General features: G+C 39.4%; 11 protein-coding genes and 1 long non-coding RNA gene across 19 annotated transcripts; 6 read left to right on the plus strand and 6 right to left on the minus strand.

The window, feature by feature from the left end:
- Positions 1-29,808: 29,808 nt before the first annotated feature.
- Positions 29,809-89,179, minus strand: commd10 (COMM domain containing 10). 2 transcript variants are annotated; one of them, XM_039803314.1, is made up of 7 exons: positions 88,955-89,179; positions 87,554-87,644; positions 86,725-86,835; positions 85,817-85,972; positions 80,014-80,124; positions 31,292-31,351; positions 29,809-30,383 (listed from the first exon to the last, which is right to left on the minus strand). In XM_039803314.1, exons 1-7 carry the CDS (start codon positions 88,981-88,983, stop codon positions 30,345-30,347), a joined length of 597 nt encoding a protein of 198 aa, XP_039659248.1. In that variant the 5' UTR covers positions 88,984-89,179; the 3' UTR covers positions 29,809-30,344. The 2 variants fall into 2 exon arrangements, 1 of the variants encoding a protein (XP_039659248.1); XR_005639498.1 differs by lacking the exon at positions 29,809-30,383 and adding an exon at positions 41,293-41,396.
- A 170-nt stretch (positions 89,180-89,349) lies between these two features.
- On the plus strand, positions 89,350-93,591 carry LOC120560635. Its single transcript, XR_005639499.1, has 2 exons — positions 89,350-89,582; positions 91,603-93,591. It is a non-coding gene; the product is annotated as an uncharacterized LOC120560635 (long non-coding RNA).
- Positions 93,592-94,744: 1,153 nt separating this feature from the next.
- On the minus strand, positions 94,745-105,920 carry LOC120560634 (AP-3 complex subunit sigma-1). Of its 2 annotated transcripts, XM_039803316.1 has the most exons (7): positions 105,620-105,920; positions 101,495-101,586; positions 100,749-100,860; positions 100,580-100,651; positions 99,364-99,471; positions 97,886-97,927; positions 94,918-95,054 (listed from the first exon to the last, which is right to left on the minus strand). In XM_039803316.1, exons 1-6 carry the CDS (start codon positions 105,686-105,688, stop codon positions 97,892-97,894), a joined length of 489 nt encoding a protein of 162 aa, XP_039659250.1. In that variant the 5' UTR covers positions 105,689-105,920; the 3' UTR covers positions 94,918-95,054; positions 97,886-97,891. The 2 variants fall into 2 exon arrangements, with proteins under 2 accessions (XP_039659249.1, XP_039659250.1); XM_039803315.1 differs by lacking the exon at positions 97,886-97,927 and having other exon boundaries at positions 94,745-95,054; positions 105,620-105,918.
- Positions 105,921-109,030: 3,110 nt separating this feature from the next.
- cdo1 (cysteine dioxygenase, type I) lies at positions 109,031-114,434 on the plus strand. Of its 3 annotated transcripts, XM_039804190.1 has the most exons (6): positions 109,031-109,282; positions 109,507-109,554; positions 110,429-110,506; positions 111,302-111,459; positions 112,051-112,220; positions 113,463-114,434. In XM_039804190.1, the coding sequence occupies exons 1-6, from the start codon at positions 109,113-109,115 to the stop codon at positions 113,490-113,492; spliced, it is 654 nt and encodes a 217-aa protein (XP_039660124.1). In that variant the 5' UTR covers positions 109,031-109,112; the 3' UTR covers positions 113,493-114,434. The 3 variants fall into 3 exon arrangements, with proteins under 3 accessions (XP_039660124.1, XP_039660125.1, XP_039660126.1); XM_039804191.1 differs by lacking the exon at positions 109,507-109,554 and having other exon boundaries at positions 109,032-109,282; XM_039804192.1 differs by lacking the exons at positions 109,031-109,282; positions 109,507-109,554 and adding an exon at positions 109,892-110,001.
- Positions 114,435-122,795: 8,361 nt separating this feature from the next.
- cep78 (centrosomal protein 78) lies at positions 122,796-139,553 on the minus strand. Its single transcript, XM_039804341.1, has 16 exons — positions 139,350-139,553; positions 136,130-136,398; positions 135,753-135,928; positions 135,370-135,442; positions 135,157-135,260; positions 134,823-134,997; positions 134,588-134,701; positions 134,152-134,216; positions 133,922-134,024; positions 132,858-132,963; positions 132,554-132,596; positions 132,283-132,414; positions 132,047-132,124; positions 131,399-131,580; positions 127,539-127,698; positions 122,796-124,264 (listed from the first exon to the last, which is right to left on the minus strand). Exons 2-16 carry the CDS (start codon positions 136,389-136,391, stop codon positions 123,668-123,670), a joined length of 2,370 nt encoding a protein of 789 aa, XP_039660275.1. The 5' UTR covers positions 136,392-136,398; positions 139,350-139,553; the 3' UTR covers positions 122,796-123,667.
- A 2,929-nt stretch (positions 139,554-142,482) lies between these two features.
- On the plus strand, positions 142,483-163,378 carry LOC120560598 (leukemia inhibitory factor receptor-like). Its single transcript, XM_039803262.1, is given in 18 exon segments — positions 142,483-142,634; positions 153,217-153,428; positions 153,682-153,818; positions 154,382-154,535; positions 154,842-155,117; positions 155,294-155,420; positions 157,130-157,266; positions 158,205-158,355; positions 159,344-159,479; positions 159,481-159,546; positions 159,877-160,114; positions 160,295-160,480; positions 160,697-160,798; positions 160,963-161,109; positions 161,291-161,428; positions 161,640-161,733; positions 161,941-162,007; positions 162,201-163,378. Coding segments are annotated over 17 exon segments (2,940 nt in total). The 5' UTR covers positions 142,483-142,634; positions 153,217-153,322; the 3' UTR covers positions 162,879-163,378.
- A 3,952-nt stretch (positions 163,379-167,330) lies between these two features.
- Positions 167,331-187,804, plus strand: spef2 (sperm flagellar 2). Of its 4 annotated transcripts, none has more exons than XM_039804387.1 (38): positions 167,332-167,640; positions 168,108-168,210; positions 168,349-168,601; positions 168,899-169,069; positions 169,398-169,544; positions 171,772-171,842; positions 172,501-172,714; positions 172,878-173,066; positions 173,887-174,074; positions 175,044-175,215; positions 175,511-175,733; positions 175,896-175,966; positions 176,161-176,236; positions 176,393-176,433; positions 176,695-176,798; positions 177,004-177,251; positions 177,877-177,952; positions 178,057-178,211; positions 178,532-178,714; positions 179,201-179,334; positions 179,687-179,814; positions 180,075-180,213; positions 180,335-180,460; positions 180,867-181,012; positions 181,105-181,173; positions 181,332-181,380; positions 181,769-181,828; positions 181,915-182,047; positions 182,162-182,300; positions 182,739-182,811; positions 183,024-183,180; positions 183,320-183,426; positions 183,687-183,869; positions 184,243-184,335; positions 185,123-185,293; positions 185,513-185,728; positions 187,023-187,145; positions 187,607-187,804. In XM_039804387.1, exons 1-38 carry the CDS (start codon positions 167,583-167,585, stop codon positions 187,670-187,672), a joined length of 5,055 nt encoding a protein of 1,684 aa, XP_039660321.1. In that variant the 5' UTR covers positions 167,332-167,582; the 3' UTR covers positions 187,673-187,804. The 4 variants fall into 4 exon arrangements, with proteins under 4 accessions (XP_039660323.1, XP_039660321.1, XP_039660322.1 ...); XM_039804388.1 differs by having other exon boundaries at positions 169,461-169,544; XM_039804389.1 differs by lacking the exon at positions 187,607-187,804 and having other exon boundaries at positions 167,331-167,640; positions 185,473-185,728.
- A 637-nt stretch (positions 187,805-188,441) lies between these two features.
- Positions 188,442-194,483, plus strand: LOC120560771 (UDP-glucuronosyltransferase 3A1-like). Its single transcript, XM_039803611.1, has 10 exons — positions 188,442-189,143; positions 189,392-189,493; positions 189,620-189,740; positions 190,076-190,239; positions 190,488-190,652; positions 191,500-191,699; positions 191,931-192,076; positions 192,250-192,335; positions 192,913-193,132; positions 193,238-194,483. Exons 1-10 carry the CDS (start codon positions 189,059-189,061, stop codon positions 193,503-193,505), a joined length of 1,557 nt encoding a protein of 518 aa, XP_039659545.1. The 5' UTR covers positions 188,442-189,058; the 3' UTR covers positions 193,506-194,483.
- Positions 194,484-197,011: 2,528 nt separating this feature from the next.
- LOC120560772 (pyridoxal (pyridoxine, vitamin B6) phosphatase) lies at positions 197,012-200,788 on the plus strand. The gene is made up of 2 exons (XM_039803612.1): positions 197,012-197,807; positions 199,646-200,788. The coding sequence occupies exons 1-2, from the start codon at positions 197,216-197,218 to the stop codon at positions 199,990-199,992; spliced, it is 939 nt and encodes a 312-aa protein (XP_039659546.1). The 5' UTR covers positions 197,012-197,215; the 3' UTR covers positions 199,993-200,788.
- An 89-nt stretch (positions 200,789-200,877) lies between these two features.
- Positions 200,878-204,732, minus strand: mrps36 (mitochondrial ribosomal protein S36). Its single transcript, XM_039803613.1, is given in 7 exon segments — positions 200,878-201,463; positions 201,900-202,032; positions 202,034-202,088; positions 202,547-202,610; positions 203,927-204,028; positions 204,354-204,494; positions 204,635-204,732. Coding segments are annotated over 5 exon segments (324 nt in total). The 5' UTR covers positions 203,981-204,028; positions 204,354-204,494; positions 204,635-204,732; the 3' UTR covers positions 200,878-201,445.
- A 1,425-nt stretch (positions 204,733-206,157) lies between these two features.
- On the minus strand, positions 206,158-210,613 carry LOC120561271 (betaine--homocysteine S-methyltransferase 1-like). The gene is made up of 8 exons (XM_039804310.1): positions 210,223-210,613; positions 208,767-208,899; positions 208,483-208,595; positions 208,055-208,246; positions 207,799-207,946; positions 207,172-207,354; positions 206,737-206,965; positions 206,158-206,612 (listed from the first exon to the last, which is right to left on the minus strand). Exons 1-8 carry the CDS (start codon positions 210,238-210,240, stop codon positions 206,435-206,437), a joined length of 1,194 nt encoding a protein of 397 aa, XP_039660244.1. The 5' UTR covers positions 210,241-210,613; the 3' UTR covers positions 206,158-206,434.
- A 121-nt stretch (positions 210,614-210,734) lies between these two features.
- LOC120561270 (betaine--homocysteine S-methyltransferase 1-like) lies at positions 210,735-213,940 on the minus strand. The gene is made up of 8 exons (XM_039804309.1): positions 213,837-213,940; positions 213,097-213,229; positions 212,879-212,991; positions 212,101-212,292; positions 211,850-211,997; positions 211,556-211,738; positions 211,223-211,451; positions 210,735-211,111 (listed from the first exon to the last, which is right to left on the minus strand). The coding sequence occupies exons 1-8, from the start codon at positions 213,852-213,854 to the stop codon at positions 210,922-210,924; spliced, it is 1,206 nt and encodes a 401-aa protein (XP_039660243.1). The 5' UTR covers positions 213,855-213,940; the 3' UTR covers positions 210,735-210,921.
- Positions 213,941-223,406: the final 9,466 nt, after the last annotated feature.

A 223,406-nucleotide genomic window follows, 5' to 3' on the forward strand; every position in this document is an offset into this window, starting at 1 on the left:
CATGCTGGTCATTCAACCAGGACCTTAATTGCCAAGACGTGGCACCTGATGGCTGCTGATAAGTTGTCATAGGGGATTGTTTGGGCTTGTCAGACACAAAAGTAAGGAGGAACATGTTGCCTGGTGAGTGTGATCACACTTGTCTTTCAGCAGCCATATCCTGAAAACAAGAACATCTAACTGAGATCACAGAGGGAGCATGTGAGCATGTTTTACCATGCATCAGCTACCCCTGACAGTAGCGGAGTGGTTCTGATTACCCAGTTAACATAAAGAAGTTTCCTAGCTTAAACTATTTCATTGTTTTGGTTTAGTGAAGTATATATACAAGCTTGAAGAGAAAACTGTCTGACTTCATGGTCAACTGGTTTGTCTCACTCTGACATCCATGTTAGTCTGTATCAGATTGAAAAAGTTTAAGGCTAGGTGTAATAATCATATCTCTCTGTCTCCATATCTCACCAAACCTTTCACTTTCCTATCAGAGACGCAACTCGAAAAGGATAGCTTTGACACTGAGACGGATAGATACTGTAGAAAGTTTATCTGAAGCTCTACAGCAAAGGCAGGTAGAGGTGGATTTTAAACACTTTTCACATCATCTGGTAGCCATAGATTGTCAGACTGGGTGCAAATTAAAACATCCTTACAATAGTGTTATAATTACTTATGTGGGAAAATGGACACCGAAGGTTGAATTCTATTTAGTTCACATTGGTGCAAATGTGTCCTCAGCAGTATATACGTATATGAATGGAATTAGAGGGCAAGCAGTTCACCAGCTTTGTGTATTAAAACAGCAAAAGAAGCGAGGAAAATAAATGACTGTACGTGGGAAGACAGATGCTTGTGTAACATCTTCGGCTCTGACACAGTCGAGCAGAGTCAGCCTCGGACTGAGGACTGAGGTTGCACTGAAACACGCCCACAAGACGGCACTTATACTTTAATGTATGGAGAGGAGCGGAGAGGTCACCAGATGTTATTTTGCTCGAAGAATCTTGAGGTGAGTATCTGCAAAAGACGGGTGAACTGAAATTAGATGGATGTGATATTATCACAGCTAATGCACAAATATATTGCAGGTATAGAGGGATAGCTATACAACAATATTGGATGTATGCAGATTACGCAGACTCAGTTTGCTGCCATTACCAGCAAGTACTGTTTGCACATTAAAAGAGAATTTCATTGCTCAAATTACTTGTATGCATATGAAAACAATGATGTGTTACAATTTAAGATATTGTCTCTACATTCAGTATTATGTATGCCTTAAAAGATGACACACTCATAATTCCATAATTTATATTCCTTTTAAGTTTATGTGCATGTGGGACAGTTTTAGTCTGTGTTAGTCAACAGTTTTTTTGAACCACATGCCTGTGCAAGCACTTTCCCTCTGTCAGATGAGCCACCTCCCAAATCTTCACACATTACAGCCTCTCTCTGGAATCAGCCCAGCATTCGATGTGTGTGTATGCAGGTGTAGCTCTGTGTAGTGGTGGCTGTCATATTAAACTGCAGTTCTAATATGAAAAAAGGGATATCTTTCTGAGCCACAGATGTGGCCACTGACAGCAGGCTCTCTGCTCCCCAGAGGAATAGTTTTTAGAAAATCCTGCAGAAGTACTGCAGCACTAAGAAGCTGGCTAAGCAGTTGATAGCAGGTGTAGAGAGGGTAGAGAGGTTATAGAGAGACCTATTTAAATTACTGAGCTTCCCATTATAAGATAAACATTAATAATGGCTTTATATTTATCATTTAGCCCTAAGTGCTTCAGATAAAAGGATTAGATGGTAACTTAAAGGGACAGAACCATAATTATCAACTCATTTACAATGGGCTAAAGAATGGATCTTATAGTAGCATAAGAGTTGAGTCACTCCACAAAAGGACAGACATATTTTAAAGCTTTAGTTTTACTTTAAAACCATCATCACTAGCAGGTTGAGGTGTACTGTAACAGCTAAGGTGCCAGCTGATTGCTCAATTGCACTGATGTAAAACTGCAGGTTTACAGTCATTTTATTGTATTTTCGTTTGTTTGTGTCTTGTTCTGATCTGTGTGTATTTTACGGTATTTTGGAGTTTTTCGTATTTTAAGGGACCATCTAGGTACAAGCATGGCAAACTTGCTTAGCTTATACATGCTGAGGTGGTAGGTGGCATTGGTTCATGCTATATACGTCTCTGTAAAAATAAACAAATAAGTAAATAGGCTGGTGATATCACAGGCCCAAACTGTTTGTGAGATAGAAGATCAACACCCAAAGCAAAGGTTCAGGGTCTTGAGTGGATAGGAAGTTTTTTGACAGGAAACTTTTTATGTACACTGTATATATAAATAGCACATTTCCAATGATAATATATATTTATTATCATAGTTAGGTTGTTACTACAGCTACAGAAGCATTACAGTTACCCTTACAATCATGCTATCATCAGTGTGTGTGTGTGTGTGTGTGTGTGTGTGTATGGTGTCACCGTGGCTGAGCTGGCTCAGTGTCCTCTGCTCTGGGATGAAGAGCAGTGTACAATCCATCAGCCTGGTGGTTGGTCAAGGTCACACACACACACACACACACACACACACACACACACACACACACACACACACACACTGTCCTTGCATAATCGTGACACATACAGCATGTCTGTGTTATAACTGCACATCACTGAATCCTGACATGACAAAACAAAACACACGTGTCAAAAATAATTACCTTTATTAAGTTACACAGAGAAACATCATGCAAATTTTAGTTGAAGGAAAACATCACTGGGATGTCCTGGTGGAAAGTTGATGAATGCGCCAGTTACATTAAAGGTCATGGGTTCAAATGATTAATTTATTTCCATGATTCCCATGTGTGCTCTCATTCTCCACCATATGTTGTCTAACAAAGCATAAAAATAGCTGTGGAAAAGTGGATGAACGTGTACTTTGACACAAACAGTTGCACACATTTTGTTGGGTTGTGAGTATGTTCACTGTGTAGTTTTTTGCTGGAGTTGTCCAGACGCAATCACTAAAGATCAAGCAATCTCAAGTGAAATTGGCTAATATTCATTCAGAGCCCATATCCCAATTGCATAAAAACAGAGAAATGGCATAGTTTGAAGATGCCCCCAGTCTGAATAAATTGATTGCTTGGCATAATGTCCGTCCAATTAATACACCTTTTGCAGCTGAGGCTTTGTGGAGAGGTTGGTTAATTGCAGCTGCCTCCGTCAGAGCCATCACAGCTCTCTGCAGAGAGGGAAGCCAAACACTGAGCCAGAGGAGGAGTGGCCATCTGGAGAGACTTTTTTGACAGGCTGGTCAAATAGTGGGGCAGTGGTGCATTCACAAACACTGATATGAAATAAACCCCAACAGTTCAATGCAGTTCTATGGCTGTAGAACTCCTCTCAATAGGCCAGTTTTTGTTTTTGTTTTAAGAAAAGAAAAAAAGATGAAACAACACTATGTGAATTGCACATGCACTGCTGGGTGTTGGGTTTGAAATTGCTAAGCTGTTGTAATTGTCTGTTTTACAGGAAAAACAGATGGCAAGTTTCACTCCAGCACTTAAATAGTTCTCACTGTGGTTGTTTATTTGCCTCTGTGAACACCTGGATTGTAAGAGCACTCCTAATGTGCTCTATCTTGAGTTTTTAAGACATAACGAGTCATGTTCTAAAAATAAAACTGTCGCTATTTTCCATCACATACGGTTCACCTTTACAGTATCTCTGTGGGGCACACACACCCTGCTGTTGTTGCCATGATGCTGTGTCTCTATATTTAATTCAGACCACACAACTCTGTGTTGATAATAATTGCACGGATTACCTGGAGCCATAATCACATGATGTGTGACGAAGAGAAGGTAAAGCATGGGCCATCTGGTCTGCCTGAGTGCGGCTGAGCCAACACACACACACAAGCACACATTGTATGTATAAGGGCCAGCAGGCAATACACACACACACACACACACACACACACACACACACAACACACACACACACACACACACACACTGTTAAAAAGGAATGCATACCTAGACAACAAGCAGAAACAGCATTATCCTTATTGAACCTGTATTTGTACCTTCATTAACCTGCAGATGAACCTGTAAATGCACTTTACACAACACACACGCTATGCCAGTAAATTAAGCTATCAAGCTGATGTTGCCAGTTTGTTTTTATTCTATTAAATATTGGCAGCTGTTTATTCAATGCATGTCATGCAATAAAATCTCAAATCCGATTTCAGCTATATACACTGTAAAACGTCTAAAACCTTTTTTGTATGCTTTATGTAGGTTAATATACCATGACTATTTTTTCATATCAGATAAACTTCATTCAAACGTTGCCCTTATCATAGAATGGGAAAGGAGGGTCATCCCATGCTATCCTACCAAATCACATTTTATTAACATGGGTTTTAATTGATCTTTTTCTTTAATTTGTTCTTTCTTTTTTGTCTATGTTTGCTGTCTTTACCTGTTTTACCCTGGCAAATTGAAAGATCTTAAAAAACACCCACACAATGAATGAACTATCTAACTGTACAAACTATAAAATACACTAAACATTATAGATATATTCAGTAACATATATCAACATTAATAGACTGTGATAGCAGCCTGTATCTGTCCCTCAATGTTCCTTTTTCTTGCCCTTCACCCTCTAACAGTATGTATATCTATTGTTTCTTCCTCCCTCCTCACCTTCCCCCCACCAATGTTGCATCATCTCACATCATTCTCCTCTCCACGCCCCTGCATCCTGCTATCAAATCCCTCCATCTTTCTCCTCCTCCTGCCTATCAGTTCAGCCACCAACCTGTCACTTAAACCTCAGAGCTATGGTACACAGCTGCTGGATGTCTGTAACCTTTATACACACACACACACACACACACACACACCACACACACACACACACACACACACACACACACACACGCACGCACGTCCGCACGCGCGCAGACGCACACACACACACACACACGTGCGTGATTGTCCCCTGCTGCCTCTCTGGACTATAATCAGTGGGGTCTCAGCTGCTGGTCTAGCCATCTCTTCTCTGAGGGCTGTAGAGATCAGTCAGTCCTCCAGGGGAATGAGTTTCTACCGTGTGTGTGTTCCTGAATTATTTTCAAACATTTGGGGACAAATTTGGAATTTAAACCAGCTGATTGGGGATGGCTTGTCTGATTAGGGACGGAACTGGTGTCCTTAGTTTGTTTTCACTGCAGCTGCATTCAGTGTGAGCTAAAACAATGTCGGTCTTGTTAGTCGACCTGTGGGACATCAGTGAGTCTCAAAGCAGCCGAACAAAATAATTTGAAACCAATGATATTTGATCCCACATCAGTCTGCTTGGTTGACTCAATAAAGTGTGTGTGGCAGGTAGTTCACCACATCTCTTCCCCTGACAAATGTAAGTGCATTTTGCTTTTTTTTACTCTACTGAGCTGACTGATAAAGTGTCACAGATTTGACCAAATGGGTTAATATTATTATGACTTAATATATGCTGCCTTCAGGTGCATATTATCAGAAGAACCATAATCCAAAGTTTAGCACAACTAAGAAAATAAACATGAATGGTAATAAATATGGTAACACTAGATATTTTCAATGATCATTAAGTTGCTAAGATGCACATACAAAGTGTATCATCCCACACATAAAATAACCTTTGACTTAAACCCATATTAACTGATTTCTTTGGGCCATTTGGGGGCAGCAGAAACAAGCTGCCACAACATTGACGTAGCCAATATTAAGTTATAATGGCTAGCTTGATACCACATATTTGCATTTTTACACATCCAGCAGTAATGGAGCAACATTATTATTCAATTGGAGTCTTGTTTTTGGCCACCTGATGAATGTAGGTTCAATATTCACTTTCATTTAGCTCTGTTTTCTATTTAGCTTTCCACCAACTCCTAAGAAAAATATCTGGATTTAGCTGATATCTTTAGCTGCTAAATACTCCACAATGTTCACCAGCTACTTGCTTACTGTGTCTGTCTGCCATTTGGTGCTGAAAAGGTAGTGTACAGCGGGCCTGCCTGCTGCAGCAGCAGCAATCTGCACGATGAGATCAGCGAGAGTGACCCAAAACGGGCTAGGAAACCAAACAATGAGCTAAAAGGTGCTGACATGTTTCACAGCGATTTAGTTGATATTCCTCTGTGGTTTCATCACCACCAGTGACCCCATTCTCATAGAAGTAGCAAAGTGATTCTTTGATGATGTTATATATTAATAAAAAATAAGCTTTTGTGTAATAAATATGTAATAAATGTGTCATCTTGTGAGAAGGAGCGTATACAGTAGGGGGGAGTATGTGCCAGTTATGGACCAGGTAGTGAATTTTCTTTTATTCCATTCTGTGTATGTATGCAATGGTTAGGTCCACAGGGAATGCATGTATAAGTCAATGCAAAGCCCCCAAAGAAGAGTTAAACCAGCAATATGTTTCTATCTGTATGTATGTCTGTAAATAAGAGACGCTCAATAGTTTGTGTATGGGTGTGCACCTGCATATTTGTGTTGGCCCAACAAATGTGTTTACAGTACATGTGCCAGCTGTTGTGCGTATGTAGTACTGTATGTGTATTGTGGGTGTGTGCGTCCCACAGCCCTGAAGGTCAGTGGTGAGGTGATAATACTTTAGCTGCATCCAGGTTTGGAGCACAATCTGCTGCACTTCCACATTGATTTCCTGTCACTCCAGATGGAAATTCTTACTGCACAACGTCCCCCCTCTCTATCTATCTCCTCTCTTTCTCACACACACACACACACACACACTAATCATCCTCAAACTGATGAATGATTTCAAAGTTAGCGGGTAAAAGGTGAGGGATCAGGCTGTGTTTTTGACAGGTCACTGATGGTTTCAGTGAACGGTTGGGGATGTATTCTCTGGGATCTGGATGAACTGTCAAATGAGGTCATAGGAAAAGGTTTCATCTGAAATTTTTATTCTCAAATTTAAAACGTCTGACATGTTATTGAAATTCAAATGACCACCTCCTCAGTATTTCTCAATCTTACTACATGAATATGAATGGAGTGATAACCTCCATCTGATTCTTCCTTAATATGCATGAGAGGAGAAGACTTGATGAATTGCCCAAATCCCTGTACTGATCCCCATTTGCGATTATTGGACCAAGAAACCAATTGTTCTATAATGAGAAGCGTTTACGCCCGCACTGGATGGACTTTTAATGTTATTTGGGTCTGGCCTTGTTACATGAGGGGTCAAGGGTCGTACATTTTGTGAAGGGAGCATCCGTCACACTTGACTTTTCGTATTGACCTCTGCAGAGAGTGTAAGCTGTGAGGGCGCTGACAGTTCATCAGCAAAGGTGCAACGAATGGAAACACGCAAACACAAGCAGGGAGGCATGTCATGTGGACACACACATGCACACACTCATTCCAATTTCACCCCACACTTCCCCCATCCCACACACGTTTTAAAAGCTTTTTATTTCAGGCAATGATTGCTTGTGAATGGGGACTACCATTAAGGCTTGTTCATTGCTGTGCTAACAGCGCCGTTCCTGATGACAGGTCAGGGCTGCGTAAGTGGAGCCACATGAGTGATGACATCAATGGCTGATATGTATGCAAAAAGCTGCCACAAATGAAAACCATAATCTGGCGTCATGCAATGTAATGGATTTCAGTCCATCACATTTGACCTCTTTTTTTCATTTTCTTTTATTTTTGGACTATTGTATGACTAGTTTCTATTTCTCAGAATCTTGACAAGCAGCTTGGAAAGTTTGGATTTGAAAAAGTCTTCTTTAGAACATAAAATCAGATGAAAATATTGTACTTTTAACTCCATTACATTTATTTTAGTGACTAGTTACTATATATATATATATATATATATATATATATATATATATATATATATATATATATATATAAATAATTTAACTACTTTATATACATATGATGTTGGGTAGTTTTATGTACAGTATAAAAACATCAGATTGTATAAGCTCAATAAAGGTTGTGTATGTAACTGCAATGCAATGTAATTTTATTTAAACAGGGACAGTGTCCAACTAAACATTAAAGATGCATTGCACCAGGTCCACCAATCAAATATTATACTGTCAAATATATGTAGTGAAGTAAAAAGTACAATATGTGGCTCTAAAATGTAGAATTATAGAGTATCTAAAGTAAAGTATCTCAAGATTTGGCCTTCAACCACTGTCAGCAACAATAATCCAATATAATAATATATAAAATACTCTGCATTATGAGTACTTTTATTTTTGATACTTACATACATTTTGCTGATAACACTTACATACTTTTATTTTTGTAAAATTTTGAATGCAGGACTTTTACTAATAATGTAGTAGTATTGTTCTAATTTTAGTTTTGCTATTTTTAAGGATCTTAGCACTTCTTCTCCCAAAGCATACAATAGCACATTTCTTATTATGCTTCTATTATCTATTGTGTCTCTATGCTGTAATTTTATGTATTTTCCAAAAAATGAGGTGGATGCTGGGCTGAGGTTGATCAGTGTGTCTGAGTCTGTACGAAGGGGGCTGGAGGTTGGAGTATTTTCTTCTTGCTTTCTCTCTCTGTCTCTCTCTCTCTCTCTCACACACACACACACACACACACACACACACACACACACACACACACACACACACACACACACACACACACACACACACACACACTTTTCATAATTGATGTGGGAGATCAGGCTCCCCAGGGGTCATCTCCATCTCTCCTCATCCCTCTGATTTTCCCCAGCTGTTTTTGGCTGTCTCCTGCTCACCTTCTCCTCTTCTTCTTCTTCCACTTCGTCTTTCATTTCACCCCTCCATCCCCTGCCTTTCATCTTGTCCACCCATTTACATGCCTGCAGGCCCTTATCCATTTAATGTGCTGACGGAGCTTGGGGGTTACCAGTTCGGTTCCAGCAAAGCACTCATAGCAAGATGCCTTTCTTTTTCACCTCCTCTCCATTTGCCCTCCTCCTGTGTGTCTCTGCATCTATATCTGTATCTCAGTACAAATTCACCCTCCCCCACACACACCAACACACACAAAAACCTCACTTTGCAATTTGCGCACACACACACAGACACACACACAAAAACACCTTATGTTCTGTCTCTCTCCTGCGCACTCTCCTCCAAGGCTTTTACCACAACGTAGCTGGGTCCCTCTCCAGATGTTAAGTGTCTTCCTGGCTGGTGGAGATAGTTAGGAGAAGGCAGGTACGAAGGAAAGCACACGCGCACACGCACACGCGCACACACACACACACACACACACACACACACACACACACAAGATAAAGATGTATGGTGTGGAAAAAGCTGAATTACTGCGAGAACATCAGAACCTCTTAATGGAAAAGACACACACACACCCTTTGCTAATCTTATATTCTAATATACAGTACAGGCAATATATCTCACCTCACATAATGAATTAATGAATTTACATGCAGTGAGTCTCAATTTATCAAACATGACACTCATACACTATTTTTGGGTAATTGTGACACAATGTGACTTTATGTTGCATGTATATTTTTATTGGATTTATTATCGAGGTTACTGAAATGGAACATGTTTTATTATGTTTAATTAAGTTAAAAAAAAATGCACTTCATAAAATCACTCCAACTTTTCTACCCTTGCACAGACGCTCATCAAAATGTCCTGATAAATGCAAATCTGTGTGAGACCTGAAATAAGTTTTCAGGAAATGTATAGGGGAACAAATTTCAAATTAAATTGATACATTTTCAGGGAACAAGAGTAAATAAAACCATGCTACAGTATAATCAATTTTATAAAATGACTTCTAAGGTTTCTGAATATTAAAAGTATGATTGGTAAAGTTCAGTATAATGAGCAAATACTAAAACCAGTCTCAAACCATCGCAGAAGGTTACTGTTGTATGATGGTGGCTTATGGGTCATGCTGTCGCCTGAGGAAGGTGTCTGGTGGCTCTGTCTGGTTAGGGTGCCTCGCAGGCATGCCTGGAGCCCAGAGAGGGCCCCTCCTTCCTGGGGAACATCTGACCATCCTCCGATCACCAAACCAGCAGATGGCGGAAGGACTTAGGACTGATTGGTATGGACTGCTCTCTAAAATGTCTCTGAAAAAAACTGCGATATAAGTGAAAACTTGGCCGTATAGAGGAGCAACAATGAATAAAACATAAGGCTGTGACTCCTATTTGACTCCACCGTGTTGCCATTTTTTCTATCAAAAACACAAGCTCTTTTACACATCAATCACGGCCTACAAATAAAGAAGAGACCGGATGGATTTACATGCAACGGATATACTGAACTGATGTTATGTGGCAAGAGAGATAGACTATTTTAAGACATCTGCGCTTTTATACTAGACAGCATCGGGGAGAGTGACAGGGAAAATGGGCACAGGGAGACATGAAACAAAGTCTGTGGGCTGGAATTAAACCTGCAGCACCCATGAGTATTTGTCTTTACATTGTACACAGAAACATGAGGTATGTTCTGTCAAAACAGTAAAAATCATTCTGAGTTGAACAGGAAATGTTCAGAAAGTTAGCGATGTTTATGTGAATTCATGTGCTCTGTTTTGTCATAACAATAAAAAACATGAATGCTGTATTGCTGTATGTGAATTATCAACACAGATGGAGCACATCTCAGACCAATAGAAGTGATTGGATATATGGTATGTGAAAGGGTGAGGGTTATAGTTTTAGAGTGTGATGCCTTTCAAATACCTATATGAACAGGGCTGATTTCAGAAATGAAAGATTGTTTTTTCATTCTCTCTTTTTTCTTTTTTTTCTTTTGATAAGGCCTTATCCTCCAGCTATTCTGGCTGTGTATTTCGGTAATTTGGTCTTGCAAATGGTGTTCCGCTGTGCCCATGTTACCACCGCCATTGACAGAAACAAAATGCTTTTGGGTGTGTTTTTAAGAATTATACTGAATATTGAATCAGAACTACAAGACATATAACCAAGTCCTGTACTTGAAATTTTTCAACCAGTAGTTTTGAGCACTTTGATTTAGACTGAAAAATCTTAACAACTATTGGATGGATTGTCAGTCAGTTTTATACAGACATTCATGGTCCACTGAGGATACATCCACCTGAGGAGCAGCAGGTTGACATTTTTGGTTCAGAATATAAAAAGCATCTGATGTTAGCATTTACCACCGCTGTGATTTAGTAGTCTCACAAAGCCACTAGCATGGCTGTGACTATGGCTGTGACTCTTTTCCATTGCTTTTACTGACATTCTACTTCAGCAAAACCAACATCTCAGTGCTGAAAACACCTTCGACAGAGACAGTGACAGTCAAAGGCCAGGATTCAAACTAGCTACAGTGCATTGTACCAACTTTAAAAGGAGTCAAGGTGCAAAGTCATACAAACAACAAAGTAATTAACTACAACAACTTATATACACTCATTCAAACAAGTTACTTAGTCATCTAAATGAAGGCCAGAAAAACTAATTCACTTTGCCTTCAGGGGCTTCTTGAGCAAATCAGCATCGTCACCTGGAAAACAACCAACAGAATATCTGATAGTATTAGTAATGACCTGAAAATTACAAGTATGATTAGCTTGAATGTAATCTAAAGATCAACATAGTTATACTTCCATGCAACAGTCAAATAAAGCAGGTATAATAATCAGTATGTCATTTTAGAGATCAGAATGAGTTTGAACTGCTGTTAATGTTTTCAATAATGAATGTTAAAACATATGTTCAAGCATGTCTGTATGTCAACAGATTCACCTTGTATGTTGACACTTAAAACAACATAAACAGCTGACAGCAGACTCTAAAACATATTGCAGACGTATACCGGCACATCAGCATGCCTTCCCTTCAGATTTCACACATGGCTCCTGCACATGCTGCACATTAGTCGATGGATCACACGATTACAGTAGTTCACAGCGGTTGAATGGGTGGTAATCATGCATGTCGCAAAGTGTTTTTCATCATCATGAACCCTGTAGTTCTTGCACGCCACACATCTGCTAAGCCTGAGAGAACAAATAGGTCCGTCTGAAACATTGGATCAGGCACGCACACTTACAGACACACACAGATTTAGAGCGAGACCCAGTTTACTCCTCGGAGACAAGCTCATTTACAACAAGTGCAGAGCAGCTTTTACCATCTCTCACATAGTTCATGATCATCTAAATGTAGTGACAAGTGGGTGAAGAGGACCACAGCACGGTAGCACTGATGGATGGGGTGAAGCTCAGAATCCTTCTTCCACTTATTTGATTAAGACAAACACACACACACACACACAAACAGCTTCTCTAACCACTGAATCGTCCATTCACGTGTGATAAATCTGTAACAACCAAATGCAAAGGAAGTGATTACTTAATCATAGCTGACACCAGCGAGTGTTGCTTTGATCCAATGATTGGGAGGCGAAGTCGGCTTGATATAATTTAGTTCAAACGGCCATTTATCTTCCTCAATCTTCCCCCAATTTACCACCAGTTATCAGTAAGGCTTCTGTACCTCCATCGCAGCTACCATGCACCCAATTAATTAATTTTACAGAGGTCGATGAAATGTTTTAGCTTCAACAAGTTAGTATGCTTAACTCTTTTTGAGAATCAACCATACCCTGCAGGGTTATACTGAGATGAAAACTGTTGCACTTGTTTTTATCTGAGGTCCCTGAGTGAAAACGGGTTAAAGGGGGTCAGACAGGTTAATGAAGGAGGAGGAAGAACACACACACACACACACACATGCAATGATGATTGCATGATAGTAAGGGTAAATGTAATGCTTCTGTAGCTGTAGTAACTACCTAACTATGATAATAAATATGAATACCTCAATAGCTACAGGTAGACATACTGTACACAGAGAGACAGATGGTTAATTGCGAGCACACGACTACACATGCAACCTTAGTGAAATCCCAAGATGCCACTAAAGCACTTACAGGTATTCAGTTGAGCACAGAGCACGGAATATCCATCACACACTCTCAGTTACACACACACACACACACACACACACACACACACACACACACACATAGACAACTTAATCCATGCTGTTGGCACAGGAGTCTTGGAGCAGCTGCCCTGCTACACACGATGAAGTAGGCATCATCTGGCTGCTGAGAAAAGCCTGTCAGTTATCACACATTTAGTCAGACGTACAATCCTGCACGCACACACACACACACACACACACACACACACACACACACACACACACACACACACACACACACACACACACAAACTCACAAGCACACACGTCATACAATTAATTATAAAGTGAGCCACAAAGATTGAATGGAGGTGATCCGACAGCCCATCCTCTTCTCTCTATGAGTAACAAACACTCGAGTTTCACCGGAAAGAATAAGGCCTCATGAATAGTTAACTACAACTCTATCAATAAACAAAAAGAGCAATAAATAAACCACCAAGTTAGTTACAGCAAAACAACAGACTGGCAGGCAGGCGGGCCGAGGAACACAGCAATTGTCCCCTTTGTCTGTGTGTTTTTGTGTCTGCCTGAGATATTCCGCACAACAATGCATGCTATAATAATCTTGAGACATTGTTGATTATGGATGGGATGCAGGGATTTAGGGGGTGATTTACAGGAGAAAACATTGGGAAGGCAGGCTTGAAGAAGACAAAGGCAGTCTGGAGGACAGTAGATTCCTGTATGCTAAAGCGTATGGAGAAACGCACAGCACCAATAGGATTTTCTCAGTGGAGTCCAAGGTACTGGGATTTGGGAAACAGGATTAGCTCCTGTGTAATAATGTGGATGTGATGGGGCAGCGTGCTCAGAAGAGTTAGCCCATGTGGTGTGTGTGTGTGTGTGGGGGTTGAAGAGAGCAGTCAAAGGGATTAGGAAGGTCCCAGGAATGAGATGTTCTTCTTTGCTCTTTCTCTTTGAGTTTAAATATTTGATTTCTTTTTTTTTTAGGGCTGAGGGTTGTAATGAAACATGAGGCTGGTTGGTTTAGCAAGTGTGGGACCCCACTCATTCATACACACACAAATACCCAAACAAATAAACATAATGTCACACACAGGCATAGTCCTCAAGAGAAGATGACTAAGCCTCCTTTGACTTGTATAATCACTACTGTTTAAATTACAATGAAATTAAAAATAACTTTACCGGCTCATTCTCCACATCATAACAGACACATTATAAAAAGTAATGCAAAAAACAACTAATCAAATGTCTTTAAAAAAAAATACACAATTATTTTAATAAAACCCAATCAAAATCTTATTCGTCAGTAATTTATTATGCTAACCTAAAACTTTGACCAAGACTTTGACAGATTTTGCAGACAGTCCGGGTGAACACAAAGAAATATTTATTTAATTTTGATTCCTGAGAGTATATTTATATATTTATCATTCAGCAACCTAATCTCTGCTGTCATCACTTTTGCATTATTTGCTTTAAAACTGTGATTGTTCTCTAACAGTTGTTACTAGGTTGTATAGCTTCAGGAATCAGGAATGGACATTTGTTATGTGTAGCTGAATGATTGTCTGGTTCTAAAGCTACAAATCCCCCCTTTTTTAAGGGGAAGTCCACAGATTTTACAGTACACATCGAAGTCTGTTTTCAGGTCTTGGGGAGCACTAATGTATGTGTGAAACAAGATTTGTTGAGACAATTCAAGCTCTTGACCTTTGCATGTTACTACATTTTTCTTTTTTTTTTCTTTCTCCACTGAAAACAACCTACAGTAGTAGTAGTGGAGTGCAGTGTCTCTGCCTCTCTTTTTATATTCCTGTTTACTATGCTTCTGCTTTGAACAATATATATTAAAATAAACATAGTAATGAAGACGGAATTTACTATTTCTACATATTCACCTCAAGATACCTACAGCTAAACAAATACAGGCACTAGGAAAATAAAACTAGATAAAGGCACGTCAGTTTGTATTACTGTCTTCACAATAATAACATGGTTGTCCCTGAATCCCCTCCTCTGCGTTTCATTTATAGTCCCTGATGAAGAAACACAGAGTGTTTTTTTTCAGACAGTAAAACTTAGGAGCTGAAGTATTGCAGCGCTGCATCACTGCCATGCTGAACACAGATCTGGAGTGACAGGTTAGGAGGTGGATAGTTCCTTGTTTTAGCTCACAGCCCTGACCTCTGATCTGTCATCTCATATCTACAGTATGCTTCCCGGACAGGCCTGCTCCTGTTCCAGTTCACATCCAGTTCAACTCTTTTTTCTGAGTAGCCAAGAAATATGTTTTTTGGAATTAACATTTTTTAAATGACTTAAAGAAGCAATCGATTATCAAAACTGTTGTAAGCTGCTCTTCTTCATCTTCTTCAATTAAGTGATGAATCGACTCTTCTCTACATTTTACATTGTTCAAGACGAGGTTCTGAATTTTGTACAGACAGATCTATTCATCACGATTCAGTGCGCTGGTTGGTGAGCTGATATATTTCCCACTTATAAATAACCATCAAGTTATCCAAGTCCTTATTACCTTTGGTAGAGTAGAAAACAAGGGCAGATGTGTGCATGATGTATCCAGTGCTTTCCGTGCTGGCCAGGCAGTGAAAACCTGGCCTATTACATAAAACATACACAGAGGATTTCTGTGGACGTTCCAATTGTCTTAATTGAAGAGTCAACAACAAAATAAAACATCCGTCTCTACAGCATTTAATCTGACTTGGCAAGTTCTGCTGAAAGAGAATTCATCACTTGACAGAAAACTTAATTCCCTAACCATAACTGCAGGACATCTGTGTTGAATTGGCTGGATTGGTTTGTAACACACCGTGTTCACTGAACTGGGAAGCAGAACTTCCCCCATCACGTCCGACACAAGACCAGCTCCGGCTACAAACTACCCACAGGGCTGTAACAGTCAGTCATCTCGCTGTCCTACTTTCCCTCTTTTCAGCCTGCTCTACCTCTCATATCTTCCTACCCTCTAACTCCATCCCTCCATTTCACCCCTCCACCGCAGAAAGGAAAAAGCAGAACTGGTCTGATTGCTTTAAAGTGCTATCGATAAAAGTTAGAACACATCTTTCTGGATGTATCTGGGAAAATTCAGCAGAAGATTGAAAGCAGTTCTGTGGGCTTGGATCATTGGATAGCATATATTACCCTTGATAGGAGAAACATTTATTTAGCTATCCATAAGATTCCTGAGTTTCCGTTTCACATGTGCAGTATTTGAATATGCAAAATGAAATGAAATATAAACTTCTGCAAAGGATAACCAAACAGCATAAGAAACAGCCCCCCTAAAATTGATAGATTTCAGGTTGAACATGCTGTAAAAGCAAGCAAACTTCCATTTTTCCATTTTCTCATTTCATTTCTCTATTACTGATGACAAGCAGACCAAAGCGTAAAGTGCAGGAAAGCCAATAAAGGCAGGGAGTGTTTTGCACAAGCCTGTAAGGGGTAAAACTGGTGACTACACATATTGCAGATTTCAACTTGTTCTTGCCTGCATTTCATTTCAATCCATTTTTTCACAGGACTCAGCTACATTTGACACTCTTAGTATACAGGCAGCTGGATAAACTTCACAGTTTGTGTGCAGTGCACTTGTTTGTATTATTGTAAAAAGGACAAAGAGAGAGAACAGGTGAATGATTTACTTACATCACACTCACCAATATATGTGGGGAAAACAGCAACATCATCAAAAAGAAATCGGATGAAAAAAAAATGGTAGTAAGACGTTTCTAAATACATAACCAATTTGTGGTGTTTAAATGTCATTTGTAGGACAAAGGATGGAAATTTTTCCAATGCATTGAGGGATTATACAGTACCAACTAAGGGTGCACTTACAATTGCTTTTACCTGTAAGTAAAGTGGTCGCAATGTTGCTGATTGATCTCAAAGATTACTTGGGTGGGTACAGTGTTATCATAACAAGTAGAAATGGTGTTAAAAAATTATGAAAGTAAGATTGAAGATATAATAAACTGTATTTATCCTTTAAGTGTGGTTCCTCTGCAGGACTGGAGATCAGCATCCAAACAGCACACACACATACACATACATATATACATATATATATATATATATATATATATATATATATATATATATATATATATATATATATATATATATATATATATATATATATATATATATATATATATATATATATATACAGTACAGGCCAAAAGTTTGGACACACCTTCTCATTCAATGCCTTTCCTTTATTTTCATGACTATGAAGGCATCAAAACTATGAATGAACACATGGAATTATGTACTTAACAAAAAGTGTGAAATAACTGAAAACATGTCTTATATTTTAGATTCCTCAAAGTAGCCACCCTTTGCTTTTTTTGATAGCGCTGCAAACCCTTGGTGTTCTCTCAATGAGCTTCATGAGGTAGTCACCTGAAATGGTTTTCACTTCACAGGTGTGCTTTGTCAGGGTTAATTAGTGGAATTTTTTCCCTTATTAATAAAAAAAGCAAAGGGTGGCTACTTTGAAGAATCTAAAATATAAGACATGTTTTCAGTTATTTCACACTTTTTTGTTAAGTACATAATTCCATATGTGTTCATTCATAGTTTTGATGCCTTCAGTGAGAATCTATAATGTAAATAGTCATGAAAATAAAAGGAAACGCATTGAATGAGAAGGTGTGTCCAAACTTTTGGCCTGTACTGTATATATATACACACATAGGAGACATACAGAGAAATACAGAGACACAAGCAGACAGACAGACAGACAGACAGACACAGAGACAGACAGCAAAGCACACCAATAGAGACAGATGCAGCAGGTGCTGCAGACAGAAAGAGACACAGAGAGTGACAGACATTGACAGACACAGGGGACAGAGAGAGAGGGAGGGATAGAGGAGGACGGTGAGCTCCCCGAGCTGTGAACCTGCCATGTGTAGAGGCATGCTGCACCATCTGTGTTGAGACTGTTTACGCAACACACCACTGCTGCAGACGCCCTGCAGATACACACCCCGTACCACCTTGCCTAGGACATCACAGGGCAGGGCGGTGGCATGCTTGCAGAAATGAAAAAAGCAACAAAAATAACATCTACAGCAAAAACAGGATGACGACAAAACAAAGTCAGGGAGGGGCCACTCGCCCCAACACAAAACACAACAATTATAAAGTTTTACATTAAAGAAAAATCCAAAAACTTCAATCACAAGAAAGGTACAAACAACAGCAATAACAGCAGAGCCAAACAAAATCAAATGGGACAGAATAGAGGAATAAAAATGAGAAGAAACATGGCAGCATGTTAGCATGTGCTGCCACCGCTCGTTACCCTGCAACACTAACCAACCCTAAACAGCAATGACAGCCATTGACTGTTCCTTGTCATGATGCCCAGAAATGCATGCAAATCACACTAATCATAACAAATTTAAATTGATCAGAACTGCAAACAATGAACCACGACACAGCCACCACAGTGTCTGCCACAGCTACACACTGAGAACAAAGAGATGCAAGAGAGTGAGAAAGAAAGGACAAGACAGAAAGAACAAACAACAGAAATGATGTCACATGTATTGAGAGAAAAGGCAAGACATGATGAGGTTTTGTGAGGACAGAGGATAGCAAGAGAGAGAAAGAGGCAGAGCAAGTGGCGTAACAGAAGGCCGTGAAAGAATGACCAGGGAGACAGAGAGAGTCTAGTGCGTGGTGACAGTGCTGTAGTGTCTTGGCGGTGCCAGCTAGACTCCAGAGATGTCTTCAGCAGACACTGGCTGCTCAGAACCTTACTGCTTTGTGTGGAACCAGAACAGACCAAATGGCCAGAGAGAGGTGGTGGTGATAGATAAAGGCACAAGTATTGCCAAGAAGCATTTTAGAAATATAAAAATTGTCATCAATGGTCCTTACCCTCAACATTTTTTTTTTCTTGCTTCTTTATTATTAGCACATCAAAATATTTTGTACACGGTAACCAATCCATCATATAAAAAACATGTGCAAGGAAGACAAGAAACCCCAAGGGGCTTATAAAGTGTCTCCCTTTAACATAGAGTATGATTACAGTTTAATATGAAACAACAAAGTAAAAGACAAAAGAAAAACCAAATAAAAGTACAAAATATACACATCAATACATTTATATGTAGAAAAAAGAAAACAAAAAATCAATGAAGAAAAGAATATAAAAGATAAAAATAAAAAACTTCTCCCCCTAAACACTGAGGGCCCTATCTTGCACTCAGCGCAATTGCCTTTGTACACCGACGCATGTATCATTCCTATTTTGCACCCGACGCACAGCTGACTTTTCCCTCCACAGACGCGTCGGTAAATTAGGAATGTATTTGGGCGCCTCCGAGCGGTTCGAAAAGAGGCAGGTGTTCGGTATAAACGTTACTTTGTGCTATTCTGCAGTTTCAGAAAACAATTCCGCCACTGACCAGGAAAAACCTGGTCTAAAGTCAGTGGCACTAGTCTAAAGTCAGTGGCGCGTTATTCAGATGCTATTTTAGGGCGCATGCTTGGCCATAATGTAGCCGTACGTACGCCCGCATACACTTCTCTCATCTACAGCAGTTCCCATTTTTGAAAACCATACATAATTACAAAGGAAAATATTACTGAAAATGCGCTTCATGTGTTTGGATAGATCAGGAGGCACTTACAGTCCTCAAAAAGTCGCAGCATTCTTTGTGGCTTGTTGTGTTTTACACATTTCCATGAATCATGGATGTGTTGATGACATAAATGAGGAAATATTGGAGGACTTAAGGAGACGTGATGTTGAACTACGGTGGGATCTGTTCCGGGAGTAATGCGCGATGTGCTCCTGATGGAGCGGGTGGACGGAGATGGAGTGGGGGGAGGAGGAAGGGGCACAACAGGTGCAGGTGGTGCGTTTGGAGGTACGCTCCATGGCTGCAGCAATCCTCTCCAGACTTGAGGAGATGCGCCCGAGAGGCCGCAGCAACATCGCCACCCAGCCAAGACGGGCATTTATTACTTTGCCGCATCTCGCATCGTCTTCTTTTCTTTTGTTTCCTCTAACCCATACTGAACTTGATTTTGCCAAACTCATCTTGGGAGAAACGCAGCACCACCGCTGTCTTTATTGTCCAATGAATGAGTTGCTGTTCTTCAACTGTTTATACGCATCTTTAATTTTTGCACATCACAGCTATTACGAAACATTCCCAAGCTGACTGGATATTTCAAAGCTGCAAGCCCCAAGGTCGAGACGAACCAAAAGCCAGACTTAAGCAGGCTTAGGATGTTAGCTACTGTATATAGTTTGGCATAGACCTATCTCTACACTTTGTTTTGTGTTTGTGACATAAAGGTCAAGGGGACATTCAGTATCAAGGCTTCCATATCACATCAGTGACAGATACAGACCACAGTATGTCCAACAGTATACGTGTAATGCATCAGAGAGAAAACAGTACAGAAACAAACATTTTTTATGGCACGGTAGCAAACTTAGTTCATTTGGGCCAGGTGCACTTTAACTGCGCCAAGGTCGGCTCCATAATATCATAACGCAAGATCAAAACTGCAACTTGTTTAGTGGAAAATCTGCCCACCTGGCTGAGCATCTCGGCTGGCAGCAGGATGAAAAGATGACTCAAAGAAATAATGTTGGGGAACGAGGAGAAAGCAAACGATGTGAATCATGAGTAAGGCCTGGCAGGGCCAGATTGGCTCTATAGTGGAAAAGAGACCAGACTGAGCCAGACTAGGCTGGGTGCCCAGCGCTGCCACCTAGGGCAGCGGACCAACAGAGAGGCGCTAGTTGAATGAGTGTGCCTAATCATTTTTGCCAACTGTGCAGCCAGCTAGGCAGGGCATGGAAGCAGAAACAGAGAGTGACAGAGAAAGATGGGAGTTTCAGGAAGACATCACGGTCATGGTTGGGAGAGTTTGGAGGAGCAAAGACTTTGAAAAGAAAGAAAGCAGGAATGAATAGGAGGACAGAAAGTTGGTCTGAAAGATATAATGATGTATCTGCTTTGAACAATGGGGACAGCAGGACAGCAGCAGTGGTAGGCTATGACCTCTGAATGACAAAGCCTGTGTGGTGGTGCTGCCTGTGCTATGCTTCTTACTGTTTTTGACAGCTGTTCTATAATTTTAGGAATCCAGTTTCCTTGTTACTGTACTAATTCATCTTTACAGTACCTTTGGTCTTAACTCTTGTTTATGGTATCTGTCTTTTTTCTAATTTGTAATCCCTATTATGGAACTTGTTGTCCATTACTGTTTTCAGTTTTATAGTAGTTTCCTGTGAAAGCTTCAAAGCCCAACTCCTAACCTTTAACCTTGCTGTGCATCTACATGCATACCAAGGGCAAAATACCAAATTCAAGAGGATTTTTCTTTTATGGACCGACATGAAATGGCTAGTATTAAAAGTATTGTACACTTTGTAAAGCAAACAGAATGTATAGTTAAGCCCCCATCGGCAGTACAACACAATGAATAATCTAGTAAATGTAAACGTGAGTAAAATGAGTAAAATACATAACAGTTAGCCTAACGGTAATTTAACAGTTACTTAGAATGTTGTCTTAGCAACAATTAGCAACAGACAGCTCTTGCTAGCGTGGGTAGTACTAAACTGATCACAGAGGAACAAAATTAGCAAATAATAAATCAACAATATAATAAAAGTATTTACAGATTCAACAAGGGCATGTGTGGAGTAGATAAAAGATGCATGTCAATATTTGCTTGGACATAGATCTGATGAAATGGTGGATGTAACAATGTCAGTTAAACTGCTATGGAACTGGGTCAGTGGTGGTTGCTACTAGCAACAGAATGTTCAACTGAAACCAACTGCTAGTGGCACTTTTTGTTTAATTCATGGACACTCTGAGTTGTGATTGTTTTTAATCCAAGAACCTCGCAGATCCACATCATACTTTATTCATGATGTCCATCGCTCATTTTTGTCTCCTGAGTTTGATTTCTTGAAACTATTTCTAATGAATGCAGGATTTTTTTGGCTGCTGTCTCTAAAATGTAAGAAATCAGACCTTCCTTGAAAGCACCACACAACTTTGGCAAGAAAATAAAGGTAACTCATTGCCAAGTGTGAATGGATCTCATGCCAGTTTCAAGCCTCTATAAGTTCATTTTCATATCGCACTATCATGAATGAAATAAATAGCTACCTGCAAGCTAGAAAACACGTTGTAAAAAATGGTATGCAGTAACACACATGATTTGTAGTTATTGGACTAAAACAGTCCTTTCATGCATTCCACTGGAGAAAAACAGCCCATTTAGTATACTGAACTCCTGCAACATGTTGCATAGATTACTGTTACAGTATCATACATTTATTAGCTTTATTGACATTCTTTCATCACGCTTATGCACATGCTTGAACTCAAAAACCATTACTGCAGCGGATGTGCAGATGGACAAGCAGCTCCTGTAGCAGAGAAAACAGACGTAGGCTAATTTTAGACATGCTGCAGCACAGAGCAGAAAGCCAAAGAAAATTAGAAGCAGGTTTGTGCTTGATGAGATGACGACTGATCCTGGTGACGTACTTTGTAATTCAATTTCAATTGAATTAAATTGTATGTATAGTGTCAAATCATAACAGAAGTTACAATGATCCCAGGACACTTTACAGATAGAGTAGGTCTAGACCACGCTCTATATTTCTAATAGAATAATTCATTGAAATAGATTTGTAATACCGGCAGATGTCTCATGTAGTCACATCTCAGGTTGAACAACCAAACTAACTAAAACGACAAAACTAAACTTCATATGTCAGTGCAGTTTAGAGACTCATATTATTTTTTTTTTTTTAAGGACTACCATTTAGAAAGTTGAGGGTCAGTAATAAAGAGTGGACAGTGTGGCTGAAGAGGACAGAGGCAGAACGAGTTTTAATATCCCCTCTCCAGAGGAACACTTTGGACCTGAAGATACAGAGGAGAAAAGAAGCTTTAAGGGGCTGGGGGTAAAATGTCTTTATCTGTACAGGAACCGGAGGCTGCTGGGTCATGCAGAGTTTGTGGCTGGGTAGAGTAGATAATGAAGTTGGAAAGTTGTAGGAGAGTGTTGGTATGATCATAAGGCTTTGAAAAAAGAAGCCAAGTTTCAGAGAGAAGCAAGGTGTCCCTGTTCATGTTAAGAAAAAGAAACAAAATTCAACTTAACTCAGCAACTTTTGTATAAACATGCAGGGAAGACACTGGGGTTATAACTTTTTCTGTCTGTGCCCTGCAGCAAGACGCAACTCTACAAGGATAATAACAATAAAATAATAATAATAAAAAAGGCAGAAATACATTGTTGAAAAGAATACAACTTTAGAATAGAAAGGGAAAATTGATCTTTTTGCATTTGTGTGGGGACTGGCCACAGGTGGGTTATTGGGGCTGAAAGCAGAATGGTCATTTGGCAGGAAAACAAAGAGCAGCACTGAATATTTGATGTGGCTATTCTGCTGGAAATAAACAATGGTGCAGTAAGATGAAAGCCACAGAAATGATATGTGACGAATTTTGCCACTATCAAAACACAAGAAAAAAAAAATCTACTGTAAGTGTGTGAACATACTTTTGCATACAGTGCAAATATTGTATGGCTGATGCTCTAGAGACAGTGTGTGTGTGTGTGTGTGTGTGTGTGTGTGTGTGTGTGTGTGTGTGTGTGTGTGTGACAAAAAGTGTGTGTAACAAGGAATCTATGGGAGACGAAGTGTCACAGAGAAGCCTGAGTTAACAGCTTCAGAGTTAACAGAGTAACACAAGTGACTGAAGTGCAAAGTTCAAAGGAAATATGAAAAGATTTCATGAAAACCTCAACCTGCACCTTAAAAAATAAGAGAGTGGGTGTATCTTTAAAGTCAATTGTTGACAAAGCAGGGCTGCGATGCCCTAATGACGAGAATATCATATGCATGGCACAAAATCAAATGCTGGTGAAAGAGCGCATTTGTTTAGCTATTTTTATTATGGCTGTTTTGTAGAAATTATCCATCATGTTAGTCTCATAGATGTAGCGTTATCAGTGCCATGGCCAACCCGCAGAAAGCACACACTGTGATCCTTCAGCTCACATTGTATTTACCAAACCTGCAGTTCATCTGGTAATCAGCGCCTATCTTCACCCACTAAACCGTAAATTGTGCACATCTTTCTATCATGGATCAGCCAAAACAGCGAAAACAAAGATTTAGCGATAACGAAGTTGATCTGCTTGTTCATGAGGTATAACAGCTTGATGCGTGTTATTTCGGCATTAGTGGCGGCCGGGGAAATGTATGTATTGACTAGTGCGCTGCAGAAAAGCGTTAAGTAGCCTACAGGTGCTATGATACGGCTGAGTGCAGACTGCAATATTCCCACTGCTGATGCTATGACTGTTTGAAATGATCTTGATGCCAATATTTGTAATGTACCGAGGAGTTTAACAGCTGCTGGAAAGGAATGTGAATGCTGAGTCAGAGATTCAATGTCATTCATTTCTTCCACTAACTGTAATATTGCTGCTTAATCTGTAACGCTTAATGATTTCGTGTTCACTCAACTGAAAAAGTGTGATCCTTGTGGCAAAAATCTTTTCAGCTCATCTCCTTGGCCTATGTCCCCGTCTTGCTCGGATTACTGCTGCCATTTCACCAGGAGGCATGTGCAAAGAAACCTGCTTGCGGCTGGTTTACACCTGCTTTTAAAGCGTAACTCTCTCCAAAATGCAACCTAGGGTCTTTTTGTGAATGTACCCGAGTCAAACTTTCGCTTAAAAGCATATTTAGGATGGAATCACCACTTTTAAGATTTACCATATCGTTATCGTTTTTCTGTCAAATGGCCTTTTGAATGGGAGTGATAGGGACACTTTTATGCTAGTCTCAAAATAGCTATTTTTAAAACACTAAGAAGGCTCGACACAACATGAAACTTTGCTCGAAGCATCACCAGGGGCTCTACACCTTAACGAAAGAATTGACAACATTGTTTGTGTACCCAGAGTTTACTAAAAAGAAAGGTTTTGAACAACTCACCGTAGCTCTTGTTCTTTCCGGCCGCAGCCATTTTATCAGTAAAAAACAATCGATTTCCGAATGCAACGTAACAGGGAGGAGAGTAAAGATGGAAAGCTCCTAAAGCTTAGTTCCATATAAATGCACGGATTATTTCTTGTTTTGTCATTATAGAAAAACAATATTGACCTTGTAGTTGAAAAAGGAGCCTCATATGGAGTCCGTTTATTTGCATTCGGATATCGACTCGTTTTGACTGCCGAGGTGGTAGCGGGAATTTTCACTGCAAAATAGAGGCGTGCTTTCACAGGCGATTTTTGTAGCTACATATCGCGGAATACATAATTAGGCGCACTTTACGCTTCTCTTCCCATCTCTTTATGGGAAACTCCCACTTTTCTCTTCACCCTCCCGTGAATGCATATGCATGACACGGAAAAGCGCAATTTGCCATTTTCAATCCCCGCGACAGGCAGTCTGCGCTTTTACCTCAGTGCGGCCTGTTCATACATACCTCGCCATGCTTTTACGCACGTTGCTAAACAAATGTGCCTGAAGTGGGCGCAAAAGCATTAGTATATCTGGCCCATAGTCTTTTTTTAATATATTAGTTTAAGATTTGTTTAAGATTGCCCACATTTTGTTGCCAGTTTGAGGTGGGATCAGTTTTTTTTGGTAAAGGTCAGAGCTGACAGCCAGCTCTTGGATTACACCCAATGGTCTGAGGTTTAGGATCAAACAAGGTGCCTTTATCCACTTTATTACTAATGTATATCAAGGTTAGTAGTACCCCCATTTATAACTCCAATTACTGCAGTGCCAACCTATTTCCAAACCTCTCTGGACAGGGTTGGTTGGGTGCCAAAGAATGTTTCAAAAATGTAGTTCATCATCTAATTTTGGAAGTATTGCACATATATTCTGTATAACAGGACTAACCAGGTTATTTTCATCAAATGTAGGTTCAAATCATGTCAATATTTTACATTACAGTGGCAACAGTGCACCTTTTCTGATTTCATTTCCATGGTTAATGTGGTGAAACATGCAGAGCACTATTTCTAGGCTACCATACACCCTTTTTTGGACATTAATTCAACTTTCAAACATTCATATTAACTGGGAAAACTGGGGGAATTTGATTACTGAGAACCTCTGAAACATGAAAGTATTTTAACTGAACTTTTTCTGGTTATTCACAGTATTAACTGGCTGTAAACGGATTCATAGTTTTAGAAAAGTGGGAAATACTGACTGTTCACATTTTTATTCAGATAGTGTCCTATTATAGCACCACTTTCTGCTAGAGAGCACATAAATAAATATTCTGATAACCAGGCACACAAGAGACAATGGCATGCAAAACAGATTGTTCCTGACACAACACAGATTTATTGTGACTTTATCTCTAAAGTCTACAATAGCAGTTATCTCTGCTTTTGTTCACTTTTTATTAGTTGAATTTTGCTCACTTGTCCATTTTGTGGAGTCATTCCTCATAAAAATGGTATAGTGCTATCTGTACAGCTTAATATTATTGTTTTGACTTTCAGCTGTTGTTAATCTTTTACAAAAGAGACTCATGATCATGTCTTCTTTGTCTTTTGAAAGTAGTGGTTGTCAAAAACACTAAGACAAGCATAGTTGCACTGATGGAGAATAGTGATACAATGTACAGCTGGGTTGTCCTCTAATCTGGTGCATTATTAAAGTATTAATGTTTACCCTAAAGCAGTTGCATTAATGTACCTTTTATTTAACATGAACAGAATACAGCAGTCAATACAATAAAGTGCAACTCTACAGTCAGTGAGTATTGAGTGACAATTCATCCAGATATATTGAGGGGAGAAATCAAGGGACCTCTTTCAAAATGGCCATGCCAATTTCATCACCAAAATGTAGCCTAACTTTGGAGCGTTCATTTTTTTTCCCCCAGCAAGCTAGCATGACATTGTTTGTACCAATGGATTTCTTAAGTCTTCTGGTTTCATATGATACCAGAGACAGAGATCGACTCTGGATTTTAGGAATCTATATCGGATCATTCCAATGAAAATCAATGTTTTTTAAGCCCAGCCCTAGTACACAGACACAATTAAGTATTTAGTACTTTGTCTATAGTCCACACAGACACTGATCCACACACAAAGTCCTCACAAGCACCTATGAATGCGCTCACAAATGCACACCAACATTTAGCAAATGGTAGGAGGCCATGTCCACAGTTACATGGCTATATTTTAAAAAGCTGTTTGTTCGATGAGTTCTAAAAAACCAAAACAGTTATGTAGAGGTGTTCATATATGTAGAAAAAAGTCTTTAACAACAAATCTTCAAAATGAACTGACTATACTGACTGTCACTGACCAAATCAGTAGCTTTTAGCAGTGGAGCTCTCCGTTCACTGGTGACCGAGAGGACCATTGTTAACTTGGCCATGATACACGTTATTTTCTGTTTGGCTTAACAACAGGTGTTATCATGGATATGGCTTATTTTTAAAAAGCTTCCCTATCCACAATACATAATGGGTGTTTAAAAAGAAATCTGTTTTTAATGGTGGAAAACACCTGCTTAACATGGATGGCCAGAGTGGGTAAAAACAAAGATGTTTTCAAATATATCCCCATTACTGTTGGTAGTGTACACTGGGTTCAACTGTTTGCTTTCTTTTGTGCATCATAGAAGTCAGCTATCAGTTTGTCAGTCTGTCATCCGTGGCCAAGCTCTGTCAGCCCTGTAGGCCCGCAGCCACACACTGAGGTAAGTCCATTAGACACTTATTAAAGCTGGAAAAGCACCGCAAGCCCCCGACTTGCTTCTCTGCAAAAACCAGGGAGTATGTTTGTGTGGTGTCCAGCCGTGGTAAGTTTGCCTCATCACACACACCAGAGCATGCAAAGAGCTCTGACAAGTACATGCAGAGACACAACTTCACCAGACATAAACACGCATACTCAGACACACTCCCCCTATTGCTCTCGTTGGGACGCTGTGTGCTGTGTTCTGCCGGATCTCAGTGTGAGTCTCAGTGTGTGAGTCTCTTTTTTTTTTTCAGGCGGCCATCTCTGCTTGGCCTTGCCATCTGTTCTCCATGCTGTGCAACACGGCGCTCCCTCTGGCTGCAGGCGTTTTCGCATGGTGGCAAAAAATTGTCAATTGGAGTAAAAAAAATAAAGCATTCAGGACAGAAGTGGTTCAGACATGGCTGTCCTGTTTTTTGGGACAGTTAAGACACCCAGTGAGTCATTTTCCAGGTTTCTTTTACAAATCTAGTGTGTCAATATTTGTTTGTGTTTTTTATGTAGCCTACTTATATATGTGTGCTCTCCATTAAAAAATGTTCAAGGTTTACTCTGAGTCTACCATAATGTAGCTGAAAAAGGAAGAATGGTGTCTTGGTGTGTTACACTACTGTTGGATATTTGCAGTATATCCGAGGGTGCCAGCTGTAAGTAGGGTTCCCACAGTAAAGTAAGAGGTGAATTCATCTATTTTACAAGGCAAGGTGGAACTGGGAGTGATTTTGTTGTTTTTATGTCCTCTCTACATGCCAATTATCCTATTAACACAGCTTGCCACATCCTAAGATTAGACACTAAAAGCATCAGAACCGCATGGGAAAGTTGTCTGCAATGAGTCTGAATGAGGGAGAAGTTTTTGAAACAATTTTCAATGAAGTACTTAAATTATGCAGGAGACATACCAGGGGGTTCCATCACGTGCAGATGCACCACGTTCTGGCTGCCCTGTGGTTTTGTTCCGTCCTCCGCCGTGCGTCATGTGTCAGATGCAGAGCGTTTTGCTTGCAGATTTAGTTGATATGGACATTTATCCTGGATATCTGTGCTTCTACCATAAAAGTAAGTAGTCTACATAGGCAAATGGTTTCTTTCATTTGGTCCAGTTATGAACAATGATCAAGTATGTGTGGTGGTGTTTTACTTGTTAGAATAGTGTACTGATGAGATATACCGCGGCGCTGCCAGAACACAGCGCAGACGCGCCTAGTGGAATTTAGAGGTAAATCTGTATAAGCTCATATTTCCTTTGATCTATCCATCCATCCATTCTCCACTGCTTACCTGGGTCTATAAAGCAGTGGCAGTAGGCTAAGAAAAGTAGCCTAAATATCCTTCTCCACAACCTCAAGCTCATCCTGGGGGATATAATCATTACTCTAGTGTGTTCTGCTTCTAAATGTGTCCAGAATACCTCCAAAATGAAACATCCAGGAAGCATCATGATCAGATCCCCAAACCACCTCAACTGGCTCCTTCCAAATGTTTGAGGTGCTCGCCCAAAAAATGAGCTCAGACATCCAGTAAAGAAAGCTCATTTTGGCCCGCTTTGTCCGTGATCTCTTTCTTTGAATCACTAACCGGGATCGCAATGTGGGCGTTGAGGGACCACTGGGTAGATCCGATGGGGTTGGGATTACTGAATCTGCATGGGAGCCGGGGAACGTCTCAAATTTGGATTCAAAGAGCGGAAGAGAGGAATTATTCACACACACAAAAACACACACACAAGGACAGATGCATGGACAAGGACATATTCTTGCACCCATCTACACACAGACACATGCATGCATGCGCACACAAATACACACACAATCACACACACTGGAGGTGCGCTGTGCCTCCCAGAACTCCCATCTGTTGAACCAGCAGTCCAGGTTGGTCTTAATGAGAAATAATGAGCCTTCACTAAATAACAACAGCATGGATGGATTTCACCTCCACTTCAGATTTTATTAGAATGTCATGGACACTAGTTCCTCTCCACGTTACAAAATGAATTTGTTTATAACTCAAAATAGCATTTCCCTTAACAAATATTCACGATCATCACTATTGGCACTAATTCCTATGGCCATCAAACATTTTTGTTACTAACTGCTGGACATAGAAAATTCCTAAATGTGTTTCAGTACAATTACAAGAACAATCAGATTTATCATAATTTATCACACCAGCCTCTCTAAGTTATGAGCACAAACCTGGAATAAAAGGAGCTTAAAGTGGAAAGAAACTCCTTCCATCAAAGTTTGACATTTTTCTCTAATAAATCAGAGCAAGAATGGAACAGCTGGCATAGCTGTCAGAAAAAACACTGTGTGTGTGTGTGTGTGTGTGTGTGTGTGTGTGTGTGTGTGTGTGTGTGTGTGTGTGTGTGTGTGTGTGTGTGTGTGTGTGTGTGTGTGTGTGTGTGTGTGTGTGTGTGTGTGTGTGTGTGTGTGTGTGTGTGAGAGAGCACCAGGCATCAGGTCAGGGAATCCAACTGGCCTTGCACGATTTCAAGCTGAAAGAAAGAAAAGAAAGGATTAAGTGTTTGGAGAAAAAAGGAACACACACACACACACACACACACACACACACACACACACACACACAAAACTAAAAAGAGAAAGAGGCCACAAAAGATGTATCAAAGTATGAGGGAGATGGACAGGCAGATGGATTTTATCAGGCAATGTCTGTCAATCAGGGTGCAATGCAACATGGGAGATAGGCACTGAAACACTAAGGCTGTGGTCTTTTCAATGCTACTTTTGTGACTTGATGCGCAACATTAGAACTCAGCTGTGTACGCATACTGTATGTGTGTCCACACATATGCAACCTGTCTGATCAGATAGTGATCGGATATATTCCCGCACAATAGGTGCATCCACAATGGCACTTGGTGCAAGAGAGACCCTTCTTCTTTTCTTTATATATAAAATGTATATATATATATATATATATATATATATATACATTTTTGTAATGGTGGCAGGGCCCGTACGAGATTCGCTTTGTTGAGAAGATAGCAGCGGAGACGAGTGATTAATACATATACCACAGTGATATAAGAGAGAGGGACCCGGCTGTGCTCCAGCCCTGGTTTTCCTCCATCTTCAAATCACATCCCTTTGGTCTTACTTGGGAGAGGAACTCAGCGGCGGGAAGATGACGCAAGACCTACATTTGATCAATTGTCCGGATTGCGAGCCAGGCCACCTTGGCATGTGTTCTGGCTGATCGGATCCCAGTACGAGCAAGATCCGATCTTGGAGCATACCGACTTGACAGTTAATGCGTCCTGGCATGATCGGATGACACATTGAAAAGACAAGTTTAACCACGTCTAATGCAACGTGACATGAAAGTGGACACATACATGTACTTACACACACACACACACACTCACACACACAAATAACAGACCTTGTTGTAGAGGTCAAGCAGCTCCTGGTGGTTAAAATCAACAAAGACATTTTCCTGAACCTGGAGAGAGAGAGAGAGAGAGAGAGAGAGAGAGAGAGAGAGAGAGAGAGAGAGAGAGAGAGAGAGAGAGAGGTAGGGTTAGAGAGGCATAAGAGTGGGGTAGCAAACAACCTAAATAAAACAAATAGAAAATTAAAAATAAGTTCAGAGATGTAGAAGAACAACAAAACAGAGGATAAAAAAGCAGCAACAAGAGCACATACGTAAGAGCAATGACCAAGACCTCTTCAGTCGGCTTTCTTGTGCTTTCCATAAAAACCTTCATTAATTAATTATTACTGCTCTCTGGCCAGAACGTACTATCCTCTAAGTCTTATCCATCAGTGTTTAAAAATACACTGAAGGCAAAGTCACTGTACACTCTCCATTCTGTTTGGTTTAAAAGAGACTGGCTGCATCATATGTAGCATGATCATAAACATATTGTTTCAACACTGACATCACAATGAATACATGCAGTATCCCTGCAAAGCATGCGCTGGAATATAGAAAATTAGGCCCGCCATGGAACACTAAACTATTTTACTGCTGTTGCTTTTTCATGACACATTTTGAAAACAGAGGGCTAGATTTACTAACACTAGCGCAGTTTGCGCTGCGTCCGTTTATGCGAGTTCGGTAATAGCGCACGCTATGCTTCCACAGTTTGCGTAGTATTTATCAACCCTGACACCCATCAGGCAATCAGCGTCTTTCTCCGCCCACTGTACCGTAAATTGCGCTGTAGCAAAGCGGTACTGGTGCTATGATATGGCTGAGTGCAGACTGCGATATTCCCACTGCTGATGCTATGACTGTTTGAAATGATCCTGATGCCAATATTTGTAATGTAGCGAGGAGTTTAATAACTGCTGGAATGGGATGTGAACGCTGAGTCGGAGATTCAGTGTCATCTTTGATTTCTTCCAGTAACTCTAATATTGCATGTCTGCTTGATGTGTAACGCTAAATTATGTTGTATTCACTGACAAAGTGTGATTCTTCTGTTAAAAATATTTTCAGCCTCGCCTATGTCTTCGTCTTGCTCAAATTACTGTTGCCATTTCACCAGCGGCATAAAGGTCTACGAGGAAACTTGATTGCGGCTGGTTTAGACCTGCTTTTAAGAGGCGGAGAATTTCCCCCGCAGAATAGAGGCGCGCTCTTACTGACAGTCTTTGTAAATACCACGGAATATATAATTAGGTGCACTTTGCGCTTATCCTCCCACCTTTTTGGGTGGAACTCCCACTTTCCCCACGACCCTCCCACGAACGCATATTGAAAACGCAACTTGTCTCTTCTCGCTCATGTGGCAGACAATCTGCGATTTTACCCAAGTGCGCCCTGGTTGTAAATAGCCCGCATCGGTTACGTCCGGCTTTGCGACCAATTAGCGCCTGGAAACAGGCGCAAACGGCTTGATAAATCTAGCCCACAGTGTCTAGTCTGATAAAGCAGATGGATTCATTTAGCATACAAGGAAAAACACAGACTAAGCAGTGTCCTATGTAGATTGTTTGCATCTGACTTTGAGTTAGAATGAGTGGGGAAGAAATAAACTATAAAAAATAAAGTAAAAAATTGTTACGTCCATTATTTGTATTGTAATGTATTGTTTGTATTTCAGATGTAAAGAAAAAATGTGATGCAGAGCAAATTCTTTTTCTTTTTTTCTTTCTTTCCTTATTTCCCCATCTCTTTTTCTTCCTACCTTTAAATTGAGGGCTACAGTAAGATAAAAACCCCATATATCTGCTGAAATTATGTAACTTTATAATTTGAATATAGCAAGATGTATTTCAACAGAGTGATAAGAGACAAGAGAAAATAGCGCCTGTTTTGAAGTCTGGAATTAAATCAATATTGATACAATAGCAATACAATGGATAATGAAGATTGTGTCTTGCGAAGCTGGCATATGTAATTAGGAGTTGTGAACAATATTTCAATATTTTAAAGTTCTCTACATCTTCGCTGTTTCTCTCTCCTTTCTGAAAAGACTGCAGGCTTGACTAACTATCGAGGGAAACAAGGTTTCGCTGCTAACGTATGAAACCAAGGGCAACCATCACTGGACTGCTATCATCATTATCATCACCCCATCACAAAAACCCATGAGTGGGCGTAATAGCGAGACATTTTATCAACACCCATCATTGAGAAAAATTGCCATAATATGAGAAATGCTTTCTGGGTAAGAAAGAATGAGAAGGGCAGTCTTGTAGTCAACTAAAGTGCACTCAGTGCCGTCACGCTGAATGTTGATAATGGCACAGAACTTCTAGCACCAACTAGGAGGCCAGGAGGAAAGAAAGAACGAATGAACAAAAGACAGACACAAAGAAACAAACAAAAAATAAAGAAATCTGTGCTGAAAGACAATAAACCATATGAGTTTCAGAGCATTGCACACTCCCGTCTACAGCTCTCCTCTCTGCAGTTTGGTGCTTAGAGACTAAACAGGGCTTTGGGGCTTGAATCTAACTGGCTCGCTGGTTGGGTGGGTGGAGGGAGGGAGGCCATGTGTCACTGCAAATTAATGACAGAGATATTAATTAGAAGCAACGTTAAAAGTCCATAAAAGAGAGCACAGAGGGAAGATGTTATCTCTCGCCAAAGCCACCACACCCCAGCAACTCCACAGCGAGGAAAGAGAATGTAGGACGGCCTTGAGTTTAGCTACAGCAGAGGGAGCACTGCAAGGACAGCCTCAGTGCGACAGGTAATAAAACAACTCATTAAAGTCTTGTTTAGAGTGAGAAGCAATGTAAAGAAGATGCACATCAAAGTATTTCTACAAGGTGATAAATAAATTCTCAGAGTAAACAAGGATGTTATTAGGAAAGGATTTGATTTGAAATACAAATTGGGCATGCAGTTAAATTAGTTGAATGATGAACACACTCCAACAGCACTGATCTGTTCACACCACTCACTCTATTGATCTCCAGTGTGGCAAACACTATTATAATGAGGAGAAACCAGCGCCGCATAATCAGTTATTTGCATTGATGGTCTTCGGTGTGCTAGGGTCACAGTAACAACACCAGTCGAGTTGAAAAAAATTAATAAAAACATGTCAGCTAACAGAGCTGTCTCCATTATTGTCTAACAGAGGTGAGAACGGGGTCATTCAAAAATACAGTTTGAGTGTGTGATATATGATGTCGATCAAAACTAAGCTACAATAAAGACAACAAACCAGACTGTAACACTTCCTGTGTGTTACACAAGGGTTGAGGATGAAAGTGTGTTTGTGTTTATGTGGATGTGAGATTGACAGTGAATGTAAGAATTTCCAGGTACTGTCGGGTATGTGTGTGCGTTAAAAACAGAGAAACACTGTTTTGTTTTGTCTTGGGAACATATGTGTGCATGTGTGTGTGTTTGGCTCATCCCATTGTTCCTCAGGGTTGAGATTGTGCCAGGCAGAAACCCAACAAGGCTCTGACAGATCTGGGCTAACACTAATGGGGATAGGATGCATCATCCTCATCATCACAGCCCTATACTACCAGTATGCACGCACGCACGCACGCACGCACGCACACACACACACACACACACACACACACACACACACACACACACACACACACACACACACACACACACACACACACACACACACACACACACACACACACACACACGTGCGCGAATGCGTGAAGCGCACACACACACACACACACACACACACTTCTTAGCCACAATCCTGTGTGTCAGGATACAGAAAACTGGATTAACCAATGATGATAACCATTTATTCACTTGCATCTAGTGTTCCATATGCACTACATGTCGGTTTATGTTATAACAATATAGGCTACACACAAAGGGAGATCCAACACACAAGAGAGAATAAACTAACAAATACGAATCAAGGAATTTATCCAAAAGTATCCTTCAAAAACTGCTGAAATGTTGGACTGAATATTCTGCTGCAGCTCTTGGTACATGCCTAATAGTTTTTGACAAGGTTACTTGTGCAATTCCCTAGATGAGCCAACAAAGTCATGGAGGGATAATTGTGAAAGAAGCTCTATATGGATTACAGCAGAAACCCTCAGACTCAAACTAAGCATAGCACAATGTAAAGGAAATGGTGGTTAATTGCAACCTGGGTATTATTTTCATGGCCTCTATTTTTATCAGTAATAATAACATGGTACTTATCACGTTAGTTTCTGTGACAACATTGCTAAAAAAAGTAAGGAATTTGTGTTTGGTAGATTATTTCTCTATGGTAACAATGCTTTTTGGCAATAAATCTTACACCGTTGGAAAGCCTGTTTAGTTCCCTTTCAAATGGTGCTCCATTTTTTTGTTTTACAGACAAACGTGGTTCTATAGAGGATAAGCCTACTGTCTTTAATGATTCCTATAGCACCACTTGTTGACGATTTTGTTTTTTAGTTTGAAGATCTCAGAAGTTACGGCAATGAACACATTGATACAAAAAAATAGAAATAATGGTCAAGACTACATAAACAAAATCCAAGTTACAGTGCAATAAAGCAGAATTTGCCTTTAAATAAAGAGGCGCAAAACGGAAAAAGTCCAGTCTGCCTCAAGCTCAGACATTTGTTGTCATCTAGATAAGTGGTTCTCAACCTTTGAGTTGCGAAACCCAAGAATAATCAGGTTGGTGTTCGATTTTTTAAATGCGTCCCTTGACTTTTTCTCTCCTTCTGATCCGCCAGAACAGAACCCTTTCTGTATTCAAGGACCTCCGGATTTACAAATTAAGCACTGAACACATAAAAGGTTCCAAACTCAAACAGTAATGTAAAAAACATTCTCCAGTCTAAAATATTTTATGGTATTTTTTTCTCACCAACCATCTGGCGACCCCCTGAAATTATCTCACGAACCCCAGGTTGAGAACAGTTGATCTAGATGAACAACCTTTAACTAATGCATTGGAGGCCCATTTTTATGATTTTAAGCTTTAAGAGGTTTCGTGAGTCAACCAATCAATGTATTGCAATTGAGGAAAAAAATTAGACGCTCAACAAGCACTGCTTTTAGCCCATCAAGTGGTTACTGGAGTCAGTAATGTCAGTTTATATAAGACCACATGTGTACGCCATCGAGCAGTTGTATTTTCATACCACAAGGAGTCTGTTTGAATGGGGCTGAGCGGACGCAAAAAGGCACTCTTCATCAATTATTTGCCTCAAGAACAGCTTGGATTTGAAATATTTGTCAAGGCAGTGAATTTCTTTTGCTGAGTGCTTTACCGAAACTGCTTTTATCAAGAAAATAAAAATAAATAAATTCAAAGGCAGGAAGGGAATAAGGAAAGAGAGAGGGAGTAAAAGATGAGAAGTAAGGGATGATTGACAAAAACAAAGAGGGGAGAAATGGATAGGGGAGAAACGAGCGGCAAGGTGAAAAGGAGAAAGTGAAGAGACACAATGAAAAAGAACTAGTGCAGTGCCCGTTGAGAATGTACCTGTTTGGAACGGGCCGATTGCTTGGCCTGTGGTATTGCTACTTGTAGAATTCATCAAAACCAAATTGTACCCCAAAATTACTTACAGAAGGACCGCAAACCACTTCATATGCAACTCCCCTGTATACCCTACTACTAACTTACTGATTGACCTGACAGAGAACGTTGCAGATTCAGAATGTAATCACAAAATATCACAATGACAATGTGGAGTAATCAGAAATTAGCGTCATGGACTCATGGCAGTGCGCTACCCACCCAACCCTTTATGAGAGCTAATCAGCACATATAAGTGTTCATCAACCACCAGAACCAGACTGTGTGTGTGTGTGTGTGTGTGTGTGTGTGTGTGTGTGTGTGCGCGCATGCAGAGAGAGAGAGAGAGAGAGAGAGAGAGAGAGAGAGAGAGAGAGAGAGAGAGAGAGAGAGAGAGAGAGATAGATAGATAGATAGATAGATAGATAGATAGATAGATAGAGAGAGAGACAGTGTTATCTCGTGTCGTATGATCATTAACGAATTTAACATTTCAACAGAGGTGTTCATTTCCATACAGGTTTAGTGGCTTGACAGTTAACGGTGAAGTAGGGGATTTGATTTGCCTGAGTATTTTGGCGACAGTAATGTTATTAGTTAGCAGTATACTTAATTAACCCGGGGTGAGTCTGATGAAAAGTGCTGTGTCTGCCCAGTTCAGCTTTGAGATTTTCTCACATTGCACAGCGCTGTGAAGGAATAATCTCAGAGATTAGGTTATGTTCTGCCTCTGGTTAGAAGTGGTGAATATAGGCTACAGCTCACAGCAACTTAATATTATATAGTGTCTGGCTTTTGTTTGATATTTAGTGTTGGCAAATGGCTTTTTGTTGAGTTTCCTCTTAGCGAAAAAATAGACACGGAAAAGCGTAGCGCCTTTTTTCCGCCAACCTTATTCCACACAACAGTTGCGATGTTCCTTTCAGCTATCCGCTCGTGCTCCAGGAAAGTGAAGAAAAGTAAGTTTGGTATATCCAGCAATCATGTAGCTAACGTTGGAAGCAGGAAAAGAGTCAAAGGCAGTAATCCCGCGCATAACAGACAGAGACAGACGTTCCTGCAATTTATAGATAGATAGATAGATAGATGAGAACTTAAGCAAAATAATGAAAAATTGTGATAATCCAGGGGAGCTTTTAATGTAACAAACAACCAAAAGCATCTCAAACATCAAACTATAAAGAATTAACTGACAGAAATAATTTGTTCTATATCCAGAAATTTAAATTCAAACAACAACCAAGCTTTCTATAAATTCACAGAGAGAAAAAGAAAAATAGGACAGCACTTTTTGTCTGTGTGAAACTGGCTGCCGGGTGAAGTCCACACCAGACAGACACGAAGTGAAGCGAATCAGGCTCAAGTGTTGACAACAAGTGTCAATCAATCTTTCGCAGTTTAGTCAAATCTCATGTGTACTTGGGTAAATGTTTGTGTGTCTTGAAGAAAGGTGGAGAAGTTTCTGAGTTGTACCGACAGCATAGATAGACAGCACTGTGTAGATCAACATTTGAGAATTCAAAAACTGTTCTGTTGTATGCTTGTATAGTCTCATTGTCTCATTACATCAGAAGACTCTGTTCCACAGAACAGGGTACAATAACATGATTAATTATATTATCATTATTATAAAACATCATTATTGTTTTCTTTGGCTCTCTCTCTTGATTCTACACCTTTTATTTTATACTTAATTCTGCTTGAATATACTGTCTTCACTGTCTCTTTTATCTCCATCTCTTTTCTTTTCCCTCTAAAGCCCATTGTTACTTCTGTTCTGAAAAGTCCTGTAAAATATGGTTAGCTTACTTGCTGCATGCATGTAGCAGATCATCATTTTTAGTTACTACTAACGCCCTCGTTTAGACTGTTAATAGCTCTACATTAAGAAAATGCAAGGTGCTGCGTTGGTGTGTTGCGTTCAGATAGCAATGATGAGATTAAAAGGGGTCCTGACCTGTTTGAGTGATACATCAATGAGTTTGGAGGCTTACCAACACCAAAGCACTGGACAGTAATTTATAATACTATGAGACATCATAGTAATATATCATAATATGCTGTTTTTATTACAAAGTAATCTTTCAGGTAAGTGCTCTTGCATGTACTTGACTGGCCAACAGAGTGCCTTGCTGGAAGACGTGTTGTGTTCCAGTAAAGTTTGAGCTAGGGTGTTTTTCCTCTGCGCTACCTAGGTGCCTATGTGGACAACCTAGAGCTTGTCACCTCATCCAGAAATGATGTCACATTACAACAAGGTCTTAACTAGCAGGAAAAGAAAAAACAGGATGGCTGTGGAAAAACAACCCAGAACAGCTTCATGCTCTGTTGTTAATTACACAAAGTGTAAAGTGTGTTTGTTCTTTCAGGTCTTGACATATCGCATACATGTTTCCAAAATCTGTATTGAATCGACAGATTTTTCCAAAAATGCATAAAAATGTGCTGCACTTTATACCTACTTGACTAAAATGAATAAATATGAACGAATTTGAGTGTGAAAGTTCAGAATAAAAACGTATCCTCCTGCTTTTCTGCTTATTTCAATATGACACCAGCACAGTATTAAATCAGCATCAAAGAAAGGGTTACTGTAATTTTGCCAGCTCGAGTGCTCTGCAGAAAGAGGATGTGTTAAGTTATAGGTCCTTTTTGACTTTGCTACATTATGTGTCTTCTGTGACTGTGAGCTCCTTGACAGTTCGTCCAATTGGAGCATCTCTGCCGCAGCCTGGTCGTTGACTTTTGCCTGACAGAGAAATATCTTGACAGTGACAGACAAAGAGGCAGAAAGAGAGGCGGCATGCACATGAGGCTGAGCTGTCGGATTTTGGCAACCCTTTATCCCTCAACACACACACGGACACACACACACACACACACACACACACACACACACACACACACACACACACACACACACACACACACACACACATAACAAATTCACTCCTTTTCCTGGATGCTTTACTGTAATTAACACACACACTCTTCTTTGTTCCTTTGGCTTCATCACACGTTACGACCATTGTTAATCCAAAAACTAATCTACAATCCTTGCTGTTACACTGTTACGTTGCCATGGGTACATACATCTTTTTTTTTTTTGTAACCTGATGACTGAGTGACTGCTGGTCCATCTTTCTCTATCTTTCTATGTGGTCTATCAACTTGTCTGCATGCTTGACTGCTTCGCTGTCTCTCGGTCAGCTTACAGCAACCATAATATATGTGTCATTACTGTTTGTCAGTTAGCTTACAGTACATGCATGTCTGCCAACCTGTCTGCCTGTCCTCCTCTCTGTCTTTGTGCCAGCCTACATTCACAAGCTTCCCTGGCTGTGTGAGCAGCATTCTGCCATCTTGTTGAAGGATGATCAGCGGGGGTTATTTTATGAAGACATGAGGAGGGTTTTCTGTCGCTGGGTGTGCACGCAGGTGACAGCACAAATAAAATGTTGGCATGAGGACGCTGGGTAATATATTCCACAAACAGGTATGTGGAATTAAGTGGCATCATCATTCTCATCATCATCACTAACATTTTTTTTATTTTTAAAATCAGAAATCAAGCAAGATAAAAATGTTTTTCATAACTCAACTGCTTTGTGTTTTTTCATGCAAGTTAAAGGAACATGCCGACTTATTGAGACTTTAGCTCAATTCACCTAGGATTCACCGTATCCCCCAGAGTTGGATAAGTCCATACATACCCTTCTCATCTCCGTGCGTGTTGTAACTCTGTCTGACGCCCCCACCGCTAGCCTTGCTTAGCCCAGACTCTCTGCTCCTCACCACGGGGCTTCTCAGGTGCTGCAAGCAAATCACTCCACCCAAGTAGCAGTGCTTCGCCTTCTGAGAATATAGTTCCCAGTATGTATACGGTTAGAACATGGCTGTGTCTCATGTGACGTTGTTATTTGTACATGCTGTGACTATACAAATCACAACATGTAAATAGGAAAATGTTGGCGTCATTTTGTCACTTATTGGGAGCAGTAGGCTAGTTGGAGCCGGTTACCTCCAGGATCTGGGCTAAGCGAGGATAGCGGTGGGGGCGTCAGACAGAGTTAAAACACGCACGAAGATGAGAAGGGTATGTATGGACTTATCTAACTCTGGGGGGTGCGGTGAATAAGCTAAAGTCCCAATAAGTCGGCGTCTAACAACCATGAGAAACCACACATCTGTAATGTAAAAAGAACAACTTATTGAGACATTAAGCAAGCATGAGCACACTTTTCTAGTATATAAGAGTGTGTTTGGTGTGCTTGAGAATGCATGTGTGCGTTTGTTAAGCTGCATAGCTGTCTGTCGCTAAAATCAAATACTCTGAAAAAGGCAGTTGTGCTGTCAAAACACAGTCTTTGAATGTCTCAATAAAGATTATTGTTGTTTGTGTCAGTGTTACAGGTGTGCTGCCTCCTCTTTTATGTTGGAAGTGTTTCTGTCCATCTGTCTGTACCTCATTAACACGGTTGAGGTTTCTCTAGTTGGAAGCCTTCTGATTCATTGTGGAGGACGAGGAACGCAGATGGGGAATTGGGGAGTGGGAGTTCAAAGGTTCATCTGAGGAGAATAACAGATACCAAATTGGCCTAAGCATTATGCAGAGTTAAAGCACACTAATCAGACTAAATGTAATATATAATACATCTAATATGTTCTCCAACAACGTTTTACAAACAAGAAGAGGAATTACAGTATAGTGACTATTGACCCCAAAACGTTCAAAATGACATGATCTATTAGAACCAGCATTTCTCAAACTCAGGCATGCTGCTGGGTACTCCCTTAGCCATTTAGCTGACAGGCTATTATGAGTGTGTGCATATAAACACTACAGACTATTAGCATTTTGACTGGATTTAGTGTAAACTGTGTGCAGTCAGTAGTGGGTGTAATGAGACTTCTTCGAAGGCCCTGACACTAAACCTTTGTATTTCTTCTAAAACTTCCACTGTGCACTCACATGTTTTCTCTACTGGGAACTACTGAGGAGGTCATATTATTTTAAATGTTTCATAATGGTCTGCCATTCTTATGTTTGTATTCCATTGGCAATTGTAAGCAAGGATATTAAATCTTTATTTGCTTTTCTATGTTCTCCAGCAGTTACTGTACTTTGGTATGTTTTCTTTTTGGTTTACCCACTTATTCTTAACCTTTCTTGATTCCATTTATTTTTCTTGTGATTTCCTACAATTTGATACAACTGACAAAACAATCTCACTTCAAGGTCCAATCAACCCAATCATACCATAGAAAAAATGGACGAAAGCCCTAGAAGAGCAAAATGGAGCTTGAGGTGAGATTGTTGTCAAAACCTATATTGCAACCCCCCCAGAAAACAGGAATCAACTTGCTGCATTTAACTGTAAAGTGCATGTGAAGAGAGACGTAGCAACAGCCAGAGTTTTCCAATCAAGATAAAGTGACTCTTACTACAAAAAGTGACCTTTTGTGAAAGCTCTAGGCAGTAAAGAAACTGTATTTTCTCTGCCCTCTTCTATGGTAGTTTTGCCCACATGTGATTGGCATAATTGAGAGCCTGAAACCCTTGATTTGAACTCATTTGTACTGTAGCTGATTAACTTGTCACATCACCTAAATTACAGTATGTTTGGTTGGTTGGTTTAGATGATACAATGTACAACTGGACAATAACATGGGCCAAGCTGAACATCTTCAATAGCTCAAATCAAATATCACAATATTTTTGGCTAAATACCTCAATAACGATACCGCAACGATATTGTAGTGTTGACTATTGGTGAGATTTTTTGATAAAATCATCAGTAATGTGGATATAATGACTAGGTGGGTAAAGGCAAATAATAGAACAGTTACAACAGTCTGGTAAGTTCAGAAAATGACATCACTTTACTGTAATGCAGCCTTTAAGACCAGGAAAAGAAAACACTTACGCCATTACAATATTATGATATCCAAAATCTAAGACAATGGATAGTCTCATATCACGATATCGATATAATATCGATATATTGCCCAGCTCTAGCTTTGGGTTTTTCTTTTAATCAACTATACCAGTCCACAATATCCACATATCACTTTCTTGGATTTATTTATTTAGCAAAAATCCAGTAACAATGTTAACAAATCTGTCAGTCAACTATCTACCATTGAAGAAAAATTAGTTTAGAAAAAAAACAGCCTGTAGGAGCCACATATGCACTGTGCATTGATGCTGAAAGGGAGGCACCATCAACTGGTATCCACATCCACAGCAGTGCCCTGTAGCCAACGCACAGTGACAGACATGGAACCTCAAAACGTCAGCCATTCACTAAAAAGCCTGTCGACTACAACAAATAAGAGCTGTCAAACCCAAACACTGGAAACTGTCAATCACCGCTGGTATTTATAACAGAAATGTGCACAAGCAGATATGTGCACACACATGCAGGCCCTCACAAACACACACAGACAAAGTCTTATTCTCCCAAATATATTAAGATTATTATTATTTTTTTTTAAACCTGTTAAGATTTATAAAATACAAGAGATGGCATGATCGAAAACCCTTCCTGTACAGCAAGGGGCTTCCAAAGTACATGTGAAGGGGCCAACATGTCACTCCGTCATTTGGAGAAAACACTTGGAATGAACAGGCCTACATTCCAACAATATTTTATCCCTCTTAACTCTGCTTCCCTTATCAACAGGCCTGTTGACAACGCTCTCATTCTATCTAAACTCTGAAAACCATAGGGAGTAAATAATAGCATAGCGCAGTGGAGTGTATGCTCTTACGCAAGGGGAGAGAGTGGGAACTTTGACAACAATCAAAAAAAAAACAAGGCAGGCAAAACAATAAACAAACCGGGCTTTTGCTTTGTTTTGTCGGGAGACAGAGAATAAGAGGAGGCAGTGGGTTCCAGACCTGACAGAATGAATTCCTGAAAACACACCGGGACACTATCTCTCACACACACACACACACACACACACACACACACACACACACACACACACACACACACACACACACACACACACACACACACACACACACACACACACACACACACACACACACACACACACACAAGAATGCTTGGTACAAAGGCCCACACACCCAACACAAACAATATGTACATACAAACGTTAAGGGTAAGCAACACACACACACAGAGTAAAGAGAATGCACACTAACACAGTGGTTCCCATGAATGGAGTCGAGATGTTATACACAATTCATAATATATATGTGGTTGTTTTTCATTTCAATGTAAGGGTTGTTTAGGTCAAGTTTACTTTTGTACTTCTTAGAAGCTGTACGTTTCAATCATTAATTTCAGCTAACTTTTTTAATTTATCTGCTCACTTGCTAACTTGTTTTCATGCACTCTCAATTACAACATGTGATGTTAATATGTTACAACTGACTCCGGGCAGCCTTCTGGTTACTGTAAATTTACTAGTTAATTAGCTGAGTTTTCGAGACAGACAGACAGACACACACACACACACACACACACACACACACACACACACACACACACAGGTTTATCAACCCCAATTTTCCTTTCCTTTAGGGCTTCAGCGGGTGCATGCTTAATAGACATAATTGTAAAAACACACACACAGCTACCTGTCTGTGACCTCCCTCCTGTCACACACACGCTGCTGTGTCACAATCACTGCGTCTATGTCTCTTCCTGTTGAGGTGATTCCGTCTCCCTGTCCCTCTCTCATCTAGTCTCCATCTCTCGTTGGCATCACCCTCTCTTGATTTATTCCTTTTCTTTATCTCTGTAACTTCGCCTCAGCTCCTGTCTCCCCTTGCATTAAGTGACGCCTTGTCATAAACAGCCCATCAGTGAGCTGTCCATCCGTAACCCGGCTGTGGGTTGACATTTATTAAGAGTCAGCTTTGCCTGCAGTCTCCCTGCCTCTCTCAGCATCCCCACATGAATATAGAGAACCAATTAGAGGAGGAACAGGGCATATGTCTACATGCTCGGAGAGGATAGGCCACAAACACAAACACCTAAATAGATACGGCAGACAGATGGAGGGATGTGTTGAGGGAGAGGAGAGGGTATGAGTATATCTGAGCTACTGAAAAGAAGCTCTTTTAAAAAGGAACACTTTTAAATTAACAGTGAAGGCACATTGAAATAGAAATAGAAACACTACTGTGCTAAATATGTGCTATAACAAAGGCAGAAGACAATAAGCACGTTATGAATAAAAGACAAAACAAACTTGCTTAAAAACACACAGCACCTTTGATCAAGGTATTAAACCTACTGGGACACCCTACACAGTTAAATGGTGCAGCAAAATTCTCATTCAACAATGGCGAGGCTTGCTTGACATGAGCAGCAGTAGGTAGCTTCCAGGGCTAAACAAATAACATCCTTGCTGGTGGGCTAAAAAAGGACGATGGCTATTTTGCCTATTGGTTTTGTCTCGCATGGATGAAGTCACCTGTGTCCTGTCTATGCAGTTTAAGTGTGTGTGTTTGTTCATTATTTGGTTGTGTGTGTGGGTATTGTCCATCCACCTCCGCAATTAGAATCCACCACATCCTGTGTTGTGGTTGGGGACAATGGGAACATAACTAGGCTTCCACCAGAGCGTACTGCTCCCACATCCGCCTCTTGAATCTTCACATGCTATGCAGCAAGACAGCACAACACGAACACGAGTGAAACATCAATGATGATGATGATGATGATGATGATGATGTGAGGGATAAATTCATATATTAATCACTAGGAGGAGACAGGAAGAAGCCATTCATACACAAGCCTCCATTTCGGGAAATGTTGACTTAATACAGAACTGTTATTAATAGAGCAACAATGTTTGCATGATATGTGGCATCTGGCAAGCAAGACTACAGTAGGCAATACAGAAAGTTTACTGCATGTACAAGGTGAGCAACTTTTTACCAAAACATGGCACTCAGCTGTCATGTTATCTCGCTCTTGACAAGCAAGGACTTCTCTATTATCAGCACCAAAGCAATTTCTAGCATTTTTACAAAAGTAACATGGGTCATATACTTTGCAAAAGTCTCTCCTTCAGAGTCATATCTTACGCTTCGAGAATGTTTCCATGATCAATGCACAGCAATTGCTTCCTACTGTCATGACTGGTTGCATGCTACGTAATATATACGAATTTGTAATGTTGTGCTTGTCTTTACTGGCAATTTGACTGCTTTTATTCACACATGAATTATGTAGAAATGACTAAATCAAAAAATCTTTTTGGAGCCCCACATTGCTACAGAGAAAGGACTCTGGGTTTGTGGTAGCAACCGGACATGCACAAAATATATGATCAAGGATATTTTATTAAAGAGCCCTACACATCCATAGTCAACTCACACAGGTGTTTTCATTTGCTGTATGTCGCCTGATCTTCTCAAGACGGTGTACAAACTGTGCTTGATTGACGGCTTCCTCGTGCTCCTGTTAGTTTTGATTTAACTGCAGCGTGACAATTTACACAGTCATCATTGGTTTTGGTTTATAGACTTTGGTGACATCTTCCCAGCACAATGTGAGGGTGTGAGGGCCTTTAACACTAACACTAACGCTGTTCACTCAGCACTTTTATGTAAAAGACTTCTTTCACACAGTTCGACATGCCATAGCAGGAAAAACACAGGTGCAACTAATAACATTAATGATGGCTTCATTCCATTAAAGCAAAACATATGGGCCCATGTCATGTCAAACTGTCTGCTGTAAAAAGGCATACGGATTATAAAGCATGATGAAAGTAGACGATATGTGGAAAATATCTAATTGCGATTATTTTGACTTATATTGCGATATGATTCACGATATTGGAAGGAATGCTAATTTTTGTATCATTATTCTCATTTGCATTGAAAAATATTAACATTTAAAAAAAATAAAATGAGTATAGTGGGATTTTTTGCAAGAATCTGTACCAAAAAAAGATTTATTTTTCTTTAGTCTGTAGGATACAATTTGTGGGATGGGACATCTCTGCAGCACCACGATACTTAATTCAGAATGGTTTGACACATATTTTGCCTTTAACAAATATTGTGCACCCCCCCCCTGCGATTTCGATATTGCACTAGTCCATATTGCGATAAAATCACGATTAATTGTGCAGCCCTAGATGAAAGGGGGAAGAGGATGACACACAGACAAAGAGGAAGAGCCAGACAGACATACAGGCAGTAACAGTGGTGCTGAGTCTGAGAGAAGAGAGTGGTCTCTGCTAGGGGTCATTTGTCAGGTCATTAGGTTTCCCAGTTAATGAAATAATAGAATAATAAAGAATCTCTCTATACTGTTCAACACAGAGAGTGGTTGTTTCCATGTGGAGTGTCCTCTTTCACCCACCACTTCCCACCCTACACACATGAATACGCCCCCACACACACACACACAAGCACTCTTTTTCTCTCTGTGTCCGTCTTTCTCTTGTACACACACATACACACAGCTGACAGTCTCTAGGTGGGCAAGGGTGGGATTTTCACACGCCTCGCTCCCCAGAGCCCTTTCAGTACAGTACGCAGCATGGCAGCAGGACATACACACAAAGCCTGGGATTGTCTGCACCCAGTGGGCCACTTGCTGAACTAGAACGACAGAAACACACTGAAGCATGGATGCAAACACAAGCTTACTACTGACATGCCTGAAACACACACACACACACACACACACACACACACACACACACACACACACACACACACACACACACACACACACACACAAGTCTGTATTACTATCATTGTGGGGACATATCATTGACATAATGCATTCCCTAGCCCCTTACCCTAACCTTAACCATCACAACTAAATGCCTAACCTTAACCCTTACCCTCACCCTAACCATAACCTAATTCTAACCCTAGTCCTAAAACCAAGTCTTAACCCTCAAACAGCCCTTTAAACTCGTGGGGACCAGCATTTTGGTCCCCACGAGGCTGTGCAGACCCCACAAGGATACTGTAGTCCCCGGTTTTTGGACCCCACGAATATAGTAAAACAGGTACACACACACACACACACACACACACACACACACACACACACAGCATTCATTGCCTTATTTCTGAGAAGCAGAGGCCTACACAGCTAACTCTTTTTTGAAACCCACAATTACAACATGGACGGAGAGAGTCACTATCTGATTAACTAACTTCCTAACAAACTCAGAAAAACTCAATCTCAAATCTCACTCTACAGTAAGATGAGGCACATAACAATGCTCTATGGAATGATTTGACTGAATACATTTTCAGAATTTTGCTGAGTTAAATGTACTCTGATGCAAGTTTAGCTGTTCCACTTTGATGGCCCTCCTGCAGTGTCATAAAGGGATTTTGACTCAGAGACTACAGAAATAAACATTTGAATGCCACTTACTGTTCTCTTAATAAAATATTCTGTCTGCTTATTTTTAATCTAGCATGACTTTCTCTCTCTTAAACATAGATTGTTTCAGCATTGATAGCACAGTGCTGAAAGGAATGTAGATGATGCATAAATAGTCCAGAGAGGTATGTAAGTTACAGTTAGTCTTTAGTTATTTTAATTCAGTTTTTTTTTCTTTCTTCTTTCTTTTTTTTCAAAGTAAGTATACGTCCAAGGTTTCTCTCTCATTCTCTCCCTGTCTTCCTCTTTTCTCTTGCAAGTCCTCTGTCAGTAACACCTGTAGTTCAGTCTTAAAACACATAGCCTTTGTCAAGTATGTTCTCTTCTGCCCTCAGTATGTACTGTATGTAGGTGCACAGCTATGCAACAAACTACACACTTTTCCATTAAGGGTTGAAGATAGCAGTTTGCCTTTAATAGCTTTCACTGGAAGCAAAGTCAAACTGTGAAAACAGTAATGAAAAACACATTGAATGATCGTGATTACCAATCAGAAAGTACAAGAGTCAAATCGAATATATCTCCAAAGGAAATTAATAACAACAAAACTGTATTCACAAAAGTAAAGCCTAACTGTCATATTATCAGTCATGCAATTAAGAAACACACTGGTGAAATATCAACATTAAGTTACCAAAGGAAGTATAACACCGTTATTAATCAGGAAACACACAAAGAGTCCACACGAGTAAAAGTAAGCTGCCTTGGATTCTTTACTGTAGCCCAATGTTAATACTCATCACTCTGGACAGACGCCACAAGATTACCTAATTAAAGTATAAAAAATAAACATAAAAAATACTCCACAAACAGGTATGTTTTTAAAGAGGTCAAATTATTGGGGTGATAAAATACAATTGAATAAAAAGTAACTAACTGAATCATTGTTAAAAACACCAAAGATGCCATCTAACACCGGGTCCTGTGATAAATCTTATAATGGCAGATTATAACTGGGTCTTCCAGATTTTTGTGTCATGACTTCACTGGAAAGCAAAGCTACCCATGAAATGACTTTTAGCATTTCCTTAAATGAGTCAAAGCTGTAGCTTGTGGTTATGTGGACTTGACACCAAGATAATGCACAAGCTAGACATTTGTTAGCTATTGTAGTGACAAGGCTATATGGGTTCCCACTGGTCTCCATGTAAAGGCATACTTAACAAACCACCAAAGTCAGAAGAAAAATCATTCTCATTGCTTGCACACTTTTGGCTTTTGAATATATTGTTATTCAGGGTGTGTGTCAACCTACAATTTGGGAAAAATGTGGCTCACATCTTGCAGGGTGCGTGCATTTGTGGTGCTTCAGAGACAGCATGGTAACATCTGTGCACGTCAGTGGCCTCTGTGAGCTAACTGACGATGACTGGGACTACTGCACAACCGCCACATCCTTCATGCTAGCCTCTCGCTGCTTAGCAGCCCCAACTTTAATGAAAAACACTTTCATGCAAGCTTGGAGCACAAAAACATGCATGCACACATGCACGCACACAGCCATATTTTATGGATTTAAGGCATTGGAGTGCTTTTTGTGGTGTCAGTGACACTTCTGAACTTCTATGACAAATGTATATGACCAATTCTTCTCCTCCCTTTCTGTGCCGTGCTCCCTCAAACTTCTCTCTAGTGAGGTAGAGCCACATTATTATTCAACCACATGGGAATCTCTCCCTCTCTTTCAGAGGGAAATATGACAGCTCCTCAACCCTCTATCCTCCCTTCTCTCTACTGTGTTCAGTGTCGAATAGAAACTTGTCTGGTTCTGATCAACCTTCTAGTCGGCACGTCTGCAATGCATCATCTGCCGTATGCTGTTTTTTTCATGGCCTTACAGTCTATAAGCCTAAACCAATATGAGAGGAAATAAGTGCTTCCCTTATTGATTTGATGCATTGCCATTGCCTCCTGTCAATAAGTACTTCTGGTGCCTGGATACTCATTACAGAAATCAATCATCAAGCTTTCTGTCATGGGTTTTTACAAAAACACCAGTATATCAGTTTAGGTTGGCAGATTTTTTGCTTGGTCATTTACTCTACTAATAACTATTCTTAGATCTAACTTAATGTATCAGCCAGGTTACATTACAGATCCAACTAGCATTGCCCAAAGCTGAGCCAACGGCAGCAAGAAGAGACTGACACACACCATGCCATGAACAAAACAGTTTGTGTACATTTTTACAAGTGAAGCTGGGACACTTTCTTCACCTTTTAGAGGAAATAATACATCTTCATTCTACATTTTCTATTGCAGCACATTTTTATTCAGTAACTGACACATGCAATATACTAAAGCAAAACTCCCCTTTTGAACCCAGTGCATAATGCATGACTGATAACTACTCATAATAAAAGGAAATACATGCAGGGGTCTTTTTGTATTCCTGATCACACTGTGTGAGCCATTAAGCTTTGCCTACGTCAAATCAGTCCCCCAAACACCTACATTTGACAATCTTAATCTGACAAACTGGTGCGGTTCATAACTATTTTATTGATGTATTAACTTGAAAACTTGTAACAAAAGCCTCCAGAGAGTCTTTAAACCCAAGCACACCCCTTAAGACTCATCTGAGACAAGGCTTAGACATCTTTTCATCATCTTAAGAGGAATCCTAAGGTTTCAGCCCCTGTGGTGAATTTGTGTAATGTGAACAGCAGAGTGCAATTTCTTTTTGATACACCTCCCTCCTACATCTCTCCAAACCTTACACTTGTATTTCACATATTTTCACTTCACCCTCACTTGTTTCTTCTAAAACAACTTACAGCTCTTACGCTCCTACCAGTGTATTTCACTCATTCATGCTGTTTTCGTACTGTGGTGCTTATAGCTATGGGATTCACAAAGAGATGTACATTGATGGGAAGTTGCTCTAGAAAAGAAAGTCAGCTCAATGCCAACTTAACATGAGTGTAGTCTCATCTTCCATCATCAGGTAATCTAGTCTAAGGTAAGGATGATAACTGCAAATTAGCTTGTCCGCACCTGACCTCCTTTTTCAACAGTTACTCAACAAAGTGACCCACAAATGACAAACCAGAGTAAATAGTACACAACATTAAATACTGGAAGAAAAAACAAAGACGGAGCGAGGAGGAGGATGGGAAAAAAAACAAGAGCTGGGAGAATACATTGAGGGAAAGGGACAAAGAAAGAAGCCTAAAGATGAGCAATTTTCAGAGTGAAGCAAGCGAGAGAAGTTAATCCATTTCATAGTCACCCACCACACCATCCCTTCATATGTGGTCTGTGGGAGTGGCAGGGGCTGGGCTGGCCTAGATACATGCAAAATGAATAAAGCCATAATATCCTTTGATACAAGTCTTTGAAAACATGGTTAGCTCCGAGCAGCATCTGTTCCTAATTTTAATCTGGTTAGGGTGTTTCTCTAATTCCAGCCAAGTATTATCGTCATCAGCAGGCGTTGTGGATAGGAGGATGTGTCATGATCAATGGAATGCACTAATTTAGTGGAAAATAATGTCAATAATCCCTGTTCAATTCAATTTCTCAGTGTACATATTTAACTCTTTCAGAGAGTTTAAGATGCTGAACCTGGGAACAGAATACACTATGAACCCAATAATGTTGATAAATAATAAAGCAGCTGACTTGGGTGTATATCTCAGAGAGCAGAGGTTTGATACTTGGCTCTCTATCTCCAACAAACAGTCCTATGTGGCCTATTTAGCCCAACCAAAACCCAGCATCTGAAATCGACCAGACCTCAAAGTGTGTGAAGGCTCTCCCCGTGCTCGTCATTACCATGTTTGTTTATCTACTGCTCACTGCCTCAGAGGAGCACCCAGCCTTGTTAAGAAGGGAGAAGAAAGCTTTAAAAGTGGAAATAAGGCATACATTTCAGTCCAGTCCCAGGACGAAGCACGGTACCAAGATATTTCCATAATGGTAGCTTAACGGGAGCTAGCCGGCTGAGCGAGGGGCACATCGCCCTCATTAAGAAACTCGCTCAGGAACAGATTAGCGCTTCATTAACATACAGAGAGAAGCGGGGGAAATTACCACTCTTCATTTCACAGTCTAAAAGGCAGGCAAAGACCAGAGTTAGAGATGAGTGGTGGGGAAAAGATGGACTCAATTTGGGAAAAGATAAAAATCGATGTACGGTATAAAATTAGCTATTAAGGCATCCTGAATGTCTCTGATCAAGAATGTGCGAGACAGAGTTACCTAGCTGTCTGTCTATACCCATATATTCCTTTCAGTCTTCATCAATCTCTCTTTCATTCTCCCTGCTTTCACCACCTCTGTCACTCTCCTACTATCCCACTGACCCTTGTTTCTCAGAAAGAGGCCTGACTGGGCTTTATTATATTGGTTAAAAGAGAACGAGAAGGGTTGGCCTGGCCTACACTGGTCCTTTATTTCTAATACCATAAATCCCTGTACCACCCGCATCAACAAAGCCAGACTTCCCTACTCATAATTAGCCTGACGCTAGAGGGTAGGAGACCCAGTAGGACAGTGTGGTGAACAATGAGCTGGCTTCTAAAGAAGTCAACCTGCTGGCAGGGCAGGTTATACAAAAGCTATAAATCCCAAAGTTTATTTATAATAAGCTCCTTAAACTACACACACAGAATGCGCTTCAGAGGATGATTTGATGTTTATTTAACTTGGAAAACAAGCTATGGCTATAATGTGGTAGTTGCAGCTCCTCTGTCCATTCAGATTTAAAAGTCAAAGATCAAGAAGCAAGTTCTGCAGAAAAGATTAATTAGCCCTTTTGCACCAGCGAATGAGTTTAAAAAAAAGACCAAAGTGATCAAACAAAGCCTCTGAGATTAGGGATTCTCAAGCTAATTCTCCAAATGTGTATGGACATTGTGTGCAACAAATTCCTGCACCATTAGCCCGCCCTTTACCTCTCTATGTCCTAATCTTTAAGTCAAAGTGTTTTTAACCTTTAGATTTATTGGGCCTAATTAGAGAAAATACCCGTCAAGGCAGAAATAGACTGACTCTCACTGGACAAGTGTGTCTAATTAGGAAAGCTACCTGCAACAGGACACTTCCATAAAGGAAGGAGGAATAATTTTTCAAACCTCTAACTTTGTCTTGTTACTTTTACACACACTTTTGTCTAAATGTTTCTGACCCTCACTTGACTAAATATTTTAACCTTTCTTAGATGTTTAATTGGGGAGAAACCTGCCATCACACTCTGCCCCATTAACATTTGGGGGATTTTACTGTAACTCCTTCTACGTATACCTGTATCCTGCATAATCTTAATGCAAACTGTAACAAAGAAATCAAACTATTTTGACCTTTGCTTTTATTTAATTAGTCAAACCATATGCCATTGGAATCTGACAAATGACAGAAAACCACGGGAAACCTATACATAACTCCCTTTGTCTCTTCTGTGCTCCCATGCTGTTATTAAACACTATAGCTCCCACCGAGGCCAATACTTTGTCCTTTTTCCCCTCTGTATGCTACTGACACCTTGTCTTTTTTCTTCCTAGGCTCTTGGGGGGAAAACTGATTATCTAAAGGTTGGCAGGGTTATTATTACCTCCACACTGTGAGCTGACTTTGGCCAGGATGCACTCAGACTGAACAATGTGCTCTGGGCTAATGAGCTGTACTTAATTCTATGTAGAAAAGAATATGAGTGAAACCTCTGTGAACTCAAGCTTACTGAAGCCACATTAACCTTACAGGAGAGTCATTTTACACTGGAACATCTCACAATTTCACCTTTTCCGCCCAAAATGTATTTCTTGACACAGGTTTAACTTTAACCCTAAACTAAGATAAAAGTGTAGAGGTAAGGTTATAGCTTTACTGGACTAAGATCTGTATTACAAGATCTGTGCTTCTAGAAATACTACAGCACTATCAAGGAACTGTACCATGTACAATGACTATCAAAGAACTAATCCATGTGTTACTTCCAGTATCTAACTAAAATTGAAGGAGTCTCTATCTGTCTGTATGTAAGTTTTTAGATTTTCATGACAAGCTTTCATGTGAGTGTATTGCTGAGGACCCAAGTACAGTGTGAGAGTGCGAGCTGTGTATTAAGAGGGAACCCCTATTAACTGTTACACTTTTGGAAGAGGTTATGTCCCTCAATAAAAAACACAATCAACTTTGAAATTACCAAAACGTATAAATTGACAAAAATTAAGATTTTGTTACATAATTTTGCAATAATTTATATTTTTTCATTAAATGTTCACCTATTTTTCAACATTGAATTTAAAATGTTGGTTTAAGTATTAAAAACTAAATTAACTCAGAGTGTTCCTTGGTATTGTGTATAATTTGTTAAAAAGTTAAGCAGATTTGAGAGGTAACCACTTGTCTAGCCAGTGAGATTTCTGAGTTGACTTAAATGAAATGACTACTCAGACAACAAAATTGTCAAATTGACATACAGAGTCACAAACTATTACAACACAACAGGATTGTAAATTTTGTAATTTAAAACTAAAGGAATGGGTTATTGAAAGTTGTGTTTCAAATGTGTAAAGAGGTGACACTTACTCCATGTGATTGATGTACATATATTGAATTTACCAAACTACAAGAGTGTGGTAACTTACATTGCTATACTTAAAATGTATAATATGCTTTTAAAAGTGTAACATGTTCTACTCATAATCGGGAGTGAATACAGACAGGACCATTACTGGTAGTGGGGACACTGAATTACAGCATAATGAGCTCTGCCTGTGCTGTAAGATTCAGTCACATGTGAAACAATCCCCTCTCATTAGCCCGTGGTATATCTCAGGTGTCAGAGTCCGCCACCGTGCTGTAAACTGAAGTGAAAGCAAGGAATCACGCTGACTTGTAACCTTTGTGTTTAATATTAAAAGGAACAGTTGGACATTGGTTTAAGAGGGAGTTAAGCAGTGACCAAATCCTTTCTTATCTATCCGCCCAGCAGCATCAACAAGATTCCAGAGAACCACAGACTTGTCATCTTTACCTTCCTGTTTGTTTGTTTGTGAGCTTTAGAGCTGTTAAAATTAAGGCTGGGAGGTAATTCAATCTCGTCATTTAATGCCTTTTAGTCGCATAGCATCTTTATAAGTAAAATTCTGGTATCCAAATTAAGGATTGTACATTTTGTAATTTAAAACTAAAGGAATGGGTTATTGAAAGTTTTGTTTCAAATATGTAAAGAGTTTTGTCTGATGTATGGCAGTGGAAACATGTTAAACATTAACTTGATAGACAAAAATCTCATCACAGGGGCCATTAAAGCAACACCAAAGATCGGTATCCTCGACTGTGAACCGCTCCTGGCGTGCATCCATGGTTGTATTAAGAGCTTGCGCCTAGCAAATCTGCCATTATAATAGCAATCCACCATGGAAAAGCGCACCTACTTTTAAAGGGAATGTGAGATAACGCTCTGATTGGTTTATTGCACGTTATGCCCAAACCACACCTATGAGTAATGTAGCTACTTTAGACCAACCCATTTTAGATTTGCGTCAGGCGCAAGAGTCTTTTATCCCGCCGGTAGAATAGCAACAGCGCCCGAGATCCGCCCACAGAGCTACTTGCGTTTGGCGTTTGATACTTGCGTTTCAGATCGTTAAAATAGGGCCCATAATGAGACATTACGACAGCGGTAATGGACAATTCCGCTTCCAACCTGTAGGGGGACCGAAGAGGAAAAGTGCTTTGGTGTTGCTTTAAGTAGCTGTTCTGGAGTTTTCGAACTTATCACACAATCTTCGTCAACAGACGGAGTTAATGCATTTGCAGTGGAATTGAATTCAACAAATTCAATATTGCCAATATTCATGAGAAGTCCTTAAAGTTTTCTACATCTACAATTTTAAGACATCATTTCAAGTTCCAGAACAGATAGTCAATGTATCTTGTGATGAGATTGCTTCGTCAACTACTATTTCCAAGGTCAATATTTTAAATTGATATTCTTATTAATGTTTCTGAAAATGTTTTCAACCATCTTACCCAGGCTTAAACACAATTTGCATAATACAGACCAACTTCCATTTAGAACAGAAGTCACATTTTTGTCAGAGCAATAGACATAATATCTGGATGCTATAAAGCAATGCATTCCTGAAATAAAATCCAACCCTGCAAAATAACATCACAGACCAAACTCATCCCAATGCAGTAGCCTAGATTCTTTTCCTCTTTCAACATCTCACAGAGGGGGAAAAAAAACTGATATGAAAGCTTTGATTGTACTTTATCCTTGAAGTGTGAAAAAGTAAACGAAACCAAAGCTAAGAGAGAAAAAAAAGAGGTGGAAAAGAAGCTTCAGGTGTCATCCAAATTCCACAGCTATCCTTTAGTCTTTCATGACCAAATCAAAACATACCCAGTGTCTCTAGTCTTCATTGTCAACCCGTTTACTGCCTCTCCCCCTGCCCGGGCTGCTCTATCCATCCATCAACCAATGTTTTTCTAACCTGAAAGCGCACGCACACGCACACACGCGCACACACACACACACACACACACACACACACACACACACACACACACACACACACACACACACACACACACACACACACACACACACACACACACACACACACACACACACACACACCATTTCCAGCCTATCCATCTCATGTTGCGTCTAGATCCACACTCACAACACACAAATACGACACACGCCTGCTTGCTCACACACGCATACTCACACGCACGTATATATACTAACACACGCACAAACGGACAGACAGGCACACATCATCACCACCTTTAAACTTTCCCGTCTTCGCACTGAAGTCGTGATAGCCTGAGACACCGTAGAAGCGTAGCCTTTGCTGAGCTTCCTGAAACGCTAGAGTTGTTTTTAAACCACGCTTTCACTATCTCAGGTCAAAATGCGTTCTGCTAAAGGAAGCTCATCATCTCGCAAACTTTGGAAAGGGCCGTGAAAGGTTTTCCAATGTTTCAAAATTGAGGTTGCGTGCTGTCTCTCTCAAAAATGGATGACTTCTGGCGATTTAAGTGCCTCGCTGAAAGTGCAATTCCAAGCTGAACTTTGCCATTTACCTGGGGGGGTACATTAAGGTGCCATCTATCTTTAAAAGTTTTAGTGGTGCCTGTGTTAATAATAAACTCAAGCTCATGTTACAGGTATGCAAACCAAAACCTCAGTCTAATAGCCACAGAAAACTAATTTGGGATATTCAAAATAACTTTGAGAGTTTTAAAACAGTATGAGCAACACAGCCACTGGCAAGACTAAATATGCCTTCAGATAGAATTAACTAAGTTAAGATGAACCCTTAAAAAGGTGGTGTGTGTGGGTGGGGGGGAGGGGGGGTGTTGGGTTACTGCCTCCCTTTTAGGGCTTCTGCTGTGACTAAAAGGATTTTGGAGATTTTTGACGTAATGGCAGAGAGAAAACCTTGTTGGGAGCCACTGCCAAAAGGCAGAGGATTTTTTTTTTTTTTTAATCATCCCTACCCCACCTTCCTCCCTTCTTCTTCTTCTTCCTTCTCATTCTCACTACCCTATCTCTTCATTCTGCTCTCCACACCAATGTGTCTTTTTTAGAGGCTACAGAGCCTGGGTGTCTTATCGAGGCTTCCCAGGTCTACAGGCAAGGCTGAGGAGAAGCTACTGTCAGCCCCACTCTCTGCTATCAGCCCTGTGGCAGTCACAATGAGGCTGACATGCATACTCAAGCAAGCACTTTTACACAGATACACACATGAAAGCAAATGTGCGTGCGCACGCACAAACACACACACACACACACACACACAGGTTTATCAACCCCAAACAAAAGTATGTTTTAGACCAGTCATTTTCCTTTCCTTTAGGGCTTCAGTAGGAAAAAAAATGTGCTTAATAGACATAATTATAAAAATGTTTTATGAAAACTGTCAAGAGGAACCAGACCAGTAAATAGAGACTGGGTGAAGCTGACAACAAGCTGACAGCTTATTCAAATAAGATGCAGAGCACATCTTAATCCTATCCAGTCAGTGAAAGGCAATGCATATGAAGTTATTATTGCCAAAGTGATTTTAAGGCAAAATTGATGATAGCGTTGAGGTTGGCTTTCTGCTATTCTCTCTTTTAAAAATAAACGCTATCTCGTTAGTCGCTAAATGTGCTTTTGTTTTTCCACAGTCAAAGAAACAACCATAATAACTTTATCTATCACCAACTGTTTCAGAAGCATCAATCAGCTATTCATTTCCCACGCTTCACTCCTGTCACTTCTCGGCCAAGTGCCACGTTTATCATTCTTAGACAAGAATATCCATTGAGAAATTGAGATGGTGTTTATTGTTGTAGAGCGGTAAACCTAGAATGTGCAATGATTCACGTCGAAAAACATTCCTGCAAATCAAATTTACGTAAGATCTTTGACAGGCTAGAGAGAGGGAGAGATAAATAAAGAGAGAGGCAACGTGAAAAAACATGCAGGCTGTTAAGTTCTTTGTCCATTGTTGTCTCAAGCTCTGCAGGTGTGACTAGCAGACAGAAAATCTGAATCACACCCATTGTTTTAATTGGTGGCCTAGGAATCACACACACATGCACACACACACAGACACAAAAACACTTTGCAAAACCACAAAGAAGTATGTTTGTTTGCATTTTTGTGTCTGTGGAGGGTGTGTGAGTTGGAAGGAGAAAAAGGTGGGTGTGCTAAAGCATGACGGAGAAACACATTTCCACATATTAAAATTACTACACCCAAATGAGCTTCGGTTAGCAGAAGGCCTCTAAAAATGTACAGGCATGCCAAAAACATCAGCCAGGGTGGGTCATCTATCTATATCTTACGGACATGAAAGATTCCTGGCTGAGAGAGTTTGTCACTAACATCTCCTAATATAAAGAGTTTTAAACTTAAGTTAACATTTGTAAGATGTGTGAAATCATTAGAGACTCCATAAGGCGTTAAGTAATGTTAGATGTTACACTTCTCCTCGGAGAAATTTGTACTCTTTATTTGACCTATCCCAACTAATTAGAAACAGCAGGCAGTTGCAGCGCAGCACCAAGTGACCACTTTTAGTTTCTTGGTCAATGGCAACAACAGGAGTCTAACATGTTGGGTTGGAAGGAAAATAGCAAGCCCAGAGAAAATCCATGCAAATGCAGGAGGAACAAGATCAGTTCCAAAAAATGTTGTGCAAAAGAACAGAGGGTAAAGTTTTGCAAGGCTTTCACACTTTTCATCCTCTATTTGTCTTGCTTTTGCTCTTTATCTAATTTAATGCTTATTTTATACCTTACAAATTATGTTCAAACTGGTAATATGAAAATATGCAGACTTTATTTCTTTGGTATTACTTCTCAGAAAAAAATGACAAAATACTGACTATACCCAAAATGAGAAAAATTTTGCCTCGGTGAGTTGGAGGGTGTGACATTTACCTCTGTTAACTTTTGATTTCTGTGGATTTTCTCTCACAGCTGTGGGCAAAGCTAAATCGCAGCTGTTTTACATTACACAACCGGATGGGATGGAAATCACCTGCAGGATGCATTTACTTACAATAGTCTGTGGGGATGTTTGTGTGAAAAGGTGTGCAAGAGCACGGATATCTTGAATGTGTGGTATGTGTTCGAGAAAGAGTATCTATTAGTATCTGTGTGTTGCTGCTTTGTTGTGTGCACACATACATGTGTATGATGGGGCCAAAGCCTCTGAAACATCGAGTCAGAAGACGCCTACATAAACAAGTGGGTTCTGACACTTGTACTAGACTTAGAACAATGAGGATTATTTCCCTACACCCACCACCACTGGCATGTTCTGGCCTATCAGACAAGCTGTCATATTCAGCATTGTTCCCTCTGTGCTATTGCATAGTAACAAATGGTAAGAACAAAACTGTTTGTGTAGGAGAAGAAAAAATGTCATGCTGCAGTGCATAATCTCCACCATTGGCAATCATTTAAACAGCCAAGCTAGAACGATTTGTATTGAATCTACCGACACTAGTTTTTAATATATCAAATATAGAGCTGAATTACTTACATTATTACAGCACTGTCAGATATGTTGAATGGTAGTCCTTCACCATACACATCAAATGTATAATGCTAATGTTCAAAAGCTGTGCCAACGGCCACCACCCTTCTTTAAACAATAAGTTGGTTGTCTTTAATGTGACAGTGTCAGTTTTATTTGGCTCTCAACATTACATTATTCAAACTGAAAATGAATGCAACCTTCAAGCTGTTGAACTGCCACCAAGTCACAGCTGGTAGCAACTTGTAAGCCTTTTAAAGATGGTATAAATGTGGGGATAAATTCAGATGCCTAGGGGGAATGATGGGACTACAGCTGCGTGTGTGCGTATTATATGTGTTTGTGTGCATGTATTCTGTTTGCACATGCGTGTGCAACATGAGAGTGCATGCATGTGTGTGCGTGTGAGTAGCATCATTAGAGGAAGGTCAGTGTGACTCTAGCAACACTACTTCATAAATAATGTAAAACAATACAGGAATTAGACTTTGTAATTATACTTCTCCACGGCACTGTGGATGCAGTTTGCATGCATGTAGGTGTGGCCATTTTCTGTGTGTGTGTGTTTGTGCGTTTGTAAAATCTCTAATTAGCTCCAAGAGAATACCAGTGGCTATTCAAGTGTTGCATTAGTTAGAGCTGGGGATGAAGAAGGCAGCGTAGGCCTCAAAATGCCTTGGTTCGTTAGAATTTGTGAGGTTTGTGTATGTGTGAGTGTGAATAAACAAACTCACAAAAAGAATATGTGAGAGAAAATGGGAAGAAAAGAAGAAATAGAGAGACAACCTTTGGAAATATGCATGCTCACAGGCTTACACTGTATTTGTATGAATAAGTGAACGGATCACGTTTATAAAGTGTGTCTGGCAGTGAGTGAACGCGAGTGTTGCACTTGTAATCATATTCATCCCTGTCAGCTCGGTCACATTTTAAACCGCCACTTCCAATCTGTGACTTTTACTCAAACGGCACATGGTATTTGGCCACTACTCTAATGACATTTAGCGTTGACCGATAGGGACTGCATGTCACTCCAATTAAAAGAAACACTCCCATGTATGGCAAGCTGTTAGACAAACCTCGACTCCTCCCTGCAAATTTGGGGATGAATTATTGAAAAGGGCAGAGCTGAGCACCTTGATGAGGTTGGCACATTTGGCTGGCTGAATGGTCAAACTGACACAGCGTGAGGAAAGAAGAGAAAGGCCACTGCTATCTCAGCAGCTCAGAGCGTAGCTGGTTCGAGGCTTTGTCTGGAGGCTGGGTCTTATCACGCAACCTACTGGGCTTTCACCCAGCTCACCCTGAAGACGACTTATGTGACAGAAGTTAACATAGTGCAGGTTATAACATCAAGATTCCAACAACTGCCCTCATGGTAGACATTTAGCAGATACAAATATGAATGATTTTGGCATTCTGAATGCAAAAGGAGTTCAGGGTCCAGTGCAGGAAAAGCTTCAGGCAGATGACTATCTTCTGTGTACGTCAGAAAATGTTCACATCTTTAAATATAGTAGCAAATTAGAAAAGTTAAAGAGCTCCATAAGAAAGTGAAAAGACCACTGATTATTAGGAATGGGTATCAAGAACCGGTACTAAACTGGTACCGATTGACACCATTATTTATACAGTTATAAAATAGTTACAATATAAGTGAAGTTACATCGCAGAATTTAAATTGCGGAAAGCATTTTCCTGTTGAAGTGAAAATGAATGTCAAGATTCTTTGTCACACTCAAAACAAAATGCTGCAATGAATGCATTCACACACACAACTAGCTTCACCCAAGTATTGTCATACAAATCCTTACATGCGATTGTTATTACTGAGAAATTGTGCAAATAAAGCACAATGATGTGACATGAAATAAACAGTACAGTGCCACTGCATTAAAGTTGAAACTGGCTCTTGATTTTATGAAATATTGCAGCAAAGAATGGCCCAGCAAAAAACACACACACACACACACACACACACACACACACACACACACACACACACACACACACACACACACACACACACACACACACACACACACACACACACACACTCACACACACACACACACACACACTCACACACTGTATATCTGACTAACTCAAAGAGTGTCAACTGTGCCGTTGGTATTGGGTGCCCTTCGTGAAAGCATAGCCGATCAATTGTGCATTAGGCTATCGATACATGTATTTCTTTGTTTTCAACAGCAGACACTAGAAAACAAACAGCTCCATATTAAACCATTCTTGAATGTGTTTGTTGATTTTTTTCATAGATATTTTCAGCCACACCAAATGCCATTTGGGACATTTACTTAAATGACTAAACCCAGCTGATTGAAATCTAATTTACATTTTATTTTTTGTTACATTTCAAAAGCTTTTGTACAATTCGCTTGACAGCTACAGAGCCACCCAGATAACTCAACTATTCAATGCTCTTGCAGTTCCTGAATGTGTGCACAAACCTCTTTCATGTGCGAGGGCGTGTGTTTGAGAAATAGTGTGTTAGCTGTCCCTGAGTGTTGATTGAAGCTGCTGATGACAGAACGGTGGCACTGGGTTCTTTTCTGTCCTGCTCCCCAGGCCCCTGACCCACCTAATTGGTTTTCAGTGTTTAAAAGACCGAACCATCAAAGATGCGACTGACAGTTTGACTGATTTCACTTTCGGATTCAGCACTCTATATTATTTATGACTGACAAGCAAAGCCTTCTGAAATACACTCTTAAATATACAAACGAGAATCCAGACATCCACACAGACGTATTCTGTAGAGGAGTACTTTTAGGTGAACATGTATGCACACTTATGCTTCCTCTGCACACAAACGATACGAGCATGTAGTATACTCTCACACTCACACTCACACACACACACACACACACACACACACACACACACACACACACACAGTGTAAATGCATTCAAAGACAAGTCAGCCAGCACACATTGACACAGCAAAGAAAATATATGACCAAAGGAGCTGCATCAGTGTGTCTGTGTGTGAGTATTTGTGGATGTGTGTGTTTGAGAAAGAAAAAGTGATATGGACAGTGTGTGTGTTTGCATGTGCATGTGTTTCAGAAAAAGACAGATTGTATTTGTGAGCGTGTGTGTGTCTGCACGTTCAAAGCCTTCATATCTTGCCTCTGCACAGACTCTGCAGAACTGTTCTGACAATGCTGAAGTACAATCACTGAAACAAGTTCTGTGGGAGTTTTTGCTCCAAACAATACAGAAAAAGGCTCATGCTAGTGATCAAAGTTGTAGAATAACCCAAGGAAACATCACTGCATAATAAAAATAGGCTCATAAATTCTTGCTAAACTCTGTTGTGCACGAAAATAAATGTCAAACACATAATGGACTCGGAGGCTTAAATGTTAAATTTAAATAATGCAAGCGTTTGACACAAAGCCTAAAACAAAAACAAAACAAAATATGTTATTGAGCTCGCACTTGGCCCAAAATGACTTCTCCAGCTCCACAAATAGGCCTCTTTCACATGGAGATGTCAGCTAACGTCTGAAGAAAGAACTGAAACCACAACAAGGAGCTTTTCCTTCTATGCATGCATATGCAGCCATCTCTTGTTCCATGAGCTTTGTTTTTGACCAAATGCTTTTCTTCATCGCCACCCAGTCAGTCTCTGCCTATCTGCCCTGACTCGCCATTAAGGCTACACCAGATATTGATGCAGCAAAGCTATCTGCTCCAATCTGAACTCGTTTTTTTCTTGTTTGATGGGACTCCATCTCTACCAGACTGACACTACTGGATGCAGCTCAAACCGGGAGAGAACATGGCTCCACCCACACATGTTCAGCTACACACTAAAAAGACTGTGTACACACACACACACACACACACACACACACACTTTTATCCCAGGGTACGTTTCCTCTTTAGGGTGCCAATCAAACATTCATAATAACTTGCTTTTGGACTTTCAACAACAACATCTTTTCTCTACCTGCCTGTCTGTTTCCTTTCTTTTTCACAAAGAATCACAACGTTAGTTTTGTCAATATCGCACGGCAACCTCTCTTTCATTCCCTCTCTCTTTACTACTGTGATAGTGCTCTAAGCGATAAAGGCTGCCTCTATTATTAGCAGTGTAATAGAAGGCTGTGGTTGTTAGGATCTGACAAGCAGATGATAACAAAAGTGCTTACTCCTCCGTTCTCCCCGTGCTCCTCCTATATCATTTAGAAAAGAGTTGCAGAGCAGCAGCATATCATGGACGACTAATGGCTTTAGAATATTACTGCTGCCACAGTAAGCAACACTAACCATTACTCAATTTGTACAAACATTAAAGAGAACATCATTAGGGGAGGCCTCTAGCTCACCAAGTAAGAGCGAGAGTCCTGCAGCGGCCTGGTTTCGAATCTGACCTGCAGCACTTGGCTGCGTGTCATCCCCCATGTCTCTCCCCCTTTCATGTCTATCCACTGTCACTATAATAAAAGGAAAAGCCCCCAAAAAATTATCTTTAAAAAAAAAAGAGAACATCATTACATTTAAGAATGTATCTGTTATTCCACTGATTGACCATGCTCCAATTAATATTTGTGATCATGCACAACAGCCAGATGCCAAATTAAGAAGAGAAATTAAGAAAGAGGCCCAGAGTTGCTGTCAGGATTCAACATCCAATTTTGGACTCACAGCTGCTTTGTTTGAGATTTCATACCTAGTGGTTTTGGCAGTTTCAACCAAAACATGCATCTGTATTCCCAGAAAAGGCCCCAGGGTGCTTTTCAGACGCATTTGTCATCTCCCCCAAATTATTATCTTTGGAGAAGCTCCAGATTAGACATCAAAAAGTTGAGTCTAAGTTCACCCAGTACAGGCTTTCGGGGAGTGTGTTCCTTTCGTTTCCAAATATAGACTGGACTCTGTTTGACCAAAGGTCTAACATGCAAGTATTAAACTGGGTGGAGATGTTTCTTAAAGAAAACCTCCACTTTATTACAACTTGTGTCTTAATAATAGCAATTGATGAGATCTGGAAAGACAGAGACTTTGCTTCAATAAAGTCTAATGGGGCAAATAAACTCAAGCAGTCAAACGTTTTCTTATCAAATGTGACTATTTGCTTTTTTTCTATGTCATATATGACAGTTAATTGAATATCTTAAAGGGATAGTTTGGATCTTTTAAAGTGGGGTTGTATGAGCTACTTATTCATAGTCAGTGTAGTACCTACAGTAGATGGCGCTCGGCACGCCCCCATTTTGGAGAAGCAAACAGGAGTACCAACACGGAAGCTAAGCTATGTACTGCTGAGGACGGGGGCAGCAGCTAACCATATTTTAGATACCTAACAAAAAAAAAAAAGGTTCAGTGTTTAATTTGCACAGGGAAGATTTGTGTAAGTAATTAAAAATGTAACAAAACAATCAGTTTCAAGACAACTTTGAAGTCGCATTTGGTGCTGGGAAATTGTGATGGCATTTTTTTAATCGCATAAACCTAAACCCTGTATCTAGACCAATACAGGTGCTCTTAATGTTGACATTGTGTGTCAGTTTCAGCAGCATTTGACTGGCTATCACATATCATACATGTGATTGCATCAATGGAACATGCTGTTGCTTGTTGTATTCAGTTCCACAGGGCCTTCCTTGCATCTGCTCCGGTGAGCCTCAGTTTCAATGCCTCCATTATTGGTGGGACATGTATATGGTGCTGTAATTAAAACACTACAATAGCAGGTGACACATGTGGTGCTCTAAACACACAAATTGTCATGGGCTTCAGCTATCAATGTGATGCTTGCTCCAATTATCACAAAGACAAATGAGCCAGGCAGATGGGGAGGGTGTTCATTAAGCTGTTAAGAAAAAAAAAAGTGGAGAGACAGTGAAAAGAGGTATGTTAAATATTAAGAAAAAGATGAGGGATTGCAGAGATGGCAAGATAATGACACAAAGAAATGGTATGGACGTGCCAATGACGGAATGGGAAAAGTGGCCTTTCCTAACTGATGGAAGGAAAATTTTTTATCTATTCGTATGTCACTGTGACTCATCCTTTACAGCAGCCAAAAATAGCTTTCTCACCGCCTGCACATTCAGTATGTTTCTCCTCTCATTCATTCAAGTAATGGGAGTACGTGAAAAGTTGGGAGTGTTATAGTGCACAGGTAATAACGTGTAAATGTGTTCAATAGAAAAAGAATTACATTTAAAAATGGTTTAGCATTAAAACATCGCCAAAGCTACATGTTCTTAATAGAGGCCTGAGAGCTTACATATACTAAAACGGCACTGTACTTTATCTGTAATGTAAGACTGTAAACCATGATTTGTCCACTTGCCATCACAGACCATCTTGGAGTTAATAATAGTGTGTTGGCTGTCTGTGTTCAGGCTGGTTCCGACGACAGAGGTTTTTATTTTGCTACAGTCGTAAGTACGCAATAGCTCTAGGGCTGTGTATTGGCAAGAATCTGGCAATACGAATACGATATGTATCACGATACATGGGTCACGATTCAATATATCGCAATATATTTCGATACTGTGCCTAAGGCGATATATTGGGATTTGTTTAAAGTATAATTTTAGAAAAACTAATATTTAAAAAAAGACATTATGTGCATAAAAGTCAAAGAAGTTTACTTTAGGTAAACAATTCAGTACACAGAAAATCAAACTGCCAGTTTGGGATTGTGGTTCACAGGTTCTTAGCGAGCTAATTTTTATATGCTAAAGTAGGCCAAAGTTTAGCCATAGCTACATTGTTAGCTTCTAGCAAAAAGTCAGGCACTGCTAGGCACTGTTAGGCAAGGACACTAGTGGTGCATCTCAGCATAGCCATCTAGCGGTAGGGGGTTTAAACACAACATAAACGGGAACCACTGTCTTACATGAATATTTTTGCACGTAAACTAAAAAAATAAAACCGATATTGCGTTTTTGAAAATCGATACAGTATTGCAAAATAAAATATTGCGATACTCAAGTGTATCGGTTTTTTCTTACACCCCTAATTAGCTCTAAGGGCAACTTGGCTTGTTTACTTTATTATGTGAACCACTTTGTCACCCTGAATGTCCTGCCAAACCCAGTTCAAAATCTGTCGATAAAGCGTTGCTTGATACTCTAAATGAAAAAACAAATATCCGATTCAACTGAAGAAAGTATCAGCAAAGAAATAAAAAAAAGGCACAGGAAGAACAAGAAAAACACTGAATAACAGACAGGGAAAAGCAGAGGTAAATACTTAGGTTTAAAAGCAATGTTACAGTATATTCTATTTAAATGGCACCTGACTAAGGAAAACGGAATGTCTGGAAATAGCCCGGTGCTTTCACATCGTTTGTTCACACCTCCCACACTTCCTAGATGGAGGGTACAAACATTGAAAAGAGACAAATCACATTAAGCACCTAAAAACTGCCGAACCCTGAATTGAAATGACTACAGCTAGCAGTTTATCCGTGGGCAGAGCTAGCTCTGCCTCTGTGGACTATTTATCCAAAGCTTACTGTTTACAAGACTTTCAGCTCAACCCTCAAGCCTTTCAACTCTTGAATTTAAGCTATGCCCACACCAATGAGAATGCATCTGATGAACATGAAAAGCAGGTTTCTGGCATACTGGCGAACATAGTCTAGTCATTGAAACATCAAGACAATAGGAAAATATCTTTCAAATGTTCTTCTGCCTTAAACACCTGTACAGTACTTAAGTCTACTTTTTGACTTATAAAATAAAAGTTGACAAACCTATTGAAAAGCTTTCCCCTGTTCACACTACAAAATGAGGTCAGTGTTATTTAATTCATCCAGCCTGGAGAGACAAACAAAATGAATATATTCATATCAATAAGTTGCTGGTGAGTGTTTGGATTCAACAGTTCATCACCTTTTATCAACCAATAAGAGCTGCAGTGTGCTGCATGAACAACAAACCATAATTCTACCCATTAACTGATCTAACATTATCAAACATTTCCTAAAAGCTATCCCTGGGTCTCTTTTAAACCCAAAATAAATCTTCATGGTTAAGAGTCTTTAAATCAGGAAGCTTGACACTGCAGAGCCAAAGAGAATGGAGACACTCAACAGCTCCAGCGCCAAGATAAACAGGCCAAGGAACACAAGCTGTGTGTCTGCCATAAAACGATGATTATGGTGGTGGCAGCTAGTTACCGTTGCCTGATACGGAAAAAGAGGGAAGGTGTCTTGTCATGTCCAGCCTCTGCTGCCAAGCCCATAAACTCTGTCTTTTATCCAACAGAGCTGGGAAATGATGTTCTAACTTTAGAGCAGCCACCATGGAAAAGCTGTAATGGCAAGGTATTGAATGCATCACTGCATGATGTGAACTAATACTGGAGATATCAATTTTGCATTCAGGCCAATCCTAGTAATCAACAAACCCAAGTTTTATGAACCAAAGTTTCTTGCTTCAAACTTCACGTTCACCTCTGAATCTGCTTATTAAAACTTGACTCTGAGAAAGCATCTGAAAAAGCTGTGTCAAACCTTAATCTTCTAAATGTGTGTGGGGTAGCTTAAACAAGAACTGAAGCTAGCCAACATTTTATAGTGTGAGCCTTAACTAACCATTGTTGTGCCAGGTTCTAGGATAAGTGGTACTTAACCCCTTCAGCCATTTTGAAACAGTATGCATTTTAATGTATTAGGTTGGCACAAGGTTGGCGTCGGGCCATGGGCAGCCAAGCTCTGTGTGTGTGTGTGTGTGTGTGTGTGTGTGTGTGTGTGTGTGTGTGTGTGTGTGTGTGTGTGTGTGTGTGTGTGTGTGTGTGTGTGTATGTGTGTGTGTAAAAGAGAAAGTGCTCGCAGAAGACGAGTAACGGCTCCTATTCACAACTGTAAGGCCCGTTTTTTCCGCTATGTGGCAGAGCTTGAAGATTGCCAAGGCAGCCAGCCTGTGCCCCCATGGTATGTAGACACTGTCGCTCTCATACACAAGGAGAGGGGTGGGGGACTAAAAGGTGTGTGTGTGTGTGTGTGTGTGTGTGTGTGTGTGTGTGTGTGTGTGTGTGTGTGTGTGTGTGTGTGTGTGTGTGTGTGTGTGTGTGTGTGTGTGTGTGTGTGAGAAAGACAGATATAGAGAGGGAGGGAGGGTTGGGAGAGTTTACAGTACAGCTTGCAGGAGACAATGTCAACTGCACCTCCAATGAAGCCAAAACATTTCACCACTAACCGACAACACAAAGCCAGACATATGGTGTCATCAACATACTGTAGTTATGATAAGAGACAATAATGTTTCCCATTTCTCTGCAGTGCTATTCAGGTCATGCCAAAATATAAAGTGTTGGTTGGAAAACTAAGATGAAGTTGCCTGGTCAGTTTTGTGGCCTCATTTAAGTTAATTAGATACGTATTGATTTAAATCACAAGTTAGCATTTTTTTATTCTTGTACAGCTGCTTGTCTTAAAGTTTGATTCCTTTTGTTAAATGAAAAAGGGTTTGTAGGAAATCATGTTCCTCACAAATAAGTTGTCTACACAGGAGGTTTTAGCCAGTTACTGTATATTCTGTATAATCAATACAGCTGTCTACACAGGCACAATATTTGGTGCTAGCCACAACCCGGATTGTATTTTTACGCTTCAAGACTATTTTCGTCACTTTTATGTGTATAACTACAGTGAGTGTGTATTCTGTTATGCCAAAACCCGGGTGACCTACACTCAGTACTGTGCCTGAACGCATCCTGTGTAGCCACCGAGGCCTGAAGCTGCTGTAATATAATGAAAGACACGGTGTAAACTAGGCTGGGCAATATGACAACATACATACATACATACACGTATATCCTGAACACGGTTCCTAAGCGCTACGTCAAAGCGCTCGAGTTCCTCCACATACCCAACTGCCCCTTCCAAGTCATTGCCAAGCTGAAGAACAACAGGGCGGTTTGCATCAACCCGGAGACCAAGTGGCTGCAGCAGTACTTAAATAACGACATTGACAAGGTGAAGACATCTAGCATAAACAAGAACAAGAAAACCAACAAGAAAATCTAAACAAAAGGGGGAGACATGTATGTTAACAAAACCATTTAAGCATGCAATAGAAACCATTTTGGCATCACTCTACAATACCATATCTGCGATACCTTTTAGTCTTTCTGATATACAGTACAGGCGAAAAGTTTGGACACACCTTCTCATTCAATGCGTTTCCTTTTTATTTTCATGACTATTTACATTGTAGATTCTCACTGAAGGCATCAAAACTATGAATGAACACACAATAATGTGTGGTTTTCACTTCACCTGTGAAGTGAAAACCATTTCAGGTGACTTCCTCATGAAGCTCATTGAGAGAACACCAAGGGTTTGCAGAGTTATCAAAAAAAGCAAAGGGTGGCTACTTTGAAGAATCTAAAATATAAGACATGTTTTCAGTTATTTCACACTTTTTTGTTAAGTACATAATTCCATATGTGTTCATTCATAGTTTTGATGCCTTCAGTGAGAATCTACAATGTAAATAGTCATGAAAATAAAGAAACACTTTGAATGAGGTGTGTCCAAACTTTTGGCCTGTACTGTGTGTGTATATATATATATATATATATATGTACACATACATATACATACATACATACATACATACATACATACATACATACACATATACATATACATACATACACATATACATATACATATACATATATATACACATATACATATACATATATATACACATATACAATATATATATATATATATATATATATATATATATATATATATATATATATATATATATATATATATATATATATATATATAACTGTTTAAAAATGTCTAATGTATATACAGAAAAACCAGAGGCCGTAATGGGATACAGCCATATTTACGTCATTTGGACAGTGCTTTACGTTCTGATCTTTGCAAAATGAGAAAATAGTTTAATTTGTAAAGTATTTAATTCAGACAGGAGTATACAAATATATAAAATAAAATTGACCATGTGGTTATTTCATGTATATTATTTATTTATTGAAATACCAGAACATTTTATATTGTGATATATATATCGTAATCAAGAGGCTGATATTAAATGATAATATCCGGATAGAGTCCTTTGGCCATAGCGCCCAGCCCTAATTTAAAGTATTGAAAAGTATCTGTTAAAAAAAAAATAATAAATCCCATTTTCTAAAGCAATACTTTATCTTTCAACAAAACAGTCAAACACCAGTGTAACATCAAAGAGGTTCGGTGTTCAGTAAGACACTGGTGACAATTTGTTGACACAGGCGGAGGAAGCACTGTGCCCTATCATTGCATGTCGGATGACAACAGTGCCTGGCTCCAAACCACTCATTATAATCTTTATTTCCAGGAAGGGAAGAAGCCTAAAGCTCATTTTCTTTCATTGCCATTATATCCTGTCACAGTGCGATGCAGACAAAGACAACTGTTATCAACATGAATTGCAGCAAATTTCAGAAAACAAAAAACTGCTACAATAATCAAAACCACATGAATAAATACCTAGATCTGTTCATTATGTGATAATGTATCTGCATTATTACTAATACTTGGCATTTGAATAAAAAAAATACAGCCTTTTTACCCCGTGTATGCCTATCAGCCAACTTTCAATGGAATGAATGAATGTGATTTGGCTCTGTGCTTCTGCAATCAGTGTGTCTTGTTTAAACTGAAATAGATTTCTCACCCAGCATAGTTCAGCCAAAAGGCAGAGCCTCTCTAAAATAAACTCCGACAAAAAACACACACACACACGCAGAACTGAAAATCTCAGTCTTAAGCACTCTTTTACTATCGCTACCGGCAATGGCAAAATGGCACCACATTATCAGGGGATTAATGATTACTTCACAAACTGTGAAACAAAACAGCCTGCATAACCAGAAATAAAAGCTGATCACAGGAGTGGGAGACGTGAGAATAAAAGAGAGATGTTAAATCAATGAGATTTAAATGGGGAGTTGCAGTTGGATTTTCGGCGTTGATGGCTTCCCTATCTGGGTGTCAAGCATGTACCGTGGGCGTGCTAAACAACATCCAAAAATCCTAAATCCCCCAGGCGGCTTTTGAGAGGCAAAAGAATCTGGGAAAGGGACTGGCTGAGGGAAACAGGAGTGAAAGTTAGGGGAGGTAGGGGGCTGGATGAGGGAGATACAGAGAGTGTGTAATAGGGAGAGAGAATCAATGGGTAGCCCCGGAGAAAATAAAAGCCATGACATCATCGTATGGCAAGGAGCAAGAAGCGGGGTGGCGACGAGCAGGGGGAGAGAGAGGGAGAAGGGAGAGACGAAAGCACCCACAGTCACCCATTCTGCCTCTCGGGGCCCATCCTCTGGAATGGATAAGAGCCGAACAATGTACTCTCAATGAATGGGATCCCAAATCCCCCAGGAGAAAAACAAATCACCAGTGGGAAAGGAGGAGGGCGAGGGAGAGATGGAGAAAGAGACAGAGAGATGGAGAGAGAAAAGGAGACCCTTAAAAAGATGTGCACACAAAGCAACAAAGCATCTTGGGACATGTAGAGCAAGGCAAGTAGAGACTGAAACAAAGCTTCCTTTGTACCTCCTGGCTGGTGGGTGGCTTGGTGCGAAGGATTTGAACATGGTAGCATTTACATCAGAGCTCTCCAATATATTGATCGGGCCATGTAATCCCTCAGATGATCAATGAAAAGGTTGGATCAACTCTCGGTGTGTTGTTTGTTGGGTTTACATGACAAGAGCATGTGGGAGGCAGGAACAGGGCTTTACGTAACTCGTCAGGGAAGCTTTGAGTTGCGTTTAAAATTTGGCCTGCTGCTCATGAAGCCGATTTGATGGGCCCACGTGAGGCAGGGAGGGATGTTCAGGGACCCTCTGATCACAGCACCTCCTCACAGAAGTCAAAATGGGATGTTTAATTGCATTCCTCATCACACAGTGTTAAATAAAGTCACAGCCTTCAATAGGAGGCTCAATTTGTGTGCGTGTGTGTACATGCCTGTGTGTTTTCATGCAAGCGTGTGTGCCTTCAAACAAAGTGCTTCCGTTCCTTCGTGATTACAACACTGTTGCTGTAAGCCAGAACAGAGAAAATAAATGAGAATCACAAGAAGGAAAGTCTTTCATGTCTGATGCTTTGATAACAAAAACAAGCAGGTTCCCACAAACTAGAATAAGTTGGCTTATAATTCGGAGTTAGCTGGGGACAACTTGACACAAATATTTCAAACAACAAATGAAAGATTCACTCATGAATAAGTCACAAAAAAAGGAAGAAAAAAAAGGAAGAATTGCGTTATGACATTATTTTTGGAATCAATAAAATAGAAAGAGGCTGGAAAAAAGAAGCAGCGCATGTGCTGAGGTAGTTAGACTCTGATCTGGCAGAAATATGATCTTTCTGACAATTCAGAAGCACTTGTGAATGAATGAGTACAATTAACAGCAGGGATTCTATGATGCTTTCAGACACTCCTCCTATGAGAAATCTGAAACAATATACAGCTGGAACTATTATTTAAGTCCCACATTTGTTTGAAAGTATACCTAACTACTTCTGTAACAGCGAGGGAAAGAAACATTTATTTTCTTGTTTTAATAATAATAATAATAATAATAATAATAATAATAATAATAAATTGAATTTATATAGCGCTTTTCACAGACACAAAGTCACTTGTTTTAGGCGGCTACAATAAATGGACAGTTGACAAACTACAGTTTTGTGTTTCTATATAATGATTTGGATGTACAATGTGACATTTCACAAAGACCTGTGTGAAGTTAAGATGCAGGAAAGTTTACTTTTTAATTTAATTTGTTTTGAAAAATTAGAGGCGGTGAAAAAGGGAGACCAGACATTGAAAAGAAGTCCAGGGCACAAGTCTCTGAGTCAAAAACAATTGCGTAATGTGCGCGGGTTGGAACAGTGGGTAGAGCAGGCGCACATATATTTACAGGTTTATGCCTCGACGCAGAGCTCCAGGGTTCGACTCTGACCTGTGACAATTTCCTGCATGTCTTCCCCCTCTCTCTCCCCTTTCTCACCTGTCCTGTCCATTAAAAAGGCGGAAAAGCTCCAAAAAAATTGCGTAAAAACTATGCTGAAATAACCTGGAGCCAAACACTGTATATCTACCAGCTAAGAGGTGTTGACCCTGACCTTTAACCTCTGCGCTCCGTGTAAAGGGTTGGAGTAAGGCTGCAACTAAACTCTTGACACTGTGTTCAACAAAATGTGAGAAATTGTAAAAAAATGCCTAAAATGAAATCTTTAAATGGCTTATTTTGTCTGGCTAATAGTGAAAAAACCAAACCTATTCAATTTTAAATTATACAAAACAGACAAAAACTGTGAATCCTAACATTTGAGAAGTTAGAAACTGGAGGAATGGAGATGAAACAAGTAAGGGGGTGCTAGTATTTGAATCAAAATGCCACAACAGTCTACAAAGTCATTCTCAAGTTCATTATCAACTATCAACTTTAGTGTCCTATCAAGTAAATTGAGGACTCCCGCTGTGGGAAAAAGCTGTCCTTGCTCACAAATTTTGATTGAATGTTCCAGGGCTATAGTAGAAACACAAGAAAAATCTGAGGGTTTTTTTCAGATTTCGTCTTGCATTTATTTAATTTTTCCCTTTGGCGGATTGAAACTCAAAAGAGCTTTGCTTATCAATTCTCATCAAGTATGTCTAAAGCTATCAGTTAAACATGTCCTTTGAAGTCTGAGCCAGCATGTGGAAGCTACATTAGCTGACTTGCTCTTACCCCGTGCCTTTGCGGCCTAGCGTGTCCACAATAAATATTGAAATCGGTGGTGGTTGCCTTTGCAAGTGGATGTTCTGTATTATGAATGTCACCCTACTCTTAGTCGGCAGAGCAGTGGCTCATTCTAATGCCAAAGGACTGAGACGCAGAAAGAGAGAGAGACACCATGACTGGCAAGGGATTTCAACTCTCAGACTCATCAAAGCAACATCAGTGTGTACATGTTGTGGACTAAAAAAGAAGATGAGAGAAGAAGAGAATGAGTCAGCACTTTACTATACGGTCAGGGTGCCCCAAGCACATCACAGTGTTTTACATAGAGTAGCACACACAGGAGTTGCAAGAAGAATGTAAAGAGTCGCTCCATATTTTATGGAGAATCTTGATTTTTTTCTTGTTAAATACTTTGTAGCTTTACCTCTTTAAGCCTCTAGAAACTATTTAAACTAACCAAACTCTTTGCTTAAGGTGCTCACAGTTATTAGAACTACGTAACCTCTGTTGATCTACTTTTACATCTCGTTTACAAGCCAAAAAGGTTGGGAACCACTGAGCTAGAGGACTCCTTTTGCAGCCAATGATGCCCAATGACAGCCCCGGTTTCATTCCTCCACATGATATGGGATGCCTGCCTGCTGCATATTTCTGGAACATAGTGGTTCTTACAGTAGAACGTCAACTGTAGTCCATGACGGTGCCCACCACCATAGCTGTCTTTTCCCCAAATGATTTGTCAATGCTAGGCAGCATTTTAAAAGAACAAGAAGAGACTGGGCTAACTGTACTGCTAAGAATATGAAATCCACTTATTAAAAGCCTCCTCATTATCTCTCCATCAAACATTGAATTTATTCTTTTCTGCCTGTAATATACTACTACTAATACTGTACCTGGAGCTTTCTACTGCACAATTTAATGGTGCAACTGAATGTATTATTAACGCTTTGCTGCTGATTCTGTGGCCAAATATTTGAAATGTGACTAATGGCCCTCACGCTTAGCTCAATCATATATTTTTCATAATGTCCCTGTTATTATCTTTAGCTGTGTCCCAATTCATGGGGTTGTGTCCCAAGCTGACACAGCTTTTTTTGTCTTATTTCAAGCTACTTTTTGCTTGTTCTCTGGCCTATTTGTTTTCTATATGTTGTATGTTTATGCTTAATAAAAAGCTCATCAAAAAATGATTCTCTTAATACCACTTAATGCACGTTCACTGCATTGCTCATTCATCCAAAAATGTTACACTGTGTAGCTTCATCAGAAATACATGAGAGTTGGAAATACTACATACACAAGCAGCACAAATATAAATTGAGGGATTAGCTGCACAATAACATGTTTAGTGTCAAGAGACACTATCGGCTTTTTAACTTACTTTTCTTCAAGCACAGCTTTATCCCACAAAGATCAAGCATCTGCAGACAACACACCTCAGAATTAAAATGGGTAGATTGTGTACTTCGGTTTCAAGGTATATGCAGTTAAAATACCTAAATCTAGAGTGTGGATGCATGCTTAGCAAAAACTCTTAAAGCAAAGATAAAAGTACAGATTCTTGGTGTTATTGTGTGTGTTTGGGACAATGGGAAACTCTGCACACTTTTAGTAACTACAACTGTAAGTGCCTGAGGTGAAGAGACATCCCATACAGTACATACTACTATTATTACTATATCACTACTATATACTATATCACTACTAAACTGACATTAATCCATAGCTTGCATAAACAACAATGGATTGAAGGACATTTACACAAACTTCCTCCACACGTTTCATTCGCCTCCCAATCCTTCTATTCCTCTTTATCCTCTTCCATTATCTCTCGGTTGTCATTCCCCTGTTTTCCTCTATCCTTCTTATCACCTTCCCCTGCATCCTCATCTTCTTCCTCCCATGCATAGTCCGATCCTTTTTTCATATATACACATATATATTATATATTATATTAAATCCTAGGTATTTTAATGACTCAGCTGTTTATCCCTGGGATAACAAACAAGCGTAGCAACAGGTCTCATTTCCTACCTACAATGAAAGAGGCCATTCCCACCCATCCTTTGAGGGGTAGGAGTAAGGACATTTACATGTGTGCAGACATACTGAAATGCTTCCTCAGTACAACAACTTTCCACTGAAACCGATACAAATTCAGTTTAAAGAAAAAAGCAGCTGCCCTGGGTGGGGTTCTACACTTACTATTGCACGGAAGCAGAGACAGTGATATACAATAATGTATGCTGTTGGTCGCCACATTTGGGAGGGAAAGGGGGAAATATTATAAAAGAAATTCCCATCACAAATGCTTCAATTAAAAACAGAAAATCCTAAAAGTCCCCTTATTCGTCCAAATATGTCTCCTAAAATCTCCTCCACTGTACTGTACATATTCTGTATGCCAAATATTGTTTGGTGAAGGAGATGTGAAGCTCCCTGGCAGTCAACCTCCTCCTCCTCCTCCTCCTCCTCCTCCTCCTCCTCCTCCTCCTCCTCCTCCTCCTCCTCCTCCTCAGGGAGAGTGTTAATGAGGGAGGCTGGTCAGATGGGAGAGTCTCTGACTCTCCAATTGGGTTCCAAGCAATCAATAATATACAGACGGCCACCCTCGCCTTCCTCTTCTTTTCTTTCATTTTCTTTCCTTTATCCTCTTCATCTTCATTATTTTACCCCCTATGTGCTTTCAAATTTGCTTCCTCTCCCTCTCCCTTATATGCCCCCCTCCTCCCCTCCCCTGACCCCTGTCTAATTTCTCCTATTTGCCTTCCCTTCTCTTTTAGACAGTTGGCAGTGAGGATGTTAAAAATCTGCCTTGTAATTAATTAGACACAATTTACTTCTATTCACAGTCATCGCAGTGTTTTGACATTCCAGAAGTTGTGCTGAGCAATTCTCAGAGAGTTTGGAAGAAAACAAACTTACTGTCAGGAAACTCTAATCTGAAAATACCAATGGAAATCAAATTTAAAAAAAACACTGTGCACACTCAAACTGCTTTAATACAAAGTTAAACGAGGTATCCTATCCATCTCTCACTACTCTCAATACTTTACTGCCCTTTAGGGATGCTTTCCAACCTGTGAGACAACAGTGCCCCCTGTAGCTCACCAGAGGATGTGCAGCTCAGTAATGTTCGGTGAAGTTGATCCCTCTACACTTTTAACCAGCCTTGTTTTAGCCCCCCAGCTATCTCCTCCCACAAGGGGAATTGTGTAAGTGGATTTAAATAAATTCATGCCTGTTCTGCTAGCCTAGGGAAAACACAGCAGAAGATAGTCCAAAACAAAGAATAATTCCAAATGCTGTCGCATTCACAAAGTTAAAGAAGAACATATATTTTTTTCTAGCTTACGCCTATAGGCCCAGATTTAATACGGCAACAATTTGAAAATGCCATGCCTAATTCTACGTTTAGACTGAGCCGGCATTCTCAAGGGACTGAATACAAAGCAGCGTGCAAGAAAGACACTTGACTAGTCAGCTGGAACAACACTATCCAGGCTCGGGGGATAATCAGTCCCACCATTTTGAGACCAAAACTGCTTTGAAAAGAAACCAGCCATACTGTAACTAAAATTGCCGTCCTTTGTAGCATTTACAATCTGCACAATGTATTTCAAAAATATGTCAAAACATCAACAGCACTAGATAAATTTTATCTCACTAAGTACGTGGGCGTATTTAAGATTGTTAGAAAACATGTCTTAATGAAAACATTAAGACAAGATCAAAGGAATTTCAATCAAATCACATACTGGCTGTAAATCATTTAATGTGAAAAAAGAAACAGCCTATTGCGTTCTCACTTCTTTTGCTACAGTAATAGAGCAATCCTTCTCTCAGTGGAAACGAAAGAAATGAGTGAGGGAGGCTCATGAGGTCTTGGCTATTAGAGTAACTACATAGCATTAGCTAATTGGGATCCAAACAGCACTACTGAATACAAATGAATGGGAAAATGCTACAGTGGAAACTCAAGAATCAAAACCATATTGGTATCATCTTTCTTAGTCCTTTCCTTTCATGCATACAAATATTTAGGACAAGGCTTCATTGGGATGCTGCACCAAAATAATTTGCTTTAAATTAATTATTAACACTAATATCTATATGCAAATATTGAGTATTAAGAATATAAATAAGTAAACCATATCTAAGCATCACTAATAACGCCAATAAGGCAGACATCTAGACTAAAACATATTGTAAATAAGCCTGAACTGTGCATAAATGGATACAGTTCAATGCTAGTTAGAATACAACCCTCCAAAAAAAATGCACAGACTGTCCAATTCTAGCTACACTGAAAGTCTCTCAAGAGAACAAATACACCCTGGAGGTTTCAGATAACAAGCTCCCTGATCTCTGGTCTTTACACTTCAGTTACTTTGGAGCCAGATGTACGTCTACCTCTGGGTCAAGACAGACACCAGTGGGATTACAGTCTATTAGCAAAGAAAGAGGAACAGACTGGAGATGCTTCTCATTTGGCATAAACAAAGAACTGGTCTCTGATTACAGTGGATAATAAGTTTTTTTTTTGTATGTAGTTAGTGTGAATGGTAAGAGAAGCAGAGCAAGGATAATGACAGGCGTGCATACTGATTATGTACTCATAGTGTGTGTGTGTGTGTGTGTGTGTGTGTGTGTGTGTGTGTGTGTGTGTGTGTGTGTGTGTGTGTGTGTGTGTGTGTGTGTGTGTGTGTTTCTTGCTTCAAACTTCATGTTCACCTCTGAATCTGCTTATTACAACATGACTCTAAGAAAGCATCTGAAAAAGCAAACCTTAATCTTCTAAATGTGTTGGGGTAGCTTAAATAAGAACTGAAGCTAGCCAACATTTTATAGTGTGAGCCTTAACTAACCATCTTTGTGCCAGGTTCTAGGATACTCTATAACCCTTTCAGCCAAACGCTCCATTTTGAAACAGTATGCATTTTAATGTATTAGGTTGGCACAAGGTTGGAGTGGGGGTCATGGGCAACTGAGCTCTCTCTGTGTGTGTGTGTGTGTGTGTTCACACCTCAGAGTCTTCATTGCGGAGCCCCAGTTGGAGGACAGCACTGGGAGACTTCAGTCTGGCTTGGCTGGACTGGGCCATCTGCAGGTTCAACTGCCAGCCGACATACTCCAGCTGCAACACACAAATGGAGCCAGTCTTTCTTTAATATTGACGTAGTTGTATTAAAGCCTCGCACTTCAATTTAATACATCTTAGACACATTTTCAAAGACTGTGTGAAAAAAACTTTAAGGCGGACATTTTCCAACAAAATAACAGTGGAAGCTGAATTTCTGAAAGATGTATATGTATATATGTAATATATTAACACTTTATTAGTGCTGTTGTTCTCACTATTTGACCTACATTTTTCACCGTTACTTGATTATTCTTATTGTTTTAATTAATTCTATATGTTTGCAAAGCACTTTGTAATTGTTGATTTTGATAAGTGCTATAATAATTAACTTTATTATAATATAATTATCATAAATGGAAATGTGCAAATAGAAAACACTGCCAAGCAAACTGTTGAAAATAATGATAATAACTTTTTGACCTTTCCTCTGTAACTCAGACGTTATGTTGAGTTTGTTCTAGGGCTGCATAGAACAACTATTTCCATTATCAATTAATCTGCCTATTATTATTATTATTATTGGTCTATAAATCACGGTATCCTAGAGTACGTGATCATGTCATAAACTGCCGTCAACAGTCCGAAACCCAAACATATTCAATTTACTACAATGTAAGACCAAGAAAAGCAGCAAATTCTCACATTTGACAACCTGGCATTGAATTATTTCATTATTGTAATAGTTGCCGATACATTTTCTATCAATTAAATAATTGATTAAAGGTCCCATGGCATGAAAATTTCACTTTATGAGGTTTTTTAACATTAATATGAGTTCCCCCAGCCTGGCTATGGTCCCCCAGTGGCTAGAAATGGCGATAGGAGTAAACCGAGCCCTGGGTGTCCTGCTCTGCCTTTGAGAAAATGGGCCGATCTGGAATCTTGCTCCTTATGAGGGCATAATGAGCAAGGTTACCTCCTCTTTCTCTGCTTTGCCCGCCCAGAGAATTTAGCCCACCCATGAGAGAGAGACATCATGGCTTTCAAACGCGCAAAGTGGCAGTTGGTCAAGGCTACACCCCCACCCTCCACCTTGCCCCCCCCTCTCCTCCTCAATAGCTACAGTCACAGAAATGGCCCATACTAAGGAAAGCTCATTGTGGGACTGGCTATAGTGGCTGTAATTCTGCACCAAGGCTGAATTTCGGGAAAGAGACTTCAGATACAGTATTAGGGGACCACTAAGGTCTATATAAAAGCATCCAAAGAGCGCCATGTCATGGGACCTTTAATCGACTAATTGTTGCATCTCTGATTTGTTCTAGATTTTCTGACTTATTGTCAGGTCATTTATGATAAGCTGTGACTTTCTCAAGTTGGTCTTTCAGTTTTATGAAGATGAGACTACAAACCTAGTCTTAGAAGTTTTTTAGATGAAAATGGAGTATGCACGAGTTATTAATGGCTTGTTTACTGACCAGATGACCTATAGCAAACATGATCGCAATAAGTCACTGTATTAACGGTATCACACTTATGAATATGGTAATGATCATAGTTACCAAGATTTACTTTTGTAGAACTTTGCTTAATCTCCTCAAAGTTTAAGTTTGCACCTTGTTTCCAAGCTGCATGTTGCCAGACTATTACTCTCAGTCTCAGTCAGCTGTAGCAGTGTGATAGATGAGCAGCACTGAGTCAAGGCAGGGCAGTTAACTGTTTTATGATGCAGAGAGAGGCCATAATAATAAACCATGTGTGACTTATTGGGTCTGGAAGCTTCCATGGCTGTAGAGGACAGGTGTGAGGTGAGGAAGGGCTGGGCCACATTAATCCTGACTGGAACAGCATCCATATTAGCATGAATAAACAACACAATATGATGGGTTACAGATTTTACATCCAGTATATGCAAATAAATACATTTAAAGAAATGAACCAAAATAAATTAATTGAAATAAATACATATGCTGTATTTTATGATTATATAAAACAGAAATGACTAAATAAAAGACAAATCAATGACAAATAGCACACAATACCATATTAATATATTTCCAGTCTAATGTATTGCTGTATTTCCTGATCCATCGTGTTAATATTTCTGGTAGCTGCGTTGTAAAGCTGGTAATCAAAGGAATCATCACTGTTTACTGCAGACAAAGACAAATCTCTTATTCTCTGTAAAGAGCAGAGTTGATTAAAACAGAAACTGGGCTAATCAATCAGACAACTGGCCAACATAAAGACTAACAAGTCCAGCCGAGTGAGTACATTTAAAATGAGTAGTGCGCCTCAACAATGATCGCTATATTTGCAATATTTATTCTCGTGACAAATGCAATATCCCCCACAGTTGACCCATACACAGACCCATTACCCTTAGGATAGTTTAGTTTGGTGTATTTGTTTCACAGAACATGAAAACAAATCTATTGAAGAAATACAAAAATGCATGCGAGGGTGTGGTAGAAACCTGTAACGGCTTATATAAAAATCACAACCAAAGGACTAATGTAGACATACAAAATCAAAAATGTGTTTTAAGGATTAGGATAGTGTTTATAACCTGTATACTGTATATGTATTACTTCTACTCTTTCCCCTCCTGGTTTACAGTAGTACTCATACTCCAGTGACAGTATTCATAATTTGTTATTTTCTTGCACTCTTTTGTATAGTCTCTAAGTTTTTTTTGTCTTATTTTATTTTTATTTATTTACCTTGTGTAATCTTTTTCTATCTTAGTCGGTGTGCTTATCTTTGCCCTTAACTCTTTTTTTACTTGACTCAAAGAGCCTGCACAAAAATTCCTATTTGCATGGACTGTTTGGTGTATGCACAAATGGCAAATCAAAATCTTGAATCTTGAATCTTGCTATGGAGAGAAATTGGTCTCACTAAATGAATGCATTAAAGTCTTCAAATATTTATTCATTTTAGTTAGTAAAAAGCAAATGTTATTAGATGAATGAACTTGAAGTTGAAAATATATAGACATATATAAGTAGAATACTGACATTGGTTCAAATTGGTTGGTATTTGTAGTTTGGAAAATGCATTTGTGAACACCGATAAATTACTCACAAATCGTCATATACATTTGTAAATCTTGGTTTAATTTATGGATGACAAAACATGCATTTGTCAACAGTATTGAGAGACTAATTTATCTGTCCATAGTTCACCTTTAGTTTGATCAGTGTTTAATTGACAGCATCACTAGTGGGACAGCCGGTGGGAATTTTATGACATATCATATTCAGCTAATATGAGTAAGGAATGACAATGTGGCATTTAGGGCCCTATTTTAACGATCTGAAACGCAAGTATCAAATGTGAAACGCAAGTAGCTTTGTGGGCGGATCTCGGGCGCTGTTGCTATTATACCGGCGGGATAAATTAATCTTGTGCCCGACGCAAATCTAAAATGGGTTGGTCTGAATGGGTCTGAAGTAGCTAGGTGTGGTTTGGGCGTAACGTGAAATAAACCAATCAGAGCGTCATCTCACATTCCCTTTAAGAGCAGGCGCGCTTGTTCCATGGCGGATTGCTATTATGACGGCGGATTTGCCTGGCGCGCGCGCGCGCACGCGGGCGCACGCCAGCAGGAGCTGTCCAGGATGCGGCAAAGTAATAAATGGCCGTCTTGGCTGGGTGGCGATGTTGCTGCTGCCTCTCGGGCACATCTCCTCAAGTCTGGAGAGGATTGCTGCAGCCATGGAGCGTGGGCCTCCAAACGCACCACCTGCTCCTGTTGTGCCGCTTCCTCCTCCCCCCACTCCATCTCCGTCCACCCGCTCCATCAGGAGCGCATTACCACTCCCGGACCAGATCCCGCCGGAGTGTCCAATCCCGCTGTAGTTCAACATCACGTCTCCTTAACTCCTCTAATATTTCCTCATTTATGTCATCAACACAGCCATGATTCATGGAAATGTTGTGTAGAACACAACAAGCCACAAAGAATGCTGCGACTTTTTGAGGACTGTACTGTAAAGTGCCTCCTGACCTATCCGAACACCTGAAGCGCATTTTCAGTAATATTTTTCCTTGTAATTATGTATGGTTTGCAAAAATGGGAACTGCTGCGTCCGTGTAGATGAGAGACGCAAAGTGTTTGCGCGTTGTGCAAACGCTACATTATGGCCAAGCATGCACCCCTAAAATAGCATCTGAATAACACGCCACTGACTTTAGACCAGGTTTTTCCTGGTGTATGGCGGAATTGTTTTCTGAAACTGCAAAATAGCACCAGGGAATGTTTGCGCCTGAACACGCCTCCTCTTTTTGCTAAACCGCCCCCAGGAGCGCAAATACATTCCCTAATTTACCGACGTGCGTCTGTCGAGGGCAAGGTCAGCTGTGCGTGAGGTGCAAAATAGGAATGATACATGCGTCGGTGTTCAAAGGCAATTGCGTTGAGTGCAAGATAGGGCCCTTAGTGTGTTTACTTGAATGGCAAAGTTATATAACTTGTAAACATGGCAATCATCTTACTCAAGAAATGACTAAACACAATACCCTGCTTTCTATTGAGAAAAAGGTAATGAGAAAACATATACATGTCAGTTATGTAGTGTAGGTTGTGTCAAGGATCAATGGCTGCCACAGCATACTGCTGGCAGCAACAAATTCATGGGGGAAAGAAAGACTTGCAAGACCCAGGCAGGTGAGATGTCTTCTTGTACGACAGCAGCAACAACTCCAGCATAGTGTGATTGATGTGTACATGCTGCTTATTTACTGTGTTAGATCTTAAATCCCTTGGCTTTGTAAGGAATGCTGTTTGAAGTGTCAGTGCTTAATCAACACATATACACATATACATACAGTACAGGCCAAAAGTTTGGACACACCTTCTCATTCAACGTGTTTCTTTATTTTCATGACTATTTACATTGTAGATTCTCACTGAAGGCATCAAAACTATGAATGAACACATATGGAATTATGTACTTAACAGAAAAGTGTGAAATAACTGAAAACATGCCTTATATTTTAGATTCCTCAAAGTAGCCACCCTTTGCTTTTTTGATAACTCTGCAAACCACCTTGGTGTTCTCTCAATGAGCTTCATGAGGTAGTCACCTGAAATGGTTTTCACTTCACCGGTGTGCTTTGTCAGGGTTAATTAGTGGGAATTTTTTCCATTATTAATAATAAAGCAAAAGGGTGGCTACTTTGAAGAATCTAAAATAAAAGACATGTTTTCAGTTATTTCACACTTTTTTGTTAAGTACATAATTCCATATGTGTTCATTCATAGTTTTGATGCCTTCAGTGAGAATCTACAATGTAAATAGTCATGAAAATAAAAAGGAAACGCATTGAATGAGAAGGTGTGTCTAAACTTTTGGCCTGTACTGTATATGGCAAAGGCATAAATCCTTGCAGCAACAAATTCATATACATATAGAGGAATAAGTTTTTAAAATGTATGTGACAACTTGTGTGAGCTGCGAAACAAAGAAGTCTAATCAAAACAGCTGGAATGAATTTACACAACAGAAGGTCAGATTTGATATGGATAGTCAGATGTTGATTCTCCATTTAGTATCAAGAGACTATGTCTCACTAAACATTGCTCAGTTCAAAAAGAAAATAGTGTGAAAAGTAGGCTTGTGTCTGGGAGAGGATTAATCTTACACTTGGGTTATGAAACATGGTCAGGTTTAGGTAAAATGGTGGTAGTTGTGTAGGCAAGGTTCAGAGTTAGTGCTGACAAACATTTTTATTAGCTTACCTTCTTTGGGGCAAAGGTATTGTGCTTTAGTTTCTCCACCAGCTCAGGTCCAAAACTGGCCCAGGTTTGAGAGAACACCTCAGCCTTGTCTGGGTTTAGATGAACCCCCTCCAGCTGTTGCTGTAGAGAGGCCGGCTTTACATTATGATACACTGCCTACAGAGGAGAGGAGATATGGGTTAGAGTAGGAACTTTATAATAATTTCTAGCATGTTTTACCCATGTCACAAATCACTCTTACAGTCCTATTCCTATTTACACCTAACACTCAACATTGCTACAATACAACAATTCACGATACAACAGTGACCCCAGCTGGAGAAACAGACTCCACACCAACAGGCACAAAAGCTACATACTAACTTCTATTTTCTTTAGAGTGAGGCGCACATGTATTGAAAGTATACACTTAAGCAAAGTATAAAAGAGATTATAACCGATATCTGGCCAACTTTGGTAATTTGTATCTTTTCATGAGCATGGCAGGCAAAGCCATGCACACATACAGTAAATGGTCTCTTGGAAGCACCTGCACATTCACTGTAGATAATAATAATAATAGTCACTTTTCATGGTAATTTACTACTTTCTAAAACATTTTTTCTGACTACTTTTCTCAGGTAAATGACTCAGTGTAATGTAAACAATCCCTGAAATGCACTGAAACAACATGGTTAGAGTAATTATATAAATTCTTTCCCAAATCCAAAGCAATGTTAATCTTCATACAAAACATCATTCTTACCTGGCCTCCTCTATCAAATCTGATACCTAATGTTGAACCCTTCAAAATATTGAATATTCTTAAAGAACAAAGCAGTTAATATACAAGAAACTCCAAGTTAGTAAAATTTGCATTTTAAACAATGAAATCAGGTAGAACCCTTACAATAATGACCACCCCTCACCTGCTCCAGTATAAAGGCAGCTGTTTCCAGGACTAGACTGAGAGCCTGTTTATCCAATGAGAGGGCAGCCTGAAGTTTTTCTTCCTCCTCTTCACTGAATGTCCGCTCTCCCTGTTTAGAAAACATCATTTACTTTGTCCATGTGAAAAGAGCCTCCAAAAATCACTATTTTCAAGAACTGACAAATAAATGAAAAGCTGCTTTCTGGTTGAGAAATCAACAACTTTTCAAAATAAAAAATATGAAAGAGTAGAATGGATCATGTGGTTGTCAGAGGCCAGCAATATGTGCAACCAATTAAATTCAATGTATTCTGAAATTTTTTACAACTACAATGGAGTAGAAGGGGTTTTCACAGAAGACATCTTGGTTTGTCAGAGCAGCTAAAGTGCAGATTAAACTAATAACATTAACCATAACAGGATGCAATGTCGGGGAGCAATCATGAAAAACAGTCAGTATTAATCTTTTTAGTTGAACCTGTGCTTTTCATCCAATGACATGTCAAAATGTCTATTACATTATATATTATTTATAAACAAAAGGTGTATTCATTTCTCATAGCAAATCCAAAAAAAATGTAGTAATCAGACACATTGTTCTTGGAATGAATGACTGACACCTTGACAGCCAGCTAGAGCCAGCTCTTGTGGAAGAAACAGCATGATCAACAGGGCCAGGCATGTGTGTGCATTCATTAGAGCCAAGTGGGACTGATGCTCCAGTAAGTCATTATGCATGCACTGCTCTCTCTGGTACTACAGCGTTGCAGCAAAAGCCTTAAAAGCCTCTTGTCTTTGGCACAGATAACACTGTGCAGTCTCTGTACCTTCAGATGAAGCTTTTGTATGATGCGGGAGATCAGCCTGGAGAACTTGTTCTCATCAATAGCGTTGATGAAAGTTACCGCTTCTTTTATGCTGTTTGGAAAGAAGAGTTGTAGTGGTGTCAGCGGTGTAGAAAGCACTCAGATCTTTTAGTTAAGAAAGCGAATCAGTTTACTGCCAGAGTATGATGTCATACATGAAAGGTATGCCACGCTGGCTGTCAATGATATTCAAAGGTACCTCTATACATTGATAACAAACACACATAAACTACAAACATATAACAGTGACAACATACAGCAAACAGTAGTGTCTTCTATCTATTGCAATAGGTTTCACAGGGTAAACAAGAGCATCAGTACAAGCGTGAGGAGTGCATAGCAGCCTAAAATGAGGTAGTGTGTACATATACTTGACTTGAGTATAAAGACTAGCGCGCACACACAGACATACTAGCTACTGCAGAGTCAATATGCTGTATACACAACTATTTCACTAGTGCACATATGTGCATTAAAAATTAAAGGTAGTAAAACAACAAAGCAAATTTACTATAAAATGACCAGTTCTGAAGAATGTTGGACTTTAGGCCCAGTTTATGCATCTTACATGATGTTTTACTCTTGAGACTCTGTATGTATGTATGTTGACTTTGAATCCTAAAATTACTTTCTTATATTATTGCAATCAATTAAACTAAAAATGAAAAACTACTTTAAGTCACAATCAACACATAGCACTTCAAATAATAAGCCACTATGACACATGTAAGCAGCACCCATTCAGAATAATTGTGACTTTTAACTCCATGTTGTAATTGTAATAACGGTTTGTACATTTGAAATGTTTTCAGTGAAATGCACACTACATATATACTGTTACATATATACAGTGTAGGCAGCAGTAGTGTGTATATTATACACTACTGCTGCCTAGTTTCAACTTAAAACAAAGCAGCATAGTTACAGTAAATTGGAAAACCTTGTTCTGCAAAGTAAGTTGTGAACTTGAACTTGAACCCTTTTGATATTTCCCTCTGATATGCTGTGGTCTTACTAGAAGACATGTCTCAAGGCGAATGCATGTATCGCAAAGTTTTACAGCAGTAACGTTACTAAAATATTGCTACTTCATTACTATCCACCACAATGCTTGCTACCAAAAAAGCCACAAATCACGTAAATGTAAAAATCTGATAAATACGCAGTTTCATGATGATAGCAGTATCATAAATCATCCCCAAACTAGTGTAACGTGTTTGCTAGTGTCCATTTATACATCTCAAATCCCAATATTGATACATTTAAGAATGTTTTCCTGTCTCTGGATCAGGCTACAAGTATCTTAACGTTACGCTACTGAAATGATTATTTGAATAAAAAACTTTTTTTTAAAAAGCCCACCTTTGTGTTTCTTTTATAAAAGAAGCCATTGTTGTCTGTCGCTTTCTGCAGATATTAAAATCCAGAGTTGAAAAGTGTCAAAGCAGCAACAGCATCCTTACACTGTTGCCATTCCTTCTTCCTGTTGTCACGAGACGACTCACGTGACAGTCAATGCTGCGCGAGAATGTGCAGTGCCAGTGAAGTACAGGACAGAGAAAAATTAATAAACCGTAGAAATAAATAAGTAAAAGTATGTCACTGATGTATCCTAATACAACAACGGTCAAGACAAAAAATTCCTTAAAGCAACACGCAACTCTGGTTGAAGAGTAGTTTGCGTAAAAGCTGCGCACAAAGTGTGTGCTACAAGGGTCACTACGGAATAAGTGATGGACAAACAGAGCCGGTGATTTGCCCTCCGCGGGAGCGCGCGCGTAAGCCTCGGTCGCCCAGTTTATATACCCATTTTTATATAAAATATCCCATTTTTATATAAAAGCAACATTCTAGTTGCTTTTATTACGGGTTTTTTTTTTAGATATCTTCGAGCAGCAACCCAATAACGGATTACCGCATCAACCTTGTCACCAAAAGGTTATGTATGCCTCAAAATGACTTAATTTCATTTGGGTTGTAGGCCTATACCGTAAGTATCCTACATTTACTCAAGTACTGTAAGTACAAATTTGAAGTAGGCTACTTGTGCTTTACTTGAGTCTTTTCTTTTCATGATACTTCCTACTTCTACTCCACTACCTTTCAAAGAGAATGTTGTAGCCTACTTTGTACTCCACTACCATATTCTGACAGCTTTAATTAGTTACTAGTTACTTTCCAAATCAATATTGTTGCACACAAAACAAATGTAGGCTAGTTTATAAAATACAATGTTTTATTATAAATTAAACTACCCAACAAAGGCATACAAACGATTACCGGTAGCTGATTAAACAGTTGATTAACAGAACTGTTTTGATCGTTTCCAGTTTCTAAAATGTGAGAATTTTTCAGCATATTTATTTTTAATACCTTGGTAAAATTTTTCTGATGATATTTACATACTTTTACTTATGTAACATTTTAAATGCATGACTTTTACTTGTAACAGAGTATTTTTACAGTGTGGTAGCCTATTAGTACTTTTACTTAAGTAGAGGATCTGAATACTTCCTCCACCATTATGGTTGTATAGCCCACCCAGTACTTTTAAACACAAAAAACAAATGCCATGGAATCAGAATCAGAAAAGGTTTTATTGCCAGAATAAGTACACTTATGTGGAATTTGGCTTTGTGAAAGGTGCATATACTGTACATAAACAAACAAACATAACATGAATATAAAATAACTAATAAAGAAATATGTAATGTAATTACACTACCCAAAAAGTGAGTGTTGTTCCCATCTATGGTCGCTCCTACCCGGTTTCTGCCTCCAAATGAGTTGATTTAACTTCTGATGTGTGTATTTGACAGATTATAAGCCCCAGAAGTGATTTCTTTTGTATTAATGTTTTTATCTAAAATTGTCATCGAAATCGCTCAAAATGACATCAGTTAAATGTAGTAATACAGAGAAAATAGCCTGCGAAGTGAGACCAGACCATGGATTTATTAAGAGAATCAGACAGATGATGTACATCCCTAATTGAAAGCGGAAAGAAAAAAATCCACCGTCGGAACTTAATAGTGTGACATCCAGTAGAAGGAAAATACCACTGACATATATAAAATGGACCAACAGATAACTTTGCTCTGGACGGAGACCAGTGAAGTCTATTAGAAGCACTTTTTCGGTGATGGCTGAGCGTTACTCCAACTGAGCTTGACGACGTAGATGTGACGCGAGCAACGTGTCTGAAAGTTGTAAGTCTTCTGGTAGCTGTGCCAAGAGAAATCTCAATCATTCCGAATCTTGCAGAGACGGAGAGCGCAGGTATATGTAAGGAGATAACATAGGCACAGGCTAATTATTGCTAACTAAAATGCTAGTTAACATTAGTAATTAAACTTAAACAGCTAATGTAAGTCAAAACTGCCTGCGAGCTTCTCCTGTACTGTACGGTAATTCCTCTTCTATGCGACAGTAAGTTGCGTGGTTATGACACAATCGTTAGTCTATTTTTACAAAAACGTCTGCTACGGAGCCATAACGTGAGATACAAGGTAATGGAGCCTTTTACACATTGTCGTGTTTCTTTAGAAATAAACAATGGACAAAAAAGGTCTTTAAATGCTTCAGATGTAAAGTTATTCGCTGTCAAAGTGACGTCAAAATGAATGGCAGTCAATGGGATGCTAACGTCGGGTGATCGTTTGGTAGCATCAAAATGGCGCCATAGGACCTACGGGTTGTTGACAGACACCCTTGTAAAGCAACACTAGAGAACTTTTCCCGCTTCGGTCCCCCTACAGGTTGGAAGCGGAATTGTCCCATTATGTCTTATTAGAACTACAGATCCACTACCCAATCTAGCAAACTTGCCTAATGTAACGTAATGGACAATTCTGCTTCCAACCTGTAGGGGGACCGAAGCGGGAAAAGTTCTCTAGTGTTGCTTTAAAATACATTTTGTTACAATGTGATCACATGTCTGCATTTTATTCTTTACCATAACAATAGTAACGTTAACGGTATACTGTTCCTTTTATCCTTTGTCCCTTCAGAGCTCCCACAGCAACATGTTTGTACATGGGAGAAGGAGGTTCTCGCTGACCAGCAGCTCTGTATTCAGGAGGGGAACTCCAGTCTGGACTAAGAGGACCCAGAGTCTCCACAGATTAAAGAACAGGAGGAAGAGCAGCTTGTACTAAAGCAGGAGACTGATACCTTTATGTTGACTCCTATGTGTGTGACCACCAGCTCCTCTCTTCCAACCATCTTGTAGCTGAGGATCAAGAAATGCTGATCCAAATCCAAAGAACAGACATCCCAAACGCAGAAGTCACAGTAGCAAGCTATACAACTCTACCATGTCAAAAAATACTCTGATATACTACTGAGTAATACTCACAAAGGTAAAAAGTCTTTAAAATGTGACGAATGTGGCAAAGCTTTTATCTGTTTGTCAAAATGTAAAGCACACTTGAGAATCCACACAGGTGAGAAGCATTTGTGTGTGAAACATGGGAAAGATTTCATACAGAGTGGTCAATTGAAATAACACGTAAGAACGCACACAGGCGAGAAGCCATATTTGTACAAAACATGTGGGAAAAATTTCAGAGGTGGCAGTGCCTTGAAGGTCCACATGAGAATGCACACAGGTGAGAAGCAGTATACTTGTGAAACATGTGGGAGAGCTTTCAGACAGGGTGGTGAATTGATACTCCACATGAGAATACACACAGGTGAGAAGCCATTTGTTTGCAGCACCTGTGGGAAAAGATTCAGTCTGACATATGAATTGAAAAGCCATACAAGAATCCATACAGGTGAAAAACCATGTTTGTGCAAAACATGTGAGAGAGGTTTCAGAATGAGTCGTGACTTGGCAGCACACAGGAGAAGAACCAGTGAAAATATATTGTTGTAAGGAAGTAGTACATTGTCAACAATGCTATGAAGTTTTGGTGAACTCACATCGTTTTATTTCCCTTCATATTACAGCATTATTGACATTTTTGTTAGCAACAGTATCTCTTTGAAAAGTCTTTGTTGCACAGTGAGTTTATAGTTCCTACAAATGTTTGACCTGCTAAATGAATATTGTTTTTTAAAACATTTCATACACCACCATGTCCACCTCAGTTATGAGTGGATTGTAAAAAGGGCTTTATTGGCATGAAAGTTTCAAAAACAATGTTGCCAAAGCATCAAAATACAATTTGTCCAAATATCCAGACAGTACACAATAAACAGTATTATGAACATTAACACAACATCCTGCCAACTAGTTGTTTTTTTTGTCTGAAACATGTAATTTAATTTGATATTTATATATTTTGTATTTGCATCAACTTGATATAATTTTTAGTTGTTTTAGGTTTTAGAGGTGACACACCATCATACATTTTAAATGATGTATTATATGGTAATAGAAACGATCAGTGCCCAATGGAAGGTGGGCAACAAAATGCTGTTTTCTCATCTTATGTATTGTATTTTAACAATAAATTGCCATATGTTTAATAACATTTTGCATGCAGAGGAAATAGTTCAAAAGGACATCAGTTAAATGTAGTAGTCCCCATTCCAAGAAAAAAATAACTCAATTCCACTGTTGGAACTTTAGTGTGACATCCAGCAGAAGAAAACAACACAAGCGCAAGTAGCGATATCAGCTGTATTATCCGCAAAATGTACTTACGGAATCAAAAGGCAAGAGGCTACCACTTTTAAGATGGCTGTGTGACCATGGCTGTGGCCATTAAAACATGTAAGAGCATTTCATTGTTGTAGTTTGTCAGTGTGGTAGATAAGTAGTATAGTACTGCATTATATATAAGCATATATGTATTTATATACTGTATAAAAAGTAACTATAAGTGTTGAATAAATGTAGTGGAGTAAAAAGTACAATATTTCCTCTGAAATGTAAAAGTTATAGTAGAAGTAGAATGAACCATAAAATGGAAATACTGGAAGTACCAGTATGTCAAATTGTACTGTTAAACAGTATTTCACAAAAATAAAATGTACTTTGTTACATTCCATCACTGCTTACTAGTAGTCTACCACTCTCTGATAAGGCACCCTTTATAAAGAGCTTAAAGTCTAAAACTAATGCTTTTGTTTTGGTTTATAAATAGGTCAGTGGAGGCAATAATAAGAACAAGGTTATTACAAAATCCCATTGGCAGGTGCTTAGCTTTTCTTTTTAGTAATGAGTTATATGTTGGTAATCCAATACTAAATGCTTATGGGTTTCTCACTTTCTAATAAGTAATCATTAAGCTATCTGCAGTCATTAATAAATCAAGTGTAAGTGTTTTAGGGTGTTAACGGATCATCTGCAGCCCCTATCTACAAATAAGTGTTCAAATGGCAAAACAAGGCAAGGAGTTTTCACAACCCAAAATGTTCTTATCATTGTAAGTGATCTATGCATTAGTGAGGGATTTATTAAAAATTACAATAATCATTTACATTGTGTAAACTGTTAATAAAAGCCACCTTAGAAAGTGGTATGATTTACTAATGCTATGTTTCACTACATGTCCCTCACCTAAAGTGATGACCGGACACACGCTTTTAGTATTGTAAAACATAACAATAAATATACATGTATTTAACACATATTAATAATATAAGATAATACAATAAATTAAGGGTAACACAAAGGTTGAGTTTCAACAGTTTATTATGTTGAAAAAGAAGAGAAAGAATCATGCACAGATTAAAATTAAGATAATCTTTTGATAAGACATGATAAATCATTAAAAAATATTTTGCATACAAGTAAGAAAAGAGATAATCATGTCAGCATAATCCATATTTCTGTCACACAGCATATATGTAATATAATATTCTATGCGCTAATTTTACAAACGAGCTTGTATGACTTTCAATACTGTAGCAGACCTGTTCCAATTTGGTATTCAAAATAGTTTCATACTCTTTCCTCCATTGATTGATTTCTCTTGCCTGGAATAACCAAACCAATAAGACTGTCCAAAAACATCCCAATCTGCCACGCCTTTTCTTTTAAGTAAACACTGGAGTCAGTGAAATTATTTCAGCTACAAACTGACACAGATCTGTACTGTAGCAGCTGAACGTGAAGGGTTAACCTCCAGCGAGACAGAAGGAATGTACCACAAATAAATAAATACTTCATTTTTCCTTCCAACAGAAATTCAAAGCACGTAAAACATTCTTTTCTTTAATAGGAAAAACAAAGAGATAACACCAAAACAAAGAGTGTCAAAGCACACAGTACCTTCAAGATGTATATTTTTGATAAAAGTTAGTAATTTGAGGTTTTGGTAAACAGATTGCATCACGGTAAACATTGGCTGACATCTGCAGCTTCAGGATCTCGCTGCCACTATTTGAAGGAGGGTAAATTTGGCACTTTTATGCTGATGTCACCAATGTTGATGTTTCTGGGCATTTCCGGGAGGTTCATGTTCTTTACAGCTGATACGGCACGAGCAGGCGCTCCTGCAATACCGGCCTATACACACACACAAACACACACACACAAAACACACACATGGAAGGTTGATAAGATACAAATTAGCAAATAAAAAAAAACACCTTGTACACGACAACACATTGAACAGTGACATTAGACACACACAAACAAACAGACACACACACACACACACACACACACACACACACACACACACACACACAGCTAAACAGAGTACTAGACAAAAACAGTCAACTGCTGACAAAATGCAAAAGCACTGACAGTTACGAAGACAGACAACATGTGCAAATGTACATTCAAATGCCTTCATAGCTTCGTATGCACATGCATTATTTTGTTCTATAATGATTTACATCACAACCAGAGCCAATTATGAATCAACTGTGAGGACACACTGTACTAGACCATTCACTGATTTCGATGTACTGAGCAGTACTGGACATTCATCAAATGGACAAAAGGCAGCATTGCTTGGAAAGTGAACCCACCGGACTCTTGAGGACCGATAAGGGTAAAAATGCAAGGAGAGAATTGGGTAAAGCAGAAAAAAATGGATTTGGATATGAAGACGGAAATGATGTTTTGGATAGATATGTATGGATGTATAGAATGTGTGCGTTAAATAAAAAAAAATTAAAAAAACATGTCAACATAATATTAGCCATAATACAGATGACACTGTGCTTCTAGTGGGTTAAATTACTTCTGGAAAGACTACACATGACTGCAGCTATCTAAATACATATTTGTGAATAGAGGAACAAGAATATCTACCAATAGTGTTAACTACTAATGATATGAGAAGGTTGTTAGCCTAGTAGTACTAAACTACAATGGTAAATCTACTCTCAGGGACAGAGGAGGCACTTCACTCTAACACAATGAATCTCAATGTGAAACTGTATAAGAGCAATTTAGCATGTTTAAAAGGAAAGCACCAAGGTAGTTTAGCTTTTTGGAACAATAAAACACATCTGTGAAGAGTGAATGATTTGATGTTTTGGTCTCAAGTGTGAGCAGACATTTGAGAATCACTGCAGTTAGAGATCCCCCAACTGAATCTTCAGAAGACAGACCCAAAAATGACCAAAAGGCTTAAACCGCAGAGAACTGTATGTTCTCACTGCCTCATTGTTGTCTCTCACATTCAAACAAGTAGCCTCGTAAATCATTGAGTGATAGGACACACATAGAGTATGTCTGGAATGTAGATTCATCTACTTCGCTTATTTTTACAAGGTTAGTTCAACAGACGGTTTGTGTTATGGGGCATTCCTCCCTGTGCCAAAAATCAAGGAGACTTGTGTTAGAAGGAAAGATGACCGTGGTGTTAACCCAGAGGAATGCTGATCCAGCACATGGGCTCAGTATTCAGGAGTCAGACTCCAGATATTTCTTTCCTCACAGTAGGTAGCCTGGAGACCCACTGTGCATGTCCATAATAGTGGGTTGTTAATCAAATGCTGGGTGACTAATAAGTCCAGAAATAGTAACACCAGCTGGGTAGTGCAAGACAATGGCTTGATTCTCTGGTTCCATGTAAGAGAGTTAGATGAGAAACTTGATAACACTCTCGTGTCTGTATGGTAAATATGTAGTTAGCACAAAGACTGGAAACAGGAGGAAACAGCTAGTCTGGCTCTGTCCAAGCTAGTGCCTCTAAAGCTCACTACTGTAATTAACAGGTTACAACTAATTGTTTGACCTGTACAAAAATCTAAGTGTGAAAATAAAAAATTTTCATTTTACCCGGGGTTATGTGTCCACGATTTCTTTGCCAGGACCAGTAACTTCCTGGCTCCACTGGTTGTCTGGCAACTTGTCCCAACCAAATGACAAGATGCACTTTTTACATTTGTGGATTTTGTACAAATTAAACAAACAAGATATAAACGAGTTGTTAATAAGCGAGCTTTAGAAGAGCTTGTAGGTCCCTTTTGACAGGGCCTGACTGCAATTTGTTTTTTTGCAGGATGGTAGGGGAAGACTCATCCCTGATTGGCTCGTCCTGACATTCTTACCCGAACCATAACCAATCCCACTCCTCTTGCCTAAACTTAACCAACCCAACCAGAGCAAGCAACGAGTACTAGCCATTCCGGGATGAGTTCCCTAATGAATATTCATGAGTCTTCAAAATTTTCGCAGCCTGGCTAGCTGTTTCCTTTAGTTTCCAGTCTTTATGCTAAGCTAACTAGCTGTAGATGTAGCTACATATACCATACAGATATTTAAGTGGTATCAATCCTCTCATCTAACTCTCAGCAAGAAAGTCAATGAGCATATTTCCCAAAATATCTAATATCTATATATAACTATTTCTTGAATATAGTGCACCATTTTAGGCCAGAGAAGTTTTGATAGTATCACAGTTACATGTGATTATAACACAAAAAGACAAATCTAATTAAATAATTAACATTTTCTAAAAATGGGTAAAAGAACTTATAAAGAAAAGGCCTTTCAAGATACGTCTAAAACAAGAGTTCTGTAGCCTCTCTAACCCGTAGAGTCATATTTCTTTAAACTACAGTGGGTGAACAATAGAATACGTACACCTTACATGTATAAAACACCGCAACAAACTACAGCTTCAAAAATGATTTGAACAACCACCTCTCTGACACAGTCCCAACAGCAGTTCAACATTACAAACTTAACAAAGATAGTATTTATTATCTATTTTAATAAATTCACCAGTGGCAACATGTTTGGGTCTGCCATGAAAGATTCCTACTGTATGTTAGTGACATCAGTTTGCTATTACATGGAGGGCCATATGGTGAGACTCGGGGAGTGAAGTAAACTTCAGTTAAGGTTACAGTACTTGGTTGTAAATTTAGCAGTACCTGTGTCTACCTGTCCTGCCTGGTAGACTGAAAGATAAACGTCTGTAAAGAGAGAGAAGAATGGAAAGAACTAGACAGGGTCAGGAAAAAGAGGAATGAGGAATGTTAAAGCAGATTAAAGTAATTACAGTTTATCTCCACAGTAGAGAATGAAAGGACCTATCATAGACCACATATTTAATGCCAGAAGTGATCTAAAGCTTCGCCCACAATTCTTCTTTATAGCAAAAAATAAATTAAGATATTGAGAAAGTTTGTTGAAAAAACACTATTGCCACTTCATCAGTCTTTAGCCAATCTGGGAGAAGAACAGCTCGTTCCTTGCTCCCCAGACACTGACCTATAAATGGACAATGTCATTTTGAATTAGCATCGGTTTGAAAAGCACACTGCAGTCTAGGGTAGGTCCAAGAGGAAAGGACAGAGCAGCTCTGATGATTGTAAAACAGTAAAAGACTGCTTGCAGAACATCAATCAAAAAGAAGATTCTGTCTCATTAAAGCACACAATGCAGGTCAGATTATTAGAGAAAGTTTACTTTGTTAACACTTAAATACAAATGATGAGCAGACAATTGCTGTCAGCCAGTTAAAACCCTGGCAATATAACCCTTCACTTCATCGTGTAAGCAACAATATACAGCAAATTTTGTACAAACTTTGTGTCAGCGTTTCTCATTGCAAGTGTAGAAAAAGGAATACGTAAAAACATTGCCTCAATGTTAAGACATCATTGCAGTGCGTTGTAAGTCATTTAAAAACAAGGCCAAATCCTTAGTGCAGTGAAGATTTAGGACTATCAGAGGCTAAAATACACATTATGCAAAACAGAAGTGATTTCATGAAATTGTCTCTGGCTGTCTGTCTGATTAAAACTTTCCGATAAGTAAATGAATGTTTATCTGCTAGCAAGAGGCTGTAGGGCAAGCAAAGCAATGTCCTTGCATAGAGCAAATATCTAAGCAAGGACACTGGCTTATAGATGTAACAAAAACGCATTTACTCCAACAATAAATAACAATGCACATTCTCCTCTAGAATAATAGGACTGTAAAACACAGCCTACAACCAGCCTGTTTTCATGAATATATGTCAAATCTACACGACATAAATATCACATGAGTGAGTGAGAGATTCAAAGGGCACGGATTCTGGAGATGCACTGGAAAATGGTACAGTTAAGTCTCCATAATAATAACAACAATAGTGATGACTATGATGCTGTATTTCATACTGAGGGATATGGGAGAAGATATGTTGAGTGTTGACCTGTGTTGAGAGCAGTGCAGCAGCGAGAGGAGAGGGCGAACACAAAAGCACAAACACTCAAGAGTAGGTGGGGAGCATCCACATGGTCACTGGAGAGTAGCATGCAGGGTGCAGCATACACACATGCCTGCATACTGTATATGATACCGCAGAGAGTATTGGAAGTAGGGGCAAGTCAGACATACAGAGGACGGGCAGGGTCAGGCTTACCTCGGACTTCTCCATCTTGTTCTGGGCATCCACCTGTGTGATGATTTCATTCATGTTGGTCTCCAGGACCATCCCACCCATCACCATCTCCGCCAGAATGTTGTGGACCTGAGAGAAATAAGATGTGAAACATGTTTTAATATCATTACACAGCAGGGATTGAGTTTGCATGTGCTTTAAATCCCCTTATTTAGTATTTAGAAGCAGTAAACAAACATTTAATAACAACACACTTTAATGTAGTTACAAGCAGATATAAGGACATTTTTATGTGTTTATTAATATGAAGTATTCATCAATTATAACGTCTCCTCTGAATATACATTGTATACTATTAAAATTGTGTTTTACTGTATTGTCATTCATTATCTTTTTATAAACCAGCCTCCACTTCCCGGTGCCCACAGGAGGAGTTGACAAATACATTAATAAACACATATATCTGCTTACATTGTAATGTGGTATGAACCATTTGTTAATATACTGCTTATTAATGCTACTGGACAACATTGACATTGGAGGTGTGGTACTCTGAAAAGACTTGGGCCAACCCTGCTGCAAGACCATAACAGCTGAAATCAAAATTGCAATAAGAATGCAACTAATGATTATTTTCATTATCGATCAATCTGCAGATTATTTTTCTCAATTAATTGAGATTTTTCTTTCTATTTCTATAAAATGTCAGAAATAGTACAACATGTTTATAAAAGCATTACAAGAACATCGTGTGGCATATTTCAATTGCTTTAAGCAGCAGCCTAAAGCCCAAATATTTTGAATTCACATAAGATCGTAGAAGACAAAGCAAAGCAGCTAACCCTCCCGACGATGAGTGTTTGGCATTTTCGCTTGAAATATTACTACAACGATGAATCAATTAACAAAATAGTTGCTGATTAACTAACTGATTAAACCAATTAATGGTCTAACCATTTCAGCTCTAAATTGCAGCATAAAAGTTGCTTTTAACACATAATACATGTGTAATCAATTGACAACTCGATAATGAAAAACTAATTACTCAACTACAAAATATGGGAAGTCACTGTAAATGTGTTACAGCACAAGACACAAGTCATCAGATGAGTGTTGAGACAATAATAACTCGGGCTGAATAGTACAACTCATTTCTACTTTCTAGGATTAAACATTCAAGCAGTTTTATAAATATGTAACATCACAAAGAGGCGAACAGATTAAAAGTACTTCCTACCTTGTCTACATGGAAAATTAAGTCGAGCTCACAGACGTTCTCAAAGCATTTGTCCAGCGTTTCCACAAATACCTGAAAGTAGAAGAAATGTAAAAAACAGACTCGCCATCTATTGTACCTCAAAAACAAAGAAAGAAAGACACATGGTAACAGATACACTATGGTTTACCTGGATTAAGTCTAAAATTCCTAGTTCACTCTCTGAGGAGTCCACACAAAACACAAAGTACAGTGTGGCGTAGTGTCTGTAGATCAGCTTGTAGTCTGATCCTCCAATCAACCTGAAACACACGGGACAAGGATACATTACACCAACACCTGTCCTGAGTGAATACATTATATGCTAAAACATAAACTACAATGATCATTACCTAATCACTGACTACAGCACATTTACAAAAAGATCTTTGTCTGTTTCACTACATGCTGTAAACATGTTATGAAACCGGAGGAACATCGGCAGAGAAACAACAGGATGTTTTTACTCATGAATCAAGATTATGTAAAGATAGGACATGCTAACATGAGAAGATATGAAAGTTAATGATTATTCAGTCTGTTAATAGGTTTGACCTCAGTAGCCAAAATGGTTTAAGACACAAGAAATGTTGTACCCCCCCCGCCCCCCCCGCCAGAGAGGGAAAAAACAGTAAGTGCACGCGGGGAAGATTTACAAGTTAAAACGACAACTACTTTGTTCCTCATTCATGAATGATAGATGAACTTCAAACAAACATTGTTACAATTGATTGGCATTCATAAAGCCCTCTGAGCTTCCCTTGGGTGGAATGAATTCCTGTGCTGCTGCGTCAGAGTAAAATTATTCTACTTTTATGTATTTACTTCCTCTCACATGTAGACACAGTCACTTGCTTATGCACTAACAGGCCGAGCTAATGCACTTTCCCAACTTACATTCCACCTTCTAGGAAATTACAGACGTTCTCATCTCTTTTCGAGACCAAGTGGAAGGTTTCCCTGATGATCTGTTGCTCTGTGTCTTCATTCTGCAGGACGGATGAGGAAACAGAGATTGTCAAACGAAGAGAAGATGGTAAATAATGTGTTGTTTGTGCACCTAATTGCTTGCAGTGAACCGTTTCATTACTTCTATCCAGAAGACTGGGTTGTCGGGTAAATAAATGGTTCCCCTCACCTCTTTTTCTAAAATATATGTATTAGTTCTGAGTGAAAAAACATGATTTACATACTAATCATTCTCTTTGTCATATCTAAACATAACCTAGTGCCCACAGGCTATGATGTCATTGTACAAGCTGAACCAAGGCAGGCTCATCTTATTGTTTGCTAATGGATGAGATTCTGTTTAAAACCTCAAATATCCTTGGGCATGTTTGCAAGCACCAAAAGGCTTGAAGTTTGGACTCACAGTTGAAGAATCCCTGAATTAATAGGGGGTCCCAAAGTCCCATGGCACAAAAAAACAGATCCAAGTTTCATGCGGTTTCTAAATATCAGACTTTTGTGTTGGGTTATTTTGGGGATTTTTACACCATTTAGTTGATAAAAATGCCAGTGAAAATACACAATCAAGGTCCAGGAGAAAGCATCCAAAAACTTATGGTCTGACCGACATAGGGCTGGGCAATATATTGGTATCCCATCGATATCGGTATTTGAGGTTAGATATCGTCTTTAAATTTTGGATATCGTAATATGATAAAAGTGTTGTCTTTTCCTGGTTTTACAGGCTGCATTATAGTAAAGTAATGTGATTTTCTGAACTTACCAGACTTATCCATTATTTGCCTTTATCTACTTAGTCATTATATCCACATTACTGATGATCATTTATCACAAATCTCATTGTGTAAATATTTTGTGAAAGCACCAATTGTCAACCCTAAAATATCACCGCAATATCGACACTGATGTATTTAGTCAAAAAGATTGTGATGTATTGCCCAGCTCCAGTCTGATGTTTTTAATCTAACCTTAAAATCCTCAATCAAAAGTCAATGGTGGTTAAAACCTTGTTGTGTGCCTCTCTAACCCTGAGCCAGCCTCACCAAAGGGTGCTAATGTCCTCTTGGGGTGCATAAGGTCAGTGAGCACAAAGAGAGAAGAAGGCTGTCCAGTATGCAGCTGACTGGAAGGCTGTATCGGTCATGTGGCTTGTAGCATGACTTGTAGCAGGGTTACAGTACTCACAGTTTAATGATACAGCTGTAAGACTGAAAAGTCTTAAGCAGCATCTTTTAAAATTCTCATCAAGATGTTTCTGGTGTTAAGGGTTTATGTTGTTTGGTTTTAATGGACTGTGGTTCCCATGCCTATGGACCACATTTGGCCTTCTGAACCCGCAACTTCCTCTAAATGTTGGCAAAGTTTAAACAGCCAGTAACATCCATCTTCCCTGATTTCATTGCGGAAGAGTTACATTCAAAGGCATGCAGTGTGACAGGCATGCACAATATGACCTAAAATCAAAATCACGATTCATTTCACATTTTACCTCGTTAACGATAATTAATCACGTTGTTCTAAATCATCTTTTCTGATGTCAAAATGTTTCCAGACGATGGACACTGCGTTTTTTTGGGGCACAAGTTGCTCTGTTGACTTGGACTCTGTGTTTGAGTTATCCTCCATTATGCTTTCCATGCAGCTGACTGGTCCGGGCGAAGTCACGTGACTTCACACGCCGTAAAATGTTTTTAAGGAGAAAGTAGGCCTAACAATAGGAATAAATTACCGAAATTATTGTCATGGGAAAAAGACGTCGATAACAGCTTCAGAATTTTGAGGTCGATAAATTTTCGATTAATCGTCCAGCCCCAGCATGCAGTACAGGTGGCCTAATGGTTAAGATGCGTGCTATATAACGGCAACATCTCTCTCCCCACTATGTTTCCTGTCTGTATCTTGACTGTAAACTGTCCAATAAAGGCCAGAAAATTTATGTTATAAATACTTTATAAACACACTAATGTAATTGTAAGCACATATAAGGACATTTTTAAGTGTTTTAATCTGTTCATTCATACACTATCCTCCACTTACAGGTGACTACAGGACGAGTTATAGTTGCTTACAACTACATTATAGTGTGTCATAACTCATAAAACCTTGTATAACCATATTGTTTATATACTGCTTATGATTACTAAAAAGGGGGGGATTAAAGTAAAGTGTAACCACAAATTCTAAGCTTGTGATGGCTAACACAAAGATTTGCAGCTCTAACATTGTCACTTTCTGTATATATTAGATTTCTTTATACAATAAAGCACTGGAGCCTAACTGGTAACTCAAATAAACTGACTAAAAACAGTAACACAGCTAGCCACACATATGAAATGTTATATTCTGCCAGCCAGTAAGCCGATCCAATCAATTTCAATGTATGAAATACACCATGTGCATCTTAATATATAGATATTGGGACATGCTAAAAGCAGCAACTATGTTCTGCACTTGAAGAGTAATTGAAGAGAGTGGGCCTGTACCTTTTTTTTTTTTTTTTAAGATTCTTTTTTGGGGCTTTTCCACCTTTAATTTTTTTGACAGGACAGCAAGGTGAGGTCGGATTCAAACCCTGGACCTCTACGTCGAGGCATAAACCTCTCATTATATGTGTTCCCGCTCTACCCACTGAGCCAACCCGGCCACGGCCTGTACCTTTTTCAATTAATGGTTTCATCTTTGAAATATTCCATATTCCAACAGTTTGAATGATTGATCAAGCAACAATGTCTCAACTCATATCTGACATTGCTGCTTTTCTTTGTCTTAAAGCCTAACGATAGTAAACTAAATCATTTTGTGTTTGGTACTGATGGTCGGACAAAAAACAGCAATTTGAAGATGTTACCTTGAGCTCTGGGAAATCTTTTCTAGGCTTTTTCACAGTTTTGTGACATTTTATTGACCTACTGATGACTCAGTTAGGAAAATACTCCAATAGCCCTAACAAAAACCAAAGATATTCAGTGTACTAACCTATAGTGGGGAAAGAAGTACTCATATATTGTACTTGAGTAATTTTACTTAAGTACAAAAGTATTAGCATCAAAATATAGCCAATCAAAGTACCAAAAGTAAAAGTACTCACTATGCAGAATGGCCGATTTCAGAATAATTTACATTATATTATTGTATTATAAGTAATGCATTAAAGGTAGGACTAATTTCAATTTATGTATATACTGCTGGGTAGCTTGTAATATAACATAATTTATTTGTTGATGATATTTTGTATCAGAAAAAGGATATACTCAAGTAGTACAAGCACCTCAAAATTGTACTGAAAATACAGTACTTGAGTAAATGTTTTACAGCATCTGTGCATGACAAATGACTATGATTAACGGCTTCAGCTTGCTGGGTCCAAGTCAACTTGCTATTGTAGCACCAATATGGCATGCAGCCAACCTGGACATTAAAATCCAATTATGAGAACAAGCCCACACAGCATGCTGAACAGAGCATATTACATAACCTATTAGTTGCTATACCTGCATAGAGCTTATTTGTTGAGTTTCCGGACAGTGCAGGTAGGTATGAGGACAGTAAAGCTAACTGAACCAGTGAAAGTCTGGAGGGAGCACGGGACACTCACAAGGGCGTTATTAAAGAAGGCATGTGACACAAACGGAGGGAACTCACTCCACTGTGCTCATCACCAACAGCTGGATTTAACATGACAAGAAGTGGGCACAATCCTGTTCATTCAGGCTCGGCCGGATATCCGATAGCCTCGCTTCGGCTTGCACACGTTTAATTATTCATATGCTTAAAAAGGACAGCGGTTCAAGACTGACATCTTCTAACGTTACACCAGGGTCCGTTTGAAACAACAGCACATCACGGGGCGGTTGTAAAGTCCACACACCTTCCCATTCAAACAGTTTGCAACAACACGAATGCATCTTTGAGCTATAGCTACGGTTTGCATTAAGAAAACAAACAAAGTATCTCAACAGCCATTGCTTGAGGTATTTAATTCGCTGTTTTCATCTTGGCCTATCACAACCTTTATGAACAATGAAACATGTAAATACATAACATGTTACTCACATAATGCTCGTAGAATTTAGAAAGCCTTGGTTTCCCATGGTTGTTGAATATTAAAATGGCTTTTATCATGATTGTAGCTGAGCGGAGGGAGGCGGGGGAAGAGAAAGGGGTCAGTCTGTGAGAGACTGTTGTCTGTCAACTCCCGTGAGCCCAGATCCGAGTGGGATTCAGGGCTAAATCCCGTTTCGATTTGAGGTTAATACGGGATAGCTTGGAGCTACGCGCTACTCTTCCATCGTCTCTTTACGGAAATATTCCACGTCAAAGGATCTATTGACCAGTCATTGCTCTCCTCCTCCTCCTCCTCCTCCTCCTCCTCCTCCTCCTGCTACAGCAGCCGCGATGGTTCAAACCTCTGCCGTGCGAACCGCAGAGGGAACGACACGTGATTTATTTCTAGAGTGAAACTCAAATCATCCATGAGGAGGCGTAAAACCGAAAAATAATTTATTTCAAATATGTCAAGCCTTTTCTCAACTTCTGGTGTTTTGAAAAAGATTCAGTGTTTTGTTTATTTCTACATTTATTTACTTAAATGATTTTATTTGAAGTGGAAATTTGTTTTGAGCCCTAAAATGTAAACCTATTTGGTTCATTAATAACTAAATTAGTTCACAATATACACATAGTAACTAGAATTGTACTTAATAACGCATTTAAAAAGAAATTATAAGTGAAGTGTGTGTTCTTGGTGCTTTTTTCGTCACACAGATGGTTTAGAGATGCATAAATGTTCACATAAATTGAGAAAAGTCTAAAGTTATGGATATGGTATTTCCCCAAGAAAAGAAAAAAATGTTTTAGCCAGTCAATAACTGTTCTGTTGTTGGTATGAGCAGATGAAAATAAAACCATGCATTCAGAAAAGTGAACTGAACTAAAAAAATAAATAAATAAATAACAAAGAAACACCTGTGTCCAAATTGTGAGTTTAACTGTATTTCAGATACAAACCCATGGGGATTCCTAGATCTTGCAGACATGAAATGCGACGTTGTCAGAGCAGTATGAGACAAGAACAGGAAGAAACCCTTGCTCATTTCAGCTAAACAAACGTCATATAAAAGCTGCAATCTTTTTTTGAGATCTACAAAAACATTAAACTAGTTTAAATCTAATTTCCCATTAGGCCATTTATTATATATTGCTGTCCCAGTTTAGTATCTCATATCACTGGTAGGGCCTTCTAGATGGGTAAAGTCGGTTTACGTTTTGGCCACAAGGTGGTGTAACAGTACATCTGGAATTGATGATGTGGCAGCTCAGAAGAAAATTCTAGACATCAACATCTGATTTAAAGAGCAGTCTCCCCATTTTGTCTGTAAACATGAATCCCTGAATAACTTCCTCAGCCAGAGAAGATTTCCCTTTGACGGACTGACACATGTTGAGATTTGCTGCTGGAATATCCCAGCTCAACTGTGGTCCTCCTGACCCTTCTCTGTGGTAACCAGTAATATGTAGATCATTTTAACTTGTCCATTTCTGGAAAATGTGAGAAGTGTGCTGTTCCTACTCAAGCATTGTCCTTTAATTTCTCCAATATTCATGCCAAAGTGTTCGTCAGCAAGACAAGCGACTTTGAGTCCATGAAAAGCGCTATATAAATTCAATTTATTATTATTATTATTATTGTACATAAAGTTCCAACTGAGCACTCTGACATTTGCAGTGGTATTTGATATGTTGTTTTTCTGAGCGACCACTGCTCAAAAGCATGCGACAACAAAGACTGTGTAGTTTATCTGAACCATATATGATCTACAATAACTGAAACTACTGCATCAGGTTCCACTAACATGTTGTTTTTCTTCATAGTGAGTCTCCTCCTTTTTAAATGGGCGGAGAACCTTAAAGTGTGAATGACTTACTTTTACGTGAAGGAATGCTTATTCAGAATGATTTATGGTTTACTGCTGTTGCGAGAGCTAGACTGGCATACGGTGCCAAGGACATGATCATAACAGGATGTTGGATGTGATATCAAAATCATGGAAAGGAGCATCTCTCCTTGTATCTGACTGTCGTCAGATTCTTTCTTAAAAAAGCACGCACACAGATGTACACATCTACAGGCAGCTGGCAAGTCAAAGCATTTACTCAATGTGCCTCCTGAGCTGAAACTTTTAATTTTAGATGGAATAGGTTCAGTGTTGGAGTTATTTACCAACAACAGATGTAGCTGCTCTACAACGAGAACTTTTAAGTCTGACACTTACATTTTACTTATAATGGGCTATTCCTTACTTTTTATTTTCTAATATGGGAATTATTTTATTTTATTGAATATGTTCCCATCAAAACACAGGCTAAATTAGTCCAACAATGGTTCACTGACACCCACAAACCCTATACTTGTCTTATTTATCTCTTTAAGGCAGTGGTTCTCAAACCTTTTCACATCAAGGACCCATAAACTGACACAAATTAAACCACGGACCCCCATCTGATAAGACTTTGTCCCAGGGTCCCCTACCTGATAGAATTTGTGCTTTTAGATGTTTTATTACAGAATGTGAATAAAACTCTGAGGAAAACGATCATCCATTCTGCCATTGTGTTACTTAAAATAAAGAAAATAAGAAAATAAATTCTTCCCCTTTTTGTTGGGGACCCGCTGGAACCCCTTCAAGGTCCCTTGGGACCCCACTTTGAGAACCACTGCTTTAAGGGATGATCAAATGATCTTGTTTGGTTTGACAATGTTCCTGTGTAAAGTGACAAGGACATGAGTTTAAGTAGCCTAAACCATTATGAATTTCTAGTGTTGAATCACTTTCCCTGTGTTCTGTTCTTCCCTTTAGATATTTGAATAGTTAGCATTTTCATTCTTTTGAACATTGTTCATGGTCTAGAGTTTGGTTGACTACTTAGTGTATCCATTCTGTTATGCATTGCAAGAGTCAAGTCACAATCTCTTGATTTAATGCAACCAAAACAAGGGTGATTGAAGGCCTACAAATAAACTTTATTTAACCAGACAGGCTACATGCCAGCAAACAAGACTGTTTCTCAAAACATTTCTTGATACCATTCAGTCTTATCATGGATGTATTAAGAGTCTTATGCTCTCCACGTTGTTGGAGAAATGCCTCAGTGAGAAAGAGAGAGGGAAAGGGGGAGGGTGTGTGACAACGTGGTGGAATTGGACTCAAAGAGGATTAGTCCAAGTTCTTAATGTGTGGAATGAGTGCATATTTTGATGAAAACATGCATAATAAAAAACAGAAGTTATATATTTTCTATAGAGTAAATGTGGTAAGATCCAGACACATATTTTAGCAATATTTCCTTATGTGCTAATAACAAATGTATTTAATTAGACTATGTGCTGTGGGCTTTCACCTTGTTACATAATGGTACAGTCCAACACCAGCTTGCTCCCAAATTGCGGCGCTAGCCTATAAAAAGTAAGCCACTGCAGAAAGTTGGTAAGAGAAACCTTTTGTTTTAGCTGAACAGAAATATCTGCGAAATAACCTTCTGCAGAGAGATGGAGCACACCGAGGTGGTGAAGCCAGAAACTCTGGATGACCTGATCAAAATCTTGCATAAAATCTTCGAGAGTGACAGCATCAATGTTGAGGAGGTCCAAGGCATAATGGAAGCATATGAGAGCAATCCTCAGGACTGGGTGAAATATGCAAAGTTTGACAAATACAGGTAAAAACAAGTTTGCTTGATAATGCTTCTGATTTTTTTACAGCAACTTATTAATCAGATATAACTCATTTATTATGTTGATGCACTTTGCACTCTGTAGCCTTGCCTATCACCTTGGCCTAGTGTGTTGTTGTTGTTGTTTCTTTTCAGTCATATGTTTACTTGTTACTTACATATGGTGTCTGAATTTTATGTCTGCTGCTCTTACTTTTTATTACAAAAAGCACCTTTGATGGCTGCTCTAAAAAGTCAAACTGCACTTGGAAAAACAGGTGAATATAGGTTGTTTATAAAGTTTGCAAACTGAATGCATTTCTAAAATCCATACAATCAGTTGTTAAATGTCTATAATTTAAAAAAGCATCGTTCTTATATTTGAATGAAAACCACCTGTTGTTTTCGTACAGAATAGCAGCTTTTTTCTTCTATCTTCTTTTTTATACAAATACTACTCTGCAGTGGGGGGTTGTTCTCACGACAAATTTTGGGAGCTCTATTCAAACGTTCTCAATAGCTCCAGTGTTTTGATTAGTGAGTGATCAATGGAGGGAGGGTGAGTGGGCCATCCAATCAACACTGAGAACGGACACACACCCGACTGGCTGGCTGTCTGCTGTCTACCGGCGGGCGGGCTGCAGCTGCCTCCAACATATTTGGAGACTGAGTATCGACAATATTTAAAGACCAAGCAATGACGCAGACTGGCCTATATGATATGAGTAGGTTATCTGTATGGGAAATAAATTGAACAAACACTTTATTGGTATATATATATATAATTAGCATATTAAGAGTAGACTAATTATTATAAGTAGAGCATTGTAAGTAATCAAACAATATAGTTACTGTGTCGAAACTGGAATTAGCCATATAAATGGAAATCAAATGGGCATAATTTGACATAAACTTTATAATGCTTGACTATTGGTGCTCACATTGAGATTTTGGTTCGTCCTAAAATGATTGGAATTAATTATTCAATGTAAAGCAGCATGTTTCTACTGGTTTGTTTCATGTCTCAACTTTAACTTAACATTTACATTTAATTTACAATTTTTGACAAAAAGCTCTCCTCTGGACTCCTTTGAGACATTTCCAATGCCTGTATGTCTCCCTGTGTGTTAAAGGAATCGTCCTCTTTTGCAGGTACACAAGGAACTTGGTTGATGAGGGTAACGGAAAGTTCAACCTCATGATTCTGTGCTGGGGAGAAGGCCACGGCAGGTGAGATGCTTCCACATGCATAAGTACAATTAACATGGCAAAAACAAACTTCAACATGGTCGTGGCTTATTGATTGCAAAATACAATATTATCAGATTGAGGTTTTGCTCATTTTAAGTTTGTATCAAGGTATTAGAGATTGCAGCACACTTAAACCTATTATACCAGTTGCTTAAACTCTATTGCAAATTCAATTGATTTTCTCTGGCAATTATTGTGTCATGTTTATAGAGATAAGAGAGTCCAATGTTCTACAGACAGACAGAAAGGTTGTGTAAATAGACTTTATTTGATGATATCTATCGCGTGTAGCACTTTGTCAGATAATGTCACCTGAAAACTTGAAGTATAGAAATGGAAAGATTCATTTCAATCAAGTTTGTTATGGGTTGATAATATCAATGTCTTAATAATATTGATTACATATTATTTGACAAGCAGCTGGCACAAACATACAGTAAGAACTAATGGTTACAAAGATGACTATTCTAGTGGTAGGACAACCATATTTTACAAGAGCAGCTTCCAAATGTTATGTAATTGTTATGGTTTATTACTTACAAGATTGTAATTGCATTACATTATATTATGCATGGATCTGGTATCTGCCAGTCTGGAGGAACAGTCAGAATTGTATAACACAAGAAGAAGAGATCCAGAGTTTTGACAACTGTCTCACCTTTTGACCAAATCCCAGAAATACAGGACAGATTTGGAATGTTGCTTTTGGTCCGAGGGTCATGAAGGTGACATATTCTGACACTGTATGCTTGTTTGTTTCTTTATGATTTGCAGTAGCATCCACGACCACACAGACTCCCATTGTTTCATGAAGCTGCTGCAGGGTCAACTAAAGGAGACGCTGTTTGAGTGGCCGGACAGTAAATCACAAGGAGAAATGGTCCAGAAGTCACAGAGAATTCTCCAAGAAAACAAGGTTGCTTACATAAACGGTGAGAAACCAGACAATTGTTTCTTTTCTTTTTTCTTAGAGTTGGGCATTCGGTATTAGAACGTCTTGATACTATTAATACTTGTTTCTGTGTGTGTGTGTGGGGGGGGGGGATAAGGTGAGAAACTGGTTCTTAATGTGGTGACACATTAACATTATATGATGTGTTCAGTGCAATAGAACAACCATCCTCTACATGTTCTGTCCCACATGAAATGTGTATTACGTATCTCTGAAACTCCGACTGGCTTCAGTCAGGAGTCTTTGCAACTGTGTAATTTGTGTATCACTTTTTACAGCGCAAAGTAATACCAAAGTTTCCAACCTCTGCAATTATGTAATACCAAACTGGTCTCACAGGAGTTAACAGCCAGTTGTTACCACTTTACAATGAATAGTATTCAGGTCTCCTCCCTCCAAATGTCTGCTGACTGAGTATTTCCCCAAAGCCAGCAGAGCCCTGGTGTAATGTTTGGTCTCAGTTGTTGGTTACAGCACTGCCAGGAATGGCCTGTGAGCCCCATTTCACAGCATTCAAATAGCAAACGCTGTCTAAATGAATGTTTTTCATGTGTGTTTGTGCATATTCTAGACTCCATTGGCCTACATCGTGTGGAAAATGGCAGCCACACAGAGTGTGCAGCCAGTTTGCACCTGTACAGTCCCCCTTTCCAGTCCTGCCAGACATTTGACCAGCGGACGGGGCACAGGAACACCGTCAAGATGACCTTCTGGAGCAAAAAGGGCGAGAGGACTCCATTTGTAAGGGACTTTTTATGGCTTTAATACATACGTATTTATTACAATTTACGGTAACCAGGGAGTATTTCTTGTTCTTTGGACACCGCAAACTTTGCAAAGTAAAATTCTGTAAGAGGAATTCATGAAACTGTAAATGTGGGATGTTAAAACCCAGAGATATGTGATGGTATGGCAAGTACAGTACAAAACAAAAACTTTTGCATTGTATGCAAAACACTAACATCCTAAAGTAATGTCACCGTAGATGTTAACAACAACTGAACGGAGAGAGACAAAGACTCCTTTATTCAAACTTCTTTTGTTGAAGATAACAAAAACTACTATAGAGGCCAGAAATATTTTTTTCATATTAATACATAACTGCAACTACACGTCTGTTAATGTGATCATTCTTACTTTAGATATTATCACATATTACCACCACACATAGGATTACTACAAATCGTTAATTGAACACACATACTTCCTCACCCCCTGCCTTAGGAGCAGGAAATGCCAGGTTTTTATAGCATTTAGCTACTCTCATTAAGCACAGCCTATAAGCAATTAAAGCAGCACCCCTTAAGGTTTCAGGGATTTAATAGACATTTTCCAATTCTTTACCATTACATGTGTTTCCAGTTGCTGCTGCTCAACAAAAAAGTTGCTTTAGCAGGCAAGAAATGTTAGTTTGTAAGAGCGTAAAGTAGAGTAGAGTAAAATGCAATAAAGTCCAATTAACCTTTAAGATATAATGTTTCCTTTAAAATTGTAATCCAAAGACCCGCACATAATTAAAAAAAAATTACAGACAATGAAAATAACACAAAGACGTAAAAACAAGAGCACCTACAGTATAGGAATGTTTCTGGCACCCGTTCAACAACAGTGGTCTTATCTGAAATCTAAAAGTTGTATAAGCATACCTTGTCCATAACACTGTCAAATCAGTGCATTGGATTGCAACACCAAACAGAGGAGATAAGATAGTAGTGAGTATAAGTACACAACGAACTTAACTTACTATATGCCCCTAGCTCTCAACAGTTGTTGTGGTCTGAGGTTGTTCTTTTTGGACTGATGACCAATTAGGTGCTGTATGACATTGGAAAACTTAATTTAAATCTAAATTTGAAAACTGACTTTGAACAATCCGGATTTAGCGTTGGGTAAGACTTGCTTAAAGGACAAGATACTGTATATGCTTAATTCAGTGACCTGACCCCACAGGCTAACTTGTTCTGTTTTCTACTCTTTTCTTAGGAAACCACATTCTCACAAGAGAACAACTAATAGTCACCAAAGGAGGCTCCAGATGAGGAAGACAGTTGTGTTGAAATGACAATGTTGTAAAATTGATTCAAGGGAAACTGCTTGGGAAGCAAAATGTGGACCTACTATGACTAAGCAACCCATTTAAAAAATCAGGAGCGGGCCGGTTCAAAAGGACAACTCAGTAATTAGAATGGCTTTATCGCTGCCCAGTGTGAGCTTGGCAAATACTGATGAGCACAGGACGAATGCATGAATAGGCTTGGACATGGATTGAATCTGCCTTTTGTTTGCTAGGCCTGAGGAGACCCTTTTCCAATAACAACATTCCTGTCCAGCCACGACCTGTGTAACAACACTTTTGAAAAATTATGGCCCATAGTCAAAGAGCTGAGCTTTGGCATTTTCAAAAAGGGGGGGATATATTGTAATAGTGTTTAAATTTCATATCTCAAGAAAAGGAAAATAGTAAATGATGGAGCATTTTTATAGCTGTATTTACTGTCAATTTAGACCACTCAAAATTGTCTTAACACCTGTTGAAAATTGTGATGATGTAACATTGTTTGTATAATCTAATTAACAAAAAGTTTGTTCCATTTGCATTTGGAAAAAGAAATGTAAAGCTTTAGAGTTGTGTTGTTTTTAAAAGTGCTATGGTTGTAATTTATTTGCAGGGAAGAGAGTGTTTGAATCGGCAAGCTTCCGTGTTACTCCTTAATGTATTCGTACTTAAGTTTTGACCAAGAAAGTCTTTTGTATTATTAGCAGACAATATGTTCAGTTAAAACACATACCTTTTCTCAGGATTTTGGCATATTTTTAATTGTAGCTGTATTTATAGTGTGTAGTTTTTACAGCATAGCATAGCACTGTCAAATGCATAAGTGATTTCTGTGATGCAGTAAATGATAAATCTGGCCATAACTGTAGACCATTAAACACCATTACCCTTTCACAGAACATTTTCTGTTGTCTTCATTTGTCGTGTTATGTGTTTTTGTAATAGATTATATGTGTCTCATACTGTACCATAGGTGCAAAGATGAATCTATTAATTGATTAGTTGTCAACTATTAAATTAATCACCAACTATTTTGATAATTGAGTAATTATTTTTTTTTAGAAAAAAAAAAAGTACAATTTCTCTGATTCCAGCTTGTGAAATGTGAATATTTTCTAGTTTCTTCTCGCCTCTGTGACAGTAAACTGAATATCTTTGAGTTTGACAAAACAAGACATTTGAGGACGTCATCTTGGCTTTGGGAAACACTGATCCACATTTTTCACCATGTTTTGACATTTTATAGATCAAACTACTACTAATCGATTAATCGAGAAAATAATCAACAGATTAATTGACTTAATTAATCGAATGCAACAAGCACATAAAATGCACAGAGCTTGTTTGGTAGACCCGTAAAACCTGCAAACCTGCAAAAGCTTTAGTGTCAAACACCAAAATAACAACCAATACATGTGTGCCTTTTGGTGTGGGATGCTGTATAAACGCTTACATTTGTTATCTTTAGTACCTCTTACTGATATATAGTTAATGTTGGCTAGCAACTTCTAAAGGTTCATTAATCCCGGTAGTCACATAAAAGTGGAGTAATTGTGGAAATTGTTTAACAGATAAGCTCTGCCTGGTATCAGCCTGGCAAGCAAACTAATGTGTGCATTGCCCTCTGTACTTTGATACAAGGCAACTATTGATTGGTCATTAACTTGACCAATAAATATTAAATTAACAAACATTAATCTATTCCTTAATATAGTATTGTAGGGTGTCAACTTTATAAACCAATGGCCTCTGGCCTCTTCAATGACATTTCTTTATTTTTTATATTGTCTTTTTGAATATGTGAAAAAAAGGCTAAATGCACTTTGTAGTCTATGGTTTTTAAATGAGCTTGTGTACTGTTCTCTTTATTTATTTACAAATGTACATACTGTAATTACAGATATACATTGCCATAATCTACTGCTCTTCACACTTATTCATACAGAATATCCATATTTATTCAGTTTTTCTTATTATATATTCTGCTAATACACTGCATATATCTATATTATTCTTACTACTATTATAATGTCACTGCTACTACATTGCACATATCTGTACATTTTATTTAACCTTTATTTAACCAGGTTAGTCTCATTGAGATATAAAATCTCTTTTTCATGAGAGACCTGGCCAAGATAGCAGAACAAGTATATTACATAAAACAACAATTTACAATCACAAAACAATCACAAAAGTGCATTTCAATTAAATAAAAGTACCATTAGTTAAAACATTTGCACATGTTGTTCATACACTGTTCATATTACATAGCCATATTTATTCTGCTCTTATAACACTGCAATATATTTCTTTTCCTGCCTATGCACCACCTGTCTATACTTGAATATCACATTGCACTTTTCTGCACTTCTGGTTGGACGCAAACTGCATTTCGTTGTCTTTGTACTTGTACTCTGCACAATGACAATAAAGTTGAATCTAATCTAATAAGTAGCTGCTCCGTGCATCGTTTGCAGCAATATAAAATAAAGTCTGCAGTGACCGCAAGACAATGAAATTGAGTCAGCCCCGCTAAAAGTCGACAACAGGAATATCTACTCATCCAAACTGAATTGTGGATGCATGCATTTGTGTGCCATTTAAAATGTAAATTCTGTACAACTCTGGATTTCACTGCCTTTATTTGTGTCCCTTCTTAGTCAATTTCAGAACATCCAACCTCTTGTTCACTCGTATCACAAATGGGCAGTTTGGTCAAACAACAAATGTACGTCATTAGTCACATTTCATCATTATTTGCCTTTGCTGGAAGCACAAAGTGTATAGGGGGAGGTGAGTTTGATAAATACATATCCTCAGGTTTTCTGTGTACCTGGTCAACCATGGGATGGCCTACATCCAGTGTTATGTAATAATGAAGCAACAGCCTTGAATGCCCTGTCAAGGCACCTGTTTTATAAGAGGACGTGATGATTAACATGTGCCAAACTGGATGGAAGCTGACCTTTATTATTATTATTATTATTATTATTATTATTATTATTATTATTATTATTATTATTATTTTTAGTTTAGTTTATTTAGATAGGGACAGATACAAAAAACATTGATAAGCTTCAACAGTCACCTGATGTATGTATCATAGTGTTTTTAGCCAAAGCTAATTCACGACCCTTGTCCCTACTAGGGCTTTTGGTTAGAAATAAAAATACAGATTTACATTATTAAAAATACGACAAGATGAAATAAAATGGAATGAAATGAAAAAGGAAAGAAAGTATACAAAGAGAGAGATATTTTTTTTGAAGGTGGCTAATGTTGGGATACATTTCAAGTGGTCTGGCAGAGAGTTCCATAATTGTGCCCCTTTAACTGAAAAGGCAGTTTGGGCAAATGATGTTCTACGGAAAGGGATACTACAATTATCTTGATCTGATGATAAATTCTGATATTTGGCTTGTTAATTTAGTGATAACGGTGGATCAGAAGATTAATTCTTCAATAAAACAAAAACAAGTGTCAGCTGGGTGTGGACTCATCGACATGAATAACATACAAGGGGGTGTTGAGCTTTTTGTGTTGAGACAAGGCCCGTTTTCACAGATTGTGAACGCGACAGCAGAGCACTCACCCCCTTTCGTTTGGATGTGCATGCATACTCCTAAGATGTGAAATGATAAACTTCATCTGCAGGTTCCAACAGTAAATACTTTTTTTAAGGAATGTTGAATATTAGTCATGCAACAGATTTTGAAGTTTGACACTGTGATGATATGTAGTAACTCTGGACAATTTTAGACAACTCATTTAAGGGCATGATTGTGTGATTTAAGTGATGATTGATTGTGGTTGATACCCTTATGTTTTGCTGCATTTAATTACTTATTCATTCGTGGTTGTCAATTGACACAATTGTAAAACATGGCTATTGTTCTGTTTCCTCTGGTTGTAATCAGAGTTACCAGCCTGGTTATTCTGGACAAGGTTCATTCACAGCCCATTTCCAAAGGGGCGTCACCAACGGACGCCGCTTAAATATCTCTGGGCGCAGTTGGATAGTCCTTCAAACAATCAGACCAACAATCCAGGTGATGTAGCAGCGACAGCGGCATCAACGGGTTGCTGCGCTTTGGTGGCAAGGGGGTAAGCAAGCCTCCGCAAAGCGTACCTCCTATGGAGCCATTTTGATGCTAATAAGCCATCACCTGCCGTTAGCATTCCATTGACTGCCATTCATTTTGCCGTCACTTTGACAGCGAATAACTTTACATTTGAAGCATTTAAAAACTTTATTTGTCCATTGTTTATTTCTAAAGAAACATGTATAAAAGGCTCCATTACCTTGTATCTCACGTTATGGCTCCGTAGCAGACATTTTTGTAAAAATAGGCTAACGATTGTGTCATAACCACGCGACTTTCTGTCCATAGTAGACAAATTACCGTATAGTCAGGAGAAGCTCGCAGGCAGTTTTGACTTACATTAGCTGTTTAAGTTTAATTACTAATGTTAACTATTTTAGTTAGCGATAATTAGCCTGTGCCTATGTTATCTCCTAACATATACCTACGCTCTCCGTCTCTGCAAGATTCAGAATGATTGAGATTTCTCTTGGCACAGCAGGTTGTGCAACGTCACATCTACGTCATCAAGCTCAGTTTGAGGCTGCGCAGTAACGCTCAGCCATCACCTGAAAAGTGTTTCCAGGGCTGCCAACTCTCACGCATTGGCCGTGAGACACACGCATTTGATTGGTTTCACACGCTCACGCGCCACCCCCCCGATTTCTCATGCTGAAGTGTGTAAAGAAAATCTCTAAATGACGTGTTCGTTCTGATTTCTGGAGGAAGGAGAAGGCTCGGGTCGAATTGAAAGATTAAGCAAAAGGTTTAATAAAACAAAACGGTGAAAACGACAGTCAAAACACAATCAAACATAAAACATGAAACATAAAACACTGCCAGCAGCAGACTGCAAAACACGCTTCCCCTGTGGGGTCACAGTTAGCAGCCATGCAACATGACAAAACAATACGCTGTAAACAGCGGACTTCATCGTGCTTCCCCTGTCGGGGTCACAGATTGAAGCCCCGTGACATTCTCCGGATCACACATTTATTCCCTAAACCTGGGTGGTTCCTCAAATGAAATCTTCCCTTATTGGTCAGATGTCTCTCAAAAGAAAGGTGTACATTCCCAATCAATCCAACTATATGAATACACATTCCTTTGTTCTAATCACGTCTAGCTCAACAGGGGAGTGGCTCCCCAAAAGCAGAAACAATAGTTACCTTTCCTGTGGGGACAATGAGTCTTCTTCATATGCTAAATGTCAGACATGATCTGATTCATTCTTTAGAAGCTAGGTTTTGGGTGAGGCAGTCAAATGCTGATTAGTGTGGTGTGATGCAATCGGTTGATTCAGTGCTTCCTCCAGCTACAGTATTCATTCAACTAAAAGTACATTTTTATCAGACATCACCAATGGTTTAACTTTTTACAACCTAACAAGTGTCAACCCGGTCGGTCAAATACCTGAAAGATGAGTTTATCTTGATCTACCTGCCACCCGTGATCGACTAGTTATGCCTTCAGAGACGGTGAGGGGGTTGAGGAGCGCTCCCTGTCTGTGGAATTTGCGAAATCTCGCAAATGTGAGAACATTTCTTCACGAGCCAACCCACACGCATTTCCCCGGCTTCAGGTATGCTTTGAGTATTATGGTGCATTTTTTTTGTCTTGTAATCGCGACTAGTAGCTCGAGTGTGACGTCACATCCGTGTCGAAAAATAAATAACCGCGGGTAGGTTACTGCTCTGCTTTCTGCTCAAGACTCGGCCATTGTTGTCATATAGCAACCGAGCGTCTCTAGCCAATTTCAGCTGCACAAGCTACAGAATAACTAATTAGGCGGTATTTAACTCCTGATAAGACTGTAGCGACATGCCTATAGGTAGCAGTATACAGCGATATGTGTACGACTTCTTCATTTGGTTACAACAAAGACAAAAGTGCTTAAAATTGTAGAAAACCACAATGTTTACTACGTGTGATGCACGACGTAGCCATCTTTGAAAGTGAACTCGGGGTCCTCTGAGTTCAGACGACTTGACGAGTCGTATATATGACCTCGGGGGCGTTCTTTTAGCAACTTTCGGTTCGTAACTCCGGAAAACGACTCGTAGATCGACTTTGGTGGACAAAAAGAACGCACCATTAGGCTACAGACGTGAAGTCCAAGGGTTTATAAATTAATTAAAATGATGTATGATTCCAGGGGCGTCGGACTGGGGGGGGGGATTGGGGACTGAGGAGGGCCCAAAAAGATGCTAGAATGAATAGCTGTGGATGTGGGGAGGGGCCCATAGAAAATGCCTTTCTACAGGGCCCAGAATTTTGTGCCACGCCCCTGTATGATACTGGGAAACTTTGGCCCACTATTGTGCTTCTCTAATCTCTGTGCAGCTCTAAATGTAACTGTAAATAATTCATTAAATGTTTCATAAAATGAACAAATCGTCTTTCTTTTTCCAGTTTCTTTCCCTTTCTTTTCTGTGGGGCACAGAGGACGAGGGCCAAACATTACTGGGCCTTGGCACAAAAAAAGTTTGAGAAAGGCTGTGATATAACACATGCACAAAATGAGCCATGCTGTGTCTTTTGTCTTGCTGTTGGTATTTTTCAGTCTATTTTCTGCTGCACCTTGTGGTGGGGAAAGGCCTTGATTGAAGAATTAATTTCCCTCACTGCCTAATCTAATGAGTTTTGGTCTTTGGCCACCAGTCCCCCTGGTGTCCAAAAAAATGGTTATTTCTATTTATTTGGTTTTAAAGAATTAGAATGTATGTAAATCAGTGGTTCTCATTCTTTAGAATTTCAGTGGTCCTAGTAGATCCCTTGGGTTGACCAATGTTAATTTAACTTTGGGTCCCTGGTCCCTACACTGAGAACCACTGGTGTGTGTGTGTGTGTGTGTGTGTGTGTGTGTGTGTGTGTGTGTGTGTGTGTGTGTGTGTGTGTGTGTGTGTGTGTGTGTGTGTGTGTGTGGGGGTGGGTGGGTGGGTGTTGTAGTAGTAGTAAAGAGAGAGAATGGGAGAAGGAAGTTTGTGTGAGTTGGACCTGGACCACAGACCCAAATCTTCTCCGCTCTTGCTACTGTCATATGCTGCACTATATCTTCATGTGGCACATTATGTTTGGCACATTGTATGGGTCACTTCTTATATCATAACAAGGTAATACAATGTGTAATCAAGTGATGACTGATTAACATTAATGTAAAAGCCAAATGCCCTAATACCTGTTGATACTACAACAATGCAAAGTTGGCAGTTTTGCACATATCATGTAAGACTCGATTTTTCCATTTCTTTGTACAAAACTCTCCAGAAAGTTCCATTTAATGGTTTATTTATTTTTTTTAAATCCCGGGGGGCATAGCCCCGGACCCCCCTAGGGAGAGCCCCCCCACATAACAAATCACAATTTAAACCCTGACAGTAATGATGCTGAAAGAGCCAAAGAAATTTGCTTTGTACGCAGCAAAATTTGGGTTCACCCCATCAAATCTCCCTCCAAGGTTTTGGGAAAAGTTGGCAGCTCTGGTGTTTCAACTGACATGAGCAAATACAATTTTCATGAGTGAGTGACCTATTCCTTTTAATTATTTGACCAATGCCCATGCAGTTCAATGCACTTATCATTTGGCGCCATTGGAGCTCACAAAGTGAGCAGATGCAGTCAGACATACTGCTAATATATGTTCCATCACAAGTTGCATTTTTATGTTACTTTTCATATGATGGTTCCTTTATATTTATTTTATTTAGCTGTTGTTCATACGGAGTTTGAATGCACTTACTGTAAGACACTTTGGACAACAAGAATGCAGAATGAATGGAATTTTCTCAGTGTAGATGTTGACCTTTGTATATATCTTGCTGGCACAGATAGAAGGTTTGGCAAGAAGGCTAACAACAATGGTCTACTGATTTTGTCTTACTGAAATATTTGGAAGTGTGTCAGTTTTCACGTTGGGTTTCTTTTGTTGTTTGTTGACAGCTTCGTCAGACCATCACTTCGATTGTTTTTCTCTTTGTCCTCTTTTCCTCACACACTGTTCTCTGTTAGCGCTGCTGCAGTAGTCTCCATATCTTTGGAGCAGCTATAGTTATGGTAAAGATAATAAAACTTGACAGCAATTTTCACAAAGTTTTTCTAACCCCTTACTTAGTTCTGGCGGTGCTGAGATTGAAAGTGCAAAGTAGAGTCTGGGATTGTTTCCTGTGATGATAACAATAAGCCAGTGTTGTAGAATCTCCTAGGAAACCGAAAGAAGCGGAAGAGCTTTGATTATTCACTTATCGAAGCGGCCTCAGTACATTGATAGTGAAACACTCATTCATCCAGCAAATAGTACATATGCTGTACTATCAACACCGTGTGGCATGAGTCCATTGTTTTATTACATGAGTGATAAAGCCCTTGCTCTGCACCTTCAGGGCCTTTCAGATTTTCAATTCTTTTCAAATACTTCCATTTGTGGCTTTTTCTAAATGGTGACTCAATCCAACTACAGGGATAAAGGGTCAGAACATTCATAAGACAGAGTTAACTGAACTGACCATTTTCATTAGTCATTTCAACTTAAAAGGAGGAACTTCAGAAGGACAGACTACACCACACCCCAGGTTAGCAAACCAGAAAATAACTTCAGCTTCCTGTTTCCATAAACAAGTCTGGGTCTGCCACCTTTTCTACAACTCATAATTTCTGTTTTGACATATTTACTTTCATTCTCTATCTTTGTTCCTATTATAATTAACTTTCACTGTAGTAAGTACCACAAAAAACAACCGTAACAAGAATAAAAGATTAGGTAGCACTGAGAAGACATTAAAAATGAAATACTTGATGCACTCCTAGTCACCTTTGCAGAGAGCTGTACTGTTGGCTTTTACTGCGGTTTGGTGTTCACTGGTAATGGATAACACGCGTACTCCAAAAGAACAGTGTATCCTGCTGTAACCCACAGAAAATCATGCTTTGGTCCCATTTCTTTGTCTCTCAGGACACAGGTCCAAAAGAGACCGTAAACAGCAAAATTTAGTAAACGGATTTTGGTCCTGTTAAGGGAGCTTATGTACATTCTCCACAAAAAAAAGTTGCTGCATCTAGAAAGCTAGTAGACGCAGATCCAAAACATTTCCTGGCACAACAGGGTGCATGGGAAGCAGTGGTAATAGGAAAATTCTAGCAACACGCAGGAATGAGAATAAATACTCTCAGTAAGCGGTCTTTCAGGGTTTGTGTCACAACACATTGATTTTATTAGTGAACGTTTACTTCATTATTAGTTGTTAGTGTTGCATGTGTTAATGGCATAAACAGGGTATATTAGGGTCAATTTTGAAACTCTTCAGAATGTGAAATTCACAGTTAAATTAGGGCAATATACCAGTTTGATAATGCACTTTGATGGTGCATTTCTAACATTTCCAACTTTGGAGTGGCAGACAGCTTTTTCAATTTAGAAGCTCAGAAACACATTTGAAACTGCTAATTTACATTTATTTAAAAATACAGACTTTATGCAAGTGCAGAATATATCCTAACAAGAACAACCAATGAAACAATCAGCATTCACCTTTAAAAAAAATAATAAAAAAAAAAAGAGTAATGGTACACATAAAGAATCACAGGCTCAAATTGGGAGGAACTTGATTTGCTGATTTGAAAAAGGGACTTGATTGAGGTGGGGTTAGCTTGGAAACCCAATTTTTCAATTTCACAATTTACTAAATTAAAGTGTTTTAATGTACATACTCCTGAGTGCAAAATGCATCTGCAAAAAAAATGGGTCAAATGTAAATTCAAAAATATACATAGCATTTTTTTCCACACATTTGTAGTAAGTAAAATATAGGTAGGACATTCAACTCTGTGATTTGGCTTCAATGCAACAAGATGATTAATTAACTTGTCATGCGCTCTCCCTTAAATGAAATAAGTAAGATTGAAGATGTACAAATTATCTTGCTTCTTCCAAAGATTTAAAAATAAATCTATACTTGAAAAAGAGATGTATACAATCTAAATCATACATAAGAAGTAACAGAAAGAACTTAAAGGAGAAGGCACTGAGATCAAACACCGAGAGACAGAGGGGGTCAGAAGGATTCATCGTCTGACTGCCCTGCCAGAGCGCCCAGAGACCTGATCTGAGACTCCCTTCCAGGAAAGCCTTTTCCCTCGGACCCTTCGGACCCTGACTGACCAACGGTCACTAACCTTCTCATTCTCCTGTTCCCTGGCCCCACTGATTCCACAGACTCTGCCCTGTCACTGATAATGTCACTAACACTCGATCTTACCGACAATCCACCATTAGACCCGTTGCTATGGGAAGAATGACTGTGACCATAGCTGTTGTTGAAGCTGTATCCATGGGAACCGTTGTTTCTATGAGAGTTGCTGTTGCTCTTGGGGTGGCTTGGCTGAGTCTGGAAAGTTTGACTAAGGGAAACCTTATCGAAGGATTTTTGGCTACGTAAACTGTGCTCAGAACCGGAGTCACGCTGGGTATCAGGCTTTGAATGTGTATCTGGTTCTCCAGCTACACCAGGGTCTCCTGCAGGTCCAGAAGTCTGAATGAAGGTCACATCTTGTGGCCTGTCTTCACACAAAAACTCCCTGACAGAGGATGGAGATCTGGGAGTGGTGGTGTCAGTCGGTCTACCAGGGGGAGCAGGCAGGACGCGGCCTACCTGAAGACAGAAATTGGAGGTTTGAAGAGAAAAAGGGAAGAGACACATTATTAAATGAACCTCTTAATTAATGGGATACAGCCTATGAATTTAGTGCTACTACTAAAGACAGAGAGACACTTAGGAACTCCAGTAGAACAAATCAACAGAAGACACGATAATATAGGCAGAGGTTAAATTGGGCCGGAGCACACCGGAGCGCTACTCCGCCTCCTCAGGTCCACAAAACACCCTGCCGGAGCTCAGCGCCGTCTCCTTCAGCATCAATTTTGCCGGGGCTTCAGCCCCGAATGTTTTGAGTGTAGCCCCGAATGTATTTTGAAAAGTTGACTGACAAATATGAAACCGGACGTCGCTTTGTGTCCACTCTTGCTGTAAAAAGCTGTGCAGCTTCAGGTTTATGGATGCGCTCTGCTGTCGACATGCTGCGGCAAATGTGTCGCGTTTGTGCTCCCTGCCATAAGTTTTGGGTTTCCACCTCCGATGTAGAGCAGCGTACAGCCACTTCCCTAAACGTCTCAAACGGCGCTCTGTGTCTGTCAGACGGTCTGAGATCTACCGTATCAGCAGAGCAATCACGTAACGCACAGCAGACTACGGTGCAGGTATAGATTATTTTCTGAAATATAGTGACTTCATTCTTGTAGGCTAATAGCCTATTATAACTTTATTTTTCACAAAATATCACAACTCCTCCAAATCTCAGAGAACACAGATGGGATGAGTTATATTTTAAATGTGCACAAAGTTTTGGACATGAGCAGAAATCTTGCTGAAACATCTGAAATATTACAGTCCAGGGGTTTATTAATAAATTAAATGAATAATGTATCACTGAGGTGAATAATTGTCATATGCACATTTACGGATGTTACTTCCCCAACAAAGGATGCAAAAGAGGCAAGAATAAGCTACATGTGTGCTGACTCAGATATAATTACAAAAGTCGATCTAAAGGAGAATAAATAGATGAAAGCAATACAGAATGACTGACTGCAATATTTTCTATTATGTTTTTATATTTTAATTGTAATGTTTCCCTTTACATAAAGATATTTCAGGCATATTTATTCAGAAAAAGGTAGAAATAGGTGCATACAAATTCACCAAAATGCAGGAAATTAAGTGTTTAATGCTAAAAAAAAATTCTGGGGGTGGAACCCCACATCATAAGTCAGTACACAAATCTGGAAGAAAAACCTTGGCCTTTGGGTTGCCAGGCCAGTTATGATTAGACCAAATGTTGGTGCCATCTAACAAACTGGAAGCTAAAATGAACATACACTGGCTATTAACAAGCTGGGCAAACCAATCACTGTTAAAAAGGCTATAATAGGGGTTTCTGATTCTCTTAAATAAACATAATTTTCTTGTTTAAAAAGATGTTTACATATTTGCCAACCAATATTTTCAAACATGTTCGATTTCATACATTTTCTGGGGTGAGATTTGTTGCCTGCCTGTTAACATTAGCCTATAAAAGGTAAAACATAATAATAAAGTAAGTGAATTGTAAAGTATTTCTCTTTGTTTGACTAACTAATCAACCCTACCTTACAATAATACTGGAAAAAGAGCCCCTTTGGTGTAAAAACACATTAAGTCATTTTACGGCACGATTTTGAATGACGACCATTCCCCGTAAAAAGGGCTCCCCCTCCCTACAAAAGCCAATTTAACCACTGAATATAGGCAATCCTCAAAACTTAGGATAATAACCAAGGTTATTTGTTATTTGTGTAACCCCGGTTCATGAGCGTGGTAACCATACAATTAGGCTTAAGGATTGACTGTCCCTTCCACATATAAGTTTAAAGCGCCCATATTATGCTCATTTTCAGGTTCATAATTGTATGTTAAGGTTGTACCAGAATAGGTTTACATGGTTTAATTTTCAAAAAACACCATATTTTTGTTGTACTGCACAGCTCTCTCTCACTGCTGCAGCTCCTCTTTTCACCTGGTTTCTGTTTTAGCTACAGAGGGAGACCTCTTTTCTTCTTCTTCTGTACTATCTTTGATTGCACTCGCACATGCGCAGTAGCTCAGATGTAGATCATGTCAGCTAGCTAACTCTAGAGACAGTAAAAGAAAGCCTGTTTCTCCAACTTCGGTCAGTTACAAGGCGGGACTACCTGGGAGACTTCTAAATGAGGGCGCACATGTAAGTAGTTCTTTTGTAGATTATGGTGAACTTGTGTGTGTTGTAGCAGTGCTTTGCCATTGAGAACGAGGTAGCATGCTTGCAGTTAGCCAGCTTGTTTCGGCTAGTGACATAGAAAGCCGTGCAGATTTTGAACAGCTCACCCGGAGACTGAAAGCAGGACACATTCAGAAACCGTATCTCACTCAAAACAGCATGGATGGATTTTTTTCATAGTTTGTATGCGTGTGCAAGCACCAGTGACACAAAATAACACCCCAAATCCCAGAAAAAGTGATTTTCTCATAATATGGGCACTTTAACATTAAAACATGATGTATAAATAATATAATAATCTATTCATTTTCATCCATCTGGCCCAGTTTAACATGCAACTCAATTTTATACAATATATGTACAGTAGTAGGGCGTCCCTACTCCGTCTCTCTTTCAGCTAAGGGGTCCTTGGCCTAAAAAACGTTGAAGACCCCTGCATTAGAGAAATTGTGGAAATTGTTTAACAGATAAGCTCTGCCTGGCATCAGCCTGGCAAGCAAACTAATGTGTGCATTGCCCTCTGTACTGTGATACAAGGCAAATATCGATTGGTCATTAACTTGACCAATCAATATTACATTAAAGGTCCCATGGCATGAAAACTTTATGAGGTTTTTTAACATTCATATGAGTTCCCCTAGCCTGCCTATGGTCCCCCAGTGGCTAGAAATGGTGATAGTTGTAAACTGTGTATCCTGCTCTGCCTTTGAGAAAATGAAAGCTCAGATGGTCTGATCTGGAATCTGCTCCTTATGAGTTCATAAGGAGCAAGGTTATCTCCCCTTTATCTGCTTTGCCTGCCCAGAGAATTTGGCCGACCCATGAGAGAGACATCATGGCTTTCAAACGAGCAAAGTGGCAGTTGGTCAAGGCCACACCCCCACCCTCCACCTTGCCCCACCCCCTCTCTCCTCCTCAATAGCTACAGACACAGAAGTGGCACATAGTAAGGATAGCTCATTGTGGGACTGGCTCTAGTGGCTGTAATTCTGCACCAAGGCTTAAAACTGAAGGCATAACATAATCACATCGCACTTGCTATTGTTTCCCAAACATTGCTTTGCATACCCTTACCAAAGATAAAGAGTCAGTCTTCGCCCGAACATCCCGATACTCTCCTCCAGCCAGTGATGCACCATCTAAGTGTGGTCCTACTGTAGAGGAGAGCTGAGGTCTTCCCGGAGGGTGGAAGTCTGACTTGTCAATTCCAGCCATTGAAGCTAATTGACCGAGGCTAAAAAAAAAAAAAAAAAAAAAAAAAATGGAATCAATTTAAGTTAAGGGCACAGTCATTCACTACTGAAGTGTATGCTAAAATAATCTGAGATATTGAATTGTTAAATGTAAAAAAATTTACTTTACATACAGGTTGCCTTATTTCCATTGCAAATGTAAATTAAATGCCACTGAGATGCCACACCCATTTAGATTAATTACTTCAAGATGTAATTAGAGATGTTTATTACTAGCAGTAGATGCACTGGTAAAAGCACTGAATGGCATCAATAGCAACAAGCGTCTTTACGCATATTAGTAATATTAGTAAAATATAAAGCAATATTTTACTAACAAAAGGATTAAAAAAAGATTTATGTTGTGTGGACCCCCTCCTTTAAGATGTTTTTCAAAAAGTAGCCACAACAAGGTAACAATGGAGAATAAGTGCTGCAGAGTAAAGGGCTGTAAAGTATACTGGTGTGATTCTGTTAACTGGGTAAAAAGATAAAATAGTGGGGAACATGAGGAACCAATAAGTCAAAATAAAAGAATAAACGACTGTCGGGTGTTTTTATCAATGCAGGAAACCAAGCAAATGCAGCTGTTCACTGTTGATGAAGGTAACAATGATGGCAGCACAGTAAGACATAGCCATGTTTAAGGACAATACTGGGTACATCCTGGTCCCCACCCATTTACTGCACCTTATGGTTTCATAACAACTCAGCACCCTTAAATGGCCCTTGAGGATGAATCAAGGTAAATAATCAAAGAAATAAATTCAAATCAAGATAAAGTATTTATGACCAAAGAAAGGCTCAAATAAACAAAGGAAAAACTGGTGATTCGGTCACAGTGAAACTCATCCTGTCAGAGAGAAACTCATTTGAACAGGGCTCAGTAACAGGTTTCTAAATAGAAGAAGTCAACAGGACCAGAACAAATAGCCCGGTGTTATTAAAGGGCATCTCAGAATGAAAGTGAAATCCAACACATCTATCACATCTACGGTAAAGAGTCAATTTACAAAAAGTAGCCCAGCCTTTTGCCATCTTACCCTCAGTCACATGAGAAGATGTCCTTTTCATCTTTATGAAAACACAAAAAGTCTTAAAATACTTGACAATTCCACGTTGACTTCTGATTAGCATGCATTTCCAGTATAATAGACATTAACTACACAACTTGATGTGGTTTTCCATACATAGCAAATTTCATGATGTATCGAAATCGGCTCTTCTTTTTCTGAATCGTTCAGTGATATTTTGGAATGAATATTACAAAATACATCTATTGTTACATTATCAAAAATATTGGAACTATGATAAATGATAAAGTTGATTAATCAAGTAGTTGATCAACGAATATTACAGCTGCATGAATAGATGTTTGTCTTGCAACAAAGACTTGATAGACAGTATTATGGGCTTATGGCTGACAAGTTAGCCAACTTCGAAAACTAGCAGACAAGGAGCAACACAAGTATCCCATTGGAGTTATGCCATTGGTGGTGATGGCCGGTGGATATAACACATGCATTTGGTGTGGGAGATCTGAGTTTGATTCCCACTGCGATACATAAAACCAACGTGTCCCTGAGCAAGACACTTAACCCCTAGTTGTTCCAGAGGCGTGCAACCACTGACATACAGTGTATAGCAATTGTAAGTCGCTTTGGATAAAAGCGTCAGCTAAATGACATGTAATGTAATGTAAAACGTCCACTAATGTGCACATGATGTTTAACTCTCATCCGTCACTAACTTTAGCTTTGCCTCATTTTGTGCTGAGCAGGTAGCGCACACTTGGCTTGTCTGAGCTTATTTGCTTTACACAACTGCCTATGGTTTTCTATTGGGAGTTTAGGGTGATCTGTTGGGAGTCAACAATACAATCTTTGTGATACTTTGTAAAAAATAAATATTAAACATTGGCTACTTCTTTAATACAAAAATATATATATATTTATATAACTTTTTTTTTTAAGATACATTTTTTGTTTTTTATCATTAGACATACAGAACAGAGAAACACAAATTTAAGGACAATACTGGGTACATCCTGGTCCCCATCCATTTACTGCACCTTATGGTTTCAGAACAACTCAGCACCCTTAAATGGCCCTTGAGGATGAATCAAGGTAAATAATCAAAGAAATAAATTCAAATCAAGATAAGGTATTTATGACCAAAGAAAGGCTCAAATAAACAAAGGAAAAACTGGTGATTCGGTCACAGTGAAACTCATCCTGTCAGAGAGAAACTCATTTTAACAGGGCTCAGTAACAGGTTTCTAAATAGAAGAAGTCAACAGGACCAGAACAAATAGCCCGGTGTTATTAAAGGGCATCTCAGAATGAAAGTGAAATCCGACATCACATCTACGGTAGAGTCAATTTACAAAAAGTAGCCCAGCCTTTTGCCATCTTACTCTCAGTCACATGAGAAGATGTCCTTTTCATCTTTATGAAAACACAAAAAGTCTTAAAATACTTGACAGTTCCACGTTGACTTCTGATTAGCATGCATTTCCAGTATAATAGACATTAACTACACAACTTGATGTGGTTTTCCATACATAGCAAATTTCATGATGTATCGAAATCGGGTCTTCTTTTTCTGAATCGTTCAGTGATATTTTGGAATGAATATTACAAAATACATCTATTGTTGCATTATCAAAAAAATTTGAACTATGATAAATGATAAAGTTGATTAATCAAGTAGTTGATCAACGAATATTACAGCTGCATGAAGAGATGTTTGTCTTGCAACAAAGACTTGATAGACATTTTTATGGGCTTATGGGTGACATATTAGCCAACTTCGAAAACTAGCAGACAAGGAGCAACACGAGTATCCCATTGGAGTTATGCCATTGGTGGTGATGGCGCAGTGGATATAACACATGCATTTGGTGTGGGAGATCTGAGTTTGATTCCCACTGCGATACATAAAACCAACGTGTCCCTGAGCAAGACACTTAACCCCTAGTTGTTCCAGAGGCGTGAAACCACAAAGCAGTTGAGCCGGCTAGCCAAATTTTCCTCTGTCTCCCAAGCAGGTGTAATTTAGAGTTGTCATTAAGTAACAAAACAATCGGGTCAGCAGGAATTTGACATCCTATCACATCAGATATTAGTGATGTGGTTTTATTCCAGAACTCATGCACCTGTTCACACTCCCAGACCATGTGCAGGAAAGTTCCAGTTTGTTCAGGTTGACAGAACGTGCAATAGGTAGTGGGAATGACTTTAGAGATGTATCTCTTCTGGGGAGTCCAATATGATTGAATATGTGATTAATAATAATAATAATAATTACATGACCGTCAGCAGTTTTCTAATGTTGGTTGACAAAATAAGCAATTTTAAGGCATCACTTTGGCTTCTAGTACCTTCAAAAAATAATAGATTGCTTGAGAATAACAATTGTTATTGTGGTCCTAAAAGAACTACATTCAAAACAAAATTAGAAGATAAAGGAACATATGACAAGGGCAATAGTGAAACTATATTTTGAACCAGGGTGTCACCAAGTGGGAAAAGCCAACATGACTCAAATGATGGAAAAACTGAATGCCCAGAGATGCATACTGAAACTGAAAGTTGTGAAGTTAAATAAAGACATTCTTTAAACCACCCAGAACCAGAACTAAATTGGCACCGTCAAAGTAAAAAGAGAAATGCTGTACTGGCCACGTTTAAGAATACTCACCCAGCATCCTTAAGGAGATCCAGGAAAGCATGGAACTTGGTAAATGAGCTCTCGATGCTCTCGAGGACAACCTCGTCTTCAAGAGCACCGAGAGCAGGTGGTGCTGATGCAGAGCCAGTGGCTGCCAGCGCCTCTGACAGGGAGAGGTTGGTGTCACGTAGACGGGCATTCTCCAGTTCATACTGAATAGAAACAAGAAAAAGACAGAATAAAAGGGCATCTTGAAGCCAGTTTCTTGTTTGTTCATTTAGCAAACCATTTATATGAGCATACAGTACTGTATCTCAGACCCTGTGACTGTCTGTTGGTTTTGAGACATGACACAATTGGGGGAAGTAGCCCTTTCTACATACCATCAAAGGAACTTTCTCACAATTTCAGATTTAATTGAATTTTGAGTTATAACGACCATAATAATTCAAAACCTACTTCAGTGTGGCTGACCAACCCTCAATTTATATAATGTAAGTGTGTCCTAACAAAGTTACAAGACAAGAGCTCGAAACCTAAGGCTATAACAATGTCCACAAACTGCAAGAAAGGGCAAGCTGATGACTGCTGCACACAACAAATGTTTGCAGTAGAGGGAAACAGAATTAAAATAAATAACAGACAAAATCATGTTAGTATTTTTGAGATTACCATTACCTCCATGAGCCTTGATTCAGCTTTCAGTCTGGCTCTGCGCTCCTCTGCCAGCCTCAGACGACACTCTTTTAGCTCCATCTGCAGGGCATGTATCAGAACACACACACAAATACACAGCCTGCTCCAAGTTCTTCAAAGTAAACTGATAAGGTCCAAAAGCTTTCCTGTTGTCCTGTCTACGAAACTTAAAAAGTTCCAGAACGTTTTAAGTTGGTAGGCAGCCTGATGTGACTAACCTGCATATATTCAAACTTCCGTCCGGTGATCCTGTCCTGGAGACTAAGAGAAGATGGTCTCTCCTCCACTTCCACTTCTTCCTCCTCTCCCTCTGAATCAGACTCCACAGTAACCTTCACGGTGGCTGCACCCTAATGAAAACCATGTATTTCAACAAATGATGATACAATGAAAATACAGTTTGATTTACACTTGGCAGGGTTCTGATCCCTTTTCAAATTTCAGTCATTTCTACAGTAATACACTTTACATAAACAAAAACAAACTTACCTGGAAGCTTTGATTGATCACACAAACTCCAGGAGGCATACCTCTGCAACAAAGGCGTCCAACATAATATTAGTCTTTGATTCACTGAGCGCCATCACAGCAATACTTGGTGAATGTTTTGTAAAAAAAAAAAAATAAACTACAGTATGTTCTCTTCTGGTTGGTTGAGGAGACATGTTCCGTAAATGTAGCCAAAAACTGTTCAATCAATGTGGCAATTAAAATAATACATGTAATACTGTACATGTGAATAGAGGGTTTTATTCTGAACTAAAAGTAAATTGGTTTGCCAACATGTCCTCACCTCTGGCGTCCAGCTCGTGCAGCAGCACGCCAAGGCACACAACCGGAGTGGGAATAGGGCTTCTGTGTCTGAGCAACACCTGAAGGAGAAGTTCCTTTACGAGGGGCTGCACCAGAAAGAGAGCCATGTAAAGAACTGGAAATTCACAAACCGAAAACTTTAAGCCACACAGAGTTTTTCTGGGAACACTGGCTATTGGCCTCTGTTTTAGAACACACAGACAGGTAGTAAGGAAGTGATACGCTGTGTGGATCCATGAGGTGCTTTACATCTGGAAAAAGCAGGTTCTAAACATCACAGGCAAAAGAGAATTAAGGCTGACGAGTCCAGCGGAAAATTATTTTAGTTACTGAATCAGTTACGACACATCCTGGCACTCGTCATCTTTTGCTTTTGATATTTACTACAGGGTATCGAAACCCAAAGTATCTAAAAGTGTTGGTTTTGGTGTCAGGCGAGGATCTACAAAATGTTGTCATATAAATAATTCTATTGAAGACATCTAAACCATATCAAACACTTTTTTGCACCAGTCAGCAGAGCTGTCTGGAGTAACAAAGGGAGAACAGGATAAAGTTCTTACCATGTCTCCAGATGACTTAAAAGCCAAAAGGTGAGAAGTCAGAAAAAGACAATATGGGTATGAGATAATAGACGCTATATAAAACAGAACCAAAGAAATCCAACACTTAAGGTCGTTCTTGCTTTTGCACAGGCTGGAGACTTGCGGATTTGCATTCCAATTAAATACAAAATACCAAGTTGGCAGTTTGGGAGTCTGAAATTTGACATTGTTTGACGTAGACAGTTTATGTCACGTACAGCAACAAAACTAGATCTATTTATGAGCCTGATGAAGTGCTGAGGTAAAACCTTTCCCAATGTTAATAAAATAGAAAAGATCAAGTATATTTGTGTGGGCTGATTGTGTGGCCACCAACACAAATATCTGTAGTATGTTATGTCTGACAATGGATACAATGACTTCAACTGTTTGAAATCACAGACAGGTGCCTAGAATTAAATGTAGCATTGTGAGAAACAAGAAAAATATATACATATACCTATCCTAAAAGCAGTTTTTCCTCTGGCTGTACTGGGTAGTGCTCGCCTCCTTGGACCAGAAGTTCTCTGTGGCTCTGAGGCTGCAGGCTTGATCCAGCAGTACTACAGTACAATATTAGGAAGACACAAGCCATGGGCACAACTTTGTAACAAATATGAAGCAAGCATGCAAATACACCATCATCATTCATTTAGACTTTGAATGAAAAAAACAGCTCAGGACACTCACCTCTGGTGACTGTCCATGAGCATTCATCAGAACTTTCTCTAGTATAGTTTTAATTAGGACCTTGTCTGTAAAAGAATTGAAAAAAACATTCACCTTGAAAAAATATTTGTTGAGAGATTTATATATTGTTTTTTTAGATCTGTTTCAAACAATTATAGTACTAAATTAAGTATAGTATTAGAGAGCAATTATGCAATTTTTCCGGTATGAAAACACAACATACTCGAAAACTGGTTAGGATTAGTACAACGCAAATACACAGCTAAATAAAAATCTAACAGTGCACTAGCTGCGCCTAGAGGCTGCAATGTTTATTACACCCACAATACAAAAGTGATGTGTGGAACAAACATACCAATAATTCCAAATCATATTGTTCTATGCAGTGTGAAAAAATCTAGAAAATGTTATGACTTTGGCTGAGGTAGCTTCTTACCAATTAAAGGGTTACTACGAATATCCAGTACACAAAGAGCAGAATTTGTTTTCAAGGCTTCTAGCAAACGACGTGCTCCTTCGTTGGACAGACCACACCTCTGTAGGTCAACAGCTGTTCAACAAGTAACAAAACAGAAAACATGAGCAAAATTCCTGCAAAAAGGAAAACCGCAGCTAAACATAAACTTCTCTTTGTCTCATTGAATTTCTCTTAAACCCACACACCTACTAACCTTTAACCCAAAGGTCCTCTGCCAGTTCATGCGCAAGAGCAGCAGCACCCCGGTCCCCAATTAAAGTGTTACAGTTCAGGGTGACACGGCGGAGACCTCCCATTCCCTCAAACTGTGGCTGTCGATACCTCAGAGACTCCGCCCATGCAGTGCCATGCCTCTGCATTCCCTGATGCTGAGAAAAACTTGCACTCTTATACAAATATGTATTTTTTATTTTTTTTTAAATACAGGCCATTTTTGAAATAGGGTCTGGGTTTACAATTAATGATACATTACACAAATTGGCACAACATAGTATGCCAGGTAAAGTATTATAAATTACATATTGCACCTTGATGATGTTGGCCATATGCTCTGCCCCTCTCCAGGTGAGATTGCATCCTGTGAAATCTACCGCCCTGATGCTTGTAGAATACTTCACACTTTGGCAAATGACTGAAACACATAAAAATGAAAATCACAAAGACAACATCCTCACATACACTACAATCCTGAGAAGGCTTTCTGGACAATAAAAAGTAAATAATACTGTAAATATACATACCCTCTAAGCCCTCATCAGAGATTGGACAGTTAGCCAGAGATAGGTTTTCCAAGGAAATACTTTTTGAAAAACCCTGGAATTAAACAAAACATATATTAGTTTTTACCAAATTCCACTCTTAAACAGAGCATCTGTTTAAACCAATATTCACCCAGGTTGTATGTCACACACATTGCAATATTCACTACAGTTTATCATTAGTTAATTCTCAACACTCACAGCTAAGAAATTGTCCCCACTGTGTAAATAAAAAAAGTGAGTGAGTAAATGCTAATGAGCTTATGATTCTGTGCCAGTCTCTCTGAATACGTAACAAAACAGCAATAGAATGGTTTAAACATGACTGTTTGGACTGCAAAATATATTCTCATGCAATTGTTTACCTTTGTCAGGGTGATGAGGTCCCTGTGTCTCAGTGGAAGTCCATTAAGCTGCAGAGTCTTGAGGTTGGGAGAGACAGTCATACACTCTCTCAGGGCCTTGCACAACTTAAATGTCATGTCCTTAGAGCGAATGGCTGGGATCTTCTTCCTGAAGCTAGACTTATAGTACCTTCTATCTGAAATTGGTGGTCATATGATTCATGTTTAAATGCAACATTGGTAAGTCATTTAAGTTTCAAATGTAACTTATCCAGTACATGTTTCAATAACATTAGGTATTAAGTAATTAGTAACAAGTAATTAAGAGGGTATACATTTTTTGTTTAAACTTTCTTTCCCACCATTTATTGATGCACCAGGTTTATATTCTGCCTTACCTGCGTCTCCAGAAGCAAGACTGGCTTGGTAAGTACTACTTATTGCAATGTGGTGCAGGTGTTTGTTAATGCAGATAGAGTTGAGAATGGGTGGCCAGTCTGTGAGTTTGACCCGGTCTCCATTAAAGTCCAGCATCCCTTTGTCAAGGTTCATCTTAACAGCGGGGAGAGGAAATGATTCCTGTCTGGCACAGGCAAAATCATAGTATGCCATAAAGTCCTGGGCACCCTGCCGCCGAATGTGAGCACTGTCTTGAACCATCTTTGACCTAGAAAAAAAAAAAAGAAGACGTTTTTTTTAAAGTCATTAGGCAAACTTTTCACTAGTCAGAATTATTCAAGATTAATAATACCATGAGATGAAATACTGCCCGGATGCAGACATCTCTTCCAAAGTGTTTCTGGTCGTATTAGTAAATATTTTGATATTGGTTACCAAAAATAGTTGTGAGGGAAAAAGTCAGGAGCAGCACAACTCATTTCACATACGTGAAGAAGGTTCAGGAGACTTTCATGATTTACACAGAAACATTTGATAGAATCTCAATTGAGGAGAAAACGTAGGCAGGCAGTACAGTTTAACCACGATGTGTTACCTATTATCCGGTCTTCCTGAAAGTGTATTTGAACTCATGCTGGAGGAGTTAAGTTTAGCTGAACCTTCAATGTAAACAAATATATTGCGGGTGCCGTAAACTAAAATGCTTAACCCAAATACCTCAGCACAGACAGAATGTGTTATGTGGTAACTTTCTCCATGACCTGAGCAGGATGGGAGCGCTTGAGGCAGCACTGTGTTATCATACAGCTGTTACGTCTGCCGTCTTCTATGGAGACACAGCGTTGAACTACTCCTCTGCCTAAAAAAGGTTATGAAATGATGTTGGACACTGACCTGAATGAGACCTGGGGTACCACGGTCTCAACATACATAGGATGAGTTCGTAAGCTGGAAATTCCACCACAAATAGTGGCCCCATAGGGTAACACAATTTGATTGAGTCATTAGAGAATTATTAGAATATTACATCTTTTCAAGCTACATTCAACATTCACCTTTAACCATAGCTTATAATAGTTTGGTTGACTAATGAGACAGGAGCGGTACAGCTGTTGAATGAGTCGATCCATTCACAAAAGTGGCACTCCCACCACAAATTTTGGGAGGCAGAAAAAATATATATATAAGTGCCACTCAATACACTTGAAAATAATGGATGATCAGTACAATATCATAGCCCATTATTATTTGTTACGCTTAATCAAAGAGGACATAGTCCATTCAAAGAGTGGATCATCAAACTAATTAGACTCTATTAGATTATATTGTAACAGTCCACAATAGGAAGTTTTCTGAAGATAAACTAATCATAACTAGTAAAAAGGAAGTAAAAAGGAACATATATATCAATTATCAAATTAGCCAACATAATGTTGAGATTAAATTCATCATTTAGACCTTTTGGAACGCGTCTGCAATGTAAATATCCAAAATGCCTTTGGCTTTTTTAGCGTTTTTTAGTATCAATATGATTTTAATTTTTTTCTCCTTTGGAAGACTAACTTGTTCAATACCACAAAAGCGCAGTGATGAGATGTCATGTTTATGATCATTGAAGTGTCCCGCAACCGGGTAATCACAATGTGTGCACAATGCAACAACACCTATAAGACACAGAACTTTCGCCATCCTCACAACAACAAGATTTTTCCAATTAAGAGTGTCATCACTTGTGCCTCAACTCATATAGTGTACATTTTGATGTGTCCGTGTGGTCTGGTGTATGTAGGTAAAACCACAAGGCAGTTAAAACAACGCATCAGCGAACATAAGAGTTCGATTCGTAGAAACGACCGGGATTACCCGGTTGCGGTACACTTCAATGATCATAAACATGACATCTCATCACTGCGCTTTTGTGGTATTGAACAAGTTAGTCTTCCAAAAAGAGGGGGAAATCATGACTTGCTACTAAAAAGACGCGAGGCATTTTGGATATTTACTTTGCAGACGCTATCGCCAAAAGGTCTAAATGATGAATTTAATCTCAACATTATGTTGGGCTAATTTGATATTGATATATATGTTCCTTTTTTACCTCCTTTTTTTACTAGTTATGATTAGTTTATCTTCAGAAAACTTCCTATTGTGGACTGTTACAATATAATCTAATAGAGTCTAATTAGTGTGATGATCCACTCTTTGAATGGACTATGTCCTCTTTGATTAAGCGTAACAAATTAATGTGCTATGATATTGTACTGATCATCCATTATTTTCAAGTGTATTGAGTGGCACTTATATATATATTTTTTTCTGCCTTCAAAAATTTGTGGTGGGAGTGCCACTTTTGTGAATGGATGACGTCATTCAACAGCTGTACTCGATTGGTCCTGATTAGTCAACCAAACTATTATAGGCTATGGTTGAGGTGAATGTGTGAATTTACCTGATGAAGGTCTGAGACCGAAACGTTGTATTTTTCTAATAAATTATTGCTTGCGTAATGGTCAGTGTGCGGGATTTTCTCTCTACTATTTTTGATCTGTTGCCTTTGATCATATCATACGCACCTGCCCGACAAAAGAGGTGTGCAAAAAAGTTTTTTTCACGATTGGTGTTAACTAAAACGGTAGGGAAACGTAGGAGTACATACTTTGGGTATACGTGCAGTTTAGTGTCCCAAATTCCCCACACAATGTCCTTAATTATAAACCTGCAAAACCACCTGTTTAACAGGTGTTTGGGTTATGGTTAGGGCAACCTGTCTCAAATAAGACCCTCATCATTTGGGACACTGGGTTTTTGGAAAATAATTTGGGACACTAAACTGCACGCATACCCATATTTTGAGAGCTTTGATATCACAAAACGATGGCCAGTAGTGAATAGTAGCTGAGATAACGGGGGTTACAGATTTCAATGTAAAGCCTGAAAGTCAACTTTAAACCTTACAGTAACTTAAAAGCGGACAGATAGTTTGGTTGGCTAGCATTAATTAGAAACTAAGTTGAAATGTACAGTGTAGCTTAGCTAGCTAGCTAGCTAGTAGTCAGCGATAGTTCCGACAGTGGCGTTAGCAAGCTAAGCTCCTAGCAACCGTTGGTAATGAAGGAGACTCTAACGTTAGTGTTATTAACGAGCCGCAGCGGTCGTTTTTTGCTGTACTTCCATGCATTATTAAATAACATTTAATCGAACTAAAACAACATAATATACCTTTCACATGAAGGTTCTACTGTCGTGGCACTGTTCTTTCGGTTGTCCTTGACCACTGTCTACTTCTGTTATTGTTGAAGATGTGGACAGTGGACGAGCCATGGGACGAGCGCTCAAAGCTCAAAAGTGGCGCTGTTGTGCCAGCAAAGCCTCGCCCACCACTCTTCCTCACTGTGTTCTGTGTGAGTCCTTCCAGAGCACTGCTGCCACCTATCGGAGCTGAGACCGTTCTCTTAATACATCCATGGCTGAGATATGGACTGAGCCGGCTACTTCCAGTTTACACTACCTTGAACGAATCGTGATTCAATTATTTAATCGTGCGGCTCTTCTAGACAAGTAAAACTCTTTAAGTCATTCAAACAGCACAAGCATCAGTCAGAATTAATTTGATGGAGATAGTTTCTTAAAAAACAAAAAAAGAAAACAAGTTACTAAGTGCTATTGATAAATCTATAACTCTGATTATTGGGGAAAGCTGACTTATATTAATAAAATCAGAATTGTTTTATTGGCCAAATGTAATGTAGCCAACATAGGAAATTGACTTGGTGGTACAGTGCAGTAAAACAATAAAATTAAAAGTTGAAAGGTTAAGTTAAGAATTTAAAGAAAGTTGAATAGAAAAATTATATAAAGTTAAGAATGATTAAAAAATAAATTACTACTTTAGGATACTGTTTGGCATTGTATGCATGTTAATAATAATAAATATGCTGCATAATGCTACATTTGCACATATTGCACAGTCCTGGCAATATATTGCAAATATTGCACATATTGCACAACCCATAGATGCTGTACTGTAACCATACTGTTAATTAACTTTTGGTAGAATCATATGATATTTTACATCATCATCAACATCTTTTTTTGTAATTTAATTTCTCTAATTTATCATTCAATTTAATTTGTCACAATCTGTTCTTGACCTGCTGTGACATGTGAATTTCTACCCAGGGGATTATAAAGGCTTATCTTAGTTTATCTGTTGTCTAAATGAATAAATCCGACAGTCATTATACTACAACAAACACAACAGCAACAACAACAACAAAAGGGGAAAAATAATTTAGTTTCATGTAATTGATGAAAGTGGGACTACGTTTACAAGTTTGTGGATTTTACATGTGATTTATCAGGCCCAATAGCCGAACATTTGCGTATTAATCAATCAATGTGGTCAGATGTATCAGAGGGTAACTTGTTCCAGAGTCTCTTGGCAGCAACTGCAAAAGCCTGATCACCCCACCGTTTATACCTTGACCTTGGGACTTCTAAAACCAGTTGATTTGAAGACCGCAATGATCGGTTGTACTCACGCAGCATTAAAATCTCGGACAAATACTCCGGGGCCAGGCCATTTAAGGCCTTGAAAACAAACAATAAAATCTTAAAATTGATTCTAAAATGCACAGGGAGCCAATGTAGGGTGTAGAAAACGAAAGTGATGTGTGCACGACTAGATGTATTTGTTAAAAAGCGAGCAGCAGCATTTTGCACAAGTTGAAGTCGTGAGATGAAGGTTTGATTCAGACCAACATAAAGAGCATTACAGTAATCCAACTAATAAAAGCATGAATCACCTTTTCTAGATAATGCCTGTTAAGGAAGGGCTTAACTTTAGCCAGGAGACAAAGCTGGAAAAAATTAATTTTAACAACATTGCTGATCTGCTTGTCAAATTTCATGTTGCAATCAAAAGTAACTACCACATTTTTGACAGCTGGCTTAAGGTATGAAGCCAGAGCTCCCAAACTCAAAGCTGGACTGTTTGGCGTGCATGAAGTACTGAAGATGATACACTCAGTTTTAGCTTCATTCAAGTTAAGAAAGTTTTGTGAAAGCCACAACTTAATATCATTAATACAACTAAGCAGGGAGTTTAGTGCGACACTGTCATTCGGTTTCATAGGCAAATACATTTGCAAATCATCTGAAATGAAATGAAATGACAGGTTGTGCTTTCCTATAATAGCCCCTAAATCCAACATATATAAGGAAAACAGGATGGGGCCAATAATTGAACCTTGGGGTACCCCACAAGAGAGAGGAGTGGCTGATGATGAGAAGAGGTCACCAATCATGACAGAGAAACCAATGATCAAGGCGAGAGAGGAGAACTGCATGGTCCACTGTATCAAAAGCCGCTGTGAGGTCCAAAAGCACTAAAACAGCAGGCTTCCCGGCATCTACAGACAAGGCTATATCATTGTGTACTCTCAACAGTGCAGACTCAGTGCTGTGACGTGATCTGAAACTAGATTGAAATTTTTCAAACACAGAGTTCTGTTGCAAAAAGGCTTGTAACTGTATGAAAACAACTTTTTCCAAAACCTTTGAAAGAAAAGGCAGATGAGAGACTGGTCTAAAATTGGACAACACTGTGGGGTCAAGATGAGGCTTCTTAAGTAGGGGCCTGACCACAGCATGTTTAAAGGCAGCTGGGACAGAACCTAAACTAAGTGCTATTAAAAACCTTCTTCACCATCCTGGCGGGAACAATGTCTAAGGGACAGTTGGTAGGTTTCATGTGTTGCACTACGTAAGCAACGTCAAAGAAACTGCCTTATATTCCTCAAACACAGAAGAGTGCACAGGAGCAGCAGGTACAAACACATTAAAATTAACACTGGCGTATTGCCTGACAGATGCTACTTTGTCGATAAAATAACAGAGAAACTTCTCACAGGTACTGGTTGAAACCTCTGTCGGAGCAGAGGTGCAAGGATTCACGACAGTTTATAGTGTTAAATAACACTCTTGGTTCATGGCAACTGCTAGCTATGACAGAAGAGAGGTGGTGCATCTTTGCCACCTTCACAGCCTTCTGGTATGCGGCTAGACTGTCCCTTAATAAACCCAGTGATACATGTAAATTGTCCTTCTTCCACCTTCGTTCGGCTTGTCTGTAGTGTTGCCTAAGGGCCCTTTTGGTGTCATTTAGCCAGGGGTGTTATGAAGTTCTATGTTATCACTGAATATTGGGTTTGCGTTATGGCCGTTTTTCCTGTGTGACTTCAACGCAGCACGACAACGCCCTCTCCCCTGTGAAAAACAGTTTAGTGTATGCCTATTGGTTAGTGCAAGCGTCAATCAAACGCTATTCCAGTAATCCCAACCCAGAGCCGTCTTTCTCTATCACTCTGTCCCAACCTACTCTGGATTCATTGGGATTGCTCTAACTACTAAGCACGGGGGCAGGTTTTTTAGTACTGGATTATTGGATATATTTAGCGGATACATTTTTAACAGCACTGAAAAGGATTTCTTGCTACATCAGAGGTAATATAGTCGTTATTTGAACTTATAATAACCGTTTAACGTAGTTCGTAGATGGCAACTAACGTTACTGTAACGTTAACGTTAGCTAGCTGTTTTTTTCCAAACAACCGTGGCCTCTTCTGCGTGTGTGTGATGTGGTGGGGTGCTGGACGCTAAGTGAATTTAAAATTACATTTAACTAATCTTTTCCAAATTTGTCTCCCTTGACAAAATGTTTTTTACAAAAGCTACCTAAATTTATGAAGTGTATTCACCGTCTGTCAGTTGTTTATGATAAGACTTTATACTTATTCACGTTAAATTCATCATGCTGCCCAATTGCTAATGCTAATGATGCAAAACGTCCTGTGATGGTGCAGTTCGGGATACCTGCTGTATTAGGCACACATGATTATTATTATTTTTGTGTAGTTGGGACCCCAAATGTGTGATATGACGGTATGATAATGTATAATTCGTCATCATGGTTGTTTTGTTCACAAATTGTATAGTCAGATCAACTAATCTTTTATGATAATTTCTTAATATTTAGATTACCCAGCCAGTGTGCTCCAGTATGGATCATAGGCTGTTTTGTAGGACCATGTAACACTATATTGTGATCAAATCAGAATCAAAGAATTATTTATTGCCAAGTAACACTTGGTGGATGGTGCGTACATAAATAAACACATTAAAGGAAATGAATGTGAAAGAAACTTTAAAAGAAAATTTAGTGTGTTGCTTAATGCACAGAAGAAGAGTTGTTTTGTTGTTGCTGTAAACATAGTATCTTCTCACAGAAAACTGGGTGGGGCAATTATGTCATAAAAAAAAAGAAAATAATAATATAATAATAAATAGGAATGTCACAATACCAATACCAGTGGAATTTCGCGATTCTCGATACCCAATTCGATACCACAGTAAAAAACAAAACAATAAATCCAATGTACTCCCTTTTATAATGTGCATATCAGTGTAATGATTCCAATTCACCTGGAACTTCAAAACAGCAAGTTATGTCTGTTCCTAGCACAAGCACTAATGTTAGCTAATGTTAACGTTAGATTCTATGTGATAAATAACGGCACAGAGACTTAAGGCCGGGACACACAGGGCCGATAATCGTCCGTGGGACAGTCTGGCGAGGTCAGTGACTCGAGTCTGTTTGGTGTGTCCCGTGCCGTCGTCAGTCTGGGGGGCTGTCGGCATTCATTTTGGCCGACCTGACATGTTCAGTTGGAGGCAGGGCAGTCGGGACTCACCCGGAATTGGCGAGCGGAATGAGCGTGACTAGAGTCCCTCAAAATCTGACGAAAATCTTTTAAACTGACCTTTGTTGAGCTGAAATGAAGACAGATTCAGCAACTGCACGGCCTGTTTCTCGCTTAAAATGTTTTCAGAAACATGTTTCAGTGAACTATTTTAGTACAATATGAGATCGTATTCTGAACGAGCCGCCATGACAGTCTGGCTTTGAATTTCCGGAGAAAACAAACCCATGTGATGCGTTCGTCCAATCAGCAGCCGGTTTTCATTTCTTTGGCAACAATACAGAGTAGCGCCGCCTGCTGCTATGGAGACGTATTACGTTTATCAAGTCGGTGTTGCCTCAGTACACGAGTAACCTCGGGGACACGACTGATCATCTCGACTGGCTTTTCTGTCGACGGTCGGCCGTCTGGCTGGTGTGTCCCGGCCTTTACTTGCGGTTTGGAAGTTTCAGGTGATCTTGTGAAAAGCCATTGCTGTAGATGTACAGTACTGCAGTCAAAAGATGCCCTCTGCAGTGGTCAAGCCGTCAGTGTGTACATGTATAAAAAAAACTAGATACAGCACCTTGTTCATTCCTGATTCACTCATGAAGCCAAAAAAGTTCAATTGCCCCATATATTATTACCTGGATGATCAGCGCTGCTTCTGCACTATCTGCACTAAAGACCTCTGCCGGCTGAGCCAGTTTACGCTAAACTTGAATCGTGATTCAATTATTTAACCGTGCGTCTCTTCTAGACTTTATCGGACCAAATGGATCAAATTCTGATAGCAAATCGAGTCATTTCGCGGGGGTTATGACTCTCAAAAATATATATCCTCTGATTTACAGATGTCTCTTTCGCCATGTAGTCCATAGGAAGAAGTATTTTTGGGCCCTATGGCATCACGTGAAGATAAGATAAGATAAGATGGAACTGTTTGTGTGCGTTCCTTGGTACCAGTCACTTGGTTGTCTGTGCTAAAACAAGATCAAACTAGTTTGTATATTTCATTCAGGGTTGGACTGGCATGCTTTTGACTCTCACTATGTGTATTTATTTATCTTAAGATAGTAATTTAGAAGCAAAAATCTAAACACAAATTGTGTATTTTATAAAGTGATTTTTTTTTTTTTTTTCACTGTTGCTTCAAAGATTTTAATTTACATTCATGAAGGCTTACAGGGAAAGGGAAGGAAGGAAACGGATGTTTGGTTGAGGTCCAAAACCTACACACACAGGACTGAATGTCCCTTCTCCACTGAGGTCAGAGCACCGACATTTCACACAAACACACTCATCTGTTAACTCTCTGTTTTTTCACTTACTCTCTTCCGGTCTTCCTCTCGTCCCATTCAAAGGTCAAACATAATTAGCAGCAACTTTAGCTCATGTTTCAAAATGTCACCACACTTATATCAGTACACAGAAGGCACTGTCTGCTTATGTTATTTGGTCCCGGTGGTCATCGTATGACAGCGTAATGACAGCTTTGCTGAGTGTAGGCCGAGAACAGACACACACTTTTTCCTGAGTTTGGCTTCAGCTGCCATCCTACACAGTTTTAGTAAAGAAAGTAGTATCAGAGTTTTGTTCTTTGTTTTTTAAAATGTGGTTTTGATAGTAAGGTGCTTTAAGGTTGGTGGTTGTACTGTACAAATGGATAAAGATTTTTTTTTTTTTTTTTTTTTTAAAACCACTTGGGCCATATCTACTACTGCCTGGGGCAAAATACATATGGAAAAACACTACAGCTCCCATATAAAAGGTTTCATCACAATCGGATGTATATTTAGATAGTGATGAACCTGTCTAAGCTTGTTGTAGTGTTTTCCATGAGTAGTATTTCTCTCTCTCCAAGATGTGGAGTAATGATGTAATTAGAGTAATTGTGGCTGCTGTTGGTGGCTGTGTTTCCAGTTCACTTACAGTATATTTTTGTCCTGGTTTTGGCCCAAGCGGGGATAACTTTACACTTTATACTTAAGATGTCTTTTAGACTGAAACTAGTGTTGAAATAGTTGATAGATCAAGAAGTAGGTTGACTAAATGTTCAGTCAGTGACTTTTTTCTCTCTCAAAAATATCAATAGATTAATAAATAATGAACCATTAATTCCAAGGCAACAGAAGCTGAAACACAAAAAAGGCTAGTTATTATGGGAAGTAACATGCCACAGCCAACACAAACACACACCTACACACTCAAAACAAACATATTGCATAATGTAGCATATGCCAGTAACTATGCATATTTTCTGACTTGCACGATAAATAAATCTCTGAATTAATACTGGAAATGGGTATGGTGTGTTGTGTATGTCCTGACTGAGTTTTACTACCACCTTGTGTTTATCTACTGTGGAATTAGTGGGGACAAAGGAGGTTTGCATTCAGCAAATTTGGGTTCCGAGAAATGATAGCATCACAGTGTGATCAGTCCTGCACAGTATTTTTTTTGTGCGAGTATACCTGGATAAACGCTGTCTTACACAGTTGAGTAGTCAAACAGAACGGTGGCAAAGTCCAGTGTGGAGAGAGGCAGTGTTTTTTAGGTAAGTCCTTTCTTTCCTAAAATAGGACTACTGCAGGCATACAGATGAGGTTTAGACTTGGTTTTTAAGTAAACGCAATATCCCTGTGGTTTTTGTTTGTGGTCACACTTATTACTGCTACAAGGACAAGAACCAGAGCCCAGCATAGAAGTATTGATTTGTGTGATGGTGTGCATTTGTAGCTATCAGTTTCTTGGTTAGATTTCCCAGAATCAAGGGCTGTTTTTACCGCTTCCCATCAGTGCACTATGTTTTTTTTTTTTTTTTCGTGCCTCAGATGATCTTAGGAGATATTGAAGGTTGTCATATGTTTCAGCCTGGTTTTGAAGTTGGAAAAAATATTTAGGATCCAGGACCCTTTAAACGTATAACTGCTCTTTTGATGCGGGACCTGCAACAGGCTCAGAATCCATTTTGGTTCAGGCACAGAAGTGTGTGAAACATTGACTCCACACAGCTGTATTTATGTTGAGCCATGCCTCTGAATTTCATCTAGAGGTGATGTTTTTAAAGCCAGGAATACACCAGAAGACGTTTAAAATCCTAGCCAACTGTGGAAAGAGCAGCACATTTGGGTTAATAAAAGCCCAAGTGTTCAGATGTCCTTGTTAACCAAGTCAAACTAAAGAAATGACACTAAGAGTAGTGATTGTTTAGCGTGTTTTTTGGCTGCAGAAATAGTTGCTGGATAGAGGCTCTGCATTATCTACATAGTAGTATTAATAGCAGCAGCAGACCTCCAACTTTTACACTACCATAAAAATGCACAGTCAAATCTATTTTTGTGCATTCAAAACCAACAACTGGATGGATGTGACCATTACGTTCATCCATATAGGTTTCATGGCTGAATAGGAACTCATTTAAAACCATATGTGAAACCACTTTAGGAGCCAGCAGTAAAAAAACACATCCCAGATTTGAAATTCCTCTTTTACTCCTGCTGCTGCAAAATGATCTAAAGGAAAGAAAATGTCATAGTGTACCACATAATGATTGTCAAGATGTTCTGTATAGATTCATTTAGGCTTCATGCTGTGCTTTGCTGTCATTTAACAGTTATCAATTTAATGGTGTTTTTATTTTTTACTTTAGTTCTTTTTGTTTACTTGTTTATAACACTTGTCTTCCTGTACCAAAAGGTTTTCAAAAACCCCTTGGAATATGTTTTATCTGACCTACACACGTTTTTTTATTTTGTCCAGTATCCTCTTGTTTTTAGTGTTGCATTTTATTCCTGTGTTTCCGTTCTATCTGTCACTAAAGTCTAGATAAAAATGAAACTAAACTAACTGGTGATTTGGAATAAAACGTTGAGCACTGTGATGGCCACAGCCATCTTAAAAAGTTGTAACCTTGTGCACTTTATTTCCTTTGGCTTATGTTTTCTTAAAGGTGCAATATGTAATACTGACAGCTAGTGTTTAAAATACTTACTGCAGTACAAATTCAAAATACTGGAGAGAGTCGTCTCCCCTGCCCCCTCCTCCCCAGACTCGAAGTTCAAGGAGGTTGCCAGGCTGAGACAGCAGCATCCACAACAATGTTGCTAGACGCTAGTCTCACATAGCCAGACATTACTCCACAGCACAGCGGAGTAGCTAACGTTAGACGCTGGCTATGTTGACAGTCATAGAAGCCCGTGCTCACGCGGAGCTCTGTATCCGACTGACAGACACACTTTTTCGGCTTAGAATTACGGTAGGAACCACTAAAAATAACACTAACTTGCTGTCCTTTCCACCTGACTGAACACACTTTATTGGCTTAGAATTACGGCAACAATAGCTAAACACACTGAAAACTCACGGTCCTCTCTTCCCGATTTAAAGCCCCCCTCTCCTGGCTTAAAATAACTCAGTTGTCGGCTACGGCCGCTGAACAGTCTACATGTTGTCAACAGTCGTGGCCCGCTTGCCTGGTCCCTCGGTAACGTTAGCAGGGTTAGTATAGCGGCGTTAGCCAGGACCAGTCGGGATCACTTCGCTGGCTGTGTCTCAATTCGTTTTTAACTCGGGTACTCTAGCTATATAATTCAATGTGAGTACACAAATGTTGAAATTACATAAAATGCCCGTCCCTTGTAGCCGTAATAAATTAGCCTGAAGCTAATGCTTACCTGTTCAGGAGGAAATTAAGCAACTCGGCGTCCTTTTGGGCTCTAAGCTGTCTACATCTTTCAAATACATCTCCAATATTTACCCGGGGTTTGTAACGTCTCTGGTCATGCAACTGTTAGAAACATGCCAGTTATTTTTTTAGGTCGGGTAGAATCTATCTCCGTTGATCCCGTTCGTTTGTTTGCTGCTTTCATGGCTGTCCTAACGTTACAGCTGTAGCGCGCTGGGTTTACGTTTTTACAGGTATATCTGGCAACCCGGCCTGGCTGTCAAACTGGGCCGTTGATAACAACACACAGGCCAAAACAGAAATTCTGTCACAGAACGGAAATTTCAGAAGGAGAAAATACTGGCATTAGCATTGTTGTCAGAAAAGATAGTATTTCAACTTAGCATGTTTCCTTAATATCTGATGACACATTATGGTAATTTTTGGATTCATTACAGTAAATATATTACATATTGGACCTTTAAGATTGGTTCATATAATTTTCCAGACACAGTATACATACATACATGCTTTTGTTTCATTCAAACATTTATCAATTACAAATAATTTACAGGACACATGGTTTTGTGTCACATACATATGCTTTATTTAGTTGACAGTACAAGGTATCTTTTTGGTAGTTAGATAAGCAGGCTACAAAATGTATTCCTGTCCTCCTTTCCCATAATGTAAGCTTTCTCTTCTCTGAAATGGAAGTATTTGGCACCTGTAGCAGCTTGTTTTGCTCACTGCGTTCGTTGTGAAAGGAAAACAACTGTATATTATCCACCAAGTTGTGGGAAAAAAGATTGAAAGGCTGCGAGGATTTGAGACCAGGGTTGTGTTTTATTCTTGCATCATGATTTAGGATGAAAAGATAGCTTTTTTTTTATTTTTTATCTGTGATCGCTTTTTTCTTTTTCTTTCAACCTCTCTATTGGCAGACACTGATGGGTTATGAAACCAGATGCAGAAAACATCTCATTTCTTGCATAAGGCTTGCAGTGATCATATTATAAATTAAATGAAATAACCTGCTATGATTATATTAGCTATACTGTACTGTCTGACTGTCTGCAATGCATACTCTTGCGTTGTCTTGTCTGTTTGACAAAGATGCTTCAGGTTAGGGTTAGACTTTTTTCTTCAGCTATCTAAATCGGACTTTGCTTGGGTGTTGTCTTTGTATTTTGCATTCAGGTCCTGTTGTGGTTGCAGTAATGGGTTTGGCAGTACTTGAGAGCATTGTTTTATCAAGCTACCAAGCAATTTGACGCCTGTCCCAGCCTGTCCCAAGGGAAACCAGAATAACTGCACTGCAGCTTCTCTGTGACAGTTAAACCCACAATAGCAGTGATTACATACACAAACGTGCACATGCAGGTTCATCAAGGCCAAGGCTCAGAACAAAATTGCAACATCTCCTTTTTTTATGGAACAACAATCACATGAATTACAGGCTGGGCCTTGACCTTGTGTCCCCACTCTCCACCTAGATGTTTTTTTAGAAAAGCAACTTGAAACACTTTGTATCTAGTTCTAGTCCCTTTGTATCGCCATTATTACATTAGTGTGGTTTTGTTGAATCCATCCTTACACAATTATTGCATTGCAGGTATTTGGTCATATTCTTAATTAGGACTGCAACAAATTATTAGAATAATCTGCTGATTATTTTTTAGTCATACTTTGGCCAGCTATAAAATGTCAGAAAATAGTGAAAAATGCCCTAAAGCTAAGGGTATGTCTTTGAATTGATTGTTTTTGTCAGACCAACAGTTCAAAACCAAAAGATATTTAGTTTATTATCACATACAGTAAGTCGGTATGCGGTTGTAGTGGGCAGCCAGTGAAGTTGTGGCAGTGTTACTTTCTGGCTGTCTGTGAAATGAGATGTGTTGACATTAGAAATTAAAACACTGTGACCTTTTTAATTCAGTATAAATCAGGTAGTGCTGGTGGATGAATATTTCCCTGGAAAAATGTAGTTGTTAATGTACAGCTGTATCCTCATTGCTTCAAGCTGCCTTTAAATAAGTGTGTTTGTCATGCATGTAGTACAAAGACAAGCTTCTATATATTTATAGTGTAGCTGGTGATAGTTTTCTTTGGAGAGTTTAAGTGTACTTTTTATTCCTGTAGTAACTTTTGTCTTGCAGTACAGTGTATACATTTACTTTTGCACATTTGGAAATATGTATGTATATATGTACAGTAAAGGCCAAAGGTTTGGACACACCTTCTCATTCAATGCGTTTTCTTTATTTTCATGACCATTTACATTGTAGATTCTCACTGAAGGCATCAAAACTATGAATGAACACGTATGGAATTATGTACTTAACAAAAAAGTGTGAAATAACTGAAAACATGTCTTATATTTTAGATTCCTCAAAGTAGCCACCTTTTGCTTTTTTGATAGACCTTCCAACCCCTTGGTGTTCTCTCAATGAGCTTCATGACGTAGTCACCTGAAATGGTTTTCACTTCACAGGTGTGCCTTCTCAGGGTTAATTAGTGGAATATTTTCCCTTATTAATGGGGTTGGGACCATCAGTTGTGTTGTGCAGAAGTCAGGTTGACACACAGCCGACAGCCCTATCGGACAACTGTTAGAATTCATATTAGAACCAATCAGCTAAGTAAAGAGAAACGAGTGGCCATCATTACTTTAACAAATGAAGATAAGTCAGTACGGGAAATTGCGTTAATACTTCGTGCCAGTCGCAGTAAAACCACTGGCTCACATGAGGACCGCCCCAGGAAAGGAAGACCAAGAGTCACCTCTGCTGCTGAGGATAAGTTCATCAGAGTCACCAGTCTCAGAAATCGCAAGTTAACAGCAGCTCAGATTAGAGACCAGATGAATGCCACACAGAGTTCTAGCAGCAGACACATCTCTAGAACAACTGTTAAGAGGAGACTGCGCGAATCAGGCCTTCATGGTCAAGTAGCTGCTAGGAAACCCCTGCTAAGGAGAGGCAACAAGCAGAAGAGATTTGTTTGGGCCAAGAAACATTAGGAATGGACATTAGACCAGTGGAAATCTGTGCTTTGGTCTGATGAGTCCAAATTTGAGAGCTTTGGTTCCAACCACCGTGTCTTTGTGCGATGCAGAAAAGGTGAACGGATGGATTCTACATGCCTGGTTCCCACCGTGAAGCATGGAGGAGGAGGTGTGATGGTGTGGGGGTGCTTTGCTGGTGACACTGTTGGGTATTTATTCAAAATTGAAGTCATACTGAACCAGCATGGCTACCACAGCATCCTGCAGCGACATGCCATCCCATCCGGTTTGCGTTTAGTTGGACCATCATTTATTTTTCAACAGGACAATGACCCCGAATACACCTCCAGGCTGTGTAAGGGCTATTTGACAAAGAAGGGGAGTGATGGAGTGCTGTGCCAGATGACCTGGCCTCCACAGTCACTGGACCTGAACCCAATCGAGATGGTTTGGGGTGAGCTGGACCGCAGAGTGAAGGCAAAAGGGCCAACAAGTGCTAAGCATCTCTGGGAACTCCTTCAAGACTGTTGGAAAACCATTTCAGGTGACTACCTCTTGAAGCTCATCAAGAGAATGCCAAGAGTGTGCAAAGCAGTTATCAGAGCAAAGGGTGGCTACTTTGAAGAAACTAGAATATAAGACATGTTTTCAGTTATTTTACACTTTTTTGTTAAGTACGTAATTCCATATGTGTTCATTCATAGTTTTGATGCCTTCAGTGAGAATCTACAATGTAAATAGTCATGAAAATAAAGGAAACTCATTGAATGAGAAGGTGTGTCCAAACTTTTGGCCTGTACTGTATGTATGTATGTATCATGTATCATGCATCATACATACATACATACATAAGTCATCATGCATGGGTTCGTCGTCATGCTGATTCCACAGCTGTCATAATCTGTGTTTGTCCTCAGCTTTACTATCCCTGTCTGTCTGATCTTCATCTGGCTATTCACAATACTAGTAGATAGTAGCATTGTTAGTAGATAAGCAGCAAAATGGAGTGTTCAACATTCAAAAACTACACAAGTTGAGATTAGTACAGGTGAACTGGATAAGGACAGGGGTGAGATTTATAAAAACAGCATTCTCTGGCAAGAGCAAACTAGACAAACCTTGAGAGACATTTTATGAAATTACTGTGTGCACGCCAGAATATTTCATGAATAAGAATTATGTTTGCATGACTGCAACGTTACAGTTTCCCAACAGCTGCCCTCATCTCAACACCACCTAAATAGTATAAAACAGCACTGAGGTCTTCAGGACAAGAGTTTTATTTAAACAAATGTTTTAAAATTAGCAACTTTATTACCATGAATTTTGTTGAATGTCCTTGCAGCTTACATGGTACCTTTCTCTTTGCCAGCTGCGACAGTGACGCTGGTATTGTTTTCACCTAAAGAAGCTAATAGTAAGAGTTCTGTCTCAACACGAACAAAAAAACTAAAACAAAATTACATTCACTGAGCCTAACTTCCTGAACTAAAGAACAACATTAGAAAACGTGGTGAAGTGGCTAACACCAGCACAGGACTGAAAAACACTGTTGTGGCTGGTGTTATCCAATCGCAAGATGGTTTCTAGTTTAAGTGTGTGTTTTACCAGATCTCTATTGTATTCATCGTACATTTACCATTTGGTTCTCTATTCTGCTGTCTTTTTCCACAGGGCAACCTGTACTGTCTTGCTCTCAGGATGTCTAGAATGGTGTTGCTGTAGTGGAGAGGACCACCACCGTACCATCTGCAGACAGTGACCTGGCCAGTTAAACACCATGCCTCGCTTAAGTGTCAGTCCCAGCTCAAAGCCTAACTGTAGCCCTGTCTGGCTCATCTCTGTTCTCCTGGGCCTCTTGGCTATACACACTAATGCCAAAGATGGTAAGAACCAAACTGCATTAAGGGCAAATTCCACCCTCGACATTCTGATGAATCAGTGATCAGCAATGCTCAATGCACAGGCTGTTAAAAGTGTTGACTATTGATGAAATATAGCGGGTCCATATGGGAAAGGTTTGCTCTTTTGTTCTCTGGGGTTGATACTAAAACCATGTTTGCTGATTTAAACTTACACTGTGTGTCTGTGTACTTTGCCATTTAAATCATTTAATACTGTCGCAATCTTTTTTTTCAGTCCTTACTGTACCCCAGCAGGTGATCCTGTCAGCCAACATGTATACACAGCATCTAACCATATCCTGGCTGGGGGGAGCAGCCACAACCTTTGACCTCATGATTCTAAGAACTGAACTCAATGAAACTGTCTTCTATGTAAGAGCATTTCTTTTTTTTCCCTTAATTTGTTCTCATGCTTTTCTTTTTGTACGGTGATGCCACACGTTAGTTAGATTGTCATGTAAAAGGAGCTCTAGCCTAACCAACACATTTTTGCGCAATTGTATAAATAATTTTAGATACGGTTCCCTTATATTTGTTTTTGTCTTTTGAACGATTGCGACCAAGAAATTTACTGGGTAAAACATTTTACAGTTGGAAAGTACACTTAAGAAACAAATCAAAGTGTGACACTGTTTCTAAACATATCTTTGGCATTTCTGTACTTCAATATCTTGTCATTTATTGGCTGACATATACGCTGATACAGATATGTCTGCAATGAGCTAATATTAGCCGATATTAATGGTCGGACTCTAAAAGGAGCTTTCAAAGTCATATTTACTTTATTTGCCTCTGCAGCACATTCAGTTATGCTAGTTTATTTGATATTATACATCAGTACAATAATAGTTGTTTCTTTTCCTGCTTAAGCTATGACTGTCATCACCAACAATCATTTACCATTTGTTCTTTCCCTCACTGTGTATTATCTGTAGGAGACGGTGTCTGTGACGATGAATCAGGTGAGTGGTCGGCACCAGTGGAACTGGACCTCAGTTGAACCTCTCGAGTGTACCTCGCTGTCGATCAAAATCCGCTCACGAGATGGACAGACAACAAGTGAATGGAGCAACACTCAGATACTTCAAGGTCAGAGGGGCAATAATTACACCCATATATAATATATTATAGGACACCAATAACTAGAGAAACATAAATTGCTGCTTTACCTGACCTGTCAGTTTGGGATCAACATAATGCATTTGTTCATTTAGGGGGAGCTGAAGCCATTTCAATTTAAATCATTTTTCTCTCTAAAATCTCTCTCTTAAGCCAAACAGATGTCTGTCTTTGTACCTAAATATAGATCTCTATTTATTTGTCCCTCTCCTCTTTTGGCTATCATTTGACAATTCTAAACACTCTGCTCTCTTCTTTCTCCCTCACTCTCTCCAGGAAGTGATCTCCCGAGCAATGAGAAATTCCAGATGTACCCCCAGGACAGAATTGTACCTGTGGGGGCCAACACCACCTTCTGTTGCATTGTGGAAGAGGGGTTGCTATTTGGTACCATCCGCTATGGCAACACAGTCATGAACACAACACGGCTAAGTAGGCGAAGTTTTGCCACTACAGTGGTTAATCAGGAACTTTCCGGCGAGACGGGAACCAACGTCGTCTGTTTTGACAACCTGAGGACAAAGCTGACTGGAGCAGTGGTGTTTGTTGGATGTAAGATGACTAAGTGGATGGAAAAGAAAGAACTGAATTGTGAAAGATTGTCATATTTAAGATGGGTGAATGTGCTTGCAGTGGCAGAGAGAGGCAGTTAAGAATTAGTTAAGTCTTTTATTTATATATGTATATGATGAAGCATCTAAGTTTCTGCTTGTTGTCCCCTTCCCCAGATCCACCACTGCCCACTGATTTTGTGTGCGAGACTCGTGACTTAACCTCAGCTGTGTGCCAGTGGAAGGAACAACGAGACACGAACTTGTATAGAAAACGAGGAACACGCTACTCGCTGAACAAGAGGTTGTTCGCAAACCTCATTTGGACTTACACATATACCCGACAAAATGGCTGTAACCTGACCTGAAACCTTATGCTGTGTTGAAAACCGTAGGGCTCAGGTCAGGTAGCAGAACTGTACACACGTGCTCATTCACAAAAGGCTACAGATTCTAAAATATATGGAGTAGGACACAAGCTTGACACATCTCTGATTTGGAGAGCAGTTTCTTAACAGTTTACAATCAATACAATTATTTAATATGAGTGTAGCTTATAATATGCATGCTTAAATTACATAGCTGCTGTCACAAAATGCTGTGGTTGATCTGGTTTGCTTTCACACTTCAAACCAACAGCACCATAGTTAGTTGGAACCAGATGCACCTTTTCAGGCAGTTCAGTGTTCACATCACCTAATCACTAGAGATGCACCGATAGACCGGCTGGTGACCGGAATTGGCCAGTTTTCACGTGCTCGGCCATGACCAGCAGGTCAGTCTGACATATGCCGATTTCATGCTGGTCAATGCTACAATTAACTGACATCATAAGTTATACGAGTTACAGTTCTCAAGGACGCACGCACACACGGACGCGACAGCACAATCTCTTTTTCCCTTTCTCTCAACTTTTCCGCTGTGTGTTGCGCGTACCCGCTCGCGGTATGAAACACGTGCCCGCGCTATTCTCTCACATGTAGGGAACCTCGTGACTTAACCTGCCACATGTCAGCTGTTTGGAAATTCTTCAGCGTGTGTGCAGAAGATAACAAGTTTGCAATATGCAACACCTCTAAGGAAAAAGTAGGGCGTGGAGGGACTACACCAAAAACCCAAATCACATTTTTTTTTTGTTGGATATTGGATGTGAAAGGAAGGAAATGGTTCTAACATTGCACTTTAGATGTGTGTGAATTTCCCACACCAGGAGTAATTTATATAGTTCTATTTTATAGTTATTATCCATTATCTGTTCAAAAAGTGTTCTATGTTCTGTGCAAAATGTTCTATTAAAGAAAATATTTGTGTGTGCTGTAAAGTGCTTAGAAAATAATGAAATCGGAATCGGCTAAAATCGGTATTGGCTGGCCTAACTAAAAAAAAATCGGAAATCGAAATCGGCCTAGAAAGTTGTAATCGGTGCATCTCTACTAATCACCACCTAAACAAACCAACAATTGAACTGCTTTTTGAACTGCTGTTTGAAAGCACCTAAAGATATTATCACCATAAGTAAAAAAAAAAAAATTTAAAAAACAACATACTCAATAATACAATGGTATCTGTATCTGACACAGTATATTGGAAACTCACAGTGGAAAGTCATAATTGTTTGGGACAGAGGAGGCAATAATGGACATCCAGGATGTGGTACAATGCGACTGTTTTTGAAAGATTATCCTCGCATTATTTATCATTGTTACCCCTGCCTTTCTCTAAAAAGCGTTTTCTGCCCAAAAATAAAATCAAACAGTGAGAGGATGAGAAAAAAAATATAAAGCACTTAGTCACCGCTGGTTGTCTGCCAGACCTTTTACAGGAATTGTCTGTAGGCTGGCTTGAAGAGAAGTTACATTATGAATGTGTTTGGGCCTGTGTCTGCATCTATAGTTTAGATCTAGTATCTGAAGTCATTATAATTGTATTTAATTTGGTTGTTTTTATTTTCACATTCTTAGCAAATTTAAATTGAATTCAATTTATTTTTTATCTGGTATTTTTTCTTGAAAGGAACTGTACTTTGAGCAGCCCAGAGGAGAAGCAGAAAGAGTGTAGCGTGGCCCAGTGGGAGGGTAACTTTACACTGGTAGCTGTAAACCCTCTCGGCCAGTACAGCCTCACTGATTCTGCTGAGATCAATCACAGAGGTAGGTGTATGACCCTTAACTTCTCAAAATCAATGGATGGATTTATACCAATCTGTCAAAGTAAAGGTAAACATAGACATGAAATACTAGCCTGGCTCCGCCCTCCTACACTCATTCGCTCAATTTTCATTTGTCTTCAGTACTCCGTCTGGGTTAGCGGTATATTCTTGGGTTTTCTCGGACCAATCAGCGAACAGAGGGAGTGGCTGAGAGCGATGACGTTGAGGTTGTGGACTAGTTTGAGTTTAGTTGTAGTTCTGTAATGGCGGCGGAGAAAGATTTGGTCCGTTGTGGCAACGCTTCCGAATATCCATGAGTTAAAACCCGAGCAAGAACAATATTTGCTGAGTTGTGTTGGTGGCCGTGATGTTGTGGCCCTCCTCCCCACAGGGTTCGGGAAAAGTTAGATTTTTCAGCTCGCGCCGTTAGTGGTGAAGGAGTTGGCTAAGGCTAACGCTATCATTACACGGCATTTAGCAGACACTTTTATCCAAAGCGACTTACAATTGCTATATATGCCCGAGGTTGCACGCCTCTGGAGCAACTAGGGGTTAAGTGTCTTGCTCAGGGACACATTGGTTGATGTATCCCAGTGGGAATTGAACTCGGGTCTCCCACACCAAAGGCATTGTCATATCCACTGCACCATCACCACCACCACCGCTAGCAATGCTAATGCTAAATATAAGCCGATAGCCTAGTTGTTCTACGTTAGCGATTGGTTATGGCAGATCCAGAGTGGCTCTGGGCAGATCCAATAGTTTTAAACTTCAACAGAGTACCCTCCTTCAAGGAAGTTAACACTTGTCAATGGAGAGTGGCCAGACTCTCTGTACAAATAAAATGTACGAGAGTCTGGTAGGACCAGGCTAATGAAATACACCAATAAAAGTTTTTTTTTTAAGTTTACTGATTGTTGTTTCAACCTTTCTCCTCAGTGCACCCAGTTGCACCAGATAACCTAACCTTTGTTGTCCATGCCTGGAATGCCACTGTGTTGTGGCAATGGGAGTACAAGAGCTATTCCTCTTTGGCTCTTGACTGCCAGGTAGAGCTTGCCTCCCAAGGATACAAAACAAGGGGTGGTGTGTGTGTGTGTGTGTGTGTGTGTGTGTGTGTGTGTGTGTGTGTGTGTGTGTGTGTGTGTGTGTGTGTGTGTGTGTGTGTGTGTGTGTGTGTGTGTGTGTGTGTGTGTGTGTGTGTGTGTGTGTGTGTATGTGTGTGTGTGTGTGTGTGTTGTATGTTTGTTGTGTGTGTTGTGTGTGTGTGTGTTTTTTTTCTTTTTCTGTTTTGTGTTTGTTTATGTTGTGTCGTTGGGTGGGTCCCTGTGGGTGTGGTTTTTTTGGTCTTGTGTTGTCTGTGTGTTGTAGTTGAGTTCTTTTTATGCATTGTTTTATGCGTGTGTATATATATGTGTGTGTATATATATGTGTGTGTGTATATATATATATATATGTGTGTGTGTATATATATATGTGTGTGTATATATATATATGTGTGTGTGTATATATGTGTGTGTATATATATATGTGTGTGTATATATATGTATGTATGTATGTATGTATGTATGTATGTATATATATATATGTATGTATGTATGTATGTATGTATATATATATATGTATATATATGTATATATATATATATATATATATATATATATGTATATATATATATATATATATATGTATGTATATGTGTGTGTATATGTATGTATATGTGTGTGTATGTATGTATATATATATATAAATGTATGTATATATATATATGTGTATATATGTGTATGTATGTATGTATATATATATGTGTATATATGTGTGTATATATATGTGTATGTGTATATATATATATATATATATATATGTGTGTGTGTGTGTGTGTATGTATGTATGTATGTATGTGTATATATATATGTATGTGTGTATATATGTGTGTGTGTATATATATGTGTGTGTGTGTATATAAGAAATCTTAGAACAATTGTTCTAAGGTATAACTAAATTTTTTCTCACTTCTAAAATGTCAGTTATAAAAGATGATAGGGTAGACATTTTATAAAAGCTGTGTAGGTTTCTAGGATCAATAATGAACTTTTCATGTCATCTTTTTATTGCTCTGTTTCAGTAGAATTGTCACTTAATTGCAATTACAAAACAGCAGCAGTAGTTTTTTTCTTTTTCATTTTTTCTTTTTCATTTGTTTTTGCTTCTCTCAGTTCCAGATGCTCCTGATGTGTGGATGTGGATGAACAAAGACTACACTGGGCAGGTCATTTGGAAGGTATTTTTAGTTTTTCACCTTTGAATTGAATTGTTATATATTTTGATTGTGATTGTTTTTACTGCAGAGAGCAGCAGATTTACAGCAACTTCACATAAGCCACAATCCGATGACGCAAGTGCATTGCCTGTTAGGGTTCTTCTGTTTTAGTCTTTATTCTTCATCTGTGGCTCTCTTCCTCCTTTCTCCTTTTACTCTCTTTCTTCATTTTGACACAAAGCTTAACATGTTGTGAATATACATCAAACAAATTGTAAGTAAAAGGGGACTTAAAGGTGTCCCTATCTTTCTTTCTCCCCCATTCCTTCCCTTTCACTTGATTTATTCTAGCCTCTGACACAAAGACAGAGCCATGGTCTGATCACAGGTTATGAAGTTACTCTCTGGAGCCCAGAAGTAAATTTCCAGCACACAGAATTGTTTTCACCGGACACTTATGCTGTACCAGTCAACCTCACCCAGATCGCTACCCGTAGCAGTGACAACAAGGTCATGGCAACCGTCATTGCAAAGAATGCTGCTGGGGTGTCTCAACCTGCAAGTGTACTGATACCTTTACGTCTGACAGGTATGTGGAAACAGAGTGTTTGGGAGGTTTTGAGTAAGATGCACATTAGAAGGCAAAAAGTTTGTTTTCACAGTCATAAAACTCTGTCTCACTTGATAGCAGCAGTCAATTATAAAAGGGTAATATCAAGACATGCAGTTTCTACATTGCTGTATACATACTGTATTTTCTTCTTTCCAGATGTGGAACCCTTTACTGTGTCCAGGGCAGTTTATACCGACAGAGGTTTCCCTCTGTTCTGGCAGCGCAATCCCAACGACACCTGTGCTTATGTGGTAGAATGGTATGAAGCTTCCTGCAAGTGGGACTGCCCTGTGGAGTGGATCAAGTTGGCCGCTGGAAACACTAATGTCACCATTAAGTCAGGTCTGTATTACTACAGTCAGTACAGGCTAAAAACTCCACTATATTTGTCCCACTGCTATTCTTGGCTATGAACAGTGTTTAGTAATATAAAAAGTTTAAAGGAGTTTCCCCTTCCCACATACTCAAACTTAACTTTAATCTCTAGTATATGCCAATAGGGGACTGTAAATTGAAATCATACTGTAATGTAATAATAATCTCTTTCTTTTCCATCAGCCAACTTGCAGCCGGGTGTGAGGTACAACATTTCCCTGTACAGTAGCTCCTCAGAGGCCCCAGAGCTGCTGCAGCATTGGCAGGGATACATGCAGGAGCTGGGTATGGATAGTACTGCATGTGAAAAGCTTATCCTTTTCGAAGAAGCCATGACTTCAGAAATCATACTCTGCATTTTAATTGCTGACTCTTTGTTCGATTATCATTGTTATCCCTCTGACCCATCTCTTCTGTTATCTTTCCTCCCTTCCTTGCTGCTTCCGCAGTCCCTTCCAGTTCTGTCCTCCTGTCAACCACTCAGCACGACTCTGATATTGTCCTTACCTGGAGAGAGATCCCGCTGGTCAACAGAAGAGGCTTCCTCCTGGGCTACAACATTTACATCAGTGGTGGCTCCCAGCTCACACTTCTAGGTAATTGCATACACATGCATGCATGCTTCATTATAACATTCATCACAATATGTTGTAGAAAGTGCATTTCGTATCCTGTTAAACTCACACGTTTCTTCTCATTGCCCCCCCCCCACCTTTCTCATTTTTTTTCTTTCCATTCCATGCCTCTCTCTCGTTTTTCACCCTGTCCTTTGAACAGCCAATCTGTCAGATCTAGAAAGCAGGAGCTACACAGTAAAAGGTCTCTCTCAAGGCCTCTATAACTTTACTGTCAAGGCCTACACCTCAGCAGGCGAGGACAAAGGCACCACTGCTTCCATAACGCTGGAGCCATACAGTACGTGAATGTATAGTTATATGTGTATAGCTAAGACTGGATACACAATTGTTTATTCTACAAGTATTACTTTTACTATTATTTGAGGCTACAAAATATGCATGTATAAATATATGTTGTATAAATAAATATTGACAGGTGACCACAGGAAAAATAATCATCTTGCTCTAAGTCCAATATCTGTAATATTTCCACTGTCTTGTCCTGACAGCGGATTGGCTGATCCTGGAAATCTTGGCTTCCCTGGGAATCATAGCCTTACTCCTGGCCGTTGTCACCTTCATTTGCTACAAGAAAAGAAAATGGTGAGACTGTGATGCTTTTATCCGGTTTCACTCTCTTGTTTGTGTGTGTACCATGAATAATGTAACAAGTACAAACAAATAACCATATTGGCAAACACCCAGTATAAGCAGCAGCTTGTTATCTACACTGTATTGAAGACGAGCTATTAGGAGGTATTATTTTTTTATGATAATGTATTTTGAAGTGACATTTTGCTTTGTCACCAGGGTGAAAAAGGCGTTCTATCCAGACATACCTGAGCCCAAGCTGTCTGGTGATTGGTCCAGGTCACAGGTACAGTATTAGTCTAATTCAATCTGACCCTCACCACTAAACTAATTGAATGCTAACTCTATATATAGAACTTACAATTGACCATTCCCTATTTTTTGTGTTTTTTTTATTGTCCCTTGTGAGAAGACTATGAGGCGGTTGTCTCCCGTTTAAACTGACTCAGTAAAGTGTTCAAACACTGTGTGTCTTACAGGGGCCGTTGAATGTGAAGCCATCTCCCCACAGTTTGGTCCATATGGTAGAAAAGCCTGAGTGGGATTCTAGTAAAGAAGTGCTCGTTGTCATTCCTGAAGAAGACGAGTTTGAAGGAGACGAGCCAGTTGACACAGATGAGCCAACGTCATTACGCTACTACAACCAAGTGGTAGATGAGCGGCCCATAAGACCACGTTTCCCAGACTCCTCAGATTCGTCTGCATCTTCTTTGGATTCAGCATGCACCGATGTGACGTACACCGGGATCCAGACCTCAGGGTCTTCTTTGGTCTTCCAGCTGGATCCACAGGGCTCTTCTGAGGGCCAACAACCCCAGGCTGATCTGTCTGTCTGTGGAGGAGGAGGAGGAGGTTACCGGCCCCAGATGCAATCTAGAGCCCCAAGTGATGACATAGGCCTAGCATCACCTGAGCCTTTCCTAGAGCCCCAGGCTGCCAGTGCTGGGGGCTACAAACCCCAGAGCTCCTGGCATTTTGACTCCCCCGTAGATGCTGGGGAAAGTGGGGGGCTGGCACTGTCTCTTGGATCCCCCACCTCAGTTGCTTCCACTCAGTTCCTCCTCCCTGATGGAGAGGAACGTGCAGAGGAGCAACGACAGCCGTCATCATCGGCAGCAACCTGGTTCACCAACCTACTGTCATCCACAAAACCATGATATCATCTCTCTCTCACTAGTAGCAGCCAGGCCAGGGGGGGGGGGGGGTTTAACATAAAACTTTCAGATTCATTACTGTGGCATGACTCAAACAAGCCTATCAGAGGGGTAAATATCCCCTCTGATGTAGCACTACATTCTTACAGCTGTACTTTAACAACAATAATGCTATTTAAGGTGTTATGATGTAGTTAATTTTCTCGGTCATGCAAATTATAAATATAAATTGGTTAAAGATGCACCGATAGATGTCCGCGCTATTCTTGCACATGTAGGGAACCTCGTGAATTAACCTGCAACATGTCGGCTGTTTGGAAATTCTTCAGCGTGTGTGCAGAAGATAACAAGTTTGCAATATGCAACACCTGCAAGGAAAAAGTAGGGTGTGGAAGGACTACACTAAAAACCCAAATCACATTTTTTTAGTTGGATGTGAAAAGAAGGAAATGGTTCTAACATTGCACTTTAGATGTGTGTGAATTTCCAACACCAGGAGTAATTTATATAGTTCTATTTTATAGTGATCCATTATCTGTTCAAAAATGTTTCTATGTTCTGTGCAAAATGTTCTATTAAAGAAAAGATAGAAAATAAATATTTGTGTGTGCTGTAAAGTGGTTAGAAAAAATGAAATCGGAATCGGCTAAAATCTGTATCAGCTGACGTAACTCTATGAAAATTGGAAATCGGAATCGACCTAGAAAGTTGTAATCGGTGCATCTCTAAAATCAGTATATTTATATATCAAAACAGTTCTATTCTGACAACAAAGATTTCTTTATACCACTTTTCAACCATATTTATGGCACCCCCTGGCAACCTGATGGCTGTTATGTCCCCTCACTGTCTTTTCCGTAACTAACTATAATGGGCATTTAGCAATGGCATATTCTGTGTTTCAGTTGAGTATCCAGTTTTTAGCTTGCATTTCAGATGTTTTTCTTTCTTGTGATGTGAACTTTACTTCACTACAGAAGAAAACTGAAAGCAAGAAAGTTTAAACCAAATGACGGAACAATAACAGTAAAGGACCTTTTTGGAAGAACACTACAAAAGAACAGTTTCAATAGAAGGTAGCAAAGTAGACAGAAAACCTCTGTTTACAGTATCCATGTCTTCTGCTGGTCTGCCATTGGAATATCCATGCCTGTTTCATGACAGCTTATGAGCTACTGAAAGGAAAAGAGGCATGTGACTGTAAATAAATGATACAATTTTAAAGGTATGTAAAGATGGCACTCTCCTGGATCAATACCAAGGTAGCTCCTATTGTTACAGACGTGATCTATTTTTCCCAAATTTACTTTCTAAACAGTGAGATGTTGGATGAGCGATGCATTTGTGAATAAGAAGAATCATTATTTCCACAGGTACAGGAGTGGTGCTGTCTGGTATGGTCTGGAATTGTGTGGGTGATGAGCCCCTAGATATATACACTGATATAAGCTAGAACACGAATACGAAATATGAGTGTTTTTTTGTTTTTTTTGTAGTATTTCCTTTTCTTGTTAAGAAATGCATTTCACAGTCAGGCCAGTGTCCTTTTTAAATGTTGCTCTGTGTTATACATTATCCTCAACTTGATGATTGGTATTGAACAAATTATGAGAACGTATTTACAGTGTTAAATTGCGTTGATAAATGTAATGCTTCCAGTCATTTGCACCATATCGCCTTTCACACACTGCCTTGCTCCTAAATGTTATGTATAATGAATAATACAATAGTGCTGTTCCGAACTAATCAGAAATGTATTGTATTGGACATACAGATTTCACTGGCACTGAGCGTGACGTACAAAGGATGTCTGTTTTTAATCAATTTTAGTTAGCGCTGAAATTTCTAAAGTGTGGCTACATTATGATTGCCATGATTTTACTCTCAGCCCTCTCAGTATATTGGTGTGGTTTTGATAATTTTCTTTTTTTCTTTGGTTGCTTTATCTTCAAGCTCAGAGAGATGGCTGACAATGCATTTGAAGTTGATTTGCTGTGCTAAGGCTTGTTTATTTTTAGGGAGATCTAAGTCTACAATACATACAAGTTGTTTTTCTCCAATGTGACTATTTATCTTTTTATTGAAAATGAATTCCTGAATTCCCCTTGCACTGGAAAAAGGACCATGGGGAAAGCCTATATTGGGGAAACTAGAGAATTTCCAGAAATGCCATCACTTAGGTTTCTTTTTGACAAAAATGTGTGGAAATGACCTTGTGAATATTGGTTGCTTGACAGCACTTTGGCATCTCCAGTATGGTGTCAAACACAGGCCACTAATTGCCCAGGTAGACTCCTCATACTTGATTTGCTCTCCACTCGTGTACAGTGTGGGTGTTAAGGATGCACCATTGGCAAGGCTTCCCTAAACGATCATTATGCAAATATTATCCTTTGACATTCTAATCCAGTGGTAACCCGGATGTTTATTTTATGGGTTTTTTAGAGCCAGGCCCTTGCTTGCCTGTATGGCATCCTGTCGTTTATTGTTTCTCAGCACTTCCAGCCAACAAGCTTTAAGTAAGACTACTGTGACATGAATGATGACTTTAGACTCATTATAATGGATGGCTTCACTGATGAACTGATGACAGGCAGGCAGTCCTCTTTGACTACTGAGAAAAATGTATCCCTCCTTTCTCTTTGTCTTGTAACACTGATCTGAATTTTACTTGATTATTGGGGGAAATGGTTAAAAGAATTAATCAAAAGCTACAGTACATCTTCTGGCAGTTAAATTGAGTAAAGAGTGAACCAACCAGTTGCATTGTAAGATCAGGGATCAAGCCAAGGCAGTGGAAACGGATGGATATAGTTTTGAGTATTTAAACATGGCTGCAGATTGTTTTCCTTTGAAGCCTGCTTTCCCAAACAAGCACGGCTTTAGAGACTAACCTATGAACGCTATGTGTTACCATATACAGTTAATGTGTGTTACGTGCTTTTATGTTGATTTGCATCAACAAGATGGCACCTTTTTTTTTTTTATACAACTAAATGTACATAATTGTAATTTTCTTTCGTTTCCTTCTTATAATACAAAATGATATTCCCTATATGACAACAGACAACACTAATGTTGAATTACCAGCTTTCTTGAGAGAATAAAGGCAAATGTTTGTGTTGACGACACTAAAAAAAAAAATATATATATATATATATATATATATATATATATATATATATATATATATATATATATATATATATATATATATATATATATATATATATATATATATATATATATAAAGTCCTATGAAATGTAAATGCATACCACTTTGACTTGTGTGCTTTAACACATGGGCACCTTTTTTAAAGTGTGTCTAAAAAATCATGTAAACTGCATTAGAATTGTGAACCTGTCTTATAATAGTTTAGCCTGCTTTGCATTCCTATCTTATCACTGCAGTGTCACTGACACATTGTAAGTAGGACTAGAGTACTCATCATGCAGATTCATATAGTACATATACTGCTGACATGCAATTTTCAATTTTTTTCCCCATTGTCCATCCCCATTTTCATTTGGAGCCTATGTTTACTCTGTAGAACATTACTTTTTTGTCTTTTATACAGCAAGGTACTCTTGCTGCCTTACACATCTTCATCTCTGGCCTCAGATGTTTTTGCGAAACCGATGCATGTTGTATAAACTTTCTAAAAAACAAACCGTGGCTCATAAATCCTTTTAAACTCCATGTTTATGTTACCCTATAGCTATAAAACACTAACACTGACTAAAGTTGTGCACAACAACATGGATGAAGTATTGTGCACCTGAAAAAGGCTCACATTTCATGATATTTTGCAGAATATTTTGCTATTGATTGAATTAAGAGACAGTGAAGTACTTCTGAGTGAAAAAAATTAATGTTAACACTAATAACACAAATCGATTGAAATGCTACATGTTTAAAGGCAATAAAGTTATTTTTCTGTCCACTTGTCAGTTTGTCAGTGTTTTTTAATTGTGGCGTTTGGTGTAGCTTCATCGTCTGCTTTACGTTTACCTGGCAGTCCTTGCTTTGATAGCAGTGCAGTAGAACCATGCATCATTTGTTCATGTTTAGCTTCGCCGCGCCCCTTGTAATAACTCCGGGCCCCCACTGCCATTTAATGTGCTCAACATTGCTGACAAGTACATTTTTGAAGTTATTAATTTCCTTCGTTCCCTAATTAGCGAAGGATGGCTGCAGTGGAGTGTTGCTAAAAATACAATCGTCCCTGCGGACCCTCTTAAGTGTGGAATTGAGCAGGTTCTGGATCAGTTTGCAGTCATTACATCCCTGCGAACTCATCTTGGGTGCAGACAAAATAACTGATCCAGGGCCAACTGGGCCCGCCCATACAGTCTTTGGGCCCGCCCCTACGAAGCAGTTTGATTGGTTGGGGTTAGGCATTTCACCTCGAGTGGTTAAGGTTAGGATAGCCGATTGGTCAGGGGATAGGACTCTATATTATGTCTATGAAAGGACCTGTACAAATCAGGTTACGTTGCCTTGCGTCAGCATGGACGCCCTCATGTGTATATATCTATGCCTCATGTTGACCTGTCACCATGGCAACAGTGCACCTCTGGGATTTCCTCTGCTCCTGTCTATTTTTGAGCCGTTATTAGCGTGCTAAAGAGTCATACTATTACCTAGTAACATGTCCATTATTAAAATGGAAGTATATTGTTCGAGTTGAACTTTAAAGAAAGAAGATGTCTGATATATTGTGCAGGTGGCTGAACGAGGAGCTCCGGCTGTCAAAAGTTGTTGGTAAGTGTGACTGAAGTTACCGTTAACGTTAGCTTAATTATCTATGCTAACTCGGTGGCACACTAGCTAGCTAGGCAAAATCATATGAATTTACAAAGCTGACATTATAAGAGCTGTTTTAGAAGCGACACATCGAAGTTGATAAACATCAACAGGCATAGGGTATTGATTGATAAGGTGGGAGATGTTGTGAGCAACGCTATTTTAACGTTAACCTTACATATGGACCAAGCGTATTTTTGGAAAAATCTAAGAAACCTATTACCAACTTAGCTAACTGTTAGGTTGTCTTAACGTTTACAATCGGAAATTGTCCAGACATGAACTCAAATTAGTCATTTTAAATATTTTTGATAACCTTCTTTAACGTCCAATATGTTTTCAGTTGTGAGCGACATTAACGTTAGGAAATATAACGTTGAAAATGTCACTGTTTGCGTAACTGACATGCATGTTCATATTCACAGAACCAAAGACCTTTACCAAGGATTTCTCCAGTGGGTACCTTATTGGGGAGGTTCTGCATAAATATCAGTTGCAGAAGGACTTCAGTATGTTTATGAAGAAAGAGTAAGTTGCCGTCTCTCTTTCTCTAGCTATCTATCCATGATCCTTTGCTTTTTGTTGCTGGACAAATAGCTAACTGTTACTTAATTCTCCAACTCATTAATTCATAATTATTAAAGTTAATTACACCTTTTTTCATAGCACCTCCATCTCCAGACTGAATAATTTTACCCGCGTTGAGCCTACTCTCCAGTTACTGGGGATCTCTTTTGACATAAACACAGCCCAGGATCTGATGCAGGAAAAGCAGGGTGTTGCCACACGCCTGCTTTACCAACTCTACGTTTCACTTGAAAATAAGAAGAAAGCGGAAATCAGCAGCACATTGATGGAAATCATGCAGCCTGCAGCCAGTGCTGGCCTGCACAAAATAGAGCATGAGATCTACTCTGATGTAAGCGGGGGTTGTATGGATGCATGTGTAGTATGTGCATGTGGTTAGGGGCCAATCTCTTTGAGCAACAGCATGTATGGTTCTGTAAAAACCTAATGAGATACAGTAAATAGTCTTTCCTCCGTGCCAATAATGACAAACTGTATGGCAAAGTATGGCAACTGACTGTCCTTTACAGTAGTCGTTCAGTCTTTCAATGTTTTTTTTTGTTTGAAGTTCACATTTTTAGTTTAATGTCACTTAAATATCTACTAAAACATGTTTTTTAAGCATCTTGCTGTCTTTCTTTTTACACAGCGACTGCATCAAGTTGTGAAACGTGATGCAGAGCTGAAACTACAGAAAATTTCTCAGCACTATGCGGAGAAATACCAGCAACTGAACGACAGGTTTGCGATGCCCCATCCCATCCAGCAAAGGAGACAACTCAGAGTCCAGGCTGAGAAGAGAATGAAGAATATTGAGAAGGTACTCGAGACGGTGGAAAATCAAATGCAGTATTCATCATCATCATCATCAACTTTTTATTCCAGACTCAAGGTCCATTCAAAAGACACAGACATGACATACAACACACCTTAAAAAAGAAATAGAAACATATACAAAGAAATAAAGAAAATAAAAAAAAATCCCCCGTATGACCAGACTCTAAGGCAGCCTACATTTTACATCTTTATTAACTTTTTACACATTGTTTCTCAGTACTGAGTGAAAACCTCCATTTGAACCCCGATGCTTGATGATGGAATAAAGGAAAGCTCATGCTAATGACAATGGGGAACTGTTTATGTTACAGCTGCGAGCATGTCATCAGAAGCACAATGACATAATGTCTTGTAACCAGGCCACTACTTTCCAGGTGCCCAGGCCACCTCCGTACACTTCACAGCTCAACCTAAAGAAGAGACAACAGCAGCAGCAACGTAGAGAACAGCAAGCACAGGTGTGATCCAGATTAAATAATTATGTGATTTTTTTTTCTTAAAGGGGTGATAGAATGATTATATAGGGTATTTTACACTGTTCCTTAAGGTCTCCTAATAGGGTATGTAACATTGGTTCACAAATTCACTTCTGAGACTTTTTTAAGCGAGAAATCAACTATATAAAGCTCAAATATGTTTTACGAAAATGTATGGCTAATTGCAAATTTGGTAAGACGTGTCGGGCTTTAGCTAGGAGCTCTACACAGTCTGACGAGAAAGCGGCAACCTCCATACCCAGTGAAAGTCACCGTTTCCCTGGGTACTGGACTACTGGAATACTTGGGAATACTCAGGGCTGGCTGTATGTAACAAATGCTATTTTATTAGGCCCTTAACTACCCTGTGAATATGGTTCTATTTGGAACAAGAGCTTTTCTTCCAAATATGGTATGCTCATGAATATTTAGATGAGCTGCGCGCTGATTGGTTTGAGCGAACCACATAGAAACACATTGGAGACGAGACAGCAGGTGTCATATTTCAGACGCTGCAAAGTTATACATTGTTTGTTGGGCTATTTCGTTATTAAATTCACTTCTGAGACTTTTTTAAGCGAGAAATCAACTATATAAAGCTCAAATATGTTTTACGAAAATGTATGGCTAATTGCAAATTTGGTAAGACGTGTCGGGCTTTAGCTAGGAGCTCCACACAGTCTGACTGTGAAAGCGGCAACCTCCATACCCAGTGAAAGTCACCGTTTCCCTGGGTACTGGACTACTGGAATACTTGGGAATACTCAGGGCTGGCTGCCAGCTTCCGGCATAACTAGAGTAGCTATATTTACAGTTTGAATTTCGTCACGCCACTTATATAACATCTACCCCAAGGTCTTATAAAGCTAACAATAGTGTCCGATTTCAATTTAATTATTTTTTGTGAACATTAGGGGTTTCGTTAGCTGCGACTGTCCCTTCAATCCTATGTGTACAGATTGCGGCTAGTTAGCTTCATTTTCGGCGTAATTAGAGTATATTTACAGTTTGAATTTCGTCACGCCACTTATATAACATCTACCTCAAGGTCTTATAAAGCTAACAATGGTGTCCGATTTCAATTTAATGAATTTTTGTGAATTTCAGAGGAATTCTAAGAGGAGGCTAGCTAGCTCTCATTGATAGAGCTCCATCTAGCCGCAGGCTCTATCAATGAGACTCGCGGGCAAGAGGCGTTTATTTCCCCAATCGTTTGTTTAAATAACTCAACACATTATAATTACACACATTATAAGATTAATTGGAACCTGTGGTAAGAGATTGCTGGCGTAACAAGCTCGCTGCTCGCGCTCTCACTCACACACACCGGCCATTTAGCACGAAGATGGGAGCTGCAGGCCCTGAAGCTCTGTCAGGGCAGCAGTGTTTGGTAGTCCATTAACCCAAAAAACGGTGACTTTGCGCGGGTATGGAGTGCCGTGGGCTGCCAGCCGTGACGGAGCTCCATCTACCTCACAGCAGGCCGGAGTCTGTGAAGGAAGGCAGGCCAGGCAGCAAGGCAGCAACACAGGCAGCACCGGCCGCTGAACTCCGACACACAGTCGGACAAAATTTGCAATTAGACATCAATTTTCGTAAAACAGCCCATATTTGACCTGTACATAGTTGATTTCTCGCATAAAAAGTCTCAGAAGTGAATTTAATGGTAAAATAGCAGATGAACAATGTATACAATTTCTGAGATTGTGAGATTTGCAGAGGAACAAGGTGTCAATGGGACTTTGAGGTTCTCTGTATGTCCTAGTTACCCACTAAACTTCATCGTCATTATTCAACTATGACAAGGTAAAATCGGTTTTGCATTCTATATCACCCCTTTAATTTTGGCGTGTTGACGTGGGGTCAGCAATGGAGTGGTGCCCACAGTGGAGTTTGTAGAGGCCGATGCTTGTTGACAATGGGCCTTAAGTTCAGAATGGGAAAATAAATATCCCGGAAATCCAGGCCCAAGAAATTAGTTTTTGTTCTTAAATTCAGCAGATGTTACCAGGTCTTCTCAAAAAACAATAGCTTGTTATTGCTTAACACCTGCCATTGTTTACAGAGGGGTGATTCATTCTAATTCATTTTCTCAGCCAATTAATTGAATTTCTTACAGCACGTGTGTCATAATTGAAAACAAAGGATTAAAATAGGTTTGTTTGTCTTTCTGGTATTATTTCAATTTCTGTTCATTTTGTCCATGCAGACGGTCCAGACTGAAATAGCCAAGTTTGAGACAAGGAAGAAACTGGTTACTTATGGTTTTGCTCCTTCAAGGTGAGATAAAAGGAAACTAAATCAATATTGTATTCATGTAGTATTATTATGTAGAATAAATGTTTGTATTAATGGAGTTTTACAGCAACCAGAGATATTCACTATCATACATTAAGACAGTGGTTCCCAACCTTTTTTCCTTGGCACCCCCCCTACTCATGTATAAGAAAAGCTGAGCCCCCCCCTCGAAACCGAAGTTGAGGTAACTCTCGAGATAGAGCCTTACTTTCTTTTTTGATACAGAGGAGTTATCAGCACTGTTACATTTCTCTGCCATGTTTCATTCATAAAATAGTGATGCTGTGGCGGCAGGAAAAACGAGGATACAACAAAATATATAGTTTTCATACAGACTAAATAAATATTTTTTTTTACCTCAACCTCAAACCAGATAAAGACTTGCGCCCCCCCCTGTGATCTTTGCCGCCGCCCCTGGGGGTGCCCGGACCCCAGGTTGGGAACCACTGTTCTAGTGTATTATCATAATTTGTTTAACATGTGCAAATATTTTTTTTTTTACCTCAACCTCAAACCAGATAAAGACTTGCGCCCCCCCTGTGATCTTTGCCGCCCCCCCTGGGGGTGCCCGGACCCCAGGTTGGGAACCACTGCATTAAGACACTGACTTCATATGTGATTTAAACCTTTTCAATTCTAGTGGTCAGCCCTTCCCTGAAGATTTTCCCTTTGGTGGCAGCGGCCAGGGCTCTGTGGTCCCAGGAAGTGGAACTAAGCTGATATTACAATCCAATAGCAAGTACATACAGGATATCCGAAAGAGGCTGGAGGAGAATGCTGTTGCTCGCGAGCAGAGAGAGAAAAGACGAGACAGATTCCTGGTGGAGCAGCTCAAGGCCCATGAAGCTCAAGAGGTGAAACTTGCTACAGTAATAGATCTAACATTAATAGAGATCAGTAGTTCCTGGTGAATTAATTAATTCTTTATTTCTCTTCCTGAAATACATATCACACATCCTCTTCTTTTTGACCTCTGAACTTTGATATTTTAACCCCAAATCCTGCCTCACCCTGCAGGAGGCACGGCGAGAGGAGCAGCTGGTGAAGCGTCTGACACGTCAGACTCAGCAGGAGCAGAAATTGGCAACTCAGCTCCTCCAGATACGCGTGCAGAAAGATGTGATCCGGAAGAACCGCCAGTTCAGAGAGCAGCAGTACCAACAGCGGAGAGAGAGGGACTTCCAGGAAGCTCTGGAGAGGGAGGCGGTGAGATAGGATGAATAAGGAAGAAGAATAATCCTCTCTATTGTAGCTTTGTATTAGGCTGTATCAGTGATAGTATGGGTAGTGTCATAGGGAGAGAGAAAGGGTGGACATTGGTAGTTTGAATAGTATCAACAGGGTATTTGGTATTATGAAGAGAAAGAGAGAGGGAGGGACTTCAGAGACAGACCGATAAACAATAAAGTAAGACTGTATGAATCATGACATAAACTACTATATGTTTATCTGTTATTAACCTCCAGTGATCACTCTTATATTGTAGATGACTTGTTTGGTTGAAAAGAAGGTAGATGTTGCTATGGTCCAGCATGGTTTCAGTGTTAAATATTCAGTAGGTTGTAGTAAAGTATGGTCATGGTGTTATTATAATGGTCAGGCAATTCCAGAGCAAAGTGTCGCACTGTTAAGTCTCAGATTATATGGTCATTTGCCATTTACTCTAAAGAGTGAAAAATAAAAAATTTTAGGAGATGATTTAGGGAGAAAATCATACGATTAACGGGGTATTATTGATTAACTGCTGTTTAACATCAGTTATACAGTAGGTAAGAAAGATTAAAATGTCCCTTCTGCAACCCCCAATATCAGTAATGTACTAATTCCAAAAAATTATGTCTCTTAGTTTGTGTTTCTTAAAGACTATTTTCCACCACCAAGTCATGTGTTTTGCACAATAAATGACCTATGTAACATCTTTCATCTTCCTTTATTACTTACAACTGTGGTGATTAGCAGGAACATTTATGTCATGCCTTCTCCACTCACTCACTCATTCAATCTTTCTGACTGGGGCCTGGTATAGGCTTTGGCTCAGCAGGCTAAGTTGGACCTTGCCGAAGAGATCAGAAAGGAGCATGAATTCTGTAACAGGATTGCTGCTGAGCGAGCTCAGATCAGATACAAGAAGCACTTTAAGAGCTGCAAGGACATTTTGGAGCAGATTGTGGACTTGGCCACCAAGGTTGGAGAATATCGACTGCTCACTGGGAAGTACGTAACACAATTGCTTTTAATGATGCAGTAATAATATGCACATTGTATTTGGGCTTAAAATCTCCAAACTGACTCTTGGTCAGTCAATTATTAAATATGTGGACATTTCAATTTTTTTTATAAAAATAACATCTTTTGGTAGTTTTATCAGAAATAATTGTAAAAGTTAGTTAAGCAATCTAATTTGAAGAGTTGGATGTACTGTAGTTGTAAAGACATTTAAACTTTGGCCACTTCGTGATAAAGTACTCTGCTACATCTGCACATTTTATTTATGTATTCATGCTTGAACAAAGTTCATATTCAAGCACAAAACATAATAGAAATAGTAAACGTTTTATTTTTTTTCAGAATAGAAATTGACGCTTTTGTCTTTTAAAAGAAATCGACTCAGAGACAGAGTTGGTAAAATAAAGTTCATCAACAGAAGGAAATATGGGCAAATATGAAATAACACTGGATGAGTGGCAGACTTGAACCCAAAAACACGAGTATTGACAAAGTGAAATCTGACTGAAGACTGAAATCTTTTTTTTATTTTTTATTTTTATAAAAACTTAAGCATTGCTATGCAATGCTAATTCAGATGTGAATCAAACACCTGTGAAAACAACCATTATTAGAAACATTCTTGCACAACTGACCAGTGGTTAAATAAAACCAGGAGATGTCAACGTCCTGTCTGCTTCTTCTCATGATCAAATACGTATAGGTACCTGCTATACCTGCTGTGTGGCCACACAACCCTGCTCCATATTCACTTTGTATGTATCCTGCTACCTGTGTTTTACATATCCACTACACCAGCTCATCTAATCATGGTTAGATTAAACATTTCTTGAAATACAGTTATGTTTAATAATTTTCAGTCCCAATTAAAAAACTATTTATTTTGAACACATTTGGACATTTGTACTCATTAAATCTAGCGTTGCCTTCTGTCATTTTTTGTGCTGTCATGTCCAGTCTGATTCCAGAGAAGCCGATGAGAGAGTGGAAGGAATTGCTGTTCAGTGGTCTGCCTCTCTATGAGCCGATAAAGTGCCAGCAGCCAGGGTTTGAGTTCTCTACCCCACTGGACCCTGTAGAGCTTAAGAAGCAGGAGATATTAAAAAACCAGGACTATGATGAATATACTGTGAGTTTAAAACATGAGTGCAATATTTTTTTAATTATGTTTGTATGTGTGTTTGCCCGCACACTTGCATTTAGCTTGTCTGTGTAGACTGAATAACTTGTTGCTCAACCCCACATTTACAAACAAATGCTGATTTTACTTTCAGTATCAGGCATGTTTAGACATGAAGATGGGAAAGCCAACAAAGCTATATTTTTTAACACAAAAAAAGTTAGAATTGTTCCTGAGCTGAAGTGCTGAACTGTCTGAATGCTGAAGATCCTCTTTGTCTTAGCCTTATGTCATGTTTTTATAGAACATGGTAGGTGAGTGGGCATGGCCAGAGGAAGCAGGGGAGATAACATTAACTCTGGCCAACAACAACATTCTTGGACATGTTGTCCTGCGACTGAGGAACATTGTTCATCCACCCATCATGGAAATCTCCTCACCTTCATTTCCTCACTTTACCATCAAGGCCTGTGTCCTGGGCAAGTTTTGCTCTGGCAAAACCACCTGCCTGGCCAAGATCGCTAAAGGTACACGGCATGCAGTCCAAACAAAGATGCAGGCATGCACTCAAACACAATTGCACACCACTTAGATATGTATTTAATGAAATTATGTAGTGTATAAATATATACAATAAGATTGTATGACTTCTTTTATTTGCTGAGTATGTGTGTTTTTCCCTGCTTTAGCCCATGGCATCTATGTCTTATCAGCTGACACACTAATTGAGGAGGCTCTGAATGCTTACCAGAATGGAGAGGTTTGTCAGACACAGTATAACAGTATTGTAACTTCACTAGTATCGCTTTTTATTTAATCGTGCCACATAATTTTGCTTTGAAAGGATTTTTCAGGACCATAACATCTCACTAGTCTCTCCTGCCAGTGCCAAAAATACATAAACCTGTAATTGCATAGCTTTAAACATTTCACCTTTTAAAACTTTTTGGACAGCATGTACAGGTCACAGAGCCGCAGGAAAAGAATGAAAATGAGCAACTGCTCACATTTTCCACATCACTGAATCCTGGTGGGTTGCTGAAGCCAACATGACTCTATTCTATGCTATTTCATGCTACTATGTTTTTTTGCTCCATTAAAAAAAGCACTACATATGAAGTATTTTACACAGTTGTTTGTTTGATGTAATACAGTACATGTCACTCATAATTTCATTGTTTTTCAGATATTGACACTCAAGATGAAAGTAGAGACAGCAATGTAAAAGTAAGTGTTGTTTGTGATCTTCTGACTCTGATTTTGTATTTATGCATACATATGGAATTTATGTATACATATGGAACCAGTATATAATTTATATCACTAACCAACCTGATTTAAATTGGCTTTTCTTGCTGATAAAATAATGACTTTTGGGAGAATGTAATCAGTAATGACTAATAAAGAGATATTTTTCCAGAATGGATGTGTACCTATTTGAAATGAAATACTTAACTCTTTTCCTGCTTACATGTGCTCCTTATCCAGTTGTCTACCCGGGCCATGCAGGGAGCAGCTGCAGAAGAAGAGCTAAGGAAAGGCAACGCCATCCCTAATGAGCTATTAGTTGACATCATAGTAGAGGCTATCAGGTAAGCACACAACCTGAATTGCTATAAGATACTGAATATGGGATTTAGTCAATTTCACCATATGCAATTCTTTTCACAATCAATATTTCAGAGAAATCTCAATGATACAGTCTTAGTTTTATGTACAGTGTGGACAAAATAAACAAACACCAACAACCCCACAATCCCTCCCTAGACAGTGAAATATGTGTTGTGTCCTTACTAGGCAGGTTCCAGCTCAGTCAGGCTGGATCCTGGATGGCTTTCCATTTGACATCACCCAGGCTTACCTGCTGGAGAAAGCCCTGGGTGGGTCTGTAGATGTAGGGAATGGCGTTGTAAGCAGCAGGACAAACCTAGCTGCTGATCCTAATCCACCCAAACCTCCCCCACCCCCAACTCCTGCATTGGACCTGGCTCTGCTGCTGGATATCGCTGATGAGTGTGTGATCAGTCGTCCATTCAGTCAGATGGGTATGTTATACTAACCTGACTCCGGATTGCTTCGCATTTGCTCGGCATATCCACCTGGGAACTTTCCGTTGGAGAACTTTTGGGAAGGAGCGAAAATACTGGTTAGCTGATTACCATCTGTCTATCACCACTTATGTTGGTGATAGACGGGCCAAATCAACCAATCAGATCAAACTCTTGAAAAAAAGCCTCCAGTGCCGTTTTTTGCTCTTCTTTCAATGAAGGAATACTTTCTAATTTGGATAAAACTTGTGCGATAGCTACGCTCATCTCATCCGTGGAAGCTGCCATGTTGTTTAGATTAACAGTCGCTTCTCGTTGCGTCACACCTAAACCCGCCTCAAAACCAACGCTGATTGGTCGGTCGTTTGGCGAACGGCTCCAAATTTTCTCTATCTCAAGATGCCAGACTGATCTGCGAGTGGAAAACTGGAGTTCGCGAGATCAGACGGTCTCACGAGGCTAATGTTATACTAGTGGTTGTTTAATGGTGTGTATCTGTGTGCACCCACACATTATCTGTTAGATGGTGTGTGTATGTATACATGCACAAGTAACAATAAGTTAAATGTAAATAGTATGCTTGTGTGTTTATGTGGTTCTCTTGCTTCCCAACCTGGTGCAGAAACAGATAAGTCTGCTGCTGCTACAACCTCCCATCCCAAAGACAAGAACTTGTATCTGGCACAGATTCCACACAGGTAAAAACAGAAGCATCAAATGGAAAGCTAAACTTAAATCAAGACCTTACTGCTTCTGCATGACTGTGTATCTAATATCTAACATCCTTTCCCCCCCCCTCAAGGATCACAGCTTTTCAGGACACCTGGCCAAAACTAGAGAAATGGTTTGGTGAAAAGCAAAACATTTTGGTCCGTATTGATGCAGATGTAGATAAGGAAGAGCTTTACAAAAGGGTGGAGTCTGTGCTGCAGCAAGTTATGATGCAAACACAGGAAGGTAACTAGTTGTCATTATAGTATTATATGTGATATATTTTAGTATATATATATATATATATATATATATATATATATATACAGTATATATATATAGTAGCAGATATGTGTACACTCAAATACTTGATGTTTTCACAGTTCTAATTAGTATTAATTTCCTCATTGTTCCATTAGATTAGGTAAAAGAAATTGTTGTTGTTTTTGATCAGACACTGATGATGAGATTATGCCTGTTTCTACACTAAATGATTTACAGTTGACAAACAATATGTCTTCCCTGAAAGAAACTCACAATACTTACTACAACTCCTCCCATTCAAGATGTAGTGTTTAACAGTGGGGAAGCTCCAGACTCCTCCTTTTCAGCTACACCTCCACCATTAGACCAACCTCCGGCCCTCGCAGGTGAAGCCCCTGGCCCCACAGAGTCCAATTCCCTCCTTAACGAGGAAAAAGCCCAAAGTGTGAAGTCACTTTCCAAATCCAACACAAACTCCCCCCGAGGTGATTTGATCAGTAGTCTGTGGATTACACATTTTAATTGTTATTATTGTAAAGTCACTTCTGGCCACAAAACTAAATTCTGATTTATAACTGATACCTTCTGACCATAAACATGATGTGTGTTGGATGTGTTTTCCAACTCATAATGACTTAGTGCATGGTACATGTGTTTTTTTTTTTACATAAAGAAAATAGACACACTTTATATTCCAAATATACCAAACTGATAGTAGTTATTTGGATACAAACTTCATCTGTGTGGCCACTAAGTCTGTTTGAATTTTAAAAGTTGAACGCAAAGAAGAGGGTCATATGTTTATTTTTCCTAGCTTTAATAGCATTCTAATGACACATTTTGACAAGACTTGTTTAAGGCAATTTAAATATAATTATATATGATGCTATGATTATTATTAATCATTAATTAACATTCAAGAAATATGAATCATTTTACTTTATTATAGCGATGATGTATTTTATCAATAGGGCACTCTAGGAAGGTGTCAACTTCCTCATTGACCAACGAGAACTCTCAGGGAGTCCCCAAGAACCCACCTGAATCTGCCACTTCCTGCTCAGATTCATCCAGCTGGGTCCATGTGGACCAACCTCTTCCTCCGGTAGGATACAATTTCTTCTTTTTTTTCGTTTGTTTTGCTTATCAGAGTTCAAAGTGCACTTGTAAGTGCACTTCTTTTTCTTTTCTTTAAAATCGGGTTCTGTCAGTGACATGTGATATGACATTCAGATGCACTCACTGGTGGTTGCCACAAGGTGGCCCTCTAACATGATTTAGCCTTTGGACCTGCTGTTTCTTACCTGTGTTGACTTTCAGAGTCTGTTTCAATATATGAAAATACATGTCAAGTGAAATCTGTTCCAATACACTATGTCTTATTTTGATTTATTGTCCTGTATCTTCCTATGCCCCCTGCTTTTTTCATCTTTTCTTCTCTCTATCTGTATCTCTAGGAGATCACAGAGTACCTGTGCTCCCACTGGGACACAGTGTGTGATTCATATGTGAACAATGTAAAGACAGTGATGCAGCAGCTGCGCTCACAACGCACTATTCTTAACCATCACCTATTCAACATCAGGTATACTGCTTCAATTGATCCTTTTTATCCTTTTAATACAAGGTTTTGTCATTCTGCAGATGCAACATGAAAGTTGAACAACAGTATCAGTCACATGTTGCCATGGTTATTGTATATTGGATGTGACCCAAAATGTCATGCCATTCATTTCTTTATCAGAAATATTTTACAAAATAAAAGAGAACATTTATGTTAATACATAATAGAAACATATTAAATGTATTACTATGTAAGTATTACCTGGTTCCCTGTATCTGTAGAGAGGAGTACAAGCATTTCCTGGGGCGTCCAGACTTGAAGCAGGAGTTAGTGTCTCATTGGCAGAAGGACTTCAACAGCATACCTGATGATATGAGAGAAGATGAGGATACCAAAGCAGAGCTACATCTGAGACTTGATGTGAGAGCAATTTATAATATAATACAATACAAATATTCTTTAACTGATCATGAAAATAGTGTAAAAACCTGCTTCCAAATGAAAATATAAAATATATGGAGATGTTCTGATATGTGTACAGGAACTACGCGAACGTTTGTGGGACATAAGTGACAAACGTAAGGAGGAGGACGAGCAAGAGAGGGCTGCCCTCATGGGTAACGGCTGGTTGGAGAATCTCGTCAACTATCACTCTGTACTTATGCAGGTAACTTTTCTGTTTCTGTGTAACCATTTGACTGAACAACCGTCGAATTCTGTAGTTTATAAGCTCATGTTATAGACTATTCCCTTTATTCTGTGTTTTGTACATGTTCCATTGCTCCTTTTCCATCCTCTTTGTGTTTATGGTGTATAGTAGAGATGTTCCAATACCATTTTTTCCTTCCCGATGCCGATACTGAGTAACGATCTGATGCCAGTGTGTTAAAAAATACAAATATTTTATTATGTTTTAACTATGGCTCGGGTTTAACTCTTTGTGAAACTTGAACAAACACAGAGAATAAACGTTATCGAACTTTCTTTTATAATCCAGTTTGACAGCGGTATCGGATCAGTGCATAAACTTTTGGCAGAACCATAATCTTGGATTGATTGTTTTTGTTGCACAGGTGGAGTTGGATCGTTTCCAGGACACACTCTATATTCTCTGGGTCTACTATATGAGCATGTACAAACAAGTTCTGCCTGAGCTACCCCCCAAGTTGGATTGTATCCCCCTACTGGACACCCCAGTAATTAAGGATCAGAACGAGAGGCAAGAAACACACTATTAATAGCAACCTAACCATGTTACTATTTGTACAAGATAATAAAAAAGAAAATAACGATTTTATTTTGCTCCACCAGTACTGAGCCAGCGGCCACAAGTGTGTGTAGTCAGATGGATGACGGCGAGGACAAGAAGAAAACAAAACTGTAAGGGAGACGCACTATCGCACACAGTATTTCCTTTGAGTTTTCTGTTTGACAGATGAAATGGATGTTTCATTTCCTCACAGTACAAATGCTCCCAAGTACAAACACATAGACACAAACAATTTCCTCCTCTTCTCCTGTTTTGTCCTCCTCCACAGACGTCCTGACTCCAAGACAAAAAGCCCCAATCAGACAGAAACTGTTAAGGTCATGTCAAATCCTTTTTTTTCTTGTCTCTCTTTATGTACATTTCATTCATTGTCATTATTTTTAGTCTTTCTCAAGGTCTGTAACTGATTTTGCTATTTTATAATCTACTCATAAACAACTACCATAGATATAGCAAACCCTGATAGCTTCGGTTATTTTAGTTGTTTCAGGTTTTAATACCTTATACAGTAAGACAATTGTTTTTGGTTGACAAACCAATAAAGTGTCTTTCTTACAGAATTTAAATGTAATTTGTGAACTGTAATTGTAATTCAAAACAATCCAAAATACTTTTTTATAGATTATAATTAAGATTAGAATTGGTGATAAGCTGATGTACAATCTTATAGTAAGAGATATTAACCCTTTTCATTGATAACTCTAGCAACCCCATGAGAAACTGATCTACGACTACGAGGAGGCACTCGCGGCCATCAGCAAATTGGTAATGCTTTGTGTATGAGAGTAGCATGGATATTATGGAGTAAAGATATGCTTTTTTAATTCCTGGCATGTTATACATGTGTGTAGGTGTCAGCAGAAGCCTACCAGGGAGAGACAATAGAGCAGAAGGAGAGACTGCAAGAGAAGGAAAAAGGGAAGCATAATCAAGAAGTCAGAAACAAAATACATAAAGAATATGCAGCCGCACTGGATCACGAGGGTATGCACTAGTGTAATATGAGATATATGCATGAGTCTGTATGTAAAAGATCAATATCAGCTTATATAGTTGTATTATTCTGTTTCCCTTTACCCATGTTTGTGTGTTTTCCAGAGAATACAGCAAAGGCGCGCATTGCGCTGGTGAAAGGTCATGGTCTGGTGATGGTGCACTCCCTGCAAAGCAGAGCAGAAGAGACATTAAGCAGCATGGAGAAGTGGTTAGAAGCACACTATCTTGCAGACATGAAGAGGTATGGTACAGTACAGTGTGGGTTCATGTATGGTATGATATGGTGTAGGCTACGTGTGCCTATTCAGATATTTATTTTTATTTTGAACAATTTTAAATAGAGGGACACGATTGTGAATGAAGCAGCAATAGTGTAAAACTGCACTGCTGTCCCTGTTTTATTAGTGTTGTTGTTTTGATTAGTGTGTGATAAATGCTATCTGTATTTTATCTCCATGTCATGATGCTATATGTGCATGTATGTAAACATGGAACATATTCAAATTAATGAAAGCCCTTTAAGTGCTCATGAAGTTATTCTGAAGCCATTACTTGAGAATATAAAAATACATAATGCTTGTAAAAAAAAAAAAAAAGAGAATGTCAGAGAACGTTTTGGTTCGTCATTTTTCATGGAAGACTTGTTTGACGGTTTATCTGTCTGTCTCTTTTTCTCTAGTATTGACCAACTATCAGTAGTGGTTCGCCACCACATAGAGGCTGGTGCTAAGTTGCAGAATGAGCTGGTGTTGGTACGTAATGACTTTATAAATGTGTTGATTGTTTTTTCAAAGAACATTTTTATGTTCCCCAGCTAGGTAGAGTTTAGTGCTCACTGGTTACGTAGTAGCTACTGCAGGATGAAATCTGAATTGTTATTCCAGCGTGTGACATTTGACGATGGATCACAGTCTCATTTTACTTACTCCTCCCATTTTAAGATTCTCAATATTCTCTTCAAAAGGAATGTACTGACTTCTACCTGAATGGAGACTGCCACATGGTGGCTAGCCTGGCTCCCCGTCCCCGCCCACCTCCTCTGGAGAAACCCACACGGTCCACTCCAACCATCACTCAGCTAGAGTCACTACACCAGCAGCTATGCATCGTTGCTCCTTCAGGTTAATACAGGGGAGACAAGTTGTAGTGTTATTGGGTCTATTCATTCTGCTATTCATCCATCCATCCATCCATCCATCTATGCATCCATCTATCCATCCAGCCACCCATACATAATTTTCCTTCCTTTCTGACTTCCAGGCCTTATGTCCAGTTCTGAGTTCTCCAGTTTACTTAGGAATATCATCTCTGTCAACATGGGCAGAAACACCTTGCCTGAGCTCTGGATTAACAAGAATGAAACACAGGTACTCTGCAAGTATTCCAGAGACTCACAACACAAAGTTGGGTAATCATTTCTTTTCTCTTCACCTAATAGCACCAGCTTCTTTTCTCACCAATTTGACAAAAACAAAACAAAATCACATAATATAATAGCACTCTGCTGACTGCAGAGAAAGCAAAGCAAGACACAAAACATTCCTGCATTATTCTGTCCGGATACCATAAGAGACACATTACATGGCTTACTGTACAGGAGCATTGTGCTTTTCTCTCCTGTCCCTAGTTGATGGAGGTTATATCTCTGTTTATGGACAACTATGAGCTGATAGACTGGCGTCGGTTTCTGCTCAGTGCTGCCCTGCCTTGGCCGTTTCCCTCCTTATCACAGCTGCTGGCTGTGCTGCAACATTTCAAGGCAGCAGATACTGGCGACACAGGCTATATAAACGAGGAACAGTACCTACAGGTCTCTACACACACACACACACACACACACACACACACACACACAGACACACACACAAATTTGTACACAAAAAATGATTCTGATTCTCTGGTCAGACATTCTAACTGTGTTTTAAATCACAAAATGTACTACTCTGGATGAACCTGTATCTTCAAGTTATCTATGCACTCAAACACCTCCATGGCCCCTCTTCGCTCTTGTGGCATTACTATGCACTGAGACTCTCTTTCCACAAGCATGCCTGGGTTCAAGTCAACGTGACAACACATATGAGTATATATTGTATACTTAATATAGTATAAAGTGAAAGCTGTAGCTCTCTGAACATTAAAACAAATGTTTAAGTTGCTCCTCTTGCCTTTTTTCTCACCAGACAGAGTTGTGGTTTTCCAGTGAGAGTGTCCAGCCTGTCCCAGAGGACCCCTCTGAGCCTCTACCTTATAACCGTCTGGCTAACCTACGCAAGGTAACTACCCTCAAAACCTACTTAATTCCTAGTTAATGTAAATCTGTATTATTCCTGAAATGGGAAATTCAAGTGGTCATGGTACACAAACATGGACTGGGGAAACCCAGCCTGATCTGCCGGCGATTTGATTTCGCCCTGCAGCTCAGGCTGGAAACCTGTACATTTTTCTATCCTGCTTCCGTTACAAATCTGCGGGGACCAATCACAAACTGGCTTATCCACCTGGCACGCTATTGGCGGGTTTAACATGATATAGAAGCGACGACATGCAGCTTTTTGTTTACATTCAACATGGCGGCCACCGAAGCGCAGCAACCCGTTGATACCGCTGTCACTGCTGTTTTAAAAGATTTCAAAGGCAAGTACGTCACCCTGGATCGTTGGTCTGATTGGTTGAAGGACTATCCAATTGCGTACAGAGTCATTTGAACTATGCCCGTTGATGACGCCTCTTGTGCAGTAGAAAATACAGAGCAGACTCCCCAGACTAATGTTCAATCTTAAAAGATTGAGCTTGGTCTAGTGATAGCCAGACACACACAAGTAATGCAAGAACATAAAGGTACAATAGAGCATTACCCAACACTTTAAACAATTACTGTAAGCGTACGTTTCAGCTTTTTTCAATTATATATCTTTTGTAAACAGAAATGAATCTAAAACACAAATGTATACAGTCATCGCAATGCCATGCACTTAACATCTTTTGTTTACTACTTGTCCAAATGTACTGCACTGTAATAATAAATGAACAGTTACATTTGCCTGTGTTCTTGCTTTTAAGTTCTTTTTCCAGTTGTTTGCGGACCACTCCTTCTCCCCCCCTCGACTGGACTATGTGTCCATGCTGCAGTACTTTGCAGCCGACCCTCACCCCAGACAGGGCTTCATCAGAGCACTTAGTGTAGGACTGGGGCGACATCTCAAACACTCCTCACCGGGCCAGCTTGTCAAGGTGAAGTCAATTAATGTACAAAGAAAAGTCAATGACATTTTCACTTGAAAGTCATTGCAGAAGCACTACCTTCCTCATCTTCTGTCATCAAATACCTTATCATTTTCTGTCACCAAAGTTTTCAGATGGTCCAGAATTATAATAGAATAGTGTCAGTTAATTAAGTTGTTTGTCTTCAGCACATCAACAGGGCAGGATCATTATGTGTTGTGTATACAGTCTATGCCCAGTATAGAAGAGGCTACAGAGCTCAGCTCCTCAGAACTCGATGGAGACTACAAGGAAGAAGAGAATCCGTGGGCATCAAGCAGTTCATTGGGGGAGGAGGTAGTGTCCATCCCTGCTCTCCTTGCTGTCATCTGCCACAATGTCGCCAAGATAAAAGACGACAAGCCCCTTCCTCCAGGCTGCCTGAGTCAGGAGGAGCATACTGAGGTACTGTATAACCCCATGCAAGTTCAAACTGGGCTTTAAAGGTCCCATGGCATGAAAATGTCACTTTATGAGTTTTTTTAACATTAATATGCGTTCCCCCAGCCTGCCTATGGTCCCCCAGTGGCTAGAAATGGTGACAGGTGTAAACCGAGCCCTGGGTATCCTGCTCGGCCTTTGAGAAAATGAAAGCTCAGATGGGCCATCTCTGGAATCTTCTCCTTATGAGGTCATAATGAGCAAGGTTACCTCCCCTTTCTCTGCTTTGCCCACCCAGAGAATTTGGCCCACCCATGAGAGAGAGACATCATGGCTTTCAAACGAGCAAAGTGGCAGTTGGTCAAGGCCCCCCCTCTCTCCTCCTCAATAGCTACAGACACAGAAATGGCACATCCTAAAGAAAAGCTCATTGTGGGACTGGCTCTAGTGGCTGTAATTCTGCACCAAGGCTGAATTTCGGGAAAGAGACTTCAGATACAGTATTAGGGGACCACTAAGGCCTATATAAAAGCATCCAAAGAGCACCATGTCATGGGACCTTTAAGGAAATACATAAATGGTTGAATTCATTAAGGAAATATACTACTTTTTTGTGTTAGTATTTATTTTATTTTTTTGTGGAAGTAAAAGCCATAATAATATGTTTATTTATTTTATTATTACCAGTGCATTGAATAACATTTAAAAAATTTAAATAAACTAAACTACTACTAAATGTAGTACAATATGTGAGGTTTAACTTACAATTCAGCAGAATGAAGTTTTGATCAGCAAAGATTTAGTTTTCTGTTATGCTTTCATCATTCTACCATTAATGTGCATTTAAAGCCATGGCTTCAAAATGCAGCTGATAGGGGTGACTAGCAAATCTTTATGAGTTAGTATGAGATTCACGATTCAAATGTTACTTACCTGTCTTGTTTCACAGCTGTGGGCATTTTACAGGGACAGTGTGGGGGTCAATCCATGACTTTTTTTTTTAATGCCACCATAATTTCTATATTTAGGGGACAGTCTACACCTATTTAGATAATTAACCTAAAATAAATTAGGCTACATATTTTTTTTTCACGATTGGGGTAAAATAAAGGCAAAGCCTCTGAAAAAAAAGTAAAGTTTTAGTAATATTTTTATTTATTTACTGTCTATGGGTTCACTGAATACCTTAGTGCATTTTAAAGGCTCCATACTTAGAGGGTTCTATACTTAGAAATTTATTTTGTAAGCAGATTTATTAACTATCTTATTAAAATGAAACTCTTCCCTCATGTTACTCTCTGTCTCTGCTGGCCTCTAGGAACTGGTGCATATCTTCAGAGAGCTGGGCTACAAGCCAGAGGACTGTGTCCCCTTCTCCCATTTCTCTCAGCATCCTTTTATCCAGGGCCTGATGGAAACCTTAACACACTACCAGCTTGTAGTAAGTCTCTGTGTTGACTCATCTGTTTTAATTTATTTGTTCCCCTACAACAGTGTACAGTATTTGAGATCAGATCAGAATCAGTTTTAGTGTGCACACATACAGGGAATTTGACTCTGGCCATTTGTTGCTCTCTAATTACATACACACAAATACACATACGGCTTAAAAGAAGGACAACAAAGCTGAAGGTAAATATAAACATTTGACTACTACATACAGATAGAAGTTATTATATAAAAAGTGAATTTATACATATACACATATATATGCAATGAGAATCTGAAAATAACCTCTGCAGGACATCCAGACTTTCCACCATTATGTGCATTAACATTCTCAAACCTACATGAGGATTCATCTTTGTCTTTTATCTCTGTCTCCCTCCCCACCTTTTGTATCCTTTTTTTTATTTTAAACCTTTATTTATCTCTCAAACTTCCCCTCTCTTTGTCCCTCAGAACATTCATAGAGTGCTAAAGGCCCATCAGGATGAAGGAGAGGCTAACAGCTTGACAGTTTCCTAAAGGATACAGTAAATATACATACTTAGGAAATGCAAAATATGTTGCTTTTGCTATTTTGAAGTACTACCTTTGAAATGTTTGCTGAAATGCATTGCTTACTTCAGTATTTAATAAATACATTTGCAACCACAACTTGTGTCTGTAACTGATGACGGTTGGAATGACAGCATAATTGGAATGACGACAATAACATCAATGATGGCAGGTTGACCCCTCATACCCTTTTTCCCTGATACACTCCAGCAGTTTTTCTGACTGACTTGTTTTTCTAATGACCTCTCTGACACAAAAAAGGCATTGGTTGTGGCTACAATGAGTGCATTGTCCAGGATAACCTACATGTCAAGCCTGACTTGCCCAGTAACTGCCTGCCAGGGCACCCACAACCCTAGCACAGTCCATAAAGCAACGATGGCTTACGGTAGCTACTCTTTTCAGCAGTCACTGCTGCCTTTCTACTAAACAAGTTAATGGGCATGCTGTTTAGAAAAAAAAAATAATTTATGTTTAACAATAGGGTTCAGTGTTGTTAGCTAGATTTTCTTGGCACTAAAGGCCACATCATTAGGTATGTGTGTCACAATAAATATCATTATCATCAATAAGTGCCTTTCTGTACTTATTGATGGAGGGGGTTACATTCTGCCGGCAGCCTTGAGAGAATGTAACTCCTGTTAATATTCCCATTTGCATCCATTCGAGGGCTTGGGGAAACCCCCAACCCTCTGACCCACCTCCCTTTCTCTATTTCCCTCCCTTTAATTATCACTGCAGGTCCAAGGCTCTTGGACTTCTCAGTGTCTGACTTTGAGAGGAAACAGATCTGCTCACGTGTCATATAGACAGAATCATACTCGCAGACTTGCATCCAAAACTTCTTGAATAATAAGGAATAAATCGGACCTTTTACATTTGTTGCAAGACAAAGAATACTGGATACATTCCAGGTAAACTAAATAAGGATTTGGGATTTCCCCAGTTAACTTTTACTAACGCTGCAGACTATAAGATAATCTTGACTCCTGGCTCAAACGGACAAGAGATCTACAAAGAAGCCTTTCAGGACGTAACGTGGTGCACAGAAAAGGTGATTTTATCAAGAATGTGAATTTGCTCAGTTTTTTGTTTGTAATCCTGCGTTTTGATTTCTTGTGGAACATTCTTGTGGAAAATGTTCCATTTGTCTGAATCGCAACTCTGTCTGGATCACTGTTTAAGGACACGTTTCCCCCCTGCTACTTACTGGATCTAACTTTGTTACTGTATTACAATTAAAAGGACAAATCTCATAAAGAATTCAGTTCACACAGAAAGGTTTTCATTACAGTTTATTTTTGAATTGGAAGACTATTTTAAGAGGACTCCCTGGTACTCTATTAAATCAACATGGGGATTGCATTTTTTTGCATTTTTTCTCTTCTGGCTCTTCCAGTACTTCACTCTGCCAAGATCCTGACTGTCTGTCTAATTGGTAAGTAATGGAGCAGTGATTGTTAAAGTGCCCTTATAGTAATAGAGATATTGATTGTAAAACTTTCTTTCTTGTAAAATCTCCTTGCCGAACTGGTGAATCCAGAAAGTACAGTCAAAGGTACAGGTTGTAAAGGAGAATTGCTTCAGTATGTTTATAAAATGCAAATGGATGTAGTATGTTGCAAACAGCGAGCCATTATGTTCAGATAGCATGTTTTATTTTGTCTTTTCTTTCCTCTCCTCCAGGAGGAAGCCACTACTTGTTATTAGATGAAATTTCTCATAACTTACACCAGCATGGCCATGAGGTCCGCATGCTCTTACAACTGGGCAACCCTGTTATTACAGGTAAACTGTACATACAGTACAAGCATATACTGTATATACAGAATACACACAAACACTCTCATCCTTTCTCTGATTGAGTCACTCTAATTTTCATTTAAATGCAAATTTCTGTTGAACTCCTCCCAGGTTTTTCCTATGGAGGCCGTGCAGACAGTTATCAGATGAGCACCTGGTCCTTAGGAGAGAAATACATCCAAGAATACAATGGCTGGTTCCTAGAGCAACAAACACAGTTTTTACTGGGAAGGTATCATCACAGATTTGTAGGAGACTTGGTAACATTGATTGAATTATGTTGGGTGAAACAGACAAGCTCTTATAAGCTACTTAATCTTGTTTTCGATCTTGAGTCTGGTTTTACATCTGCGTTTTGAGGCTCTAGAATTTCTCTTCTACGGATGCCCAATTTGTCTCCGATTTAGACTTCTGGACCTTCTTGGATTAAAGTGAATAGTTGAATGTATTTGTATTTAACAGCATTGTACTATATATCAGATTTAAATTACTTCTCACTCCCTTTGCCACTCTGTTTGTCTTTCTCTTCATTCACTGTCATTTTTCCTTCCTCTCTCTCTCTCTAAGGGATAACTTTAATGCCTTTCTAAACTTCACGTGGCACCTGTCCTATCAGTGTGACAAGCTGTTAGGGGACAAAGAGATGATAACATTCCTCCAGAGGGAACACTACGACATCACCATCCTTGATGCTTTTAACCCATGTTCCTTCATCCTTGCGCACAAACTTGGTACATCTGTTGTTCATATCACTTTGGTTTATGTCATAACAACTATCATCCTTTAAATCTTTACAATACTACAGTTATATACTACCCCTCATCAATACCTTTCCACATGTATAATTTGCAAATGTTTTTAAAATGTGTAATTCAAACTGATTGTGAGCCAAATGTATATAGTGTCTTATTTTAAATCTATTTACAGCCATGAATACATTTACAGCAGTTCCGTGCACCTTTCTCTTGATTTACTCCAGGTGTCCACTACATAGCTTTCTATCCTGGTCCTCTGAACGGTCCTCTGTCCATCGCTCTCCCCAGCCCAGTCTCCTACATCCCAGTCTTCAGCTCACAGCTGTCCGACCACATGAACCTCTGGGGTCGTGCAAAGAACCTCTTTTATTCTTTCTTGGCTCCTGTAGGTAAGAATGGTGTTGCATAGGAGATCACATATTGTCAAGGGTATTGTCAGTGTACGCTGTTCTAGCCCTCTCTCTCTCAATTTCCTCTAGACATTAGGGCTGCACGATATTATCTATCTAGAAAATATCTAGTTGCGATTATTTTGACTGACATTGCAATATGATTCACGATATTGGAGGGAATGATCATTTTTATTTTTATATCATTATTCTCATTTTCATTGAAATATATATATATATATATAAAATGATTCAAGTGTGATTTTTTTGCTAGGATCTGTACCAAACAAATATTTTTTCTTTAGTCTGTAGGATATGATTTGTAGGCCGGGACATCTCTGCAGCACCACAATACTTTATTTTAGAATGGCTTGACACTTATTTTTAAATATTGCACCCCCCTGCAATTTGGATATTGCACTAGCTCATATTGCAATTTCGCTAGAATTGCGATTATTTGCGCAGCCCTACTAGCAAATTTTTTTATTTCATGAATTCAGGTTTTTACATCATATTTCTTCTAATCTCATTCTCCTCTCATTTGTTATATACTGACTTTATATTTGTACTTTTAAATCAATACTTATCTCACATTTTTTCTTTTTCAGCTGCTTTTAGCACATCATCTTAATTCAGTAATCCATATTTTTTTGTCTTTTATCATCTTAAATTCCTCTTTTTGCTCACTTTGCTCAATGGTAAGATTGTTTGAATCTGCAACAGCCAACTATCTACTTTGGCTAATACCCACGGGCGAGAAATGAGTTATAATAATTCAATATGAATGGCTTTCAACAAATGTTAAGCATACAATGCTGGTGTTTTTGGTCTCGTTTCTTACATCAAGGCCAGGAGCGTGTATGGGCAACATTTAGGCAAGTAGCTGAGCGCCACCTTGAGTCCACCGGAGGTCTGGATGAGTTACATCAAGGAGCTGAACTCTGGGCCTTCAACACTGACTTTTCACTGGAGTTCCCCCAGCCCCTTATGCCCTACACTGTGCTGGTGGGAGGTCTGCTGAATAAACCTGCAAAACCTGTGGAGCAGGTCTCTTCTCTTTATACACATATCCAAATACGTCAGTAAGACTCAGATTTTAAAATTAACTAGCTTTCTTCCCCTGTCTTTACCTTTCTCACTCCCACTTCCCTCTGGACTTCCCTACCCTCTCCTATGCACAACCATCTCTCTGTCATCCTGCCTTACTCAACACTGCACATTTTTCTCCATTTGCATATTTCCTCTATTGCCCATACCCCAACCCTTTTGATCCCTCAGGATCTTGAGTTGTGGATCTCTAATTTTGGAGAGGCAGGTTTCATTGTCGTGACTCTGGGATCAATGGTCTCTTCAGTCTCTGTGGACCCTCTGCTTGTAGAGCTGGTGGCTGGCTTCTCCAGGATCCCTCAGGGGGTGCTCTGGAGGTAAAAGCATGACACAATTCATACAAGCATTTAAAAAATAGCACTTTTAACATTATGTGTCACAGATCTACATTTTTATGAATGGGGGGTGGGAAAGCACACATCATTTATTTTCTCTCACTGTCAAGAAAAGATCAAATCAACCCCCCAAAACAAACAGTGTTTGCTTGCAGGTATGACCACAAGCGATGGCCATCAAACCTGGACAGACCTCCCAATCTCAGGCTAGTGGACTGGCTGCCTCTTAATGACCTTCTGGGTAGGAACAGTCTGCCTCTCTAACCCTTAGTTACAGACATTATGGCACGTTACAGGACTGTCTGAAAGAAGACTAAAACAATGAATGTCATAATTCCTGTCAGACACCTGACCATGACTGCAGCAGGCGGAGACTGGGTCACTGCTGCACTGCAGCTCCGTTCTTTCATTTTAACTTTTAATTGAATTTTTCTTCATACTAAAGAAATACTACAAGACTCATGTGCTTGCTTTAAATGTTCAGTAAATCTGTTTTATCTCATTAAAAGTATAAACAGAGGAATATCCAAATACAGCATGAATGATCATGAATGTACAATCTGGTCATTGCCCTGTGGTTTAATTTTGTTGCTGCTTTGTTTGACCACATCATGGCACATGAAAATGACCGTGTTCATGTGTGTACATCAACACCCATCCCTAAAATGTTGGCAGTGGTTTGGTCCACATTGTTTAAACCCTAACCTATAAGATAGACTGTTTTCATCTGTAGGTTTTACCAGTCTGTAGTACATCCAAACACTCTTACTTTCTTTACTCAGTTATGACGTTTTTAATCTATTTTCTGTTTACCCCAGGACACAAAAAAGTGCGTCTCTTTATCACCCATGGTGGACAAAACAGCTTGTTCCAGGCAGTGTACCATGCTGTTCCTGTGCTGGGAATCCCCCTGTTTGGAGACCAGTTTGATAATGTTGTGAGGGCTGAAACAAAGGGACTTGGCCTCACCATCAACCCAACACAAATCACCAGGGAACTGCTCAGCTCCACCATTCAAACACTTATACAGGACATCAGGTATGTGGATGGATGGCTGAGCAACATTTGTGACGCCAGTAGAGTACAGAAATGTCTGTCTCCCTTCTATTTCCTTAATTTTCCCAATTATTTCTTCTTTTCTAGGTTTAAGTCTTCAGCTTTGTCCCTTAGCAGGATCCACAAATCCCATCCTGTCCCTCCAGCCCTTCGACTCATTCAGTGGGTGGAGCACATCCTGCACAGTGAAGGTGGAAGTCATTTAAGGCCCACTTCTCTGACGCAACCATGGTACCAGAGATACCTGTTGGACTTGGTGCTTCTCCTCTCTCTGGGGCTTCTTGGACCTGTAGTCCTCTGCTGGACTTTCTGTAGGAACAAGAATAGCAGGGACAAACACAAAAAAATACAATAGCAGTACTAAGCGTTTCCTCAGGGGTACTTCAGACTTATACCTCAGTTCTGTGTTGCTTGTTTATCTTGGACTTGAATGATGTACCCATATGAGAAAATATAATGATGTACCCTAAATAATGCAGTTGTTCAATACATAAACCACTCTTGTTGTAAGTGATTATTACAGTTCTCCTATAAATACATACAATTAATGAATGATAACAGGCTGTGATGTGGATTTAGGAGACCTTTGCTTTTACACAAGCGATAAATTCAAACTTCCTTTTCTGCTATAGCCCCACCAGGCCCAGAAAAGATATCCCTTCAGGACAAAAATATAACTAAGAAAATTGTGTTTTTTCCAGAACATTCAGTTTGATTATCAAAAGGAAAGCTGCAAAGTACTGTAAAGTGGTTCCAATATTAGTGTGCAAAGAAATGGATTTAAAAAACGTTTTTTTATGCTATTAATACTGTTGCATAATTTTGTTTTCATTTTGGGTACTTTTTGTATACTGAAAAGAGTTTCATTTTCGTTAATACCACTTTCCCTTCAGTGGAATAGCCATAATGCTTAGTGTTCTGCCCTCTCCCCTCCCAGCGCCATCATGTCTACAGACGACTCATTTGTACTGCAGCGCCACATTGTCCAACACCTCTGTGCTGCTTTGACCTGGCTGTGTTGCAAGCAGGGGTGGCGACAGTACGCATGCAAACACACACATACACTATAACTAAGCAATGCTTTTGTGCTTTTGTATTGCATGTTTCCAAATGGCAGCAAGCCATGTTAGAGGAAGATGGATGAATGTTGAAAATGGTTTATGTTGTTTGTTTGTCTAGTTCAGGTACAAAGTAGACAAAATATGTTGATAGTCATTGAATATATCTGAATCATAAAAAAAAAAAGCTCTACCTGCAAAGTTTGTTTGTGCCTCTGTGCATGTGTGTGTTTGGGGCAGCGTTATGGTCTACTGGCTCTTCAATTATTAACCACCTGCAAGTCTCAACTCTGACCCCCACACCCTCCTCTACTGGTTTCCACTGTGTCCCCTTCCCCTTTCTAAACAAGACACAAAAGCGAACAGCAATGTTCACGGTCAGCGCTCAAGCCACTGTTGAGAGCAGGCCTTGGAGGACCCCCCCTCTCTGTTCTGTCCTCCCTCCCACTCCTCACATCTGTGTGGGGGGTTAGCAGGGAGGAAAATATAGATTAGCAAGGAAATAATGACCAATTAGGACGGCTTGTTCTCTGTCCATTCAGCTGTCCATTCTTTCATTCCTTTCCTGCATTTCATTTGTCTGTTTGGCTGGCAGTTGCAGGTGCCAGTGAGTCTTCCTCGGTCTCACACGCAATCCAAAACAGACACCGCAAAGCAGCCAAAGCATGACAGGACCGGTGGAGGCAAAAAAGAAAGCGGCAAAAAAGAGAAACTTTAATGAAGCAGAAAAAGGACACAACAGTGCAAAATAGAACAGAGAAAAAAGAGAAGAATACAGGAGAAACAGAAGCTAGAAGAATTAGTGATCAGAATACCACTGTATAAAACAGACAACATATAATGGTCCAAAGAGTAATAAACTGTCTCTTTTGGCAATTCTATTACTAAAACTGCAACTACAATACATTTTGTTAATCATTTTTGGCTTAAGATGGAATTGCAATCATCTATTAACAACAATGAAACGTAGTTCAAAACAGGTTTACTACAGGTATCCTGCAGTGACAAGCAAGATACAATCAACAAAAATAAAATGACATAATGATAATTGCATCACAATGTCATATAAGATGGAAGAAGTCGAAGGTAACTGTGTATTTGAAATATTATTAGTTTAATGTGCTCTTTTGAGGTCAGAGAGAGATGTAGGGGCAATGATGTAAATTTTGTATAAGCGTGGTAAAAAGGATGTTTGAATATACATGTAGCTGGCATTAAAAGTGGATATGCCTGGGGAGATCTCTAGTTAACCCAGTAAAGTGTGTGCCCCCTTTGCTGCATGTCGTCCCCCCTCTCTCTCCCCTTTTCTGTCCAAGAAGCCCCCAAAAAATTTTGATCTTTAAAATAAAAGGGGATATGCGGTTGCACACTTGTCAAATGGCTTAATAGTACCATGCTCCTGTCTTGACGAGTTGTGTCTTACAAAGAACGGCAGCATAAAGGAAGGAACTGGTTGTTTTTAAAGCAAAGCTTTGTGGCTGAGTAAGTACTGTAATTATTGAGGGTCAGAAGATTGCCCTGAGTACAATGGTAAGTTCAAAGAGGAAATGAGAAATACATTTTTATAGGCTTTAATGTAAACCTTTGCTATTGGCTCAGTGACTTCCAGTGAGTTAGTTACAGGCCGAATGGGGAGACAGTAAGGGGACTGTAGAAAGGGTATGACTGCATGGATGTACTGTATGTGTTGGAGTTGGAGTTGCTGGGATTTTAACCAGTGTGTTCTGAAGTTCAAATCTGTGTTTGTGGATTAGAGCCCCATCTAGTGACCCGAGAAAAATACTTAATTGAGAGTGAGACTTGTGATTAAAAATGTGTGGATGTTTGTTCATGGGCAAGAATTAAGCCCAATTCTAAAAATACTAGAATATTAACAACGAAGGAAATGTATTCAGCTGTTATCAAAGTTGCAACAGCTTTCAGGATCTGCTTCGGTTACTATGTATTACGGTAAATATTTTGTGAAACCTTACACTACTGCTTCACTAGATTCACTTCATTACATTTTTTTTCTGATGGCTGTATTTGGCTACTTTGCAGATCAAGATTTTACAAAAACACACACACATTTGCAGGTTGATTAAGTCCTCCTGGTCTAATACAACAGTGCTGCAATAGATTCTACCATCATGAAGGTTATAATGTTCTGATTCAACTGTATGATCCTTTTAGGGGATGTAATTTGTTTATGGTGGAATTGTGTTGCATTATGCCAAGATATGTTTATAAGATGTAATCATTGTTTATAGACTGGGTGGCCAAAATATTAGAAACACCTCTAAGAAACTGAAAAAAACTGTACATTACAACCTTCATGAAGGTAGGATTTATTGAAGGGGTGTAATTAGGGACTGCAATTTGTTTGAGCTAGGTGTAGTAATAGTGAACAGGCAACTGAGCTGAAGTAAAAATAATAATAATAATAATAATAATAATAATAATAATAATAATAATAATAATTATAATAATAATAGGGGCCGTTGTGCATAATGACTACTTTTACATTTTACTTTTTTTGTATTTTGAATACAGAACTTTTACCTGTAGAGTAGTTTTAGTGTCGGAGGCTACTTTTATTTAAGTATAAAGGGCGTGAGTACCTCTTCCGCCACTCTTTATTCGGCGTAGCTCTGTTATTAAGAGGTGATGTACGTTAAAAACATAAAATAAAAAGTCATATTTAAGAGTCCATCCCAAGAGGGCGCAATGTAATTTTTAGAGGATGTTGCTTATAAAAGTCGTGTGACACACTCAAACTTGATTGGTTAAAGTGCTGCCGTTTGATTGGTCAGTGTTGACAACGTGGGCGTGGTTGGAGGTCAATTGTTTATGTAGCTCGCTGTCCGTGTATGTAACCGCACCAAGCAAGGACTCCGCAATGTGATTTCCTGACGTTGATTTGTTTTCATATCGTTTTACCAGCTGGCTTTACCACATTATGCACCAGCCGTTGACATGGGGAACCACTAGCAGGTGAAACACGGAAGAAACCGAGGGAAAAGCCGGAATGGCAGGCGCCTTCAAAGGCTGCCAGAAAATTAGAGGTCCGCAGATTAGAAATCTGCTTGACGCGAAGGACTTCATTCTCCTCGACTGCGACGGGGTCATATGGCACGGAGAGAAGGCGATAACGGGCGCGGCGAAGGTGGTGAATTCGCTGATACGGCACGGCAAAAACGTAGTGTTCGTCACCAACAACTGCACCAGGCCCCGGGAGAATTATGTGCACAAGTTCTGCCGGCTGGGCTTCACCGACGTGATACTAGAGCAGATCTTCAGCTCGTCGTACTGCTCGGCTCTCTACCTGAGAGACGTCGTCAAGATCCGCGGCCAGGTGTTTGTCATGGGCTGCGACGGACTGCGCAGAGAGCTGGATGAGGCGGGCATCCCCTGCGTAGAGGAGGCGGACGATCCGGACGCCACCATCTACGACTGCGCTCTGGCTCCGGACGTCAAGGCAGTGCTGGTGGGACATGATGATAAAATGACTTTTCTCAAACTGGCCAAAGCCTCGTGCTACCTGAGAGACCCGGACTGTCTGTTCCTGGCTACCGACAACGACCCGTGGCACCCTCTGTCTAGTGGAAGGATACTGCCAGGTATGGTGGTGATGAGGCTCACGTTTTGGAAGCTTGGGCTATTTGTATTGCTGAAAGGGCTAATTGGGCACAGGCCCAAAAGGTCAGCTAGAACTAGAGCCTACGTTTGTAGTGACTATTATTATAAGCATTTGATAGATAGATAGATAGATAGATAGATAGATAGATAGATAGATAGATAGATAGATAGATAGATAGATAGATAGATAATCTGTATTATAAGTTAGTAAAGCACTTTTAATGTGATACAACTCCAGTTTCACAGAGATGTAACCTGCAACAGTAGTTTTCTTTAATGGTTTCCTTTTAATATTTATCAGCTGTAGTGTTTTGTAAGATATCCGTAGAGAGGAGTGTTTGTGAATCTGCTGTGACAGAATGGTTAGACAGCATATTTTTATCTCCAGAATGAACACAATAGTTTCAACTAACAACAGTTATGCATTTCTGCTGAGTTACACACTTGTTTTGTTTAAAATACAAATAGACATGGTGTTTACTGTGATGATGGCTGAATAGGGAGGTCCCCACTGACTATCATTCTTCTTACTCTCTGTGCGTTGTGTATGTACCCCATCACCCCACCATTTACAGTGCACACTACAGACTACACGTAGCAGCTTCATTACAGTATATTACCCAGCATTATCCAGTAAATTCATGCTTAAATACCACCGGGCCTCAGGTTTGTGTCAGTTTGATTAAACCCAAATCTATTTAGGAATGAATATACATCATATAAGAGCAACATGAACTGAGATACTAAAGGTATTAAAACAATTTAGCAGGGCCTCCATATAAGGTGAAAATGGGGCGGGCTAAGTTTTCAAGGCTCATCATTTAATTGCAATCATCCTGGTTCAAGTCCAGCCTGGGGCCTTTTGCTGCAGGTCATTCCTCCTCGATCTCTCCCCTCATTTCCTGACCCCTCCCTGCTGTTGCTTTAAAGACAAAAATGCTCCCAAAAGTATTGAAAAGATTAGGCTGTACATAGGCCATATGCTGTATGTGATTGGTAGTAGACTAGCAGCACATGCAAAACCATGGTCACAGCACTAAAACCGCTAATCATCATTGCAGAATAAATCTCCCTCCATCAATCTTTCTGTTTTGGCGTTTGTTACAAAGTGTGTCACTGTAGATAAGTGATATAGGGCTGGGCGGTAATTCAATATGATGATTTATCGTCTTTCAATAGAATCATATCGTGATGAAATCCTATCGAGATACTGTTATATACCGTTACATTGTCTAAATTGATAAACGAGCACAAACTCCATTTTCTGTTGTGAAACACTTTGAGGGAACATAATTTAAAGAATTGCAGATTTGTTTTAGTCAGTATATAGCTGGGGAAATTAATTTTTTTTCTGTATAAATTTCCTTGAAACAGTTTACATTTATCTCAAATCTCATTTGTAAAAAATATTTTCTGAAAGCACCAATTGTCAACCCTACAATATCGATGTATTTCATCAAGAATATCGTGAGATCTGATTTTCTCCATATCGCCCAGCCCCAGTGATGCATAATACACAATATCTCAATTGCACCCAAACATACTTGAAGGAGACGGGTTATTGGGTGGCTGGAGAAGATGTGTCCTAAGATTCACTTGACTTTTTATTTTTTAAGATTATTTTTTTTTGGACATTTTCAGCCATAATTTTGATAGGACAGCAGAAGACATGAAAGGGGAGAGAGGGGGGAATGACATGCAGCAAAGGGCCGCAGGTCTGAGTCGAACCTGGGCCCGCTGCGTTGACTCTACCAACTGAGCTATCCGGGCGCCCAGATTCACTTTAATTTAACCTTTTGTCTCCTCTATACCCCGGCAGGTTCCGGGTCCCTCATTGCAGCCCTGGAAGTGTCCTCAGGTCGCAAGGCCACTGTGATCGGTAAGCCTAGCCGCTTCATGTTCGAGTGCATCTCCAGTCAGTTCAGTGGGGTGGACCCCGCCCAGTGCCTGATGATTGGGGACCGCCTAGAGACAGACATGCTGTTTGGATCCAACTGCGGCCTCGACACCATGCTCACTCTCACCGGTGTGTCTCAGATCGAAAAGGCCCAGGAGTACAGGAATAGTGAGCTGAGCACCAACCACAGCTTGGTGCCCGATTACGTGGTGGACACCATTGCTGATTTCTTACCTGCTTTTGAGGAACTGGGCGAACCGAGCAACTGATGAGTCCTTTCGCCTCCAGTACAGAGCATAGATTGCTTCTACTGCAAGTACAATGCTTAGTCTGGCATTTGCAAAAAAAAATACCTATCAATTATCAAAAACAAGAAAGATTCCTCAGTAACAAGGCGCTGTTGATGTTGACCAAGACATGCATAGGAGAGAATATAAAATAATCAGTAATTCAGCGCATACCTCATTGTGTCTTCTAGTGTTGTGCCCATTTGTGACTTGACAGTTCCTTGTTGCTGTAAGTGTTTATAGTAATATATGAATATACTGCACTCTCTTCTTCAAAAAGTTAATCGGTCGTGTTTGATATTAGGTTTTGAACATCCAGAGGTATTTTTGTAAAGCCACGAATTGTTCTGTAACGGCATTAATGTGTTTAGGAGCTGGTTAGTGGGTTTTTTTTTTTTGTTTTTTGCCAGAAGGCAGACATGTACTTGCAGAATTGTTTCCTCATATGTTATTGCCTGGGTGTGACTTCTCCTTGATAAATTCATGGCAAGAGGAGATAATTAAAAACTGAACTTTTCTCATCTCTGATGGAGACTAAGATGACAATCTGCCAGTCAGACAGGTGAAGTGTATATTCACCTTTCTGTCACATCTGTACTACTTGTGCCAATATTCATCCGAGTACTTAACTGCTTACTAAATCTCATAGTTAGAAAACCAGTTACACATTAATGGTGGCCGGTCATACTGCTCTGTTGTGAAATTTCAATGTTAATGATTACCATATAGAGCATGCCAGCAACGGTAACCACAATAAATACCTAAAATAAATCCTTAATATGATTTTGTTCATCTGTTACAAATGTCCTTATCTTCTGCTTGTTTTGTGTCTCCGCATCTACATCAAGCATGATAAGAACACCACAATCAAAACACAATATTCTTTTAATCGTTTAAATCCAGCAGGAGTTAACATGAACTCAACACCACTTCACTCAGTACTATTGCAACTTGATATCCAGCATCACTTCAGCCTGGTTTATTTCCAACAAACAGATCAGTTAGTGTATTGCAGTGAAAGGCATGAAAAGCAAAGGAACTTTACCATTTTCTTCTATGAAACAGAGCCTCATGCTTTGATTTAGATGTGGTGGTATTGCAAGTGAAGCTAAAAAAATACGACTAAATTAAAAATCTTATGTTGGTATAATGTTGAAACCAAGGTTTAACAAAAACAAACTTATAAGAAATCGTAAATAAGGAAACCCTAGACTCTCGTTATAGCTTTGCTGAAGATATCCATTTAGTATGAACTTAATACAATTCTATCTAAAAAAATAAACATATGTACATTTTAACAGGCTTTATGCAATACTTTATTCTACATCATGTCTCATGTGGCAATAGGTTCTCTTGTGCTGAGGAACAGAGTTAAAGACACATACTGATCTCCAACAGATAAGGACTCTGGTTGCAGTGGTTGAGTTACTTCATGTCACTCTGGTCCACCACGCTGTGAAGAAGAAATAAAAAAAAAATAAGAATCTGTATGAAAAACCAACTTATATTTACCCATAAGGAACATGGCATGAAAGCTCCTCATACATGACACTGCACATGCACTCTCTCTAAACATTACTTATGTTTACATTTCAGTTTCTGCAACTAGTTGTAAAATGTTCATTAAATGCTGTTGATCGATTAGAATTCCTTTATGTCAGTGCAAACCAAATCTTTTGGAGATCACTGGAACATCAACTACCTATACATACAGTACCAATGCAGACAGACGTTCTACTAATCTATAGGACTTTTAAGGCCAAAAGTTACTATGCAGGTTTATATTAAATCAAGGATAAAGATTATGTTCTCACTGATACCAAAGTTAAAAAGGCCAAATTGCCAGTGAAGTGTTCTGGGTATAGTTTAAGATGTAGGTGATCCCTCACCTGGATGTAGTCCATTTCATCCACCGCCATCGGTCTCCTGCGGTACCTTGCAGGTAGTAGCTGAATAGAGGCCAGGGTGTCTGGCGTGCCAGAAATGGGGGTCAACGGTACATGAGGTCTTGATAAAGGAGGCCGCTGGAGCGTTGTGTGGTGAGGCGTTAACTGCTAACGTTTTCAATGCCTCTTGGACTAGAAAACAAACGGGGGGGGAGTCATTACAGATAAAAGGTAACTCAAGAAGCACTCAGGAGATATCAGACATCATAAACTGGTAAAAGCAAATTTTCTAGAGCAAAATGTACTAAATCCTTGCTAAATGTTTTCTTTATATGACTGTTGAGTTTCACCTATCAGACTATTGTATAAAAGCCACAGTTCATATGTAGGCCAAGGTGTAGGTTCAAATTTGAGTTGTTCAAGTAAAATCTACCGTTAGGTACCCTTACACAGTTTAAAATCAATCACTGTAAAAACAGTAGGCCTATATCAACCAGATGTTATGTTGACATCTGACACAGAAAGAGAAAATACACCATGAAACAATAAGGGTTACAGGTTACATCACCAAGAGTCAATTTTAGGGTGGGTTCCTTCATTTATGTTATCATGCCAACTATCTGACCATCATTCCCTTTCTTCATACTCACCATTGGGCCTTGCGACGTCTTGTCTTTTGGGGAACTTGATCAGAGGAGCGTGAGGCCGAACAGCCTGCAAACACACATGCATTAAAACAAACAGCTGTGTGAATGAAAGGGCCACTTAACGCTAAACAAAAAGATATTGTCCCATTTCCCTCATGAGGTATCTCAGCAGTCAGCATGCAGATAGTTTTGGCTTTATATGCTTAATCTTTTTTAGGTATTCGCCCGGGGAGACCGATAAATCATATACAGTGGAGGTACACAGATGTTTGTGGTGCTGAAAAGTGCGGAAAAATGCCAAGTCAAAAGCAACTTGTCTTTACAGAATGAGCTCGTTTCTCATGATAGTTTATCCACCTCTGTGTGGAAAGATTTGTTTTAACCTTTCACAGCAAGTGCAGAGAGCTAGATTACCTGGGTAACTGGGACCTTGTTTCTTGAAAAACATAACTGTTGACCTTTTCAAATTATTATTTTTTTTTTAAAGCTTGTGTACCAGAGTATTTTAGTGGCAGACACCTCAACACATGGGCAGACAATTACTATTTTTTTGTGTGATTAAAGTGTAACTCTTCAATGATGACCATAGCCTCAGACTGTGACAGAGACTCACACAAAACGTACACATGATGACAGTAACTTTGATGCATACTATGGCTGAAACAGCAATCATGACAGAAAACAATGAATGGTTTAAGCGTTTAGGTGTCCTGGTCCTAGCTTCTCAGATGAAATAATTTGCTATTGTTTGCGTTTGATCTTGCATAATAACAGAATTCAGTTTACACTGTCATTGTAAATGGAATATATATTTGGGTTTTGCACTGAACAAAAGTAAGCAAATTTAAAGACAGCAACTTGGTCTGATAACATTTGGACAGGCATTCTTTTAAATCTAAAGTTAACAAGTAAAAAAAAAAAAAAGGCTGTCAGATCTTTGTCATTGAGCGAGAGAAGAGAACAAGAGGACTGAATAAGTTAACTGTCAACAACAACTTTCTGTCCTAACAGCTATTTATTTAGCTAAACTTCATCGATCTAGCTAACATTACATCCTGAACAGATCGGAATCCAGCAAACAGCTGTGACGAACTGAGCAAACGGCATTGTCAAATAAATAAAAATTAATAAACGTTCATATTAATTTAGTCTGTAAGCCTTTTCTGCTTCTTTCTCAACATGATAACATGCCTGCGTTTTGCGGTTAAACAAGGACATCAACAAGGGTACGTTACGACGGTATTTGTCACCCAAAAAACGCCTCACTTAAATAAGCCACCAACTGTTCAGAACAACAGAACAATGAGATGTTTACTTGACATCGTGAATCTCACCGTAACACCCTGAAGTCTACAGTATTTACAATCTCAGGAGCAACATTACCTGGATAACTCGGGCGGCGGGCGCTGCCATTTTGGAGCTGACTTTGCTTCCCATGACGACCTCACAGGATCACTTCCGGTATAAAGAAGCTCCTTGTAGCAGCTGAAACACACCACAAGATGTCGCTGCAGTTATTATAAACAGTGAAGTCTATACCATAACACACACACACACACACACACACACACACACACACACACACACACACACACACACACACACACACACACACACAAGGGTCCAGAGAACGCAGTTCATGGTAAAGGTGCAGGAGGAAGATGCCTCTCACAGTCTACAACACAATGCATGGCATCAGTAGGGGATTGATCTTTAGACGATACAGCAAGAATATTAAATTTCATAACGCATAAGACTAGAATATTTAAAATAAAGCTACATTTGTAGTCTTTCATTAGCAATACCTTACCTCTAGTTTTGTCTTTACCTTTCTTGGGATAATGGACACAACAGATGAGAGATGTGTTGACCCAGTGATCGTCCTGCGAGGTCAGATCCTCAGGCCATACTGCAGCCCTATCATTCCGGTAGGCTATGCAACGTTAGCCTCCTGTCAAAAAAGGACATACAAAAATAGACCAATAAAAGACCTTAATCCGCATAAAACACAGACAGTCAAGGTCAAGCAAGGCTCAAGGCTTGAATTTCTCATAAAGCTATTTAAAGGCAATTATATAATCTGTGAGATACCTTAAAACGTCAATACAAGACTAGTGTGCTAGGGCAAAGACAAATATCATAATTTCACTCCGCCTTAGAAAAAAAAAAAAAGGGATAACAAGGTCAAGTGCTCCTGGCTTGTCCAATCAATGACGAGGAAAGCAGCAGAGATCTTCTACACGAGAAGATGTGTCACCATCAGAAAACTCACAGTGCGCTTTAGACATAATCAATCAATCTCTCTCAGGATTCCAAAAAAAAAACATACAGGCCTAGGAGATAGACATCAAATGATCTCACTATATATGATTACACCATCAATACAACCTAGTCTAATTAAGTATAGCTTAAATTGCCCTTCCATGTTGTTCAGGATCAGGATACAGCCTATAAGAGACACATTTTAGTATTATTATTTTAACCAATAATGGTCAAAATCAAAGCAGCAGAGTTTGCATCTCATGAGTTTTTGTCCCTATTAAGCCGCCTACACGTGATCACAGAGGCAAAGCGCAGTCCAGGTAGCGGCAGTTTCAAACGGTGCGCCACGCCAAGGTTAGCACCTCCTCTGAGTTGTCGCCACCGCTCTCCCCATAAGAAGACAATGGCACAGCCAGCAGAGAGCAGTTTTAGCACGGATCATGTGAAGCGGCTTTATGGGTTAAAATCCTGTATCCTACAATTTACGTAATGTAACATAATAGCATCTGTGGACCCTCCCTGATTGGTAAACGTGAATGTCTTGTAAACTCCATCTCCTATATGTAATGCAGGCCAAGCCCAACATTAGATAGCCTAAGCTATCACCAGGGTCATGAAATACTTGTTTTTAACTATTTTCTGAATATACTTTGTGAAGAGTAAAATCAGTGGAGTGCCCCTTTAACACAAAAGATCAAATCTTTGAACAGAAAATAGCTACTGTACAGCAGGTCTTGTGGAATCTAAAATTCTGAAAACACTTGGAATAAAGGATAGCTTTAAAATTAAAATAAAAGAACACGATCAAACGTTTTGCCACTACTGCTAACTGGGTGAAACATCTTTCCTATAAGGCTCTTTGTACAAAAAGTGTGGTCAGGAATATGGACCATGATATCACAACACCGCCATCTACTGGATCCATCAGTAGTTGCATGATTCTCTAAAGCCTTGTAATGTTTACTCGTGTAATTCCACATTCATAAACAATAAAGCCTATCTCCAACCCTTAAACCACAGAGTGAGATTATGGGTTTTCCAAACCTTTATGGCATGTTTATTATATGACATTATATTGTGCAGACTGCAGAGAGACACTTGAGTGTTAATATGTGTATGTTGTTAAATGTTGCCTCACTTACATTGGCATAATCATTAAAGGATACTTGCATCATTGCATTGAAGCTTTTCTCTGTTTCGAAAATTTTAAGTCTATATTATATTTGTCCCTGCATTATAGTTCTTCCAATGGTAAATATGTTTGCGTGCATGGTGTCATGGTTATCACATATCTACATGGAACTGATGGACATCCACCCACCCATCCACAGCAATAAACTACAACCCAACAGTCAAGTGACCAAGTCACATTTTATTAGATAATTTTTTATTAAACAATCTGGTCCAGAGTCCTGGAAAACAAAAAAGTCCCGATCTTAACATGGGCCGACTCCTGCCTTGAGACAATACTGTGGCCACACATAAACTACAGTTTTACAGTCAATAGATTGCACAGAACAGTGACAGTCTCAAGTGAACATTCGGCCCCTAACATTATATGTGTTAGGTGCAGCACTGTTTAAAGATAGTGCACACCACTGTGCAGCGTCAGTTGACTCTGTCACTGACTTAGTGGCTCTTTGACCTGTCGAACAGCTGTTTGAGTTGGTCCTGAGAGGTGGCCTCTTTCTGCTGCATAAGATCAGTGTGGCCCTTGGTAACACCCCAGCCATCAGGGGCAGACATGGAGGGACACTGGGGACGACCAGAGGCTGGCTTCAGGTTCTCCCAGTAGTCACGACGGGCTCTAGAAGAGACAAAAAGTAATAGTAATTAGTACTCTCTGGTGCTGAAGAGCCAATATTTCACATTTAACTTAACTAGGTGTATATTTATAGTTTTTCAGCGACAGATTAAAAGTTGCTTCTGACCTGGCTCTGACCCAGGGCTTGGTGTGCATCTCCAGACCAGCACCCCAGTTGCCGTGTTTCTCTGACGCGGCTGGGAGGAAGCCTCTCTCGGGGCCCAGCTCCTCTGCCACTGCCCTGATGTGATAAGGCTCAAATCCACAGCAGCCACCAATGAAGCGAATGCCAGCATTGAAGGCCTCTCTGGCATACTTGTGCATGTCCCAGCGGGACAGGATCCTGGGCTCCAGACCTGACAGAAGATGTATACACATTTGATTGCAGGGTGGTTGCTTATGATGAAACTGCTTATTTCTGTGTTGAATGCTTGACCTTGCTGCAATGTGATATAGTACACCAACAGCACGGTGAGAAAGCAATTATTTTTAAGGTGTAATTTTTATAAATGATTACATTAATAAAATGGTCAAATTTAAATGCAACATAGTATATTATTACCGAAGGGGAATTCTGGCAGATCGATGAATCCCTGACAGTTGCAGTCGGGGGTGTGGTATGCCAGGGGCTGCACCATGTAGTGAGCCTTCAGCCCGGCCTTCTCCACTCCCTCCTTCATCATCTTGACAGTTTTCACGCAGGTCATGGGGTCAAAGTGGCAGTTGACTCCAACAATCTGGGCACCTACATAAGGACATGCATTGGTGTGAGCTGACTGTTACAGATAAGCAAAGAAATAACAGGTTCAAGAGACAGCACCAACTTTGGTTTACAGTTGTGGTTGCAAGGTTTAGGTTGAATCTATAAGACATTTCGAATTTGGCTGAGTCCTCTAGTGGTCAACATTTTGGTGCTGGTGACTCGACGAAGCAACTACCAGAAACAGTTTTGGCATGTCAGCTGGTCCCAGTTAATAATTCATAATACCAGTAGACTACGAACATATGGGTCTTATCTCTGTGTCCTTGCCATCTTAGGACACATTGCCTAGTGAGTCACACAGAGAAGACAACATGAATTCATATCAACAAGTTTAAATTGAACTCTCACATTTCATGCTTCTCTAACATTTACTTTCAGTATCCAATAACAAGTTATCATGAGTATGTTATAGAAGACTGTACCCACCTGCTTTTACCAGCCTGACAGCACACTCTCCAGGTGAAACACCGTGCATGTCTCCATCTGGTCCGATGCACATACTAGCAGCCACAGGCTTCCCTGTCTCCTTCAGCACCTCCACAGCCCATACGGCCTCTTCAACATGCTCAAAGTACTGCAGGACAAATCATCACTTTCATACTTAAGGACATCCACTAAAAAAAGCATAAAATATTAAAAATAAATTTGGTTAAGTGGTTAAAAAAATCAAATGAATCTCTACCTCAGCTATCAGGAAGTCCACGTTTTTCTTGATGAAAACATCCAGCTGTTTCTTCAAGATGCCCTTCACCTCTGTCTCACTCTTGCAGCTGAGGTAGGATGGAGTCTGACACACTCCTCCGGCAACCAGAGCATCGCCTTCATTGGCAACCTCACGGGCCAAATCACAGGCGGCCTCGTTGATCTGAGCTCCCTGCAGAACGAAGTGTGAAACAAAGGTGAGAATCAAAATGACGACCCTGATACACATAAACAAAATATCACTAGTGTTTCTATGAAGAGTGGAAATTGAGATTACCAGTTTATAGGTACTGCTAATGAGCATTGCTTCTACATTTTTTACTTTAACACTTGACATTGTTGCTGGTTTGAGTCATTTTAGTCACTTTTTGAAGGTATGAAAGAGGTGTGATGTCCCATTTAACTTACAGTGAAGGTGACTTTGTTGCCTCTGTTCTCCAGTTTGTCATCACTGGCGTAAAAGGTGAAGGTCTGCATAACATTGGCCCCGGCCCTCAGGAACTCCCTGTGCAGCTGTCGCACTGAAATCATCATTCAAACAGATTTTCATGATAAGGCATTAAAAGGTATTTAAACTGTGACACATAAAGCAGAAGGAAGGGTAATTTGCAGGTAACACCTGCAGATGATAATGAAGAAGCCATTTTAAGTTAAAATGGAGTACTAAAGTTGGTAAAATAGCGTGTTCTCACCTGCTTCAGGGTGCTCTGCGGCGGCTTCAGGGGTCCACGGACCGGCCTTCACGTAGCCTCTCTTCTCCAGGGCAAACACAAAGCCTCCATCGCCAATCACAACCTCCCCAGCGTCAAGACGCTCCAAGATTCCCTGTGATAATGGTTCAATGTAAGCATAGAATAACTGAGATGAAACAAGACTATCAGTCAGGCTGGAGATGAGCCACTGAGGCCAAAGGGTCTGCAGGTTTACATTTAAAGTGACAACAGTTGACACCAGTATCCTACGCTTTTCTAGTAAAGGCCCTGTAGAGCAGTATGGCCTGACTCTGGCCAGACTGACTCTGTTTACCTTAATAAATGCCAATTAGGCCAGAGGAATGTAGGCACTAGAAATAAATACAAATTTATATCTATGTGTATACATCAATCCAGGGCTACATTCCCTCTTCTCTCAGTGACCCTGAGCCATCAAGACAGCAGCACATGTCAGAGAACAGCTGCACTTCTCCTACTGACTGATAGACCTGAACCTTTGATTCTAACATGCTTGGCTGTCAAAGTAAAAAATATCAGACTATCAATTTGAAAATACTAAATATGAATATTTATTTATTACATTTTAGACTGTGTCAGCAAAATTTATTTGCATCCAAATTCATTCATAGAGTGTAAACTGTTGAGTAAATAGCAATCACTGTAATAAGTTTGAATTCACTGCCCTAGCACTAGATATTTATAATTGGTTGTTTCACATGTTTGAATCTAAGAAAAGCTCCACCTGGTGTGCACTCATGTTATGAACCCTCACCAAAAAAAATCCACAAATAAAACTATAACAATTTGATAATCTAAAATAATAATAAAACAGTAATAAAAAGTAATTCCTCTGTTGTTAACTAATTTTAAGAATAAATACTTTATAACAATTACTATAATCACCATCGATATCATAGGGAGCTGAAAAACAGGTCAGTTTGATTTCTTCCAACGTCAAGAGTAACAATGAGCAGTCCAGAGGAGTTTTCATCTGGACGTTTTTTGAAGTCACTTTTTATAACTAAATAGAGTGGCTTTATTGGTCTTATGTCTCCATGAACAGTTCAGAGCTTCAGTGGTCAGAGACATAACACCGAATATGCCAGTTGTGCAGAAGATGCATTAGAAAGACTATATCCCTCTGCCCAGAATACACACCACACAAAAACACAACCATAAATATGCAGTACAGTATGTCCTGCAGTCTCCCCACTTCAACCATTTACCTCCAGTGCATTGGGATGGATCTCAGACACAAATATCTCAAAACCTGCCAAATCTTCACTTTGGATCACAAGAGTCTTTACAATTAGACATCACTTATTATAATTATTGGCATTCCCCAAAACTACCAGTTTTAATTCCCTGCATTATGGCTATTTTGCAGGACAGTCCTGATAGCATACTTTGCAGTTTGACATAAGTTCACACATACCTTCTTTCCTGGAGTCATGGTCCTGCAGCTGTGTGGATCCCTGACTGCTTAGACTTTGAAAGGCTGAAGCTACATTAGAGTTGAGCAGAAGGCCACTATAAATCTCTCTGAAGCAGGGGAGGGGTCTAGGTGAGAGCTGCTCTGATTGGCAGCTGCCAAGTTACAAAACTGCAATGTTTACTCGTTTCCCTGCCCTCTTTAACTGAATGATAGTATTGTGTGTGTACCGGTTAAGTATGGTTGTTGGTGTGTTTGTCTGTCCTATACTGTAAGTTTGTGGGTTCCTGTTTTTTGGACCCTGAATAGACAAACTCACAAAGTCCAACATGATAGTGGGCAGCCACTTTTAACAAATCAGTAAGTAAGTCACTTCTACTTCTAACAGTGCATATGTGAAATGTGTGACATATTTATAGTTACAGACACTGTTTTATACGCTCTTTGAATGGTTTGTGTTTGTTGTAGCAGTCTAATAGCACTCATTCAACATTGACAACACGTAGCAGCAAAACTAAGTTACAAACTCAGGTTTATTTTTTGGGGTTTGCATAGTAATACTCCACAAGTGGAGCATTGCTGTTACAAGTGCTTTTTTTTATCTCCAAACTGAACTTGGAAAGACTTCACTCCTTGCCCCTTGTTCCTATCTTGTTGTCCGACTGAAGGGATCGTTGCCTTGGTGGTCTCGCTCTATCTCGCTCATGCAGAGGACTTGGTCTTCTTCTGCATCTCCAGCACGTGCTTCATTTCCTGGGTGCTGGTGGCCTCTTTGTGCTGCAGCAGGTCAGCATGGCCCTTGGTCACACCCCAGCCCTCTGGTGTGGACATGGATGGGCAAGTGGGACGGCCAGATGCGGGAGAGAGATGCTCCCAGTAGTCACGACGGGCCCTAGAGGGGTTAAAGATGCAGGTTAAAACAGAGAAGAAAAAAAATGCACCAAATAATATTATTCATTAAATTGTGTGCATTTCAGTATATTGAATATTTTGGATGGTTTACCTGGCTCTGACCCAGGGTTTTGTGTGCATCTCCAGACCAGCACCCCACATCCCATGTTTCTCAGAGGCAGGGGGCATTATCCCTCTCTCGGTGCTCAGCTCCTCCGCTATCGCCCTGATGTGATAAGGCTCAAACCCACAGCAGCCACCAATGAAGCGGATGCCAGCCTTGTAGGCCACTCTGGCATAGGTGTGCATGTCCCAGCGGGTCAGGATCCTGGGCTCCAGGGCTGAGGAAGGAAAAAGTAGACAATTGTGAAAAGCTACCAACTACACAGCTGTCACTTGATGATGTTTTTTTGTTTTCTTTTAATGTCCAAGCAGAACATATTACCGAAGGGAAATTCTGGCAGATCGATGAATCCCTGACAGTTGCAGTCGGGGGTGTGGTATGCCAGGGGCTGTACCATGTAGTGAGCCTTCAGCCTGGCCTTCTCCACTCCCTCCTTCATCATCTTAACAGTCTTCACGCAGGTCATTGGGTCAAAGTGGCAGTTGACTCCAACAATCTGGGCACCTGGAGGACAGAGGAAAATGGTCATTGTCATATAAGAGAACACAGCTGACTTTCAATTAAAGAAACCAAAGGATAAAGCGTGAGATCATGCGGGGTAAATAAAATACGTACCGGCCTTCACCAGCCTGACAGCACACTCTCCAGGTGAGACGCCGTGCATGTCTCCCTCCGGTCCGATGCACAAAGAAGCAGCTACAGGCTTTCCGCTGGTCTTCAGCACCTGCACGGCCCACTCCGCCTCCTCAACATGCTCAAAGTACTGCAATGACAGAAACAACACAGTCACCACTTTGCTCCACTAATCATATTTCAGATTAAAGTAGCATTGATATGACATGACTTAAAATAAGACATGAATCTACCTCAGCAATCAGGAAATCTACATTCTTCTTCATAAACACTTCCAGCTGTTTCTTGAAGATGGCCTTCACTTCTATCTCACTCTTGCAGCTCAGGTAGGATGGAGTCTGACACACTCCACCAGCTACCATTGCGTCTCCTTCGCTGGCTACTTCCCTTGCCAGGTCACAGGCGGCCTCGTTGATTTGTGCCCCCTGAAAGAATGAGGCAGGTCATGTGTTTGTTGATCCATGCTTTGTACAATAGGCTACACATCATGTTTATTGATAAATACACAACCAGGGTAAAGTGAAATTTGCAAGATCTGCACAACCTCGCTGGAGCCGGTCTACGGAGAGCCATTTCACTCCCTATTCAGCCCCATTGTACCGAATTTGGTTTCAGTTCCACCAGAGTTCCACTGGGGGTGATCGCAGGCGAGAGCAAAATGAATGGGACTCTATGGAGCTAGACGGCTAAATTTGTCGCTTTTGCCTGATTGTCTTTGAGAAATCTCAGAGTTGATTGTAGTTGAATGAACGAGTACTTATGTCATTTAGCATTCTGCTAATGAATGCTGATTGGACACAAATTATATCCTGAGAAAAGTGGATTCTGAGGGGTATAACGCCATAGACCACCATTCATTCTGCACTCACCTGTGATGACCTATATGGAACCAGAGTGGAACTGCAACCAGTTCAGAAGCCGGAAGTATCCCGAGAGTGGAACTTCTTCCCTTATTAGAAATTCTTTGATATCGCTAATGTTGGCTGTAAAGTGCTATAGTTGGATACTCACAGAGAGTCTCAAGTTCTGACCCCTGTTCTCCAGTTTGTCATCGCTGGCGTAGAAGGTGAATGTCTGCATGACATTAGATCCTGCCCTCAGGAACTCCCTGTGCAGCTGCCGCACTGATGGAAACATTTGTCATTTTAAAGGTACAACTTTGTTTTATTAGGTTTGTGCACCTTCCCTTCACATGGTTTTGGATACAACATGTGTGTGTGCTGTCTTACCGGCCTCAGGGTGTGTGACAGAAGCCTCGGGCGTCCATGGCCCGGCCTTCACATAGCCTCTCTTCTCCAGAGCAAACACGAAGCCTCCATCGCCGATCACAACCTCCCCGGCATTCAGACGCTCAATGATACACTGCAGGAGTTGAGGGAACCATGCACACACATCACTTGAGCTCTACACTGGATGGTGTACGCTTATTGATATTTTGTACTTACTATCTCTAGAAATACAACGGGGAAAAAGGCAAAGTTGGACGACAAAATGTATGTGATTTAAAGACAATATACAATACAGGCACATACATGTGATGTCACACAGTTTTGCGATATTTGTTGCAGTTTGCAGTTAATACATATACAAATATCTATGTTTGCATCCAAATTTTTTTGATTTTGTATGTGTGTATGTGAGAGAAGATGCAGTTTGGGTGCCAAGGTGCAAAGATCGAAGCAGTTTTTAGCCTATCCAGACTCTCCAGCTGGGACCGCTTTAGTCTAGCTATTTCACATACCACATGCACGCACACACAAATGCATTCCCACACATGAAACCTGCACTTACAACATTTTTCTCACAACAGTACAGTCCATCAACCAACAAGACAACTATGACCCAAAGTATGTACTTACATTGCATGATGGTAAAGATTTGCATGCTGCATCAACAAAATCTCTGTTCTCTGCAGCATAAGATTGAAGTAATATACATGCAGTATCATCTACAGACAAAGTTGTTTTACCTTCTTGCCAGGTGCCATCTCTTCTTCCCAGTTTCAGTTAGAGCAATAAGCACTTGGTAACAGCAAACCCCTCTTTTGGCCTGAAGAGTGCAGATTGTTGTTCCTAGCCAGCTTTATACTCCTGGGTGAATATGGGAGGATTTCATTTCGGTGCCAAATACATAATTGCCACATGTTTGTTTGGACATTGTGCAACATAGTCTGGCTCACAGATCATTGAAGATGGCATGGGCAGCAGTTGGTTCAGGTAAGATGAGGCAAGGACATGCGGCCTGTTATATGAAAGAGAGATCATTCAGCTGGTTATCTTCTTCTTGTGACCCTGAAATGACACATTTAGGGACTTTACAAAAGTCTCCTCACAGTTGGAACTGTCTGCAAAGGCCTATGGAGATTGACTTGTGTTATGCACATCTGTCCAATTCAAGTCTTATCAGTTTTGTGACACAAGATGGATAGGACTGGCAATGATCCCTACTCAAGCCCTAGTACAATGTGATGTGACAGCTTCTATGTGGTTTCATATGATGATCTCACAACAGAAGGGAAAGATTTGGGGTTTGTGTATTTTAACCTTTGGCCATGCAAAAAAGCTATAATAAACTTTATAAAACGGGTAGCTCAAATCAAGAAATTTCATTGGCCGATAACCGTGGTTATAATAACCACATATCACAGCTTTGACGTCTAATTCCTTTGAAAATTCAGTATCACTCAGTATCAAATCTTTCCCTTCTGAGAAAAAAACATGAGACTAACGAACCTATACAAAGTAGCCTAAAAAATGTGGAACGTTTGTGTTGGGTTGAACAATGCCCCTTAGCTGTGATGAAATCACAAAATATCACAGCCTAAAATTAGCTATTGCTTTTTGAAAATGGTCATCAAGTATGGCAATAAAATTACCAATGTAGAGCTGCTTTTTTGATAAGTTTATTGTTTAAGTCATTTTCAAGCAAAAATGCCAAAAATTAGATAGTTCCAGCTTCTCCATTGTGAGAATCTGCTGTATTTACTTGTCCTACACTATATTACATTCAATGTCTTTGGGCTTTGTACTGTTGATAGGATACAAGAAGACATTTAGTTACATCCCTTTGGCCCAAAGATGTTGCGATGGTCATTTAAAACATTTTTTTGTCTTTTAGACCAGGCGATTAATTAAGAAAATAATCAACAAGTGAATTGATAATGACAATACTCGTTAGTTACAGCTCTTAACAGATATGTTTTTAAAATTTCAGTCCAGCTTTTCCCAGAACCAGAGCCCCTCTGGACCATTTGTCTTGTATGACAGAAAGCAGTATTACTCTGGATTAAAAAAAAACAACTGCTGCATATAGATCATTGCTTTTATCCAGGTACACCTCCTGTCCTGCCCACAGTCTTTACAGCTGCCCTTACACACACACACACACACACACACACACACACACACACACACACACACACACACACACACACACACACACACACACACACACACACACACACACAATCAAACACACACACACACAAACACACACACACACACACACACACACACACACACACACACAAACCACACACACAGATACGGGCTATTGACCTTCAGTAGAGTGCTGCTGTTTTCCGTCAGCTCTGGGTCTATCCGGTTTCATGGAGAATGTTATAGATAGGCCTCACTAAGGTGTTTATCAACAGAGTCTGAGTTCAGAAGAATGCCTCAAATCTGTAGTTCACCATAGGATTTCATCTGCTTGTGTTGAAGTTGCACAGATCATGTTACCCTCTGCTGATGTAATGGGGCTGTGTATCACTGGTCACCGGTATAGTTGTTACAAATAGGCTAAAGGGAAAAATGCTTTAGTTTTCGAGATATCCCTACCCGAAGTATGCCCAACAATGCTTTTCACATCCTCTTACAGTTTTTTTCGATTGCTAAACGACAGTGGGCACAACTGGAGTCACATGTGCAAAACTCAAACTACAGTCTGCACTACCTACAGTCACCTGAGCTAAACAGTTCACATCACCTGCAAAACTCATTCAAAGCAACACAACTCTTAACACACATCTCAAACACTATGCACAGGCCTCACTGAGATAACACACACTGTCACTCAGAACACACTGAGGGTAAAAACACTAGCGTCAAACACCAATACAGAAATTACAAACTTTCTCATCTCTAAAGTTTGAACAATTTGAGTGACTTGACACTACTCAACAGATTATTTAAGGAAAAAATATAGATTGTATAGCATACCAATTTTTACATAAGGTAAACAAGAAGGAATGAAAATCATCAGTTTTCTTCAATAAAGTATTTTGTCTCTAGTAATTTATGGAATTACGGGGGGACAAAAACTAAAGGTACATAACAGTACCAACGAATAGTGTGACTAATCCTGCCTCTCTCCAGCATCATGTGGCAAGTTCTCTTCATCACATTGGATGTCTACATCATCTCTAAATACAAATGAATGTGGTGTTTCTATTGCTGTAGAATAATGAAGTAATGGAGGTGACCTCCATTACTTTCTGAAAAACAGTAAGAACACAGTTTTACTATTGTAAAGATATAGTGTTTTTCACTTTTTTGTATAGCTGTGTATATAACCTCAGACATCTTACCTGGACATATTGGTATCTTTGCTCTTTTACCTGTTTCTCTCAAACAGTACAGTGTAGAATTTCATTCTTATTTGGTGTTTGTATACAAAAAAAGACTTTCTGAGCTTTCTCTGTATAAATACCATATATGTTCACTAACTAGTCTAAAACAAGACACCTGCTTAGGCTTTCAGCTAAAATTGCAATCAGCAGTGTTTGATAGGCACCAGACTGAAATCTATTCTGTTTTGAATGTGTGGTTTACAGTTTTGACAGCAGTGTGTCAGCATTTGAACAAAGTGCTGTAAATCTACAGTGTTGTGCACGTTGTGGTTAAACTCATGGGATAAGTGTGTAGAGTTTTGAAAACTGTGTTCAAGCAATGAAAAATGAACTAGAGTTTGGTCCACATGAACTGCTGCTGTGCAGACTGTAGTTAGAGTTTTGCACATGTGACTCCAGTTGTGCCCACTGTCGTTTAGCAATCGAAAAAAACTGTAAGTCTCCCACATTGGAAATGGATTCTTGTATAAAAATATTTTACTGTGAAAGTGGTTAAACTATCAGATATTGTGAAATAAATAATAAAACACTCAAAATAAAGCCAGGCCAAATTGGACATAATACAGCTGAACTCAAGTAGTTTAATGATGCAAACTCTGATTGATCCCACATCCCAGGACTATGTTCCACATCTGGATAAAAAAGGCTCTCAGACAAACAAGAGAAATATTATGAGAAGAAAGACTGTGAGTCTGTCCCATTTGGCATGTAGACATTTACCAAACAGAGCAGCCATAAAGAAAAAAAGTTAATAAAAACATGTCACCACTCTAGTGGGAAGGTGATGACTGTATCTTGCATACTAAAAAAAATGCAGGCAACTGAGATGTTTTTGCACTGGCTGTATTTAGAGAGGAGTGGTCTGTTTACTACAAGGTGGATTAGTTTAACTTCCAGAGACAGCACAGCAGCACCAAAAGTAACCTTCTGAGGAACCTTCTTCTTTCTCACCCTCAGGCAGTGTACATGTGTGTATTGAGCGTTTGTTAACATGTTTGCGAGTGTGTGCATGTTATGTGTAAGAGCAGAAATAGCTCTAATGTGTCAAGTGACACTGAAGTGCTGAGTCAGGCAGCAGATGGTAGAAGACACCCCCAAATTCCAAGTGCACACTGAACCACAAGCCTGTTGTCAAAAGAGCTCCAGAATGCACCAAAGTGAACACTGCCCACATTACATCATGTTGACTAACCTAACGGCTGTGAGGGGACCCAAAGAAGCTTGGAATGATACATTTTTGGGGGATTACTTTCCTCCAGTGATCACCTTATTTTGGACATAAAACATTAGATCTTTGTGTCTTTTTGTCTTTCCACATAGAGTTATTACATGTGCGACCATGTGAGGTTGCAACATAGATTCAGTTCTATGAATTCTATGTACATGGTTTATATCGACCATAACCCATTTCTTCTGAGTTATTCCAGCTATTCCAGTTAGAGTATCAGGAGTTGACCAGCAGCTGTACTGAGAGACAATTTCTCTTTTCAGCCACAACTAATTCTCGCAGGCTGAAGCTGAAGTCTGATTTGGAGGGGGAGGAACTCTTTACAGTGGGCCGGAATGTGTGAAGGGGTGAGGTTTGGGAGAGAAGCTGGCTGGGAAAAAGACCAGATTTGAGGCATGTGAGCGGAGGAGAAGGGTGCACAAAATTGCAAGTTTGCAAGCCTGGTTCTTTCTGTGGGGGGAGGAACACATTTGTTAGGTGAATGTCCTAGGCTGACACTGATAAAGTTGGGGTTAACTATTAACTCCTAATGAACTGATAAAGTATTTGACTTGTCACATGCTCCTTTGGTCAGGTGGCAACAGAAGTAGAACAGAGAAAAGTTATTGTAGCACCCCAAATTGTTATTCTTGAAATGGGATTATTTTTCACATTGAAAACTGCATTGCAAGTTATTGTAATGTTGCTGTATGTCGATTATTGATGAGCATACCCAAGTCTGCAATTATGTCATTGCTCGTTCATGAGTTTTGTGTGTGTACAGTTTGTGAGAGTTCCCCATGTGCTCAATGCAGTGAACCCTGAACCAGAAAATTTAAATGATGTGTATCAGAGCATATAAAGCCAGCACTAACCCACTTCTTTTCTTCCTATATAACCTTTACACATGTTCTGTTTTGTGTGTTGCTTCACTCTCTCCTCTCCCTGTTTTGGAGGGACACCCTGCCACTGCAGCCCCCTGTTTACCTCCACCCCTTCCTCTGGTCCAATCACAGCTCAAGCTGAAGAAGACATTTTGCTGAAACTGTCCATTCTTTGTGGATTTGTAGGCCACAGAAAGACAGAGAGACACTGAGTGAGTGAGTGAGTGAGTGAGTGAGTGAGTGAGTGAGTGAGTGAGTGAGTGAGTGAGTGAGTGAGTGAGTGAGTGAGTGAGTGAGTGAGTGAATGAGTGAGTGAGCGAGACAAAGAGAGGGAGAGCACTCCAAATAAACTAGCTGTAGTCTTTGTTTCTTATCTATCTTGTTTCATTAAGGCACTGGTGGTAAGAAATAGCATTTGGGTGCAATCCACTCATCATGACCTACTTCTTCTTAGGTTTTTAAAACTGTTTTAAATTTAAATAAAAAGAAGGTAGTAAACATGATTCAATGTAATACTACTTTCAGACACAAGAGGGCACAATAATGCACTTTCTTCAGTAAATGCAGTGGCATTTCCCTTCTTATGTGCAGATAAACATAAACCAGATGCTTTCATAAAAGAACCAAGAGGTCACTGAATGGTTGGGTCAGTATTACAAAGATATGAATGATATGTTAAGGCCTTTGCTGTCACCAGATCTCAATCCAGTTAAAATTGAGGTGAGGTGTTGAGGCTTGTGCTCTCCACCCCCATCAACAAAACACCAAACGAGAGAACATCTTTTCAGAAGAACAGTGTTACCAAATGGAGGGTTCAATGCAGAGAAGAGTTTGGGCACTACAAAGCTCAATCTGGGACCACCGTTGTTTCCAATTGCACAAAATTAAGTTGAAGTTGGCTTTGGCCTCTTAGGTGCCTGCATTTGTGCACAAAATATATTAAAAATGTCGATTCTCCACATTTAAATGTAAATTGTTGATTCAATGTTGAATGTTTTCAGCACATCAGGAATTGTGCAGAACACACAGATTCATTTGTTGGCTACAGCTACAGTAGGTTACACAAGTTAACATACAGTACAGTGTGACAATTTTTTTTTTAACACAAAGTTAAGAGAGGGATGGTTTGATTGACTTGTAGTTCACTGTAATAAAGCAGCGGCACAGCTTTTCATTACCTTCTTCTTTTCATTACCTCTTGGTGAGAAGACATGTAGTACTCTGTAGAAGGTTTACAGTAACTTATATTTTAACTGCTCCTTCTAATCTCACAGTAACGTTTCACAACATAACTTCAAAGTGAACTGAACAGCTACTCCAATCAGTGCAAGATAATATATCACAAAATCCTGGACTTTTGGCTAGATCACAAAACAATCCTCTCTATACATTTGTGTGTACATTTTCATCACAACTGTATGATTATGAAAAGCATTCTTTAGGAATGACACTCTTTAAATATCATACTGACTTAGCTGGTGTGTGTTGTTTCTCTTTTGTTTGTTAGCAACCACAGATGTGTTGTCTAAACCCGAGTCATGAAGTCACCTGCATTCAAGAGTTTTGTCTATTTTGGCAAAACAAGCAGCAGTGTAACACTGTTGATGCTAGTTAGAGTTAGGTTTGAATCTTTAATGTGATTTTAAGAATGAGTCAGGAGATGCTGCTGCGCTCTAGATCATTCCTTGTGTCTGCAGGTTGATTAATATGTTGAGATTAGTAGAAGAGGGTTTGTCAGATGAATACAATTTGGATAAGCAAAGAGACCAAATGTTTGTAAAGCACGTGGTGAGCCACAAGTAGTCTTCAAAATCACCATATAAGATCATCTCTTTAGGTATTTGCAAGCACACTTATGAGTCAGACACAGATTGAATAACCCCGCTGTTTTTGTTTATTAGATTAAATTAAATACAATTTAAGTATCCATCATGGTGAAAATGTCTCACAGCAGAGAAGTCAGAGCATTTTCTGTCTTATAAAGTTTTTATTTGCTTGGCTTATCCCAGCAGGGTCTGTTTGCTCTGGTATTTCCTTGCTGGGTTTTTGTTTTTGTGGAACAAAGTCTTGTGTCACCTTTATGTCATACTTTATTTGTGTCTTATGTGTGTCCCGCTGTGACCTCATTTCCAACATCAAACTGTATTCTGCTGGGAAATCCCCCCCCAAAAAAAAACAGAAATGGAAATGATGGATTCTCCTTTTTTCTAAATGCCAGTCTGTGACCACACTGCTGCCTGCTGTATGTTTATGTTTACCTCACTGGACTGAGGCATTTTAACTCCTAATTAACTGGATTCTTTCTTCAAGGACTATGCCGTATGTGTGTGTGTCAACAATATGGGCTCAAGGTATTTTAAAAGAAACAAATAACGTTCCATTTAAGTCTGCAAAAAAATAAAAATGAATCTTTTTGTAATTTTTTTATATTTAAGATCTTATTAATTTCAAGGCAAAGCTTCACCTCGCGTAGAAGCCTTGAATCAAGTGAGGGAACCAAACCAACATTTAAAAAAATCCTGCAATCATATTTTTTTTAAATGGATCTCCTGGGAATTTTTGTCCTTCTCCTTTATACCAGTAGTTTCCAACCTCTTGTCTTGTGACCCCTTACTGTAAAATAAAGGTCTACTTGTGAACCTTGGTCACAGGTATCAGATATCCAAGAGCTATTAGTTCGACCAAAGAGTTTTCAAATTGTGTCATTTGAATAATTAGTTGATGTGCAAATAGGTAAAAAAGTTAAAACTACCAACACTGACCAATACTTCACAAAAAAAACTAAAATCCCAAACAAACATTTTTATTATTTTCCTATCACATTAAACATCATGTGACCCGACAGATTTACCCCAGGTTGGGAACTGTTGATGTTTGTTTATGTCAGTTTTTTTTTTTGCATCTGCTAAAGTTTGTATGTGTGACACAATCATTTATAAGTATCTATGGTTTCTTTTTAAATTATGTTCTGAAAACTCATAAACCTTTTCTTTGAATTTATATGAAACAGCACCACTTACATCTTAAAATTCTGGCATGATTTATCTATTGGTAGTTTTAGAATCAGTACAGCTATATATTTAAAGCCCTACTGCAATTACAGTAACACAATTATACCAGCACTTATTTTCACACACATACTGTATCTGTACACACATGCACCAGGAATGGCATCATGGCATAATCCCACAGCCACTAACCATCAAATCCAATCATCTCTCCCAGTGTCTGCATTTGTCATGGAGTTGCCCTGCAGCTAAGAACATCTTCCTGCCCCTGAGACCGGAGCGCTGCGGTGACCACACTTGTCTATTTACAGACTTTTCTGCCTCCCACAGTGTTCTCACCAGTACGACACCCAGACAGATCTGGTGTGGAAAGAGGAAGTCCTGAAGGCAGGGCCAACCAAATGACACAGAGGCTTGGCTGCGGTGGAGAAGCAAAGCACCGTGTGAGCGAGGAGACAAACTGTAGGGTATGAAGTTTGAGGCTGTGAAGAATGTCAGGAGGGCTGCACTCAACAAACTCCCACTGCAGCATCCCAGAGAGGAAATGAGAGCTGGTGTTAACAGGCTGGGAAGAGGAGTTGCTGTGTGTGTGTGTGTGTGTGTGTGTGTGTGTGTGTGTGTGTGTGTGTGTGTGTGTGTGTGTGTGTGTGTGTGTGTGTGTGTGTGTGTGTGTGTGTGTGCTTGCATGTGTGTGTGTGTGTTTTAGGGTTTTGTATACGGCTTGTACAAAATAACAAAAACAGCATGCAGCGATAATGCAGTAAACACCAATGTGGTGAAACCCACAATGCTTGAGTTACACAGTCACAAACACTGCAAAATATTAGGGGAGAGCCTAAAAACGTGATGATGACAAGTAGACCCTTATGAATGTTGACACCTTTTGGGATCTGTGCTTACCATAATTTCTGATAGTCTAAACAACAGCTGCACTGGATGAGTTTCACCAAACGTACATTACATGTGTTTAATTGAATAAGAAGGAAGAAGACGTCCAAATAATCACATAACGAGCTGACTGAAGTGATTTTAGTGCTTAACTAGAGTTACTGCCTTGCAGTTGTATGCCTTTGCCAACCAGTGAAGTTGCAGTTTACGTCCATGTCTGTCCAGACTCATATAATATATTATAGTGTCCGATTTATTAATTATCCTCTGACAAGGGTCAATGCTCTGTTTTGGTGCTGCTGGATCTTAGTGCCGCTTTCGATACAGTGGATCATAACATCATGCTTGAAAGACTTAAGCATTGGGTTGGTATCTCAGGAAGTGCCCTGGATTGGTTCACCTCCTATTCTGTGTCTCTTGGTCCCTATTCCTCAGAAACTGCGGCCCTTTCCTGTGGGTTGCCGCAGGGTTCTGTGTTAGGTCCGCTTTTATTTGCATTTTACATGCTCCCCCTGGGACATATAAATAGCCAAGTTGGAGATATTTCTTATCACTTCTATGCAGATGACATCCAGCTGTATGTCTCTTTTCAGCCAGAAGACACTGATAAAGTGTTGAAATTGCTTAGATGTTTCAATTTGATCAAGGATTGGCTCGCAAACAACTTTCTACAGCTCAATGAAAATAAGTCCTTATTGTTGCTCTGGACACTATAGCTTCCAAGATTAGTCATCGGCTGGGCTCCTTGTCCTCAGCTGTTCAGTCCAAACTGAAAAATGTTGGTGTAATATTTGATAATAACATGTACTTGGATCAACATATTAAATCTCTGACCCGCACATGTTTCTTTCAATTAAGAAACATTGCCAAAATTAGAGGAGCTGTTTCACATTCTGAGCTTGAGATGATCATTCATTCATTTATT

This window comes from Perca fluviatilis, chromosome 6, assembly GCF_010015445.1.
Source record: "Perca fluviatilis chromosome 6, GENO_Pfluv_1.0, whole genome shotgun sequence".
In the NCBI taxonomy this organism is placed as follows: Eukaryota; Metazoa; Chordata; class Actinopteri; order Perciformes; family Percidae; genus Perca; species Perca fluviatilis.

Coding starts and splice junctions, on each gene's coding strand:
- cdo1 (XM_039804190.1), top strand. CDS start 109,113: ATGGAGCACACCGAGGTGGTGAAGCCAGAAACTCTGGATGACCTGATC. Junction 110,507..111,301: donor TGGGGAGAAGGCCACGGCAG/GTGAGATGCTTC, acceptor TATGATTTGCAG/TAGCATCCACGACCACACAG. Junction 112,221..113,462: donor AGGGCGAGAGGACTCCATTT/GTAAGGGACTTT, acceptor CTCTTTTCTTAG/GAAACCACATTCTCACAAGA.
- commd10 (XM_039803314.1), bottom strand. CDS start 88,983: ATGGCTTCTTTTATAAAAGAAACACAAAG. Junction 85,973..86,724: donor CTGCCTTTATACTGGAGCAG/GTGAGGGGTGGT, acceptor TCTCCTCTGTAG/GCAGTGTATCATAATGTAAA. Junction 31,352..80,013: donor TCCGCAATGAAGACTCTGAG/GTGTGAACACAC, acceptor CTCTCTCTCCAG/GTTCAGGAAAATGTCTTTGT.
- LOC120560771 (XM_039803611.1), top strand. CDS start 189,059: ATGGGGATTGCATTTTTTTGCATTTTTTCTCTTCTGGCTCTTCCAGTA. Junction 189,494..189,619: donor GGGCAACCCTGTTATTACAG/GTAAACTGTACA, acceptor AACTCCTCCCAG/GTTTTTCCTATGGAGGCCGT. Junction 193,133..193,237: donor ACACTTATACAGGACATCAG/GTATGTGGATGG, acceptor CTTCTTTTCTAG/GTTTAAGTCTTCAGCTTTGT.
- spef2 (XM_039804387.1), top strand. CDS start 167,583: ATGTCTGATATATTGTGCAGGTGGCTGAACGAGGAGCTCCGGCTGTCA. Junction 175,734..175,895: donor CCTGGCCAAGATCGCTAAAG/GTACACGGCATG, acceptor TCCCTGCTTTAG/CCCATGGCATCTATGTCTTA. Junction 187,146..187,606: donor TAACACACTACCAGCTTGTA/GTAAGTCTCTGT, acceptor TTTGTCCCTCAG/AACATTCATAGAGTGCTAAA.
- cep78 (XM_039804341.1), bottom strand. CDS start 136,391: ATGGTTCAAGACAGTGCTCACATTCGGCGGCAGGGTGCCCAGGACTTT. Junction 134,998..135,156: donor ATATGGCCAACATCATCAAG/GTGCAATATGTA, acceptor AGTTTTTCTCAG/CATCAGGGAATGCAGAGGCA. Junction 134,025..134,151: donor CTCATGGACAGTCACCAGAG/GTGAGTGTCCTG, acceptor ATTGTACTGTAG/TACTGCTGGATCAAGCCTGC.
- LOC120560634 (XM_039803315.1), bottom strand. CDS start 105,688: ATGATAAAAGCCATTTTAATATTCAACAACCATGGGAAACCAAGGCTT. Junction 100,652..100,748: donor GAATTTTAGACTTAATCCAG/GTAAACCATAGT, acceptor TTCTACTTTCAG/GTATTTGTGGAAACGCTGGA. Junction 95,055..99,363: donor ACAAGATGGAGAAGTCCGAG/GTAAGCCTGACC, acceptor GTGTGTGTATAG/GCCGGTATTGCAGGAGCGCC.
- LOC120561271 (XM_039804310.1), bottom strand. Junction 208,596..208,766: donor CGCAGAGCACCCTGAAGCAG/GTGAGAACACGC, acceptor TGATGATTTCAG/TGCGACAGCTGCACAGGGAG. Junction 206,966..207,171: donor TCTGCCAGAATTCCCCTTCG/GTAATAATATAC, acceptor ATCTTCTGTCAG/GTCTGGAGCCCAGGATCCTG.
- LOC120561270 (XM_039804309.1), bottom strand. Junction 212,992..213,096: donor TGTCACACACCCTGAGGCCG/GTAAGACAGCAC, acceptor TGTTTCCATCAG/TGCGGCAGCTGCACAGGGAG. Junction 211,739..211,849: donor TGTCAGGCTGGTGAAGGCCG/GTACGTATTTTA, acceptor TCTGTCCTCCAG/GTGCCCAGATTGTTGGAGTC.
- LOC120560772 (XM_039803612.1), top strand. CDS start 197,216: ATGGCAGGCGCCTTCAAAGGCTGCCAGAAAATTAGAGGTCCGCAGATT. Junction 197,808..199,645: donor TAGTGGAAGGATACTGCCAG/GTATGGTGGTGA, acceptor ATACCCCGGCAG/GTTCCGGGTCCCTCATTGCA.